This window comes from Diospyros lotus, chromosome 3, assembly GCF_014633365.1.
Source record: "Diospyros lotus cultivar Yz01 chromosome 3, ASM1463336v1, whole genome shotgun sequence".
NCBI lineage: Eukaryota > Viridiplantae > Streptophyta > Magnoliopsida > Ericales > Ebenaceae > Diospyros > Diospyros lotus.
Genome location: NC_068340.1, coordinates 36,302,019 through 36,537,191, shown reverse-complemented (window position 1 = coordinate 36,537,191; position 235,173 = coordinate 36,302,019). Strand labels below are relative to the sequence as shown.

The 235,173-nt window shown below is 35.0% G+C and overlaps 13 protein-coding genes and 4 non-coding genes across 25 annotated transcripts; 3 read left to right on the top strand and 14 right to left on the bottom strand.

Moving 5' to 3' along the window:
* Positions 1-7,429: 7,429 nt before the first annotated feature.
* On the bottom strand, positions 7,430-15,794 carry LOC127797498 (ras-related protein RABD2a). Its single transcript, XM_052330458.1, has 8 exons — positions 15,593-15,794; positions 14,619-14,691; positions 9,204-9,251; positions 9,064-9,111; positions 8,516-8,587; positions 8,260-8,415; positions 8,060-8,163; positions 7,430-7,840 (listed from the first exon to the last, which is right to left on the bottom strand). Exons 1-8 carry the CDS (start codon positions 15,604-15,606, stop codon positions 7,744-7,746), a joined length of 612 nt encoding a protein of 203 aa, XP_052186418.1. The 5' UTR covers positions 15,607-15,794; the 3' UTR covers positions 7,430-7,743.
* Positions 15,795-21,944: 6,150 nt separating this feature from the next.
* Positions 21,945-25,831, bottom strand: LOC127797932 (flavanone 3-dioxygenase 3). Its single transcript, XM_052331134.1, has 3 exons — positions 25,443-25,831; positions 24,789-25,036; positions 21,945-22,678 (listed from the first exon to the last, which is right to left on the bottom strand). The coding sequence occupies exons 1-3, from the start codon at positions 25,686-25,688 to the stop codon at positions 22,108-22,110; spliced, it is 1,065 nt and encodes a 354-aa protein (XP_052187094.1). The 5' UTR covers positions 25,689-25,831; the 3' UTR covers positions 21,945-22,107.
* An 11,724-nt stretch (positions 25,832-37,555) lies between these two features.
* On the bottom strand, positions 37,556-38,285 carry LOC127798327 (glycine-rich cell wall structural protein 2-like). Its single transcript, XM_052331826.1, has one exon. It carries the CDS (start codon positions 38,205-38,207, stop codon positions 37,758-37,760), a length of 450 nt encoding a protein of 149 aa, XP_052187786.1. The 5' UTR covers positions 38,208-38,285; the 3' UTR covers positions 37,556-37,757.
* Positions 38,286-48,486: 10,201 nt separating this feature from the next.
* Positions 48,487-48,579, bottom strand: LOC127798588 (small nucleolar RNA snoR31). Its single transcript, XR_008022450.1, has one exon. It is a non-coding gene; the product is annotated as a small nucleolar RNA snoR31 (small nucleolar RNA).
* A 142-nt stretch (positions 48,580-48,721) lies between these two features.
* Positions 48,722-48,823, bottom strand: LOC127798552 (small nucleolar RNA R30/Z108). Its single transcript, XR_008022416.1, has one exon. It is a non-coding gene; the product is annotated as a small nucleolar RNA R30/Z108 (small nucleolar RNA).
* A 123-nt stretch (positions 48,824-48,946) lies between these two features.
* Positions 48,947-49,050, bottom strand: LOC127798580 (small nucleolar RNA Z107/R87). Its single transcript, XR_008022443.1, has one exon. It is a non-coding gene; the product is annotated as a small nucleolar RNA Z107/R87 (small nucleolar RNA).
* A 5,369-nt stretch (positions 49,051-54,419) lies between these two features.
* LOC127797526 (uncharacterized) lies at positions 54,420-66,096 on the bottom strand. 2 transcript variants are annotated; one of them, XM_052330507.1, is made up of 8 exons: positions 65,639-66,096; positions 62,446-62,585; positions 62,175-62,274; positions 61,983-62,081; positions 60,725-61,072; positions 56,003-56,095; positions 55,711-55,917; positions 54,420-54,875 (listed from the first exon to the last, which is right to left on the bottom strand). In XM_052330507.1, exons 1-8 carry the CDS (start codon positions 65,969-65,971, stop codon positions 54,612-54,614), a joined length of 1,584 nt encoding a protein of 527 aa, XP_052186467.1. In that variant the 5' UTR covers positions 65,972-66,096; the 3' UTR covers positions 54,420-54,611. The 2 variants fall into 2 exon arrangements, with proteins under 2 accessions (XP_052186467.1, XP_052186468.1); XM_052330508.1 differs by lacking the exon at positions 61,983-62,081.
* Positions 66,097-68,631: 2,535 nt separating this feature from the next.
* LOC127798071 (light-harvesting complex-like protein 3 isotype 1, chloroplastic) lies at positions 68,632-70,240 on the bottom strand. Its single transcript, XM_052331372.1, has 3 exons — positions 69,716-70,240; positions 69,249-69,386; positions 68,632-69,010 (listed from the first exon to the last, which is right to left on the bottom strand). The coding sequence occupies exons 1-3, from the start codon at positions 70,062-70,064 to the stop codon at positions 68,742-68,744; spliced, it is 756 nt and encodes a 251-aa protein (XP_052187332.1). The 5' UTR covers positions 70,065-70,240; the 3' UTR covers positions 68,632-68,741.
* Positions 70,241-70,821: 581 nt separating this feature from the next.
* On the bottom strand, positions 70,822-77,989 carry LOC127798072 (mediator of RNA polymerase II transcription subunit 31). The gene is made up of 7 exons (XM_052331373.1): positions 77,847-77,989; positions 77,541-77,638; positions 76,699-76,795; positions 76,446-76,524; positions 74,740-75,020; positions 74,467-74,507; positions 70,822-70,900 (listed from the first exon to the last, which is right to left on the bottom strand). Exons 1-6 carry the CDS (start codon positions 77,894-77,896, stop codon positions 74,495-74,497), a joined length of 618 nt encoding a protein of 205 aa, XP_052187333.1. The 5' UTR covers positions 77,897-77,989; the 3' UTR covers positions 70,822-70,900; positions 74,467-74,494.
* A 1,057-nt stretch (positions 77,990-79,046) lies between these two features.
* Positions 79,047-120,110, bottom strand: LOC127796341 (polyadenylate-binding protein 2). Its single transcript, XM_052328428.1, has 6 exons — positions 119,816-120,110; positions 119,624-119,726; positions 85,763-85,833; positions 84,158-84,349; positions 83,939-84,069; positions 79,047-79,732 (listed from the first exon to the last, which is right to left on the bottom strand). Exons 1-6 carry the CDS (start codon positions 119,945-119,947, stop codon positions 79,687-79,689), a joined length of 675 nt encoding a protein of 224 aa, XP_052184388.1. The 5' UTR covers positions 119,948-120,110; the 3' UTR covers positions 79,047-79,686.
* Positions 120,111-120,885: 775 nt separating this feature from the next.
* On the bottom strand, positions 120,886-133,613 carry LOC127796340 (uncharacterized). 2 transcript variants are annotated; one of them, XM_052328427.1, is made up of 8 exons: positions 133,020-133,613; positions 124,443-124,590; positions 124,176-124,326; positions 123,455-123,580; positions 123,280-123,360; positions 122,081-122,273; positions 121,721-121,991; positions 120,886-121,354 (listed from the first exon to the last, which is right to left on the bottom strand). In XM_052328427.1, the coding sequence occupies exons 1-8, from the start codon at positions 133,215-133,217 to the stop codon at positions 121,092-121,094; spliced, it is 1,431 nt and encodes a 476-aa protein (XP_052184387.1). In that variant the 5' UTR covers positions 133,218-133,613; the 3' UTR covers positions 120,886-121,091. The 2 variants fall into 2 exon arrangements, with proteins under 2 accessions (XP_052184387.1, XP_052184386.1); XM_052328426.1 differs by having other exon boundaries at positions 120,886-121,372; positions 133,020-133,610.
* Positions 133,614-153,106: 19,493 nt separating this feature from the next.
* Positions 153,107-156,529, top strand: LOC127796771 (cytochrome P450 714A1-like). Its single transcript, XM_052329148.1, has 5 exons — positions 153,107-153,501; positions 154,638-154,864; positions 155,169-155,425; positions 155,515-155,893; positions 155,989-156,529. The coding sequence occupies exons 1-5, from the start codon at positions 153,159-153,161 to the stop codon at positions 156,421-156,423; spliced, it is 1,641 nt and encodes a 546-aa protein (XP_052185108.1). The 5' UTR covers positions 153,107-153,158; the 3' UTR covers positions 156,424-156,529.
* A 168-nt stretch (positions 156,530-156,697) lies between these two features.
* On the bottom strand, positions 156,698-179,801 carry LOC127796772 (uncharacterized). Its single transcript, XM_052329149.1, has 8 exons — positions 179,066-179,801; positions 160,544-160,620; positions 160,252-160,420; positions 159,651-159,739; positions 159,399-159,563; positions 159,221-159,298; positions 158,519-158,622; positions 156,698-157,095 (listed from the first exon to the last, which is right to left on the bottom strand). Exons 1-8 carry the CDS (start codon positions 179,625-179,627, stop codon positions 156,990-156,992), a joined length of 1,350 nt encoding a protein of 449 aa, XP_052185109.1. The 5' UTR covers positions 179,628-179,801; the 3' UTR covers positions 156,698-156,989.
* A 12,577-nt stretch (positions 179,802-192,378) lies between these two features.
* On the bottom strand, positions 192,379-195,691 carry LOC127796969 (hydroxyacylglutathione hydrolase cytoplasmic-like). The gene is given in 8 exon segments (XM_052329365.1): positions 192,379-192,495; positions 193,594-194,229; positions 194,409-194,527; positions 194,608-194,752; positions 194,831-195,008; positions 195,148-195,273; positions 195,371-195,478; positions 195,630-195,691. Coding segments are annotated over 7 exon segments (975 nt in total). The 3' UTR covers positions 192,379-192,495; positions 193,594-193,992.
* Positions 195,692-201,566: 5,875 nt separating this feature from the next.
* LOC127797864 (probable inactive receptor kinase At5g58300) lies at positions 201,567-205,727 on the top strand. Of its 5 annotated transcripts, XM_052331029.1 has the most exons (4): positions 201,567-201,623; positions 202,037-202,117; positions 203,345-204,714; positions 204,872-205,727. In XM_052331029.1, the coding sequence occupies exons 3-4, from the start codon at positions 203,430-203,432 to the stop codon at positions 205,498-205,500; spliced, it is 1,914 nt and encodes a 637-aa protein (XP_052186989.1). In that variant the 5' UTR covers positions 201,567-201,623; positions 202,037-202,117; positions 203,345-203,429; the 3' UTR covers positions 205,501-205,727. The 5 variants fall into 5 exon arrangements, with proteins under 5 accessions (XP_052186989.1, XP_052186987.1, XP_052186991.1 ...); XM_052331027.1 differs by lacking the exon at positions 201,567-201,623 and having other exon boundaries at positions 201,643-202,117; XM_052331031.1 differs by lacking the exons at positions 201,567-201,623; positions 202,037-202,117 and adding an exon at positions 202,134-203,046.
* On the bottom strand, positions 205,723-205,796 carry TRNAI-AAU (transfer RNA isoleucine (anticodon AAU)). Its single transcript has one exon. It is a non-coding gene; the product is annotated as a tRNA-Ile (tRNA).
* Positions 205,797-212,957: 7,161 nt separating this feature from the next.
* On the top strand, positions 212,958-220,107 carry LOC127797592 (uncharacterized). Of its 3 annotated transcripts, none has more exons than XM_052330623.1 (3): positions 212,958-213,232; positions 215,658-215,896; positions 216,303-220,107. In XM_052330623.1, exons 2-3 carry the CDS (start codon positions 215,776-215,778, stop codon positions 219,569-219,571), a joined length of 3,390 nt encoding a protein of 1,129 aa, XP_052186583.1. In that variant the 5' UTR covers positions 212,958-213,232; positions 215,658-215,775; the 3' UTR covers positions 219,572-220,107. The 3 variants fall into 3 exon arrangements, with proteins under 3 accessions (XP_052186583.1, XP_052186585.1, XP_052186584.1); XM_052330624.1 differs by lacking the exon at positions 212,958-213,232 and adding an exon at positions 213,365-213,386; XM_052330625.1 differs by lacking the exon at positions 215,658-215,896.
* The last annotated feature ends 15,066 nt before the right edge of the window (positions 220,108-235,173 follow it).

The window sequence follows — 235,173 nt, the reverse complement described above, 5'->3', positions numbered from 1 at the left end:
ACTAAAATGCAATTGCTATTTAGGCTGCAAAACCGAATCATTGTAGGAGACTCCCGAAAAATCAACGGAACCCTAGGGGGGCCCAGTTTTACGTAATGAGCAACCCTTCAGTGGTTTCGAGATGAAACAAAGGTCCCGAGAGGACACAAAGGCTAAATCATCTATATCAAGTAAAATTTAAGTTATTAATTGTGGATTTTCGGTATTGTAATGTAAATTAATTTAAAATGCAAGGGCATAGTTGCAATTAAGGAATTGCACAAGTGTAATAGGGATGCAATTTGAGATTTAATGTGTAATTTTTCTTAAATTAAAGTATAATATATAATTTATATATACATATATATATATATATATGCATGTGCGCGTGTGTGCGTGGCCAGCTTCTGAGAAGCTTTAATGGCCGCGATTTTGGGCTACAAATTGGAAGATAATGGCAGCAGGATTTGCGGAAGATAGTTGCAGTTGAATTTAAGGAAGATTGGCAGCAAAATTTAAGGGGTTGAGTAATTAATGTGATGTATATACATATATATACGCCCGTGGAGAGCCACAATGGCTGCCTATAAATTGGCTGTGATAGAGGGCAAGAGATGCAAGGGCTGGGCAATCTGAGAAACAAGTGAGAGAGAAGCAAGGGAGAGAGAGGAAGAAAGAGAGTGTGTGTGTATGTGTGCTGGAGCAGAAAGAGCCGAGTGGAAGGCAGCAGCTTGCGGCAGCCATGGCCGCAAGCTCGAGCAGAGCAGCAGCGCGCGGAGCAGGGGTAGCGGTCGCGGTGATGATCGCACGATGCGACGACGACCAAAGGGCTTGGTGAAGGCTCGAGAAGCGGCCACAAGCAAGCGAAGCCGAGGCCATGGCAGCCATGGCCGCAAGCTCCAGCAAGCCGCGGCGAAGCAGAGGGCGACCGTGGTGGAGCTAGGCAGCAGCGGGTACGCGGTGGAAACGGTGGTGCACAACGGCGAGGCCTGTAGGCGATGTTGACCGCGAGGCAGCCGTGCGTAGGAGACGCACTGTGCGCGCATGGCAGGGGCGGGAGTAGCAGAGGAAGAAGAAGAAGAAAGAAAGAAAAGAAAGGAGAAAAAAAAAAAAGAAGAAGGAGTAGTGCGCGGGTGTAGTGAAGAATGAGCAGAGAAGATGATGAATAGTGGAAGAAAAAAAGAAAAGAAAAGAAAATAGGAAAATGATGGGGAGAAAATCCTAGAAAATTCCGAAAAATAGGAAATTATGTTTCGGTAATATCTCGAATATTTTAGCGAGAAAAATGGCTCGGGCACGCATTTCGAGGATATGACACGCATACTGAGAAAGTTAGAGATGCTAAGTTAAGGTAAGTAAATTTCCTAAAAAATTTCAGAAATTCAAGAATATTATTTTATGAATTTTCGTAGTGAAATATTTGAGAAAATATTTTAAAAATATTTAGTTTAGATTTATTGAGGAAAAATAGGAAGAAATAGAGAGAAAATTAAAGAAATTATAAAAAATAGATTTTAATAGTTATTTAAATAATTATGGTGATTAGGATGATTTGAGGTTTAAGTTGAAGTGACTTGTGCAAATTTTGAGATTGGCATGCAAATCGAGGCAATACATGAATTCTGAGACATGTGCGAATATCGAGATAAGCTTGAGAAGGTAAGTGGTATTTCCCAATTAAAGTCAGTTTTATGAAAAATGCTTGGTTGTAAGTGATTTATGTTTAAAAAAACCCGATCCTTGAGAATGTTTTCATCATATTGACATGCCTTAATATGTATCCATCACGTAGACTGCATACATGACATGACTATGAAATGCATATGTACACATCGATATCATTGATCACACGCATTGTGGTCGTAGGGAGTACGAACTAGCACCACTGCTTTACCAAGGGTGCAACCATATACGGGTAAAATTAATAAATAATCACTGAACTTTAAAGTTGTAATTATTTGCTCACTCAACTTTAAATTGTAACCATTTACTCACTCAACTTTATTTATCGTTAACCATCCATCACTCGTTATAACTCCGTTAAATATTATAAACGGAAAATACTAACGGAATCTGACGTGGCTAACGGAATCTGACGTGGCAAAAGTAAATTTAACAAACACTCACTGAACTTTAAAAATGTAACTAATTACTCACTGAATTTTGCTCAACGTTAACCATCTATCACCCGTTACATCACCGTTTGCTCTTGAAAAACACCCGTTACATCACCGTTTTATCTTGAAACATATTAAAATTTTTTTATATACATTTAAGATCACTTACTTTTCAAACCAAAAGTCAAAAACTAAACTAATAATTTAAATTAAAAAAATTATTAATGCAAATCAAAAGTAAACAAAAAATCTATTTAAATTTTTTTATCTCCATTACGAACAACGAAATTCACAAAAACAAATATTCAATAATGAGACCAATAGCCAAAAACTAATTACAAAAAAAAAAAAAATTTTTTGTGAATTTCGTTGTTCGTAATGGAGATAAAAAAATTTAAATAGATTTTTTGTTTACTTTTGATTTGCATTAATAATTTTTTTAATTTAAATTATTAGTTTAGTTTTTGACTTTTGGTTTGAAAAGTAAGTGATCTTAAATGTATATAAAAAAATTTTAATATGTTTCAAGATAAAACGGTGATGTAACGGGTGTTTTTCAAGAGCAAACGGTGATGTAACGGGTGATAGATGGTTAACGTTGAGCAAAATTCAGTGAGTAATTAGTTACATTTTTAAAGTTCAGTGAGTGTTTGTTAAATTTACTTTTGCCACGTCAGATTCCGTTAGCCACGTCAGATTCCGTTAGTATTTTCCGTTTATAATATTTAACGGAGTTATAACGAGTGATGGATGGTTAACGATAAATAAAGTTGAGTGAGTAAATGGTTACAATTTAAAGTTGAGTGAGCAAATAATTACAACTTTAAAGTTCAGTGATTATTTATTAATTTTACCCAACCATATACCCTAGCTTCGAAAAATGTGGCCTCAAAAATAGTAGGTAGTATGAGAGGTGCAGTTGACACTTACGATAAAGGACATTGCATACACACATGATATAACATTATGTACCCTTACTTAGATGATTCATCATCTAACTTGGGATTTGCCCCTGGAATATTCAAACGTTCCAAATAAAGATTGTAGCAGATACAAGAATGAATGAGACATGAAATGGTACTTGGCAAGGTGCATGAAATGTATGTTATGTAGTCTATGTATTTAAGTTCTGCTATTTTGAATTCTAAACGTTTTGAGAAATGTTGAAGATGTAAGAATTTATTTATGATTAATGTTAAGATATCATGTTTCGATCATTGCTTCCGCATTTGATATGTATAATGATTCTCTTTCGAGATAAAATGTATGAAAATTCTGGGACAAATTCGAGGAACGATGTGGTTTTGTTTTAGTGTTTGAAAGAAAAAATTTGTTCTAGAATTATCCCAAATTATAACACGCTTGAGAAAACGGAGCGTTACAATTCACGTTATATAATATTCTCTCATATCTATGTTCAAACTCACGTATATATTTCCCTAATATCTATATATTTCTCAGGATAAAAGCAATAAAGATTATGAGATATATGTACCACGCACTTATATAATGAATAAAGTGTGATTCGTGCTATGTATGTGTAAATAAAAAAAAAAAATTACAAATGAAAGCTCACTTTCAAGGGGGTGCCACTTGGCCGCTATAACTTAGTTTTTACTTTTTAAAAAGAATTCTGAATTGATGATTGTGTAAGGTGGCAGTTATTTAAATTCCAAAATGCAAATGTTAGTTATGTGTTTAAATTTTTAATTTATCATAATATTTACTAATAAAATGATAATAGGTTGCGTTCTCTTTACTGTTTTTAAGTTATTTTTAGTTTTTAATTTTTTAAAATAATGAAAACGCGTTTTCTTTATTATTTTTAAAAATATATTTTTGAAAACAAAAAAAAAATTATAAAGAAAACTCAAAATAATAAAAAATAGTTTTGAGTGTTTTCATTTAAAATAAATTCTAAACTCAAAATATATTTATTTATTTATATTTTATTATTATAATAGAAAAAATATTACAAAATTTATTAACTTTAAAATGTATATATTTTTTTAATAATATATTCACATTAAATATTTATAATTTACTGAATAATCAAATTTATTGAATAAAATATCATTAAAAAATATTTTCAAAATTTCAAAGAGAACGCGTTTTCTAATTTTCTGTTTTGAGAAATAATTTTTCAAAATTTCAAAGAGCCGCGTTTTTAATTTTCTAAAAACAAATTATCAAAACAAAAAATTAAAAATAAATTCAAAATTCAAAACTGAAAATTGAAAAGCAAAAAGAACGCAGCCTTAAGATTTCGATAGCCAAAATGAGTGTTTTTTTATATAATAAAATAGATAGAATTGAAAAGTAATCTCACCATAAAGGCATTTAAGTTAATTGTTAGAATTGATGATAAAATGATCAAATACAACTAGCAAATTGAAGATTATCAACCATACTAGTACAATTGAATTGATAGGGTCAAAAATGACATTGTAGTCTTTTTCTTTATTTATAGGAGTGTACAATCGATTATAATTAAATTGAATTGATAAAAAAATCACTAAGCGAATCGAACCGAATTAAGACATATAACTGAATCGAATTGACCGAGTCATTAAGCTAATCGAAACCGAACTAATCGAATTTTGAATCGAACCGAATTAAGACATATAACTGAATCGAATTGACCAAGTCATTAAGTTAATCGAAACCGAACTAATCGAATTTTGAATCACTGTAACTGAACTAAAATTCTTATAAAAAAAACTTAACCAAACCTAATAATTGAACTGAACCTAATAAAAGAGAGTTGGGTTGTCAGTTCGGTTTGATTTTTCAGTTAATAATATTAATAAAATAGAACCGAATAATCAAAATTCTTAAGAGAAATAACCGAACTGAACTGAATAACTAAAAATCTTGAGAAAAATAATCAAACCGAACCGCTACTAGTGAAAAACAAAACCGAACTAACAAGTTCAATTGATTCGATTCGTTTAATTTAGTTTATCCAAACTCTTACTCATCCCTACTTATTTACTCATGCTCACATATTTCACCGCTCTCCCTAAGAGTCCTATGGCCCCATATATGTGAGTTTAGAAACTCTAAGTTGCTTGCTATTATTCTAGGACACATTTACTGCAATGACTATGAGATAAGGTAACACACCTTACCATTTATCGTATTCTTATAAGCAAATGTATCCTTATTGTAACACTTCTTTGATCATCTCTATATAAAAAGCCATGCAATGCATATATATATTTCATGCAAATGGCTAAGAGAAGTAAAGACTATGAGATACGTACACCACCCACTTATATTATGACTAGCTAGAGGGTTGGTATGTGCCATGAACGTGCAAGTGAAAAGAAATAAAAAATTTTAAATAAAATCTCAATTTTAAGGGTGTCGGTAGTTGTAATTTAATTTTTATATTTTAAATAAATCTTAATTTTTTTAAAAAAATATTAATTGATGATTATGTAAGCTGTCAATTGTTTAAAATTTAAACTGCAAACGTTAGTTTTTTATTTAAATTTTAAAATTATTATAATATCTAATAAATAACCGATAATGATAATTTTGAAATAAAAATTTGAAAGAAAGTATTTTAAAAAGTTTAAGACTTGAGTACACAAAAATGGGTGTTTTCTTAGATAATAGAATAATAAAATAAGTAGAAGATTAGTCAGAATAGATAAACCAACATTTTTGGACTTGTAGTGTTAAAAATGGGCTTGTGATTATGTCAATTACTCCTATATATAATTGCTTAATAGTTTAAAGAACTTATCCCACTAATAGCAAATGGTGATCAACAAACAAGGAATGTTTATTACCCTAATAAGGTTTATAAATGTAAAGAAATTAAGCATCAAAGTCATATTGTTGGAATCGATATCTTACATAGAGGGTTATCTTCAAATGAAAGTTTACAAAGGTATTCGTTTTATGGTTGTAATTTAGTTTTATTTTTAAATAAATCTTAATTAATTATTATGTAAGGTGGTAGTGGCTGTTTAAATTTCACAATGCTAATGTTAGTTTTTTGGTTTAAATGTTAAATTTATTATAATATCTAATAAATAATTGACAATAATATTTTTGAAATAAAAATTCAAAAAGAAGGCATTTTAAAAAGTTTAGGACCTCAATATGGGTGTTTGCTTAATTTATGGAATAGATAAAATAGAAAAGTAATCTCATTGTTCATTGTAGAGCCATTTAGGCTAATTGTTGGAATCATTCGACAAGTTTGTGATTAGGCCAAACTCAACTCATTAACAAGTTTAGTACTAGGGTTGATGTGCAAATTTTCAAATAAAATGGTCACCGAAAATCTTTATTTGATGCATAATAATCTTGTAAACTCTTTTATAAATCTAGTTCATTCACCAGAGGCCCCAATTTGGCTTCCTATTCCTAATCGGCTAATATAACTGTTAAAGGACAAATTATTGAAAAGTTTCGCAATAACTTTTAACTATTGGCTCATAATTGTCGGCATCCCAAAACCACCAGTTAATAGTCTAAACTCTAGCTATTTGCCTTTTGCTAATTGCGTACCTACTATTGACATGTCTTCCTTATTTGCAAACTATTTATAATTCATAAAATAATAATAGTCGACAATGTCGCCTTGTTTATCGATAGTTTACAAAGCTATCATTTACTACATGTTGACAATTTATTGTGTGATCTATCCATGGTTTCTTTGGTCATTTTGATCAACTTCCTATTTTTTCTTCTCTTTTTTTAGACATTCAAGGCTTTTCAAGTGTTCTATAAACTAGCACTAGCATACCATCGGGGAATATTATTTAGCCCCGAGGCTAACCTGTCCTCCTCAGACTAATTTCATCATTACTGGCTGGCCATGTATATAACTAACTAGCATGCCAATAAGCTAAAAATGAAAAATAAAAATGACCTAGTCCAATTTATACATAAGCACTTTAATTTCCAAATTTTATAAATCAAATTATATTCTGAACCGAACTAAATGACCTAGTCCAATTTATACGTCGGGAACAAATTAGGTCACCGTTGGCGGCAACCACGGCGCTACCAACTCATATTGCATCAAACGCCACTCTCGCTTGGGGCACACACCCAACTCCCATCCTTTTAGACCGCCAAACTTTTCTCTTTCTCGAAAAAGGTTAATAAATACACTGCGTACCACTGAAAGTTTGATTGAAGAGGAAAAAAATGAAAAAAGAAAAATAGTGTTATCACGTTTTAAGACAGCAATGCGCTGCCGCATCGGGACGAAAGATTGGATAAAATGCAACATCACCGTGTGGGTGAAGACAAGACAACTTCCCCTCTTCGTCTAATAAATGAGGGAAATCTATTCAATAAAAACTTCAGAGCAGGAAGCAAATCTAATTGTCCATGAAATTGTTTTCCGAGAACAAAGAATGGCAATCGAATGCTAGCAGTATGCACCATTAATGATTTGTACAGTTCATTTGTAACCCAAATAGACATTAAACTGAATGAATTTCTAGAATAGCTTACAAACAGCTGTGAGATACTGAAAGCAAATTATAATAAAGCCAAGCCTTTTTTTGGAAGGGCAGGTTGAGACTAGTCTTCTTTGATTACGATTAAGATTACGAGTCAACGCATTATAATGCCAAGTCTTACAGTTACAAGCCCTTTGAAGAACAACCTGAATCATCTAAGACGAGCAGCAGCCAGACTTCTGCCCAACGGGCTGCCCCCTTATCTGCACGGTTGGTGGTTTTGCATTGTTCATGGCTGGTTGGCTTGCCATCCTGCCAGTAGTAGTAAAAGAAATCATTTAACACCAAGAAAATTAACCACTGAGATAGAGATCACTTTTGGTTTTTTTCTCACCCTAGGAATTCTACAATATCAATGCAAGTAGAAATGGCAAATGAATCATCTCCATAACTAACCCTACAAGATCAGAATACTTGGCCTAGCACTAGAGCGTTCAAAAATTTCAAAGCCCCGATTTATACGGAAAGTACCTGTCCTTGATGTCAGCAGCCATGGCCATGAATGCGTGTTCCACATTAGTAGCATCTTTTGCACTTGTTTCCATGAATGGGATGCCAATTTCATCCGCAAATGCCTTCGAAATCAAAAAAGCTCAAACCTCATTTTTCTATTTCAACAAAAACCAGAATAAAAGAATACCAAGAATAGCAAACGTGTGAGGTCAATATACCTTAGCTGTTTCATAGGGCACGACTCTATTAGCAGTGAGATCGCATTTATTCCCAACTAGAAGCTTGTTCACGTTCTCATTCGCATAACGATCAATTTCATTCAACCATTGTTTAACATTATTGAAACTCTCTTGGTCCGTTATGTCATAAACAATCTGCCAGATAGATCATAATACCAATAAGCATCCAAACTGACGACAAAACTGCTAAGCTGCGGGAACAAAGAAAAAGTTGACCAAAAGAACAAAAAATTACTATAATGCCATGTGCTCCCCGGTAGTAACTGCTAGTGATTGTCCGGAAACGTTCTTGTCCCGCGGTGTCCCACTGCATGCCCACAAACGAAATAAGTGGAGGGATTATGTGATATTTCCAAGGGGAAATATCTGCAAGCTTGAGATAGTATAAGACAAGGGATATGAAGTGGATCATATCACAGATTCACCATGGAACCTCTCAATGGAAATATTTTAACATGGAACAACCCTACATATGAATCTCAAACAGCTTGTTGGTTAGGTTGTCAATCAAAGCCACAAGGAAAAATGAAAAGATTAACCATATAAGAAAGCCAACAAAAGAATATAGAAAAGAATGCAAGCAAAAGGCTTGCATAACATAAACCATTGGATAATGGTATTCACGCTATTCGCATTATAGGACTGCAGGCAGTTCTTAATGTCACATTAGAAGAATCTTAACCAACCACCTTTAGCCAAAAGTATTTTCTCAGTGCATCATATAATCTCATTAAACATGCAACAATTTCCACCTTAGAGCATAACAGAGCCTGGAAAACTTACAATCTGAAGTTTAATGGTTTTTCCATCTTGCTCAACCGTGCGAATTTTCTACAGTGACCAGAAAGAAAATAAAACAAAGATTAGAAATGTTTCTTTTGCCAAGTTGACAATTGCCTAACCCATGGGTACTAGATGCTTACAAAGTCAACACCAATTGTGCTAATGTAACTGTCCAGATATGAATCATCCTGCACAAAAGAGGTGGAAATAAATCATGTCAGTCAGTCAGGATTTAACTCCAACTTTACTTTAATCTAGCACCCAATCAAGATACAAACCAAATGGAAAATTGGGCAGTGCATCATATACATCAACAGTGTACTAAGGGTTTTTGGAATATTATTTGGTCTCATGAACCCAAAAGCCAACTCCAGCTAACACTTTTAGGTGAAGAAACCTGGTGCTACGAGTGGTATTAAAGCCACTATCAGGTGAGTGTTTGTTGAGAAAGTGTTTTGAGACTAATGTGGGTCAGATTAACATCTAGAATTTATAGCCTAAAAAGGAGGCTAGGAATTAAAAGATGAACATTTGTCATGAGTTAATCCCACATCGGTATCCTAATGGGAAGATCTTCAGTATATTCCTTGGTTTAACAAACTTAAGAGGCACGTTCAACAAAATTTTACATAAGGACCCACAGTATTAAAAGTGGTAGTAGAGCTAACCAAAGACCACAAGTGAGTGTAGGTCAAGAAAGTGTATTGGGACTTCTCTTGGTTAGATTTAGATATGAGATTTCTAGCCTAGCAAGGACACCAACAATTAACTGATGAGAGTTTGTTATGCCCCAATTCCACATCAGTAATCTAGAAATGTTTGGAATATTACTTGGTCAGGTGAACACATAAATAATTCTCAGTGGGCATTATTATGTGATGACATCGTGGTGTTTCATGATGGTTTTACCCAAACATTTATATGCATATGCACCTATACATATATGATCAAGTTATTCATAGAAAGACCAATTCAGATAAGACTCGTAGAATGAAAAATTAAAAAAGAAATTACTCATTGAATCAACCAAGGTTGGTTAAGTAGAGATGTGTCTAGCATTTTATGTGATTTTACAATTCCTTCAAAGCTAAAAGGAAATTTTATTAGATGATCACAAGACTATTGGAAATTAGATTATATGTAATAAGGTTAGAATGATGCCTATAGAAGATAAAATATGTCAAATGCAATTAAGATGGTTTGGGCATTCATCAACCAAAAAACAGGTGGTATGGGCATTCAAGAAGAAGACCAATATGTGCATCTATTGAGGCAACCAATAAAATGAAAGAAATTGTAGCAAAAAGAGAGAGAGAAAGACTAAAGAAAACTTGGTAAAAACCCTTAAACATGACATAGGATATAATGGTCTTGCAATGGATATGACCATCAATAAAAATGACTGGATAGCTTATGTAGGTGGGATAAAGCCTTGCAAGTGTTGTTGTGCACACGCACAAAGCATCAACTTTACATGTCATCTTCTTTGTATTAAATTGCAATGCCTCTTTAGTAACTTGAAAAATTAAACTCCTTTCCATCTGTAGCAGAAGCTTACATTACAAGGCAGGACCATGTTCATGCAAAATTGAAGATTTTCAAATAACATGATAATCAAATGAGATTCCCAAGATGTAGATTGTTGTTCAATTATGCCATCATTGATTAAGCTTTTGATCAAATTTAGATAATATTTTGATAGCTAGATATGAAAAATTTGTTACGTTGGTAAACATGCTCATGTTGCCACATTAGGAATAAAACGATTTGAGATATTTAAGAACGAAAATCAATAGCAGTCCTACTCTTCTTATCATTATTTCACCTTTTTAGTAGCCATTCTTTTACATAGCAATCTGTTAGAATCATAATAGTATCAACTACCTTATCTAAGCTTTCAAACACAAGCATTACTTTGGAATAACACTAGGAATCAATCTTAACAAATACCATAACTTAAATTTTGATCAATTTTATTCCCTAAATGCGATGGCTTTATCAGCTGTACTTCCTTTACATTGAGACTCATTTAATCCAAGAACCAATGTCATTTTTAGTCAACTAACTTCCATATGCAAAGGATATTACCATGGATAGAGATGCATGTAAGTCTAGAATTCATGTAGCCGAACCCCACCTACCTAGTAGGATTAGAGCTTGGGATTGTTGTTCTAACTTCAATATATGTCATTTTTGGCCATGGACAGCAGTGTCTAAAAAAGCTGCTTAAGCACACTTTAAGCGCAAAGTGCAACGTGCTTAGGCCAAGGTAGTCAGGGGCAAAAGGCACTCTTAAGGTGCTATGAACCTTATATAGCCTGAGGTGCTAGGCATTAAAAAAGCACTTGCCTGATCAAAGCAAGGCGCTAAATTAAAAAATTAATAAAAAAATATATCTAACATGAAAAAGATAACGAGACAATATAATATATAACACTAACACACAAAATATAAGTTATATAACAAATGTTCAATATTTATATAAAAAATAAACAATGTTAAGACTTATAGGAAAGCAAACAGACATACAATATAATATATAATATTACCATACAAACAACATTATATATGAAGTTATAAGTTATATTATTACAATCTTAACAGTTGTAGCAAACATATATAACTCTTTTGTTGCAAACATTAACTGAGCATTGACTAAAAGTCTAGAACAAAATATATATAACATAGAACAAAACAGTTACTGTTGAGCAACAATTAGCACTCTTTGACTGACAAACAGTGCAACATCAACAGCATTCAACACGAGGAGGAGCCAGGTGCTGTTTTCTCTGTTTTTTTCATTTTACTCTTCCTATTACACTGGGAGACCCTTCACATTCCTTCTGCAGACAACCTTTCACTTTCTTTCAATTTTTCTTTGTTTTGATTCATTACAGACTAGGCAGTGCTTGACACCTCAGGCAGAGGTGCTTGCCTAGGCAGCACCTGAGTGAAGGACCCCTGCCTAGCAGTAGGCGAGGTGCCACCAAGTGCCTAGGCAAACCAGGCGCTCACTTTTGACTACACTGCTTAGGGCTTTTTGTGTGTGAAGCTCAGTGACTTTAGCTGAGTGCAATTAGAGCACGCTTAACTTAGCTTTTACCTAAGCTTCAAAGTGCTAAAGAGCGCACTTCAGAAATATTCGTACTTTTTCTTTTTAATCAGACAATAAGAATAGTTGGATTTGTTTAAATTTTTGCAATGGTGTGGCTGCTTGTATGGAATTCTTACCCACAAAAAGAGCTGTGATCAGATCTTAAGAAGTTCGGAACAGAATCATATCTACATTTAAAAAAAATAAAAGACTCAACTGTATTTACCATGCAAAAAATATTGAATGAACATGTTAATAGGTCTAAATTAGGGATTGTTGATTACTGTAAATTAAGGATTTATTGATTGGAGATTGCTGCAAATTAGGGGTTGATTGAATGGGGATTGTTGTAAATTAGGGAAATTTTTTCTCCTTGAGCTTTTTTGCTATGATGATTGCATGAACTTGTAAACAGGTACAAAATATAAATGAAAAGTGGTATCTGATCTTTCCTTAGATTTGCAGCCCTCATTCTTATTTGGTTTTTTTTTAATGGTTTTTTAGTAATTTATAACTTTTATGCTTCTAAAATTTTGTACTCTTTATTGCATATAATTTGCACTTCACTTCTCTTAAGAATGCGCTCTACTTGGCACTGAAGCACTGTAGGCCTTTTATGCTCAAGTGCGCTCAGTGCTTTTGAAAACACTGATGGACAGAGATGCATGGAGTTCTAGAATCCATGTAGTCCACCACAGGCAGTGAGATTAAAGCTTTTGCTTCTTCTTCTTCTTGTTGTTGTTTATAAAAAAGTGCTCCACACACATCTAAACTTTAATTAAGTGTTCCCCCCCATTTCATCCTTGAAATTTGAATGCCACTCTAAGACAAGAGAAGGGTTACACTTACAAATCACTTATGAATAAACCCCCATTGTTAATCCATTACAATCCATCTAATAATCTTTACTCTATATCTAAACCGTGTAGGCTAACTGACTGAACCCAATCACATTCACCCTGGCAGTTTCAGTTGGATTCATAGGATTGCCTATAAGAAGTGTCCTAGCGAACATGACAAAAGCTTCCTGGATGGACATTTCAGTAATTCAATACAAGTTATTCATTTGCACAACTGTAATTTACAAACTTCCCTCTGGAAATCAGTTTCATAAAAATTGCCACGGACACCTAATCAAATAGAAATAAAAAAAGGGATGATTGAACTTCATTAGATTTTTACCTACATTATTTCTCTACCAATCACTCCATCCAAAAGAAATGAAGCGAAGAAATTAACCTAGCAAGATAAAACTCTTTTGGATCAAGCCACCGGTACTGCAATATCACACTTTATCTTCATTAATCCATACATAAAAAAAAAAAAACACAGCATCAAACTAATGAGCTATATAGAATAAATTCCAGAAAATGAAGATACTTCAAGATAACCATGGTCATGCATTTCCCAATACCGTAACTTAAGGAAGAAATCCAGTTCATGGTCCCATGTGCCCTTACATTAGCAGACCAACAGGAATAAGATGAGCAAGTTGATAACCATTATAATACCAATTATAGGCAAAATTGAAAGATATCTTACACTATCTAAAATTTTCATATCTCCATTAAATGACCATGGGTTGTCCACCAAGGTAGTGTTTGTTAATCAAAATATAGACTGAAAAAAGTGGGATACAGAAAGCATTCCAGACAAAAGTACTTTCCATTGTATTTGTTAAATTTATCTGGCGACCCTCAGAAAAAAAGTCACATGACTTCTTATCTGGCATTTTCCAGATATGCTTCTCCCTCTCCCCCCTCTCTAGATAAGCATATATTGGACCTTACAAATAAAAAAAAAATTATGCATATGTCCACTAGTGCATTTCAAAAAATTTAACAAACAGTTTGATAAAAATCTTGAATATTTTCCAACCTTATCTTGACCATTTCATATCTTGGTCCGAAAAACATTTCAACATTATCTTGATACAATCTTATCTTATTTATTTTAACAAACACTACCCAAACAAGTAGATAACCAAACATGTACAAGTTTAACAAGCCTACTTGTCCTGTCAGGCTCATCAGTCATCACCTAATGCTAGCCCTAGAATTCCATTAATTTTTTTATTTAACTAATCACAATTTGGGTCATTTGCTGTCTTTTTCTTTCAGATTTTTCAACAGGCAATCATTTGACTACCACATGCGGAGTAAGTGGAAGAGGATTTTGTTTGGTATGTCAAACAGTTGTAGGCTCTCACACGCCTCAAATTCATGGTTTTTGGGTGCAAGTATGGATAAAAATATATATTGCACAAAGAGGGAAAGGGTGAACACTTTCTCCAATTAAATGTATGCATTATCCAATCAAATGGCTACCTAACAGATGCAACCAAACCTTGGAAGATTTTAATTAAAGACGTATTCCACTATCACCAGTACAAATATAATACTGTATTATCCATTAAAGTTGAGAAAGATAGATGAAAGTGGTATGTATCTAATGTCCTTACAGCAAATCTTAGAAGAAGACATGATTTTCCAACTCCAGAATCTCCAATCAGCAAAAGCTTGAACAAATAGTCACTGCAAAAGACAGAATGATCAATAAGGCAATACAAATATCAATATTTATTAGCCAACCCCACTTGGTGAGATTAGGGCTTGTGATTGTTGTTGTACAAATATCAATATTTATCTTTCCCAATGGAGCTTGTCTAAAATGCTAACTTGCACGTAAAATCTAGCAGTTATATTTCAAAGTTGCAAACTTTGGCCTAGATGACTTGTCACTCAAATTCTATAGCAAAACAGCAAATGTCCATCATCTAAAATGTATATTGATCTCAAATTATCACTCAATCTGGGATCAACAGTTGAGCAACTTATTGCCCTTCAGCTAATTAGGCAATCAGTTCCAGAAACTCCATCACTTGACCTCCAAAGTTCAGAACCCTAGACACTTCCTGTTGTAAAAGATATAAGAATCTAGACTTGTTTTTCAAAATTGCCCCTCGAGTTTCAATAAAAGGAAGTTCACAACGAACCTAGCTATCAGCCTATCAACTATGAGCGGATTCTGAAAATCCACAATGCCCATATTTAAGCTTCTGAGAGATCAGGTCCGATCGACCATAAAGCCAAGACACAAGGAAACGCAACAATTCACTTTCTCAGATTCTCCTCCCAAACCTTCGGCTAAACTCAGATCAAAATTCTCTAGAAGCGAACACACAGACAAGCCTATCAGGTCCCTAATTTAATTCCAGCATCAAATCGAAAATTCTGTATCTCTCAACATGCAACATCCTATAACCATAACCAATAGCGTAAAGATCCAGAAAAACCAATCAGATAACAATTGAAACTCAAAAGCACAAAACTATCCGTTCAAAACGACAAATTAAAACAGATTTTACCATGAAATCGAGCGATTTCAACGCAGATCTAAGAGAAAACAAGATTCTTCAGCTAAAAAGGGACTTACTATTCGGGATTCATGACGATCGGAGAAGCCGATACGGTTTAACGATGGCAGATTGCAAGGTGTCTGCTCCAGATCCGGAATCGACAGAAAATCAGATCGTCGCCGTGAAAAGTTAGACCGCGGATGGGTAAAGAAGAAGAAAAGGAGGGCGTCGTTTCCCGAGCAGAAAATGTATTGAGAGACGGAGATCAGGTGAACCGAATCACTCGAGCGCGTACATATATCGTATAAGCAACCGACAAACAATTGTCCAGACGGGAAATATAGCGTGAGGTCGACCTCATTCAACTACTCATGGACCCATTTACCGGCATCCTAGAAAAAAAAAAAAAAAACAAGAACAAGAAGAAGATAATAACTTTACCAGCCAGCCGAGTTGAATAGGAAGGTCAACTCGGTCCACAGAGTCTACTGTTATTTTTTATTTTTTTGGAATAGTTAATCTTAATCCCAGTTGATGGTCTTACACCCTATAATGTTTAATATCCTCATATATTTTAATAAGAGTAAATTACATACAATGCAAAATCGATCATTCTTTTTTGTCTCAAATCAAATACCTGCAAAAAGGATGAAGACTTGCTTCCTGTGATCATTCTGACGCTTAACTCAGTTTATAGGGTTATAAATTAGATATAATAATAAAAAAAATAAAAAAATCTCTTAGAAATCAGATCCCCATATCTATAGAGGTTGTCCTCTATTTATAAATGGCATTTAGCCTATCCTGAGGAGATCAAATAACTTTCAAATAGAAATAAAAAAAACATTTGAACGGAGAAGAATCTTGGAGCGTTTGAGAGATTCTTGTTTGACTGAGTCTTCCTCTCTATCTCTTCTAGTTCAAAATTACAATGAATATTATAAAGACATGTGGAGCTCCCAAGAATGAACACGTGACTCTAAATTAATGATATCCTCTCAGGGTAGTAGAATAAATTTGTCTCTATAAAATATTCCCTTAGTGGTCATCAAAGAAATTGGAGGAAGAATGGAAGGAAAAAAAAAAAGAGTTTTCAAAAAAATTAGAAGTTGTAGCGCCTTATTCTTCTTCTTTTCAGTTTTGATGCATAATGCCTAGTTTAAAAATACATCAATTCTATAACAAGCACTTGTTGGCACATGTTCTAAAACCAAAATCCACCAACTCGAAATGGTGAGAGAAGATAGACGAGGAAGAAAATGAGGAAAAGAGGAATAAGAAGACTAGTTGGGGGAAGATGCATCATTACCAATGAAGAAGAAAAAAAAAAGAGGAAGAATAGTTGTCCATAAATGGCTTTTGACCGGTGACCCTTCTTCTTCTTTCTTAATTTACTAATTTTTTTTTAGTTAAATTTAATTTTATATAATTTAATTAAAAATATGAAAACCAAAACTATACATTGTTGGTCCCTTGTCAACTTATTGATTTTACTTTTAGTTGAATTTAATTTTATATAATTTAATTAAAAATATGAAAATCAAAACTATACATTGTTGGTCCCATGACACAATGATCACTTGACACACAATCATCAATTAAGAGGGGTGAATTGAATATTAAAAACTTATTAAATTGAATTCTTCATTTTTAAAACTCTTGGGCTTTTATTATACAAAGAAAATACTTATTATAAATATATATATATTGTCTAAAAGTGATAGCAATATAAATATACAAACAACTATAATATTAACACAAGATAATAATGGTTCGATGTCTCCAACACTTACGTTCACTCTTTTAAGGTCAACCCAATACTTGAGATTTCACTAAAATCACACTTGGGTTTTCCAACAAGCTCACCTAGGAAACTTTTACATAACACCGAGGTTTTCCTCTTAACTCATCCCAGAAACTAATATATCACACTTAGATTAAAACGAACTCTAAGATACCACTCACAATCCACAATTAATACAAATAAATCCTATGTCTAAACAACCTTGGACTAAAATGGACTCCATGACACTCGCAATCAACTCTCAAAGCCGACAATCGACTCTCATTAGTCTACAGTCAACTCCCAATCGACTGGTCAAAACATGCTCTCGACTACCTCGACCCTACATAACCTATAGTCGACTGTCCTTTACCAGATGTCCACATTTTCTTTAATTTTTATATTTTATCTTTTATTTACTTTAATACATAAATGTAAATAAGAAAGTAACCACATTTGGATTCAATAAAAATATCTAAAAAATCAAAATTCATAACAATAAGAAAATATAATTTTGATTTTAATACAAATTCCGGATTTAATGATTTTACTACCATCAAAATACATACCTTCTATTTTTTGAAAAATTTATTAAAAATCATTTTAACAACAATGAATATTATCTATCAAAATATCGAGAGATAGATTTTCAAAAATGAAAATATTTTCTTATATATCCCCTTATAATGCATTAATCTTTCAGACTTAGAAAAATAGCATTTCTTAGTTCATTTTGATACACAAAATACTATAATACTTTAAATATGTTTTCCACCATAAGACATCAAAAATTCATTAGGGAATTTAAATATACCAAAAATAATTTTACTAAAATTATGTTTTGTTAAATATCAAAATACACAATGGGTTGATTGGAGCAATTTGGCTCAACAATCTCCCCCTTTTTTATGATGACAAAAACACTATAATTTAATGAAAATATTTTTGCAAAACAACACCACCTCAGTTTTGTACTAATTTCTTTTTCTAACTAAAAAACTAAGTACTTTAAGGAAGAAAATAATTTTATATAAAAGATACCAATAAAATAAAAACCAAAAATATTTTTTTTTTTTGAAAAAGATGAACCAAGGTTTTTCAACGACAATGAAAAACCATTTTCGGAAGGTTTTTCAATGAATAACTTCTTTCGGGAAAATATTTTTTCCTCTCTCCCTTACAACTTACCTCCCCCTGTGGCATACCTCCCCCTCACTATATATTTCTCCCTTTTTTTTTAAATCATCAAAAAGATAAAAGAGAGTACAAAGTGAAATATAGAAAAAATAATAAAATAATGAAGCACAAAGGATCAGAGCATGCAAAGTATGACAATTAAGCAGGAAATAGCAGTCGGACAATCCAATCATATACACTAGCAAAAAAAAAAAAAGATATCAACTAAAACAAATGGCTAGAAAAATTTTTGTATGCCTTTGAATTGAAGCAAATTAAAAAAAAAATTGATATCAATTTAAAGTTGATACCAATTGAAACATTAAGGTCAATTGTTTGAAATCATATTCCAATAAAAAGATTGAAACCAATTGATGAAATGCTATAAACTTTTTGAAACCAAATGTTGTAAAAAACATCTTCTTGATGCCAATTGTTAAAGAACAATGAAACAAAATGATATCAATTGATAAAACAATGAAACACTAGGATATCAATTGATTTTAAGAAATATATTTAAGCATACTTATATTTAAAAAATGAGAGATAAAAATTGATCGATTAATCTCATTTTCTCCCGGAGACTTCAAGAGAGTTGACTTTGGAAAACAGACAGTCGACTTCCAATTGATAGTCAACTGTGAAACCTTCCACAGTCAACTGCAACAATGTAACCCTGAAAGAAACTTTCTCTTTTTGAAACATAGGCAAAAAATAATTAACACAACATATACCAATATATTCTACAAGGCCTAATACACAGATAAATAAAACATATAAGCACATAAAATAAACATATAAGCACATAAAATACACAACATATTTAGATCCTTTTAAAAATAATTCTTCTAGAAAATATGGACTAAATTGTTTAAAATCTCATTTTTCTTCCAAATGAACCAATTTTGCTTGCATTGAATGACTCCAAAAATATATCTATTACAACAGGTCATGCAAGTTGGATCAACATACATGATTTTGACTCTAAATAAGTGTTAATCATTAAAACTAATAAAGGAGATGTGTGCAAAAAATAACACATTTTCCTTTTTCAACGCCACCTCTAATAGATTGGTCGTCGCCTTTATTCCTGCTCTGTCGTTGTCGCCAAATCTCCCCCTTCATCGCATCAATCGCCATCTCCTACTTGCAGATCAGCCATCGTCATCATCGTCACCCAAATCTCCTCATTTCACATCCATCGTCGTCTCCTGCCGCATCCATTGCCTTTTCATGCCGCATCCATTGTTGTCTCCTTCTATGTTATCTCAACCGTAGTCTGCTCTCGTCGTCATTGGCCACCCTTCACTATATATATATATTAAGCTCAAGGATCACTACAACAAAAATGATTTGTTGAGGCATCTTTTTTAGGACATGTTTTAGAAAGTGTTCTCTAAAATACCATTTTAAGACACAATCTAAAAAAGTGCCCCAATACAATAACTTTAATAAGGCACAACAATTAAGTGTCTTATATATAAAATACTATTTTAAGGCACAATTTAAAGAAGTGTCCCAATAAAACAATTCTAATGAGGCACGACAATGAAATGTCCTAATAGACAAATATAGGTGTCTTAATAAATAAATCTAATATAACAGAATTTTTTAAATGTCCCATTAAAATAATTCTAACAAGACACTCTGATGAAGTGCCTTAATATACAAATCTTAAGTGCTCCAATAGAATAATTCTAATGAAACTTAGATATACTATAAAATAAACATAGGCACATATATTAATAAGATGATGTGTAGATTAGGTGGTCACGCGTGTGCAAGAAGAATGAAAGGTTTAGGGTTCGAGCTGAGAGAGAAGTAAGTTAGAGTTAAGAGAAGGTCTTGTGGGGGATATGAAAAAAAAATTTATAGTGATTTTTTAGGCATTTTTAAGTGTTGCAACAAACTTAAATTTATAATTATTTTTTAGTCATTTGTAAGTGCCTCAATACGTTTTTGAGGCACAATTATACGAGGCATTATTATTAGTGCCCTAATAGTTAAAATGCCCCAATAAACTATCTATTAAGACATTTTTAAATGTCTCTTAATCTAAAATTTGTTGTAGTGGATATATAAATAAGATTTTAATGATAACAAAAATATTTTTATAATATAAATATATTTTATTAGTCTCTTGTAAAATATATATTTTGATAATAACAAAAATATTTTTATGATAAAGATATATTTTATCAACTTATTGTACTGAAAATATGTATTAAGTTGTTGGATGACTTAGGTCGATCAAAGTGTTAACTTCAGTCAACTAAAGTTGGCAAGAGAATTGGACCTCATATCTCAGGTCGATCTAGCCTTCGACCAAAGTTATGCGAATGGCTATTAGATAACTTAAGTCGTGCTTTAAGTCGATCGAAGTTCAACGGTCATTTCTGTATGTGCATTGTTTTATGCATCTCTTTTTATTACATGCCCATGTATATATATTTTTCAAAATGTTTTTCACGTTATACCTTAATATCATAGCCTAATTTCCTTATGTAAAAAGGTAAAATCTTTTTTTGAAAGAATATGCTTTTGATTTGACTTTTACAGATATTGATTTTGTTGTCTCTAACTCTCATGTCTCTTTTTGTCTTGAAAAACTTGATTAATCTTGTTATCAAGTTGTCTTCTTGACTTTCTGAGGTTTATTTTATTTTACACAAAATTATTTTCTTATTTGATTGTAAGCTAAAATCCCATCAAATGCTGAAATGTTGTTGAAAAAGCTGAAGAGATTCTTGAATTTCAAAAATGGTTCTCATCCCTCTTTGTAATAGCTAGTTGTCTGAAAATTGGGTGAGTTTGAAGGCCAAAGACATATAGAGAACAAACTATTGAAAAGAATATTCAAGCAAGAGTAAAAGTTTAAGCGCTGGAAGTGTTACTAACTAGTGGAACACTTAAGTGGTGACTTGTTTTATTTTGTCTCTTGGTTGTAAGTTTGTTTTTATTCACTTGTTATGTAAGGGATTTTTGCTAGTTGTATTCTAATGGTTGTTCTTGCCTAGGTAAAAGATTGTGCGTTTGGTTCTAACTCTAATTAAAAGCTAGTGTTATCTTTTCTCTAGTGATACACTCAAGTTTAGTCTTGAGAGAAATAAGTATGCTTGTAAAAGTTCGAACTTCTATAAAAATTTCCTTATGTTCTTGTAGTTACTTGATTTTATTATTCATATTATTGTTGCAATCACCATTAAACTAAGATCACAATTTAAGAGCTTTCAATAAGAGGTAAAGATATTAATTTTTGAAAAATCCAATTCAACCCCCTCTTTGGTATTTATCTGGGCAACAATATATATAACACATAATATATATTAACTTTAATAAAATATTGTGTTAGTATAATTTTTACTAATTATATATAATTTATTAATATCTAATGATAAAATTTTATCAATTAGACATCATTTATAATTTATTTTTATTTTTTTTATCAAATTTTAATAAATTGTCAACTCTTTCAAACCAAATACATAACCATTAAGTGGTAGCTTAAAAATACATTTATTTAAATAAGTTATTAGCTTAAACGCTACCTAGCTTTTAAGCTTTATACAACTTAAAAGCTAAGTAGCTTAAAAGCTATTTTTAACGACAGTAAGCCAAACACCCCCTAGCCATCTAGATTTGAAGTGACTTTATGAAGCTCTTCCCCTGTCCAAGATCATGCTTGGCCAGAAAATCCAGAAAATCTCTCAGGCTGCTCTCTTTGTACCCTTTCGGATGCTCTTCGTCCACAAGCTCCATGGCCGTCCCCATCTTCTCATCCATGGCCAAGCTGTGCAGACTGGCAATGGAGATCCTCGTCTTCTCATGATGAAGCGACGCCCTATGAACCACACTTTTGAATCTGCCATTGCTCAGCACCTCAAGATGGTTGCCGACGTGGACTTGCAGGGCGCCATCGACGTCTGGAACCAGTTGCCACTGGCCGTCTTTGGAGTCGAAAATCTCGAGGCCGGCGAAGCTCTGAAGCAGCACCGTCAGGCAGCTGTAGTCGGAGTGCGGAGGCAGCCCTAGCGCCAGGCTAGGCTGCGGGCACGGCGGGTAGCAGTTGATGGCCATCACTTGCATTCCTTGCTCCATTTTGTCACTCGTGTATTTTGGTCCAATTCCAAGGCTCTCTGTGATGGCTTCCATGAGCTCCAAACCCAGCTTCCTCACTTCCATGGCGTATCTTCCCATCTCCTCCCTGTGGCATCACATTAATTAATTAATTTCAGAATACCCATTAACCGGAAATTAAAGGTTTATTAATATGGCTTGGAAGAAGAAACTAATACTTACTAATTAATTAGAAGCATATGCATTCATGACACTGATTGAATCTAATCGTATTTAGTATAATTGGTAATGACGGAATAAATAAAATGGCTTTAAATCTGAGTATATATATATCACTTTATTAAAGAAGAGATATTGTCCACTATGAAAACTAGAGTCCCCACAATTTACTTAAAGATTCACAGCAGCCGGATCATAGTTAAAACTGATAAACTATATTCACACAGAAAGACAAAAAGTATCACTTCAGTTTGTTTATATATGTATATATATATATATATATAAATATGACTTTATAATTAATTTGTTTACATCCCTATTCAGGGGTAGATTTAGGGACCGACGGGCTCTAACTCTCCCAGATTCAGCCCTCCCCAGATAGATCTGATTTATTTGGGAGAAAGAGAACTAAAATACTTATGGATTTAGGGTCAGTCCTCCCTCAAATTTGTTCCTAGATTTGCTCCAGTCCTTATAATATATATATATATATATATTTGTATAGTCATGTGTTATGAGCAAACAACTCGAGACGACTTAATTGGTTAGCGTCTTTTTCTTTATGTCAATACATTAGCTCCATGTTTACAAATTTTACATATATATATATATATATATAAATTATCTGAAGTAAGGAAGCATCCGGATCATGTAGCCATATAGAGAAGAATTTGACTCAATGCAATCCTATCCCACCATGCAGGGCCCATCCAAGAATTTACGTTGGGAAATCAAAATTTTAAAAAATTAATATAATAATTTTTTTTTGTATAGATTTGTTTTATTCTTTTCGTCGAGCAATAGTATCTTGTTAAAAATAAGCTAGCGGGGGGTTAGATGTATAGGTCTCACCCCCTCTTGGGTGTGTGGATTTCACCCGTTCCATTAGACCCACACGGTAGCCTCACAAATTACTCTTGTCGGGCAAATTTTATGTTGTTCCCTAAATCCTAAACCAAAAAAATGCTCATTAATAATTGGTATAAATTCATTAGATTCATTTTGTCTATTAAAAATTAAAATACTTTCACTAATTTGATGATCTCTTTTTCTGAAGAAAGATAATAATATTTTTTTTTTTCGCAGAAAATTATTCCATTCTAAATTCTAAGATATACAAATAAAAAAATAATACAATTCAATAATCAAACAACTCCTCAAGATTAAGATAAGCATTTTTTAATATAAATTAAGATTAGTTTTTTAATATAAATTAAGGTTAAAAAATATTCTTACATAATTTTCATTCTTAAATTACAGATTAAAATTCTCAAATAACTGAAAAACATAACTCACAAACACATTATAATTGAAAACAGCAGGCATGCACCTAATGTCTAATTGCTATTGACCAAAAAAGATAACAAAAGCATCCCATAACCTATTAAACACAGTTCTTTGAGATCACCAAAGATTTTATAAATATTAAAATATACACAAAATTAATCGATAATTTGAAGAAACACAAGAAAAATAGAGACTATTTAAAAAAGAGGATAATAATAACATAGGAGTATGAGGAGAAAAATGGCACCACCGCATTGGTGAAGAGAAGGGGAGCAGCAAGCCGCACTACAGGAAGGAGGGATCTAGAGGGGAGATGATTTGAGGAGATATTTATAGGGTTCAAACAACAGAAGGCAGAACGCATAAGGGACAATTTAAACTTCTAAGGGAGGAATCAGGAAGCTGGGGGGAGATTAATATTAGTTTTTGAAGTTATAAATAAATGGGCTGGGCTGGAAGCTATAAATGGGTTGGGTTGGGTGGGCTGTTATTAAAAATAATTTTTTTTTACATTACAAAATTAAATGTGATTGTGGGCTGCCTGGGCTAAATCCGCCCCTGCACCGTGTGAGATGACATGAGACCAACTTACGGCAACCCCGACCTTTGATCTGATAGGACCGCCCAGTTACGAATGATGTTTGAATAGAAGTTTTAACGATGTGACCTTTTGGGTGGGTATAAAAAATCTCTAAGCAAATGTCAATTTTCTCGGGCAAATTTTCGTATACCTGTAGGTTGGTGGGTTTGCAGGCCAAGAGTTAATCCAGTCCCCCAACGGATGAGCGTAGTGTTTCAAGAAGATACGCCAAAATTGGATCGTGTCGACGCCGTCTTTCAAGCTTGACGCATACCTGACGGGCTTGTGCACGTCATTGGAAAAAAACTTGATCTTCTCCGGCGCCGGCAAGCTGAAAAAATCAGAGGCCGCAGAAAGGGCTCCTTCCAGCACCGCTTGGTCTATCCCATGGTTCACAACCTGACGGTCAGAAATTAATTAAACAAACAATTATATATCAGTGCGTTTAATTTCCTTTAGTTAATCAACTCAATTAAAATGTGCATGTGCTCATCACGTCATGCTTCAGGAAAAACAGAGTGTATATATTATATATGTGTGCTTCAGCCCATATGCGTCATATGTGAAAATGGAACAACCCCGGACGAAACGGACAAAGAGAGACGATCAAAACCTTATCTGAGGAGCGAAGAAAAGATGATAATTTAAATACATATAACTAAGTCCGTTTGCTCCTTACAACTGTGACAAAGAAACAAAAACGAAATGCCAAAATTATAGCTATGCAGACCGTGTCTAAGCGAAGGAGCCAAAGAAATTGTAAGATCACTAGCTAGATTAAACAAGACTATACAGTTTGATTTACCTGAAAAAAGCCATAGCGGCGGCACGCCTGCCCAATCTCCTCGACGATGGCACCCCGGCGATCGGCGGCGCCACCACAACGGAGTCCGTTGAGGTCAATGAGGGGCACATCCGCCGTCTCCGGCTCTAAACTGGGCCTCTGTGAAGACGGAACCTCATAGGCTTCGGGCACATGAGACAGCCCCTTCTCTTGGGCAGTCTCTCCGATTGGAAAAGAGCTTGAATTATTCTTCTCGTCGCTCTCCATGCCAGAGTTCGAGGAATACCAAGATCAAAAAAGCAGAAATTAGTGAAAGGGAGGTTTGGGTGAATGGGTGTATATTGAGATGGTTTGTATTTCCTTGCAGTTGTATGGAGGGCAGAACTGGTTGGTTTTGAAGAGGAGGGGGGGGGGGGGGGGGGGGGGGGGGCGCGTGTTTTGTTTGTTTGTCTTGGAGCTTGACAACAAAATAGATTGGCGGCTGTGTACCATTGAACCCGGGCTGTGTACCCATTGAAGGGCGGAACTGGTTTTGAGGACAACAACATAGATTGGCGGCTGTGTACCTATTGAACCCGGCTGTGTACACCTTCTGGTTCTGGAGCTGGGTCTAGGTTCTTGTGGAAGTAGACTTGGACAAGCTTTCTATGGAAATTACAGCTGTATGTGCCAAGCTGTGCTGCTCCCTAGCTGCCACTTGGCTTTCACCCATAGTATTTGGCTTTTTCCCTGTATTTTGGGTGTTCCGTGAATTGCCCCAACTCAAGCTTTGTATATATGTTGTAAAAATAAGCTTATCCCAAAAGCCATTACTTTGTCATTATTAAATCAAGTCTTAATTGTTCCCGTTAAAAAGCTTTTAAAACTATTTCGGTTACAAAATCAAGTTTTAAACAATTTTGATTGTTGATTTCTACTTTAATTATCATTCAATTTTTTTTTTTTTTGGTTTTGAATTTGAGTTTAATTTCAAATTCAAAACCCCATTTAAGCCACCTTTATGGCTTGCAAATGCTATGTTTTCTGACGTCGGGATGAAATCTATATAAAGCTATGGATTGGTGACTTTCCTTTTTAGATAAAATAAAAAAACTCGCATAATATTTTTTGTTTCTCTCTTGAATTTTCAGCTAGCTTCTTTGTTAAATTGTTTTTGTTAGCCTCACTTTGCTAATACAAGTGAGAGGTGCAGCCCAGTTGGTCAAGCAAGGGGGCACAAAGTGCCTTCTGGGATGAATCTTGGACAATGACCGGAGATCGAGTCTCGCAATCGGCAATGTGGGGTACTCCTCTCCAAAGTGAGGGGGGCTCCTTGTGCGCGGTGAGCACGGGTCTAACCCCTGCGTCCGACTAAATCACCATAATTAACCCCCCTCACAGTCTGTCGGGCCGAATGTGAGGGACGTCCGAAGTAGTTAGCGTTTCACCTTTTGGACAGTGAGAGGTGCTTATTATAATTTGAGAAGGTAGCCGTTATCAACCTATTGTATTGAGATTTTGTTTTTGAAAAATAAAATTTATCCTTTAGATCAGTGCTTGACACGTCTCGTCTTGGGTAGTTGTTAGTTTTAAATACCAATTCTAATCCCATTTTACAACAATATAGACATTAAACAAATAAATCCGGGAATAATGGTGGAGATGGAGAGTGTCATTTATCTTCTAGGGCTGAAGAATTATTGTATGACTACTAAAGTAATGTTATACTTTTATATCTCGATTGACACTCATATTGACATTTTATTAATCAATTATCAAGACATCACTTATTAAATCATTTAAATGAAAAAGTGTATTGATAATTCATTTAGATATTTGTATTTATTATTTAAGTAAATTATCAATATATTTCTTATTAAATCATTCAAGTGAAAAATATATTAATAATTAATTAATGAAATGTCAATCAGAGCCGGCTTTAGCCCAGGGCTACAACTTGGGACCCACAATTGAGAGGGGCCCAAAATTTTTTTTTAAGCCTATGTATATATGTGTATAAAAAATTAAAAAAATATTAACAAAAAAAGTTGTCGCTATACTCTGTCAATGAAATGAAAAGGGAACCCAATCAATCAATTCTCAATCTCGAGATAGAACATAACGAGGAAGAAAAATCTTTTGTAAATTCTTATAATTTTAATAAAATTAATTAGTTGATAACTTTTATTTTGTTTATTTAACTAGTGATGAACCCGTGTGATACACGGGAGAGTTTAATTTAAAAATAAAAAAAATAAACTTGTTATTTTAAATAATTTTAATAGAATTGATAATTATAATTTTTTCAATTTTTAATCATTTATCAAATTTTAAGTTTAATTAATTATTCGCTATTTAATATATTAATAGAGAACACTTTTAATTCAATATACTGTCATTCAATATGTTAAAGAATAATTAACACATTAAGTAGGTCATTTGACAAAATATTTATAATTTTTTTTATTTATTATATTTATTTATAAATAAATATTATAAAATCTAATATATCCACACATACGTTATTTTTCATTTATTATATTATAGTTATAAATATAAATTAAAACTTTTAAATATGAGTAAGAATAAGTTTTTTCAATAATAACAAAATTTTAAAAATATGAATTTTGATTTCTTTCATAGTCTTAAAAATGTGATACCTTAAATATTAATTAGCATTGAAAAACTCTAGCATTTGACAACCTTAAATAAATTTTTATGAATTTGTTAAGATATCACATTTTCAAGACTATAATATAATTATTAAAGTAATTAATAATTAATTAATCACTACATTTAATTTAATGCAAGTTTTTGAGGGAAAAAATTCACCATTGATTGACACTTGACAAAAATACTTTGTTTGACTATCATATTTTAATATTATATAAATATATATAGAATAAAGATATAAAGATAACATTTTAAATAAATGGACAATTTTCTATGACTTAAATAATAGTTTAAGTTGTCTATTAATATTTCTCATAAAACCCATGCAAATTTAATACAAATTTTAGAGGCAAAAAACAGTTTGACAGACTTTTGGAGGGAACAAAAATTTGCAAACTATTCTATTTTAATGTAATATATTATATATTATTATATTATACAAAGGTAAGATTTTAATGAATGAATAATTTTATGCGACTTAGTTAATACTTTAAGTGCCTATTCATATTTCTCATAAATAGTATTTATTTTTGATTGATTGACGAATTAATTGATAAGAAGATCTAACCAAAAATATTTATTTTTGATTAATTAATAGCATTAAAAAATTCATGCAAGTTTAATATAAATTTTAGATGTAAAAAATAGTTTAGCAGATTTTTAGAGGGAATAAATATTTGCTACTATTCTACTATATATTATATATTATATATAATATATAATATTTATATTATATTATATAAAGATATAATTTTATATAAATGAATAATTTTCTGTGACTTAATTAATAGTTTAAGTATCTATTCATATTACTCATAAATAGTATTTATTTTTGATTAATTAATGGATTAATTAAATATTTAATATTCACATAATAATGTATTGAAAAACCTATGATTAGCATTGAAAAACTCGTATATTTAAAATCTATTATTAATTTTATAATAATTAGTACATATTATTTTAAAACAATTGAAAGATTTAAATTATTAATGCAAATTACAAAATATAAATTATTAATGCAATAAGTACTAAATGCAAATCATTGATGCAAGTTTTTGGGGAAAATTTTATTACTATTTATTATTTCAAAGCAATTGAAAGATTTAAATTATTAATGTAAATTACAAAATATAAATTATTAACACAATAAGTATTAATTGTAAATTATTAATGCAAGTTTTGGGGAAAAATTTCTTTTTTCAACACTATCTTACTTTTATATATATAAAGATAAAGATTATATATAATATATAATATTTATATTATATTATATAAAGATAGAATTTTATATAAATGAACAATTTTCTGTGACTTAATTAATAGTTTAAGTATCTATTCATATTCCTCATAAATAGTATTTATTTTTGATTGATTGATGGATTAATTAAATATTTAATATTTACATAATAATGTATTGAAAAGCCCATGATTAGTATTGAAAAACTCGTATATTTAAAATTCATTGTTAATTTTACAATAATTAGTACATATTATTTCAAAACAATTGAAATATTTAAATTATTAATACAATAAATACTAAATGCAAATCATTAATGCAAGTTTTGGGGAGAAATTTTATTACTATCTATTATTTCAAAGCAATTGAAAGATTTAAATTATTAATGCAAATTATAAAATAAAAATTATTAATGCAATAAGTATTAATTACAAATCATTAATGTAATTTTTGGGAGAAATTTTTTTTTTTTCAAGACTACTATACTTTTATATATATAAAGGGAAAAAATTTGCCCTGACTCTTAGAAAACCCAAAACCAACTCTGATGTCAATATAGATGTCGAGCTAAATATGCAAGTAGCATTACTTATAAGTATTAGGAGGTGGGCAGTTCAATTACTAGCATGTTCAAAGAAATAACTTTTTGTTTCTTTTAAGTACAAATTAATATATAGTTATTTTGTGAAATTAAACAAATGGTTATATAAATTAAGGAATTATTATAGAAAATTAAGTATGCATATGGGAGTAGTTATTATAAAAAATGAAGGAATTATGGAAGGGTATTTTGAAAAAAATAAAATCTTGACAAAGTTTCAGCAATTAATAACAATAAAATGGGTGTTTGCTTCTATGACAGATTACATGAGAGAGAGAGAGAGAGAGGGATCTTAATAAAAATTACACATAAAACTTTAAATTCTTAGGGTGCATTTGCACGAAGTCATTTTACTCTATCATTAACTGTCATTTGGAATTTAAAATTCTAAATATATTGTTTAGATACATTGTTGTTAAAAGCATACATATGTCCAAATCCATGCGCAACCAATATCCAATCCAAGTTATTCTAACTCTTCAAAGTTTGATTTTGCCATAAGAGCATATAATAATCTATTTTGTTAAGAATAAATTTATATACAAATTCATATACATATATTTACTTGGAACGCGTTACGTTAATTGACCCTCTATCGATCCAAGTTGTTCTTTTTAGTTTTCATAGTTATATATAAATTAATTTAAAGAATTAATAAATGATGTCACTCAAAATTGAACAAGGTTATGCTAGATCAATCTATTTGGAGGGCAAATTACAAGAAAACCCTTGAAAAGCTTTGAACTTGGTCTCCTGACAATGTTGACGACGAGCGCCATTACCCCCTGGCCCAAAGGGCACTGAATGGCCACTCTAAAAGTAGCAAAGACGGACTTCATGCGATGACGAACGAAGCCCTCAAACTTTAGCTAATGACGTAATGATAGCATCATTTAAAAAGTGCTTCGGGGGCAGCACCAATTTTAAGACAGATACAAAGATTTACTCAGAGGAGAAGTTAGCCTCGGGGCCAGGGTTGGTGGGCGTAGGTGATAATTAATTTAGCAGTTTTTAAAAAAATAACAAAATTTTATTTTTTATTTTTATTTTTATTTTTTAAAATATAAAATCACTAATTAAATTTTAGTATCCTAGTTTAGAAAATATTTTTTAATTAATAATATAGATAAAATAAAAATATAAAAATTAAATAAATAAAAAATATGAAGAGTTTATAATTAGATATGTAAATTAAAAATTCATTGATTCGTTTATTATTATTTTTTAATACCTAAATAAGTGCAGATTCTCAAATAAAATTTTTATCGTCTAAATAATAATTTTATCAAATTCTCCTCTTAAAATAATATCATTTTTTTTTTGGTTGTGTTACTAGTTTACACCACATTATTTATTATCTAATATTAAAAAATAATTCGTAGACTTATAAAGTTAGTGACTTTTTCGTTTAAATGATATCTCACTATACATTGTCTAATATTAAAAAATGATCCATAAACTTGGGGAGTTAGGAGGTCTTTTTGTTCAAAATAAATAACAAAATAAATAAAATGTGAATTAAAAAAAATTATAAAATAGAATTAATAATTTTATATCTTAAATTATTAAAAAAATATTTTTGACTAATTATTAATTTTGAAGCCCCTCCTTCTTAGAAGGCCCTAGGCACAGGGAAGGAAGGCCCTAGGCATACTCCACATAGGTGGCCTATGTCTTTAATCGGGCTGGTTAGGTTTTGCCCTTGTTGTGGTAAAAAGAAAAAAAAAGGTAAAAGGTATTATTGTAAAATTGAAGACCATACAAGCTAAATGTGTAGAACAAATCTTGGTGATTCATGGAAAATTATGTTTCAAATATCTGTTGTGTATAAGAAAATGAGCCTAAATCTAAAATATGTCCAAGAAAAAGGCCCCCAAAAAGGAAGTTGAGGAGGCTTCATCGATTAACTATCCCTAGGAGACTCTCATATAAGCCTTTCTTCGTACTTTTTGGGAGTCTCTTTTGAGTACCTCAAGACACTCTGGCGGGAGACCTTATCAAAAACCTCTTTCAAATTAAAAAATATGTCAAAATTATTTCCAAAATCTCTACTTGAAAATCTAAAAATAGATTATCTAAAAAAATGTGGATACTGTTTTACTTATTAACTTCAATCTCTATAAATAAGAGATTATTATTCTAGTCAAGGTAAAACAAAAACTCAATATATACTACAATTTTTTTATTTTTCTGTATTCTTTCAAAAACTAACTTAAGTATAAGAAAATTTACATGAGAGACACACTGCGCCCTAAACCATTTTCTCTTTCGAGACACACTGCGCCCTAAACCATTTTCTCTTTCGTAGGTCTATTGGAGACTAGAAGTTTAAGATCAATATTCTCTCACAATTACAAATGAATGTTTGGATTAAAGAGAAAAATAAATTTAGTTTTTTTTGCTTTAATTTAATAATTAATATTTAAATTTTAGGTAAAAATCAAGCAAGTTCCTCCCAGTTCGGTTTAACCAATTTAGTTCTTAAACTTTTTTTTTTTTAAAAAAAATTACCTAAAAAGATCTTTAAATATATATATATGTATAAGATTAGCAATATACATATGTCATGAAGTGACATTTTAACACCGTCTCAATCGTTAAACTTAAAATACTTCTTATATGGAGCGGTAATATGGGATCAGCCGAAAAGTCTAAAAATAAAAAAATTAGATAAGTAATATCTTGTTACTAAATTAATATTTATTTGGCCGAACTAAATTCTAACTTACATATTTTTGGATAAATTTTTTCTAAAATAATATTATTTCGATCCGTAAGCATTTTATTCCAATCAAGGTCTAACGCAAAGTTGTAAATGAGTCAATACACTTGGTTAACAATTCATGAACAAACTCACTTATATTTTTTTTATTAAATAATCAAACAAATTTGAATAAAAATTCTCAACTCATTTAATAAAAGAGTTAAGCTCAAACAAATATTTATTTAATTTATTTATGTTCATGAATAAACTTGCTTTATATTCATAAACAAATTTGTTTATAAATAGTTTAGACATTGTTTATATTTCGTTTAAAATATTATATATTTATATTTTATATATAATAAATATAATATATTAGGTATAAAAAGTAATATTCACTATTGCGTCTTGTTTTTTATCTCAAAATAATTTTATTAATTGATAATAAATATATCATATTTTAAACTATTCAATTAACTAACATTTATAATTATTTAGAAACTAAGAAACAAGATATAATAATGCACTTTATTTAAAAGTAAGATGTATTTATTATTATTTAATTATTATTATCTAAAACTAATAATGCAATAATTGTTTGGGCAATGGTGAGAGTTTAGGGTTTAGCATTATTCTATGTAGAAATAATTATATAATTAATACTTTTTATTCATTATATAATTAATTTTCTTTTTTATGAACATTTTTTTTGTCAGTCAAGATATTTATTTTTTAAATACACAAGTAACAAATCTAAAAATAACAAACACGTTTATAATCTTAATTTGTTGTTTATAAATAAATTCAAAATAAGTCTCGTTTAAGTTTAATCGAACTGAACACAAACATAAAAACATATAAACAAACTAAATTTAAATATTTTTCACAAAACTCAACTCATAAATGAATTAAATTTGAACGTATTTATAAGCAAACGAGTTAGACTCAAACACAGCCCAACTCAACTCATTTACACTTTTAATCACACACAAAATGTTATTACTAGTTCCTTGCGATATTTTAAAAAACATTAGTCTTAAGGCCAAAATTAAAACATTACCAATTTGACAAATAATATCATACACATACAAATAGATTGTTGTTAATCTTTTAGTGCTTGGTTTAGTATCTTACATAAAAATAAGTTGAAAAATATCTTAACACAATAAATCTGTGAACTCGAAAGCCATATTTGAGAAAGTGAACCCAATATATCTAGGTGGGCAATGCACATCTGCCACGCCGAAGGTTGAAAAAAAAAAAAACTATATATTTGAAGAAAACAAACCCCAAAAGATGGAAATTGCACTAAATAAAATGGGGAAATAATGGTAAATTAAATATGGGACTTCATGACCACCATTGAGGCACTGGTTTAGTGGTTGGTATGCGCTTGGATGAGGAAAGAGTTTAAATTTGAGCATCCTCGCCTCGCCCTCAATGTTGTTTTTATTGTAGCTCGTGAGTTCACTTAATTCAAGATGAAAAGACTTGTGATGTTTGTTACTAAAATTTAATAGAATATTATTAAAATTTTTGGATGATATGTTTTTTTTGGTGTCATCTTGTTGATAGGGTTACATTTGATTCAAGTCCAATCAAAGTTTGGCTCGTGAGCCAATTCCTAGGCTCGAGCCAAACTCAAGCTTGAGATCAACTAGTCAAAAGGTTGATGAGTTGAGCTTGAGCGCCTGCTGGAGAGTTCAGGGTCACGCTCGCTAAAATTTGTTATTTTGTTTAAATTTAATTTATTATTTTATTTTATTATAATATGTTAAATAATTAAATTAATATATATAATAATTTTAAAAATATTCAAATTCATTAAATTATTATAATAATTTAAAATTTAATAACTTTATATTAAATAATATATTTTTAAAATTATAAATAAATATATTTATAAACGAATTTATTCATGAACTTCTAATTGAATATGTTTACGAATCTTTAATCGATTTTATTAATATTCACAAGTTTCTAATTGAATATGTTCACAAATTTTAATAAGTCGAGTTTTATTGAACTCAAAACTCTTTTATAAATTTAGTTTCAAAATTAAATTCAATCTCGATTAATTTATCTTAACGAACAAAATCAAACGACTTTTTATAAAGTTGAACACTAAACTATTTGCGAATAGCTCGACATCATTTGCGAACTTACTTGTTATCCATGATCAAAATGCACCACTAAACTTTCAAACACTTTTTGATAAGTCAAGCTAAAAAGGTTGAGCTAATTTTAGCTCTCTACCATGAAATTGCCAAAAATTAGACAAGAGTTACATAAATAGAAGTGTCACAAAAATACTTGATCTTATTTTTTTAATATATACTAGTGTTCACCCGTGCATTGCACAGGAGGTGTAATTACAATAAATTTAAAAATTAAATTTTAATTAATATTAAAAAATTCATATATTAATCTTGAAAATATAATATCTTAAATTTTAGTTAGTATTGAAAAACTCATGCATTACTCTTGCATTAAATTAAAGGTAGTGATTGATTAATAATTATTAAAGTAAAATTATTTATTATAATACATATATTTATTTATTTATAAATTATAAATATAAATATAAATTAAAACCCCTAAATGTGAGAAAGTATGGATTTTTCAATACTAATTAAAAATTTACTCAAAATTTTTAATTTCTAATCTTGAAATTTAATTTTTGTAGTGATAACAAAATTTTGAAAATATGAATTTTGACTTATTTTTCTTTCACTATGTATTAATTTTCTTCCATAGTCTTGCAAATGTGATATGTTAAATCTTAATTAACATTGAAAAATTCATACATTAATATTTATTTTTTAATAATTGAGAAATTAATCAAAAATAATATTATAAATTTTTTTATTAATGATATTTATAAAAAAATATTTATTTTTAATTCATTGAGAAATTATATATCTATACATGGCATAATTAATAATTTAAATTGTATATACACACGGTTTGGGTTAGGCCAAAAGTTTAACCTTTAACCTTTAGTAGTTTTTAATTGATCAAGTTAGAAAATTTTTGATTTTATTTTGATATCGTATGAATATTTTTTTTTATATTTTATTATGAAAAAAAAAAAATTGAATGTACACTATGATTTTGGGGGTCATTTTTATATTTCGATTCAGGGTCTCAAAATCTCAACTACAGCACTGGTCGGCGCACCTTTCATTTATTGTTTGTGATTATATATTTTAGGTGTATACTTTTAACTTAAAAGGTCAAATTAACATTTCTATTTTTAAGCGATTCAACTAAATTCTTAAACTTTTAAATGGAAGACTACATTAATATTTCATACAGAAATAATGCTTCAATGACGTTCAATACATATTATAATCAATTAAATATAAAAAAATAAAGTGTCAAATTATTTTTGTACTTCAATCATCTTACTTTTAAATTGAAGATCACATCACACTATGTAAAATCCTTTACACGTGCAGACAGTGTTCACATATTATCAAACACTGTTTATAGTTCATTAACAAAGAGATAAATTTAAGTCTCAAATTAAATCTTGAGCTCTCAGATCATAATGGGATCTTACGTAGACATGATCAATTGGGGTAATTCCGATCATTGTAATCAATTTTGGTGGTGATATTTGCAACCGTTATAGGCCATTGGGATTTTTGATGGACGGACAGTGAGTCAGAAGTGTGATTTAGGGATCCATATATGCATGAGATCTGAATTGTTAACATTGAGTTCGCATATAAATGTGTTTGTATTTGATCTTGTTTGTTGGATTTGGATTGAATCTGGCTAAGATTCAAAAATTATTATTATTTTTTCTTTAAAAAAATGTTATTAATTCTATGAGTGACAACCTAACATTACCGAAATAAGAATATCTAAAAAGAAAAAAAATTATGAACAAGTATGGTTTGGTATGTTAATTTAACTTTTTGAATATTTTATAAAAGCTCCAAGTTTGAATCTAGCAAATACTATTAATCCAGGAATAATTAAAACACTGTTACATGAAAGCTAAGACTAAGATAAAAATTAATTTTTTTATGTAAAATAATATTTTAATAGAATCAAAAAAAGTAAATTATTGTTAACAAATTTAATAAAAAGATAAAAAAATCAAAACTTCAAAGCATGACTCTCAGTCATCATTTCTAGAATAAAATATAAAAATTTATTTCCATTTATATGATAGTATAGAAGTAAACATTATGTTTTAATATTATAAAATATTTTTTAAAAATAAAAAATTAATTATGTTAATAAAATTTCACCTATAATCTTTAACAATTAATTTGTTAAAATTTTATCCAAAAATATTAAAAAAAGCCACCCCTCTAATACATAAATCTTATCCAATAATTTGTATTTATTTTTTAATTTATAAATACATAAAACAAGCCACCCCTCTAATCCTCTAATAAATCTATCCAATTATTTTTTAAAGAAGAAAAACAGTTGGTGAACGGAGAAAAGAGGCGGCAACGCACCGGAACGAAAAATCTAGTGGCGCCCAATAAAAAGAAAAGCAGACTTGGCTCGTAAGAAATCTAGAAAGTGTTCGGAGCAAATTCCGTTAGGGTTAACCTGGAGGCCAACTTGCCTTTGCTCGATCGAGATTTGCAGGTTTTGTTGTTTGGATGGAAGAATCTAGGCTTTCATTGACTCATTTGAAGCATGGAGACGCAGCAAAAGAGGCTAAACCTGCAAATCTCCATGTCAGGTCAGTTCAAATAGCCTCTCTCCTACACTTGTCGCTCTCGTTCTTGACTGTTGACTTTTAATTTGGAATGCTTCGAAAGATTCTTGTGCTTTCCTTTTCAATTGTTCGAGAATTCTTCTTGTTGGCAATAGTTGCCTGTCACTGTATTGGCACTTGCATTTTGAGGCGTCAGGAGCATATATACACAGTAATTAATTTCTGCGATCGTTTAGCAATGGCGGTATATAGATCCGAATATGTAGTAGTATGTATCTATGTTCCGATTCAATACTAGAAGTAGCAGTACATACTAGTAGTGTATGGAATTATAAGAAACACAAGCAGATAAACATCTTTAACACACCATAAATCTCACTACATATGTAATATGTATATAAGTTCAATCACCACTCTCTCCTAAAAGCACAAACCACGAACCAGTTTCTTTAGCCATTCCGGCCTTTAGCGCCTGACGGCGAACGCTTGCCGAATCCGGCCCCGCCACCGGCGCCGCCACCCCCGCCGCCTCCTCCGGAGTGTCCGGATCCAGAACCCGACCCGTACCCGCCTCCATGGGCTCCGCCGCCACCGGACCCATAGCCATACCCGGTACCCGATCCAGTCCCGGTCCCGAAGCCGTATCCGAATCCCCTTCCGAACCCGCTCGGAGAACGTCCGGACCCTGACCCGTAACCCCATCCGCTCCCCGGGCTGGAGCCCCATCCCCAATTGTAGTCCCAGTTAGGCCCATGGCCCGACCCACTTCCCCCAGTCGGAGTTCCGCTGGGAGGTAAAGACGCCTCCGCGGACTCCACCCTTCTTACACCGCCGCCGGGGTTGAATGCCCATGAAGGGGCGGATGGCAGGAAGAGAAGAATGAGTGTGAAATACAACATTTCGTGCTGCACTTTCCAATTGTTCGTCGTTTGTCTTCTCACTTTCTTAGTGTGTCAGGGATTTTGTGGGTGAGGTTCTAGCTTGGAGTGGATCATTTATAGTGCACGGGTTGAATGATTTGGCGGGGAATTACTGGGTGGTGTGTTGACAAGGAGGACCCGTGACGGTGACAGGCCCCGTGGGCGCACTTGCAACGCCCACCCAAGATATAGAAAGATAACATTAGCACCATTACCAGTTCACCACCCCCATGAATATGATTTGCACCACCGCCTCCCAACTATAGCAACTTAAAATAATTGCACTCCACCACTCAACTTTCACACCTGAATTATCCAAATATCTCGTCCTTGAGATTACCAGATTAACCCTGTTTCAGTCCAAACACTTCCTATCAAATTTCTATCAAACTAAACTACCAATATTGCGGATGCAAAAACCTGCGCCATTACGAAAACGAAATAATAATAATAATAAGCTGGAACAGTTGAAAGTGCTTTTTAGTTAGGATTATGAGAAAGTTGAGAGTCTCGGGCCACAAATGCCTGCCAAACGATTTCAAAATTGTTTTGAGACTTGTTGAAAATGGTAATTCTCAAGTTAGTTCATTTAATGGTTTAAGCAAATTAAGGATGGAAAAAGGAAAATGTTAAAGGAAGCAATAATGAATAGTATATATATAAAGATGAATTTATTCCTCATCAATATATTTAGGACGTCCTCCCTTTATAACTGATTTCGATTTATTTTGTCATATTTAGTGGGAAGGATACTGATACATTTATTGATGAAAGAGACAATCAAATTAATCACGTAAGCAAGTGAAAATATAATTTTTTTTTATATTAAATTCCACAATTTTCTAAATCATTATTCTTAATAAAAATTAAGGACAACATTTCGCTAGACAGATAACCAACTCACCTGCATTTATATTTCAAACCTTAACCAATTAAGGTTTGAAATCTTTTCTCTTTTCAAGTTAAATTACTCTTACGTAATTATTGTTGACTGATACGTTGAACGTATATATATTCAATCACTTTTTGAATTCAAATTTCAATAGCATATCCAAGAATAAAATTCTACAAATTCACATAAATTTTAAGTTTAATTTGTTTCATGTAATAAATAAGTTGTTGAATAAATTACTTAGGAACGAATATAAAGTGAGATACGTAGATTGTACTTTATTTTTGATTAGTTTGAAACTAATAAAAATAAGAATCACTCATATTAATTACATCTTAATATAGAACTATTTTAATATCGTCCTCTTTCTAATTCTTTTATTTGGAGAAAGAAAGACTAAAGTGTGGCATTAATATAATTTTACTATTTTATTGTTAATTCATAAAATTAAATCATAATATATAAAGATTTCTAATTGATGGGAGGGAATTGCACTTTGATAACACAGTTACAATAATGGACATGGACATTGCAATTTTTGGATGAAATAATTCATAGGGGGCATCATGGTCATCTTACGGACAAATTAAAGCTGCCTACCATTTCATGGAGAAAACGAGAGCGTCAGAAATTAGGGTAATGATAAATTGGGGCGCGGGGGGGCCTGCCAACTTTAGTGGCTGTGGTTTTAAATGCAATGCCACTGTAGACGCGTGGCATCCTTAGCCAGGTTAAGCAAGCAGATTCAAATCATTTCTTTTTAAAAAAAATTCCAACCTTTCCTAACCCATAATAATTGCGTTTGGTTGGATGCCTGCCTTTTTTTAACCGGCAACGGGGAACTGGATAAAGGACGTTCGACCCCTGTTTTGTGAACACTTTGCCATCTTCCATGATGATATCCACCTGCTATCTACCTGTTGTTTTCTTTAGAAACCACACGAATTTTTTTGTGAAGAAAATAAATCCACCTCATGCCCAAGTCAATTAATTTCTACACCAAATAAATTTGGGTGATCATGAAATGTTAGATATATAACGTTTGGGTAATTCATATATACTTAGGACAATTATTTTTAGAATACCAATTTTTGAGTAATTTAATGCATTATTTATTATTATTATTATTATTGTGAAGGTCAAGAAGAATACCATAGTCTTAAAGAAATAGGAACAGACACAACAAGAACATTTGCATGTTTAGGAGGGAAAAAAAAATGTTATACAAATATACACATGAATTCTTGATGGAGTTACAGTACTAAATAATAATTATTTTTAGAATATAAGATGTCAAAATTAGTTCCACCCAATTAAATCATAAATGATGCTACCTTTTGTACTTTCTTTACTGAACTTACAAGTAGACGAGTGTACGTTTTACTCTTACATGGGAACTTCAATCAATCCAACCGCACAGCTTGATCTTTGATTGCATGCACATGCACATGCACATAGTTGGCTGTGAGGTTCGATTAGGAATAGGAATGGGTACGTACCCCCATCTCAAGTTGGGCCAGAGAAAGCTCCCTAAATTCAACACTGTATTTGAGTTGCATGTATTGTTGGGTGGTAACCCATGTGCCCTCTCTGCTCATGAAGACCCTGCAACATGCAAGTTGCAAAGCAGTGATACTAAATATCTCATTTCATCCTCCCGTGCCTTCTCATACCGATCAATCTATGTACGGGTTTCCAAAGAATTTGTAGCCTAGACACCTTATGACCACTTGCGTGTGCTTGGATTAGAACACAACGCCAAGAATCTTCAAACTTGGAGAAAATATCCAGTGACACAACAGTAATAAAGTGAAATTATATAACATTTCAGTTACGTTTAATACTCTCTTATCATTTTAAATATAAATATCGAACATATCGAGTTGAATTTACCTCTTTATAAAATATTAAAGATAATATCTATATCGTATCTTATCAATGTTCTGTTTGCAGTTTACATAAAAAAAAACACAAAAAGAAACTGTTGTTTGCCACACAACCCAAGTTCAGTCAACTTTAGCCTGTTTTTCCTTTTTCAAATGCATTAATTAGAGTTGTGAATTCTAGTTATTCTATTGAAATTATTTTATTCTAAAAATAATAAAATTTTGCTGCAAAAAGAATGCCGTGGGAGTGTGTATTTAGGGCCCGGGCTGCTCCCTACTGGTTGGTGCACACGATAATATTATTAGGACAATATATTATTTTTATAATTAATTGCAACACTTTTTATAATATTAATACATTAATATCTTATATATTTATATTAATATAACATAAAATATGATACATTAATGTATAAATGTCACAATTTAATATTTAAATAACATTTTTATTTCACACAAACACTCAGTTTAATGACAAAACACAAATTATTTTTGTATTTTTAAAAATAACAAATATCTTCTATACATTTTATAGAACTTTCTCTCCTATCATTAATAAACAACCATTAACTTTTTTATAAATTTTCAAAATGCCCCTCATTCCTCTCCATTGTAATTAAAAAATAAAAATAAAAAAAGGAAATTGTTGATTCCTCTTTCACCTCACAACTCTTTTAAGTTCATCGAGATCCAAAAAGGTTTTGTTTTTTTTTTTGAAAGTTTTAGAGAAAAGATAAGAGAGTTCATCGTTGGTCAAAGAGGGGGGGTAACCTATCATTGAAGCTACCTATATTAGCAGCGTCGAAAAAGTTGAGGAAAAACAAAAGACTTACCCTCGAAGGTACCTAGATATTGGCACCGCGGAGAAAATTGACGGAAAAAAAGAGACCGACAATCAAAGCTACCTATATTGGCATGGCGGAGAAAATTGACCATCATGGCCTGGAGGATAGAGGAGGAGGAGGAGGAGGAGTGGTAAAATAAATAATTTTTATGCTTTTTATTAAAGGCAAGGAAAGACAGGTAGCATTTTAAAAAACTCTAAGAAGATCCAATACTTTATTTTCAAACCTCAAGACTGCCCCTTTGAAATTTACCCGAATTTAAATATTAAATAATAAACTATAATTTTATATATAGTATATATATCAAATCAAAACTACTTTATCGTCAAGTTAGGCCAACCTTAATTACCGGACCCGGGGTGCGCAGGATATGATTTGAAGGAATTTAAAAATAAAACCATATCTACAGGCTTTTATATATTGTAAATCGAATCAAAACTACATCTATTGTCAAGTTAAACCAGTCCTGAAACTAGGGTTTGAATTCAACAGCACAAAATTAGTCATTTTTTCATTTTAAACATTTCAATGTAAACTCAAAACAAAAAATATTTTCATAATCGTAAAACAAGTACATTACAAAATACCAGTTAAAATTGTAAATACCTATCACATGCACAAAAGAAAAAAAACGAAATGGCTTTAATAATATTCAAACAATTACAATATTAGCATGAGAGACACCAATTCCTAGAGAGAGAGAGAGAGAGAGAGAGAGAGGCAGAGAGATGGAGCAATTTTGGAGCCAACAAGAAATAGGGAACAAGACCAGCCCCAAAACAGAACACAAACATGGGGCAAATGTCCCAAAACAGAATTAAAGCGACATTGCCGGCCAATCAAAAGACCAAATGCCAATCTCCAAGAATTAGATGGATCTAGGCAGGCAAAAAAGAAGCAAGATCCATGCTCATAGCAAAGAAGCTAATTAATTAGGTAAATGAAATTAGCTTTTAAGCCACAAATGGATGGTAGAAAAATGACCTGGATGGGCCGCAGTCAAGGAAACTAGAAAAGCCAACCTAAATACCATAACACGAACCAGCCATCAGATCAAATAGGAGATCAGGGAAGGAGAGCCAAAAGGCCAAGTAAGCCGTAACTGTAAGCAAGCCAAGAGCGAAAAACTTTTGAGACTGATTCAAAATCGGCGAGGACCTTCATAATATTTTGAACATAATCCATAATTAGTAACACGATGAGGCACTAAACAGAATAATTAATTAAACCATTAATCATTAATTGTGCTACCAAAGAGAGTATTTGGATGTATGCAACATGGATTTGCTAATCTAACAAAATCATTGACCAAACTGGAAAACCCAAAAAACAAGAAACTCAACCGTGTTTGTGAAGCTACAGAACTCATGTCTTGGGAATGCTTTAAAACAAGCTCCTTCAGCACACACGCATTACCTACAACCTACAGTCAAATGTTGGTTATAAACATAAACACAAAGAAATGCAACATACCACATCTTCAAAACAAATAAAATGTTTAGGGCAACTCCTGTTGTATAATTTTGCTTGTTCAGCAAATGGAACTCATACATTTCTGCTTTAATCCAAAAAAAAAGTGTAATTATGAAAAAGCAATCTCATGTTATAATAGTCTTATACATATGTCGCTACTCTTAGGGTCTATTTAATTGACCATGTTTTTCATAAAAAAATGATCATTGTTTACCCAAATTCTAACTTTTGAGGTGTTTGATTGGTTAAGTTTTCATGAAAAATATTTTCTCACTTGTGATCACGTGATGTTATTTTCTCACTTTTGCTGAAATTAATTTTTTCATGAGAGAGGGGTTAAAATCAATTTTCCATGAAAATGAAAAAATCCACGCTAGCCTCCCCCTTCCACCATCGCCCTCAACAGAGAAGAGAACGATCAGCCAAATTCAGCGACAACGACTTACAGCGGAAGCTATCGACGACTTATAGAACATAGGCGACAACGAAGGCATGGGCGGTGATTGGAGAAAACATAGACGACAACCATGGCAGTGGCTGAGCGATGATAGCGACAGTGATGATGGTAGCAACGACCACTGATGACGACTGTGGCTGGAGGGTGACAGCGGCCATCATTGAACTTGCTAGGTATATGTATATTTAATTTATTTTTTGAATATTTTATGTATATATATTTAATTTATTTTTTAAATATTTTGTGTATATATATTTGATTTATTTTTTGAATATTTTGTATATGTATATTTGATTTATTTTTTAAATATTTTGTATATGTATATTTAATTTATATTTTACATATTTTGTGTATATATATTTAATTTATTTGTTGAATATGCATATATTTGATTAATTTATATATTTAATTATTAATTATCTACATATATGTATATGATTATTTTTATGAAAAATAATGATAATTAAACATTAAAAATTAAAAAAATATAACAATTTTTAAATAAAAAATTAAACTAATCAAACACCATTTAATTAACATTTTCTTTAAAATTTAATTCTAGACAATTCAATTGTCTAAAAAATATGTTCTTTCTATATAAATTCTATACTTGCAATCAAATACACCATAATGTCAGTTTGATTGATCATTTTTTTCATAAAAAATAATTATTTTTCATCTAAATTCTAACTTTTAAAATATTTAATTGATCAAATTTTCTATGAAAAATATTTTTGAACTTATAATCACATGATGATCTTTTCTCAATTTTCTTGGAATTGGTTTTCCATTAAGAGGGGTTAGAATCAATTTTTCATGAAAATAAAAAATTCACGTTGGCCTTCCCCTTCCACTACTGCCCATCAATGGAGAAGAGAAAAATCAACTAGATCCGGTGACTTGCAACAGCGACCGTCCATTAACTAAGAAGAGACGGATCGGCCAAATCCAGTGACTTACAGCGACAGCTTGCGACAGTTGTGGCTAGGGTTAGCAATGGTTCGGTTTGGTTTCGATTTTTACCAAAACCATAACCAAACCAAACTTAAATTGCTAAAACCAAAACCAAACCATTACCCATTTGGTTTTAAAAATTTAAAACCATAACCAAACCATTCGGCTTCGGTTCGGTTTCAGTTTAACCATGATTTTTTTAGTTTAATCCATATCAACAAACAAAGACAAATAGCATTCATAAATTTTTTTGATAATTTCACAACAAACAAAGATAAATTTTAATAAAGCTACCTTATTCTTGCATAAAGTTACAAAACTTATTGGATACAAAATCACATTTCCAAACCTACAATTGTTAAGATCAATAAATTAATATGTGCATAATTAAATTGTAATTTAAGCTAAAAAAAATTAGTTACGAAAATTAATACCTTCATCAACAACATTAATATATTCTTCGTAAATTGATGCATATCCATCTGAAATGAATGAGCTAAGTCTATCTAACAAAATTATAAATATAAAAAATAAATTAATATGAAGAGAGATGAGGCAGAAAGCGAGAGGTAGTGAGGGTGAGAGAGATCGAGGGCGAGCGAGAGCAAGAGGGGCCAAGCCCTAGCAAGAGCAAGAGAGATCTAGCGAGAACGAGTGAGAGCAAGAGAGATGCAGAGAGCAAGGGTGATTAGCGAGTTCGCGCGGAGGAGCAAGAGAAATGAGGCAGAAAAGGTGAGAGAGATTGAGGGCATGCGAGAGTAGGGGCCAAGCCCTAGCGAGAGCAAGAGAGATCCAGCGAGGGCGAGCAAGAGCAAGAGACATGTAGAGAGCAAGGGCGAGAGCGGGCAGACGAGCGAGAGGCAACGAGGGTGAGAGAGAGTGAGAGCGAGATTGAGTGAGGAAGGAGAAGAGAAGAGGAGAAGGGTTTGCAAGTAAGGCAATTGGGATAGAGTGGACTAGCCTCAGGTGGACGGGGTTGTATATAATATATATTATATATACATATTATACATATTATATTATATATATAATATATTATATATATATTCGGTTCGGTTCGGTTATCCACCATTCGGTTCGGGTTTTGGTTTGATTTTAGTGAAAATCATGACCAAACCATACCCATTGAAACAATGTTCGATTTTTTCCCGAACCAAACCATTACCCAGTCAAACGATTTTTAACCGCATTGACCGATTCGATTTCGATTCGATTCCTCACGATTTCGTTTGCAATTGCCATCCCTAGTTGTGGCTGGGCAACAACCATCGACAACTTGTAGCAGTTATCCACAACTTGTAACGGCTATGCCTAGATGGCAATGGCAGCCAACGATGACTTGCAACAGTTGTGGCTAAATTTACTATGTATATATATTTAATTTATTTTTTAAATATTTTATAGATACATATTTAATTTATTTTTTTAAATATATATTTAATTATTTTATATAATTAATCATTAATTTACGTATTTAATTATTAATTATTTACTATAATTATTTTTATAAAAAATAATATCAATCAAATATCAAAAATTAAAAAAAATATTATAATTTTTAAATAAAAAATTAAACCAATCAAACACCTTCAACATTTTCCTTAAAATTTAATTATAGTATTTTAAAATTTTTTTCTTTTCCTATAAATTCTATACTTACAATCAGACCACCCTTTAGTGAAATTTCACCCTTTAGTGAAATGTTGATGGGTAAAACCTAAACTGGCAATAATCTGAGTTCTGGTCAATAACAACATGGACTCCACAAAATCCATAGCCTGCAATAATCCACCGAGCATGATACTCCAGTGGCAAGGGCTACAAATTGGCAGTAAAACCTTGCAAACAAATATTTCCTAATTCGCAGTAAAACCTTGCAAGCATCTAAACAAATATTTCCTAATTGAAATATTCTTACCCAACACCAGTACAGGACTACAGATAAAGAAGAACTTGCACAATAATAAGTTCGTACGTAGGATATTAAAGAAAAAATCATTGTACAAAATCATCCCTCTCTTTTTTTGTGTGCGAATTCCACAAGTACGGTCCATGGCAAAAATTGTGGTTAAAATCATTATTCATAACCAGATTATATTTCATGCATGTTTTACCAGTCTACCAAGTCCAACTGTATCTTCTTTCTTTTTTTTTGGAAAAACAATCCCCTGGTTTTTTCATACAGTAAGATTAGTATTTCTCATTCTGGCAAACAAAACATAAACTCAAAGTAAATAAACCAAACAATAAACATTAAGATACTCCTCTAGCAAAATAAACAGCTAAACCCAAGCAAATACGTGAATTTCATACAAATCACAACGATAACAAGCTAACCAAAACAATGACAAAATGAATTTCCTAAAAAGAATATGGCCCGAGGACATTAGTCATGGGAATGGAGAAAATGGTCCGCCATTAGATAAATTCACCACACAATTTCTCCATTCCCATGACCAAATGCCTAACCAACTAGTAACGCATCCACCAAAGAGATCAAAACATGTGCAAAATGCCAAAAGTTGAAAATTTACTCTGCTACTAAACGATACCATTTTATTCTAAAGACTAGATTAACGCTTTCATATGAGCTTATGATTATCTCATAGGATAGGCAAATCAAACGCTAATTGCACCTAGGGTGGTAGTCTAAGGTAGCCTAATTCGCATTAGAAGCTACCTTAGGTTCAAATTATCTAGGAGTAGTCTCTCTAACCTTGGGGATTTGGTTGGTAGAACATCTCGACTTTATGTGGGTTTTTGTCTTATAAAAAAAGTACTAATAATATTGTCAGAGTCCTAGCAAAGTTTAATGGTTTCCGGCAAGGGGCTAGATCTGATCCTTCTATATCTACGTAGCCCTTGAAATCTAAACTTATCATTTTTAGCCAAAAAACAAAAAAATCAAGTGCCAACTCCAGTTTCAAAAACATAAAACACAAGGCAAGGAAACAAATCTCAGTAGTCATAAACAGAATACTATAAAAATTGGAAAGTAGCTACCCCGAATATCTTAATTACATTTCAAGATCATCTAAAGAGGGAACTTCAATTCTTAAAATAATACCAAGAAAATCCATAATGTTAACAATACCAATCATCAGAAAAATGGTCTTCTCATCCACAACTTCAAAGAGTTGCGTCCAATGGTGTCCTAAGATATTTCCATATTTCATCACTTGATAATGTTCGCCAATGATATAAAAAAAACCTGGAAAAATGAAACTCAAAACAATGAAAACTAAGAAGACATTGAACAACCTGAAGAGCTAAGTTTTAATGATTTATATTTAATATAAGCTAGTTTTATCATTCATCCTTATCCTGAAATATATTACATTTCCAACAGTTTAGTGTAGACCAGTGAAATAATTTCAGAAAAGCTGAAGTCTCCTCATGCATTTCCGTTCATCATGAAAATATTAAAAACAGAACCCAAAGTTGGTTGCCCCAAATAGGGTTCGTAGATTCGCAGAAAGTTGAAAAATGCTTTCCCTTGAATGTAAGTGTTTTCTGAGCCTAAAACCAAATAATATCAAATAGATTGCCAAAGCATCTAATATTGGACAACCAAATTTCAACACCCTTTCTGAAAATAAAAAATATATAAAGGTGCTTCTAACGATTTTCTTACAAACCAACTGTCCTACTAAAAAGAGGACTATGCAAAAAAAAAATACACATACGAAACTCCATAAAAAGAAACATAATACCCATAAATTTGATAAAACAAGCATTGGTGCTATAACAGTTAGATTCAGAAGCATTTAGCTATAGCATCACTTGGCAGAAAATGCCTCTGATCAAGTGTTGGATTATTTTAAAATTGCCTCATCCTCATCTAGACTAAAATCAATCAAGTTGAAAACAATAAAATAGTTTTTTTTTTCCGGGCCGGGGAGGGGGGTGGGGGGGATAGGGAGAAGCTAGTTCAAACTAAGGAAAATCTTAATAACAAAACATATTAAAATCTTGAGAAAAAGAGACTGCTCAGCGGCGGCATAAGTAAGACATAGGTTCGATTCTGCCAGCATTTTCCTCAACTTTCAATCAGAAGAGGGAGCTTTTTTATCCTCATCGCAATCTCCGTTCCGCAATTGACACTTTACAAACTCAAGCCAAAATCAAACAATTATAGTCAAAACAACGATAGATCTACACAAATCTATAGATATGCACATGCATGCATACATATAAATAGAGAGAGAGAGAGTCGCTCAGTTCAGCGGGGTAGTCGACACGCAAACTTCTCTAGAGAGAGAAACCTGCATTCCGGTCTGTTGAGCTTGAATTTCATGGAGTCATCACTGCGATCTCTTTCTACGTTTCATCACAGATAGTATAATAAATGATAATCGAAGAACCCTAGGATGAAATGAACCAGAACAAAAATAAAAAAAGCTATCAAAAAAAGCCCTAGAAATTGAAAAGGCTAGCGGAGAAGCCCGCAGTGTGGCATCGTTACATAGCTCTGCTTGGAGGATGCTGTGGAAGGGGTGAGGGCTGCTATGGATTTATAAAGGGGTTTGGCTAGGGTTTTCCGCCTTGAACTGCGTCGTCGGGGCTTGTTTGTTTGGGCATAAGAATAGCTGGATCCGCGATTGGGATTGGGATAGCGCTTGGGATTGGGTTCGGATGATTTACCGTACCCGAATTATAAAACTAGGGTGGGTTCCCTTATTATATAGATATCCGGGGCGGATCCAGCAATTTGGGGAGGGGTGGGCTAGGGTGGGCTGGGTTGGGTCAGGGGTGGGCTGGACTAGGCTGAAATGAATTAAAGTTAGATTTTAAAATTAGAATTTTAATTTTTTTGTGGGCTGTCTTGATTTCAGCCTAAGGCAGCTCACATTTGTATCCGTCCCTGAATATCTCACAACCATTACATTTACATCTTACTCTTAAAATCTTCATTGGCTTCGCCTTTCATTATTATTTTTTTTATTTTCATCAGATTTACTAGAGATTATTTTTTAAGTGTTTATTTTTAGTTACATAACACTTTCATCTAAACTCTTGTATTTAATTTAATTTATCAAGAAAAGATCTTGATATATCTTATAAATTGAACCTAATTTAATTTATAATTTGTATTAAAGAGTTTAAATCTTTAATTCATTCCGAAATATTAAGTTTAAAAGAAAAGAAGAAACTTTTGGGATGTTCCAATCAATTTTTTTAAAAAAATATTAGATTAAATTCTAAGCCACTATAAATCAATATATGAATATAAAACTCATCTATATCTTCAAAATAAAATAACGTGTCTTAAATATTAAAATAAACTTTATATATGTTTCTAGTGTGTCATGAATACATATAATATCTACAAAACATGATATATCTAAAAAATAACAAAATTTTCAAAACTTACACTTCAAGGACCTTTTTTTCTTTTGAGCCATTTGCCTTATTTGGAACATTTGAATATTTTAGGAGATGAACCCAAGTTAAAAGATGAATATTTTAAGTGAAAGACCCTAAAAAATAAAACATTTATAAAAAAATGTATACATGAAGGAAAATGTAAATTTCTACTCTACAATGTTATTTGTGACAATATCAGCTTACTTTTAAGAGCTTTCTCAACTAACGTCCTAAGCGCTTCTTTGAAGGTCTGTGACCATTTCACCTCTAGACTAAGTCACACAAAACAAAATATTATGACCATATATGATGATGAATGCAAATGAAAAGTCAAACAAAATACATTTTAAAGTTTAATTTTTTATGTAATATGAAAAATATCATGAAATAAGAGTTTGTGAGTAAGAGAACTCAGTTTAGGGTCTTTTAGAGTTTGTCATCTTACTTACTCTTCATTCATTCATTCTCTATATATGATATATATATATATATATAAAATCCATTTTCGACCCATTTACATGACTAAGTAAATTATTATCCAAATTGAATTTGAATTTATTTCCTTAAACCTTCAAGTATTCTAAAAATATTTTGAGGTGTTTCAATTACCAAACTTGAAATCAAATTCTCCAATTGTTGTCTTCTCTTTAGCTCTATGATCGCAGGCTTTTGGTATCTCATAATTATAGTATGTGGTCCTAGTTGAAGAAGTTCATAGATGTTATCTCCCTTTCCATTCTTTCTAATAGCTAGTTTTGAATTGAAGTCTATAAAAGAAGTGATTTGCAGAGTCAGAGAAGTTAACAAGAAATCTAGAAAAAATGCTAGAGCGTTGAATACTTTCAAGGCCAAGAAAGTGTGATGTATTACCAAGAAAGTGTGAATACTTGTAAGGGAGGAGATTCTCGTTAAGAATTTGTCTTTACCAATAAGAAGTATTATTGCTTGTCAAATATTTGTATATAAGTTTCTAGTTCCTTTAAAAGTTGGGGATTTTACTTTATAGAATTTTCAAAATTTATCTTGAAAAAACATGACATGAGCTTGAAAAAATCGAATCTTTATAAATTTCTAGTTCTTGGTTTTATTTTTCTTATTTATGTATCTTGCAAACATCTTATATCAACACAAAATTATTTCAAACTAAGTCCAATTTTTGAAAAATGAAAAAGGATCATTTCACCACCCCTCTTGGCTTGATATTAGGGAAACATAGCGACTTTGTATTATAGTTTTGAATGAATAGTATCTTTGTTTGTGTGCAAGTAATGTATGTGCGTGCATTGTGTGTGTGTGCAATGCATGTTCACTATGTGTTTGGGGGAAATAGCTTGTAGTCAATTGTGTGTATTATATGTAATAGGCTTAAATATGTTATAATGCGTGAGTATTAGATGTTTGTACAAAACAAATAGACTTCGATTTTATTATGCTTTTAGACTCTTAAGATTTGGAAAATTTTATTATTTTAGAGTCCATTATGGTTGAATCCTCAAAGGCACTATACATTTTAACTGGGGTTCTCTTATTTATAAAGATATCTTTATAAGCTTATTGTTTGGTAAATTTATCATTGCGTGACATGTGTCCTACCTATAAAAGATCTCACTTATATCCTGAATACTCCAGTACACAACTTGAGAATCTCAAGTTGGGTATCATCAAAGATCTCACTTGACAACCATGAGGGATGGTTGTGTCGAGGATTTTACTCACCAATTAAAAGTTTGGCTTATATAAAATATATTCTTCAATAAGTAAATACGAACACATACTTTTAAACTTACATAGTATTTTGGTGCTCGCACTAGATATTTCATAAGTACAACTTGATTGTCAAAGGCTATTTTAAAGGAAAAAAGCCCAATTCTTGCATCATTGGGTATGCCTGGTGACCACCCCCAACAACATCACCTTTTGATCCTAATCGTTCATGCATATTTGATAATGATATGTGAGTGCGTTACAACATGATGTAAAGGTAGCCTTAGAGTTTAGGAATGGTTTTTAAGTTGTGCTATGGGTTGCCCTCTTCAAATGGTAGGCTAGAGCTTTCACACTGATGATGATGTGTATTGTATGTTTGGAATGTGTAGTAATGCCACTAACATAGATATTTATGTAGAATCTGATGATATCCACCCATTAAATAGTGTTGTGTTATCATCCAATGCCTTTAAACTTGGTTGCAATAGTAGGATTGACTTAGAACCCAAGGTATACAGTATTTCTCACAATGATGTACTTGCAAATCAACCTCTATATCTGACAGTATAGATGTTGATAGTTATGAAAGGGATTATATTTTTTTACCATTGAGTGGTAGTACTATAGATGAGGAGTTGCAAGGGTCAACTAGAGCAGACACTAGGGAAGAAACTAGTTGATAGAGTTGCTAGTATTCAAGAGAAAAACATGGCTTGTGAGACTGAGTTATCGGACTACAAGTCAGGGGACGAAGTGTTTCTTATCTGTGTGATGGTAAACTTGACGTTATGAGTGAAAATGCTCACATATCCATGAAAGAAAAGCAATTTCAAATATCAAAAAATGGGGTAATTACATTTGATGTTTAATGTTATGCACCATTTTAGGACAGTTCTAAAAGATTATGCCATACAAAAGGGCTTTAAGTTGGTAAGGGTGAAGAATGAGAAGGCAAGGATGGCAAAGTTATGGATCTTACAATGGATACATGCATCCTCACTTAATGGCCAGACATTTCAAGTAAAAACTTTATAACTGCACGTGTAAGAAATCAAACCAACCAAATTAATGGGTTTGATTTGAGTAAGCAATTTAATCAACATCATCAAAATATTTTATTGGATCCATTTTACCAGGTGGTTAAAAGTGTAGCATTTTTATAAACAATTTTAAACATATAATATTTTTTAAATTAAGTTTTTTCATTTTAGTACCTTTTAAAAAAAATTAGTTATCTAAATCATAATCTCCTCATTATTAATGTTTTTCTTTATGACTACACCCACAATGGCTACTTTTCAAATGTGATTAGGTAAATTTAAAATTTAAAATATATATAACAACTCTTAAGTCATACGTATCAAATAAGTTAATGAAAGGTCAGTTAGTCAGGTGGCCTTTCTGTTTAAACTCTTTTTGTCGCTAAATTTTTTTAGTAAAAAAGACGTAGCTTATTAAATTGTACAGTTGAATACCATCACTTGATAAACCTTTTATAATCCTAAAAACATATTCACCCATCAAACTGATTTTTTTTATTTAAGCAAAATAAAGAATTCTAATGACCAAAAACACAACAGACAGCCTTTTGATTCAGCTAAGATAACACACTCAGGGGCGCAGCCAATGTAGGCCCAATGAGGGCCTTGGCCCGCCATTAATTTGGCCTACACTAAGGCCCGGATATAAAATCAAAACTCTCCCTTCTCCTTCCCTCGCTCAAGCTTTCGCCGCCTACCCCCCCCGCCCCTGCCTTTCTCATTCTCTCGCTTTTGCTAGCTACCGGCTGCGGGCTTCCTCTCTGTCGCTCTCACTCACTCTGGCCTTTGTCCGGCGACTCAAACCATCCGACCATTGCTGACTCGCTCCGCTCGCCCTCCCCTCGTCTCCTCGGTCTACGATCACTCTCGCTCGCCTCGCTCAGTTCGTCACCGTCAATCGCTTTTGCTTGCTAGTTGCTGCCTCTCTTCGGGCCTCTGGCTCCATCGCTCGCCGGCATCGCCATCTCGGCCTTGCCGCTCGCCCCTTAGGGCTCTGGCCCCCTATCGCTAATTGCTCGCTGGAGCTGGACGGTGCCTGCCTCTCCGACTCCAGCTCTTTCTCCCTCTTGCTTAATCAGTGAGCAATAAGGCCTCACCAATTTTTGTTTCAAAAAGGTATTTTTTTTTAAAAATTAAGGTGTTGATTAAATTATGTTAATTTTTTATATATTTATATTATTATATTATTATTTTTTGAATTTTTCCTTAATAAATTTTGCCCTCACTAAAAAAATATTGTTGGCTCCGCCCCTGAACACACTAACCAATTAAAAACTCTTCCATGAAACTACTAATACAGCGCCATCAACCTTATATTATATGACAGACAACCAACCATTTAACTGTTTCTCATAAAATTCCAACCTCAACCCTCAAGCGTCGCCAATCACCTTAAACGGCCTCAAACCTCTAGTATCGGCAATCACTAACAAAATTAACACCTTAAAGGGTAACCAAACTTAAGTTTTAAACACAATTGACTCAAACACTCTTGGTTTGCAATGTATTGTTTTGTTCTTTCAATTTATTCAAGCCAAATTATCAATTTAGTTCAAAGCATACACAAAGCTTTAGAAAATAGAGGACCCCAAAATTGAATGAGAATAAAGTCTCAAAAGGGCCCAATCATGATAAATACAAATGAAGCATCTAAACATCAGCCATTTCCCCGAGAAGGTTTCAATGAATTATGCCCAAATTCTGCTGCTCTGCAAGCTAATTGGAAATGAGAACAGTAAAAAAAGGGCCAACAAGCCTGGGTTTAGAGACCAGGTATGGACTCAAGATTGTATTTTTCAGAAGTTCCAGTTTCTGGTTGGCGGCTCTCTTGCAATTTTGGCTTTTTCATGGCGTCAAGGGTTTGTAGATATGTGTAAGACGCACCCCGACTTGTCGAGGGGCCCGGATTGCTGATTCTACTAGCAAGGAAGCGACGAATCAAGCCTCTGAGAAACGGAGCCATGGTATCTGGTTCGTGTTCCAAGTAGTACATTGTCCCCCCCATACATGCACAGAATAGGGCCACCTGTGTAACGGGAAGAAAAAACCAGTTAGGAAGTCCCTACAGCTCTTACTCTCCTTGCCTCTTTATATTTTCATTTTTGTTGGTAGGCTAATTTGGGTTCTAAATGATACACACAGTAAAATCATAAAATAGAACTTCAAATATAAGTCTTATGTATACCCCAGAAGTCAACATCCCTGGACTATACCTACTACGTGAGCTAAACATAAAAAAATGAAAAGTAGTGCCCTCATAACAATTTAGACAATTTACATGAGATAACAAATTTGTTTCTTTAAGCCTATAGTTCACATCGATAAGGCTGCTCTTTTGTGACAGAAAAGTCATAGGTTCAAGTTATAGAAATAGTTAACGGTCTCTTTACAAAACAAGGATAAGGTTACATATAAAGACAACTCTCTCCCAATCCTCATAAAGTGAGGAGCATTGTGCATCAGGGAATGCCCTTTTTAAGCCTAAATTTCACAGGCTAATCAACTGAATTGAGAGATAAAAGAGTAAATGAAAAGTAGCACACTCACAACAATTTCAGACAACTTCTATGAAATAACAAACTTCTTTCCACAAGCCTATGAATTTAGATGAGAGTTAAATAGTAAAAGGATTAGCAGGGATAAGTAGTGTAAGTGCGTCACCAGCCTAGTCCAAATAAAAACAGCATCTCTGGGAAACTGCCATGTAGTCCAGTCCCCGGTAATTATGCTATTTACAAAGTACAGATCCAAAACAAAACCATATGATGGAGACAGAATCACTTATACAAACATCAAAGGAGCTGAACATGACTGATTCATGTTTTTCAGTCAATCATAGAAATTTGAAGGGGAAGTAATACCTCAGCGTTCTTGATTCCTGGAAGTAGATGGCGATTCACTAATATATACCACAAAGAATCACCAGCCCGTGGAAGAACATACAAGGCAAGTTCCCCCCGTCTACTTTTCTTCTCCAAAAGTACAGAAAGACCAGAAATCCCACCAGCAACCCAGTACACAAGCTTGTGGTCTTTTGAAGCAACCTTTCTATGCAAACATATAACCGCCTTGCAACCCAAAAGAGAAGTTTACAAACAGAGTCATGAAAGTTCTAGAAGTGCAAATCAAATTGGCATTTGAGCAAATAGCTACCTGGAAGATTCCTACAAAAGCAGACAAAAAAGTTGTTGATCGAACAGCTCCTTTAACAGCATGCCAACAGGTGTGAATAGGAGCATCCATGAACTGGAGTAAATCAAAATGAATAAATTACGTAACTCAACAGCAAACCAAAGAGAGGACCCCGGGGGGGGGGGGGGGGGAGAAAATTTAATTGCATCCAGAAACAGATTCATAAAATGAAAAAGCTGCAAACAGATGCGACATTCTTGATAAAGGAATGTAACAAAATAATACGGCCATTAGGATATTTCCGAGTTCACATTCTATACAAGTGCACATTTGTTTCACAAGAGGGGATAAAATGGGATACATTTTTTTGTGAGGTAATATATTGTGAGAGGATAGAACAAGAGAATGTATACTATGTTGACCTTTTGTCTTATATTTGGTATGTGGGGAATAATTTAATGGAAAAATGTAAGACGTGCTTGTTTGAATGCATTTAAGATGAGGATAAATGTAAATGTCAAATTTATATTATTGTTATTACATATAAAGTTTAAAAGAAAGTTTATTGAACAGCCATAAGACCAATGTTGTTGTATAGCATGAATACTGGGCAATTAAATGGCATGCAAATTTATATTATTGTTGTTACAGTATATGTGAGCATAGAAAAGAAAAAAAGACAGAATCAAGAATGAATGATGTCATTTGTAACAAGATTGAAACGGTGCCTATTGAATATACAATGTGGGATACGCGGTTAAGATGATTTAGACATGTGAGAAGTGAGAGAATTGATGCAATAGAAAATGTTTATAACAAAATAGGCCGAGAAAAACAAAAGAAAACTTGATAAAAAATCTATTAGACATCAGATAGAATATGATGGCCTTTAGTTACATAGAGATGATGGGCAGCTAGAATCTACATCGCTGATTTCATCCAATAAGATTAAGGTTTATGTCTTTATTTAATTATGCATACATAAATACAAGCACTTGATTGTGAAGGTCCTCAAGGAACTCACAAGCCATGTGCTGAGCTCATAGTATTGAATGCATCACCCTTGAATTAGGATTTAGGACACACACATGTTTGGGACAATAATGGTAACACGAGTTCAAAGGCTATCCAGATTGAATTATGATCAACCTGAACATGTTGCCAGTATTCCAGTTTGTTTGGCAGCCAAACAACTCAGCTAGAGATACAAAGGCAAAGATAAGCACTACTCTTGGAGGCAGGGGACCTAAGGAACACAGCAAAACAGAATTCTAAGATTAAGTGGCTTGTAGGCTTGTGACAGGATTATCACAGCACATCACCTAAATAGGTACTTAAATGACTGATGGCCAATTTGACTTGGAGTCAATTATTGTTGTTACAGTTCCACGAGCATTGGGTTCTAAGGATAAAGGCATTTTGACAAATACTGCAAATAGGGATGGATCCAGTTAGGTTAATCTGAAATAAAATCCATATCCACATCCGACGGACATGGTTTAAAACTAAGTAAAAGGGACACAGACATGGTTACGGTTAAAAATACAGAAAACCAGCTGGTTACTGTAACCGTAACTGATCTGTAACTCGTAACCAACAATTATATATGTAATATTAGTTTTTATATATAATAAAATATTAGTTTATAAATTATTAATTTAAAAATATATATACTCTTTATACAATATCATTAAATTGTAATTTATTTACAACAATTTTCAATAAATAAAATTGTGACTGTAAAGTATATTATGACAATATAAAAATAATAATAAATCATTTCCATAAAATGTATAACATCTATCTATCATATTAATTACTAGATTTCTTGAGGCCAATTCTAATTTAATTGTGTAATCATTAGTTTAAGTCTAATTTAAGTGTATATTTTTCAGTTTTAGCTGCCAATTTCATGTATTTTTGTGTGTTAGTTGCTCATTATCTACTTTAATAAAAAATTTGATTTTTATTGAAAATTTTATTGAATTATGTAATTTGTTAAAATAGTTACGGATAAAAACCATGGATACAGTTAATCAATCAGTTACAGACAGTTAAGAAAATCCATAACCACGTGGTTACAGTTATGGACACAGTAACCAATGTAGAACTACAATTACGATCACGGTTATGCTAAAAATTGTAACCAAACCAATCCATGCCCATCCCTAACTGCAAATTAGTTTGGTTTAAAATAAGCTATACCCTTAGCAGAGCCGTCTCTAATGAGGAATGGGTTGTTATGGCCCTATATATTAGCAGCTTTCAACCAAGAATTTAGTTACTTCATGATCACACAGTACTCCAACATTCTATAGCATTGAAATACTCTTTCCCTCCATTTTTGGTCTTGTTGCTTTGTCCCTCACTCTCATAACTCATTCCATACCCTTTTATTCTTTTGTGCATAACTCTCTACCCAATTCATACTGCTACTGCTAGTGATCTGACAAACCAACAATGTGCTCATATAATAGTTGCACAACTATTTTATATGTAGTTTTGTATAGTTAAAAATAGCATGACATAATTATATAAAAATATCATTACATTATTGTATTATGATTTGCATCTATAAAAAATAAAAACTTCACTACATAACTCTATTAAGAACATTTACACTTTTGAACAATGGAACACAAGTCAGAAGTAAATACATATTATGCTTATATAAATTACCTATATAAATTACCATAACACAATATCTAAACCACCCCTTGTATGAAAGGTCATCCACATTTCCACTTTATGCAACTTCCATGAAAACAAAAGTAGACAGACAACATATACAAAATCTGCAAGGCCAAGGTGAAAAAAAAAATTTCGTAGGTATTTTCTTTTTGGTTACATTGTTTCTAATATATTATCTTAGCAGGAGTTCATGTCTGTCCATGTGCACTACAAAGAGCAAATTCAAGTTGGATCAACAATAGCTATATGGATTGCTCACATTTTGCCACAAATATAGACGTGCTATAATTCTATGGTTTCAAGTGGGTTATAGCAGTGTTCTAAAACGCGCTAGGCGCTAGTCGGGCCAAGGGAGCCTAGGCGGGCATAGAAAAACTGTTGATTTTTTTTATATTTTTCAATTTTATGATGTAACTTAATGTTATTTTTAATTAAATCATAGTTAAAAGTGGCATGAAAATATATATATCTAATATACAAATAAAAAAATATCTAATATATATAAATAGAAAAATATATATATCTACATATAAATAGAAATAGAAAAAAAATATATATATATCTACATATAAATAAAAATAGAAAAATATATATATCTAATATATTTAACATATAAATAATATATATATCTAACCTATAAATAAAAAAATTTAAATAACATAATAAACCCTCTACTAACCCCAACAGTGCGAGAGAGAGAGAGATACAACAGCGCCAGCATGCGCGAGCGAGAGAGAGAGAGAGGGGGGGGGTTGGAAGCGGAAGCGGAAGTAAAGATGGAGCTTGACAACGGCAGCGGCGACGTTGATGCAGCGAGGACATGGAGCAAGGATGGAGCTTGACGGCGATGAGGAGGTCGCGATGGAGCTCGAGACAGCGAGGAGGTACCAGCAGCGTTGAGGCAGCGATGGCCTTGGGCTGAGAGGAGTATGAGAGGGCGACGACTGAGAGGAGTAAAAGAGGTTTTGGAATCGACGAAAGGTAAAATTTAAACACAAAAATTAGGCATCCCAGGCGGCTAGGCGCCGCCTAGGCTCCGCCGCCACCCAATTAATCGGGCCAGCGCCTAGAAGGGTCACCTAGGCCATATTCGCGGCGGCCAAGGGCTGCCTAGCGCCTAGGCGGCCACCTAACCCGATTTTTAGAACACTGGGTTATAGTAAAGATGAAAAGGTACATCTTAGATCAGGCATTGTCTTCCAAAATAGGCTAGCAACTAAAGCTATTAGCATCAAGCCACAGGCCACATAGAGAGAAGAAATTCCACACCATATATTTTACTAATTACTGGGAAGTGCATAACTCAAAACCTGTATATGGTTCATTTTCTTGAATTGGACTGATTAAAATAACATAGCTTGGAGATTCATTCACAAGAGCATGTAGGGCCCCTTTGAAATCCTTTCCACTTTCAAAAAGTTCATTCTATTTCCAAAATTTTGGAAATGGAAAACAGAAAGGCTGTTTGATTTTTATTTTTCTGTTCAAAAGATTGAAATGGATTTCCAAAATTTTGGAAGCTCCTAAAAGTGGAATTCTTGTTCATTCCATTTCATTTCTACTCCACCCTCATCAATTTATAACATATAACATATTATATATCATAGATAATATATTAATATATTATAATAATATATAATATATATTTTATATGTAAGTTAAATATAATACATATTATAATATATAACATATATTTTACATATAAGTTAAATATAACATATAGTATTAGACATTATAAATTATAATGTTATTATATATATGTATATTAAAAAATTAAACACCAACACAAATATCTAACACTTTTCAGTTTCAGTTTTCCTTTTTCTGACAAATGACAGCAAAACCAAACAAGATGTTCAGTTTCCAGTTTTTTCTAACTGAAATGAACACAAAAAACTAACAGCTTTTCAAACAGCCCCGCAATATTTCAATTTTAGTCAGTGACACTGAGAAAAACACATTTGTGGACATTTCCAGTTATAAGATGAATGAGCCATCAGCTACATGAAATAACATTTAGATTCCATAAACCATAAAAACTAAAAGGCATACCTTTTGCAGGTGGAGAACAACAAACGGTACAAACGTCAAAGAGAAATAAAGTGGAAAGGTTTTCCTGAATGTTGCTGATGCTGCATTACCATTGTGAGCTAAACATGAATTTGTATCTGGGTGAATTATGGAACAGGGAATAATTGAAGGAAACTCTTCCAACTTCTCAAAATTGGAGTCCTTTCTGCTAGACAGGTAAGCAGATAACGAGGCAACATCCACAGGGGAGCCTCTGCAACAATCCCTCACGGCCCTGTACACAGGCCCTGCAACTGGACCCGTTTTCTGGATGAAATCTTGATATGATTTTGGCAAGCTCTCAGGACGCATTACAAAGGCATACATAACCTGAAAGAGTTTTTTGATAAAAAATAGTGAGCAGAACAATTGAAAAGAGAGTTTTTCTTTTTTTAAATAATTGCTCTAGAGCTCATAAGAGGTACGATGTACAAAACATCGGTCACATTTAGTAGCTAGTTACTAAATTGTGTGTAACAAAGATTTCACTTGAAAAATTAGAAGCATCAAGAATAATACAACACCACAGATGAGAATTATATTTGATGGGGCAATCCAAAACTAGATAGTATCTGAAGGATGGATACATAAACATATATGCTGACAGAAGTGTTTTGAAAAATTAGGATACAGTAAACAATCACCATGACATAGAAATAAGTTTATTGAAAAAAAAAAAAAAAGCAGTTTGTGCATGTTGATGCGAAAATAATAACAATTAGTTTATTTAAAACATTGCCAGTATGCTTATGCCTTATAGATTACTATATCAAGCAGTTAAAAAAGTCACCTCCTCACTTGATTCATTGAAAAAGAAAGTTAGAGCCAACATCCTAGTATTTAAACAAACTGGAAGCCTAGCATTTAAAGTTTAAAGTATTCCTAAAAACCTAATAAACTCAAATCATCTTAGTTTCAAAATGGAAATAACACCTCATTAAAGTTTCCATCTTTGTAGATAGTTTTCCTCGCAATCAAAGAAGTAGAAATAAAAAATATTTGATGCCTCTTCAAACTGTATCTAGGAACCCAGAAAATCGTGCCCCCAAGCACTCACGTGTAGATATTTTTGCCATGATCCCCATCCATACGTGTGCACAAAAAAAAGGTGCGGTCTGTAAGGAATTCCAAAACACATGCATTTCCAGCATTGGTACTTGAAGGTTTAGGTAGTGTGTCTTGCATTCTAGTCTTGGTCAAATGGTTGTCATATAGACAAATGGGAAAATTAAGGGCATACCTGCGCAGATGCTAAAGTAAAAAGCAAAGCATCACCATGTCCCCAATGACTTCCCCAGAGGTGAAACTTGTTCTTGGACTTTGCAGAATTATAAGCACACTGATATGATGAATAATGACTTAAAATGTATGGAGAAAAAGTTTTCTATAATTTTATGTATCATGGACACAAAGACAAAACTAAAAACTATACCTGGGCAAGCCTGGCCAAAAGATATAAAGCAAGTGTACGCCTGCGATTTGAACCATCCAATGCTAAAATAGAAAGACCTGCTACTGAACCTGCTAAGATTCTGCTCCATCATCCCCTTTAACAAAGTTATATTCGTGGGAATAAAATATAGAATGGATCAAAGTGCTTTTAAACAAGTACAAATCATTCACATTCAAAAACTATAAAACAAAGAAAAGACACTAAAAGCCAAAAGTAAAAGTAATACATAGAAATGGTTCCACAATCTTACGCATTTAATGGTGTCTCTTTCTTTCTCAGTTTTCTCATCAAACATCTGAGGGCATGATAGGATCCAGTAAATCCTCCAAAAAGCAAACCAATTCGACATGCTTCCTCTCTTACTATCAAATCTTTCTCTGAGACAAGTTGCTGCAGGAGTCAAACCCTCAGTGTTAGGAAAGAGGAATATTACCAGGATGCATGCATTGAGAAGGTAAGATTACTTAACAACACACTTCAGTTCATCCTAAAGGAAGGCAAGAGGAGCAATGTAGCACAAACTGCAGAACCTGGATCTCTTTCAGCTTGTTATAATAGGAAATGCAACTCATCATATTCATTAATGCTGTCTATCATATGGTTCCATATCTAAGTAGAAAATCACAGGGGCATTTGACAGAGCTTCTAGTTTTCCATTTTGGTTTTCATTTCTTGTGTTCATTTTTTGTTTCAGTTATAGCATATATACTTAACATGATGTTTGATGACATTGGGCCTGTTTGTTGCAGCTTAAAAGATGCAACTTTTAGCTTCTAGCTTCAAAAAAGTGGGTATGTAGTATTTGTTTTATCTTTTAGAATTCTAGCTTATAGCTTTTACTAGCTTTTAGAAGGGATAGAAGCTGGCTCTTTCAAAGCTGGGGTACCCCAGCTTCTATAACTTCTAATTAAACAGTTACATTTTTTTGACAATTTTGCCCATGTTTTTAACAAAGAATTACTCTTCTGTCCACGCAATCAAGGGTCTCTCTTCTCCACCGCCATCTCCATTTTCAAATCTCTTCTTCTCTCTCGCCATCTCCCTTTCTCTCTATACACTGATTAATTTTTTTATAACACTTGAAACTTATACATATACACTAGCTATAATTTCTTTAATTAAGCTGCAACAAACAGGGCCTTTGGTTTGTTTCCAATTTTTCTTTTTAAGGCCAGTAACTCCATTCAGCAATGAATGCTGCTGCCCAGAGGGAAGGGGAGAAAAGAGGAAGAAAATGAAAACAAAATGAAAATTGTGGAAACACCTTTTCGGTGTTTTCATCCTTCCTGAAAGTTAGAATATTTTCAAAATTTTTGAAAATGAAAACAAACAATCAAACATCATTTTCTATTTTGATTTCCAAATATTTGAAAATGGGAGTCCTAACAGTTGGGCCCTAGCATGATATAGGGTGAACGGAATATAGGCACTAAATAAAGATAACACATACAGCAACTTCCTGTATGCTCATGGAATTTATGATAGTTGTTGGAGAGCATTTAGCTTGCCAGTTAATGCAGAAATATATCTTTATCTTCTCAGCCATTTCTTGGGATCCACATTTCTCAAACAAGAATGACCTAGAAAAAGCTAGTAAATATGCCTAATAGCATCAGCAAGACAAGGCAATAAGAAAAGGAAAAGAAACCAATTAAACTACTGTTGCTTGCCATTGAATGCTCAGCATACTGAAACTTAAGACCACTACTAGCAAACTTTAAGATGCAGAACATCGATTATTCGACTTCCACATACCACAAATTCAAAAAATTCACAAATTAAATATGCCATGATCCTTGAATCTCGATATTTATCAAAAAAACAGAAACAAACAGCCAATAACTAGAAAGTATCGTTATAATTGGCATCATTTGTCTGAAGGACAAAAGATATTGCTTTTGAAGAAACAACCACCTATAAAGCACATGCACTCAAAATACACCAAAAATAGGGTGTCAAAATGCCCATAGAATATGCCATGTGGCATGCCCACTAGTAATGACTCATAGGACACATTAACCTGCTTCTCAAACACACAGCATGGCATGTCCAATGGTTATAACACGGTTGAAGTAAGAACATTTGGAGTTTCTGTCTTGGCATTTCTATAGAAACTCAATATTGATTAATGTTTTTAAACAGTAATGTAATTGGATTACAACATTTTTTTTCCTTGGGAAATTACATATTTCTTTGGATGATTTACTGACAAATGCATTTGAATATTTTTCATATTTATGTTGCATCATAATATGACTGAAAAAAACGTTTCTACTTTTGTATATTAAATGATATTTAAAATTTTGTATTATGTAACCATAGTTTATATATAAAGCTAATAAAGATATAAATTCCTATCACATGATTCACATCCAGATCTTATTTTTTTTCATCCCACCTAGTGGGATTAAGGCTTGATAGGTTGTTGTTAACTTGTTATAGCTTTATCCCATGTCTATATCCATATTGTTATCTGTACCTAGGCTTCTTAGACCAGAAGAATATGCTTGCAAGTTTTTAATTAAGATTGGCGAGAGTAGTATATGACATGCTTCTATAATTAATTTTGTTCTCCAATGTGGTCCCATGCGATGCGACTAAAATAAGCTATAATTAACAGCATAGCATATTTAGATGCAGATGAAGATCAGCATATATTTACAAATGCAAGACAAGCTCAATGTTATATCAATGTAGAGTCATCTTCCGCTGACTACATTGAGTAAAAAAACATAATTTTGCACATCTTCAAGCTCCTTTAATACAAATTCTTTCAAGTATCACTATAGCTTAATGATCTATTACCTATCACAGCCTCTGCTACCTCAATCTATCACAATATGATAACTGCCTGTTCCAGTACCAAAAAAAAAAAAAAGTACACTCCATAATACTATGCCAGCATCTCCTACACCAATGTTTGTACTTCTCATTGTTCTCTCTTAAAATGCATACAACTTGTATATTGAACTGAATTAGATAACAGAGAAAGAGACCTTCAATTCTACCTGAATTCTCAGCTTTCCAACCCATAGTGAACCACACTATATTATTTAGGAAAAACATGGATAATTAACTCATAATTTAACTAAAACTTACGGCAATTAGTGTAGTACATAGGTGAATATAATCCTACAACCAATTGACTTCAATTAGCATGAAGAAACTAAAAATGAAAGGGGCATCCAAAAGCAGCTTGCAATTTGATCGGCACTAAACAGCAACTGCCATATCAATCTTGTAGTATATCGAAAACAAATAACTAAACTCTTAGTTCGTCAATATTATTGATCGAGCGAAAAGTTTAAAATTATTGATCAAACATATTCGAGCAAATATTATATATATATATATATTATTGATCAAACAATGACACAGGCAATAAATTAGTTTAAAATTTTGAACCAAAACCAACTGAATTCGATAGATTGAAAGAGTCCAACCTTGAGATCAAGTAGGGAGGAATAGGATTTTCGGCGAGCGAGCTTGAAAGCGCGGAGCAGAATTCCGATTCCAACACGAACGCCGTAGGCGAGGAGGAAGCTCTGGCAGAGGTTGCCGATGGCGTTGGCGACGCACGACTCGTCCGAGTGGTCGCAAGGCGGTTGGAGCCGCCGCGCGCGGATCTGCCGGAGCTGCAACTCCTCTATGGCCTCTCTCAAGCGGTCTTCCGCCTCCCGGAGGCGGCGCTCCGCCGTGCCATCGGATGCATCGCTAACGGTGCCGTCGGATACATCGTCCAGCTGCGGCGGAGAGGGAGAGGATAGAGAGCGCATTTTGGAGAGAGAAGCCAGGGTTTCTGCATCTGCAGAGAGGGGGAAGGGGGGGGGGAGAAGAGAGGAAGAGAGAGAAGTTTGTGTGTATGTTTGGATGAGGGGAGAGAGAGAGAGAGAGCGAGAGAGGGAGGGGGGGGGGGGGGGGGGGGGCGGGGTGTACGAAATGGGTATAAATGCATATGTGGCAGAAATACCGTCTAGAAATGGAAAAAGTACATAATTGGTAGGAGGTTCTGAAAATTATAAAATAAAATTGTTAAAAAATATTTTTTTTTGTAAAATACACTATCTACTTCTGTGATTTAATAAAATTGCAGATACCTCGCTTCTAGTTTGAATAATTGCAAGAACCTCATTTGAAGTTTAAAACCAACATCTCAATATAAATTTTTTAAAATGCAAAAGTTGCCTTTCTATTACATCCTTTTATTTTTTTCTCTTATATCTCTCTCTCTTTCTTCTTTTCTCTTATTTTTTAAGAGATATTAATGATGACATATATTAACTAACAACAACATCACCATTATGTTATTATATTTCTCTTTTACTTTATATTTTTCTAGACTTTGATTCCTTTAAAATCAATGAAAAACTTGTTGCTAAGTTTTTAAAATTCTTAATCAATTTTAAAAATTCATGGTTAAATTATTCAATTATCTTAACTTATTTAATTTTTGTCTTTCTTTACTCTCTTCTTTATTTTTTTTTATTTTACTAAGGGGGTGTTTGTTAACCAAGATAAGAGAGAGAAAATGTTAAATATGGGAAGCATTCCGGATATTTGGTATTTTCAACATATTTGTTAATCTTATTCGACCATTTCCGGAAAATGCCTCACGTGACCTCTTATCTCCCCCTTTCAAAATAAATTTATCCGACTTCCCCCTCGGATAAATTTATCTTGCTCTTTCAAGATAAGGCTGAATTACTTATCTGCCCCTTGTAAGATAATTAATGTCATTTAGTGCATTTTAAAGATTTAAATTTATTAAAAAACCTTATTTATTTAACTCTTATAATTAATATTTTTTAATATATTTTTAAATTACTATATGTTTTGACAATTTTTAAAATTTAAATGACATTATTCATTTCATTAATTTTTAAAATTTAAATTTCTCTCTCAATATATATTTTATTTAACTCTTTTCAACTCTTTTTAAATTTATTTTTGAACATGAATTTGAAAAATAAAATATTATTTTTAATTTTAATCTTAATTTTTTTGACAATTCATATTAATCATAAAATACTATTTTAATCATAAATTTGATAATAGGGATATTTTGGTAAAAAAACCCTTATCTTGGTGCTTATCATATGTATTAACAAACATATGGAAAGAAAAAATACAATTATCAATGGATTATAAAAAATTTAATAAACAGTCTGATAGAAATCTTGGAATGCTTCTCGGCCTTATTTTGATCATTCCATATCTTGATCCGGAAAGTATCCCAATCTTATTTTGATACCACCTTATCTTGTTCATTTTAACAAACACCCCCTAAAATAATAAAAAGATGAGAAAGAAAAAAATGGACAGATAAGAAAATTTATAAGAGTAAAATAGTTATTTTATTTTATTTTTAATAGCGTGAAAGGTCTATATGTAATTTCTCAAATTAAAGATATGTTTCTGTAATTATGTTAAAATTTGAACGGTAGTTTGTGTAATTTATGCTTTGATAAGTAAGTTGTTAAAAAGTTGAAGTTTTTAATTATAAGAATAATAAAATTTTGATTTTTTTACCTGTTTCATCGGACTTGAACTTAATTAACTTAAAAGTTAAAACTACATATAGTAACCTAATTATTTGAACTTGACTGGTTAAACTAGTTCAAAATTGTAGAAAATAAGTCAACCAATTGAATTTTGACTGGATTAATTAAAGCTCATTGATATCTATTTAAAAAAAAAAATTAATAATAAAATATAAAGACAAAGTATATATTCTATCTAATAAAATATTTTTTTTGTAAGTGGAAAAAATGATAACACTTTTAATTCTTATATATGAAAACAATTATATACATTTATTAAAAATTTAGACGAGGGCGTGACTAGCTATATCTATATCTCTTTCTATATATAAATTATTATGGCTTTATTTCATTTGGGAGATAATTACTCATCAAATGAATTGGAATGGAATGGAAATATATATATTTTTTATGAGAAAGTGGATAATACAATATAATAAAAGGTAGTAAATAAATATTTCTCCTTGTTTTGGAAAAGTAATGAAAAATAAAAGTGGAAATGACATTTAAATTTAAAAAAAATTAATATTATAGAAAGATATAATTTATAGGATAAAAGATAATGGTTTAGATAATAATTAATCATACTCTCATTTTCATTTCAAATTAAGAAGAACTTTCTTTCTTTCATTTTCATTCCATCCTCCTCTCCAAAACATATTATAAAGTAAAAAGTTAATTCAATGCTACTTTGTAAGGGAAACTCAAATAAATTAGGATCACATGTTTTATTATTATAGGTGCGCTTAATTAGCCTTCATTCTTTTTGTGACCTCATTAATAGTGTTATTAGTCACTCCATCTTAAACCCTTATATATAATAATCAAGCATAAAATCAGTTCCCAGTGATGGCCAAAAAAAAATTAGAAATGAAAAGTTAATAGTTGTTGATTAAATGCAAATTTGAATTCTATAGTATCATGAAAAAAAATCCCAAGAATCTCAAACTGCAGCATTTCATAGCATACATGAAGTAACTATGCTATAATCATCTAAAACCATATTTCAATTTTGCTCTGAGTTATTATTGGGGCAACTGCCCACATCTTGTTGATCTCGCCAAGATGACTGCCACTGTTTGTCATACAGTGTGGCCTCATTGGCTAGCTTTTGCAGCCTCTCCAAATCGTCTTTCCTTCTGAAAAGGACTATGCCAATGACAGTGATGAAAAGGCCAGCTTTGCATATGGCATTCCCAGTTTGGCCAACCAGATCAAGCCCTGTGAGAATATCCACAAAATATGCCATGAAGAATCCCACCATTGCTGCTCGACCTGAACAGAATTAACAGCGCAGCTATAAGGTTCCGGGTTTGAAATATAGAAACGATCTTTTTGCAGAATAAAAAGGGTAAGGTGGTGACTATTGACTAAGACCTGGTTGGAATCTTCATTGGTGGTCATTCAGTTTTTTTTAACGGGGGATAAATTGGGTATGTTTCATTGATGCCAAAATGACAAAGGTCTTAGCTTATACTTTTGTAGGCATAAAATATGGGTTTTGAGTTCTAACCATTTAGTAGCTCAGCCTCAGGAAGGTGGGAGTGCATTATCCATGCCCACCATGGAATGATAGTACTCCTAAACAAGACTGGCTCTTGGTTGCTTGCCACTTCTGGATGGAGTTCAATAAACTTTCTCCTCCTTGCTTCTGCAAAACCAACAGAGGAAGCACCAAGCAGAATAGTTATGGATGGTTTCTTTCCAAGTCTCTGTTCAAATTGGAACAGGAATGGCATGAATCTTCTGTACATAGATTTTCAGAAGAAAGTTCACTCTATTATCTATATGAGAATCGTTACCAGTCAAGAATATAAGAAAACATCAAAGAGGACGCACAGCAAATGAAAATTATAATGGAAACAACGTGACAGGAAAAACCCATAAAAAAACTGTATTGGCTTGCCACTCGCCGTTGAAATGACCGCAGAATGTTGAGTTTCAAAACTGGAGTTCATATGAAAGGGAATGACCTCTCACCTGCAACTATGACACCATCCCAATCCATTTTGCCATTCTTAACAAACATGTTTAAATCCCAGGTTCCATTCTTCCAACGGTCATCCATGAATTTCGGAGTAGACTTTTCGGCACCCATACTCTGGCTTGCTTCATCCTTGTCTCCCTCTGGCTTGTCAACAGGTAGATCAGATTTTTCTTGTTGAGCAGTGTCTAAGCATTTTTGGCCTTCAGCATCCAGAGTGACAAACTGGGTTGATTGCTTCATCACAAGAGAGGGTGTAGGTCTGGTCAGGGATTGTTGTTTCTTGGTTACATGATAAGAGCTGCAAGCTCTTGGCATTGAGGCAGTAATGGCAATAGAAGCCATGGATGATCTGCTATGGCCTTATCTTTACCTTCGGTGGTTTCTTTTTAGGCTCTGGTTTGAAGATGCGGGGGGCATCGAAAGTAGGAAGCCCAATTAAATAAGCTTATCCATGCCTGTCAGAAAGGTCATGGGCTTATTTTATGTGTCTATTTCCTTTTTGATATCTTAAATTTCCAGGACACAAAATTTTGACAATTATAGATTGAAGCTTTGCTGCTTTGGATTGACTGGAATTGTTTGGGCCATAATCATGTTAACAGGTTTGAATCCCTTCTTGGCCCCACACATAAAGGCTTTAAACCTAGATTAGATGAATATTAGAGAACACATTCGGCATGCCCAATCTAGCATGCCCTTGAAATTTTTTCTTAATCATAGGAAGCGGAAATCTGAACAATTGCATCTTATATACATACATTTCACTTTTTCTTATGCCCTTCACCAATTGGAAGGATAAATTTGAAGGGCTTAGCTCCACATCAAGAAAAGCAAAGCATGGTATAGCTAAAGGTAGCAGAAAGATCAGAGTAGCATAGCAGCTGAACAGGGAAAATACATTGCATAGGGTGGTGTTATGGAGAAGTAGAAAATTCGGGGCCTCATCTCAAAAGCAGCTTCAGCCGTAACTAGCCATGAGGGGGTTTTAACAGATGTGCATTCCACAACTTTGTCTTGCTGAGAAAGAAATATCCTTATCAAGCTACCCAGTTGTAACAAAGTTTGATCTCTTTTCAAATGTGTTAACTGCCAGGTATCCATTACAAAGCCAGAAGAAAAAGTTCTTTTGGTAAGGAAAAAACCGCAGGAAAAGGTTGAGCAATACCGACCCAATTAACCTGCAAAAGGAATTATGCCATCAATAATCATATAGTAGTAATTGATATTACATTAGATCTACCAACAAGGTATGGATATGGGGCCAGTTTAAGTAGTTGAGACTGACATGAATACACCTCAAACAAACAGGGAATCAATTTTTTTTTTTGGCTAGAATAGCACATACACCATGTCCAAATTAGTAAATTTTATATGAGAACATGCTATTGTTGGCCCATGCATTAGAATGTATATGATAGGCCCACTCTTAGGAATTCCAAGCAAGAATCAGCAATAGAAAAGTCTATCAGCTAAGACAGCAATATGGTATTCACTTGTCAGGCACAGTGTATGTAAGCAGATGGGTCCTATCCAAAGGAGCAGAAAGAGGAACAGCCTCACAACATAAAGAAAATGGAATTTACATACACGGGTTCAAGGCAGTGAATGGTCATCTAAGGATGCGACAGGACATAAAGGGGGGTTTACTGAGGGTATGACAATGGCTTGTGTCTTGAAATAGTTTTATGTACAGAAGAAAATCAGTTTCAAGACTTGCATTATTTGCTTCCCTAAGCCAAAAGTAAAAAAAAATTCACAGATGATACAGGCTAAGCCTATATGCTTAATTGGTGGTTTCTGTGATGGTGGTTGTCTCCCTTTACATGTCTTTTATGTGTGAAGGTAGGTCAACATAGAGGGCAACCTCAAAATCCAAGTCGAATCTAGCATCGGCCAATTGCCCTCTATCAGGGATTACTAGAAAGACTATATCCATATACTCTTAAGATAGATGTCATTAAAGAAGCAAAGGCACTTGAATCCACAAGATAAAATACAAAAAAAAAAATGAAAAACAAAAATATTATTAATTCCTCAATCTATCCATATAAAGATTACATTTATTAATATATCATTACAAGGTTAAATTTTACAAAAGAGAAAATAGCAGAAAATAAAAAGAATCACTAGAAATAGAAAATTTGAATCAAGACCAAGTCTAGATTTTAGAAATCAAAATACAATAACAATCACAAGCCTTCATAGTTAATCCCACTGGCAGATTGGCTACATAAAAATTCTGACTTTCCAATCATCTCTATATATGGCTATATATTCTGTACAGCCACTTTACCCTATACCATGTCAAAATTATACCCTAAACATTGGACTCTGCCCAAAATTCATCACTTATTGCCTCTTTAACTGTAAATGTTGTTTGTTCAGTCATTCCAGGTGGACCCACCACATTGCATTCCATTTCGAGCACATCTGCAAATTAACCATTTTAGACCAATCACAACTTCAACACTGATTAACCTTGTTCCAATCTAACTACTCCCAAAACTCATCATTCTAATATCTAGTTCTAGAATTGCCCACGGTAAGTTGCATCGACAGTTTACTCTCTCCATAAAGTAAAAGCCCAAACAAGTCAATAAGGTAGTTACTGCATTGACTCAGTGACCAGTTCTACTTGCAATTGCCCAAAGCAAGATTTCAACTTTGATTACTTTGAAGAGCTGTATGCGGGCAACAAAGATTTCAAATATGAATGGGCAAGTGTAGTACATGGATATCAGTTTCTCAATAAGTTCCCATTATTTGAATATTATAACTTCTACCATGCTTCTGAGAAAGAACATCATCTCACAGCTAAAAGGAAAGGGACCAGAAAGGCACATGCACATACAAGAGCATGAGAGGATTTGTGATGAGGAATATAGGTTACTAAATTTTAATGTCTGATATTAAGATTTATGTGTTATTTGATTTTTGGAAATTAGATTTTACATTTTATCTTTATTTATTTTGTTAAGATAATTGTAGTTGGTTTATTTATGCTTTATTTAAGATTCAATTTTAGCCTAAAAATAGGCTTATGATGTAATCAACAATTACCCCTTTCGATGATATTGGATACAATTGTGATTTCTCTCCTGAAATTTCTCTATTCTCTCTCCCGAGTTTTGCATCTCCACAACTTCTTTGTCTTAATTTCTTCTCTTTCTCTTCAATATGATACAAATTTTATACTGTACCACATCAATTTACCCATGGACTTTGTCCTAGGACTACCAAATACTAAACAAAGTATGGATTCTATTTTTTGTGTCATTTTACAAGTCCTCCAAGATGGCATGGCACAATTTGATTCCATGTTGGAAGACAACAAATATTATTCACATTGCAAATTTGTTCTTTTAGGGGCAGTCTGTTTGCATGATCTGTTGAAGACCATAGTTTGATCTGTTATTCTGTTTGCATGATCTGTTTACATGTTGGAAGACATCCTAAGGATTCACCTCACAGTTGACTTTTTGAAACCTAAAACCCTTTAAATGTTTTTTTTTTTTTTATTTTCAACATCACCAACACTTTTATCTACATTTGGGAAGTGTTTTGACTATTTTCGCTGAATTTTGTTCCATGAGAAACTAGATATTAGGTAGGTCTCTATTAGGTTAAAAATGATTTAGGTGGATTTCTGTAAGGTCAACAGTAAGTTTAATGGAAAATGACTATTACACCAAACCTCAGGTAAGTTTCTGTAATTATCACTTTTAATTGTTGTACAACTCAAATTATTTATCTGTCGGTAAATTATATTCATTACAGTGTCTTTAGGTAAATGCAACCAAAGATGGAGTAACCAATATTAGTGGTATCTTAAACAAGATTATACATTTAACAAGGGTCAAGTTTAGGTGTTACACCATTTCAACACTTGGAGAGGTTCCTACTGCATAAGAACAAGAATAAACACCACTCGTTCATAGGAAAATTAAGGTGTCACGCTAGAAATGATAAATACTAATTCATTGACTACAGCATGCTAGTATATAGAAACACATAATTGGAATCGCAGATTAGTGTTGGATAATCAATTACAAATTTGGTTCCTCAACAAGCCAAAGACATGAAGTCAATTTTTACCCCATATTGACCAATTTGGAGATTTTAAAAGTTCAACAGGGATTACTTACAAAGGCATGTCACAAGGATGTATTATCTAAAGGAGAACAAAAAAGGAAAAACAGTCAACAATTAATATAACAGAAGTTGAAAACTGATTGGTAATACAGCATAGAACGCCAAGAAATCTTCATTACTGTTAATCATCAACACTTCTAAAAATTTGAATGTAGATTTTTGTGTAGATCCAGAATAAAACAAGCACAATGCATCATCATTATCTATATATTTTCAAAGATTTTAATTGCACTGTCAAGAATCAACACTAGCCGTTGGCAGAACAGTACATATCAAGCTGAATTCATATTATCTGATCACAGAAACCCAAGTTATTCCTGTTGCCAAAATATTTCATAATTTTCATGATTATTACAAGAGGAACTATAAATTCAAGAAAAGAGAACATATAGATGCTATAAAACTTTCAGACACCAAAGTGTCAAATTTTTTTACATTTGTTGCCCCCAGAAACAAATATTGCAAGTTTGCTACCACTGTAGAAAGAAATTCAAAAAAATTCCACAATCAAAACAAGCTTAAAGTTAATAATTATGAACTTATTGGCTACTTTCGACTCAATTGGATAAAAGGGATATGAAACAAAACTCACCTCAGCCAATGCAGAGAAATCAATCAGCTCATACTTCTTTCCTGCAATTAACAAAATATTTATACACCAAAGGATTATATTCCATTGCTTATCTGTAATAACAGAAGTTTTAGCTTACAGAACAAAAGTCCATAGATAGAAATCACAGGCAGGATAAAGGCTAGATATATTGTTCTTGGTTTAGCTTTCAGGAATTTAAAGAATCAGAATAGGAATAACTTGTAGTCTGTAATAAGATTTGTCAACTGCAGAGAAAAGGAGGAGATAGCATACTTTCTCTTTCTTCGATCAATCCCACTGTTCCTGGGATCATTCTTTGTGAGAGAAGATCCAGATGGAATGGCATACTGCATAGGAGAAAGAGCCGGAGAAGGAGCAGGTGCAGGTGCAGGGACAGCAGACATTGGGATGGTTGTAGGTGGTGCAAGAGGTGGAGGTGGGGCAGAAGCTGGGGGTGCAGCAACAGGTTCAGGAAGGGACCTAGGTAAAATGTGCTTTAAGCGGTTGTTCCTGTAGTTCTTCCAAAAGTAGAATTGTTGCCTGTGTGCCAATTCCTAAAAGTTCCATCAAATGCAAAATTATATTAAATCACACCCAATATAGACATATTTAAATGATTATTACGCAAATAGAAAAAACCAGTTATATAAGGACCAACAAGAGACTCCAACTTCTTCAGTCCTTGCAAGTAGGGCTTCTACATTGGCATTATGCTACAAAAGCATCTTTATCAATGCAAAATATTTATCATTTTCACACGGATGGGTTCTTTATCATAAAAAATTGATAATAAAAAGATGCTGTGCAGAGAGTAAGTCACACAATCTGTTTTTCCAAAGGCAACACTGCATATAAAAAAAGTGTCTGTCTTTGGTGAAGCCCATACAAACCTGACCCCAAGAAAATATAACATCTAACACCAAAGTTGGCATACCTACTGCATGCCACAAAGAGAGAAAGATAGAGAGAGAGAGAGAGAGAGAGAGAGAGAGAGAACTCAATATATCACAAGGCACGGAACTATGAAGAAGTGACTGATCAACTGATTCTTCATCCATCTTATGGAGATAACACTAGCTAATCAGAAAAGACACATCTTCCTCAAATTATCAATTGTGAAAGTGGTCCCAAGTGAAGCAGTCAAAACAAAAAGGCTATGCTAAGAGAAGCATTTGACTTCACATATTCCAAGAGATACAATTACATTAAACAGAGCTCCCAAAAAAAAAAAAAAAAAACAAAAGAATCAACTGAGACAGTTCCTAATTACAACTTCAACAAAAACAGTTATTTTTCATTTATATGTTAAATGCTACTTATTTTATAATAACTATTAATTTAATGGCGTATTTTAAGTTAAATTAGTGATATTTTTTCATTATTTCATATATCATCATTATATATTGAATGGTATTACCATGTTGAATTAGTGGTACTTTTCCAATACTTCTACTTCTTTTAGTTATTATGTTCCTAATATTACAAATAAAATATTATTCTTTTGTTGAACCAACATCCTCAACTTTTTGAAATCATCATATCCTGCCTCCAAATCCGTACATATGTGCATACCAACAAATTAGGTAAACCAAAAATTGACCCTTTCAACAATAGAAATATATTTAACCAAAAAGGGTTTCAAACAACTTGTTAGAAAATAACATAAAACAACATTCCTTAAGTAGCAAATAAAATACCTCACTCAATCAAATCATGTTATTAAACCCTTGTGTCAAAAAAGCAACATGGGAAACCTGGCCAATATTAAATATTTGTTTCGAGTCAACATGAGAAACTTGGTCAATATAAACTTGTTCCTTTTTAACCCAGTATAAGTAATGTAGTATAAGAAGCTACCATGCTGTAACATAAATTAAAGTGCGCAAATAAATAAATAAACTCTTTTGTCCTTGAGATAAAGCATGTACAAATATTCACACTAGAAAAAGATGGTGAGGGAAAACAAAATCAAAATGTACCTTGTTGGCAGGATGTGCCATTGCATTCCTGAAGTTCGAGTTTTGAAGAAGCTCAAGAAAGAATAGGCAATGTGGATACCTGTGATCATTTTTTAGTTAAGTATACAAACTTGAACTAAAACAGTTGGTCAATTTCACTCAGTAGCAAGTGAAGGATCATTATTGTTCTGAGTCTTTGACCCAGTTCAATTGACACCAATATATATATATATATATATATATGAAATAGTCTGAGCTACTGAGTCAAACTCACATTATGAACTTTATGTACTCTGGTCGTTGCCAATATTGTAGGTACTTCAAGTAGCCAATGAAAGCTTCATCTTCGAAATAGCGATTTTGAGCCAAATCTGCAACAGAATTTAAGGGTGTCTCTTAATTCCAAACAAGAACTTGACCAAATATGGCAAATGATAGTCGATTTACATATATCAACGCATAAAATGTCACTGTGTGGAATTCATCCCCATATCAATCTCATCAATTAGTTATAGAAAAGGAGATGCCCCCATGCAAGTATGCCCCGCCACTGGTTATTTGCAAGGTCAATGATGAATTCCATATCATTACAACAAATTGGGCTCTTCCCTTTGTTAACTTAAAGCGGCCATGTTTAGCAGTGTGGAAGAATAAATTGGAGTTCCCTGCGTCTAATAAGCAGAACCAATTAATCCACACAAGTTAACCTTCATCAACATTTGGAATGTACAAGGACACAAATATAATTAAATATAACTTCCATGCTACTTGCCAGTCAAATCTTGCACTGGCTTTTGTTTTATCAACTGAATGCTAATATACAACTTACCATATGTGTGATCGGTGCTTACAAGAAAAAAACTGATATATATATAGTTATGGTCCACACAATTTAACCTTCATCAACATTTGCAATGGATATGGAAACATTTACAAGGACAGAAATATAATTTACAAGCTACCGGGCAGTTGAATCTTGGGTGGCTTTTATTTTACCAACTGAATGCTAATATGCACACTTACCAAATGCATGATCAGTCCATACAAGAAAAAACTTATATGTTGTTCATTGCCAATTGATAGGACCGTAATAAATGCCAAATAATGAGAATGTACAGTGTATGTAGGTAGGGTTAGCAAGACATTGCACGAATTCAAGTTCGAGCAAGAACCGCTGGCGTCCATCATCTGGATCCTTATAAACGTTCTTCGACCTGAACAGTACGTAATTAGTCACTATTAGAAGGGAAAAAAAGAAAAAGGAATAAATTCCCGAACAATTAATGATAATTAGCGAAGCAATCAAGCGAGTGAGTGATTCAATCCGTTTGAGGACAAAACCAGGGAGAGGAAACAACCGAAGAGCTCCAATTTTGTGCGGCCAAAGAGAGCTGAACAGAGAAGGATAATAGAAATGCTTACGAGGACGGAGAATCGGCCGAAGCATCGGTTTCTTCGTGATTAGAAGCCATTGGCGAAACCCTAACTGGACTCTTCTTCTATGAGTCTCCGTTTTGCTTCCCGACTTCACAAATCACACCTTAGACCGGACTCCGGTGGCAGGCTTAAAACCGCTGTTTTTTTCTTTATAATAAAAATACTTTAATATGTTTTTAATTGTGTCGGGTAAAAAGGGAAAATTATATTTTATAAAATTAAAATGTAAAAATTATTTTATAAGGTTCAATAAATGGGTATTATTTTTAAATATTTAAGTGATGATAAATATATTATATTTTAAATTATTAAATTAATTCATGAAATTATTTAAAATTAAAAATAAAATATAGTAAATATACTTATTTAAAAATAAAATACACTTATTATGTTTTTATAAGTTTTGTAAAGATTAATAATAAATTACATCATTATTAACTATACAAGTTTCGCTAGTAAAAATTATATTAACATCGTAACTTTTTATTTATTATTTCTTTAACGGTATATAATTCTAAATTGAAGATTTGTGCCAACAAATTTATATGAAGGTGAATTACACACAACACTCCTTGCTTAACAAAAAAAATATATGTATATATATATATACAAAACCCCCCTTCTCAATTATCAAAAATAACAAAAATCTTACATTTATCATAAAAGAGAATAAATCTTCAAATTTTTGAAATGACCAAAAATGCCTTTTTCTCGCTCTCCCTTATTGAGCACGTGATGAAACATTTGTACTTGGGCAAATTATTAAAAAGTAAAAATTTTCACATTTTATAATTTTGACTAAATAATTTTAAACCTTTATTAGTTGAATCATCTAACTTTCCATTCCGTTTAATTAACTAGTGATTAACTAGTGACGTAACCAATTTCTTACCTGTCACATCTCTCTTTTTATTTCTCGAATCATGCTAAATACATATTATTTTTGTATATCTTAAGCTACACAAAAGAGTATTATGACCAAAATACCCTACGCCTCTCCATGCGCCACCTCATGAAGATATTTTCGTTATTAATACACCTTTGTGCAGCCCAAAATGTACACAAAGGTATACCAATAACATTATTTTTATTCCTCCCATTTCACTCGCCTCCTCTTTAACACAATACTCTCTCTCTTCCTCTCCTCCCTCTCAAGATATATATTATAAATTTCTGCTATTCAAACACAGAAAAACAAAAAATATTTTACTTGAAGCCTTGTCAAAAAAGAAAAAAGATAACAGAGAATGAAACAAGCATCCATGCACACAAGACAACTAGGGAAAGAGGTGAACAAATAAGGGGCGGTGAAATTGCAAGATTTCCAATGTCTTCATATAAAGTACAGCGCCTAGTCAGTCAGTCATCTTCAGCCGTGGCCCATTAGAGCTTTCCTGCGACGGCAGACAATATGAACCTGTTCAGTGCTCATACCGTTGAGAGGCGCGAAATAAGATCAAATACACCGACTGTCTACTTTGGCTGCAAAAGTTAGCCAACCACCAAAGGGAGAAAGGACTATCAATTCATAAAATACTTCAGCACCATTTTGACAAATATTTTTGTTTTTGCACGCAGGTTCCCTTTCTCACTGTAGCAGGTAAATGGAAGCAGTCGAAAAAGGAGTTATATCCCTTACTCTAGTATGCTAAAATTACAAAGAGAAAAGATTAAAAAAACCAAATATGCCTTTTTCTTACGCATAAGATTGGTACAAGTTGGCTTGGAATTTGATATTATGGGGCAATACTGATATAGACTACAATGAAGCTAACTTCCCAATTGTCCGGTCCCTTCAAAATCAAAGCCACTACTTCGTAGCTCATCAGTATGGCCTGTACCGCATGGGCCGCCTGAACCTTGGAATCCTTCTGCATGGTAGAAGAAGATTACATGAATCCAAGCCTACAACATTTAACTTCCAAAATGTAAAACAGTAAACAGATATAGAGAAAGGAGTCTCTCCTATCACGAGGAGAACAAAAGCCATGGCCAAGCTGATATTTGCCTATTCATTAAGGATCAACAATTTGGGTACACGCACACGAGGCATAAGACTAATTATCATGGCATTTACACTAGCCCTACTAGAGTTTGGGTGGGTCTGGTTACCCAGACACCAGGTCATTAGAATCCTTAAATGTGCAAATATGCACAAGCAACCTCACATTGAGGAACTGCCAACAACCAATGACCTATTGACATGGCGTATTTCTTCACTTTTTGAGCCAGAACACTCATTCAAAGAAATCCTTTCAACTCATGTCTCCGGGACATTTACCCATCAAATACAACTGAAAGGAACTTATATGTCCCTAGGGATTAAAATGTTTCTGTGGACACATGCAGTACACGTCCCAGCCACAAATATAGTTGGGGATTAGAATGTTTATGTGATCTTCTTCCTTTATGACCTCTCTTCAAAGACTAGTTTGGGCTCCCTTTGAGAGAACCCACTAATCTCTTCAAGCTTAGAGGGAAATTCTATTTTTCTGGATAAAAACCTTACCTTCTCCTTTGCAGAATAGCCGTTTAAATACATCTGGTTACAGGAAAACTAGAGAAACTACCCACTAAAAGATAAGTAACCACCCACATAGAGAAACTAACTGGCACAATCCAGGAAACTGAATATCTGGAACAACTGAAAAATAAAACTAACAGATCAGCTCATCATCAGGGTGTCCTTTTCTTGCGACCATGGGTAAAACGCTGGTGCACTTGGCCACTGAATGGGATCATTCTGACTTGGCTATCATTGCTGATATGTCCTACTGATGGAGAATTTATAGCAAACTTTCGGTAGCCTACGCAAGTCAATTAAATTTTCCTTCAATCTGAGCAGAACAAATAATGCTCCTTCCTTTTTTTATTTTTCCTCTCAAGAATCTTGTAAATGAATGGATTTATTAACATTCACAAAGTATATTTTTGCATTTATTTCTTTTACTGACAGGAAGAAAGGCATATTCTTTAATGAAATTCATGCTTCCTAAAGTCACTTAGCTGAAGTTTATTATCTATTTGTGCATTTACTTCCCTATTCAGCTTTCAAATTTCAGTAGGTTTAGAACAACAAGATTTGAGATAGTGGTCAAGAAGCATCAAGATGAAATATATTACTTCTTTTCTTGGACAAAATCACTACTTTTCTTTTTGTTGGTATACTTCTATAATGGTAAAATGTTACTGAAGACAATAGATATGAAAAAAATAGATATAACAGATCAGCTTATCATCAGGCTGCCCTTTTCTTTTTGTTGTTATACTTCTATAATGGTAAAATGTTAATAAGATAGAAGATATGAAAAAATCTTTTTGTTGCAAGTAAATCCATACATTTACAAAATTCTTCAGCCTTGCGACTTATGGAATGACTTATGGAATGACTTGCGTCCAAAGGTTAGAAAGGATTGTGGTTGCTATCCTACCAGCATCATTAATGCATACCTTCTGTCCCCTAGTATCTATCTCTAAATGACTAGCAAAGCATGGGACCCACCTGACTGCTGAGGCAAAGGTGGAGGCAGAGAGGGTGTCTTAAAGTTTTAGCAAAACCCTCCAACCTCTAATATGCACCAGTCCCTTGAGTATCAAAGGCAGAGGCAGAGAGAGGTTCGCGTGTCTTAGTGAAACCCTTGGCTTGGTCACACCCCCACCCCACCCCCCGCCAAAAAAAAAAAAAGAAAGAAAGAAAACCCTTGGCTCCAACCTCTAGTCCCCAGTCTCTTGAGTATCATGGGCAAAGTGAAGTGGTCTTTGGGTTCTACTTGTGACCCCAGGAACTTGAGGCATAATGCAAGGTCAGTCACTATGGAGGTGTCCTCGACCAAGGAGATTCTAGACTAAGGCAAATAACCAAGTAATGCATGAGCATGGTTTCTTTTAGTTGAGGCAGTCCCTTTAGAGGAAAGGCTCAATAAGCTAGGGCAAGTATCTTATATAACATTCATGAGACTAACTTATGACACTTTAGACAGATAGATGACTTGGTGCAGTCAAATGGAATGGAGAATCATGACTGTTGATGAGGATTACCACGAAACATGGAGCGCTAAGGCTTGCCCAGTGGCTGCAATTGTCAGTGCACCCACGGTCATTAATTTATCGTGAGGTACAATTAAAGAGAAACATAATGTTGAGCCAATTTGCTCATATTAATTAAGTTTTGATGATTAACAAATATATTTTTATGATATAAATATTTTCTCTTACTCATGCAAAAAGTAAATTTATTTTGAATTAAAAGAGAATTGTTTTAGACATGTTTTCTTATTTTAATCATTTATGTCTCAAAAACTTGTATTTAAATTTTCAAATTTTGAATTAAAAGATAATTATTTTTAGACATGTTTTCTCTTATTCATACAAAAAGTAAATTTATTTTGAATTAAAGAAAATTGTTTTTAGACATGTTTTATTGTTTTAATCATTTATGTCTCAAAAGCTTATATTGAATTTTCAAATCTTGATTTCTCATGCAAAAAGTAAATTTATTTTGAATTAAATGTGAGACATGTTTTCTTATTATTTGAGAAAGCCTAAACATTTTTTGAATTTCAAACTTCATATTAACCCTTTCTTTAGTGGCTAAAATGCTTATAAATACCCCCCCAAACTCATTTTATGAGTATCCAAGTATTTCCATTACATATCCAAAGCACCCGAAAACTCTCAAACGCTCTCAAGCAAAGCATCCAAGCAATCCAAGGTCTCGAAATATTATTGCACATCCACTGAAGAGCCACAAGGCAAGAGGAGAAAAGTTCTTCAAGTCTTCTACGACAAATCTGAACTTCTCTATTTGAGATTACAAATTTATTTATTTATTTAAATATTATTGTCTTGTATAATTTGTTCTTAATTGCTTATTTATGTCCAAGTGTGGACAAATTATTTGTAACATTTAAATTACTATTGTAGATTATATAGGTTTCCTAGAACCATTAAAATCTAGGCAAATCTAGTTTTCAAGGTAAGCTAAGAAAAAGACTTTGGTGTAGTGGTTGTCTAGAATCCGTTGTAATCTAGGTGTGTATCTAGTTTAAGTTTCCAAGCTAGTGTGGAAACCTTGGTGAAATTATTTTAGTGGAACCCCAAAAGTGGTTAGACCTTGGGAGAATAGACTAGGTGTGTATGAAGAAACCGAACCACTATAAATTGTGTTGTGCCTCATTGTATTTATTTTTGCTATATCTTGTGGCTTACATTTATTATTAATCTCAAATATAATTTATTATATTTATCAAATATATATTTTTCAATAAAATCATTAATCAATAATATTTATTAAAATTGAGAAAAAAATTTAATCACTCAATTCACCCTCCCTCTTGAGTGGCCATACCCTAAGGGACCAATACATAAATAAAAAAAATATGCATTATGACCACGTGTGTGTGCTCAGGGTTTAACTGCTGAAGTGATTTTAAGTCACAGTTTATGATCAATGGACCAAAGATGATGCTAAACTATACACTTGAAAAATAGCCAACATATTTATTTGCATATTACTCAAAAAAGTACTTGATGGACAATTCATTTGTTTTCACATATGGACATATATGATTATGTCAAGATTAAAAACTTTCAGAAAAACCTAGTTAGCTTAAAATATAAAAAAACAAGAACAATTACCTATTATGTAGAAATTCACATATTGAAAAGGAGAAAAAAAAAAACTACCAGATTTGACAGAAAACCCTCATGTGTTTCTAAGGCAAGCAACAAAACTTATTTGCCCATGAAAAGCTTTCCGCAAAAATTTAATCCAAACGCATTAAATGCAGGGCTATGTTAATTGCAGACTTTTCAGTGGCTGGTTCTTGCATTAAAAAAACCCTCCCAATATTGTAATTCTTTCTCATATTTTAATGCAATAGGTATGACTTCTTTTTGCTGAATATGACCTTTTCTAGTTCTCTGAGTGCCAAATAAAAGACAAAACAGTATCATGATGCTTTATTATGGTAGCAATAATTTGGATAACACAATACAACCCATGTGTAAATCCATTCCAACCTATCATAAAGTTTCCCCTTCCATATTTTTGTCTACAATGCAATCACAACACTTACCCGTATCCATATGGTTGGGCAAACGGTGGACCAGGCATGAAGGGCCTTCGAGATCGAAAACCAAAATATGGGTTGGGCCGCCTTCCTCGATACTGTTTCATCCCAGGGATGTTAGTTCGTTTTGCGGACACCTAGAGAACAACAAAAACAAGTTTGTATTACATAAACAAATCTCTACAGAACAACAATATTAAGTTAAAAGAACTCCAGTTTAAGGACCTTCAACTGGCGACCATGCAGCTCTGATTCATTTAACAGGAGAGCATTCTGAACAGCTTCAATTTCCACAAACTCCACATAAGCAAATCCCTTCGGCTGACCATATTTGTCCGTCAAAATAGTGACCCTGTTGACCGTCCCACAGGATTGGAAGTGTTGTTGGACCTCCTCCGGTGTGCATGCGTAGTCAACCTGAAGATTGATTAGTAATGAGAAAACGACCACTCACTGAAATCTTGTTTACTCAGAGCTGACATGTTTGAGGAATAGATACAAATAAGCAACAATACAATAGTATAAAAAGTAGAGTAATTCACAAACTCTTCACAGCAAGTAATATAAAGGCGAATGAGAAGGAAAGGGGACGGCTTGGGGGGGGGGGGGGGGGGGGGGGGGGGCACACTAGACAATCTCTTTGTAGGTAAGAATCTTCAATGAGTAGGCTATGTGAGAAAATGCAGCTATGAGAATTAGCTATCTCACTGCACTGTGACAGCCAGTTAAAGCTTACTCAATGCATGCAAGCCCTTGTCCAAGGCGGAGAAGTTCCAAGCATACACTAGTAAAACAAAAATTGATATGTATAGCTTTCCATGGTTGATTGTAAAAGAGATTGCGGATTCTTTGATTTTATGTTCGGTGAAAGTAATAAGTTCCTTTGATTCCATGTCTAGTTTCAGAGCATCCCAAAATGAATAAGTTGACAAAATCAATCTTGTTTGATGTATATAAGAAATTACTGCTGCATGCAGAAGGGCTTAAACATCTTAAAAATACAAGATTAGTAAAGTCACTTCTTGCTGCTTCTACATTCTGAAAAACAATTACAAAAGCTCATGTGAGGACAGCATGAATTTCTGTTTCCTGTCTCCTTTTCTAGAGGGGTCACCCCCTTCAAAGGCACTTTTGTTATACATAAGAAGGCATGGCTCCTGAACACCAAAACTTCATCATCCTGGAGCAGGAGAAGATGATGTTTACCAACTTGTTAATGAAATTAAATAATAACCTTGAAAGTAGGATTTATCTGCTTATCCTTGAAGAGTAAGTGCAGAATACAGGCTATGCAAAGTTGAAACAAGTGCAAATGGGTTTGATAGGTTAAAATACAAAATACAACCTTTTCTTCTTCTTGTTCTTTCTTTATTTTAAGTCATTTCCTAGGAAATATAAAAACATAAAAAATCCACTCAAATTTTAAGGGTATATAGGAAAATAATTAACTCCTACATACACTTCTTGCAGACAATCACTATCAAGCATACTTTAAGCGACATTTTGGTCCAGTACCATCATAAGCAAGAACTGAGACTATTGTACTGATAACAATAATGAGACAGTATCATGCCTGCAGACTCGGTTACCAATGAAATTAAAACTAAAAAGGAGTATGCATTAAAATGCATTCATTTCAAAGGAATGTTATCATTCCATGCAAATGTACCACTTCCAATGATTAAGAAATAATACATGCCCTTTCAAACAGAAGCATATTACGAATTCATTGAATGGGTTTTAGACCAAAGGAGAGAACAACCCAGGTATTCATACCAGTTTAAGAGGGCAAAAAGATCTGAAGTAAGCTAAAAGACTGTAAAAACTTACATTGCCAACATATATCGACCGGGAGTCCACTTCTTCCTTCTCAGCCTGTGTAGCAGACCCACTAGAAGAATCTTCATACATGCCCACAACAGAAAAGAACGATTTAACATATAACAGCAGCCAACCTTGCAAACATTGCATATTAATCTAAGAGCACAAAATGGATAAATTAGTACTTTGATATAAATGGATTACATTCAACACATGAAAACTTCCGTATCAGAAAACTTGACAAAAGTTTATCTCCAGATTCATGAAAACACTAAGGGAGCGTTTGGTACAGGAGAAATTTTTAAATTCCTGGAATTCATGATTATTGAGAATGCTCTTGGAAATCTTTGATTCCTAGGATTTATGCAATTCTATGTTTGATTAGGTTTAAATATTCTCAGGAATGTTGAGTATTCTTTTCTGAGAATCTTACATGCCTATGTTTGGTTTAAATGTAACATTCTTGGGAATTTATGTTCTTTTTCCCAAATTATCCTTATATAATTTTTTATTTAAAAATGATAAATTCCTTCTACTATATAAAATATTGGGACCCACATCTTTAGAAAGTCAAAAAAATATCACTTTTTTACACATTATGTATATATATGCATGTGTATACATATAATATATATACATAATATATATGTTTGTATGAATATCTACTTTAATATATATATAATATTTTATAATAAATAATATAAATATATTATAATATATATTTTTATATATCAATATATTACATATATATATAATATGTTTGTATGGGGTTATAAAAGGGTAAGGGGGTGTTTAAATCTTTTTCTTTGTTAAAAACATTCCTAAGTCCATGGGAAACTTGGATTCCCTAACCCCCCTTATGGAAATCTTTTTGTGGAAAGTTGCTTAAAAATCATCCCCGGGAATCCTATTTCCCAGGATTCTTTTTATAAAAAAATTGTACCAAACATGGAAATACAGATTCCCAACCTAACATTCTCAGGAATCTTAAGATTTCTCCTGTACCAAACGCCCTCTAAGAGTATCTTCTGAATGCATAGTCAAAACTCCAAAGAGTTCCAGGTAGCAGAGTCTGAAGGAATTAAGGCCAGTATCCCAATCAACTTTCATAGGGTTAACAAAAACTGAGAAGATGGAACTGTAAGAAATTTATTTAGAAGAACTCCTGATTGAACAGGGAACATCTTTGTGCTATTTTATGTACGCTATTGGAGACTTGGATATGCTACAAGTTGCAAAAACAAGAGATAAGGCAATAAAGCTAGCATTAGGAATTTGGGAATACTGAAGATGGATGGATTTCAGTGAGAGACTACACATTGTAACATTTCAGTGTTTAATGGAAAAACAGGCCAGTCCCCTTCACCAACCAAAAAGACAAGACACACACTCACAGATAACCTCACCCCTTTCCAAGATGGATAAATAAATTAGTACCTATACAAAGAACACCAGTAAGATTGCACCCGTGTGCCTGGTGGCAACCAGGAACTACATATTTAAGATCCTCCTAGAAAGTTCAGATCTACTAAGGCTAGTGTTAGATAGTTGACAACCAGCTAAAACTCGTTGCATCGAGCAACATGGATTCTAGACAAAAACCGTTTGTGCTCGCGTATAGTGAAATGAGCTAAAGTTGCTGCATTGGCACCTGGATATAGCGTTAAATCTGCATGGGTTTTCTAATTTTCACATAACAAATCCAAGTAAAGACATTAGTCCAAGATCATAGATCAAGGATTGGATCATGGAATATCAAGACTTTGATAGCAAAAATCTATGGAAGTGGTAAATGTAATGATTAGGAGAAAAATTACTCCAAGAGACAAGATAGGTTGGGGAGACAAGCTAAAATGTTAACACAATATGGATATAAACTTTGGTACTTAGGGAAAGATTAGGTATAGAATGGAGTGGCGATCATTATGGTAAGACTTTAAAGGAGATGGTAGTGGATGTGAAGAAAAAAGGAGATTGGATTATTATAGTTAAATTTATTCTAGGAGAAGAAACTATGAATACTGTTAGTACATATGCACCACAAGTTGGGTTAGGAGAGGAGATAAAAACAAAATTTTGTTGAGATTTAGAGGGTTTTGGTACAAGAAACACCTAGAGGAGAAAAGATCATTATAGGATATAACTTAAATGGTCATGAAGGTAGAAAAGGGAATCACTATAGAGATGTATATGGAGGTTATGAATTTGAAAAACAAATAATGAGGGTAAAACTAGCTTGAACTTTGCCACGGCATATTATTTCATCATAGTCAACACTAGGTTTAAAAATCAAGAAGAACACCTAATCACATATATAATGGTTTCCTAACTCGACAACTTTCTTATGAGACGAGGATCGCTTATGTTGTAAGGATTGTAAAGCTATACTGGGGGAATGCTTGACCACTCAGCATAAGAGTTATGGTCATTGATATCCATATTAAAAAAAGGAGAAAGAATTATATAAAATGAAGCCCAAAAAATAATATGATGAGATTTAAAATTGGAAAAAAAAAAACAATTTTCAAAGAAAAAGTTTGGCAAAAAATATTGAACTAAAGGAGAGAAACCAAATACGAATTGAAATCACAACTACTATTCAAGATACAACAAAAATGATTCTAGAAGGGTGAAATGGAAAAGCCTCGAATCAAAGAGTGATGGAATGAAGAGGTATAAGAAAAAATAAAACTAAGAGAGCACGCTACAAGACTTCACATAAATGCCATAATGAAGAATATCTAAAGAGGTAGGTATAGTTTGACAAAAAAAAACAAAAAAAGGCACTTAGTGAAGATAAGTCAAAAGGTTATTGTCATGACCCAATGAGCATTAAAGGGGTAATATAGTAATAGGCTCACGATAATTGTTAGGAGATATTTTAGCAATTAGTTAGAAGCATGGGGGTGGTTATGCAATCAAATATGCCTATATAAAGGGCTACTGTAATCAAATGGAAATCATGCTTAAATTGATTGAATGAAATTCTGATTTCTCTCCAATCTCCCTCTCCTTTCTCTCTACTACTCTCCCTCATTTCTCTCTAAATTCCTCCCCATTTCTATCCAATCTTCCCCTAATTCCCTCTTTTCTTGGACTTAGCTCTATCGGATCATTCCGACTGCCAATTCAAACCCTAGGTACATGACAATTGATATCAGAGTAGTCGTTCCTCGACTGTGAGTTCGAAAATTCAATAGCATTCGACCGATTTGGAAGTAATCCAACTAGATTCGAAGCAGAGCTGGTAGATTGCGACGAAGGTAGGCAGTTTATAGAAGGGGTCTCAGTGTCGGAATTCTGGTGGCTTGGAAGCTGCGAGTAAGGTGAGTCAGCAAAACTAGACTGTCGATCCACAACAGGTGGTGCGATCAGAGCCAATCCCTTTGGAAACCAGTGCTAGAGGCGATCTCCTAGCCACGACTCTAAGACTGGTTGAATCTCAAATTTGATTACGACGCACGAGGAGGGAATTGGTGCAACAAGTTCAACTATGAGATACGATACTCCTCTTTCGACAATTGACAGACGAAGAACCCTGACCAATTCCCTGAACATCCTTAGCCTTTGTTCATTGCGACTTGTGCAAATTCCGAATTCCTAGCGATGGTCCCCAACTACAAGCACTGGTGTTCAACTACTACGTGAATTTGATAAATTGCAACTATCCACAACGATCGATTCTCAATTCCGGAGAATCCCGTGGTTGCTTCCCAGTTGCTCAAGAAAGGCGAGTAGCCCAAATGATTCCAGTGGGGAATTCTGGCGGAATCTCGGCGATCTAGAAGGTTGTTCAATTTTTGGAGCAATGGTGATTTACGAAGGTGAACAATGGCGATTTGGAGCAATAGAGTCGATTAAGGTGATAGGCGATTCATAGCAGCGATCCAAGGAAACGAATCCAAGGTTGCTGAATTGAGAGGAGATCGATTCTCAATTAGGCAAAGCATAGCTGTTGTTTCATAGTCGATCGATTTTCTGAAGGCTGCAACAGAACTAAACGAACTCACAGCAAGTACTCTGGGCTTCAGGTTCGAATTGTGGAGGAAAGGCAAAAGGTTCGATTCTGAAGGCGGAACAACAGTTTGATTTGTTGTAGTTTCCAAGTTGTTGCAATCCAACTCAAGAAGGCAACCACAACCATCATCGGAACTAATCAAGTAGTGATTTAGGAGATTCTGATTAGAAATCCAACGATGATTCCTAACAATGAATCAGTGAATAGAACTCCACCGGCAATGACTTCTATCGAATTCTAGGCTGTGAGTAAAGGGGAAAACATTCCAACTAGAAATTGGGTTAACCTTGTTCGAATTGAAAGGGCAAAGAAGAGACAGGGCTCTTTGTGGCGAGTATAGGAGACTGTTGTAGCAGGCAAGCCCGGAGGTGGAATTGGATTTATTACCAGTAGGCGACTCATTTTGCTGGAAAATTGAAGATCGCTAGCTGTGTGAGAAGATCGTTTATCCTAGGCAACGACTGTCAAGAAAATACCGAACGGAAGTTGGGGGATTAAGGATGTACATAGCTCATGTTTATTGGCCTTCGGCTTATCCTGCTTGTGACAAGTCTGCCATGGGGAACAGTGCACGCACGAGATCATTGGAGTCTCAATCGCAACAAAAGAATGCTGCATTTTTCAGGGGAATGTCCTGCTTGTGAGGTCATAGGTAGCAGTGCATACATGAAACAGATGAGGTCGCAATTGCAACAGAAGAATGTTGCATTCTCAATTGAAGGCAGACATCATGAGGAGTTTAGCCAGAAGCCTCAGGTATGGGAAAAGAAATTTGAGAAGGAGAGCAACCAATTGGACAAGGAAACAAGAAATGTGATACATGACACGAGCAAGAATTCGACCATATGTTACATGAACAGTTGCAAGAGTTCGCAATGATACTGACTAAGAAGTATCACTACAGCTTTACTGTTGAATTCTTCGATGATTTAGCCGAAGGAGAAGTCAAGAAGGCAAAAAGCGGATTCACAACCTATTTCAATGTGGAGTGGAAGAAGTATATCGGTTTCAGTAGAATTATCAAGGAGGAATGCAACATCAATGATGATATTAGTGGTGAATGGCATTATCCAAAGAAAATCTGTAATGAACAGATTGATAGGGCAGCAAAGGCAAAGGGACAATCTGATATTGTTGAAAAAGAAGTTCATATGTTGATGTTTTGCCCAAGTAATATGCTGGAAGTATAGAGGAAATCGAAAGACATTGAGGATGATCAGATGGCAGTTAGATTACAGGACTCAGATGTAATTTACTGTAATTAGTACGAGTTTTTTAGACGTTGTAATAGTTAGTTTTTTCCCCTAAGAAGGTCCCCCCCTTTTAGCTTATAAATAGGGGGAGGCCTAATCCGATCATCAATCATTGTGTCATTCCATTCTCTTATATCGAGTGCAGTGAGAAAGAGAGAGAGCTGTGATTGAGTATAATTCTTGGAGTTTTTTCATGTGAGGATTGTATTCGAGAGATAAGAGAAGGCGAGTGAGGGATTCTTGTACTGATTTCCTAAGTTCTTAGTGGATTGTTCTCTTCTTGTAGTGCTGGATGTAGTGCCATTTTTATGGCATGAACTAGGGTAAATTGGCATGCATTGTGATGTGGTTTGCATTTCTGTTTTCTCTTTCAATTATGTTGATTATTTAATTTTTGTTTTATACTTGTGTTGTGATTGGTTTCGGTGAGAATGTTGAGTGATTCTTAGGCCATATTAGTGCTCGGTTTTAACATCATAAAAGGAAAATTCCAACAAACACAAGGAAGAAGGAGTTGCTGAATTGTTTGCATGGAATCAGGAGGTTCCGACTGAAAATCCAGTCAATATTAAGGAAGAGAGTGTTGGAACTGAAGTAAACTTGTCAAGGGTAGCGCAAGGTCCCGAAAAAGAAAGGAAATTCGATAAAGTGATCCGTGCATACCACATTTTGCAAGAGCAGAAGTTGAAAATTTGGTTGAGGATCAGTCTACAAATCAAATTGGAGATGAGAACTGCTATGAGGTTGACTTTCATGCCTCTGATAGTTCGGATAGGAAGATGGTTTCCTCAGATAATCTGGCAACAAATCATATTGGGGATGAAGGTCAGGATGGAAACCATGTTTTAGGAACCTATGGAACCTGTGCATACCTTCCTATGCAATCAGTATGACTATACAAGAAGGGAAATTGTCAAGAGGGACATTGGGACACCATTGGAAGAGAAAATTGCAAAGGATAAATCTGGGGTGCATGGCAACGAGCAGGAGACAGCTGAGAAGGATAAGAGGAAGACAACACCAGTAGGAGGAAGCATTGTTGATCCTAAACGGTGTCACCGTGTTGCTATCATTTTTGAAGATGATGAGAGGGGAACATATGTGGTAACCCGTTGGATGGGTGAATTTCAGAATGAACATCATTTGAAGGCTTTAGGATTGCAAGTTTCAGCTGCTACCTATGACAGGGAGCTACTAAATTCATTGAAGGCAAATGATTTGGACATATTAACAAGGCCTTGGCATCATAGTGGATCCTCATACTATGTGTACCAGCAATCTTAATTTGATAGCTTTTGTAAACCCAAGGGAAATGGTATGTTACTTTTTGGAGGTAGATGCAGTCTTGACCGCAATGATCATCATTTTTGTTCCAGATGATGAGAACCTAAGAACGAAGAAGAAGCGGCCTAGAAGGAGAATGAAAGAAAGGAGAATAAACCAGATAGAAAAGGCTAGAATTGGATGAGGCAATGGCTACTTGTTGCAAGTTCTTAGGGACAAGAACTCTTTCAAAGAGGGGGGAATTGTCATGACCAAATGAGCATTAAAGGGGTAATATAGTAATAGGCTCATGATAATTGTTAGGAGATATTTTAGCAATTAGTTAGAAGCATGGGGGTGGTATGCAATCAAATATGCCTATACAAAAGGCTACTGTAATCAAATGGAGATCATGCTTGAATTGATTGAATGAAATTCTCATTTCTCTCTCTAGATTTCTCTCCAATCTCCATCTCGTTTCTCTCTGCTACTCTCCCTCGTTTCTCTCTGCCACTGTCCCTCATTTCTCTCTAAATCCTTCCCTATTTCTATCCAATCTTCCCCTAATTCCCTCTGTTCTTGGACTTAGCTCTATCAGATCCTTCCGGCTACCAATTCAAACCCTAGGTAAACGATAGGTACATAACAGTTATGAAAATTTATACCAACAACTTGATACAAAAGATGAGGAAAAACGTATAAACATATATTTGTATATAAACTAGCTAAAGCAAGAGGAGAAAAAAAACAACATATTTTAGCCAAGCAAAATGCATAAAATACGAAATCTAAAAAGTGTAGTAAATGAGAGGGCAATCAAGGAGAGATGGAATGAGTATTTTTGGAAGTTATTCAATTGAGGTGGAGAAACAGGTGTTATGTTGGGGTGTCATGAACCTAGGGTTTAACTAGGATTAAGAACAGAATGTTTAGAAGGGAATTTGGACAGAAATGGAGGAAGATAACATATAGAATTGAGGGAGAGATATTGAAAGAAAGGGGGAAGAAACAAGAGAGAAAGGAGATTGGGAGAGAATTCTAAAGAGAAATGAGAATATTCATTTTTCATTCAAAGCATAAGCCATACCATCTGTTTACAGCAGCCTTATATAGGCATATCAGACTCCTAACAGCATCCCAACTCACCCATGTACTCCTAACCAATTGCTAAAATATCTCTTCACAATTATCATAAGCCTATTACTATATTACCCCTTTAATGCTCATTAGGGTCATGACATAGGGCATCTTAATAACTCAAAAAAAGATGAGTGTTAAAAAGTTGTCTCGAGTATAGGATAAGAAGATCATTGAAAGAAATACACTTTGAGGGCGAACGAAGAATTAAATAGAAATTTATATTCCAATCTATAATTAGTGATAGATGGGGAGGGGGGGGTGTTAAACTATAAATATGTTTATATTTTCATTGGGATATCCGCCTACTCTATATAAATAGAGGGCAAAGGGGGTTAGGCTCAAAAATACGCATGAGAATTGTTGTTGGTTTCACAATAAAGCTGAGAGAAAAGGCTGTGATTAGAATATAGCTTTTGTAATCTTGGGAAGGGCTTGTAATCGTGAGAGAGGGCAACATTTGTACTGATCATTCTTTGAATTGAAGAAGGCTGCTCGTCGAGGTTCAAGACTAGAAGTAAGGTTGTCCTAAGGGGCAATCTGAACTAGGATAAAATTGGTGTCATTGTGGTTGGGGTTTCTGTTTCTTGTTTCTTATTTCTGTTCTAATTTGATTGCATTTATTTTCTGTTGTGATGTTTGTGTCCAAATCGAGAGGATTGTGAGTGTGAGAGAGGCATATATCATCCAAGTTACATTCTGCCATTGCCCTAGAATAACAAATTGGTATCAGAGCCTATTCCTAGTATTAAGATTTGTCGAGATTTCTTCTGTTTTGATTCTCGGTCATAGAATAGTGTCAAATAATGGCTACAACTAGGTATGATAGAGAAGTTTGATGGTCAGAATAATTTCAGCCTTTGGAAGATGAAGATGAGGGCTTTACTAGGAAACTTAGGACTAGACGAGGCCTTAGACAGTGAAGAAAAACCACCAAAAACCCTTATGGATGAACAGAAAATAGAAATATCTAAATAGAGAAAAGAAACTGACAAGAAAGCATTCAATACACTGATATTAAGCCTAGGGGGCAAAGTATTGCAGGAGGTGTCTAAAATAACTAGTGTGGAAGCTCTTTGGAAGAGATTAGAAACCCTTTACATGACCAAGACTCTTTCTACTAGATTATACTTAAAGACCAAGTTATTTTCTTTCAGGATGGGTGAGGGTCAAAAGCTGCAAGATCAGATGGACAGCTTCAATAAGCTATGTATAGATCTTGAGAATATTGACATTAAATATGATGATTAGGATAAGGCATTAGTCTTATTGCACTCATTACCTAAATCATATAAGACCTTTGCAGATATCTTGAAACGTGGTAGGGATAAATTGTCTTTGCATGATGTAGTAGGAGCTTTAAATTCAAAGGAATTGCAGCTCAAGGTAGAAGATAAGAACTCAGTTAGTGATGCTCTCTCGGTTGGATCTAGACCGGATAGGAATGATCCTAGGCAAAGAGGAAGGTCTAGATCAAAATCTAAGAATAGCAGGAGAAAAATAAAATGCTATCACTGTCATGAGGAGGGCCACATCAAGAGAAATTGTCCAAACAGGAAAAAGGAATCCCAAGAAAGAACCAACCCGGAATGTTCCAGCACCATGAGTGGATTTAGTTATGAGAGTGTGGATGTCCTATAATTTTTTCTAGAAATGCTGGAAAAGAAGCATAGGTTCTAGGTTTAGGGTGTACTCCTCATAAGAAAATGGCATTACTAGGCAACTATTAAGAGTTTAAGAGTCAAGGGAATTGGAGATGTGAAAATTAGGATGCATGGTGGATCTGTTTCCAAAAGTTTAGAATCTGTAAACTTGTCCCTGTTGTAATTATAAACCTAATTTCCTTAGGAGAATAGATAGAGAAAGGTATCTAAGGCTAAGGATATTAGGGGAGGGAAAGGTATAAGGGAATTGGAATCATGTAGTTTGGTAAGGTTACCAAATGGAGAAGTCTCCAAAACAGACCTTGTATATGTCAAAATCCCATTAGAGATCAGTTTCTAGAATCTAGGGGGAATCTATCTAGGCCTTGTCTCATGGTGGAGCTAGGTGAAGTGTACCTAGTGGAGATGATGTGTCCCTAAGAAATTCCCGAGCGTGTAAGAGCTTGTTGGAATTGAATATGATCTTGTTGGAACTTGCTTCTGGTATGAGGAGTTAGGTGTAGTAGAGTTGTGGAATAGGTATGCCTAGGTCTCCTAAAGTTAGGGTTCTTACCTATGTAGAAAAACTCTACCAATAGGACATGAAATTAGTTGTTTCTAAGGTCAAGGGATAAATCTGGAATGTTGTGTAAAGAAGAATAACAAGTATAGTCCTTTGGGAATGTCCTAAACTAACCTATGAAATAGGGTATAGCAAAAGGTAAACCTGGAAATTTCTTTTGTGTTTGATCATCCTCATTGTGTAAGCAAGGGCTGAATTGAAAAGGAAACTAGTGTTTAAGATAGTTGGGCAGTGAGGGTCCTCAGGAACAGTGAGGGAGAAAGAGTGTATGCAAGTGATGTCTTGTATGGTGCAGCCCAAGCAAGGAAAGGGAAGTACAATCATCTTGTAGGTAATGAGCAAGGAATAGAAAGGTTTAGAGTAATGCCTAGGATGGGTAAACAATAGAACTCAAGATAGGTACTAGTGAGGTATGGAAAAGTTTGGTTTTAAGGATACTTATGCACTGGTTTGAGTTCTAAGGAATAGGCTGAAAAATAGAAACCTCTTGTATAAAAAGAGGAGATGCACTCTTGTCCAAATGAATGGCATGGAGCCATGAAAATTTGGGGAGAAATGAAACTTAGACTTTAAGAGAAAAATCCCTTTAGGTTAAATGGGTGGAGTGACTATTTGTGAATTAAGGAAGGTGCTGGAAATGGGAAAAATCTAGGAAAAGGCTAGACAAATGGCCATTGGTTAAAACAGCACACGAAGGCTTAATTTCAGGTCAAATAGGTATCACTAACAGCCATTATCCATGTGAAAATTAAGGGAAAATTGATCTTATAGAGTAGCCCAAGGGATTAAAGGCTAGAGGGAAAGGTAAGCAAGGTTGATTGCTTAGAAGGTCTCTCTATGAATGATAGTAGTTCCCAAGGTGAAGGTATAAGAAATCTGATCCTTCTAGGATAAGTCCAAGGATTAAAATGGAGTGCATAAGGAAGGTGTGAGTATTTCAATGGTATGCCTAGTGAAATGTAAGGCATCTTCACCGAAAATTGTCCATGAAAGACTCGCAAGGTGTAGCTGAGAACTTAGGTCAGTGTTTGAGAGAGTAGGATAAAGGAGAAGCTGGAAATTCTATAGAGGATGAAATAGAATTTGACAGCTTATGAAAGCCTACGTTATCCAAACCTAAGCATATCTTGATAGGCTGGTAGATAGAAGAGGCACAAGAGAGATGAACAATCCTTTTGAGTTTGAAGCAAACATAAGAAAGGAAGACAGCAGTAAAGCCTTGAAGCCGGTTTTGGGAGCTAGGAGCAAGTCTAGCAGTGTTAAGACCAATCTGGGTAAGGTGCACTGTTGTTGGGATGCTGTGTAAAATTTGGACACTTTGGGATGGAGAAACAACATTAAGTCTGGATTTGGTTTATGGTGAAGTGTACTTAGACAGAAAGTCATGTATTTTAGGTTGCAGGTTGTACAGCTGGAACCCTAAAGAAATGTCTACGTAGAGAAAATTGAAATAGCCAATGGTCAGTCCACTTGGCTTAGATTCAGTCCCACCATGGAAAGGACCAATTATATTATTATCCAAGGTCTTCCATTGTTTAAATTTACAGCAGTATTTTGATATTCTTAATATTTTTTGTTGTTTTTGAGTGATCAGGTTGTGCAGTAGTCCAGATGAGAGCAGGTCAAGTTCATCAGTGAAAGCAGTGCACTTTGAGGGCCAATAAAGAATTAAATATAAGTTTATATCACAATCTGTAATTAGTGGTAGTTGGGGGGTTAAACTGTAAATATGTTTATATCTTCGTTGAGATATTGCCTACTCTATAAATAGAGGGCAGAGGGGGTTAGGCTCAAAAATACGCATGAGAATTGTTGTTGGTTTCACAATAAAGCTGAGAGGAAAGGCTGTGCGATTAGAATATAGCTTTTGTAATCTTGGGAAGGGCTTATAATCGTTAGAGAGGGCAACACATGTACTGATCATTCTTTGAATCGAACGAAGGCTGCTCGTGGAGGTTCAAGATTGGATGTAGGGTTGTCCTAAGAGGCAACCTGAACCAGGATAAAACTGGTGTCATTGTGGTTTGCATTTCTATTTCTTATTTCTGTTCTGATTTGATTGCATTTATTTTCTGTTGTGATGTTTGTGTCCAAACCGAGAGGATTGTGAGTGTGAGAGAGGCATATCATCTAAGTTATATTCCGCCATAGCCTTAGGATAACAATAAGAATTGGATGTTCTAGAGATGTATATATCCAAATAAAATAAAGCAAGCATTGAAAACGATAAAGAATAGTAAGGTAGTTGTAACTTGTATCAGCCAGATAAGATACAATAGAAGCATGGAAACACATGGGAGAAGAGGCATTTTTTGATAAATGAAGTTATTTAATGTGAGTCATAAATCAAAAAAGATGTCGAACATGTGGAGGAAGACCACTTTAGTGTATATTTTACAAGAATAAAGGAGATGTTTAAAGTTGCGAAAACTATCAAGGAACGAAGCTAATATTAAGAAGATTAAAAAGAGAATATCTAAAAACTAATTTAGTCTAATGCCTGGTAGGTCAACAACGGAAGTTATATGTTTACTGAGGCACCAAATGAAAAGGTAAAAGAATTAAACAAAAGGATTTATATATAGTGTTTATAGATTTCAAAAAAGCTTGTGACAAAATTGTTATCAAGTCTTATGGACGGTTTTAGAGAATAAAGGAGTTTAAATTGTTTATATAATTGAAGACATGCATCACATAGCAAAAACATGTGTCAAAACATGCAGAGGAGATACTAAAGCTTTTTCAATTAGAATAGGACTACATCAAGAATTTGCATTAAGCCTTTAGCTAGTGTCCCTAGTAATAGATGAAATGACTATAAGAAAATCAAGAATTTGCATTAAGCCTTTAGCTAGTGTCCCTAGTAATAGATGAAATGACTATAACAAATCCAGGTAGAGGGGCTAGGGTGTATGGTACTTGTAGATAGCATTGTTTTGGTGGATGAGACCCAAAAAAAAAAAAAAGGAAAGGAAAAGTGAATACAAGGCTCAAGATAAGGAAGAAAAGTATAAAAACTAGAGGTTTTTCAATTAAGTACAGTGAGAAATGAAAATATGAAATAAGAGTTCAGCAAAATACAAGTGTGGATGATGTTATGGTAAAATTGAAAGATGAAAATGGGGATTTTACCCATGAAAACAAGGCAAGATGATTAAAATGAAAAAGTGCATATGATATTTTATGTGATAGCAAGATTTTATTAAAGCAACAAGGAAAATTTATAATATAGCCATTAGACCAGCTTTGTTGTATAGCAAAAGATGTTGGGTAGCATGTGCAAAATATAAGATGTGGGTTCCCTCAGTCTGTCAACACTATAAAGTGTTTGGTCACCAAGCTAGTACCTGCCCTCGAGAGGCTTAGTCTCCTTCGCTTCCCCTCCAAGCTGCTCTTGCTCCTTCAACTAATGTGGCCTCGGCTTCTCTCTCCTCCTTCCCAAGCCCCTATTCATCCTCCTAAGGCTCCATCCGTATCCATGCCTCCCTCTGAGGATTCCCACCATTCCCAGGGTGTTCCCCGACTCTCTTCTTCCTTGTCTCCCGCCCCGATTGAGGTGGCTAATTGATTTTGTTCTCTTATGGACAAAGAGCAAGATACCCCATTCAATAGTCTTCCCTCCCTCCCTAATCCGCCCCTAGATGAGCTCTTATACATCTAGCTCCCATGAGGTCCTCCCATCCCCTCTTCCTTCCCTTCCTGGCAAGGCTAGTCCTCCCCTTAATCTGTCATCCTCTGCCCCCCCCCCCCCAACTACTATTTTCTCTCCTCCTCCTAAGAAAAAGCGTCATCATAAGTGTCCGTCCAAAGGGGTGAGTGATCCTACCCCCCCCCCCCTTTCCCCATGAATCTTGGTGCTTGGAACATTAAGGGTTTGAACCACCCTACTAAAATAGGAAGCTAGACCCTCTATTATTCATCATCGTTTGATGTTTTTTTTTCTCTTTTAGAAACTCAAGTTCAAGAATGTAGAGCTTTAGATATTTCTCACTCTATATGCCCAAGATGGTCTTGGTCTATGAACTATGACTCTTGTTTGGGTGGTCGCATTTGGTTTGGTTATGACCCGACCCTCTTGAGTGTGGATATTATTTGTAGTTCTAATCAATTTATGCACTTGAGATATTCTCATTACGCTGATTAGTCTTTTTTTTTTTTTTTTCTAACCTATCTTTATGCCCATTACGAGGAGACGACCCAATTTCAGTTATGGCATCATCTTCATTCCGAAGTGTCCACAGTCCATCTTTCCCCTTGAGTGCTCCTAGGGGATTTTACAATCATGTTTTTGAGATGCATAGGGGCAATGTTGTCAACTCCACTAGCATCGCTTGTTTTGCGGATTTTTTGTCTTGCTCGTCTCTTCAGGATCTTTTCTTCTAGGGCCCAATCCTTACTTGGAATAATAAACAGCCTGTGATGGATAGTATCTATCATAAGCTTGATAGAATTCTTGTTAATGATGGCTAGCTGGCTGGCGTGTTTTGCCGATAGTCATGCCCTCTTTTTCCTGCCAAGTATTTCCAATCATAGCCCAATGGTTGTTGATTTTCAAGCGAATCCTAATAGGTCAGGTGGTTGTTTCTATTTTAACAATCACCTCACTAAGCACCCCTCTTTCTCCCAACTGTCCAATCCTGTTGGGGTCAAGACTGCATCGGCTAGCCCACATTCTGGCTTGTTCAGAAGCTTAAGAGAGTTAAGCACAGTTTGAAATCTCTAAATAATCTCCATGGTCATGTCACCTCTAGGGTTATTCACCTTCATGATCAACTTTACGAGGTTCAGCGCCACCTTCTCGGCTCTCCTACTAATGTCTCTTTGAGAAAGCGGGAGCTGGACTTATCCCACCTCTATTCTGATGCGCTTGTCCAAGAGCGCGAGTTCTTTCATCTCTGTGCTCGTATTAGATGTGCAGGTGAGGGAGACCTCATTGTCAATTTTTCTTTCAGCAAATGTTATCTATCTGTAAATCTCACCATATTCATAGTCTTTCCCGTGCCGATGGTTCTCCCACTTTGTCTAAGGACGAGGTTTCCCAGGTCCTTCTCTCCCACTTCCAGAATCTCTTAGGCCTTCCCTCCCCAAGATCCTCCTCTCATGAGGAAGTCGCCATGTATGTGGAGCATTCTCTTTTGCAGGATTCTTGGCTTGATCTTATCAAAAGTGTCTTCTCCAAGGAACGCCTTGCCTGTTTTCCATGGGTGATGATAAAGCCTCTGGCCCTGATGGTTTTACTATTAAATTTTTTCGTCAAGCCTGGGATGTCATTGGTCTTGATTTCACTGCAGGTGTTTGTAATTTTTTCCAGTCAGGTCAGTCAGCTACCAGGAAAGGTGAATGCTACCATTATTAGTCTTATCCCTAAGGTCCCCCACCCCGTTTCTCCTAGTTAGTTCCGGCCCATTTCATGCTACAATGTGATCTACAAGGTCATTTATAAGATCCTTGCTAGCTGTCTCAAGCCCCTCCTGCCTCAGCTTGTGGATGGGGCTCAGACAACTTTTGTGTCTAGTCCCTCCATCGGGGATAATATTATGTTAGTCCAAGATCTCCTTCATCATTACCACCTACCACGTGGCCCTCTTCGTTGTACCTTAAAAGTTGATCTTAGCACGGCCTATGACTCTGTGAATTGGGATGTTTTGCTTCTAGGTCTTGTCACAACCCTAGGGTTAGTTAAGGTTGTGATAGAAATTGGGAGAAGAAATCAGAATTGTAGGAGGGGGGAAATCAGTAGAAAGAGGGAGAGATATTGAGAGAAAGGAGAAGGAACTTGAGGGAGAATGGAGAGAAATGTTAGGGAGAGAATTAGAGTTTCTTTCATTCAATTCAAGCATACCAACAAACTCCTAACAACAGCCTTATATAGGCGTCATTGCCTTCTAATAGCCTAACCACATGCTAACAATATATCCTAACAGTTATTATAAACATATTACAAGATTACCCATTTATTATATTCCTATTACAGCATTGACCCTCCTATACTCCTAGGTACATGACAATTCCCCCCGTCTTAAAATGTTTCTTGTCCCCAAGAAACTTATTATCATTGAGTTGCTCTTGCATCATCCCACTCCTACCTTCATTTTATGTTCAATCTCTTTTTCCCTCTTTCTCCTTCTAGGCTTCTTCTTCTTTGTTCTTGGGATTCCAAGAATCGTCACCGTCATAACTTGGACCAACACTTCAATAGGGGCAACCAGATTGACCTCAATGGCTTCAAATTCAAATCTGAGTGCTTGAATAGCAGACCGAAGCTTAGAGTCCTCAACATTGTTGTCTATGTTTCTTACAAATAGAGTTCGAGATGGTTGTTCCCCATGAGGATGTTCTCCATAAATCAAACTAATAGATCCTCCAAAATGACAATAAGGGAAGCTATCTTTTCTCAAGTCCAATTCTCCAATACTGCCAAAAAAATCCAAATCTTTAGTATCATCTCCAGCCTTGGATTGGGGCACATAGTCAACCCCATTAGTCACCCCAGACAGTAAGTCATTGCCATTAAGGGAAGGTTTTCCAATAGTTTGTGCCTCAATTCCCTCAAGGGATTCAAAAGGTTTCTCTTCCTCATAGTGAGATGTTGCAGCACCAATAGGATGGCTACCTGGATCAGAAAGTTTAAAGAACTTCACTATCTGGGATTCCACTGATCTCGATTTCTCTAGGGCCGATGAAGCAACTGAATTTTTGTCTTCTATTCCTATTCTTCCATCCATTTTCACACCAAGCTTCTAACAAGATAAGGAAGGAGGTCCAACAGAGTCATGATAACCAGACTTTAATGCCTCAATGTTGTAATTCCTATCATTGTATTGAGGTTCCCCAACAATTAAACCATCTGCCCCTGTCGGTAATTCTACCACATCTTCGTCTCGTTCATCAGAATTTTTCTGAAGCTCACTCTCAACATTTTTCTCCTCCACATCAGCAACATCTTCTTCTTTTAGCTTACTGGGATTCACTCCTGCTGAATGGTTGTCAGAATCCATCCTTTTTCTGGTTAGAATTTTCAAAATGATCATCTGCAACATTCCTTCTCGGTTTGTCGAAGAATTCTGCTAGAAACTTGTAGTTGTACTCCTTCGGTTGCTCTATGTTAAGGAAATCCTCTTTGTTAAAACTCCCATGATAATCCTCAAAGAATTCTGCAAGGAAGCTGTAATGATACTTCTTAGTAAGTATCATTGCAAACTCCTGCAATTGTTCATGTAGCATCCGGCCGAATTCCTTGCTCAATTCATGTACCACACTTCTTGTTGCCTAGTTCGATTGGCTGATCCCCTTCTCCAACTTCTTTTCCCATGCATAAGGCTCCTGGCCAAACTTCCCCTGATGTCTACCTCCAGCTGAAAAAGCAGCATCCTGCTGCTGCCAGTTAGGCTCCCATGGTCTCACGTAGGCTTTGCTCGTCATGGTAAAAAAAAAAACCTGAATCACAACTGCAGCTGAAGTATGCTGGTTCCGTCGCTGCTGTGAGAACAGTCTTTGATCCCTTTAGAAACAGATCAGAACCAATTTGGCCACGTCACCTTTAATTATTAGCCGACACACACCTCCTCTTGCGTCAGAATCAATTCCGAGATTTACCCAGAAATTTTCTTGTTGCTTCTCTGTCTCCAATGCCTAATTCTCTGGAATTGTTGGAATTGCACCAAAAGAATAAACCGAAGGCTAAGGAATTGCTCTAGGAGTCGCTGAAACACGTTTCCGATTAGCCTCTAAGATTCACTCGCTCTTTTTCACCTTCAAATTCAAACGAGAGGTTATCAGAAACTCGATATCACCAAAGCCACCTGGCTTGTTTAGCCACCACGATCGCTGGACTTTGCAACTTCTTGTGATTTAATTGGCTCAGCTCAACCCCTTACAAATCACCCGTTCTGTGACACCTTCCGATTCAGAATCACCTGGGTTGTTCGTCTTCTTTGATCAATTGTGATGCAACCAACGGAATTCTCTAGAATTGAGAATCGATGGCTTCAGTAATCTATGAATTGGCTCCCAAATCTTTCGAAATTGCTTCGCCCATCCACTTCGAACAAATTTACTGCAATTTGCGGCTGAGCGTCAACCTTCTGCTCGCTTCCAAGAAAAGTCGAACAACTCTTCCAGACCACAAGCCGTGATCACTTATACCTCAGCTTCCCATACCTGCTGCGCTACTCTAATTTGGACTTCAAATTCAACTCGGTATCACCGTCGACCTCTCCTTCGCATGCCAATTCCAAGCAAGACATATTAAAATTCGCTACCGTTCGTCAACAACTTCAATTCCACTGAGTCCTGATTCCACACCCAATCACCGTCCAACACTCCAAGTCGGCCAATTGTTCGCCTATGATCGCAATTGCCGTTGATCATCAATCATTCAAGAATTTGGACTAGCCTCAATCGCACGCCTTAACAATCTGGATCTTACACACTAATAACAAAACTTCCAGATCCTTAGCCGAAAATCACTGAAACCACTTACTGGAATTAATCGGAACTCTGGAATTCACTTGAATCGAAGTCGCAATCACGGCTCTGCTTCTCCTTGTTCGACTGCAACAACGCTTCTTGTTTTGATTGCAAATTTGAACGCGAATTGCCAGAAATTAGCCTAGCTCGCCTGGCCTTTTGAGTTTCGTATAGGAATTGCTAAAGTCACAACCTAGAATTGATTGAAATCATAGCCAATGATTGACTACTCTGATACCAATTGTCACAACCCTACAGTTAGTTAGGGTTGTGATAGGAATTGGGAGAAGAAATCAGAATTGTAGGAGGGGGAAAATCAGTAAAAAGAGGGAGAGATATTGAGAGAAAGGAGAAGGAACTTGAGGGAGAATGGAGAGAAATGTTAGGGAGAGAATTAGAGTTTCTTTCATTCAATTCAAGCATACCAACAAACTCCTAACAACAGCCTTATATAGGCATCATTGCCTTCTAACAGCCTAACCACATGCTAACAATATATCCTAACAGTTATTATAAACCTATTACAAGATTACCCCATTTATTATATTCCTATTACAGCATTGACCCTCCTATACTCCTAGGCACATGACAGTTCTTCGCCTCATGAATTTTCCCCCACATTTTTGTTCTTGGATTAGAGCATGTGTGACTTCCCTCGTGTACTCCGTTAAGATCAACGATCATCTCCCTAGTTTCTTCCATGGCAAGCAATGGCTTCGCTAAGGGGACCCATTATTGCCTTATTTGTTTGTCCTGGTCATGCAAGTCCTCCCTGATATTGTGGCGTATCACACTCATGCAGATGACTTTCAGTTCACTGGAAGTGTGATAGTTTGGGCTTAGCCATGCTCATGTTTGCTAACGACCTCTTACTCTTCTCCCATGGGGACCGAATGTCAATAAAATTTTCGAAACGTTGCCTTGATCGTTTTGCAGAATTTTTGGCCTTACATGCTAACCCCTCTAAAAGCAATCGATTTGTTTGTTGTGCCTCCCCGAATCTGTGGGCGGAGCTAGTTATAGCCTTTTGTTTCCGTCAAGGTTCCCAGCCTATTCGATACTTAGGTGTCCCTTTGATCTCAACGAAGCTCTCTTATAGTGATTGGCGTCCCATTTTTTATATGGTTCATTCTCGAGTAAGTACTTGGCGTGGTCGCCTTTTATCCTTTGCTGGTAGACTTTAGTTAGTTCAATCAGTGCTCTCTACTGGGCCTCCATCTTTATTCTCCCTAAAAAAGTCCTTAAAGAGCTTGAGCTATATTGTTCATGCATTTCTTTGGAGTGGCTCGGAATTATCCCCTCATAAGGCCAAAATGGCTTGGTTAGACATATGTTGCCCTAAAGATGAAGGTGGTATGGGTCATCGCCCCTTGTTCTTATGGAACCAAGCCCTAGTAGCTAAGCTCATTTGGCATCTCATGCAAGCCTTATCTGAATCCCTATGGATTCATTTGTATCACATTAGCGAGCCGTGCTTTTGGTTCCTTTTAACCCCCTATTCTGGCCCTTGGTACTGGCGCAAGCTTCTCCAACTTAGGGGTAAGGTTCGTCAATTCTTTGGGTGGTTTATTGGGGATGGCCGTAGGATTTTTTTGTGGCACGAACACTGACACCCCTTGGGGGTGCTTGTTGAATATTTTTTTCGCTCCCTTCCTCGTCAGTTCTCCCTCCCCTCCACTACCAAAGTGTCTAACATTATCGTGCAAGATGTCTGGTGTGGGCCTAAGTCAGGCCCCCCTCAGGCTCTTCAGCTCCTTCTCTCCTCGATGCCGGGCCCTCTGCACATCTCTTCCCCTGATCGCCCCCGATAGCTACCAGCTGTTGATGGTGCCTTCTCTATGCGTTTTGCGATGAGGGCTTTGCAGAGTAGGCGTAATAAGGTCCCTTGGTTTTGTCTTGTTTGGCATGGGTCAGGCGTCCCCTCCTATGCTTTTACCCTTTGGCTTGCTATTAAGGAGCGTCTGTCCACTTTTGACCATCTAAATCTTTATTTGCCTTTTCCTAACAAGTGTTACCTTTGCAGAGCCGCTCCTAAGAGTCACAACCATGTGTTCTTTGCTTGTTATTTTTCTTGGCAAGTTCTTTCTCAACTCAGACGTCAGGTGAAGTTTGTCTAGCCTCGACATTGCTGGTCCCGTGGGATTTTTGTGGCCACTCATAGATGGCGTGGAAAATTCCCGTGGACAGTGGCAGTAAGGCTTACACTTTAAGCAGCTGTCTATTTCATTTGGCAAGAGCGCAATAGCTGCTGCTTTCGTGACAATGAGTGCTCCCTTTCTCGGCTTACTTCCCAGATCCAAACCTCAGTTTGGTCCCAGTTAGCTTCGATGTGCTTCCCTCATACTCTACAAGGTTTGGCTTTTGTTCATTTTTGGCGCATTCTGCCTTCTTGCTTGATATAGTCCTTTCCACCTATTCTGCCATGTTTTTTCAGATGCTTCTAATCCTATGATGTGTGAGTTTGTTTTCTTGGCAAGTCCTCCAATTGGGCTTGTGAGAGTATAGTGGGCTTCTTATTGTATTGTTATGTTGTTGTATTATGTTGCTACTTCTATTTGTTTATTGTTGTTAGGCGATTATAAGGTGCCTCGATGTAAGGGCCCTTTAATAAGGCAGCTGCTATAAATAGCAATGGCTCTTCTTTGATTGTGTGGTATTCATTTTTTATTCATTGGTGAATATTGAGAGTTTCTTTTCCTCTCTTTGTTTTCTATTCTAAGTTCTTTTCAAGCTCTTGCATATTGTTTCATGGTATCAGAGCCTCTGACATAAGTCATGAATCCTTTGCTTGTTCAAGGTGCTTCCTTCTCTTCACCACCTCGCTCATCATCTACCTTTTCTCTTTCTTCGCAATCTGATTTTGGTGCAATTGCGAAGGCCTTCCAATTCATTCCTATCAAATTGGATTCTGGGAACTATATTTTCTGGAAGGCACAAGTTCTAACTACAATTTGCGCCTTCGATCTGTTTCCATTCTTGAATAAGGTTTCACCACCGCCTAAGTATGTTGCTGAGCTTGGTGATAAGGAAGCTAGAGAGTCGATGTTGAATCCAGAGCATATGGCGTGGTTGCGATCGAATCAGCTCCTCCTTGGCTGGTTGTTCTCCACAATTGATAAAGACGTATTGGCGTAGGTAATACACTGCGAGTCGTCATCTAAGGTATGGTCTACATTTGAGAATTTGTATTCGAGGCAAACTATTGCTAGATCATTTCAGCTTAAGCAGCAGTTACGACTAGTTAAGAAAGATGATATGTCGATTAACGACTATATTCTCAAGATTAAGACAATTGGACATTCGCTAGCTGCTATAGGTGAACCTTTGGATGACAAAGAATTGCTTCTTGCAATCCTTAATGGTTTAGACCATGACTACGAAACTGTAGTCAACTTGGGAAAATACCAAATGAATGATGTAGATCTAGACAAGGTCCAATACTTGTTGTTAATGCATGAACAGAGATTAATTTCTAAGAATTTACCACAGTCGACGGTTAGTTTTGACTCAATCACACCTTCGATGCAAGTTAATTTGGTTGATTATAATCAAAGAGGAGGAGCTAATAATTTTCAGAATATGAGAGGAGGTCAAAATCAGAGAGGAGGTGGTTTTGGTACACGAGGAGGACGTGGCCGAGACTGTCAGTCTGGTAGACGTTTTTATTGCCAATTGTGTGGCAAACCAGGGCATCTAGTTGATCGATGTTATCATCGTTTTGATAGAAATTTCTAAAGATCCTCTGGATCTGTTCCAAGCCAAAACAAGTTTGGTAATCCACCAGTGAATACACAGTCAGATTCTAGAGCTTATATAGCCTCCCTAAGTGACTCTAATGAGGTCTACATGAGTGATGTTGGTTCGGTCCAGAGTGCTCACTATAATCAATTTTCTCAACAGCCTTAGATCGACAGCCTTTTGACCATCAGCCACCTATTTCTGATCAGTCGTGGTTTGTTGATTCTGGAGCAACAAATCACATCACCACCAATCTTCAAAATCTCTCATTGCATACCCCTTATAATGGTGGAAATAAAGTATCTGTTGGTAATGGTAAGAAACTCTCAATCTCAAATGTTGGCCTTGGACAATTGTATTCTCATTCTCAGCCTATGTCTTGTATTACCTTACCTAATATTTTACATGTTCCTAACATGCAGAAAAATTTAATCAGTCTCTCTCAGTTAACTAAGAATCATGACCTTGTTGTTGAATTTGATTCTCATACTTGTGTGATTAAGGACAAGAATACCGGACAAGTGCTACTCAGAGGAAAGCTTAAGGATGGGCTATATCAACTAAATTCAGCTGTTGCTTCTGTTGATTTCAAGCTTCCAATTCATTCTTTTAGTCCTAAGTCTCTTGTACGCAATACATCTCCTTCAACATGTAATCGTTTCTCTTTTCAAAATTGTAAACAGTCAGTTTCTTCTAATTCAGGATTGTCCTCTACTGTAAATGTAAATGTAAATGTTGCCCAAACTAATAATGCTTGCAAGCAGTGGCATGCAAAACTGGGGCATCCTTCACTCAATGTACTGCGATTGGTGTTGAATAAAATTCAAGTTCCATTTTCTTTGTCATCTCTTTCTTTTTGTGATTCTTGCAAAATTGGCAAGCTCTATCAACTTCCTTTTTCTTATTGTGAAATCACAGTAATTAGACCACTTGAACTACTCTATTCTGACCTATGGGGGCCTTCTCCCACTTTATCAACCGAAGGATATCGTTACTACATTGTTTTTGTTGATGCCTACACTCGCTATACCCTTTAAAGTTAAAATCTGATGCTTTGTCAGTTTTCATTACCTTTCACAAACTAGCTGAACTTCAGTATAATGCTAAGGTTAAAGCTCCACAAACAGATAATGGGGGAGAGTTTAGAGCTTTTCTATCTTATTTACATTCACATGGCATTCAACCTCATTTTACCTGCCCTCATACCTCTCAGCAGAACGGTGTTGCTGAAAGAAAACACCGTCACATAGCTGAAATGGGACTCACTTTGTTAAGTCATGTTGATATGCCTCTTAAGTTTTGGGTTGAGGCTTTCCAAATTGCAGTTTATCTTATAAACCTGCTTCCCTCAGCTCCTCTCAAGTTTTGAACACCCTTTGAGATGTTATTGTCACGAACCTAGGGTTCGTGATGGGTTAGAAGAGGAATTGGGGAAGAACAAAGAAGAAATGAAGGGGGAGATTGAAGAGAATTAGGGAGAAAGTTAAGAGAAATGAGGGAGAGCGGATTGGAGAGAAACGAGAGGGAGAATTGGTGAGAGAGAGAATCAGATTTTCTATTATCAATTTCAACATATCAATCTTCTCTTACAATGGCCTTTTTATAGGCATAGGTAGCCCCTTAACTAATTTCTAACAGCACCCATGTGCTCCTAACAAACAACCAAATATCTCCTAACAAACTAATATGAGCCTATTACAATATTACCCCTTTCATTATATCTCTATCCAATATTATCCTTCTAATCCTCCTAGGGACATGACAATTTCCCCGCCTTGAAACATGTCTTGTCCCCATGACATGCCAAACCTTCACAGCTTCCAATATGCTCCCTTTTTCCTTTTCTTCCATAGCTTTGCTGGAGAAATTTTGAAGATATCTTTCACTGCCAATGGAAGGATCTCAGGTGACTTTTGCTCTCCATGAATGGTATGAGTCTTCCCACTGCTAGTAACACCATAAGCAAACATTGTACCATTAATTCCTTGCATGGCACCACTTACAACCTGCTGGGCTGCAACATCAATTCCGGTCTTCAATCCTCCCTTCAACAAGGGTGACAAAAATTCTAATCGGCCAGCTGTAGTAACAACGAACATAATGGAATGAGACTTGTTCTTTCCAGCCAAACTCTCGACATTTTTCTCCTCCCAATCAGCAACATCTTTTCCCTTTTGTTGGTTGCAATTCCCCTCTATTTGGACTTCTTTTTCAGCAATATCAAATGATCCCTCTGCATTGGCTGCCCTATCAATTTGTTCATTACAAGTTCCCTTCAAATGATGTAATCCATCACCAATATCATCTCTGAAGCTGCCAACATCCTTCTTGATATTGCTGCCTAATTCAAAATACCCAAGCACATACTCGGAAGTCAATGATGAATCAGTTTCCCACCTTCTTGTCTTCTCCTTTGGCTTCTCCATTTTAAGGAACTCCTCCTTATTAAACTTCCATGATAGTCATCAAAGTATTCGGCGGAAAACTGTAATAATACTCCTTAGATAGTATCATTGCAAACTCTTGCAACTTCTCGCGAAACATTCGACCCAATTCCTTGCATTCTTCATCAAACCCACTGCTGGTTCCTTTGTCCCTTCGGCTAGCCTCATTCTCAAACTCCTTTCCCCATGTTTGATGCTGCTGATCAACTGAAAAATGCAGCCTTCTTTGGCTGCCATTGAGGCTCCATTCCAACTGAAAAGGAGGCTTTCTTCTGCTGCAATTGAAGGCTCATCTGCTCCATGTATGCACTGCCTCCCCTAGTTTCATGAGTAGGACACCCCTTTGAAAATACAGCCTTCTTTGGCTGCCATTGATGCTTCATTCCTACTGAAAAGGAAGAATTCTCCTGCTGCAACTGAGACTCCAATGGTCTCAGATATGCACTGCTACCCATGGCCGATTTTTCAGCAACAACATACTTCGACGGCCAAGGAATGGGAGTTATATACATGCTTCTGTTTTGCATGTTGTAGCAGTTCCTAGTCTCACCTCAATTGCAACTCAAGAGTCGGGCACCCACTCCTCTTTGCCTTTCCACTTTGACCCAAAAATTTACAGCCAAAATCTACCTTAATGGAGTCAGATCGTAATTACCGCAAAGGAGAGACGCAAGTCACAGCCCAGATTCCAGAGTCACCCATCCAAATTCGCCTTCAAAAATCCACTCCCAGCAGCTCCGAACTTTGCTCAGCTTCTCCACTTGCAGCCGATTCTTAATCAACAGCCTTCCTTGCTCACCGAAGGCACTGTCGGAAAAAAATTAGCCTAGTCGCCCCTACAGAAATTAATGGCGGTTCTTCTCAACCCAATCACCCTCCAAGGCTCCCAGCCCAATTGCGATCGCCTCTTAGAGTCTCCTAAAGCATCTGACTCTCAGCAGAAAATCACAATAAGAATCACAGCAGTTGAGGATTGCCAGATCTGTTGAGTAATCAACTGCCTCAAGGCCAATTAGCCAAGAATTCCTCCGTCGGAATCAAGGAGGTTTAATGCGCCTACAAGTTCCGATCAACTGGAATTGCTCTAGGGTCTCCGAAAGCACCGTCGAACACCACTGTCTCTGACTCTCTGCTGCCGCTGCTCGCAATTGCTGCAGATTCAACAATCGCTTGGCCTCGAATCCGCTTCAGCTTATGGCCAGTGATGCATCCAGCTTACTTCCCTTCGTTATGCTCTGAGTTGGCTTTCCAGAATGGTCGGAATCTCCTTCCGATCAAGGAGGAAAGCACAATTCACCAACACGATTCAGAAGGCAACCCCAAATTGAGCACACACAATGCCTTCCGATCAAAGCGGCAACACCCGCAAAACTCCAGTCGGAATTCCAATTAAAACCGCAACACTTAGCCGCGCCTACAGGAAGCTCATCAGTCTGGTCGGACTAGACTTCCAGTTTGGTCGCAACTCTCTAGGCCGTCCACTTCACCTGTGACGGACTCCGCTCGCTTTAGACAGTCGCAACCCTCACCGACCACAAGCTCCAATCGCGAATCCTCCTAGCTTGCTCGCCTTCAATTCTGGACAAGATTGGAGTCTTAGCCGCGAGCCGTCGCCTCTTGCAGTGATCGCTCTCCACACAAGATTACAGTGGATTCAAGATTACCCAAGCTCTGTGTGCGTTTGCTGAGATTCAACGACTACCCCCACTCGTTTCCACTTCGCGCCTTCCTTTCTCGCCAGAATCAGCGCCTTTGTCTCACCCAACCGTCTTCGACGAACTTTCTCACCAACAGCGAGCATTGTCTGTTCACAACGCCTAAAGTATGCTCGCCTATCAACCCACTCCAATCGCGAACGCTCCTCTGTACTGATCGATGATGGGCTCTGCTATGAATCGACGACGGAAATTACAGCCGACCAAATCGACCAACTCTCTTACAAGAACGATTGAATTTACAACCGAAGAACGATTGGCTCTGGTGGGAATCACCTTCCGATCCAAATGAGCAGCACACTCCCGAGCCCCAATTGGATTTGCCTTCAAATCAGGGCTGCAACAGAATCACAGCCGAGGATGGTAAGGCTCTGCTCGTTTGGGCGTTTCAATCAACTGGAATCAAATTCACAGCCAAGGATTGATTGCTCTAATACCATTTGTCACGAACCTAGGGTTCGTGATGGGTTAGAAGAGGAATTGGGGAAGAACAAAGAAGAAATGAAGGGGGAGATTGAAGAGAATTAGGGAGAAAGTTAAGAGAAATGAGGGAGAGCAGATTGGAGAGAAACGAGAGGGAGAATTGGTGAGAGAGAGAATCAGATTTTCTATTATCAATTTCAGCATATCAATCTTCTCTTACAATGGCCTTTTTATAGGCATAGGTAGCCCCTTAATTAATTTCTAACAGCACCCATGTGCTCCTAACAAACAACCAAATATCTCCTAACAAACTAATATCCTATTACAATATTACCCCTTTTATTATATCTCTAGCCAATATTATCCTTCTAATCCTCCTAGGGACATGACAGTTATCTCTTAAATCACCCAATTATCTCATCCTTCAGCCTTTTGGTTGTGCATGTTTTCCCTATCTTTATCCTTATGCCAAGCATAAGTTCAGCTTTCATTCCACTAAATGTATCTTTATTGGGTATAGTCATGGTCATGCAGGCTATAAATGTTTGCATCCTTCTGGTTGTGTCTATGTTTCTAGACACGTTCTCTTTAATCCAGATGATTTTCCTTGTACTAGTTTGTTTCAGTCTACTTCTTCTTCATCTGGTGTTCCTTCTACTTTTCCTGGTCATCCATCTACTTTGGTATTTCAGTCATTTCCTTCTTTTTCTTTCTCGTCATTTTCTTCCACTGCAATAGCACGACCTTGGGTTCTTCCTCCTTATCTTCTTCTCCACCTTCTGCAGCTTCATCTCTTGCTGCTTCTGCTTCTCAACCTTTACCTGTTGTCCCTCAACCTCATTCTCCTGTGTCCTTATCATCCTTGTCCTCTCCATTGTTGGAGCCTCCTTTGGTATTGCCAACAGCCTCCCGTGTTCCTAAACCTTTTGTTCATCCTATGGTCACCCGATCCAAGGCTAAACTTCTTACCACTTCATCCCCTCATGCCTTAGTGAGCTCTTCAGAACCTACTGCTGTTCGTGAGGCCTTCTTAGATTTACAATGGGTCAAGGCTATCAAAGAAGAATATACCGCCTTACAACGTAATCACACTTGGGATTTAGTTCCTGTCTCTAAAGACATAAATGTTATTGGTTGCAAGTGAGTACCCCGGATTAAATATAAGGCAAATGGTACAGTTCTTAGTTACAAAGCACATTTGGTGGCCAAGGGATTTCATCAAAATCCTGGCATTGACCATGCCGAGACTTTTAGTCTTATTGTTAAAGCCCCAACAATTCGAGTGTTGTTTTCTTTGGCTGTTACTTTTGGCTGAGACATCCAACAAGTGGATGTCAACAATGCTTTCTTGAATGGTGATTTGAGTGAGGATGTCTTTATGTCTCAACCGGAAGGGTTTGTTCATTCTCAATTCCCTACTCATGTTTACAAGCTGAAAAAATCTTTTTATGGGTTAAAATAGGCACCAAGGGCCCAGTATACCAAGCTAAGAGTTGCCTTGCAGTCTTGGGGTTTCATTAGAGCAGTTTCAGATGCCTCCTTGTTTGTTAAGAGAACTGCTAAGTTTATGCTATTTCTTTTAGTCTATGTTGATGACATACTAATTACTGGTTCAGATTCTTCAGCCCTTAGACCTTGTATTCAGGATTTGAATACACATTTTGCTCTCAAAACTTTGGGTTCTATCAGCTATTTTCTTGGTTTTGAGGCTCACCATAACATTGATGGACTTTACCTCACTCAAACTAAATATACAATTGATCTGTTAAAGAAAACCACCATGTTAGATTGTAAGCCTTGTGAGAATCCAGTTAACACGACAAACTCTTTAACTGATGAGGGTGAGTCTTTCTCTGATCATTCTCTCTATCGCATTGTGATTGGCTCCTTGCAATATCTCACCTATACCAGACCGAATATTGCTTTCATTGTTAATCGGCTCAACCAGTTTCTTTCAGCTCCTAAGCAGCAACATTGGGTCGCTTGCAAGCGTCTGCTTCGGTATCTTAAAGGTTCTCTCGATTTGGGATTGTTCTTTTCTCCCTCCTCAGTTGATTTCTCTCACAATGTATACAGATGCTGATCATGCCAGTTGTCGAGTCACTCATTGATCTACCAGTGAGCTGTGTATGTTTCTTGGAAGTAATTTGATTATATGGAGTTCTCGTAAGCAGTCGGTTGTAGCTAGGTCAATAGGAGAAGCCGAATACAGAGCAATCGATCAAGGTGTGACTGAAATTATGTGGTTAAAATTCTTGTTTTCAGAGCTTGGCTATCCATGTGCTCATGTTCCTATTCTCTAGAGTGATAACCTAGCTGCTAAAAGTATTGCTGAAAATCCTGTTTTTCATGCTTGCACTAAGCATTTGGAAATTGACATTCACTTTGTGCGGGAGAAAGTTGAGAGTGGGGAGGTTCAAACTCACTATGTTCCTACTGACTATCAAATTGCAAATGTTTTTACTAAAGGCCTAGCTAGAAGTCGTTTTCAGCTTTTATGTGATAAGCTTCGTCTAAGGATGTCTCATGTTCAGAAGCCTGATCTTCTAGGAGTCTCTCTCAAGTTAACAGTCAAGGAGTAGCTTGTTTGTTGTTTGCTTATTGTTTGTTGATTGTCCAAGCTGCTCAAGGATCTAAAGTCCTTACTCTATGGGGTCTGATTTGAGGGGGAATGTGAGAGTATAGCGGACTTCTTATTGTATTGTTATGTTGCTTCTATTTGTTTATTGTTGTTAGGCGATTATAAGGTGCCTCGGTCTAAGGGCCCTTTAATAAGGCAGCTACTATAAATAGCAGTGGCTCTTCTTTGATTGTGTGGTATTCATTTTTGATTCACCGGTGAATATTGAGAGTTTCTTTTCCTCTCTTTGTTTTCTGTTCTAAGTTCTTTTCAAGCTCTTGCATACTGTTTCAAGGCTATCCCCAAGTCATAGATTTTGTCCTGGTGCCCTTATGCACATGCGGGTCAGTTCTAGGATTTTGTGGTGGTTTCGGTATGGCCTTGTTTCCTTCAACCATGGTGACTTCCATCCTAATACTGTGGAATTTGGTAGTGTGCTCATGCACCAAATTTCATCACGGAATGGGGTTGTCATTGGCGGCAGAAGAATCGGGTTTAGCTCCTTCTCCCCATGGGTCTTTCAGCTACCCCCCTGCCTCCTTCCCCTCCCCATTCCCCTTGTTGTCTCATCTCTCTCTTCCCTCCTTAAAGTACCAATCTTGAGGTCTTCTAGCGGCTCTGTCTATCCAACTTTCCCTTCCACTACCATGTCGACCGACCTTCTACTGTGTTTTTGACTGTCTGCTCTTGCCCCATTCTTCATCACGGGATGGGGCAATCTTTGTCGTTTGGAGGCCTCCGCATAAGAAGGGTTCCCATAGGGCTACTCTATTTTTCTCTATTTCTTTCTACCTCACCTGTTTGAGGCATTTATGTTGTAGCATTGCAGCTCCCCACTGTTTCCTAGTTTTCTTTGTTTTTCAGTTTATGTAGTTTTTGTATTTGCGAGGTATGCCCCTGCTTATTCTTGTAGACACTTTGTCCTTTTTCTTGTTTAATGAATTTTTATTTACAAAAAAAAAAAAAAAAAGGATGTGAGACAAAATTAAGATGGTTTGGTCATGTAAGAAGAAGACCAATTTAGGCTACTAAGAGAAGACTAGATGAAATGGAACAAGTATCTAGTAAAAGAGATAAAAGAAAGAAAAATAAAAACTATATGTGAGACACTTAGGTATGATATTAGTTATAAAGGTAAAAATCAATAGATCAAAATGACTACTGAGCTTGAATTCATGTAGTAAATCCCACATAGTGGAATAAATGTTTGATATGTTATTGTATTAAAAAAGAAAAGAATAGAAAAAACAATTGAACCAAATAATATACTGATAGAAGCATGGAAATGCAGGGGAGAATAGGACATTTTTTTGTTAACAACATGATTTAATGTGATACTTCAATCAAAAAGGATATTAGACGAGTAAAGGACGAGCACTTTAGTGCCTCTTTACAAGAATAAAGGGGATGCTCAAAGTTGCTAAAATTATAGAGGAATCAAGCTAATAAGTCAAGACCATGAAACTAAAGCAGATAGTGAGTAAGCAAAGATTAAGGAAACCAAGATGTCTAAAACCAATTTGGTTTCATGTCTGGCAACTCAATAATAAAATCTATATACTTGTTGAGGCACCAGATGGAAAGGTAAAGAGATTAAAAAAGATAAAAGGATTTACATGTGGTATTTAAAGATTGAGAAAAGGTTTGTGACAAATTTCAAGGGAAGTTTTATGAAAGGTTCTAAAGAAGAAAGTCATTTGAATTGCTTATATATAGGTTACTAAAGACATGTATCATAGACCGCCTTGTCGAGCTGAGACTTGCACTTTTCCAATTACAATTGCATTATATCAAGGATATTGTTAAAAGTTGTCTAGAGTATAGGATAAGAAAAGCAGTGTTTTTTGAATGCAAATGAAGTATTAAATAGAAGTTGTAACCCAAAATTGTAATTAGTAAAAGTTATGGGATGAAACTGTAAATATTTTATATCTTCATTGGGAAATCCACCCACTATTATAAATTGAGGGCAAGGGGAGCAAGAGAGGCAAAGTTCTCAGTTTTTTGTTTGTAAGACTACTGATCAGTTGTAATCCTCTTGTGCACTGAGTGTTGTGGGAAGAAGAGATCCAAGATAGTGAGAACAGTGATTCTTGGAGTGATCTAGTGGAAATCTCTTTGGTTATTTTCATTGTACTTGGGAGCACTGTAACAGGAGGGAGTAAGGGACGGTTGTATTGCTGTAAACACTCTCGATTTCTAGTGGATTTGAAGGCCTCGGGAGATTGGATGTAGAGCCAACTTTATTGGCTTGTACCAGTATAAATTTGGTGTGTTTGTTCTTTAATTTCTTTACTTTTCACTGTCGTTGTCATTCTGTTTATCACTGTAAGTCATTTGCATTCAATTGTCATTTACAGCGCTACATATTCCATCATTCTAGGGTGTAAGGGAGAGTTAATTGGGCAAAAATTGATTCAATACTGTCCCTAAAATTCACAGATATGCAGATGACATATCTGGGCAAAGGTGCCTAATGCCTTGGTGTATGCTATTTGTAGATGACATTTTGTTGGCAGATAAGACAAAAGAAGGTGTGGATATCAAGCTCAATAAATGGTCAAATACTTTAGAATCTAAAGGTTGTAAGTTCAATAGAGTGAAAACCAAATGTATGGAATGTAAATTTAGTAAAAAAATAAGTGTGGATAATGTTATGATAAAATTGGAAGATTAAGGCATATCAAGAAAAGATTAGTTTAGATATCTTGGATCAATCATCCAAAAATATGAGGAGATTAATGAGAATATTACCCATAGAATCAAGGTGAGATGGTTAAAATGGAAAAGTGCATCTGGTATTTTATGTGATGGTAAGATTCTAATAAAACCAAAAGGAAAATTTTATAAAATAGCTATAAGACCAGCTTTGTTGTATGGATAGAATGTTGGGTAGTAGAGCAACGTGTGCAACATACGAGCATAATGGAGATCAAGATGTAAGATGTGTGCAGCCATATAAGAAAAGATAAAAATAGTAATGAGGTTATTCATGGTGACATCCTATTCGCTCATAACATATTCTTGCACTCCCATATATTTTCTTCCTAGGTCAATCCGCAATGTATAACAGCCTAAACACATGTTCCCACTTGTCATAAAATTCTAACCTACCAAACCAAACCACACTACTGCAAGGTTAATTGTCCTTAATTTGTGAAGGATATCAAAAGGACTTGTTATGTCATTTGTACTAAATTAGAAGGTATAGTGTAAACAGATAGTATTTTGTAATGCTGCATGTGTATGTTTTTCTGTTGTAGAGTTAGAATCATAACACTTCTAGAAGGTATGTTTCTAGAAGAGTGACTGACCGAATAAGTTAGTTGGTTAGTCTCGGTCAGTCGGTCAGTTTGTTAATGCTTTGTAACTCACGACCCTATAGCTTATAAATAGGGATCATGGGATTGGGTTGGGGTTGGGGGGGGGGGGGGGGGGGGGAGTATCAGTGTGTGTGCTTCATTCCAAAGTAGGATTATTTTTCAGTTTCTATCTTGTGTATTGGGATTGAGTGAGAGGTCAAGAGTAAGGCTGGGGATAGTCTTGTAATCTTGGAATTCTACTAGCTTTTAGGGTATATGGGCTGGGTAGGATTCAGGTGCTCTTCGTAATCATCCTAAAGGTGTTTCAAGATAGTGGATTGGGAGGCATAACAGCAGTCTGGACGTAGGCCTCATTTTGAGACCGAACCAAGATAAATCTTCCTTGTGTTCTTACTGTTTTCTTTACTCTTGTTTGTGTTACCATCATTTGTGTTCTCGAGTGTGGGAGTGAATAGGGTGAGCTATTGAGTTGAGAGAATTTGTGGGAGTGATGTGTTCTACTCTAACAGGACTAAGAAAGTTAACATAAATAGAAAAATACAAACAACCAAGCAGATGTAACTGCTTAACTGGTATGCATAATTCCCCATATGTGGCATGAAGAGACATAATTCAATCACAACAAATGTTCTAGAAGAAAGACAAAAATCCAAATGAACCAGAACATGTATTAGTTAACTGAAAACTTCCATTGATTTGTCAATATTAGGTTTGTCTTTTGCCAAGGTATCTTTTGGCATGCGTTGACATAAATTAAGAGTCACAGCTTAGTTTCCAAGGTTTTCATATCAGGCTTCCTTACATTCTCATGTGTAGCTTAATTGAACTTCATATGCCATGACATGTACAGTCATACCGTTAGGGAAACCTCAACATCTAACAGATCTAGAATGCCAACAACAGTGATAGTTGAAACTTAGCATCTTTCAGCAATTCCACATAAATTTCGAGTCCACTTCCCTGTTAATCCAACCAGCACCGAGAGGCAGAACAGCACAAGGTTCACCCAACTTTGTTCAAGTTAAACTGGCTAAACAATGTACGAGCAACCTCAAATTTTCTAGTCCGACCAAGAACCTGGTTTTTGCTCGGATGAAAACTTTTACTTCTTTTCAGTATAGCAGGAGCATAACCAGAGATAAGAAACGGAATCACATCGAACAAGAAGTCAACAACGAAGACAAGGTCAAAAGGAAAAGAACAGAAACACTTGATTTCAGAGTTCATCGAAAGAGAAAGACCTTGAACAGCGCCCATTTCCTTTTCAACTTTGGCCTGCATTTCGCGAAGGGCACCAGCTTCCTCTTCTATCTCCTTGAGTCTCTTCTTCATCTCCTGCAAGTCCTATTCAAAGTCACAGAAAACAAAGAATAACGCAAGTTAGAAGGGAGCAGAAAGAGAAGGTACAGAAGAAAGAGAAGGAGAAAGAGAACCTTAGCATTAGGGTCTTCTTCTTCCTCAGCCCTAGACATGTCGACATCGGCATCCATCTCTGCTTCGTCTGGAATCTCTCCTCCGTACACTTCATGCTCTTGCTCCTGGTCTTGCTCTCGGTGATTCTCCATTCTGTGAGGGACAGGGTGTACGACTAGGTATGGTATCAGCTGCGGATTTGTAGAGCTGAGTGGAGTTCCCAATTAGGTTTCTCTCTCGGCCAGACGCAGACGCGAGGGAGATAGATGGCGCGGATTGAGATGCGTCGCAAGTGATGATCGATGGATCGGATTTAGAAGACCGGGTAAAAACGTAATTTCGATTGATTTATCTCCCCCCCGCCCGGGGGGGGGGGGGTTATTTTTGTTTTGATAAAAAGCTTACCATTGTAATTTTTAAAATTTATTAAAAACTATACAAACATTAATTAAGAATCCATTCATATGGCAATGCCTGATTGATTCTTAATATCATATTAGTCTGCTACTATATTAATACAATTATTATACTGAATATTCTTTTTGAGAGCTAATTCACACAAATATTTATATTCTTTTTCTTATGTCGATGACATGTGAGATTGTATTAAATATATTCTCAATTGTTTTCAAAAAGGAAGAGAGAAAAGAAAAAGTGCTTTTAAGTAAGCCTACCGCGAGAATTAGTAAAGCTTTTGAGCAGCTTTATAGGGCGAGACTATATATTAAATAAAATTTAGTATACTTGCACAAATAAAATCAAGGCTTTTGCCCTTCATAAAAAGGGTTAAATAGAGGTGTTCATTACTGATTTCCCTTCCCCCCCCAGCAGTTTCTATTTGACTTTCACAAAAACGGGTCTGAATTGGACCAAATTAGCCAAATCAACAGCTTGACAATGAATGAATTTGATGGGTACGCAAAGCTCCATCCCTGCATGCAGCACCTTCTCCTATCAATTGCCTCTCTTTATTTTTTTATGAAATTTGATAGAAAAATTAAACCTAAGAAGAAAACATTTCAACATCACACCTCCTTACAAAGGCCCAGCCCCAATAATACAAGAAACCCACCCGGTGAAGGAAGCAAAGGAACAACAAAACCACCCAGAAAACACCAATATACCCAATGGCCAATGCAAATCAACAAGAACACAGATATACTACCACTACTGCTAATAGTAAAAGAACATTTAATAGTACAATGCCAGGGAGTCGTCATAGCGGCAGGAAGCAGAATGGAATTTACCATCTGGAAGAACAGTCGGAGAATCTGATGGAACTAGGGGAAATACAAGTCAGTTAGACCATACATGGACCAAGCCAAGCCTATTACCGGTATAGATTTCGTTGCGCTCTTCATCATAGAAGAGTGCGGTGATGTCTTCGAGGGCTTCTGAAACGGTGCTCCTCATCCTGGATGCCCGGACTCGTTTCTTAGAACTGCAGTTTTTGCCGCTGCAACAACCACTGCAGCTGCATTCAGCAATGGGGAAACTGTTGCTTGCTCGGATTTTAGCTAGACATTTCCCGGTCAGGATATTGCTGATGTTGATGGATCCTGCCGCATGGCCAATGACTACAACATTAAGAAGCACTAGATAAGAGAAACAAAAAGGAGAAAAGAAACAAATGCATAAGCTGAGAGCCAAACAATGCAATTAATTGTACTTCAAAAGCCAATTGATGTCCATGCTCAATACAAATCATATATGCATGCATAAGAACCAAATTCTACACAAGGAATGCCTTTTGTTGTTAAGCATGCAAATTGATGTGAAATAAACATCTATCTCATTCAGTGGCATTTCATGCATATTTTAGCATCTAACCAAAATTTCCATCGATGATGAACTATAGATAGGATTCAAGATAACTTTGTCGGTTGAATATGTTAATCATGTTCAAATTTTTATCAGATGCTTACCATTTCCTTCTGATAATGGATCGTCAGAATCGGCTTTGCAGTAAGAAATTATAAGATCCTGATCACTGGTGATATAAATGTTGTTTGTGTTACAGTCAGGATGCCACAAAAGGTGATCCTCAAATGAAGTTACAAGTTCCCCACGGAAGTTCCAGACAGCAACAGTTCTATCTCTAAATGTCAGGAATAACTGGTTCTCATAGAGGAATATAAATGCTGATGGAGTCATAAACTCAGTTCTGCTAACTTCTGTTTGCTCAAAATTGCGAACCTGCAACAAGTCTCAGATATCAGATAGACATTGATCAACATAAAACAAACATATTTAAAAATTCAAAACCACATAAGAAAGATCCCTACATCAAGAATCTGGAGATTCTCATTATCTTGCTTGACTAGAAGCTTCTCATTGAACTGTTCAATGAAATCCACCTTCTTATTCCGATGCAGGAGATGGTTGAAAGTTTTGAGAACTGTACCATCCTCTATTGAAAGAATCTTAAGAGGAACATGGCCACAGGCTTTTTCAAAAATCAACAACATGATGCCTGGGCTGTTTCCCAAAAACCCACAAAAGTAAGTAGAGATGCCTGAAGCAATACACAAGCATATACTCGCTTCTAAGCAGGTTAAGTAAAGACACAGAATCAATACCAAGTGTGTATTTGGGAAAAAAAAAAAGACACAGGACCAATAGTTGTAAAATGAAAGTTCAAAAACAGACAAACTTCAAACGGCAAACATTTCATATAGCATAAAAAATCATTAGCAACTTCTGCCAGAGTACATCCTCAAAGTATCTACATAATTGAAATCTCAAAGGTATGTGGCAGTCAGAATAATCCTGAAGCAACTACGTATTCAATTTTTTAAAGCCTTTAATCAATAGAAACTAGAGAGAAACTTGTATTTTCCAGCAAACAAACTATCTTTTGTCCCTTTTCCTTATAAGTTAAAACAGACAATCCATATAAAGCAAAACCAATGACTTCTGTTTCAAGCACAAGATACAACTGTCCCCCATCTCAACATCCAGCAAAAAAGGCCTATTAGCAACACAAATTCAGTAACCATGTTAACAAAGGCCTGGATATACATGAGAAATTACAAACTCCTTTCAGGTAATGCAAACATTACTGTTACAATGCCCAAATGACGGTGCAGAATGCCCTGAGCTCTTGCACGGTTGTCCAAAGGAAAAAGAAGAACAAAAGGTCAATGCCAACATGCAGCTGATGTTTTCTCAACAATTTAAACCACATTTGACCATTTAAGTTTGTTCACAACAGCATAACAAACATTAGGCCACTATTCTTCAAAGCAAGTGATCTTTTGACATGCAATAGCAAAACTAGACAAGCACTTGTGCAGACAAATAGCAAATGTACTCTTCCACACATTAATAACAGTAGCCCCTAAAAAAGCACTAATTATTCTGCCTCCCTATTCAAAAGACAAATAAATCTAAAGATTGATGCTTCTTAGATATCATAAACATATACACTGCTCACTAGAAAATGCAATTTCATGCACATTTGAGTACATATACGAAATGTTACCTGATCTTAATCTCTTGAACATTTTTGTCTGATATTGAGTACAACATGGTGTAGTTTTTCAAATCAAACACCTTGTATATGCTGATAAAAGAAGAAAGAACATGTAGATCAGAATCAAGAAGCATATTGTGCACAAAATGGTCCAGAATTAGCATGAACACATTTAAACATTTACCTATCTTGTGCAGAATATGTGAGTACCTTCCCATTCACATCATCAAATTCCACAAAACCAGGCCATTTCAGTGATTCAGACTCAAAAAGAGCAAAACCTGCATCTGGTTTAGCCCTTTTTATGTACCTGGAATCATTTTTCCGGTGTGATCTCTTAGAAAAGACTATATGGAACATAAATTTAGTAAAAACATAAGTGTAAGAAAAATTCTATCGAACATCTATACAATCATTTCTGTTGTGTGGCTTGAAATGTTGGATAATTAAGTAGCAACATGTGTAAAATGTATGCAGAACTGAGATAAGAATGTTATAGTGAATATGTAGACAAACAATAAAAGACAAAAATAGAAACAAGAACATCTGTAAATAAGGTTTAAGCAACATCAATTGGAGGTAAAACACATAAGACGCAATTACAATGGCTTGGACATATGAGAAGAAGACCATTAGATACACCTATGAGATGAGTGGATAGAATGGGAGAAGTTTGTAGCAAAAAAAAGAGGTAAAAAGACCAAAAAACAAACAGAAAATATATGACATAGGATATATATTGGCAATGAAAAAATATAACATGCAGATAATTAAAGAGCTAGAATTCATGTATTCAATTCAACCCCACCTACTGGAATTACAACTTATGATGATGATGATCTTAGAAAGAGAAACACGTGAACAATAAATATTAAAAGTTATTGAGCGACTTATAGTTCACATACTCAATCCTTGTGCTTCGGCATTTCAAAGAACTAAAATTGTCTGCAGCATAAACTGAGACAGTGATAAGTGAGTCATTGTTTTTATTGTAAAACAAGCTTCGTATAACTTCATCGGAACTGACATTCAAAAAGCATATCCTCTGGTTAGACTCTGCATCAACAAAAGAAAAAAGGTATTAGAGTCTTTTTCTTGACAAGGAGCATAAACCAAATACGACCACTATTCTTCATACAAATAGAAAGATGATTTGTTTATTAGGGCTCTACCTCGGCTAAACGCTGCGCAAACACCAGATTGAGCAAGAGCAAAGACTATGTCATGAGCAGCTACTATTTCAATAATTTTTGACCTCTTCTTGAGAAAGGACAGTACCACACCGCAATGTCCTTTGGGGTCATGTGTATCATATTCCTCCTGAACAAAATTCATATACCATTAGAAAGAAACAAAAATCAAATATGCAGAAATGATAAACTGAACTGTTTAAATAGTATGGAAATGACTAGATAAATTGTCGATTACAAAGCGTAAACATTTTCTCAGCTAAGAAATAGTCCAAGTATAGTATACTAAAGTGTAAAGCATAAGAATCATTCTATGTTAACAAATTTCAGTAGCATAATTTGTCTCTCATCGAAACTTCGATTACAGAACTCAAGCCAGATCAAATGCAGTGCTCATCATCATCTTTCCAGTTATCCACCATCAATAATTGTACCATCTCATTTACAAAAAAAAAAATTTACAAAAAAAAATAATTGTACCATCTCAAAATTTTATCACTGTGTAAAAGAAATAGCAGGCAATACAAAGAGTGATTCTTTCCCAATAGTTCATTGCTTTATTTTTTTAATGAACTAAATCAGCTTCATGGAAAAGTGATACGCAAGGATGGATGTCATTCCACCAAATGTTGTTAAAATGCCGATTTTACTTGTACGATTTTACGCTTTGGAGACCCCCAAACGATTCAAATCCCATGTAAAATCTTATTTGGGATAAAATCCTATAAAATTCCGATTTTAGGTGTACAATTTTACGATTTTACGCTTCAGAGACCCCAAAACGATTTTATGCTTCAAGTATAAATTACAATTTAAATCTAATGGAAAATATTAGAATCATCCTCTAAAGAATTTTAAGCTATATTTTGCCTCTAAATTGCCTATACCAATGTTAGTTTTGAGTTATATTTTAGAAACATCATCTTTTGAGTTATAATAAGGAATAATCAGGTTATTAAACGATATTAATTTATTTTTTATAAAATTATGTTATTATAAACATATTTATAAAAATTAAAGGGTATTTTTAATTGTCTCTAAAATCTTACGATTTTACGATTCGATTTTACGATCCGATTTTATGAACCCCTTTTCGATCCCAGTTAAAATCCCGATTTTAACTACCTTGATTCCACCTTCATAAAAAGAAGTAACCATTACCAGTCTAGAGCACCAAAGTGACAAACCAAAAAACCATCTCCCGAACAGCTAAGAGCTATTGATTTTGGTAACAAGGATGCCAAATAGGAAGTTTTCAAGCTCCTTTTGGTCCTTCAACTACATATCAGAAAGCACACCTGCTACCCAATTTCACTCTGTGGCATCCCTCCTTCAAAGACATAAAAAGATAGATGAAACCAATACAGCAACTGTGCAAGACTACTGGGCAACAAAGGACCTCTCACCAGCAGGACCCTTTTCTTGTAGTAACTTTTTCATCAACAAACCACGTGGCATCCAAATTTATGCACATAGCATAACTCCTCCAAAAATTAATAAGAATGAATCACAACCTAAAAGTCATGTTTAGATAGACTCAGTTTTATGTAGTTATCATATTAACTAGTATCCTCCTAACATGCATAACCTTAATAACAAGGTTGTCAAGACCCTAGGGTATAATGGTCATTAAAGCATGCTGCAATTGCTGCTTTCTATTTTTCTTTTACAACTTGTATTTTTCAGTTACATTTCTGTTTCAGAACTGACAGCTGTAATACTTTCAGTTACAAATTATAACTGAAAGTACTAACTGCAAGAGTGGCTATATAAGCTACTCAAGAGGATCTTTTGGAGAATATTGAGTAATAACTGATTGAATGCTCTCTCTCTCTCTCTCACACACACGCACACACACACACAGCTCTTTCTGTTCTAATTCTCCCTCCAATTCTCTCTATATCCGATTTCTTCCAAATTCCATAACAAACCCTAGGCTAAGACCAGATACCTGACATTTGGTATAAGAGCCAAGTGGTCCTTGGAAGCTGATCTTAGGTGATCCTTGGTTGCTGCTTAAGTCAATTCAGTGAAGCTGATTCAGAGCCAATCAATTCTTCAATTCAGGCGATTATTGGAGGCTGCAACAGAGCCAATTGAGTCTCAGAAGGGGATTCTTATTGAATGCAAGCAGAGGTGATGACAGAAGGCATCCACATGAAGCAGTTGGAGACGAGAATGGACAATCTGGAATTAGGTTTAAGGCAGAGGTGAGATGCTACCAAGCAGAAAGTGCTGCAACAAGAAAAAGTGTGCAGAAAGAATTTGCTAATGTAGGCCAAAAGCTGGATGACTTAACGAATATGATTGCAAAGAGGTTTCAGGTCAATCTAACAGTGAAATTTCTTTCAAGATCCACTGAAGAGCCGATTCAAGTAAGTAGGAGCCAGAATCCTACCTAATATCTGAAGTCTGCAAGAAGTTGATGCATCACCTGCATTGGATCAGGCAAGTCCAACTGAAAGATCATTCATTTGTGAGGATATTGGTGCCGGAGTCCTTCCTCAGACTTCTGACTTACAGGAAGCTGAGGAACAATCAATCAAAATTGGTAAAAGACATTGAGTCATTAGATATTCCGGCTATAAATCAAGTCAGAGATGCCAAGACAAGAATGGCAGTTGCCGGAAAAGTCACTGCAACATCATTGGAAAAATCTGTTGAAGATAAACCTTTGGTGTACACCACCACCAAGCAGGAAGCAAAAGATGCTGTGAAGTTGGGGAAGGTTATGAGCTCATCAACTTTGGATTTTGAAGATTATAAGTCTGCTGTTCTTGAAGGAATGGGTACTCCTCCAATGCCTAATGTCAATGCAAAGCTAGTAAATAAGGATTTACTTGAAAGAGCCAGAGAGAAGGAAGAAAAAGAAGTTAAAAATCATCCACGTCTGGCAAAAGATTTTACTAACCTTTTAGGCACCATCAAGGAAATCACTGGAATTTCTGTACAGGGGGAAGCAAACAGCATTTTGAGTTTTCCTCAGAATACAGATCACTTGGAGAAGAGAGCTTTGCCAAAGGTATCTTTGAGGACCATATCTTACAATTGCAAGAAAAGGCAAAAGAAAAGGAACATAAGAGAGGAGGAAAATGCCAAGAAGGAGAAAGAAAGAATGTCTCACGTTCCCAGGGTTTTCCAAGGATTTAGAATGAAATTATGGAAGAATGAGAGAGAGAGAGAGAGAGAGAATAGAAAGGGAGGGAGAAAGCAGGAGGAGGAGGGGGAATTCAAAAGAATGGAGGGAGAATTAGGAGAATTAAGAGAGAGAAACAGAATTTAAATTCATTCATAAGCTGCCTATTCTCTACTCTTCAACCTATTTATAGGCTGTAACCAGTTAGTAACAAACTGAAGGTCAACACTCTAACAGCCTAAGGTACAACAGAGGAAAAATACTTGCAAATGAACAATTACTCCTAATGCCCTCGAGGTCATGACAATCCCCCCTCCTTGAGAGGTTTCTTGTCCCCAAGAAACTTTTTACAGCTGTGCCATCTTTGTCACCCAATCCCTTCTGGTTCTTCTTCTCCATTTCCGTCCTCTACCCCTTCCATATGCAATAACTGTCTTTGACATTGGTGGCCAGGACTGAATTTATCTCCACATTTATGGCATAATCCTAACTTCCTTCTTTGCTCCATAGTAGATGACTTAACTGCATTAGGGTTAGAATAAACCCTAGAATTCACATCTCCTTGATATCCTCCTAATTGTTAATTGAACAGAGGCTGAATTTCTGTTGATAGCACATACTTATTGTAAATTGCATCCAAGGCAAGCTCCTATAGCCTCGCCTTCTCAGCAGCCTGCTCCACTATGGCTGGTTGCATCATTTTGACAGTGGGTCTCAGCTCGTCCTTGAGACCGCTGATGAAACTGGAAACAAAATATTGTTCTATTAAGGTTGGCTGTAAACTCCACACTAAAGTCTTAACTCCTCAAACCGAATTTGGTATTCTCCCACAGAACCTTCCTCTCTTAGCTTGTTAAACTCTTCAACCACATCAGTCATGGATTTCTCTCCAAAACGTTCCCATAAATCTTCTGCAAAGTCAGTCCAACCAACCTCAGTTCTCCTTGTCCAAATCCAACCTTGGTACAAAGAATCAGCCATATCATTAAGATAGCCTGCCGCCAGATTGATTTTCTGCCTGTCCGCTACATTGCAAAGCTGGAAAAATCTCTCACACCTACAAATGCACCACCTCGGTTTATGTCCATCGAACAGAGGTATCTCTAGTTTAGGCATAGGAAAGCTAGGTTGATTTGGGTTAGCCTGCACTTCCGGCCTTCTCTCCAGTGTACTCACCTCAACTGCTGCCGGTTCTACCTCAAATTCAGGAGATCCAGCAGCTTTGTGGATCTCCCCATTCTCAGGTAGGATCGGATCCAGCCTCTCCCTAGGAGGAAATTCGGGGGATAGTCTTACCAGATTTTACCTCACAAACATCAGCATGGACTGCTGCATCTGTTCGAGCATCTGATTGTTCTGCTCGCACATCTGATTGCCGATGCCCTCACATCTGATTGCTGATGCCCTCACGCAACAGATCAACTGCACTGTCCAGATCAACTGCACTGTCCAATTTCTTTTCCACCACCAATTCTAAATATCCCTCTATGGATTCCATTGCGGATCTGCAATCTCCAATATCGTTTCCGTCACTTGCTGCAATTGTGACTCCATCTATTTCATCCTGGTGCAGTCGACCATCGAAATTACGATCACTGGTGAAAATACCAGATGGAATTTAATAGTTGAGGATCGTAGGACAATTCTGCTTCAAAGTCGAACCTTAATCAAGAGCAAGAGAAGTCAAAAACCACAGAACAAGAGTTCTGTACAGTTCAGCAATATGATCAGCCTTCAAAAGTCGCCTAGATCTCCTGACTCATTTTGTTGGATCGGATTCGCTGGACATGCTTCTGAAGTCACCTTCCTAGATCGCAAAATGCTCGGAGGTCGCCTTCCTAAATCGCAACTGCAGCAGCCGAAGTCCGCCGGTTCTATCACAACTAAGAGAGTTCGTCGGAATCATGGTTGGAACACGCCTAGCTTGCTTCTCTACCAATTCCGAACAGGAACGAACAAAATTCGCAGCCGTGAATTGATCAAAGATCACCTAACTCTGCTATCTACCCGGATCGCTAAATTGCTGGGATTCTTGAATTACTAACTCTGTTGAATTAGCCAGAATCCACAAGTCACTAATTGATCAATTCCACCGAGAGTCGTCGGAATCAACTACCAAAATTGCAAGAACCACAGCCAAGGAACATTGACTCTAATACCAATTATCATGTTCCTAGGGTTTTCCAAGGTTGTAAATGGAATTATGGAAGAATTCGGGAGTGAGAATAGAAAGGGAGGGCAAAAGTAGGAGGAGGAGGGGGAATTCAAATTAATGGAGGGAGAATTAGAAGAATGGAGAGAGAAGGAGAATTAGGACAGAGAAACAGAATTCAAATTCATTTATAAGCTGCCTATTCTCTACTCTTTAGCCTATTTATAGGCTGTTACAGCCTTTCAGTTAGTAACAAACTGAAGTACAACACTATAACAGCCTATAAGGTACAACTAAGGAAAAATACTTGCAAAGGAACAATTACTCCTAATGCCCTTGGAGTCACAGGATGGAAAAAGGAGGAAGGAAAAAGAGATGGCAAAGGAACAGTCTAAGATGGATTGATCAGATAGTGAAAGCAGGGATTGGATGAAGTAATTTATTCTGCAAAAGGCATGCAGAATCAATGGCCATAATCACTCCAGAGCTTTACTGTGATTTCTTGGGGACAAGAAATCTTTTAAGGAGGGGGGATTGTCACAACCCTAGGGTATAATGGTAATTAAAGCATGCTGCAATTACTGCTTTCTATTTTTCTTTTACAGCTTGTATTTTTTAGTTACATTTCTGTTTCAGAATTAACAGCTGTAATACTTTCAGTTACAAATTATAACTGGAAGTACTAACTGCAAGAGTGGCTATATAAGCTACTCGAGAGAATCTTTTGAAGAATATTGAGTAATAACTAATTGAATGCTTCTCTCTTCAATTCTCTCCCTGATTTTTCTCTTGCATGTTTCTGCTCTTCTCTCTCTCGACTACCTCTATTCTCTCTCAATTCTCTTTGTTTCTCTCTCTCTCTTGGCTCTTTTTATTCTAATTCTCCCTCCAATTCTCTCTATTTCCGATTTCTTCCAAATTCTATAACAAACCCTAGGCTAAGTCCAGATACCTGACAAAGGCCTCCAAGTATGAACAAATACACACAAACTATACAATAAACTGAAAGGGAATAAAGCTCCAAAAACATAAGTGAAAGAGAATAGACAAGGATTAAATAAGTATAAACAAGCACAGCTTACTGTCTTCTACTTTTGAACAACTTCAACCATGCTCAAGGGTATAAAAACTGCCTCTACACATTAAAATTATTGATGTCAAGCAACCTGAACATGGACCGAACAATGTCCGTGATCTAAGTCCATTTATTTCTCTATGTTGCTCCACTGAAGACGAAAAACCTTCTATTTAGAAAACCTAACTTCGTATTTGTCAAATATCCACTTAAGCAATCTCTGTAGATCAAAAATAGTTGGTAGACAATTGGCTCAGCTGCCATCAACAGCCATGAAGGTAAAAGAGTCCTCCAACATCCATGCCAACCTCCGCTATGAACAAAATTTCACAACCTGCAATCAATGAATCCCATAGATTCCTCTACCATTGCTTACAATTTGCAACATTGAGTTCATCAGAGAATACACTATAACATCACCCGAAGGCCATATACTGCAAAAGATCTTCTGAATCTTAAGCTATCTCCCATCCAGATACATATCTTAATATCCTAAAGAGTTTTAAGAAATTCAGCTGCATCACCATATTACTGGTGCTGATTCTCATGTCTAAGCCTTTTTTCTCGTTTTCATTTTTGAGTGTGAGGAAGGAAAAGGGAATACCAACTAGAATTTTCTTCTCTCTACATGATTTATATAACACTGACAAGACGCAGTATGTATAATAATATAAGATGCATGCATATGTTAATCTAACCTTTGTTAAGGGAGAGGATAATAACATAAAGAATCTCAGTTTGGTTGATAGTTTTCAACTTTAGGTTAATATAATGATGAGTGTCTAATATGTAATGCAATGGCTGTGACATATCATAGACAAAACAAAAGAGATTATTCAGTGAATTGTAGCCACCATATCATCAATGTTAGCCAGTGTGAATCGTGTGATATTTCAATCACACTTATACACTAAAACAGCATTGCACATGCCTCATGTAAAGAAAATATCATATGCTCCCACATCATTATCATAGAATCCTGTCTATCATGACATGAGTCTTCCTTCTGTATATAATATCGTTTCACCAAGTTGAATACATGATGTGGCATGGCAAGAAACAATTTATTTTGACATGATAATATAAAAAATATAGCTATACTATCAAATATAATTAACATATATAGCATGATACTTGCGTAACCAGTAACCATACTAATAATTGTAATTTTCCCTTGTTTGGGAGGGCAATGAAAATTGACGGAATGGAAGGATATTAATCAACCAATAATTATTATACCCTTGTAATAAAAAAATAAAAATAAATAAAAGATAGTATGATTGAGTTAAAAAGGAAAACTTTAACTTCTAAAAAACTATTAAGGTTGATTTATCAAAACACAAAGTTTTCCATCCAAATCAAGGAAATAAAAATTAGGTGGATAAAAACAGATGGAAAGGGTTACCACTTCATTCCATTACTAATGTTTCTCCAGACTGAGGAGAACCCTTTCCATTCATTTCCGTTCTATTCCAACCATCTCTCCCAAATGCATTGTGAAAGATCCACCTTGAGAGGTGGTAGAACAATGAGCCAATACGTCCCAACCTACTTAATGGAGGAGCATGTTTTACTTGCCAGTGGTTTCGTCCCAACACACAAAACTAGCATTTTCATCCGATTCTTAATAGCACTTATATCTGCAATAAATTACATCCCACTTATATATGCACTTGTTTTTGCATACGTGGAAGAAGCAAGGTGCCTAGTATGCACTTGCATATGCCAATGTGGAAGAAGCAAATTCCTTACCGGACAGGCAAATACATTCTTTGACGTAAATGTGCTTTGGAAGTAGAAAGACTCCTTAATTGGCATCTGCCAATTTATCTGCCAGCGTATGTAAGGAGAATGTCCTACATATTACAGAACCCTATTGGGCTAAGTTGTTCAATAGGTTAAGTTAATAATTTGATAAATTGAACAAAATCCTATCTTGAAATAGAAACCGTGCTAATGAACAAACGTAATACGCCTTCATGTGCGTGCAAACCAGACCAGTTACTTCACTATATGTAGTATGTAGATCCAGAGGCCAACTATTAAGCGTACAAGACCCTAATTTTTCACTAATTCATTCAAAAACCTAAAGGTGCAGATCGAATTCCCACATCCGTTGCAAAAATTCACTGGCGTAAGAAAGAAGCAGCAAGAGAACAGAAAAGAAAAACAAAATAAACCCGGGATCGAGCAAACCTGCAACCGAATGTTCCTGAACCTTTCCTGGGCGTTTGTCATGCTGAAGGCACGGTCGCGCTTCGAACAAATTTCTCTCCGCTGGAGCTTCTTAACACTGTTTACGAAGCCGTCGCCACCGCCGCGAGGCCGTTTCTTGGCCAGAACCCGGCGGCCATTGCAAGGCCGAGGACTGGCAGAAATTTTTCGACCATCCATCCCAGAACCCACTATTTTCCTACTACGGAGTTGAGCAAACCCCACAATATATGCAGAAAAGGTGCATAAGCATACGCCTCACGTCGATTAAACACCCCAAAGCTACCAATCTTGTGTTCTGAAGAATTCGCTCGACCTTAACTTCCACCCTCCACTCTGTAAACCCTAACTCACTGAACCCAGAAAAGAAAATAGAGGTTTTTGCTCGTTGCCCTAGTTAATTGATCAATTTGCTCGTTGCCCTAGTTAATTGATCGAATACCCATCGAGCAATCTGAATCCCCTTCTCTCTCTCTCTCTCTCTCTCTCTCCCTGTGGAGTGAGCGTTTTGGAAAAGGGGCAAGGCGAACAGAATAATTATATGACGGACTTGAGAGTCCCGACCCCAATTCAAATCCTGATTGAAAATTTTTGACACGATCGGCAAATTATTAGGCCTGGTAAGGGCATGTTTGGAAGTGTGTTTCCTTCATTTGAAACTTCAATTCTTTTTTCTTAAAATGTGAAGATATTAGGGTGCGTGTCTAAAAATTTTGTTCCTTCAAATTTCCATTATTGTCCTTAACAAACTTAATTTTGGATTACTGTTCTTATGAAATTTCATATTGCTCGTGGTCTTAATTTTAATAACAAAAATAAATTATAAATAAATATTTTATCTTATCGTGTAAGTTAAGGAATCGAATTCATCGCCTACCAATACGAATACTCTAAAAACTAACAAACCTTAATCTTACTTGTGCGTGATTAGATTTCAGCCATCATTAGGTGGCTGGGACAGTTGTGATTAAAGATTCATGATTTGTTTTATTCCTTGCATCCTAGTTAACTAGGATTGAGGCAGCAACAGTGTTGGTGGGCACTCAATTGGTTTTAAGATTGGATATATGCTATTTCTAGCTTGAAGGGAATTTTATGGTACTAGATCTCATCAGTCATCTCTGAAAACACTATCCCTCTTAAACGACTTATGTTCACTATTTTATCTCTACTTGCACTATTTTGAATGATATTACGAGATTATCTTCATCAATAATTAAAAAATTGATTTATCTATTTTGTCCGGTCGATAACAATATTATATTAGAAACATTACTCATATAATGCAAGTAAAAATACGTACTTAAGGGTGAATTATATTTATTTTTTAAGCAAAAAATATATCACATTTCAAATTGAATAGTTTTGCGTGGACAATTGTTTCGTCAATCCAAATAGTTCTCTCCAAAGTGGAATTGACATAAGAGAAGAAAGAGCAAGTCAAGTCCTACACCTGGTTCACCAAATTTATTTTTTTATCTGAGTACATAATATTATTTAGAAGTATCGCTTATGTAATATCCATGCAAGTAAAAAAAATCACTTGACAATTATGTTTAATTTTTTTATTTTTTAGGCAAAATTTATATCACAATCACAAGAAATTAGCTTAACCATGTGCAATTGTTTCCCATGTCTTGTGGGAAAAAAATAAATAAATAACTTGGGTACTATATATTCTTCCTTTATTTCAGTGTTATTTTTCATCAAATTTTTGTTAAATTTTAAAAATATTATTTATTATTTTGTTTAGAAAAACTAAAAATAACTACACTAAAATGTCAATAAAATTTAAATTACGACCTCTACAATTATAATAAATTTAAAAAGTTGTTTTTATCACTAAATCAAAACCCCTTTATATTTAAAATTTTACCTAAAGAAATTAAAAACTAAAATGTATTAGGCTAATACCACCAAATGAGTATTTGTCTAAAATATTTTAATTTTTTAGTTGCACGTATATAGCATGAACTACTTTTCTAAATTTGAATATCCCAACCACCTAGTCTACCCGAACGGGAGCCTTTACGGAAGGAAAAATAATGAAACATAAGACGAGGAAAGTACCCTGGCATGCATACATAAGAAATACAATAGTGGAAGCAAAACGAAATACATGCACGCACATAGGTACCCCATTAGAACAGCGGTCACGGAGTATATAAAAATATATACAGACACTTGTACCAACAAATAAAAGATACGAGGAACAACTCGGCACAGTAAAAAATGAGAGACAAAAATCCTGTCAAAATATCAGAGATAACGGGGGCAAGCTAACTATACTCCCTACCGATACGGCTGGCTGCTAGGTGACGCGATTCTCGCCTTCAACTTTCGCCTTACCCTTACCTGGAATGATGGAAAGCAAGGTGAGTCACAAGACTCAGCAAGTTATAAGAAAATGAAGGCTATAAAGTGAATAGAAGAGGAGATCACCCCAAACACAGTTCCACACATACACACAAGTCATGAGACACTACAACACAACAGGATAGCATAAAGAAAACACATACCAGTCATTGGGGCTCACACAAGACACACGGCACCCAAGTCCCATACCAACCTGCCGCTACCTTGAGAGACAACATAAATCTCCAACAAACCTGCGCGCGTTGTCTCGAGTCGGTACTCCCGTCACCCGTGGGTCCGTGTCGGTACTCCCGACACCCGAGCCATAGGCTCCCTCGGAACGATCATCCTGTTCAAGAACAGATAACTACTAGTAACCATGCAATGCACATAAAAATGCAATGGCGTAGTGAACATCAACATGATACACTGGCGCCCATACATCCAGGCATCAGGCCATGCTCTGCCCATATAGTAAATCACACACGATACATATGCCCGTGCTAGATGCAACATAACCAAACTAGAATGCCCGTGACGAAGCATAACCAGACCATGTAAACCCCAACATGCAGCTCGTACCCATGTGCACACCAAACCATGCAACAAAAATAAAATGTAACCAATCATGCTACAATCACATAACGGTAGAGCTAGTCAGCAGTGCCTGGCACCGGTCAACAGTCAGTGAATAGGAGTGATCAGCCGACAACCTAAGATAGACCGTACAACAGTCACTCCGTCACCAAACAGCCGATCCTTGCCCCCACTACCCAACCGCTCTAGCCTATGAACAACCAAAATCCATAATAATACCCGAACAACTAATACCTATCCCCGGGAGAGTACGACATCATTCCCATAGGCATGGGGGTGGTACAAACCCCCGTAAGCAACCAACAAATAAAATCCACGAGGCCGGTTTAATAAATTAAATTTAAAGTAAACCATTCAAAATTGCATAAACGATTAACAGTCAAAACAAACGAATGGATGTCAAATAAATTGACAACGAAATGAACGTTGTAGAGGGTATAAAGAACTTGCCTTTACGAATATATCATTTGGCTTGTTTTGACCCAATGCGGTAAAAATTATATAAACTGTAACACCCAAATAATTTACCAAAATTAACAAAATTAGACTCTAAACAAAATTTCAATTGCACAAAATATTTATTACTAGCTTTTCTACTTACCTGGCTAATTAAAACTGCGATTAAACTTGATTTAAGCTCCAATTTCTCCAACTTTTCACCATTTTCAGCGCTGGTTCGAACTTCTTCCTTCCTAAATTTAATCTCCTGTGCTTGTTGTTCGTTTGCTGTAAAAATCGGGCAGAAAACAGCCTTAAATTGGCCAAAATAAGCGGCTAAAATGCGGCCACGTGACGGCCGTTAGGAGGCCACCGCTTCCAGCCCAAAACGACGTTGTTTTGGGACGCCCAAGGCTGATTAAAAATCAGCCAAATTCCAGCCTCGCGCGCGCAGCTCCCGCGGATCAAACCCGCAACCGGCCGCCTCCCACGCACGCCCGCGACCACCCGCGCCACACACGCCTTCATACATATACCACGCTGCATTAAATTTAAAGGGACCCTTGGTCCCTTTTACGAAAATCGCACCAACCCCCTCCCAATTTTCAAAATTTACACACACCCTCTTTATTATTTACACTAACGCCCAAAACTGCCAAAAATCACATAATTTAATTTATTTTGATTTTTTTTTCTATTCCCAAAAATATTCTAGAATAAATAATTAATTATCCTAATTTCTTATTTCCTTAAAATCACATAATTCATTATTATTTATAACAAGTTATATTAATATTCTTTTTAAATTAATTTACCCCTATAATAAATAATTAAATTAAATTACGTTTCACGGGACGTGACATTATTAATCTTATTATTTTATTTGTAATGCATGTGCAAATAAAAAAGTTCACTTGACAAATAAGTCTCAGTTTTTTATTTTTTAGACAAAATTTAGATTATGATATGTTTTGGTGTAGTGGTAATATTTGTTTCAAGTTTATACTATGGTAAATTTTATACCTCATGAGTTCAAAGCTTATTTTTGTAATTAATTTTTATTTTAAAAAACACAAAAGGATATTTTGAAAAATTACTAATTAGCAAACTTCCTTACACCAAAATAGTGTTTGATTATATAACATAATAGATATATATGTGTGTGTGTGTGTTATATATTGTATATTATATGATGTACCAATGTATATCATATATAGTATATAGTTTATATTTTATTTAAAAATGTTGATCTCTTAGGATATGACCACTCAAGAAGGAGGTGAAATGAGTGATTAAATTTTTTTTCAATTTTAATAAATATTCTCGATTAATGATTTTATTAAAAAATATATATTTGATAAATATAATAAATTATATTTGAGATTAATAGTAAATGTAAGTCATAAAATATAACAAAAATAAATATAATGAGGCACAACACAATTTATAGTGGTTCGGTGTCTTCACATATACCTAGTTCACTCTCCCAATGTCTAACTACGCTTGAGGTTCCACTAAAATAATTTCATCAAGATTTTCACACTAACTCACATTGGAAACTAGATACACACCTAGATTACAACGGGTTCTAAGCAACCACTACACCAAGGTTTTCTTCCTAACTTACCTTGGAAACTAGATTAACCTAGATTTTAATAGTTTTAGGAAACATATACAATTCACAATAGTAATTTAAATATTACAAATAATTTGTCAACGCTTGGACACAAATAAGCAATTAAGAACAAATTATACAAGACAATAATATTCAAATAAATAAATAGATTTGTAACCTCAAATAGAGAAATTCGGATCTGTCGTAGAAAACTTAAAGAACTTTTCTCCTCTTGTCTTGTGGCTCTTCAGTGGATGTACAATAATATTTCAAGAGTCTCGGATTGATTGGGTGCTTTGCTTGAGAGCTTTGAGGTGCTTTGGATATGCAATGGAAGTATTTGGATACTCAAAAATTGAGTTTGAGGGGGTATTTATATTATAAGCATTTTAGCCATTACAGAAATGGTTAATATGAAGTTTGAAATTTAAAAAATATTTAGACTTTCTCAAATAATAAGAAAACATGTCTCACTTTTAATTTAAAATAAATTTAATTTTTACATGAAAAATCAAGATTTGAAAATTCAAATATAAGTTTTTGAGATATAAATGATTAAAACAATAAAATATGTCTAAAAGTAATATCTTTTAATTTAAAATAAATTTATTTTTGTATGAGTAAGAGAAAATATGTATAAAAATAATTCTCCTTTAATTCAGAATTTAAAAATTCAAATATAAGTTTTTGAGATATAAATTATTAAAACAAGAAAACATGTCTAAAAATAATTATTTTTTAATTTAAAATAAATTTACTTTTTTCATGAGTAAGAGAAAATATTTATATCATAATTTTTTTTTGTTAATCATCAAAACTTAATTAATATGAGCAACTTGGCTTAACAAAAAATAATATTTATTTCTTAATAAATTACACCAAGACCTGTTATTGTTTAAACCATATATTTGGAGACCAACCTTTAGGTTTATTTGTGTTTAAAGGCATCTGTAATTTATTTGTTTACTTGAATACACCCTCAACCTCAGTTAATTTTGGGGGCAGGCACCATCAATATAATAATTTAAACAAGTTTTGTTTTTATTGTAACCATACTTAATCCACTTTAGTTAAATTTAGAGGTGAAAAGATAAAACACAAATAATCATTAAAAATTAATCTCTCCATTTTTTCTCCCTCTTATCCATCTTTATCGAACTTTGTTATTAGTTAATTTTTTATTATTATTACGATAAAAAGTGTAATATTATAAAAGGTATAAGTAAAAATTCTACTTGTTTTTATTCATATTTGAATTTCTATTTTTATCTCGTCCATATACTCAAACTCTCATAACAAATACAATATTAAGTGATAACCTATTTACGTGCCGGCTTATTAGGAATTCATTTTAACTATTTTAAATAAGTTAATTATAAATGAATTTCATAAATAGGAGTTTGAGAATAAAGATATATATGTTTCGGAGTTGAAATTGATTATAAAGAGTCAAGAAAAAAAAGTTAACTTGTGAGGAAAGAAAGGTGATGACATGTTTTTTGTTGTTCAATTTGAAGGTGAAATTAAAATTAAGGTAGTATTTTGGTACAAGCATTCTTACTAATTAAATTTTTAGGTTTCGTATGGTATGCTACATTCATAGCAAAGTGACTTCACCATATAAAACATTTTCCTATGTTTTATGAGAATGTGACTTTTAGGTGATAAAATTATTTTCCCAATTGATGGAAAAGTGAATCCAATTTTTTTAGAAAAAATTATCCTATCATATTTTGTTACAAATAAATAAAAATAAAAACCTAATATTATACTATTTGATTAAAACTCTAAATATTTTACTTTATTTTGGTATGTAATATAAAAAATATATTTTATTATAAGTAATACTATATATATTAATATAATATTCTTATTATATAAATAATATAATATATAATAATATATTAATACCTATATATATAATACAAATAAAAAATACTCAATCTATATTATATAATTATAAATACATAATATAATGTAATATATTATTATTACTATATAATAACACAACGGTGTATTATTATATACAATAATATAAATATATGATATATTATGTATGGTATTTTATTTATAATCTATCATATATTACTTATTTTATTTATAAATAATAGGCAATACATATTACAGTTTTTCTATATCATATTTTATTTAACATAGCATATAATATGTTATTATATTATGACATGTATTACATGTAGAAGTTTATAATATAGGAATTAAATCACATCTATACGTATATTATATTATAATATATTCAGAACCACAATATATTCAGAGTCGGCCCAACAGAGTTAGAGGCCTTAGGTGAAAGAATTTGTTGAAACCTTTGAATATTATTTTTTTTATAAAAAATAAATAATACACTTTTTTACACAAATATTTTATTATTTTATTAAATACAAAAATAAAAAAAATAAAATTCAATCAACTACAAAATATAATAATCTCTTAATAATAATAAATCTTAATATCTATTAAAGTAGAATAGTAGCTACACAAAACTTTCCCGCCCAAAATTAGCTTCTATTTTTTTTTTAAGAAATAAATTAATATTTAAAAGATATACACAATTTTTTTGAAATAACCACTAATCAGCTGCAATTTTCATGCCATTACATTAATTATTCACTACCATTATTAATCAACTGGAATAATTAGACAATTAATATTTTAAATTTATGTTGTTATTAAAATGAGACATCATTTAATTTTTAATATGACCTTCATACTTTCTAATAGTCACACATTTTGAGATAATCAAATAAAATTAATTTAATTACATTTTTATGTAATTAAATTAATTATTCACTCTCATTATTAATTAAATAATTAATATTTTAAATTTCTATTATTATTAAAATGAAAACATAACAAAAGTATGCTCCATATAAAGTTAAAGCACTAAAAAAGTAAACACAGCAATAACTCTTGCCTCCAGTAGCTTCACAGTTTTTTTTTTTTTTTTTTTGTCTTTTATTGGTTTAATATTTTTCTTTTTCAAAAATTAAATTAGCATTTAAATTTTGTACTATTATTATTTAAAATAACACTTCATTTAAAAGGTATACACAATTTTTTTAGGATAATCACTAATTAGCTGGATATAGGTTCTATGCTATTACATTAATTTTTCACTACCATTATTAATCAATTAGAATAATCAGACAATTAATATTTTAAATTTATACTATTATTAAAATGAGATATCATTTAGTTTTCAATGTGACATTTAGACTTTCCAACAGTCACATATTTTGGGATAATCAGCTGGGCAACTTCTATGCAATTACATTAATTATTCACTATCATTATTAATCAGATAATTAATATTTAATATTTTAAATTCTTACAATTATCTTAATATATAAAGTAGCAGACTTCTTTCAAAATATGGACGTTAAATGTTTAAGTTGTGAGACTTTGGGAGATTTTATGCTTTTAAGATAGGTGAAAAACTTATAACATTTCCATTGAGATGATTTTTATGGATGAACATATTTTTTTTCTTAATAAATTTATTATTAATTATTTATATAGATTTTGGTATCAAATTTATAGGGTGAAAGGATTCATGCAACAATTAAGCGTTAGTTGGTTTGATCTTTCAAAATATTGATTTGTGATGAACAATTATGTTTTATGTCCAATTTTATGCTTAGATACAACAATATGAAATATAAGACTATAAGTCACAAGTACAAACTAAACTTAATATCAAATACTATTGTTGTAGATGCTATGGATGAAAGTTTTTTAATACAAAATTTTATCTTTAGATCATTTGCTAATATTTTGAGTGTAGTTGAACTTGACCAACATAAATTATTTGGTAAGTATAAAGTTGATTATATAATTATTTATGCCTTTATAACTGATATTTTTTTTATTAAATATATAATTGGAGAGTTCATTGACAAGGACAATGTTAAGTGCCAAGAATCTTGTAAAATGACAAGTAAAAAATGTGACAATTTACTTAATGTGTTAATTATTCTTTAACACATTGAATAACGATATATTGATTTAAGAACATTCTCTATTAGCACATTAAATAACGAATAATTAACTAAACTTAAATTTTGATAAAATGTTGAGTATTAAAATAAAAAAATGTATTTATCGATTTTGTTATGATTATTTAAAATGACAACCTTAATTTTTTATTTTTAAATTTATAAATCAATTTTAATTACATCTTCCGTGCATCACACGGTTTAACATTAGTTTTCAACTAAAATATAATATCATAGAGATAAGAAAAAAAAGCCAAATAACTCACAACAATAAACAAAGAAAAACAAAATTAATTTTTCTTGAAACTCTAAGACTACATTCTCTTTACTATTTTCAAGTCATTTTTAGTTTTTGATTTTTTAAAATAATAAAAACGCGTTCTTTTTACTATTTTTAAAAATATATTTTTGAAAATAAAAAAAAAACTATAAAGAAAACTCAAAACAACAAAAAATTGTTTTGAGCGTTTTCATTCAAAACAAACTCTAAACTCTAAACTCAAAACATATTTATTTATTTATATTTTATTATTGTAATGGAAAATATATTATAAAATTCATTAACTTTAAAATGTATATATTTTTTTAATAATATATTAACATTAAATATTTATAATTTATTGAATAATCAAATTTATTGAATAAAATATTATTAAAAAATTATTTTCAAAATTTCAAAAAGAACGCATTTTCTAATTTTCTATTTTGAGATATAGTTTTTCAAAATGACAAAGAGAACGTGTTTTCAATTTTCTAAAAATAGACTGCTAAAATAAAAAATTAAAAATGAATTCAAAATTTAAAATTAAAAATTGAAACTAAAGAGAATATAATCTAAAAAGATTAGTGCGAATAAAAAATCTATACATTTATGATTCTCTTATAAAAAGAAACAAAACAAAACATTAAACTGATAGTATTAAAATGATAAAATTCACCAATAATGAACAACTTTTCATTCTATAAATATGCAGATTTTATGGGATTTGGGAACACCACAATAACGGTTAAAAATTGAAAAATGGTGAAGGAAAGTTAAAAAAAAAATTATAATGTTTTGTATTTAATTTTTTTAATAAAATATTAATTATTAAAAAATAAAAAATATATACATAAATATTATAAATTTTTAAAATTTGGGCCTTGTAATTTTGGGGGCCTAATGTCATGGCGTACATGGTTTAAGGGTTGGGCCGGCCCTGAATATATTGCATATTACAAAAATAAAATATTAAAGGTTATTTATTATATGAGAAATTATTTTGGATTAACAATATGTAATAAATATCTTTTAAGAATATAAGATTTCATTTTAAACTCTAGGAGTATTCTGGAAATATTTAAGTTTTTTATAAGGAAATAGTTGAAAATATCAAACACAATAATGTTATTTTCATCTAATTTTAATTCATATTTTTTTATATATACCAGACAAAAAAAATCTTATTTTTTATAAATGTGATTATTAAGAATGATATTCCTGAAAATTAAATTATTAAATAAAAAAAAAACTAAAAAGACACCAAATGCCAACTGAATTCAAAGAAAGAGAGCCAGAGAGAAGAGAGTTGCTTCCCTTCTTATCCAACGGCCATTGACAACCCACGTCGTCGTCTTCTTTAATCGAAGCTTAAGCATAGGTGAGTTAAGTGTGATACAAATAAAAAACTACGCAAAATTACGTCGCTTAAGACGTTACACGACATAATCTATGAGAAACCTAATGAAGGGTATTCAAGTAAAAAGGATTTAAAAAAAAATAGCGTGAGATCTCGTATAAAGAGTCTTTAGGGTTTAGGAGCAATTTTTGTTCTATTTTATTATTTATATATAATATAATTAGAAGCATAGACTGTGCCAGGTATGTATAAATAAAAAATAAAATATTTTAAATAAAAATTTATTGAGTGGTGATTGATCATCCTACTTTAACTTTTATTTTTATAGATAAAAAAATTTAAATGAAAATAAAGTTTTGATCAAGTAATAAAATTAAGTTTATTTTGAAGTCATTAGTTTGAATCTTGTTGATTAAATTTATTGAGTGAATTTGATAACATGAAATAAACATTTTATTTATTCATATAATAGAATAGTTAATATATATATATATATATATATAATCTACTAGAGGATGACCATCCATTATTATTATTATTATTTTAGTGAGAAGATAGAGAGAGAGCTCAAAATAGAAAAAGAGAATAAGGGATAAAATAATTATCAACTTTTTTGTTTAACAGTAAAAAATTATTGTTATTTTTCAATTATCAAAATAATTCTTATAATTTGGTCGAACATAATGGATGTTGTTCCCAGTTTACCCATAAATATACAAGTATAAATATAAAATAATCAGGTAATCAACGACCTGTTAAATAAGAACAACCAAAATCACTTTCCTCTTGCACACCAACATAGGATAAGAGAGTGGGAGAGTTGGCATGATCTCTTAAAACCAAGTTGGTCCCTATAAAACATATAATAAAGATTATGTGTGAAAAGTTCATTTATTCAATTTTTTTTTCCTGCTGAGATGAGAAGCTTTAAGATATAAGATTAGGTCGGATGTCTGAGTCAATTATAATATTGTTAATTAAACTTTGCATTCGCTTATTATTTGATAGTTAAATTTTAAAATATTACTTATTATTCATTTATATTTCAAAAATCATTTCTCTTCGTTAACTTATCATTGGTTAAGGTTAACGGTTATGCACATATATCAAATGAAAAACACACGTGACATTAATTGTGGTGCGCGATTTTGTTCATCCCCTGAACGGGGTGAGAATGCAACCCTCGCTAGTAAGGGTTAAAAAAATAACCCATTTATGTTTCCTTTCTCCACTCCATTGTCTCTCTCCCTCTTTCCACCTTATTTCCTTTTCCACCCTCTCTCTCTTTCTCTCTCTCTCTTCACTGTGTCTCCTCCACCTCCTCCAATGTGCATCCCCTCCACTTCTCGACGTGTCGCCCATCTCCTACTGTCGTCAATCCTCACCAGCAGTCTTCGGTCCTCCAACAGTGGCGTCATTCTTCACGCAATGCGTGATCGGCCATTTGGTCCTCCACCTCCGGGTTGTTCTCTCTCTCTGACGCGAGAGCCAGACTGGCGATAATGATTACGCTGGCTCCATCTCCAATGTCCCCTGTCTGTCACTATATATATGTAATACATAGTGTAATAGATTACGGCTGGTTGTTCTTTTGTTATTGTTTACATGAATGTATTTATATTTATTTACCGATAGAAAAACATGGATTAGACTTTGCTTAGTGCTTAGGTTGATTTATTTGATTATTGCCATTAAAATAGGCATATGGTACTGTAAAGGGTACCCATTTGACATGTTTGGATATTGGATTTTTTAATGAAAAGAAATAAAGTTATATATGTATATTTATCTTTTAAAACTAAAAAGAAAATTGATCTTAAGGGTATGTCTAGTGTTTTTGTTATAGTGTGTTGTATTATATTGTGTTGTAAAAGTAATATTAATAAAAAATACATTTGATAAGAAGTGTATTATTGTGTTTGTCAATATTACTTGAAAGCACGTAATGAGAGTGTTATATTTTCTGTGAATCATCAAATGTGGCCCATAGCTTTGGGGGGCCATTAGGCAACCATGGGCTGCCCTTCGGGCGCCCATTGGAGGGCCAATATGCAGCCACCTTTGGGCTAGTCCAATCCTTTAGTTTTTTAGTCTTTTGTCGTGTTGCCTGCAGTCGTTCCTTTTGTACGATTTTATTCAGGCTGTCTGTGCTGCTTTATTGAGAGTAATCCCAGCCATTCAATCGCCTTATTTATCACTCCTCGAGATTGATGATTCGGTAGAAGGGGAAAGACGAAAGACCAGAGGGATTCGATGGTGGTCGTCATTTAGGGTTTCTTCATTTTCTCTCTCCCTCTGTTCTTTCTCTGTAAATGTTGTACAGTTCGTCTTCCTTTTTTCGTGTTCTCTGGTTTTTTGTTTTGATCAAATGTAAGCTCTTAATCTGTTAGTGATTCTGAGCGATTTTGTATTGAAAACCAGGGTTATTTTTTGGGTTTTGATTTTATTGTAATCGAATTGAATATATTAGTGAAGTGAGCTCTTCTCACCGGAGCTCAAGTGGACGTAGCCCCTGTTTTGGGGTGAACCACTATAAATCTTCTGTCTCTTGTTTCGTTTATGTCTTTATTTCATCAGAGTCGATTTTGACAGTGTGTGTGTGTGTAGAGATTTGCTATATCTGTTTGTTCGTAACAGAGTGTTTAATTAATAATTTTTTTGTATTATAAATATTAAAATTAAGCCATGAAGAGATTTATTCATTTTAGTTTAAAAGTAAATTAATTTGTTCTTTTTAAACAGCAGTTGTGTATCAATACTAGTACAATAACATTTTATTAAGTACTATTTAAAAAAATAATAATTAAACATACATACACCTTCTTAGAAATGCAAAATTGACATTAACTTTTCTTAATGCAAAATTTAGGTCAAATTTAAGAAGCCCATTTTGATTGGAGTGTAATTTTCGGACATTGTAGATGTAGAAATCTAACAATACATATATAAAAGTGTATATTAGTAATCATTTGTCGACGTTCAGAATTAGCCGACCATGATTCTTAGGTGCGTAATGAGAAAATTAGCCTAAATGCAAGGAGAATGAACGGAATAGAACGTACGCAAGAGGTTTTTACATGGTTCGACCAGAATGATGTCTATTTTACAACTGTTCTATGTGCATTCTAGCAAAGTAATAGTTTCTTATTATTTTTTTACAATAGTAATTTTTTACCCCTATTTATAGTGAGTGGTGTGTATAGTTGCATGAAATATAAAAGTGGAAGAATGACATCATAGAGATAATATGTCTTTATCAATTCCATAAAATTAGGAGTGGGGCTTCGTATTACTAGGGATCTGATTTGCATTAGATAAAGTAGATGTGCCCTTACCTCCGATTATTCAACAACAATGTTGTTATTCGAGCTGAATAATTTGATTGACGAGTTTGAATAGATTAAAATGCTTTCGTCCACGTTACATTAAAAAAAGTATAATGCAATGTGAACAAATGTATTTTAGTCTCCCATTCTATAAGCCTTTCTCTCAATCTTGCCTCTCTCAATCTTTCTGACTCCCCCCCCCCCAACACACACACACACACACACCTCTCATTTGGTTGTCGCCTGCAGCTAGAAGGAGGGTCGATGGAGGAGAAGGGTCTGCTACGATGGCAAACGATCTGTCACCATCAGCCTCACCAGATGTGTAATATCCCCCCCCCCAAAAAAATAATAGGAATAATAATAAATGAAATTAAATTAATTAATTTGTGTTAAAATTTGAGGCGGTGCGCATGTGTTGGTGTGCTAAGCATAAAAAATTTTGCTATTTTCTTTGTGTCTCTCACTGAAGCTTCTTGAAACTTCTGGCCGAATGGAGAAACAGATGAGAGAGGGAGGTGGCTGCGCTCGGCCAAGTGAGGGAGAGATCGAGAGGGAGAGGAAGAGATTGAGAGAGTGAGAAAGAGAGATGGAATGAGGGAGAGAGGGTGGTGGCAGCCATGGAAGCTTTGAGTGAAGCTCGGCCATGGCAGCCGAGCAACTTACAACAGCGGCGAAGGCGGAGCAGCAGGCTCGCGGTGGTCGGGGCGACGCGGGTGGTGGCAGGCGAGGGCAGCCGGTTGCAGCGGCAGCGGCAGCCGCATGCGTGCGCTGGTGTGGCGGCCATGGCCGAGGCTGAAGCAGGGAAGGCGGCGTGGAAAAGAAGAAGAAAGGGAAGAAGAAAAAGAAGGAGAAGAGAGGAAGAAATGAAGAAGAAGGAGGAGGAGAAAGGAAGAAGAAGAAGAAGAAGGAAAGGAAGGGAGAAGAGAAGTAGGGTGCGCTGGAGCAGTGGGCGCGGAGAAGAAGAAGAAGAAGAAAAAGAAAAAGAAGAAAAAAAAGGAGAAGAAAAAGAAGAAAATAAAAGAAGAGGAAAAATATGAAAAATAAAGGGATTTTGGAATTATTTCGGCATGGGAAGTGATTAGGTACGTGGGTAAAAATTAGTAGAAGCATGTTATGTTTAAATTATAAATTTTACGCGATTAAAATTAATTAATTTGAGTCTCGGATGTGTTATTTGCTAGAAAATGATTTAATTTGCCTCGGAAGCTTGAGAGAGGTCGGAATCAGCTAGTTTCAGGCAAGTTCCTAATGCTTTCCTGGTATTCTTCAATTCCCGTGAGAAACCCTGTGATTTCTCGTATTTTATATGCTCCCTTCGTCTGTTTCGACTCGTTTATTAATTATGAAATTTTGAATCGTTTGATTTAAATTTAATTTATTAAGCTGGCTTTAAGAATTTTATTAGCGTGATTTAATTTAAAATAAATATGAGATTAGTTGAGATTTTAATTGTGGTGCGCTTATGTGGGATTTTAGACGGCTAAATTAATTAAAGCCGCGATTTTATTTATTGCCAGCGAACGTTTTACTTCGCAGCGGGTGCGCAAGAAAAGCAAGGAACGGCCGTGTAAAGGCAAGCTCTTAACCCTCTCTTCCTGATCTTTAATTCACATGAAAGACCCCGTGATTTCCTGTGTTTTATCATTTCCCTTACTCTAATTCGGCTCCTAACCTTATTTGTTATTCTTATTCATTTGTTTTAATTTAAATTAAATCTGAGGCTTCTAGAGTTTTGTTTGTTGTGAGTTTATGGGGGTTTGTACCGCCCCTACTCCCTTTGGAAATGATGCCGAACCAGCCTGAGAATTAGGTTCCTAGACGGGCGGGTTTATTTATGATTTTATCGGGTTTATTTACAGTTTTTCTCAGATTTATTTATGGTTCGGTTAGAGCTATCGAGCAGTGGGGCAGTGGTTGGTTGTTGGTGACGTTGGGGTAGACTATGGTACGGCCCTGATGTGGACCGTCGGGTGGACACCTCTAGTCACTGGTCGTTGACCGGTGTCGGGCATTGCTGACTAGCTTTGCCGGTATGTGATTTACTACATGAGTAGATGCATTGTATTACTGTTCATGATTTGGTATGCACATGGGTATGAGATGCATGTTGGGATATTCATTTATTGAGTATGCTCGGACATGGACATTCTAGTTTGGTTCGGTTGCATCCAGCGCGGCATATGCATGGCGTGTGGTTTACTATGTGGGCGGAGCATGGCTTGATGCCTGGATGTATGGACGCCTTGTATCACGTTGATTTTCACTATGCTATTGCATTTCTATGTGAATTGCATGGATACTGGTAGTATTTAGTTCTCGGACGGGAGTATCGTTCCAATGGAGCCTATGACTCGGTTGTCGGGAGTACTGACGGATACGGGTGACGGGAGTACCAACCCGGGATTGCGCGTGCAGGTTTGTTGCAGATATTTGTTGCCTTTCAGGGCAGCGGCAGGTTGGTATGAGATTTGGGTGCCATGTGTCTTGTGTGGGCCCCAAGGACTAGTATGTGCTTTTATTATATTCTACTATTGTATTGTAGCGTCTCATGACTTGTGTGTACCTGAGGGTTTATTTTGGGAAGAGTTTTCTGGTTATGTTCAGCCTACAACCTTTTTTTTCTTATGCTTGCTGAGTCTCTCGACTCACATTGCTTTCCATCATTCCAGGTAGTGGCGGCGTGGGCCATGGCAAGGGAGTCAGCTTTTAGCGACAAAGTCGGTATGGTGTACAGGCAGTTCCGTCAATCCCTGTCAACTCTGATGGTTGTGTAGGGTCTATTCTCTTATTGTTTGTACTGTGTCAGGTCTTTCCTCGAGTCTCGTGTATGTCGGCACATGAGTCTGTGTTTATTTATTTATCATGTGACCGTTGTGATAGCGGGGTACCCGTAGTGCATGCATGTGTTTAGTTTCGTTTCCGCTGTTCTTATTTTTGTGTATGCATGCCAGGGTGGCCTTTGTCTTGTGTTTCATTATTTTTCCCCTTCCGTAAGTGCTTTCGTTCGGATAGTCCGGGCGGTTGGGATATCTAGGCGGGCGGCTGGGATATCCGGGCGGGGATACTTACAAGATGAATGATGGTCCACTGTTTATTTAGTAAATTTTAATCTTAAATAAATAAATAAAATTATTATTAATTTACCGTCATCCCTTGTCAAACGAGGGGCAGCGGACTCGCCGTTAGCAATAGTGTGAATACAGAGATAACAAGAGAAAGTAAAAAATATGTGTATATTTTATCTTAAATTGTTTAAAATTTTAATCCTAAACCTTAAATCTGAATCTAAAAACAAAGATTTGATAGAATCATGGTCCCATAAAAAAAATAAATATCCTTAAAAAATAATAACGATCTAGTAAAGAACATAAAATAATTTAAACTAACAACTTTCCTAAACAAATTTAATAACTGAAATATTTTAGTAATTTGGACAAAATAATTTTCCTGAAGTCGGCAGACGAATGAAAGCAGATCACTGATTTGACTCGATTTGTCGGCGTTCTATTGTCCGAGATACCCACGATTTTCATGTTCATTAGATGAACAATGAAGTATAATTTTTTTTTTTATTCACATTTGATGTCTGAGAAGTAGGTGATCTTCTCCTCTAATACTATTTAAATAAATTTAAATACAGATATAATTTATATATAATCAAAATTAGATATTCAGTATAATTTATGTGAAATTTATTTTCTAAATTTACTATTATCTCCCAGTCAAATGCTGTCTTCTAGCAATAATTATATTTTTTAAGTCGTTGTATTGATTCGAATCTCGATATTTTATATGAAATTTTGATTGTTTTACCACTGTACCATACCTGTGAGAGCAACAATGAAGTATAATTTTTGAAATTACTGTTCTTGCGTGGTCTTCTACCACTTGTGCCTTTGATTTCGATAGATGAGGTAAATCGCAGGTAGAGATTTTGCCTTACTATGTAGGGCAAGAAATTGAACCCATGACTTATTGGTGCGAATCCTAGCTTCTCGTTGGCTCATAACTTGATCTGTGTTCTGGGGGCACAATGAAGTATAATTTTTGAGATAACTGCCCTTGCGTGGCCCTCGGTGCTTGTATTCTCAATTATGTTAGATGAGATAAATCGCATGTTGAGATTTTGAATCTTACACAGAACGAAGATCGAACTCGCAATCTACTGAATTAATACTAGTATATTGCTCATCTGACGGCTCGACCTATATGAATCTATAATTGTTTCATCTTAGTTGGATGGTTATGTGAATCTATTTCTTATATTAGTTATTAAAATTAAATTTTTAGGTATATAAATTTATTAAATTTTAATTAAATTTTTTAATTTGTATGATTTATAGATTATGATTATGTGTACTTAAAATTTAACTAATGTATACATAAAATAAAATATAGTGATCGTAGATTTCTAATCATGAAAAGATATTTGATACGCTATAGTATAAAAAGATAAAATAAAATAAAATAATTAAATCAATTAATCAACCCCCAAATGAACAGAATGAGATGAAAGCGTGCGGAATCCTCGCTCGCAACCCAATCGACCCCAAGGGACCGAAGTTGAAAGCTTTTAATGACTGTGAATTATTATGGTTATTAATTAAGGGATGGTTTTATGGTACATAATACTTTTAGGTTGCGTATAAAGACAGAATTAGAATTTTACGTCCTTTCAAATTCTATCGTTGTTTGAAAGATTTATATTTTAAATTAATTTTTTTCACTCTATAAAAAGGGAGATTGGGACTGTCACTATATTACACATGACCATAAGAGTCCACGAATGTTCAATTTCAAAATCAATTGACAAATGATAGGATCGAATGAACATAACCTTAAAGTATAGTTATTTCCTATTAATTAAAAGATACTGTTTAGTTGAGATTGAGAATAATTTCACTTCCTTTTTATTCTCGAAAAGAGAAATTATATTATTCGAATTTAATAAGAGAATAATTAAGATTTGTAAGAGACTCAAACTTAACATACTACTAGTTCATTAATATTATCATCTATCATCATTAAATTATTATAACTCTAATTACAAAAATAGCTTTACATTTTTTATTTTTATTTTTCAATAAGTAAGATTACAGCACTTGCTCGATCGGGAGAGCAACCAGAGATGGATTTATTTATTAGTGAGTTACTTTGGGCAATCAATCAATCATACAAAGGATGGGGATGCGTAGGGGAACTGGCACTTTTCCATTGCAAGCTTTCTGTGCATTTGTTTTATGCGAATCAGATTTCAACATTCATATCATGCGTTAAGAGACGTATATTACGGTTATATTTACGACAAAAAATATAAAGTTGTGTCAAAACTGAGATTTACATTACATTGATTGTGAGCTCATTTTCATCCAATTCTTTCAATCTACAAATATTTAATGGCACACAGTGTGTTTGTGGGTGGGAATGCGTTGTGTTGCTTCAAGTTATAATTGAGTTTACAATTTTAAATCCAAAATTGACATAATACTACAAAGTAAAATCAAAGCTAATAACATTGGATTTTGATTGTGTTAGGATTTGGGATCATCGTCTTTGCGTGGCTCTTTGTACTTGTACCTTCGATTATGCAGAGAAAAATAAATCACAACAAGTTAAGTGTTTAGCCAGCGCTTTTATCATCCAATCTTTACTTTGAGTACAATTGTGTTAGGATTTGATTCGAGACTCTATATGATTACGATATTCTGCGTGATTATTATTGTGTTAGAATTTTATAAAATTATTTGTAAAATTCTTAAGATATATAAACTTGTTTTAACATATGTTATGAAAAATGGAAACAAAAAAGCAATTCAATACAATAGTCAAACATCATCTAATAAGTTAGTCGTTTAAAATATTTATTTTTTTTAAACAAATATTATTTAAATACAGAGTTTTAGCATTTCATATAATCCTCACTATTAATAATGAATTGACTTACGTAAAATTATTCACAAAATATTGTAACACTGTACACCCGTGTCCGAATAACATTTTTATATTTTTTAATTACACATCCATAATAGTCCCTCTGCTGGGGATATTTCATATATATATATATATATGTATGTATGTATGTATTTGCAGAAGAGTTTCATCAACTATAAGAGTAGTGGTGGCACAGATCCTAAGCCGAAAGCAAGGGGGAAGTCATGCTCAAAACAATGAAGGCCGGTCTCCTCCTCCTCCTCAGCCGCAGCGGCGTTATGCAAAGGCAAAGCTTCTCATGTTTGGCTGAGCTTGCACCAGTGCTTCTGGCTTGCCTTGTGTTGTACCTCTTCAACACTCTATGGCTGAGGCCTCAAAGGCTGAGGAGGATGCTCCAAAAGCAGGGGATTAGAGGGCCTAGGCCTTCTCTTCTCTACGGGAATGCCCCTGAGATGCAGAGACTTCAATCCGCCGCGGCCAAGGCGCCGCCGCCGGCCGGCAAGTTCATCGCCCACGACTACACTTCTACCCTCTTCCCCTACTTCGAGCGGTGGAGAAAAGGATATGGTAAACTTGCGCAGAACCATCTCCTTTTTTTTTTTTCCTTCTGTTTCTTGGCTAGCTGGTCTTCTCCTTTTGCAGTTTGCCATGGATTCATGGCTGAACAAACACTTCAAAATTAGATTTATCTTCTGCAAACCAAAACACAATCACATTATTTCTGCGCAATGCAAGCAGATCTAGAGGTAAATATATACTTGTCTCCTCTGTGAACAAAGTTAAAATTTTTTGGGGCGAGCTCACACAATACAAATTTTTGTGTACTTACTTGCTACACGTAATTTATAGATTATTACATCTACTCATCATTATATATATGCACATATATATATAAAAGAAAATTAAGGCTTTGTAGAACACCAAGTTGGGATCTTTTTATGGAGTGACTGTGTCAAAAGTCAATATAGAGCTCGCTATACGGAGAATAGAGTTAAAAGAGTATTCTGGCTCCATTGCTCCACCACAAACTGACAACTTTGCTGTGTAGTCTCAATGATTTGGGAAAACCCTTGATTGGAAAGAAAGATAAGATTGATTTTCAAAGGAACAATCATCTTAAAGGATTGGACCACATCAGGGTTAAATCTCCCTTGTCCAGACTCTCACGAAAGCATCTTCCTCGCATATTTATAGCTATATAAACAGAACGAAAGTAGCTCATGTAATCAGTCCCAATAATAAAAAAAATAAAAGCTTGATATATTGTTTAAGGTTGGAGAATTCATCCAGTGTTTAAAAGCAAGCTGCCAAAGTCTATGCTAATCTAATTTATCTTCATAGTTATGCGAAAATGACCTTTTTGGATTTACTCCAAAGATTGAGTGATGTGGGCCTTCCACAGCCGTCGGTAACTTTCCTTTTCTGAGTGGAAGAGAAGCCAAATCCTAAATGATAACTTTCCTAGGTTTCGTGACCTCATCTATTACCATATTTAGCCTCACATGTTATAGTGGGTTGCTTTCATCTCCCATTAATGTGAGTGCTTAATTAGCATAATTGGTTTTAATTGTGAGCGCTCTCTCTCTCTCTCTCTCTCTCTATATATATATATATATATATATATGTCGGGACAGGTAAAAATTGCTATTCCTAACTTCAATAAACCGTAGGATGGGGACTTAGTTATGAGTTCCAATTGGCAGGTCATGTTTATACATATTCTACATGGAACAAACAGCATTTGTACGTGAATGACCCTCATCTAGTGAAGGAAATGAATCAATCTACCAGCTTGGATCTGGGCAAGCCTTTCTATGTCACCAAGCGACTGGCACCTTTGCTTGGCAATGGCATTTTGAGGTCCAATGGACAGATTTGGGCACACCACAGAAAGATTGTTGCACCACAGTTCTTCATGCACAAGGTTAAGGTATGTTCAAAATCAATATATCTATTAAAGAAGGGAGTGGTAAAAAGTATGGGATTTTTTTTTTTTTTTTTTTTGGGGGGGGGGGGGGTGGTGGCGGGGCGGCGGGTGTATTTATGAGATAAGTTCGGATTCTTAAGGACAGGTGGACAAAAAGGGTAGGGCAAACCTTCACTCCTTCAATCAAGAGGTTAGGCTTAGGAAGGCCAATTTTGACTTTCTTCCACTATACCCATGTGCCATTCAAGGAAAATAACTTTTGAGATGTTATTTTTGAGTTAAAAATGGAGATAATCGGTATTGTCAGGGCATGGTTGGTCTAATGGTGGAGTCAGCGGAGCCATTGCTGAAGAAATGGGAGGCCTCCATTGAAGCACAAGCTGAAGCTGGTGGAATGGCAGAACTTAGAGTGGATGAAGACTTAAGAAGTGTCACAGCAGATGTGATCTCAAGGGCTTGTTTCGGAAGCTCCTATTTCAAAGGCAAAGAGATTTTCTCAAAGCTTAGGGTTCTTCAGAAAATCATTTCCAAACAAGGCTTCCTCTTTGGGCTTCCCACCGTCGGGTAGGCTGGCCTAGACTTCTCATTCTCCTTCAATGCTATTGCTACGCTCTGTTCTTTATACTAACACAACAATGGGCATTGGGCAATAGCATATGCTTTCCAACCAGGAAGAAACGGGAGATGACGAACTTGGAGGACGAGATAGAGACACTAATCTGGGAGGCGATAAAAGAACGAGAAGAAGATTGCTCAGAAGCATCGTCGATCGAGAAGGATCTGATGCTGCTGATGCTAGAAGCCGCTGCCGGCGATCAGTTTGCGGGCAGAGATTCAGCCAAGCGTTTCATCGTCGACAACTGCAAGAACATATACTTCGCCGGCCATGAGTCCACCGCTGTCGCTGCGTCGTGGTGCTTGATGCTCCTGGCTCTCCACCCGGAATGGCAGGCTCGGGTCCGGGAGGAGATCGCGCAGTTTTGCCCAGATGGCCTCACAATAGACGCGGAGTCGCTCTCCAAAATGAAAATGGTACCCCATCTGAAAACCCGTCTCTTATGACAAAAGTCTTGTTCACTGAATATGTGACAGTCCTTTAATTTGCTATTATTGAATTGCTGGTGCAGGTGAAAACGGTGATTCAAGAGGCCTTGAGGCTGTACCCGCCAGCGGCGTTCGTGTCGAGGGAAGCACTGGAAGATGCACAGATAGGAGATCTCACTGTCCCTAAAGGAGTATGCATCTGGACTTTGATTCCAACGCTGCACAGAGATCCTGCAAACTGGGGAGAGGATGCTAATGAGTTCAGGCCGGAAAGATTTGCCAATGGCGTCTCCGGTGCCTGTAGAATTCCACAGGCTTATGTGCCGTTTGGCTTAGGGCCTCGCCTGTGCTTAGGCCGCTTCTTCGCTATGGCTCAGCTGAAGGTTGTGCTCACCCTCATCATCTCCAAGTTCACCTTCTCTTTGTCTCCCAAATACACGCACTCTCCCGCTTACAGAATGATTGTGGAACCGGGGAATGGAGTTCATATTCTCATTCAAAGATGTAAACAGGGCTGACCCTTTTCAAAAGATGTACAATGTAATGTAGAAGACAATCACTCTTGTTATGCCTGTACAAATTGTGTGTAAACTTATATGCAAATACAACTCAAACTGCAGCAGTAATCAGACAATATATATATATATATATATATAGAGAGAGAGAGAGAGAGAGAGAGAGAGAGAGACGTGCTTGTGTAAATGAGAGAGAGACGTGCTTGTGTAAATGATTAACCAGCATTGCCAAGAGTTATAATTACCCTTGGAATATGAGAATCGACACAAACTGGCATACATAACAGAGCAAGCATAACTTTCATTCATTGGGTGTTAACAATGTTCTTAAATGAGTTTTGCTAATTAGCTTCTTAAATATCCTTCAGCTCAGGGGCAAGGGACATTGAACTTAGATAATTACAACATAGAGAACACATTGTCAATCCATTTGTTAGTTCTGGTGTACCTTCCAGCCCTTTCAGGGAAACCCCAAGAATGGGGCAATTTTCAAAACTAAAACCTAGAAGAGAGACAGTGGGGGAGTGAAGCACCTTTGAGGGGGGAATCTACATGCTTTTGACACAAGTTTAGAACAGTTGGAAGAACAAACTTGTTGATCCATCCCCAAATGAACGCAGATCCGCAGGTCGAACCAAGGCTCTGCACAAAGGGCAGGTCCTTTCTCTCTCAAACCTGGAAGAAAAATATAATATCATATTGAGCTTCAAAAAGATGCTGACATAAGAGCAAACCACGAAATATTAAAGGTACGAATTTTCCTTGGGGGTAGGGGGGAACTACATTTTCCAAGTTCGTAACATTTGCTTGCTATTAGCAACAGATGAACGGAAACTATATTCTCTTTTGGATAAACTATTCTATATTCATTTTAATAAAGAACATTATTATATTTGCTAGACTATATTCTATATTCATTTCAATATTTGCTAGACTATATTCTATTTTGAATTCTATATTCTCTTTTGGATAAACTATTCTTTGAACATTATTTATGAAATATGATATTAAGAGCAGCCTCAAGGAAGTACTCAGTCATACAGCCATCCTAGTTAATGAGACCAAGGCCTTGCTACATTGAGCAGATTGACCCAGTTTTTTGTTTTTTTTTTTGGGGGGGGGGGAGGTGGGGTGGGGGTGTGGAAAAATTCAGTCCTATTAAAATATAACATTATCTGGATCCTGGTTTTGTTAAAGGGAAGGATAACTAAATGTAAAGACTAAAGAGAATAAAGGATAAATTAAATTTATTGATTTTGTGATAGGCTGAGAAAATCAGCAGAGGCCATATATGTGTTTCCAAAAGGGAAAAATAATTTATTAGTCTGGTTGCTCAAGAAAAAATAACAACTTTCAAGTAATTTCAATTCCTTTTATCTTATTTCCCTAGCAAATCCAAGACCTGAACATCATGTAAAGAACATGAACTCATAGAACATAGTCCTTCTGCAAAACTGACACACTTGGGAGTGAGACCAGTACCCTACCAACTCATAACCTACTTAGATACAAAATACAACAATCGTAAGCCTTAAATCTCACTAGGTGGGTGGGTTACATTGAATTCTAGACCTCCAACCATCTTTTCTCATTTCCTAGAATATATGACGTTTGACTTAATGAGTTTTATGCTGGTTGTTTGGTAACCAACACCACCATTCTCCTTTATTTGGTCTTGGGACCACAGCTTTAAATAGGAGGAAGTAGGAACGCCTTTAACACTAGAAGTTGTGAGGGAATTACTCAGTCCACACATGGAGTTCAAAATGTGCTCAGAGGAGGATGGTATTGCTTCCAGGGATTCTGTATTCATTCTAGAAACCAAGCCTTCACTTCACTAATATTGCCTCTTCACATGATTGTAAAGAATCATTGCTTTTTAGTGAATAGCATTTTATGCACTGTAATTAGCTTTGTTTATCCTCATGTATTGGCCAAAGAACTCTAATTACTCAGTTATTTTCATATTCCCCAACTATATATGCAAGCCTTATGAATTAGCTAAAGAGAGAACCAAATTCCAAAAAAGAGCTGCCAAAATCATGATACTAATAAGTTGCAGAAGCAAGATAAGAGAGCAGTAAAGTCAGCAACTCACCATTCTGAAACACAGTCTTCACAGAAAATGTGTTTACAACGAAGTAGAATTGGGGCATGCATCTTCTCCTGGCAAATTGCACACAAGTCTCCCATTGCATTTACCTGCATCAAATTAACAGCTCCATTAGTTGTCTGTGCATGTTATCTGCCTACAACTCCATCAGTAGTTTGAAAGTAATTTGGAGATCTAGATAGACACAGTAAGACAACCACATATGACAATGTTTTATCAACACAAGGGATCCTTGTGAACTTCCAATTCATTGCCAAAAGACCATGAGAACATTTATAACCCAATGCTTCTCTCGTACATTTTATGTCTCCCACAATGAACTAAATCAAGAACAAGAAACCCCTAAAAGCGGGTGTATCCAACCCTTCTGCTTATCTCTGCTTTAGGTCCATTCATCAGACTAGTTACTTTCAATTTGAATACATCATCTAGATATTAAAAGGATATTGGAAAAACAAAGAAGTGTAAACAAGATCCATGAAATATCAAATCCCAACCCAAAATTTTCCAGTATTATTTGCTGTAAACCATTGAAAGCCGAGCTCCTAGTTAAGATTAAAAATACATTGCAATAGAGAATCTGCAATTGGCTTTAAGATAAATCTAAACTCAAAAGATGTCAAGTCTCAAGTGTGTACATGCCAGCTTCCAAATTGAAGTTATATGAAATATGAACCATCAACATACCTGTTCTGTCGTAGCATAAGACCCATAATGGACTTCTTTGCGTGATAATGCCTTCAAGGCAGTAAAGAAGGATTGGACCTGGATGAAAATGCCAAGACAAAGCTCAAGACAGCGCAAAGAAAATCATTCCAGTTGAAAACAGTCAAGTGGAATTAAATAATATTTTCAGAAAATTTACCTTCTCAACAACAGATGTAAGCTTGAAAGTTAGGTACAATCCTGTAGTCAATGATGAAAAGAGGCTTCCATAGTCTTTGTTCAAGAAGAACCGATACCAGACAGGAGTCGGTAACAATGCACGGTATAGAAGTAACGTATACTCAACTAGAGTTAACATTTGACCCTTACAAAACAATCATATACTGTCAGAGAATACTAATAAATAAACAACTGATTGCATGCATTTAACAATAAAAGACTTTTAAGTTACCTGCCGGCGGAAATTATGGCCTCTGCCATTCTTGTAATACATTAACAGCACACACTTCAAAGCCATAGCAGCCTGCCGCACCATTGTGTCTGAAAACAACCAAAATTTTTTGAGGATATTCACATACTCTACTCACAGCATATAAGTAGAAAGATAATACAATGATGTATGTTATAGGAAACTTTAAAGGGAAAAATTGTTGAGATGAAGACCGTACAGAAGGCATGTGGAAAACCATAAAAAAAAAAAAAAAATCATATAACACTATGACAAGAAATTACTAACCCATAAAGAATTATAACTCCCTAAGGTGCAGTTCTCCCAATACAACAAACAAAAGCATGAAGGAGCATAATTCAATATCTTTCCGACAAAGGTTAAGTATTCAGGTGAATTAATTAAAAGATTAATCCACACAGGAACATAGGCCCTGTAGCTATCACATCCACTAAGTTCACTTAAATCCTTTTCAAAATTTTGCTGAGAACGCACACATGGAGTGTTCATAAGTAGGTACTGGGAAAAGTCTGTTCCATGTGTCAATAAATCCACTGAAAATATCCATCACATAAAGAGCAAAGAAACGAATCAAAATCCATACCATTTACCAGGATGATGAATACAGCATGCCAGAAAAGTGGTACTTCTTTAGGAGGAACCATAAATAATGGATACAAGAGATCATCATTCCAATACCACCAGTAAACGCCAATCACTTGAAGCATAAAACCCATAGAAATGCCAACTAGAGCAGATATTTTTCTCTCACCCTGCAGAAACAAAACTGATAAGCTTGTCCAATATTACCCTCTCTCTCTCTCCCTCTAATTTTGTTTCACTAGGAACTGTTGGATTTGCACTGTTCTTACCAGATACAGAAATAGGAAACGCACCTTTAGGGCTGTCTGCTTCCGAAGAATATCATTTGACTTGTACATAAAAATAGTTATCCAAATTGTAACGATGAAACCTGCAAGTCCTCAACTAAAAGAAACTATCACTAACTATTTCATTTATAAGTAATAAACTATAACCAGCCATTAAGAAAATGAACATAAATAAACAGCCAATAATATGCAGAAGAACTAAGAAAGAAATCCAGTGCAAGCCAATGTATGCAAATCTTTTGGGAAAGAGCACTAGATGTGTGAATGCGAGATGTCAACTCCAATATTGAAGCATCTTATGCAAAAAAAATGTAAATCACAGTGATCTCTAGAGACATTTCTGAATAAATTACAAGATTTACCTGAGATATGGAATGTATAGATATTTTCTCGGTATTAGGTAGTCTCCAATTGAATTGTAACTAGTTTTCTTAGTAGGTTGATTGCTAGTTTCCTTATGTAGGTGTCAAGATTCACCTTAAATAGGGCTATAAATTCATTTAGAAAACATAGAAGAATCATGAGAATTTCTTCATGGTATCAAAGCCATCGTTCTAGGGCAACTTTCTCTGGCCTTCATTGCCTTTCTCTGACCTCCATTATTGTCACCTCAGAATTACAAATCTGCCTTTATTGTAGTCCTCCTCAATCCTTTTCTCTAGCCTTCATTGCCGCCACCACAGACTTCCAAATCTGCCTTTGTTGCAGTCCTACTTTGTAAGCACCTTAGGCGAATCCCACATCAGCCATGCAAAAGGAGGAACTGGGCATATAAGTGCGGAGGGTGTTCTACATAGTGACGCGCGTTTTGGGATTAAATCCCAGAGCGATAAAATCGGGGATTGGTTGCGATCTGAACCGGACAATACGTTGCTATGTGGACCCCAGCCGTTACAGTAATGGTATCAGAGCCGACCCCCAAGCCTCTGAGTGCGAAAGTGGGGCAAACCTCAGCGAGGACGCTGAGTCCCTAGCAGGGGGTGCGTGTAAGCACCTTAGGCGAATCCCACATCAGCCATGCAAAGGGGGGAACTGGGCATATAAGTGCAGAGGGTGTTCTACATAGTGATGTGCGTTTTGGGATTAAATCCCAGAGCGATAAAATCGGGGATTTGTTGCGACCTGAACAGGACAATACGTTGCTATGTGGACCCAGGCCGTTACATACTTAATCTTTTTTGCTGGCATTCATTGCCGCAACCACAGACCTACAGACGGATTGGTCTTCATTGCAGCCTTCCTTGAAGCTTTTCCCGTCTCTGTCATAGTATATCAACTGATTCTCAAGATTCAACCTCTACTACTATGGATGAACTATCAACCACACCTATGACTGTCAACACAATCAACACCACGATGATGGATGAACTATCAGACAGTTCATCCCTTTTACCGGCTTGATGGAACCAACTACCTGCAATGGAGCCAGGTAGTTAGCATATTTCTCAAGGGGCGAGGGAAGATAGGGCACCTAACTAATCCCAACCCAAAGGAAAAAGATCTAGGTTTTAGGGCATGGGATGAAGAAGATTCAATGATCACGTCCTGATTATGGAACTCTATGAAACTAGAGATTAGGAAGAATTAGATGTTTCTTACCATTGCAAAGGAAATATGGGAAAACTTGCAGCAGACTTACTCCAATAAGAGGGATGCAGCACTGATCTATGGATTGAAGAACCAGGTTAGTTCTACCAAGCAAGGGGGTATGTTTATCACTGAGTATTACAACCGGATGACTGGACTTTGGCTAGAAATAGATCACAACTAGGATCTGAAACTGGAATGCAGCCATGTTCAAGAATTACTCGAAAATGATGAGTATTTGAATTTCTTACAGATTCGAATTCTGAATATGATCAAATTAGAATTCAGATCCTCAGTAAGGTTCTTACACCAACTATTCGTTAGTGTTTCACAATTACTCGTGTTGAAGAAAGTAGACAAGTGTTATGCTGGAACCTTGTACACAAGAGGCTTCAGCAATGGTCTCACGGAAACCTAGAGGAGGAGGAAATAAAGGAAATACAAATTTGCGGTCTGCTGAATCAAGGAAACAGTCTAGCAGGGATGGATTGTGGTGCACCAATTGCAACAAACCTTGCCACACTTGTGAGAATTGTTTTAAACTACATGGTAAGGCCCAATTTTTGGCATGGATAGGAGAATTCAAGGGACAGGCCAATGTGGTCAGTAAAGAGCAGTCACTAACCGCTAACACTACTCAGTTGGACAAGGAAGAGCCCACAAAATTCAACCAAGAAGACATAGGAAGATTGAGGTGTCTTCTTAAATCTTTGGGCAAACCTTCAGGTTCTTGTTCTCTAGCCAACAGTTGTATGTGTCTCATGACTAACTCTTTTAAAGCATCACATGCTAAACAAACAGGTACATGGGTTGTAGATTCGGGGCAATTGATCACGTGACCCATGATATCTCCTTCTTTGATTCCTATAGAGCAACCCTAGGAAACTAGAAAATTACTGTAGCTGATGGTTCTCCTACTGATATTGCTAGGCTTACCCCCTCCATATCTCTTAACCTTTCAACTAATCTTATCTATGTTCAAAAAATTACTAAAGAATTCCATTGCAAAATAACATTCTTTGACTCTCATTGTGTGTTCCAAGATCAAATCTCAGGGAAGATGATTGGATTTGTTAGAGAATGTGATGGGTTGTCCTACCTTGAAGATCTTGGAGGTGGTCCAATAAAGGGAAACCAACCTACTTTCTCCTACTTTCTCTCAAGCCTTTTTAACCATATCCAACAAACAACTGATCTAGGCACATGATCTTTGACTTAGTCATCCACCTTTTTCTCTCTTAAAACATATGTTTCCTTTGTTGTTTAAAGATACAATTGTGTCAGATTTTCAATGTGAGGTGTGTCAATTTGCAAAACACTGTCGTACTTCATTTCCTATAAATTCAATGAAATGCAACAAGTCTTTTACTTTGATACATTCTGATATTTGGAAACCGACAAAAGTCCCTGATACTCATGGGGCAAGATCTTTTGTTACCTTCATTGATGACTACACCGGGACTACTTGTTTATTCTTAATGAAAGACAAATATGATGTTAGTTCACTCCTCAATTCCACATAATGATTCTTACTCAATTTAGAGCAAAAATCAAATGGTTTCGATTAGATAATGCCAGGAATTATTTCAATCAAAATCTCTCTTCCTTTTTTTTATCAAGGAAGTTATTATTCATGAATCATCATGTGTTGAAACCTCACAGCAAAATGGAGTGGTAGAATGGAAAAATTGTCATCTCTTAGAAGTCACTTGTGCACTCCTTTTTCAATAGAATGCTCCAAAATTTCTGTGAGGGGAAGCTGTACTAATAGCTACTTATCTCATTAACCATCTTCCTTCTAGAGTCCCAAACCATCATAGTCCTATAACTATCTTGCCCACACATTTTCCAGATATTGTTTCTCCTAGAAATCTGTCTCCCAAAGTGTTTGGCTGTGTTGCTTTCTTACATATCCACAAAACTCAGCGATCTAAATTGGAGCCCTGAGCAAAGAAACACATATTTTGTTGGTTATTCTTCCACTCAAAAAGGTTACAAATGCTATGATCCTTCTAGTCAATGCACCTTTGCTTCTCTTGAAGTTACTTTCAATGAGTCTCAACCTTTCTATGAATCTTCTCACACCCATCTTCAGGGGGAGCACTCCAGAGGAGAAGATGTGTGCTCAAGTTCCATCTCCTTTCTAGAGCTACTTGATAAACCACCACCATCATCAGCCTTGCCCCAACAAATCATTGAACAGACTACAGATATCACAGCCACTGAACCCGCCACTTAACCTGCCAATACCCTTGAACAGGTTGCAAATGACATTGCTATTGAACCTGCCAATGATACTGTAGGTGTTCTCAAACCTACCAGTCCCATTGAACCAGCTAATTATACTGCCATTGAACCACCCAATGACACTGCCAAAGTTCTTGAATTTGCCATTGGCATTGCTGCAAATGTTCCTGAACCTGCTAATCCTATTGAACCAGCCAATGGCACTGCCAAAGTTCTTGAACCTGCTCAAATCCATAACTCTTTAAAGCCACTGAAACAATATTCAAGAAGAGTATAATCATCACACCCTCTCCAGCAAGTCCAAGAATCAACTCTGAGCTTAGGTAATGTAAACACTTTCAACTTGCCTAGTTATGAAACTAATAGTACTACTACTTGTGATACTCATGCAAATTGTGATTTTGACCTTCCCATTGCCTTGAGGAAAGGTACACGAAAGTGTACTCAACATCCCATAGCAAATTTCATCTCCTCACATAGACTATCCTCTCAACATAAAAGTTTTCTCTCCACCTTTAACTCAATTGAAATACCCAAAATAGTATATGATGCTTTAAAGGACAGGAACTGGACATATGCAATGGAGGAGGAGATAAGACTTTGGAAAAGAATAAAACATGGGAAATTGTGGTGCGTCCAAGGAAAAGAAAGCAGTTGGCTGCAAATGGATCTATATAGTCAAATTTAAGGCTGATGGAACTATTGAACGATACAAGGCAAGGTTAGTTGCAAAAGGCTACACACAGACCTATGGGGTGAATTACCAAGAGACTTTTGCACCAATGGCAAAGATGAATATAGTAAGAATTCTATTATCTCCAGCAGTACATTTTGGATGGGAAATCCAACAATATGATGTAAAGAATGCCTTTCTTTATGGAGATTTAGAAGAAGTGTACATGGAACCACCACTAGGTTTTGATGATAAGTATGGCTCTAATAAAGTGTGCAAATTGAAGAAAGTCTTGTACGAACTAAAATAGTCTTCGCGAGCTTGGCTTGAAAAATTCGCTAAAGCTATGATGAAATTTGGGTAAAAGCAGAGTCATGGTAACCATACTCTATTTGTGAAACATTCTAGCAAGGGAAAAATTACAGTCCTATTGGTACATGTAGATGACATTATAGTTATCGGAAGTGATGACAAAGAAAAACTCAAGCTGAGAACACAATTGGCTCGAGAATTTGAGATGAAAGAGCTAGGGAAACTGAAATACTTCATCGGGATTGAAATGACGTATTCCAAACTAGGTATATTTATAGCTCAACAAAAGTATATCCTTGATCTACTCAAGGAAGCAAGTACCCTTGGGTCCAAGCAGTGAGTATACCTATTGATTCAAATCATAGAATGAGCCAAGAAAGCAACGAGGGAACAATTGTTGATAAATGATGATATTAGAGGTTGGTAGGGAGATTGATTTATCTCTCACACACCAGACTTGACAACGCTTATGTAGTGGGAGTAGTCAACCAATTCATGCACGATCCTAAGGAAGAACATCTATAAGCAGTTCCGAGAATTCTCAAGTACTTGAAAGCTACACCAAGAAAAAGAATTTTATTCAAAAAGGGGATTTGATAGTAAAGGCATACACAAATGCTGATTATGCGGGATCTCTTACAGACATGAGGTCAACTACAGGTTATTACATTTTCTTAGGAGGAAATTGGGTTACTTGAAGGAGCAAGAAACAAAATATGGTAGTCAAATCGAGTGCAAAAGCAAAATTTCGTGATATGGCTCTTGGTGTTTGTGAACTCATTTGGATCAAAATAATTCTAAAAGATTTGATGATTGAAGAAAGTGGATCAATGAAACTATATTGCGATAACAAATCAACTATCAGTATAGCATACAATTCGGTTCAACATGATCGAATGAAACATGTGGAAGTGGACAGATATTTCATCAAAGAGAAGATTAACAATGTCTTTATAATAATCCTCACGTGACATCAGGAAACCAGTTAGCTAATGTTTTAACCAAGGGGTTACCTACTTCAAGATTTCAACAAATTGTTGGTAAGTTAGGAATGGAAGATATCCACTCACCAGTTTGAGGGGGCGTGTTGAAAGAGGCTGAATAAATTATAGGATTTACCCGAGATATGGAACGTATAGATATTTTCTTTGTCTTAGGTAGTCTCCAACTGTACATATTTCCTTTGTAACTAGTTGCCTTAGCAGGTTGATTGCTAGTTTCCTTATGTAGGTGTCAAGATTCACCTTAAATAGGGCTGTAAATTCATTCTGAAAACATAGAAAAATCACGAGAATTTCTTCAATTTTTAAACCACAAGGGGTCCCCTGACAAATGACACAAACACAAGGGGTCCAAGTGCAATTTGCCCAATAGTATTAATTGATTGAGGGGTATTATACAGTATATAAGAAGACATTGGGTTTAAAGAAAAAGGAAACCTATTGTCCCGACCCTAGGGTACAATGGTCATTAAAGCTTGCTGCAATTATTGGTTTGTATTTTTCTGTTACAACTTGTATTTTTTCAATTACATTTCTATTTTAGAATGGACAACTGTAATATTTTCAGTTACATATTGTAACTGAAAGAACTAACTGTAAAAGTGGCTATATAAGCTACTCAAGATGATCTTTTGGAGAATATTGAGTAGTATTATAATTCACGTCATCTCTCTCTTCAATTCTCTCCTGAATCTCTCTATTTTCTCCTTCACCTTTCCCTCTTCCCTTTGTCCTTTCCAATCTCATTCTTCGCTCATCTAATTTCTCTCTCCCTTTCTATTCTCTCTTCCTTGATTTCTTCTAATCTCCACTAAAAACCCTAGGTCAAATCAAGATCTTTGACATTTGGTATAAAGCAATTGATTCTTGGCTGTTAATTCGGGCGATTCTTATTGAAGGCAATCAGAATGAATTTTGAAGAATTTGAACTGTGGAGATGACCAAAGAGACTAGTGAGAGAATGCAAACGCTAGAGAAAGGAATCAAGGAAGAATTCACTAAATTTCGCAAAAAGCTGGACGACTTTTTGTATAAGGTTTCAAAAATGTTTCATGTCAGTCTACCAATGGATTGTCTTTCAAGATCCACTGCAGAACCGATTCAAGCAAGAGCTGGAATCCTACCTAATACTTGCAATTTGTAATAAGTTGATGAATCACCTACATTGGATCAGCCAAGTCCAACTGAAATATCATTCATTTGTGTGGATGTTGGTGCTGGAGTCCTTCCTCAGATTTCTTTTAACATCCTGGAATTTTGGAAATAATTAATGCTTATTAAGTTCCGGTATTTGAAGTCCATATTGAGTATTTAAGGAAGATAAATAATAATAATCTTAATAATAATGACAAAAATAATGATAATCATAATAATAATAATAGTAATAATAATAAAAAATAAATTAAACCAAATTAAATTAAATTAATATATATATATATAAATATGTGTGGGTGTGTGCGTGTGCTTGGAGGCCAAGCATCATACAGTGACCTTTTCTTTCAAATAAAAACAGAGAAGAGAGAAAGAGGAGGAGGAGGAGAGAGAGCTCGTGAGAGCTAGGGCCGAGAGATCGAGAAGCAAGGGGAGAGGGAGAGAGCGACGGAAAATGGAGATAGCCGAGGGTGGCTGGTTGCAGCGTGAGGCGGCGACAGCCGCGTGCTGGTGCGATTGTGGGTGACCATGGCTGATGCAAAGCAGAGTAGCAGTGGGGCTGCGGATCAGCGATGGAGCGGTGGCACACGCGGAGGCAGTCGACAGGGGTCGCGGTGATCAGATGGCTGGCATTGATGGCTGGATGAGGCTAAAGCAGCAGCCATGGCGGACGACGGTGTTGTACGCGCGTGCTAGCGGTGGCTAAAGGAGCAGTGGTGTCAGGCTACGATGGCTCGCGGCAGTTGCGGGGCCGGCGATGGCAGTGTGGCCAGCAATGACAGCCGGTGGAGCCAGGTAGCGGTGGGTGGCCGTAGGTGCAAGCGCAGGGAAGAAGGAGAAGGAAAAGAAAAGAAAAGAAAAGGAAAAAGAAGAAAGGAAAAATATGGACAAAATAAGGGGGTTTTGGGATTGTTTTGGCGTGAAAAGTGCCCAGGTAAGTGGATAAAATTATCAGAAGTATTATACATTTAAATTATGGATTTTATACGGTTAGATTTGATTAATATAGGCCGTAAACTTATGATTTTTTGTTAAACGTTTTACTTCACAGTGGGAGCGCGGGAAAGGTGAAAATCGGCCATTTAAAGGCAAGTTCCTATTCCTCTCTTCGCGAGCTTTAATTCCTCTACAAGTCCCGTTATTCATATTTTATTCCCTCCCTTGTTGTTATTCGGTTCCACGTATTAATTGTGTAACTACGCGTGGCAACCATTCTTATTATTGGTGCAATATTTCTTGTTAACCAACATAGGGCCTTGTATAGCCCCATTTCCTTGGGAATGATGCCGCACCTAATAGGGTCAGGTTCCAGATGGGTGTGTGTGTGCTGGTCGTGGCTCTTGGGTTTTTATGTGTGAAGCTCGTTGATGTTAACAGTGCGTGTCAGGGTTGGGAACTGCATTAATGGGGGGTCATATCCTATGAATGCTCGAGCACAGGCATCTTAGGGTGTCTAAAGCGTGTCTTGCACAAGCATTGCATCGAGTGTGTTTTACTATGTGGGTAAAGCATGGCCGGATGCCTAGTTTTATGGGGGCCTTGTATCACGTTTATGCTTGCATTGCATTTTTATGTGTTGCATTGCATGGTTCTATGAGCGCGGTTATTCTGTTTTCTTGAGGTACCTCTTTCGGACGGGAGTACAGATCTGAGGCTGTTATCATGAACAGGATCGTTTTGTTTCAGGCGAGAGTACCGACCTGAGGTTGGCTTGCACACGGAGGTTTCATTCTGTTTCAGGCAGAAGTACCGACCTAAGGTTGGCTTATCACGGGCGGGAGATCCATACTGTTTCAGGCAGGAGTACCGACCTGAAGTTGGCGTTATTACCACGGACGGGAGGACCGTTATGTTTCAGGCGAGAGTACCGACCTGAGGTTGACATTACATGCGGAAGTATCATTCTGTTTCAGGCGGAAGTAATGACCTGAGGTTATATTTGGCTCGTGGTTTCATGCTTGCCAATTCATGGCAGCGGCAGGTTTGTTAGAGACTTGGGTGTTGGTGTCTTCTATGTGGGCCTCAAGGACCATTATGTGCATGTTTATTTATTCGGTTTCCGCTTGACTTGTGGTTCATGCTGTGCATGTGTATGTCTTGGGCACGGGGGTGCGGATTGTTGCTTGTTTTGCACATGGCGTGCGGGTGGTTTGGGGTTATATCTTCAGCCATATTAGCATTGTTTCTCGTTATACTTGCTGAGCCTTGTGGCTCACTTTGTTTTACCATCATTCCAGGTTTGAGAAGAATGGTGCTCGGGGATGGATGCTATGGCAGTTGCTATTCCCTTCTTTAGGTTCTATGTGTGCAAGGCTCTCCCGACTGAAAAGATCTTTGGAGGTGAGCATAGACAGTGGCTTGGATGGGGTGTTTGGTTAGATTTGATTAGTTGATGCTATGATATGTATGTAAGAGCCCTTGAAATGTGTAATTTTAATCAATTTGCTTCCGTTGATGTAAATAAAGATTGAGGTGAGAATCTAGTTCATTACATTTCTTACTTACAAGAAGCTGAGGAACAATCGGAATTGGTAAAAAACATTGAGTCATTAGATATTCTAGTTATAAATTAAGTCAGAGATGAAAGTCATGATGAAGAGATTTTTCATGCATCTATCAGATGTATGCCTTTGGCATCTATTCTAAGCTGGATCGAGTTTTTGACGCTCCACATGCAGTCAAAGTTGTTCTGATTGGGCAATCCAGATCGGAACAATCTTATATTGGTTCCAAGGAAACTGATTGTAAGGCTGATGAGGTCCTTAGACCAGGAATTTTGGACTTGTGGACTCCAGAAAATCATTACAAGTGGTTTAAATCTAAATATGGAAGTCTGAAATGTGTTTTAGCCATTGAGAAACCTGTGGAGCATTCTCGTCTCTTCCTATGCAATCAAGATGCCAAGAAAGGAATGGCAGTTGCCGAAAAAGTCACTGCGACACCATTGGAGGAGAAATTTGTTGAAGATGAACCTTTGATGTACGCTAGCAAGTAGGAAGCAACAGATGCCTTTAAAGCACTATTAGAGTTTGTAAATGTTGAATCCAACTGGGAGCAAGCAATGCGAGTAATCATCAATGACAAGAGCGAGCAATCATTCAATGAGTACCTGGACCAAAGAAAGAAGCTGGAGGCTGAGGAAAGGCGAATGTTCAAAAGCTACTTGGTGGATCTTTAGAAAGAGAAGAGTAAAAAGCCAAGAAGGAGAAAGAAAGAGAGGAAAAAGAAAAGAGGAAGGAACAAGAGAAGACGAAGGAACGATCTAAGAAGAATGAATTAGATGGTGAAAGCAAGGATTGGATTAAAAAAATAGTGGTCAGTTACTATGATTTCTTGGGGACAAGCAATATTTTAAGGAGAGGGGATAGTCACGACCCTAAGGTATAATGGTCATTAAAGCTTGCTGCAGTTACTGCTTGGTATTTTTCTGTTACAACTTGGATTTTTTCAGTTGCATTCTGTTTTAGAATGGACAGTTGTAATAGTTACAAATTATAACTGAAAGAGTGGCCATATAAGCCACTTGAGATGATCTTTTGGAGAATATTGAGTGTGGATAATTAAACTAAATTCAGAAGATTTATCCTCAAGAAAAATCAAGATAAAACTCCTAAAGTTTCAGAATTCTCAAAGCTGAAGATAAGGCATAATATCTCTCCTTTTATTTAGCTTATTTTGTTTTCAGATTATCTATAAATTTAAGCTAATTATGTTTTGTAATTTAGATACGTTAGACTTGTACAATAGGTAGGATTCCTATCTCCTAATCTTGTATAAATCAAGGTCTATCAATGAAGCTGAGATAACCTATTTTTTCAATTAATTCTTCATGGCATCAGAGCCACCATTTGGCCAAAGAATCTCCCGATAATCCTCCTTCCGTTCTTTCTTCCAAAGCGTGTCCTCAATTTCCAGTTCATCTCTATCCTTCTTATCAACATGGCCGGCAAGAGTACTCAGCCATCAGAAATCGTTCCTTTACCCGCTAACAATCAAGGCCCCATTGGCAATAATATGTTCACTGTTACTGGACATAAATTGAATGGGCAAAATCACCTACAATGGTCTGAATCCGTCTTGATGTTCATATGAGGGAAAGGAAAGGATGATTACTTGACCGGGGCATCAACCAAGCCAGCAGAGGAAGATTCTACATATCGGAGTTGGCAAGCCCAGAATAATATGGTAATGTCTTGGCTCATTAATTCTATGGTCAATGATATAGGAGAAAATTTTCTGTTATATGATACAGCCCAAGAGATTTGGGAGGCTACTAGAGAGGCTTACTCACATGTTGAAAACACCTCTGAACTGTTTGAGATTGAAAGCTTGCTTGATGATCTCAAACAAGGTGAATCACATGTGACTCAATATTTCAATTCTTTGAATAAATATTGGCTGCAACTAGATAAGTTTGATAACATTGAATGGAAGTGCAAAGAAGATTCTACAAAATATAAGAAGATTGTTGAACAAAAGAGGTTGTATAAGTTCTTAATGGGCTTGAATAAGAATCTAGATGGTGTTAGAGGAAGGATACTCGGTACAAAACCACTCCTCAGTCTCCGAGAGGCTTTTTCCGAGGTTCGAAGGGAAGAAAGCCGGCTGAAAATCATGCTTAAGCCAACAGCATCAAATTTGGAACACTCAGCCTTCGTAACCAGATGCACATCATCACAGAATTTCAAACCAAGGAAGGGACGACCATGGTGTGATCACTGCCACAAAGCAGGACACACCAAGGATACTTGTTGGGAGATACATGGAAAACCAGTTGATTGGAAGCCAGCTCATGAGAGAAGGGGTAAGGGCAACCTAGTGTCCATAGAAGAGACCACTACAGTTGCAGCACCAACACCATTCAGCAAGGAACAAATGGAGTGGCTGAAGTCCATGTTTGAGAATACTCAACCTAATCAGCCCTCAACCATAGCATCTGGATCCATAGCCCATAAAGGTACTTTCTTACATGCGTTTGTCACTAAAAGAGATTTATCTACTGTTTGACTGATTGATTCAGGGGCCTCAGATCATATGACGGAAAAAATCAATTTGTTATCTGATTTTCAGCCATGTGACAAGAACTAGACTGTTAGGGTGGCCGATGGCTCTCTATCAAAAGTTGTGGGAACCGGAACTGTTACTATCTCCAAGGATATTGTGTTGAAATCGGTTCTCTTAGTACCTAATCTAGATTGCAATCTATTGTCTATCAGTAAACTAACATCTAATTTAGATTGTATTGCCAAATTATCAAAGAATGTATGTGAATTTCAGGAGCGGACTTCGAGGAAGATGATTGGCAGTGCTGAAGAAGGATTGAGGCTCTATCTCCTTGCTAAGATCAACTTCGAAGATAACCTAGTTCAGTACAACACCTCTTCGATCATTCCTTCAGTTTGTTTCTCCAATTCCACCACCACTCACAATGATACAATTATGTTATAGCATTATAGATTAGGACATCCAAACTTTGTTTACCTTAGGAAATTATTTCCAGCATTGTTTGAGAGTCAAAATTCACAGAAAATGCATTGTGAAATCTGTCAATACTCTAATTATGTGAGAAATAATTAACCTAGTCAAAGTTATTCTCCTTCACATCCTTTTTCTATGATCCATAGTGATGTATGGGGACCTTCCAGGGTTAAAAACATAACTGGTTCCGTTGGTTTGTTTCATTTATTGATGATCATACTTGGCTTACATGGGTATTTCTTATGAAAGAAAAATCAGAAGTTGGTTCCATTTTTCAATTGTTTCATTCTATGGTGGAAAGACAATTTAATACCAAAATTCAAATCCTCACAATTGATAATGCCAAGGAATATTTTTCTTCAATCCTTGGTTCCTATCTTTCAAACAATGGCATTATATATCAAAGTTCTTGTGTGGATACACCCCAACAAAACGGTGTAGCGGAAAGGAAAAACCGGCATATCTTAGAAGTGGCTCGTTCTTTGCTATTTTCTACAAATGTCCCTAAACATTTTTGGGGTGAAGCTATTCTCACAGCCACTTATCTCATTAACCGGTTACCCTCTCGAACTCTAAATCATCATACTCCGAGCCAAATCCTTCTCAAATCCTATCCTCACACTCGGCTGCTGTCTCATATCCCACTTAAAATCTTTGGATATACTGTTTTTGTGCATATACACCAGCAATTCCGAAGCAAACTGACCCTAAATCTCTTAAATGCATCTTCATTGGCTATTCTCCTCATCAAAAAGGTTACAAGTGCTACTCTCCCGAGCATAAACGAATTTTTAACTCCATGGATGTAACCTTTTTTGAACATCAATCTTATTATCCCAAAACTGATATTCAGGGGGAGAACCATTCCTATAATTCTCAAGAATATTAGTTTTGGGAAACTCTTCCTATGCAACTCCCCCTATTCCTATGCAGCAACAGCCTATGCAGCAGCAAACTTAGCAATCTGCTGCACCCATACATCCAGATCCTCTTGAAAATTTCCTTAGTCCTCAACCTCCTACCACCAAAGAATTTTAGGTCTACTCTCGGAGGAAGTCCCAACAGGAAAAAGAGCACCAATCCTGCAATCGGCCTAACCAAGAAACTAGCCCCAATTCCTCTCTAAGTGACAGTGACAGTGGTAATCATCTTGGGGACAGTTTAGATAGTGCAGCCACTGATGAGACTGATTGGTCTATTGCCTTACGGAAGGACGTAAGATCTTGCACTCAGCATCCAATACACAACTATATATCCTACAAGGATCTATCTTCAAAGTTTTGTGTGTTTTTATCAAATTTGAATAAGGTGCAGGTGCCAAATACAATTACAGAAGCCTTCCAACAGCCAAAGTGGAAACAGGTTGTTCTTGATGAAATGAATGCCTAGGAGAAAAATGGAACATGGGAGATAATCTCTCTACCTCCTAGAAAACAACTTGTCGGCTACAAGTGAATTTTTATAGTAAAGTACAAGGAAAATGGGCAAATTGACCGATTCAAAGCTCGGCTAGTAGCAAATGGGTTTACTCAATCCTATGGTATTGATTACCAAGAGATGTTTGCTCTCGTGGCAAAGTTAAATACCATCCGAATCCTATTGTCTCTAGCTGCAAATTTAGATTGGTCTCTTCACCAACTAGATATGAAGAATGCATTTTTAAATGGAACTCTAGAAGAAGAAGTCTACATGGAAATTCCTCATGGCTTTGAATCCAATCATACGAGAAACAAGGTATGCAAACTCAAACAATCACCTAGAGCTTGGTTTGAGAGATTTACAAAGGCAGTCAAACAACAAGAGTACAATCAAAGTCAAGCTGATCACACACTGTTTATCAAACATACAATGGGAGGTAAATTATCCATTCTTATAATATATGTGGATGATATTATTGTTATAGGAGATAACCAGCTGGAAATAAATAAGCTCAAGGGCATGCTTGCAAAGGAATTTGAAATTAAGGATCTCGGAAATCTAAGGTACTTCTTGGGTATGGAGGTTGCAAGATCAAAAGAAGGTATCTCTGTATTCCAAAGAAAGTATACTCTAGACCTTCTAAAAGAAACTGGAATGTTGGGTTGCAAACTGGCTGATTCACCTATGGATCCAACTACAAAGTTAGATCTAGGTAAGGAAAATGCACCAGTTGACAAGGGAAGTATCAAAGATTGGTAGGAAAGTTAATATACTTATCCCACACGTGGCCTGATATAAACTTCTCAGTAAGTTGTGTTAGCCAATTTATGAATGATCCTAGAGAAGTACATATGAATGCTGTCTATCGCATCTTAAAGTTTCTAAAATTGACTCCGGGCAAAGGCTTGATGTTCCGGAAAACAAATAATTGAGGAATAGAAGTGTATAGTGATGCTGATTGGGCTGGTTCTGTTTGTGATAGAAGGTCAACATCTGGCTATTGTTCTTTTGTTTGGAGGAATTTAGTTACTTGGTGTAGCAAAAAACAGTCCGTGGTCGCAAGAAGTAGTGCAGAGGTTGAATTTCGAGCTATGGCTCAAAGGTTTTGTGAAGGAATATGGTTGAGGAGATTATTTCAAGAACTTCAAGTGGCTATCCCTAAACCAGTTCAAGTTCTATGTGATAATCAATCTGCAATTAGTATTGCAAAGAACCCGGTCCATCATGATTGGACAAAACATGTTGAAATAAACCAGCATTTTATTAAAGAAAAGTTGGAAGAAGGAATGTTTCAGCCGGTATATACTCCCACTACAAATCAAGTTGTTGATATACTAACTAAAGCTCTACTGAGAAGAATTTTTGATGGAATGAGCTCCAAGCTTGGTTTGAACAACATTTTTCAGCCCAAGCTTGAGGGGGAGTGTGGATAATTAAACTAAATTCAGAAGATTTATCCTCAAGAAAAATCAAGATAAAACTCCTAAAGTTTTGGAATTCTCAAAGCTAAAGATAAGGCCTAATATCTCTCCTTTTATTTAGCTTATTTTGTTTTCAGATTATCTATAAGTTTAAACTAATTATGTTTTGTAATTTAGATAAGTTAGACTTGTACAATAGGTAGGATTCCTATCTCCTAATCTTGTATAAATCAAAGTCTATCAATGAAGCTGAGATAACCTCTTTTTTCAATTAATTCTTCATTGAGTAATGTCAGAATTCAAGTCATCTCTCTCTTCAATTCTCTCCTGAATCTCTCTCTGTTTTCTCCTTCTCCTTTCTATCTTCCCTCTGTCCTTTCTGATCTTATTCTCTGTTCATCTGATTTCTCTCTTCCTTTCTATTCTCTCTTCCTCAATTTCTTCCAATTTCCACTAAAAACCCTAGGTCAAATCTAGATCTCTGACACCTATAAAGCCTCAGTAACTCAAATAGCAATGAAACTGATGAAAAGAGCCGGAACCAGTCCACCCTTGTGACAAAACAGTTGACAATTCATGACGAACTGCTGACAACACCTTTAAAATAATTGGCAGTTAGATAAGATATTCGACAGAATTGTTGAATGGTAAAACTGTCAATAGTTCCAGTCTTCCAGAGAGACTATCAACAGTCAGTGACTAGGAAGCAAGAAGCAGAGAACAAGACTTCTTTTGGTTGACCGTCCCATCAGAAATTGTTGACTAGATTGCTGTGAATGGTGTAAAACAGCTGATTGGCAGAGACACTGTCAACAATCTGTCATCTAAAATTAAATACAGAGGGAAGCAACTCTACTGGTTCACAACTTAAGGTGTATTGCCAACAGGTTTCCAACAGCGAGTGAAACTGTCTGTTAGTCACAGAAACTGAACAAAGGAAATTTGACTTATAAATGAGATTGATACTCAATTCAAAGGACTTAAATAAGTAACAGGGAGTTCCAATCTGAATGATTAGTCATGAAAACTAAATAGAAAATGGTCCAAGTCACTTGGTTTGAGTTGCGTGATGGACCTAACAGAATGAGTTCAACTTAATGGGTTTTCTTTATAACTGGGCAACTTCCAGCACAGCTAATCAAAAAGTAATTAACAAGGAAAAATATATTTGTGAAATAAATAAGTCTTGAGTTCCTTGTGATTTCCCATAGAAGGGTTGTGGGTTCGGGTCTTGGAAGGGCAGGGTCTGACATATTAATTATTCATTAATCAGATACAAAAAGATAGCATCATTCAAAGCGGAATCAATTTTATGAACGCCTAAGTTAAGGTTCTGATATTGGTAAAATTAAGACAATATCAAAGTAATGGGCCTATATAGTACCAATCACAATGATAATAGATTTGTTTTACATCCCCTACCATGGCATGCATGTTAAGACCAAACTGTTCTCTCATTTTAATCTCAACCTGGTCATTACAATCATCAAATTGTACAAATTCATATTTGGCAAACATGGTAGTTCACCAAAAATTATCCTAAAATAATTTTACTCGATTTTACAGTGCACCAATTAACTACCCATCATTCTTCTCCTGTCTAACTATTGATTTTAAAACACCATCTTTCATTAATGATAAATATTTTTTGTTTTTCCCACTCCAAATTCTGATACGTGAAACACTGACACTTATAAATGGCTCCAACATCTTAATAGAAAATCTACCTAGAAAGACTTTAAAGTTTCGATTATAAGATAGTTTCACAGACAACTAAGTTTTATCTAAACTAATTCCAATCACATGAGCAGGACATTTTTCAAGCTCTCCCCCCCCCCCCCCCCTCCCTTCCATCATATAAGGAACTTACACAACACAATTGGCATCACACTAACTCCACTAGTAATCAAACCTTAATCAAATGGCCCAACTTCGTAATCATATGGTGGCAGTTGCCACTCACCATAGGTGTACTTATATAGAGTGTATTTATAGACTCTAGTGAGTGGCATCTAAAAAAATCTAGATAAGCTTTAATCGCACCAACCAACCCCATCTAGTGGGGTTGAGGCTTATGACTCCTCTTGTTTTTGTAGTGTATTTCTTGTATTCCACATCTTTATTTATCCAATTAGGGGGAATAGACATAAATCATGTAAAACTTTTAGCAGGCATGTGTATACTGTATACATAGGCACCTTGGTGGAATTGTTGCTCTCAAGATTAATTTACAATTGGTGCCCTGGGTTCTATTTATCATGCACTAGCTATACAAATTGGTTATTAGATGTTAAACTTTCAAAGACTCTAATTCACTTCCTAACTTGTGTTTTAAATCCTTGAAGCCCTCCAACAAAGAACCTATAGCACTATCTCTAAGCATTCACCTTACAGCAATCATTCCCATAATCACTTCCTAACTTTCAAAGTATTTCTCTTGGAGTCAGTTTCAGTATATATGTTCCATTCCTTTAACTCTTCAGTAAAAGTCCCCTACAATCATATAATAAAATCTTAAACGTTAATCTAGTTGCAAGGACCGCAACGCTGAAAACAGCCTTTCCACTCAAGCTAATTAAACCTGAACCCTTGCTCAGGAGAAGACAACTAATCTTGTACCTGGTGTGCAAAACTGTAGAAGCAAATATTTAGTATATCCCTAACTGCTATTTAGGTTATACCGCCTAGACTATTTGTTTTTCTCAAACTTAATGTGATTAAGACCAACAAATACCTAATCCAGCTCCGATTGACCTCAGCCAATGGCCACAATTCAATTTCAACTAGCCTAGACCCTGATCATCCTTCAAGTTTAGTTCAAGCTAAACTTCTTGCTGAGCACCCACACAAGCAAGATATGCATTGCACACTAATCATATTATAACCTGTGCTTTAAGAAATATACAGAGTTGAAACTTTCCTTTATTTAGAGTCAAGCTAGACAACCAGCTCCCTAATTTCGGTTCAAACAGCCAAAACATCAGCACCTAACTTAACGCTTACGTATTGCCTATTCATCCGTACATATATCAACTCCAGCTATCATTGTGCAAAAACGGCACGTACACAATCCCGAGATTGCACAATTAATCAGTAATAATATTACTTTTTCCAACAACATAATTCCTAGATTGAACAATTGAGCAGCATTCATGTTAAGCAATTTTCCGTATCAAATTATTCCAAGAAGGAACAATGGAACAAGAAACAAGCATAGTCTCAGGCAAATAACAAATACCTTGTAAGTGCTGGCGAATGAAGACCACCAACAAGAGCAGAGAAAACGGAAGAACCTGCTCCACCCATCTTGCCACTTGCTGTATATCATACCTCTGGTACGACGACTCCCTATTACCACCGCCACCAGCCCCATCTCCGCCGTCTTCAGGCGCCGAAGAAGATTCCCCCGGCGAAATCCTCTCTCCGTCCCCAACACCTTCCCTCCCATTTTCCCTGTCCAACCTCGGCCCCGCCACGCCGGCAATCTGCCCGACATCCTCCTCGCTCCCGTCGAATCCACCGCCGTCCTGCTCCTCTCTGCCAATTATCCTTATCGACACCTCCCCGCTGCCGCTCGCCGCACCGGAGCCGCTCAGGTGGCGTCGGAGCCGGCCGTCGCCGCCATCGGCCAGCAAGCCCTCTCCCTCGCGGCGGCCCTCCGGCGTCGCCCTGAAAATGCCGGAATATTCCAGTAGAGTCATCAGCGGCGCCTGCAAGTAGCTCAACGCCGGTAATTGTAAACCGAACCTTCTCGAATTTCCATCGCCACTCCCGGAATCGGCACCACTCGAAGACTCCATCTCAAGCTAAAACCTATATTATTACATACATAGATTTATATAAACCCTAAATCTTTTGAACAAGAAAGGGGAGGAAAATATCTCTCTGGTGATGAGAAAAAAGAACTCCGATGAGAGAGAAGTCAAAGGAGCGAGAAGGGTGGTGGTGGGTGGGTGGGTGAGCTGAGATAATAATAATAATAATAACAGGGAAAACAAAAACGAATACATACATGTACATGTATATATTACATATGTGCGTGTGTGACTGTGTCCGTCTGTACATACTTATGAGTTAAGACAGCGTTTGGAAACCGGGGGGGGGGGGTGCTGCCTTAAAAAAGGGATTTGAACTGGTCGTAGTCATTATTTTATGCCCATTTTAAACATTAATAAAACACTGCAGTTTGGGTTTTCCCTATTTTCCTTCCACGAAGAGGAAGTTCTGGGTTTTGTCTCCAATGGAGATGTAATTACAGGGATACCCTCAGCTGTTATATTATCATCCATAATAATAATAATAATAATTTGACTTAATACTTTTTTGAATGCGCCAACCGCACACCTCTAAATTCAAAGAATCAAATCAGTTCACATTTTTTACACACTTTGTAACTACTTAGAATTACAATCCAAAAAGTAACAAAATCATAAATTGCTTGGTCGATAATTTATGCCCCCAATAATTACATTATTAGTGTTGGGAGGGCTGTTAAATAATAATGTTTTCTAAATTTCCGGACACCCCCTTAGGCATGGGGACGGGTAAAATGGCCAAAACAATAAGCTATAGAGAGGAAATTTTATCTGCAGCCCATAAAATTGTTTTTCAGTGCCTGTACATTGCCAAATTTTTTATTAATTTTAAAATTTTCATTTTACCTCCGCAACCCACTATTTCGTTTGACCACCCCCGATCGTCACCTCACCTCTCTCTTTCTCTCATGCACCATATACACACAAACACATGCGTATATATCTATATATATACACACACACGGACAGTAGCCATGGTTACCGACCCACCGTCATTAACTGAACTCCCACACACACTCTCGCTCTTTTTCTCTATGCAATGGTCGTGAGGTAGGTCGACACCACTTGCTAACCCACTGGGAAGACCCCTGTTGGGTTCCATGGCAACGATCGATCATGGAACTTTCGTGTGTGTATATATATATGTGTGTGTGTTTGTGTGTGTATATGTATATATACGTGCGTGCGCGCTAGGTTGCATGGTTGTAGTCATGATGTGTGTGTATATATATATTTATATAGGTGTGTGAATGGATCGGTCATGGCCGACCCAACAAACGTGTATATATATTTATATATATGTGTCTTGCTATGTATATATATATATGTATATGTTTGTGTGTGTATATAGTGTGGGAGAAAAAGATAAATGCGAGGCGACGATCGATGATGAGGGGTGATTGGAGAAGATGGTTGACTGTAGACTGTTGGAGTAAAATAGTTATTTTAAAATTATTAAAAAATTTGATGAGATGTGAGCCGTAAAAAGTAATTATAAGAGGCCTAGGCAATATAAATAAAAATTAGTTGCTTTATTTATATGTATATGTTCCCAGGGAAGGGAAAGGAAAGTTTCTCTGCCGTTCCCTCCAAGCAAGAGGCCGCTTTTGCACAAAATCTTTGAAATTTATTTTGTTACGGGTTTTTTGAATAACGGACTAGGACTAGGACTAGGACTAGATCAGCCAGTCTAATCGGTGGACCTGAAACTCTACTTAGAAATTTATTCGATTCATGCTAAAAAGATCTTTCGTTATCAAAACTAGTTGTTGAATGGGTTAAGATTTTTTAATTAAAATTGTTTTTTTTATTTTTATATTGAATAATAATAATAATAATAATAATTTAAAATAGGTAAAAGGAGTTAATTTCTTTTATTTGAACACCATCTATCATTTTATTAATAATTGAATAATTTTTATTTATAGTTTAGATATTTGATTATAAATTCTGTTTTATTTCCATCATACAAAATTTATGTTAATATTGTTGTATATATTTATTTAATTGTGAAATAATTAATGTTAGTTAATACATTTATATTATTTTAATTCATATAGATTTATTTTTATTTTATAACAATATATCCTGCATCATCGACCATGATACAATCACAATTGAATCCATCCATCCACTGAATCGTGAACCATTTCCCCTTTTCTACTTGATATCTTGGTTCAATTCTCATAACATTTTTCTTGCCAAATTTGCCCTCATTATTCCGGCAACTGAGAAAGTGCTTTAAAATGATTCAGCTGAAGCTGTCAATGGTTTCTCGCAATTGTAGAGAACTGCAAATGGCAAAGCCTCTGGGAGGCTCCTGCAGGCCGCAGCATCCCAAAGGAAGCAGCAAATTAGGCTGTTTACGGATGACACGCAACTGGGATGCCCCAGTCTTACTCTAAGTTATGTTTTATCACCTTTTAATGTATATTTGATAGATTAGTCCAATGCACGGAATAACAATCTTACCACTAAGGGAGTGTTTGGCTTACCATTTTTAAAGATGAATTTTAAGTCTTTTTACTTAAAAATTGTGTAAACCTTAAAATTGACTATTGTTCTATTTGATAGCGTACTTAGATAAATATACTTTAATCTATCATTTATATAATTATGTGTTTAATTTAAAAAGGTTGATGAGTTATCAGAACTTAACAAAATAACTAAATTAGACATGTTGCTGAATAATACAAATAAAATTCATAAAAATATTAATTTTTTAATAAAAATAAATTATAAATTAATATTTAGCTGATAAATTTTTACCATTATAGGTTGATAAATTATATATAATTATAAAAAAATATATTAATATAATATTTTAAATTTAGATTTTATTTATAAAAATATTAAATATATACATTGAGATATTAATATATATATGTTATACATATATATTTATATTTATAACGAGAAGGGCATGATGAAGGTAGCAGTAGTGATGGAGATGGAGTTGACAGTGGCAATAAGGCGGTGGCGATGGGGTCGATGATGGTAATAAGGCAATAACAATAACAGATGGAAATGAAGGAGGCAACAAACGGAGATGAATGAGACAGTGATAGGGCTGGAGGCGACAACCGCCATGGAGAATAGGAGGCGGTGATGAGAAAGAGATGGATGGAGGCATAGATAATGTTTTATGATAATTGAAAATATAATAGTTGTTGAAGGATAAATATTTGCTCAACTAAATAAGTTATAAATAGCGTTTTGAGAAAAATTAGGAAGAGTTTTTTTAAAATGCTATGAAATAACGTTTAGGCTTGATAATATTTAAATTTTTTAATTTTTAATAAATGTATAACTAAATAAATTATACAACCACAGGCAAAGCTAGTATTTTGATTTAGTGGAGGCAAACTTAAATACAAAAAATGTATTTTTAAAAATAAAACAATAATGATAATATTAAAAATCTTGCAAAATTTACTTAACAATACAAAAAATAACAATATTAAATATGGTCTACATTCTAATAAATATGAAAGGGAAATAATCAAAGAAATAGAATTGGGTAAACAAGAAAAAAAAAAGTAAACAATGGGAAGGGATAGACCATTACCGAGTTTTGCCTTGCTGGAGTGATATCAGTCAATGTTTTAAAAATTGGATCGGATAGTGAATTGGTCTATTAATTAGGTCATGGATCAGTTGGTCCGACTGGATGATGTCATATATATATATATTATAATTAAATAATATATATTAAATATATATTTAAAATACTAGTATTCTATATATTATTATGAGAAGTGTTATTATTGTGATACTCGGGAATAATTTGAGGATAAAAAATGATATTTGATAAAGGGCATAAATGGAATTTTAGAAAAAAATAAGCCTATAAGGTACACTAACACAGCTTTGGACGACCGAATTAGTCAGAGGGAGTACCCCGGACCCTAGATAGCCAAGAAAAATGGTATAGTATCGACGAGTGATTTAAATTATGATTTTTAGTGATAAAAAAAATGAGATCGGAAACAGTTTTCGGTACAGTAAAAATACAGCTGTCAATTAGGTCGTATTATCGAATTGTTATAGACGATGTCCGAAAAATTAACGGAGTGTGTTTAGGACTAATATTTGATGCATAGGACAACCCTTAAGTGGTTTCAGGTTGAATCAAGTGGATTTGAGGTTAAAACGATCAATCGGCCTAAGTGTAATTTTCTAAATTTGTCCGAGGAGGGTCAAAACGGTAATTTTTTTGAAAGTTTCAAGGGAGAAATAAGAAGTACTAATCTTGAGGGTCTTAGTGATGGTATTGGGAAGATCAGGGGCTTGAGGATAAGGACCAAAATGCAAAAGGAAATTTTTAAGGGGCTAAACTATAATTTTTAAAAATTTGCCAAAGCATGGCAGATCTGGCCACAGATTTGGCCGAAAAATTGGGAGATTTGGGCAGCAAATATCATCAGGGCATGGCCTAGGGTAGTCTAGGAGGCGTGTGGGAGGAGTTTTGGCCAGAAATCGGCCACGTGGGGGTAGGTTTTGGCCTATAAATAGCCAAGGGTTTCGGCCGATTTTGAAGCACCAAATAGCTCGGGTTTGAGGGCGAATCGAGGGAAGCCAATAAGGGGCTTTTGATCCTTGAGGCAAGAGGAGCATTTCTAGAGAATTTCGTGAGTTTTCGAGTTGGTTTGAAGGAGTTTCGGGGGTGGCCGGAAAAGCGAGGCGGTCCGCTACTGCCGCCTTTAAACGGCCGTTTGGTGGGTTTTCCGGTGGCCTTTCGGCCTGAAACTGGTGGGGTTAGGATTGACTTTTCGTGGGCTTTCAGGGGGTATCGATTTCGGGGTGATCGGAGCAATCGCCGGCGACTGGCTCGAGGTTGAAGACGGTGGCGCGTGAGCTGCACGCACCAGCCTTTGCTTGCACCCACGTGACTGCACTCTCACCCTGCAATTAAAACACAATAAAAACAAATCATAATAAAACTTTTATATTTTTTTTATTTTAGTGAGAGGTTTATACTCGCCAGTGTACGAGTGCAGTTGTAGTCCAAATTTAAATTTATATTTTCTGGATGAATCCAGGTCGTCCACTGAGAGATTTATTTATGGCAAAAGAAAAAGAATGTCACACACACGCACACGCATTTGGACAAATTGACAACAAGATTTTTTATGGTTTTATTTTTAGACAACAGATACTAGAAAATAAAGTAAGGCAAAAATTGAAATAAACATTAAACGTAAAAATATGAATTTGGATAGTGCTTGAGTTAAGACAATTTCAGTACCAACCCGTTGATTCCCAAATTTTAGCATATAAGATTAGCAACATTAATTTAATTTCAGATATGAGGGTTTGTTATTAAATGCAATTAGAGATGATGATAGTTCTAGGTTAAGCAATCCCCATACATGATATGCGGGATTCTAATTTAAGCAACTACCATAAATCCAATTACAATTAATATACAAAACAACTAAATTAATCATCCGGGTTTGGGTATGATAGCGTTTCCAATTCTAGTAACTCTCATACATGGCATGAAAGCTCTAAGTTAGGCTTACGCTCCAATCCAAACCTAGTGATTTTTTAATAATTAATACACACTCATACTGAAATTTAAATTAATGTTATTTATTTAAAGCGCAGCTTTCTTTGGGAATCATTGGCATTGGACACTGTCCTTGCCTTAACCCAAGATTAGATTTAACTACTCATTTTTATTTGAAAGTTAATTGACAGAAATTTAAATGACGTAATTTAAATAACAGAATTTAAATGACAAGAAATTTAAAAGTATAAACTAACCGGTCATTTAGGCGGTGGATAATTAAATGACAAGAATTAAAATTGCAGAAATTTAAAGGCATAAACTAACCGGCCATTTAGGCGGTGAATAATTAAATGACAAGAATTAAAATTACAGAAATTTAAATGCACAAATTAACCGGCCATTTAGGCGGTGAATAATAAAGTAATAATAAATGACATAAGAATTTAAAAGAAGAAAGAAAAAAAAGTAAGATTATAAGGGAAAATACTAAAGAAAATGAGAAAGAACAAGAACAATTCTCAAAGAGAGAATTATAAGGAAACAACTAAACTTTTATTCAAGAATAATAATCACCCTTACAAATGCAATCAAGTGATCTATTTATAGGCCACAAGATGCAATACAAACCACACAATTTTAATTATTCAACTAGACATAATTATATCTAATGGGCACTCACACACTTAAAGTTAAATGGATTTTAGCTATAATACACACCTAATATTAAATGGATTTTAGCTAAAATACATACCTAATAAAGCACTCATAAAGTTAAATGGATTTTAGCTATAATATCCACCTAATAGTTAAATGGATTTTAGCTAAAAAAACACACATAATAAAGCTCTCACATAAAAAATAAAAATAGATTTCTATAAATTGGTTTTTAATCTTCATTAGGATTAAAAATAATCCTTGGGCCTTCTCCAAATAATATTTTCCATGGATTGCTTAAATTGGGCCTTAATTCTTCATGGGCTTGAATTCTTCATGGACTTTAATTTTTCATGGGTTTGATTTCTTCATGGACTTGATTTCTCCATAGCTTTGATTTCTTCATGGACTTGAATTCTTCATGGACTTTAAGTCTTCATGGGCTTGAATTCTTCATGCCTAAAAAAAATAAAAATAATTTAATGTTATTAATAAATTATATATTATATATATGTATTACACATGGCACATATATATATTAGATTATATTATATATATTACATGCATGCATATAATGATATATATGTATTATATATAATTTTATATATTATTATTATTTACTTTAGAACTTCATTTCATTCATCTTTCAATTTAAATTTACATATAACCATAAAATATATATTAATATCTAATTTAAACCATATTTAAGATCGAAAGAAGGGTATAATTATAACAAAATTTTTACAAAATTAACCACTAATCACCACGCGCCAAGCGCGTGAAGGTGCGTGAAGAGGGGTTTTTTGGTAATTCAACTTTCATAAATTTTATTTAATTATTTTATGAATTATTATGTAAAAATAATTGAGAAAATAGTTGTGTAGGTAATTATTTTAGATTATTAGTGAGAAAAAATAGAAGAAAATGAGAAAATATGAGAAAAATTAAGGAGAAAATTATATTTTGATGATTATTGGATGATTAGGGTACCTTGCGGCTTGAGGTGAAGTGAATCGTGTGAAGTTCGAAGAGGGCACGCAAATCGAGGCAGGCACGCAAATCGAGGCATACCAAGCTTGTCAAGAAGAATTTGAAATTTCACCTAAAGGTGAGTGGTTCTACCCAAAAAGACTTATAGTAGCTTGTGAATGGTTTACTGTGAGTGTTTATCCCTATGGCTTGGTTCATTGTGATGGTTTGTCTAAACGATTATTTACACATGCATTGAATTTCGTACGATAAATTGCATACATCGAATTGTTGATTTTAAGTTATGCATGTTATGATTTTTTCGGCATTGGCATGTTGTGTTGTTCATGTGGAATGTGAGTTGTTAACCTGTGATGTAGCTTTCGAGTGTCAGCACTCGGAATGCGTGCCAAGGGTTAATGCTATGTGACCCACTTGGGACGGGGCTGAGACGGACTTCACCCTACAGTACTCAAGTGGCGGGGTTGAGAGTGGACACCACCCCGATTGTTGGCTCAAGTGGCCGGGCTGAGAGTGAACACCACCCCAGGTTCCTTTGAGCAATAGCATTAAGGCCGAGGTGTCGTGAATTTCGGGGATAGTGCTGATGTGACACTCTTGGAGCTAGGGTTGCATTGGGTTTTGGAATGCTTTTGAGCAGGAGCATAATGCTTAACAATGACGATGAGGTAATTCTCAAGTTCATATGTCGAGGTTGTCCTTTTTAAGCAAGATTGATTTGCCAATGGATCTATATGGTCGTGTCGCCTTTAAAGAGATTGCATTTTCCCCGGTTAGGGCTAAATGATGTGTGGGATTCTCTTAGGCTGGGGCATGTCATGATTTGTCGAATTTATATATGATTTTGCATATATTCATGAAAATGTTTTTGAACTTTCACTTAGACAATTCAGCATCTAATTTGGACTATATCCCTGGAATATTCAAACGTTCCAGGTGAAAGCAGTGGCGCCAAGGGAAAGAATGTCATCGAGATGTAGCTGCGATGTTTAGTTTTCGTAGGTTTTTGTCTATGATTATGATGTTCAGAGATTATGTAATATTTTGATATTTTCATGTGAAACATCGATCTGGATATTTAATTGTAAGAGGAATTGGTCGGTTATATATCATCGAGGTTTCGATCTTGCTTCCGTTGATGTAATTGATAATACATGTCTTAGTCTATTAATTTTTAAATTTTAATATGCTAAGAAGGTATAATTAGGATTGTCGGGAAATGATTATAGACTTATGTTGTGTGTATGATGATGTTGAAAAAAAAAACAAAATCCCGAGATCTCGAGATAATGCACGTTCTGGAAAACGGGGTGTTACAATTATTAATTAATATTTTATATAATTATTATCTATTTTATTAAAAAATTAATTAATAATTAAAATTTTAAAAGTGAGTGAGGGGAATGAAAAAATTGAAGTCAACCCGATTCCGGGTTTATTGATCCAACCGCATTTTGACCGAGTTGAAAATTATCCATTTTTTTAAATCAAATCGAATCGAATAGGCCACTGGTTCCCAATTAAACCAGTCCGATTGGCCAGTCTAATTTGATTTTTAAAACATTGATATCGGTGACTTCGTGTCGCCGTTATGCTAGAATTCTGTTGGAATAACTTTTTAAATTTTTAGGTTGTTCAATTTTGCAGTTTGCAAGCAAATAAGGTGATAATTGAAAAAGAAAATAAGAAATAAAATAAATTTAAAAATGAAATGAATTAAGATTTAGGAGTTAGTGGATTTAAGTCATTTGGACTAAACTTTAATACAATAATTTTGAATTGATTTTGAGAGTTGCATTTGGATTAAAAATAATATAAAACCAATTTTTTTTTGTAAGATCCGGCCCAGTGGGAACAGTTGCTCCCACTAGGTTTCATTTAGCTCCGCCCCAGTATACAACATTTAAATTTCACTTACAATTTATAAGTGATCAAACTGTGTAGCCAAACACCCTCTAAATCAACACTTTATATGTGTATTAGATAATTCTAAATTATGCATAAGATCACTCGTCTCACCAACAAAACTTGACCCAATTCAATCGATTAGTTGAAATACAAATTTAACCTGATTCAATCCATGAAAAATTATATTAGATGAAATATGCAACAAGGGTTTGAGCACTCGCCCAATTAATATCAAGCAAATCCTAATTACATCTTTAATCATGAAACACTTGTCTAGCACCTAAAAATCTGTGTAACCAAACAAGATGCCCTCTTTAAAATCTAAAATTTATAACATAAAACCTCTAAATCTTAAAACCTCTAAAAATTATAACTGGTATAATTTAAGCAAGCCAAACACCCTCTCATTGACATTTTTGAACAATTCTGAAAGCATGGCTTGAAACAACCTAGTCTGAGGTACAATGGAGTTCAAGTGAATATGCATCACTTACCACATACAACAGAAAGGGAAGGGAGGTGCTTGCACAAAACTAGTCAAAGAGAAAGTAGAGCCTGCAGGCTGTGGCATCTCGAACCATTACAATTTACAGACAACATACAGATCCTTCTTTAGCCGCCCCGGTTATCCTTTCGTCGCCTCAGTTCCCTGAGGGCTTCAGCAGGGGATTTGCAGCCAACTTTCTCCTGAAAATGTTAGTAACCCATCTGGACCGTATCAGCCAAATCAGGCCTCGCCTAGTTGAGAAGGCCTAAAGACAGCTCGACTTACGATATGATCTCAGCTCAATTTCAACTTGCAGCGACCATCATCATTACTGTCGTATTTTGACACTCCCACGGCTACTACTAGTCCTATTAGCATTTATTGCAAGTCTCGCCAGCACGACGTCAAGGAGCCTCACCGGTCTCAAATATCAAAGTCCTATCACCCTATGACACCTGAGGCAACCAAGCATGCATGTAGGGGGACTCCCCCCTTCCCTCTTCTATATATGAACTAATTTGATCACTTATTAACAGGGCTGGCAATAAGCCAAGCTACGCCTAGCTCGATTGATTTTAGCTTGGCTCATAGCTCGACTTGATCTCGATATGAGCTGATTTTTTTAGCTTGAACTTGGCTCGATGAAGACTACGAGTTGGCTCGACTCAGCTCGAAACTGACTATCACCTTACTTTTATATATATATATTTAAAAAATATAGTGCAAATAAATCTACAAGCACACATAACATATTTTGTAGTTGTATTATGAATACTTGAAAAAAAGTGTAACATGCAAATGCACAACAGCAAAAGTATAACAAATTATACACAGAAAATAGACCCAAAAAGAAGGATAGGAGCATAGAAAACAAATTTAATTGCAGGAACTGGAGGTCGCATGCTAGTCGACTGTCGGAGAAGTCGTTAGTTGTCTCGTCAAAAGCTGGAGGAGAAAAAGAAGAAGATGTGCTATCGCTGGAAAAGGAATCGCCAAAAGTTAGAGGAGAAGAAAAAAAAGAAGATACGCTGGAACTTGCTGGAAGAAGAAGAAGACAATGCGAGGAAGAAAAAGATAACATAAAAACGAAGTGTGCTGGAGAAGAATATATTTATATTTATATTATTGAAGAACTCCCTTGGAGATACAGCCTCCCTGTACTTAAATCAATCAATGGCTTTTTGGAATTCCCCCCTCCCTCCAAATCTATTTACGTGTATATATATTAAATAATATGTGATATATGTTATATATTTATTTATATTTAAATAATATATTTATAAAATTATTAAGTATATATTTATATTATTGAGTATTAAGTAATAAATATTTTTTTATTTAATAAATTTATAAAATTAATATACGTATATATATAAGTATATCGAGTTGGCTCGTGAGTCAAACGAGTCGAGCTGATGGTAGCTCAAGCTCGACTCATTTATTAAATGAGCCAAATATTTGAACTCAAACTTGACTCATTTGTATCACGAGTTAACTTATTGAGCCAATTATCGAGTTGAGTTTTGAGCCAGCTCACGAGTAGCTCGGCTTATTGCCAACCCTACATGTCAATGTATGTTCTTCTCTGACCTTATTGATATACTGTCAATTATCATTCTCATTTAAGCGTTGAAATGTTTGTAAGTGTTAGTCATCCCCCGTCGTTCCAAACTACTAGAGTCCACTTAGTTGCCTTAAGCCTATTGCCCAATCGCCTCAAACTTATGTTTGACCTCTCTCTTTTGGGTCAGAAGGAACACCACCATAAATCATCCATTAAAAAATAAGAAAAAAAGAAAAATAAAATACAATTTATCTGTTACATCTTATTTTTAGATTTAAAACACTTGTGAAGATAGAACACACTTAAATTTAAATTTGTTGTTCTTTTTTCTTGTTCCCTAAGGACGCACAATAACCTTCTTTATCTTGCATCTATAGTATTTTTGCCTTGGTGGGTTTCTTTTGCATTTAATAAAAGTATGGAATCTTAGATTATTAATTGGTGGAATACTAGATAATCTGAAACTTTTTTAAATGATATTCAAGAAAAGAATATTCTAAAAAAATTTATAGAATTAGAGGAACTTCTCCTCTTGAAAGAAATGATCAAGGAATATTTGAAGACACATCTACAAAAGCTTCATATAGGAATCTGCAAAGAAACGCTCCAATTAATCAAGATATACAACGAGAATCATATCCATACAATTTTGCACTTTTGGATAAATATAATCTATTTCATTATTCTAAGTGGTTACTCTATTATGAGTAATAAAGAACTTGTTATTCTTAACTCTTGGCTCAAGAATTCCTATATAACTTAAGTGATATAATAAAAGCTTTTTTGATTATTTTATTAACTAATTTATGTATTGGATTCCATTCGCCCCATGGGTGGGAACAAATGATTGGATCTGTCTACAAAGATTTTGGATTTATTCATAACGATCAAATTATATCGGGTCTTGTTTTCACCTTTCCAGTCATTCTAGATATAATTTTAAAATATTAGATTTTTTGTTATTTAAATCATGTATCTCCGTCACTTGTAGTGATTTATCATTCAATGAATGATTGACAAATGATATATTGGTATTAATCCAATCATAATCTTTGTTATTTTGTAGTTGTATATAAGAAAATCATCTCAAATCGTACTTTCACTTTCTATTTCGACCTCTCTCGAGGATTCATCCTATATTTTTCCAATAAATAGTAGAATCATGAATAGGAAACTATACTAGCGACCTACCCAATTTATTATAGAAATTTTCGATATCAATGATTGGACCATGCAAGCTAGAAATATTTTTTCTTGGATAAAGAAATAGATTACTCGATCCATTTCCATATCATGATATATATTATATATCGTACATCTATTTCAAGGGCATATTCCATTTTTGAACAGCAAGATTATGAAAATCCATGAGAAGTGACTGGAATGCGCCAATTGCCATTTAGCTAATAAGTCCGTGGATATTGAGGTTCTCGGAATGATATTTTCTGATAGAGTATTTGAGCCCGTTCAAATTTATTATGATAAGCAATTGAAACAAGTTCTCCTAAAAATAACAATAATAATAATGGCATCAAAGTCCACACACTCCCTGTTATGTGGGGGCGGCCGACGGGGACGGGCGTAACTTTTCCATCACTTTTTTTTTTCTCTCGGGGGGGGGGGGGGGGGCGCTGGCACTGCTCATGGATTTGGATATCAAAGATAAATTTCTCTTACTTTCTAGCAAAAAAAGGCTATCTTCACTGGGTCTCATGGATTTGGATAAGCCCAAAAACTAAGGGCCTGTTCTCTTCGTTATTTTCGGGCCGTTTTCTGTTTTCGATTTTTCAAAACACCCAAAACGCGTTTACTTACCCATTCTCAAAAATGTATTTTTCAAAACACAAAAAAAATTTACACACAAAACTCAAAACAGCAAAATCGCGTTTTGGCCGTTTTCAGTGAAAACCAGCGAAAAATTCCAAAACACGGAAAACGCCTCTCGGCCCTCTTCTCCTTCTCTTCAAGCTCGGCCTCTTCTCTTCCAGCTCTCATCTCCCTTCGCTTTCTCTTCAAGCTCGGTCGCCACTGCCATCACTGCCATCCACGCCCGCCACCGCCACGCCCAGATCCATCGTCCATGCCCGCCATCGCCACCGCCACGCCCAAATCCGCCGTCCACGCCATCGCCATCGCCATCGCCCTCTGCCATTTCTTCATTCCGCCACCACCTCTATCTTTTCTTCCTTCCGCAACCGCCTCTGCCATTTCTTCCTTCCTTCACCGCCTCATCCAGATCCATCATCCACGCCCAGATCCGCCGTCCACGCCCGCCACAGCCACCGCCCTTTGCCATTTCTTCCTTCCCTCATCGCCTCTGCCATTTCTTCCTTCATTTACCGCCTCACACGACCTCTGCCATTCTTCCTTCCTTAACTTTTATGATTTATAATTTTTTTTAATATTTATGTTGTGATAATCTAAATCTGTAGATAATTTCAATTTGTTGATAAAAGAAATTTATTATGAAATGAATAGTTGAGTCAAATTAAAAATAATTTTAGGAAGTATTTTGTAATTTTAATACATTATATATGATTAAATTATTAGTTATCTCTAATATTATATTTTAAATTTTTTAAATTAAATTTATAACTTATTAATAAATATTTATAATTTACTTTGAATCAATTTTTTAAAATAAAATATCATAAAATAACATTTTACAAAATTTTAAAGTAAACGCGTTTTTCAGTTTTCTATTTTGAGAAATAATTTTCAGAATGACAAAAAGAACGCGTTTTTAAAATTTTCAAAACAGACACTCAAAACACAAAACTGAAAATGAATTCAAAACTCAAAACTAAAAATTGAAACACAAAGAGAACACCACCTAACTTAAACAAAAGTGATTGGGTTGATATGTTTTGTTTTTCCAATTCATTTTAGCTATAGGTCTAAGAAATTGGACCTAATTAGCATGGATTTGAGTTTTAGTCTACACTATCTATTTTATGAACACGAACCACACTGATTATCTCATATAAAAATCCCCCAAAACTTTATCCTATCTTGTATTAATATAAAAATTCCCTGAATTTCTTCCTCTTATCTGCTTTAGGAATGAGGATTTCTTATGACATGATGATTTGTTCTTTGTTTGCAATGAGTTATTGAACATGGATTTTGCCATACACAGTCGGGCTTTCAAATGAGCTGGATTGCAGCGAAACCCCAATCAAATCATATCGGATTTTAATTGAGTTGGTTGAGTTCAAATTCTATTTTATGACTAAGTTAGGTTTGGGAGTTTAGGTTGGATCCAAGTTAATATAAAATCCAAACTAAGCTGATCAAATACCTGAACTTCTGGGAGATCTACTCGCATGAATGGATTCGCCTCGAGTTCTTCTTCAATGGTTGAGGGAACAGTCCAGCCTGTCTGCTTCTTAGCCCATAACAACTTCTGCGATATCCTTCCATTGTCAGGTTCAATCGTCAGGGCAAACTGCAGATTCTTCAGCGTGTACTGAAGAACGACAAACCCAAGATATTAGTTGATTTGATCATTAACACTTCAAAATGAGAGCAACTTGGCAGATTTTACTCATCCAAGCTGGTTGGAGCATTTTCGCGAACAGGTGGAAGACTACGTATAGTAATGGCAGAAAGCCATGTATCCAAAATACGATTGAGTTGATTAACTACCTCATGGCCGCAGTAAACTCGAGTTGGCTTCGGCAGAGAAGCTAATATCCCACAGAGAGGGTGATGCATTTGTTCTGCTGTACCCTCGAAGAACTTACCGCAGCCAGCGACGAACTGTGCATCAATTGGAATGAAAAAATCAACATACATTGTTCAAAGATTACTCAGTTTCAAGTTTACAGTATTCCCGTTCACCGCGTGTCGCCGGTGAAAATGGCAGGGTCTTCTTCGCCTTTTCCGGTCATGTAGTAACTCATATGACCTTTTTGTGTGGCTGATTAACCCAAACAGGCAAAACTTCACATATATTGTGGTATCGCAAGATTCGCAACAATCAAACAAGTCTTTATACCATGGAAGACTTTATTTTCAGAAAACCCAGAATTTGATGAGTTATCAAACAAAAAGCTTAGATTCTATACGTGGACAAACACATACCATGGTGTATGAAGGGCCTGGATGTGGGTGTCGGACCCAAGAGACAACTTATCGCCATTTTCCAATTTACTAGTGCAGCCTCGGACGTTGTCGAATGAACCGCCGTAAACCTTGATCCAGGGAACCAGATCCTTCATCTTCTCATTTCCGCCGGCATGATCCCTGTTATACTCACAAGCAAATATACTTAACTGGTCTCTCTCTCTCTCTCTCTATATATATATCTATATATCTATATATAAACATGTATAATTACAGGAATACAGTAGCGAAGAAGAAATGGAAGGAGAAGAACAAAGACCGGTGGTGGTTGTGAGTGGAGAGGACGAGTTTAAGCTCGACCCAGTTCTGCTCGGAGACTTCAAGAACCTTCTCCGGTTCGACGGGGTCCACCACCGCCCCTTCCCTGGTTGGTTCATCGATTATCCTGCAGCAACACACCACCAAATCATAAGTATATATCTATCTATATATAGAGAGACAGAAATGAGCATTTGCATATTAACGGATTGATCTGTCTGTACAGGTAGGAGTAGCTGTCTTGGAAACACGGGACGGGAATCCGAACTGGGCTGCTTTGCGGTTTTTGTTTTGTGGCTAATTGGAGTGACGGTGTTTGTTGGGAAATGTTACTTGGACAAAATGGTGGACAAAAAAGATTGAAGAGATATATTTTAAATAAAAAAAATATCTCCCATCTTATTATAAATTTATCATCTTTATTCTTAGTTATCTCCTTTTTCCTCTCTCTTCTCTTCCCATGATTGCCTCCACAATCATCACCTCGCCGCCCACCTCGCCGCCCAATGCATCCTCATCGCCATGCCTTGTTGATGCATCTTCATTGTTGCTGTTGCCTCGTGCGCCTCATCTATACATTTTCGTTACTATTGTCGCCTCAGTGTTGTATCCTTGTTGCTTGGCTATTATTGCTTTGCGGTGATCAGGCTTCATTTACAATGATGCCCGATTGGGTCTCATCTGCCACGAATAGGAGATAAAGTCATCATTTTACATGTGTGTAAACTTGTATGTACATGAAGCATGGTCTGTGTTTGTTTACCTTGTTAGGAGTCTACAATGGGCACGCAACACTAGACTTGACCTCCATCCTACATGTGTATGCCAGTTAAGCAAATTCTAGCCAGCATTATCTTTTTCTATTATTATAATTAATTATGACAAAAGATCACAATTATTTCACGAATTTCTTAGTATTTTATGTAAATTGACAAAAATTGAAGGGATATATAAAATTAACAATAAAAATATATATAATTGACTAAATCAGGTAAATTCTTATATAAAAAGTGACTAAAAATATAAAATTTCTAGAGGTGTGGCTGGTAAGTTTAGGTTAAAAAATGAAAATTTATTAGATAGTAATCGGTAGTTTTCATTTATTTTATATATTTTTAAATAAAATTTAAAAATATGTCAAATTTATTTTTTTTCTGTAAATAATATGTCAAATTTAATGTGGTGATATATTTAAATGTATTATAATTTATTTAAAAAAAATATATAGAACATTTTAAAAATTTATTTTATTGATAGAATTTCATAACACTAAAATAGATTACCAACTTATATAATAGATTGGATATATGAAATTTAGCACAATAAAATTTATATATAAAATTGACCGAATATGTAACTCATATATAAAAAAGTGATCTTTTGCCTTTAATTTTTATTATAATCTAAAATTAGTTAAAAGACATCTCAATGTCTAATTGTTTAGAAGGAAAAAGTTAAAGAAAGCAAAATCATATAAAAAAGAAAAGAAAAAAGAAAGCACAAACCCAGGCTTTTTTCTTGGGCTTGGGCTTGGTCTATTACGAATGGGTTGCTTAGAAAAAAACTGTTTCTTAATAACTTTTCCAAGCTCCCAAAGTCCTAGATGTGGACTCTTGGCATTTCATAATTTATGGTTTAAATATTTTAATTTTTATATAAAATATATTTCATAAAATTAATTTTTATCTCACCTTCTGAAAATCACTTTTTATCTCACGTTTGCAGGATTTGGCCTGCATTTAAAAAAATTCAAAACAAAAATAAAAAATAAAAAATTGCCCTAATGTCACTTTAAAAGTAATATTGTGTCGAATTAAAAAAGAAGAAGTAATATTATCCATACATGTGATTATTTTTTCTTTGAAATAGTGAGGTTTTAGTTGGTTCCGAAAATAAAAATAGTTCATCAAAATTTTTAACTAATCCATTTTTTTCTTGAATTAAAATGCTTTTTAAGAAATATTTTAATTATTTCTAACTATTGAAATACTTAAAAATATGTAAAATGTTATAAAAAAAAAAAAAAGTATATAAGTCAAAAGCTTAGTTAAAAGGATTAAAGGATTAGGAGAAAGTTGCAAAGTGACACCAATTTGAGATAGCACGAGAGGTAAGTGTGATGATGCATTCAATTAATGTGGTTGTTATTTGTTAATAGTAGCAATATTATTTAATTAAGCATGTTTATATAGGATAAGTACTAAATGGGTTAACAATTGGTCACAATGTCTTTATATATTCTCGTTATGCTTTTCCATTTTTGTCTGTCTAAGATTGAATGTCAGGATTAATGGACAAAACAACTTCTTCTTTCATTATTATTATAATTAAAAGAAAACTTAGGAACCCATCGCCATTCCACGTTGTTTTCCATTTGCATCCACCTGCAGTTGGCTGGAACCCATCGTTGGCGACCACTTCAAGCGGGCAATAATTTTCTAACTAAAAATGCATTTTGTAATTTCTGTCCAAAATATATAAAAGCTATATATATATTAGTGCTTTTTTATTTTGTTCCAAGCGATTAGAATTAGATAAATTTAATGTGAGGGAAAAAATTTACTTGAAATTTTTAGTTTATAATTTTTTTAAGTAAATGAACTTAAATTTCGAAAAAACTCGTCTAATTCTCCCTTCAATTGGAGGGGCTACCCTCCCCCAGCAGCCAACCCACCAGGCACCAGCTGCTATTGTCACGTTTCGCTCACATGCAAAACTCAAGTACGCCCAGAACTCCTCCAAACTCCATGAATGGTCCTTTTTGGCTTAGACAGTTACGAGTTGCCATCCAACCAGGTAACCCTCTTCTTCATTCTCCGACTTTAATTTTTCTATATATAATATGGGTTTTCAAGTAATTCTAAATTTGAATTTTTTAAATAAAAAAAATTAATTTTAAGCTAGTGAGATCCCTTTTTGTTAGAAAGAGTAAATAAATTGACTGTTCATAAAATTATATCTGGATGATTCATTGTTTATACGAGAATTTAGCTCAAACTCTTGATTATTCGTTATTTTTATGTAAAATCTATTTTTTAGACTTTTTCGCTAGTGTTGTAGGCCCAAATAGAGTTCAATTCGTGATTTATATAGTTGGAGTACCACAAAATTAGATAAGATAATGAAAATTAATTTCAGAATCTCAATGGCTTTTAATAGTCACCATTGATCGCATAAGCTATCTCCTTACTCCTTGGTAGCCTTATTCTAACAATTGTATCTAAAGGTTGACACCTAATTAAACAAGGGTACATTAGGTCTTTGGAAAGAAGAGTAGTTGGAAGCTACAAAATGTAGATGATAAATGACATCTAACCAACATAGTTAATACAACATGCATGCCCCTCGCACCTCCACTACGAACACTTGTGGCTGGGCAACTGATAGTATAACGCGAGGGGCCCTGACCTTGTTAATGCCAAAAACATTATTCATAACAAACTCCGAAAAAGACGGTCTTCAACGCGTTCAAGAATCCCGCCCCACATCATGGCTCTTTCACTGCACAATTCCACAATGGACATCGCAAATCTGTCTCTAAACTGGGAGCCCCAAACATTAATGAATAAAATGATGGCTGGCCAAGCCAAATTAATGTATAAAAAAAGTATTTTTGTAAAAAATTATTTGCGGAGTTGAAGCATTTACAGTAAAAATAAATAAATAAATAAACTTTGAAGTGTAAAAAAGTGCCCTTAGTAATGGATATAAAGGGAAATTCTATTTACAATTACATATTTTATTTTCCGTAACCTATTTTTAATATTCCTAAAATATTCTCAAATGAAAACTCATATTTACCCTCATTTAAATCGTTGAAAATCAACCATCCACCATTACTTCTCAAGCGCGTGCACCCATTTTCTCACTCACCATCGCCACAATCACTTTTTCAAATAACAGCAACTATAGTAAATCAATATAAAACAGTAGAAAATTATTAATATTTTTAAAAATTAAAATAATTTCTTAATATTATCAAATAGCATGCATTTATATAATTTATATTTAAAAATAACATAATTTATAACATCATAAACATCGATCACTAGTTAAATCACATAATTTATATATATTATGAATAAATTAAATCACATAATTTATATAGATGAGTGATGAATTAAAAAAATAAAATTAATTAAAAAATAAAAAATACTTTTCCTTGAAGCCCCAAACCCTGGGGTTCGGGGCCTGGGGAATACCCCGAAACTTGGGATTCAAGCGATTTGGATTTTCCCGAACTTCGAGATTCGGGGCATCTCCCAGCCCCCAAATCTCAAAATTCGAGAAATTAAAAGAATTTCGAATCAATAGATTTGAAGAAAATCAATTCTCCCGAACCTTGAGATTCGGGAGAATTGATTTCTCCTGAACCTCAAGGTTCAGGCCATATATATATATTTTATATATTATAATATATAGTTATAATTATAATTATATATATAGTTATACATAATTATATTACATAAATTATTATATACATACACATTTTATATACATAAATTATTATAACTATAACTATTATAAAATATGTATAATATATATAACTATTATAAAATATAAAATAATAGAAAATCAATTCTCCTGAACAGCGTGGTTTGGGGGAGCCCCAGCCCCCCGAAACTCGTTGTTTGGGGGGCGGGGCTTCCCCTGAATAGCTTGGTTCAGGGGAGCCCCAACCCCCTGAACAGCATGGTTTGGGGGAGCCCTAACCCCCGAAACTCGTTGTTCGGGGGAGCCCTAGCCCCTCGAAACTCGCTGTTCGGGGGGTGCCAGTTCCCCCCGAACACACAGGTTTGGGCGCTAACCAAGCGTCGATCAGGAACTTTGACGAGTCCCAATTACATCTACCATGAAATCAATTAAACTAGAAGATTAAATTTTTATCTGGTTATGCGATTTGGGGGACTCCAAAAGGCTAGATGAGGCAAGCAAAGTCGGTGGTGCCGTCACAGAAGAAGAAGGAGAAGGAAAAGAAGAATATGATTTGATGCACGTGGGTGTAGTTTTTGAGGGTTAAGTGTGTGGAGGGTATATTTAGTATGTAAATGGTTATAAAAAATAATAAGTGTGGCTGTAAATAGTAAAATTTAATATTTTAGTTAAAATGGTTACGAAGAACAAATTTTATTGTTATAAATAGAGTTTCTCGGATATAAAAGCGCCACGCGTCAGAAGTTGGTCTCAAAATCACGATTTATTTGTTGAAGGAAAGTGGGTCTCTTTTTCCGGGTCGCTTTCATTAGAACAGGAAGAGCAACTTTTTGGTAGATGATTGTGTTTGAGGAGTCTTTAATTTAAGCATGGATGCAACCAAATTGTTTGCCAACAAACACGACCAAGAGATTGGGCTTTAGTGATCATGCTTACACCAATCATGAGAATTATCGAGTCCTAAAGCTAGCGGTGCAGTCTGGGTTTGATTCCAACGAAAATTAGAGTTTTGGAGATTTAATGGTGAAAGATTTTTTATTATATTGTTCTTAGGCACTTATCGGAATTATTTATAATTATTTAATTGACATTTAGACGTTATATATAGAAGTAATAAATATCTGTCTGACAAACCATAAAACTTAAAAGTGATTGCACAAAAAAGGATTTGGTGATAAAGATTTTAGGACATTTGTTTAATCTTTTTACTTTAAAAAAAAAAACAAAAGAGACCATTTTTAACAAAAACGTCTTTATTAATATAAATTAGGGAAAAGAAATGAACTGAAGTACAAAATTAATGGACTCAATATAACTCTAATGGTTATATCATTCCTCATAATAATTTTGTATAAAAACTATATAAAAAAACTATCACTTTCTTACTAATAAATCCAAAAAAAATATTCCAAACACCACTAAATGCAATCGTGATCGTGGTGAAAACTCACTTTTGTCTTTTGTGAAAACAAAAAGTAAGTGATATTCAATCAGTTTATCATTGTTACCACTGTGTTGAAGATATTCGTTAAGGTATATTTACTAAATTTTATTTTTAATGTATTAACGAATAGTTTAGAGATACCAATTAGCATTATTACAAAATATCTTATTCTATTATATATCACACACAAAATTTAAAGAAAATAATTAAATTTCCCTTTGGTAACAGGAACTTTCCCAGTCAATAACGATCCCCATCCACCAGGCCCACCTCCAACCGACCGAAAGCCGCACTAATTAGAACGCCGGAGGTGCAGCCGTTGCTATTAAAGGCCGCCGTGATCTCATCTTCACCCAAATCAGCCCCGTTCCAATTCTGCCATCTGTTAAGCGCGAGGCCCGCTTAATGGCCATATACCCCATCAACCGCAGTCGCAATCCAAAAGTGGGTACTACCGTCGTATCCTAACTTTTTTCCCCCTCCCGCGTTACAGTGCAAATGAAATGGCAGTTCAAGATGGGCCCAACGGATATATACGTATCGTTTGAAATAAGAAAATTGTGTTTCGAATTGGATATCGATTCCTCCTGAATGGAAGTGTACGTTATGCTTATTTCCAGTTCTTCTCCTTCTTCTCTCTTTCTTCATCCATAGACCATATAGACTATATGTCTACTTTCGGTAGGGTTTGCTAGGAATAGCGCGTTGCCGACATTATTGTAGTTGGCAGCCGTGATCATCTGTTTCCGCGTGTCGGTAAAAGAAAGTCTTTATATCTTTGAAAGTGGGGCTGTCTATGATTGGATGCATGATCTCGATTGCTTCTACTAGTAATTCGTTTCGGAAGTTCTTTGGAAACGTGTAGATTAATTTCACTGATTATATGAAACAAGAGTTGCAGTCCAGGCACTGTTCATCTTTATGCGGAATTAATTGCGTCTGGTTACTAGGGTTTAATTACCCTGAGTTCTTTCGATTTCTAATGGATTTTGTATTTTTATGCCTTTTGCAGATATCAGTGATATGATGATGAATTCTTTCTTCACAGAGCATAAGTCCGTAATTCATTAGAGCAGTTTCGCTACCTTTTTTTGTAAGAACCTCTCTCCCTCTCTGTTCTTATTTTCTTTGTAGTTTTGTGTATCTTTGGAGTATTGTTAACAATTTTCTATGAACACTTGTCCTGTGATTGAGACTGGGGTTTGTGGAAGGGAAAAATAAATTAAAAAAACAGAATTATTGAGAATGCTTGGAGCCTAGGACGTGCTTTCTACCCTCGAATACCTTACCCTTTTGCAGAGCAAAGGAGGATGGAACAACTGGCCTTTTGCTTTTTCTTTATGATGAATCCTCTTTTCGATTTTGGCCTGGCCCCTCTATAATGGCTTAGCTTTTCTTAATTGTTAATTTCAAACTCCTATGCGCAGTATTTCTGTTAGATTTGTTCTTATATCATATTTAAAAAGTGACCTTTGCATTTTCTTTAGTCTGATGGGGAGCAAGTCAGAGATCAATTTGCCTTTATCTTTCCCATTCTTTTCAACAAAACCTTCAAATTGAAGTCTGCATTGATAGTTCTTAACCCTGTTAAAGTTGAATTAATTGGTCGGCCCTTCTTTTTTCGTCCGAAACCGGCGACTTTTTCTACAGGGCCTCAGTATTCTTCTTAATGTAATAATCCTATTACAATGATAGGCTAAAATCACCATGCTCGTTTGCTATACTACATGTTCAAGTAGCAGTAGGGTACAAAGTCTTGTTCTTTCTACACTACATGTTGCTTTAGTACATGTGATAAGCAAAAAAGTGGTGACGTTATTTACTATATTTTTTTTTCTCTTTAAAAAAGTGAGGTTTTTCCTTTTTGCTTTAGTTTTCAAACTTTTCAGTTATCAATTCTTCTACGAAAGATTTTCATAACGGAGACAGAAAACAAGATATGCTTTACCTTCTATGATAAATTGAGATTGTACTTAAATGTGCTGGAGGAGGAAGTGTATACAATCTCTTCCTGATTTAAAGGTAATTTAATCTATATCGATAGATCAGTGGCTAGCATGTAAGATTATAGAACCAGGTGTATTTCTCGAGAGTTCTGGTTTTACATGTCCTCATCTCTGAAAGATGTTAAAGAGGTACTATCTTTTTTTGTTTTTGACCTCTGGCATGCTGAATTACGTTCAAATTATGTTGGTATTTGTGTGAAGACGCTGTTTTTTTCATTGGTTTCTCATATTTGCAGTCCCCTTTCTACTTCATCAACGAAGGGAATTTAGCCTAATTCTTATGTGCAATATTCTTCCTCTAATCCTTCCTCCAGATACACAATCAGCTAATTTAGTTCCGAGGCCATCATCATTGAACCAGGAGAACGGAAAGAGTCGCTGATATCTCTGGACTTCACCATGAAGCTTCACTTCCTTCCGGTGGTTACCTCTATTTGCCTCCTACTTCCTGTTCTTCCACTGATCATTGGTGACCTGAACTCAGATAGGCGGGCCCTGTTGGACTTCGCATCTGCAGTCCCACATACCCGAAAGCTCAACTGGAATTCTAGTGTCTCAATCTGCACCTGGAGTGGCATAACCTGCAATAAGAACAGAACAAGGGTGATTGGCATCCATCTTCCTTGTGTGGGACTATATGGCCCCATCCCACCCAATACTATTGGAACACTAGATGCTCTCCGAGCTCTTAGTCTGCGATCTAACCACCTAAATGGAAGTATTCCTGCTGATATTGTCTCCATGCCTTCCCTCCAATCCGTTTATCTCGAGCGTAATGCCTTCTCTGGAGGAATTCCGACTTTTCATTCTGTCCACCTCATTGTATTAGATCTGTCATTCAACTTTTTTAGAGGTAGTATTCCACCCACAATCAATAATTTGCAGAGACTCACCACATTGAGTCTCCAGTTCAACCTTTTATCTGGTTCTATCCCAGATCTCAACCTCCCAAGGCTCAAGCTACTGAATTTGAGCCATAACATTCTGAATGGCTCAATTCCAAATTCACTCGCAACGTACCCAATTTCTTCATTTGACGGGAACTCTCGATTGTGCGGGGCACCTTTGACTGATTGCTCTACAAGCTCCCCCTCTACTTCTATATACTCGCCATCCCCACCCACATTTTACAGGAGTACTCATAGATCTAGATGGGATAAGAAGGTTGGAGCAGCTGCTGTCGTTGCCATTTTAATCGGGGGCTTCTCAATTGTATGCCTTCTAGTTCTAGTGATCTGTTTCTGCTGCTGCAGAAAGAAAAACCGCAGCATCAGCAGCCGAAGTCTATTGAAAGCAAAGGCTGCTAATGTTGGAAGAAATGAGAAGTCTGAGGACTTTGGAAGTGGGGTGCAAACAGCTGAGAAGAACAAGCTCATCTTCTTTGAAAGATGTTCATACAACTTTGATCTCGAGGATTTACTGAGGGCATCGGCCGAAGTTCTTGGCAAGGGAAGCTACGGCACAACCTATAAAGCCGTTCTTGATGAGAACATAATCGTTGTGGTGAAAAGGCTGAGGGAAGTTGGGGTGGGGAAGAGGGAGTTTGAACAGCAAATGGAGATCGTAGGGAGAATGGGGCAGCATCCTAATGTGGTGCCACTCCGAGCTTACTACTACTCCAAGGATGAAAAACTTGTCGTCTGTGAATACATCCCAACCGGCAGCTTGTCCGCCCTTTTGCATGGTATGCTACTGCTTTAACCATCATCGTTTTAGGGTTTTAGGCTATAGATACAAATGGTTAGTGAGCTAAAATTCATATAATGACCCATACAAGGAGATTAATGCTTGATATGTTGTCGGGTATATATGTTTATTCACTTATTTATTGGTGTCAACAGGTAACAGGGGCACAGGAAGAGCTTCACTGGATTGGGACACAAGGCTGAAGATCTCACTAGGAACTGCCAAGGGAATAGCCCACATCCATGGTGAGGGTGGTGCTAGGTTCAGCCACGGAAACGTCAAGTCCTCAAACGTGCTCCTCACTCAAGATCATGATGGCTGCATCTCTGATTTCGGCCTGGCTCCTCTGATGAACTTCCCGGCTACCCCGTCTCGAGGTCCTGGATACCGGGCCCCGGAGGCAATTGAGACCCGGAAAGTCACCCAGAAATCCGACGTCTACAGCTTTGGCGTCCTCCTCCTCGAGCTACTGACCGGCAAGGCTCCGGTCAGATACTCCGGCCATGAAGATGTCATTGATCTCCCGAGGTGGGTGCGGTCCGTTGTCCGGGAGGAATGGACGGCGGAAGTTTTCGACGCCGAGCTGATGAGGTACCAGAATGTGGAAGAAGAGATGGTGCAAATGCTTCAAATTGCACTTTCCTGTGTCGCCAAGGTGCCGGAGAATCGACCGACGATGAACGCAGTTGTTAGAATGATCGAGGAACTCCGGCAACCTGAGTTGTCAAACCGGCCGTCGTCGGAGGAGAACATGTCAAAGGACTCCAATATGCAGACGCCATGATTCGCTCAGGCGATTTGGTTTCAACTGGGGCAAAATGAAAACTTGCTGTACATTTAGCAGTGGAGATGACTGATGAGCATCTTCTTTAGTTCTTTTGCTTTTTGTTCCATTTAGCAGCGGAGTTGATTTGTAGACATTTTAAGAATTTCTTGTTCAATTAATTGAGTTGCTTTCAGTCTTGTACAAAACAACAAAGCAACACATGATCTAAGGAAAACTTTATGGCCCATGCAGGTCTCGAACCTGCGACCTTCGCGTTATTAGCACGACGCTCTAACCAACTGAGCTAATAGGCCACATGTTAAAGACTGTTGCAGCCTGTGGAATTTGTCGCCTCCTGTGGACAGTCTGCCTGGGCAGTGGTAAGTTGTATCACGTTAATCTGTTGAAAAATTCCAACTTAGGATCAGGGTGGTCGTTAACGAGGCGCGTAAAACCTCATTCTCCTAGAAGTATTATTAAATCAAAAACTGGGTTAAAATTTTTTCTTCTGAAAAACAATAATTAATTCAACTTTTGTTAAATTAATTTCCTTCCCTGCTTATCTAATGAATCCCTTACCTTATTTTCATATGATTAATCAAGCTCATACAATAGTTACTAGAGAGTCTCATCCTTAATCTATTTTGAAAATGCTATATTTCTTTCTAAAATCATGATTAAAGAAAATAATCAAAGTTTCAATGCATCAAAACCTATTTAAATTAAACATTATTATTATTTCATACTTATGCTTAGTCATCTTTAGCCACCCTTACTTTTAGGGAGCGTTTTAGGGAGCGTTTGGTACGAGATAAGTTTTTAAATTCTTGATATTCATAATATTTGAGAATGTTTTTGGAAATTTTTGATTTCTAGAATTTATATAATTTTATGTTTGGTTAGATTTAAACATTCTAAAAAATGTTGAGTATTCTTTTTTGAAAATCTTAGACTGCGTTCTCTTTGTCTTTCAATTTTTAATTTTTAGTTTTGATAGTCTATTTTTTGAAAAACTATTTTTCAAAATAAAAAATTAAAAAACGTGTTTTCTTTAAAATTTTAAAAACAAGTTTTTAATGATATTTTATTCAATAAATTAGAAATATTTAATGTTAATATATTATTAAAAATATATATACATTCTAAAATTAATGAATTTTGTAATATTTTTTCTCATTATAATAATAAAATATGAATAAATAAATAAATAAATGTGTTTTGAGTTTAGAGTTTGTTTTAAATGAAATACTCAAAATAACTTTTTATTGTTTTGAGTTTTCTTTACAAATATTTTTTGTTTTCAAAAATATATTTTTAAAAACAGTAAAGAGAACGCGTTTTCATTATTTTAGAAAATCAAAAATTAAAAATGACTTCAAAACAACAAAGAGAACGCAACCTTATATTCTTATGTTTAGTTTAAATGCAACATTTTTGAAAATTAATGTTCTTTTTCTAAAATTACTCTTATTTTATTTTTTTTAAATGATAAATTCCTTCTACTATATAAAATATTAGGACCTATAACATTTTTAAGAAGTCAAAAAATGTCATTTTTTTATACATTATGTATATATATGCATGTGTGTATATATAATATATATACATAATATATATTTTTATATTTAATATTGTAATACCCCGAGAGCCTAGAGAAATTAGTATATATCGAGGATAGTGTAAGAAAGGAAACAACACCAGCTGAATACCTTTTGGGCTGAATGTTGGCAAAGAACTTCCAAGTTAAGCGTGCTTAACCTGGGGTAATCCAGGGATGGGTGACCCCCTTGGAAAATTCGTGTAGGCCCATCAAGGTAAGTTGTTCCGGTCCTTCCTATCGCTCGAGCGGGATGTTACAGGTGGTATCAGAGCCGACCCTTGGCGAAGGTGGTCCGATGAGGGCGGGGAGTGGCGCCGGGGCTTGAGGGCCTGTATAAGAAGAGACTTCTGGCAGGCTTCTAGGATAACAGCCCCTAAGGGGAGAAGGTCTGGAACCAGTTGTAAGGTCGCATGACGGGGACGTCATGTGCTTAAGGGGGAGAGAATGTAATACTCCGAGAGCCCAGAGAAGTTAGTATATATCGAGGATAGTGTAAGAAAGGAAACAACACCAGCTGGATACCTTTTGGGCTGAATGTTGGTAAAGAACTCCCAAGTTAAGCGTGCTTAACCTGGGGTAATCCAGGGATGGGTGACTCCCCTGGGAAGTTCGTGTAGGCCCATCAAGGTAAGTTGTTCTGGTTCTTCCTATCGCTCGAGCGGGATGTTACAAATATATAAATACATATACATGTATATATAATATTTTTGTATGGAGTTATATAAGAATAAGGAGAGTCTTAATTTTTTTTTTTATTAAAAACATTTTTAAGTTCATAAGAAACGTGAATTCTCCAACCCCATGGGAATCTTTTTGTGAAAAAATTGTTTAAAAATCATTATCAAGAATCCTATTTCTTAGGATTTTTTTTTATAACAAAGTTATACCAAATATGAGAATACATATATCTAATATAATATTTTCAAAAATCTTAAAATTTCTCACATACCAAATCCTTCCTAAAAAGATTTTTTTGAATATTTCTTTGATGTGGTTGCTACTTGGAAACCCACCAAGATCAAAATATTAAAATATCCAAGTCTTTATGTTAATTTATAAAAAATTTACAGAAACTAAAGCATTCACAAGCCAATCTAGTGAAAATATATAAACTTCAAAAAATATTATTTAAGGATAACTACACGAAAAATAGTAAATTACATTAATATCCTGAACTCCTAAAAATTGATACTCTAAAAACGTAAAGAGTTATGGATAATTACACTAGTATTACAATTTTCAATTTAATTATTCATCAATCCGTCTATTTTTTTTATGTTTTTTCACCATATATAAATTAGCATTTCAAAGTTTTACAAGTGTTACACCATGGGTTGAGACTTAATCTTTCTTTATTGTTAATAACCTGACGTGAGATTTCTTCCGTGATCGCCATCACTTTCAACCACGATTAGTGTTTTCTTTTTCTTCCACTATAAATCAGAAGATTAACAAGCAACGAACTACCTTTTATCCTTTGAGTACGATTTTGTTCGTCTCCTTTAATGAAGGTGAACATAACTACCACTATTTTGGGGGTTAAAAATAATAGAAGTGCCATTTTCATGGATAAGAGAGGTGCTCACCGTTATTTTTAACCTCCCAAAGCAGTGGGGATTATGTTCACCCTCGTTAAAGGGGTGAACAAAATCGCACTCTTGCATGGATACCCTTTTCATTTTTAATAATAATATTAATTAAACTCTTAGAGGGTATTTGTTAATCAAGATAAGAGGGAGAAAATGTCAAATATGAGAAGCATTCCGGATATTTGATCTTTCCAAAGTGTTTGTTAAATTTATTTGACCATTTCTGAAAAAAATCTCACGTGACCTCTTATCTCCCTATTTCAAAATAAATTTATCCGACCTCTCCCATTGGATAAATTTATCTGACTTTTTCAAGATAAGACTCAATTACTTATATTTCCCTTATAGGATAGTTAATGCCATTTAATGCATTTTAAAGATTTAAATTTATTAAAAAAATTTATTTATTTAAGCTTATATTTAATATATTTTAAAATTATTATATGTTTTGATAATTTTTAAAATTTAAATGACATTATTCATTTCATTGATTTTTAAATTTTAAATTTCTCTTTCTATATATATATTTTATTAATTAATATAATTCACTTCACTAATTTTTAAATTATTTTATTTAATTTTATATTTTATTATTTATTATGAAAATATGTTTTGGCCATTTTTAATTATCTAGGTGGAATTATTGTAATTTTAATAATAATTATTTTTCCTTTTCAACTCTTTTTAAATTTATTTTTGAACATGAATTTAGAAAATAAAATATTAATTTTATTTTATTTTTTATTTTTATTTTTTTGACAATTCATATTAATCATAAAATAGTATTTTAATCATAAATTTAATAATAAGAATATTTTAGTAAAAAAAACTTTTATCTTGATACTTATCATATGTATTAATAAATACATAAAAAAAATATAATTATTAATAGATTCTAAAAAAATTAACAAACACTCTAATAGAAATTTTGGAATACTTTCCAGACTTATTTTGATCATTTCATATTTTAATCTGAAATGTATTACAATCTTATCTTGATACCTTTTATTTTGTTCATTTTAACAAACGTCCCCTAATAAGTTAATTAATTAATTATTATTTTAATCATAAAAATACATTTGTTATTAAAAATATAACTATAAACTAAAAAAAAATATAAATCCATTACCTGAAATATGTTTTAATTAAATTATATGTTATATATATATATATCTATGTACATATGGTATATTATATATATAGAGGGAGAGAGAAAAAAAAGTAGCAGAAAAATGAATGAATAATACCTGAGAAAAAAATAAATCATAAAAAAATTTAAAAATATTTTTAAATCAGAAACAGATCTCCCTATAAATTGCCTGAGCTACAGAGGATTTGGGGTAATTTATCTATTTTATAATTGAAAATGAACTTAAAATTTGGTATATTATTAAAACTAAACACGAGATTCAGTATATTATTAAAAAAATTAAAAATTTGTTATAAAATTAAAACAAAACCCAAAGCTCAATATATATATATATATATATATTGCAATTTACCCTTATAAAAAATATTATTGTCATGTTATGTTGATGACATGTTTATATATGAAATTTATGAAAACATCATAAAGAAGAAAAATAAATTTCCATAATAGATAATTGATTCCTGTCAAGCGAAGAGATGATTACACCAATAACTATAGACGCTAGTGGGATTAGTTGGTGAAAATAAAGTTGGCTTGCTCCTTACCATGATGCCCAATTTTCCATTAATTGTCAACTTTGTAGCTACCTTTACCAAACCCATAAAGAATCTATATATAAAGATTAATTATAGTATAAATATTGAACTATCACTATATGTAACCGAAAAAATCTATCTATATATATTAACTAGCGAGGTGGCATGTGCTATTTATGTATACCGTATAAAATAAAAGACTAATTTTATTTGATAAAATCGAAGGAATTTCATGGATTGACATGAAAAATACCAAAAAAAAAAAAAAAAATTGCTTTTTTATAAAAAAAAAAAAACAAATTCCTATACATCAATATAAGGTGATAGAAAATTGACTTTAAATTTGATAGAAATTTAGGAATGAAAGGGCGTTTCGGAAAATTTAGAAAACATTCACTGAAATCATATAAAACCCAAATCCCCTATTTACTTAATTACTTAAATAATAAAATGGATGAGAAGTGAACCTCATTTTATTTGGACATGGTAGAAGTTTGATTTGTATTAATTAATTGTAGAATAATGTTATTTTGTTCGAATTGGTTGACGCACGGGATGACTAAAGCTATTAAAAGACAAAAATATCCTCACTTTAAAACTACTGCTCCAAATAAAATTTGGGCAGACTTCATCATCGATGAAGCCCGCTCGAACTGAACGGGCGAATTTCAACTATGTTGAAGTCCGCTTGCCCAGCAACGGGCGAGCTGCTGGGCGGATGAAATCCGCTTACTGCTATGCGGGCGGACTTCATTCAAATTGAAGTTTGTTGCTGCGAACTTCAATTTGATTATATTTTATATTATAATTATAATTATTTTTTATTTTAATTTTAATAATAGTGTGTTTGGTGGACTTTATCTTAGATGAAGTCTGCCGAACCTTGGCCAAGCAAGTTTCATCCAATTCGATCATTCCGTGCGTCAATTGTTCGGACAATGTAGCATGACCCTTAGTCGTATATTTGTTCAAAAGTCACATTCGCAATATTCAAATCCTAAATAGCTTTCAATGTTATTTGAACAATTAATTGTGGGTCAAAAGGTAGTGTTTAAGGACTGCGTGGAAAGTTATATATATATATATATATATATATATACAGCTAGCCTCTTACCTCCATTATGGGAACAATGAATGTGAAAACAGTCCAATGCTTCCTTTAGTTGGGTAGGTTTTGAAATAGCCATCGCTTTATCTTAAAAGCCCTCCCTCTCCCCATCATAAAGAGTAGTACTAGCAAGTTCAAACTTATGAAAAAGAAGCCTAAAATATATTACTTCAATTCAGTAAAGTTTATAAATAGAGGGCAAGCTTTGATTAATTGTACATTTGAATTTTTAATGATTAGAATATCTTGGATTAATTTGGGGTAGAAAATTAAGTTTATACATTGACCATCATATGCACGCATAAAATCACATAAATTAATAATAATAATAATAATATTATTATTATTATAATGAAGTAACTATGAAAGGTAATCACTTAGTCTCTCTTAGATAATTATTATTTGAATATTTTAACTGAGGTATTGAATAACTTTTGGGGACATCTCTTAACAAATTTTTCTGTTATAATTTAAGTTAAGAGCCTTTGATTGTCAACCACTCAAACCATTGATCAATCACATCATATTTAATATCAATGATGATTTCCTTATTTCATCAATTATATATATACATGAATACAATTCTCTATAACATCAAAAGGTAGGAAAATAGATTAGATTAGATGCATTGAATATTTACATTCTGCAATGGCGCCACTTGCATTATCATTACATTACGCGGTTCCAATTTCAACGTTGATGTTGCCCCCTGACTTTAAATTCAATTGCTGACGTCACGACGCGCATAGCACTTACGCAATCACACGATGGACGCGTGGCGCAAGCTAAGCGGTGAGACCTTGATTGAGATTGAGATTGAGATTGCCGGACAGCGCAACGCAGAGCGATTAGTGGGGCCTCTTCGCCGGACGACGCCCCACCCCAGCCTTCACTGCAACGCTAAGGTGGCTTACCGTTACTTTTCGTGGATCGTGTTGCATGGCCAGCAGAATACCACGTGGCACCCCACACCAGTCAACGTCTGTTACTCGCGCCGAGTTCTTCCTCCCAAGCGCTTCGTTGTGATCTGTAGAATACGCGGCAGCATTTGAACGGAAAATGATTTTAAATTAAATTTTTACGTAAAACACCTTTGTGTAGAATAATAATAATAATAATAATAATAATTATCTGAAATTAAGGGCTCCTAAACACTTGTATTGGTAACATATATTTTAATTTAAAAATATTTATCATTAATTAGTAAGAGTATTTTGAAATTAAAATATAATCTAATATAATAAATGTATATTATATAAAATAAAATATACTTTACTGAACTAACATGATTCAAATTAAAAAATTATGGTGTGAAAGTCATTTTTAGTTTCAATAGATTAATTAATACACAAAAATAAATATACAATTTATTATTTCAAAATTTTAAATGGTCTCGGCGCTTCACACGCCGTTCAACACTCGGCTTTTAAATGGTCTCGGCGCCGATTTTTATATTCGCGTTCTTCTTTTCTCTCGCGTTTCATTTCTTATTCACTGTAGAGAGAGAGAGAAAGAGGGCTCTTCTATATATATATATATATATAGAGAGAGAGAGAGAGAGAGTTATCATCCGTCATCTCTGACTTACTGGAGACTTTCGGTTTTCGGGTTGGGGCTTCCAAGCCGCTTTGTGGACAAGATATCTTTTTTTAGAATTTTCTTCCGCAGAGAGATTTTGATATTGCGCAAGATCATACATAGCGAAGACTTTGCGACGGAGAAAAGGATTTCCACGAACTTCTCTCTCTCTCTCTCCGTTCTTGCAAGGTACTTCCGCTCTTCCAAACCTAATCACCGTCATTTCCCTGAGTTTTATACTCAATTACATGTGGTATGTAGACATAAATACTTGTTGATATATATATGCTGTCTTGGCTCTTTAATTGGACCTCTGGATCCTCACTACCCTTGTTAAGAAAAGGTATGTGTTTTGCTAAAACTAGGGAACTGCAAATTAACCCGATCTAGCCATTTCAACTGTTAAAATGTCTCAACTTTGATGGTAAAGTAATTTGGTATTATCACTTTGAATATCCATTTTCGGTGTCTTTTCAAGAAGCTAATTTTGGTTTTATTGCTATATTGGAGAACTTTGGAAATTAATTTGAATTCGATAGTCAATTTTAAGTTATAAATATGGCTTCAATTTTTGCTACATTTAAAGTTATTTTTAGGCTCTCCTCTGCAAATGCATTTTTCCAGTTTCCAGCGGCCGTGACCAATAAAACTTAAGTTATCTATTCTTTATGGTTTCAATAATAATATTTTTTGCCCCCTGTTTTGACTTTCTAGTGGGCTATTCGTTTCGCTCGTTGATTCATCCTTTCGAAAGATCATCACCATTTATAATTATGAAATGATGATTCTACATTAAGCATCTATTTGTGTAAGTTCTTTTAGGCGTACAAGTAACATGTTGAATTTCTATGCTCTGCCAATCTAATTGGATTAATTTGATTAGTCAAGGGTGTGTGATGGTGTCTGATTATAGAATGATCACTTCATTCTTTTATTGAGCACAGGAAGATACCTAAACACTGGGTTTTGGTATTCCAAAGCACCGATCCGATAGTAACATAAGGATTTATATATACTTTATAAATGAGCCACCTCTCTGTTTCTATTAACTTCGCCAGCCAGCCTCAGATATCTGTTGGAATGGGTTGTGCATTCAACTTGTTGGGGGAAACTAGAGAAAATAAAAGAATTATGCTGATGTGGTTTGCACATGTCAATGTTGAGAGATTAAGGTGGTGGTAAAGATGAAGTTAATTACCGAAAAGGGGAAGATGATATGCAAAGATTGTTTTTGATCTAAATCCTGATGGCAGAAATATAATAGAGAGGATGAAGCGGTGGTGATCATGAGTAGTCAGCAAAATAAAGGTGCTAAAAGAATGAGCAAGACGCATACGATTGATTTATTTGATTGGTCAATGAGGCTGTGAAGTGAAACCTGATTGGTTATACATTTCAGAAATGGGATTTACTAAATCTCTCCCTGCTCTTTTTCTAGTCTCTTATTCCATATAGTTCCGTGGTTAGACCCTGCTGTCCTAATTTCTTGCCTTCCGTCCTCGCATATTAACTCTCTTTTAGGGATGAACAAGTGTAGCAGTATGCAGTGATCTGGAAGCTTGCAATGTGTACATCATCATAGTTCTACAATCTAATTATTATTAGGTTGCAGCGGAGAAATTAAAATATTTGATAAGAGTACGAACTTACTAGCACAATTTTAATTCGATAATCTCATCCTTCCAAAGTGGTATTAGAATTACTTTGGAATAATGATTTGAGCAATTTAACTTTCTTTGATTTTTACAATATGGCGATGCCTTCTTTATTCAGCAACATCTGTATGCATGAATTGAAAAAGCTTCTGATAACAGCGTGCATTTATCTACCTTTTTATTTCATTGTCGTTATATCAGAGTGTGATGCAATAAAATTGTCTTAAATGTTTGACACATCAACATCTCACAAAACAAAATTTTAAGGTTAAATTGACCCTACAATTCTTAAATTTTAGTTATTTAACTCAAACGACACTTTAAATTAGTTTAATCAGTGCTTGACCTTTCTAAGAATTAGTCCTAACACTCCTACCATTACTAGCAGTGTTAAATAGATTGATTATATATCTCCTGAACTTTAGATCCTTGGCCTAAATAACTTTTGCTTTTTGTCGAATTAGTTTTGGTCTTTTCAAAAAAAATTCAAGAACTGATTTGACAAATCAAATTTAGGGAGTGTACGATCAATTTACTTAACACCGTTAATAATGGAGAGGGTATCGTGATTAATTTTAAGAAGTTTAGAGATTAATTATGTTAATTTTAAAGTTTGACAAAAATAAAAATTAATAATCAACATTTTAAGTGTATATGACGAATTTACTCAATTTTTAAATTATACATACTCCAAGGTGGCCCGGATAATTGCTAGAGCATCAAAGCCTAGTAATGGTTTAAATGCTTTTTACCAACTGAACTTCTTATGAGAGTCACCATTGTGATACCTGATTGAAGCCAACCATGATGATGATGGCCATCGGCAACTATTGTTTGTATACCATGTGTGCTAGTTTACATCTCATAATCAAGCAATTAATAAATAAAACCCCTTTTTTTTTTTTTTGCGTTCCTTCCCCTTGTAACTAATCCAAAATTCTGGATTATTGTGATTGCAGAAATTGGGAGCCTCCTAGCCTTCAACACGGGCACTGTTCATGCCATTTACTATTGTTCTTAGTTTTAGGACTATCATAGTATATGATTGCAGCCAAATAGCCTGACAACCGTAAGAATATGAGCACTCAGTTGACTACAAATTCCCGACTTGTGAGATGCCCCATCTGTCGTGTGCTTCTGACAGAGTCGGAAAACGTTCCCGTGTACCGATGTGGTGGATGTAACACAATTCTCAAAGGTAATTATAATCTTTTAAGGATTTAGTTTAAGCTTTGGTTGCCATAGAGAAAGGATGGTCTATCAGTTACGTGGAACATGCTAGGAGTAGTGCCCTGTAGGGCTACTTTTATCTAATTAGTAGTTTTTTTGTGTTTCTTGCGCCTCCTTTTTTCCGTCTTTTTCTATTTCCTGCATGTTCCACGTAATTAGAAGCCCTACTACTTTTATTTTTTTGTTCTTTTTTAAGATATATATTTTGCGTTCAAGTGCTGGGATTCAGTTTTTGTTTTTCCCCTTTGCGGAGGAGGGAGGGGTGGGAGAGTAGGACTTCTATAGCTGATGATCGTCTCCCTGCTTGCAAACATTGCTGAACAGTCCACTTCTAGTTTGAATTGATTTTATACTAACCCTATACTTTCATACAGCCAAAAGGAAAAGAAATGGCACCAAGGACAGAGAATCAAACAAACAAGGAATGGACACCACCCAAAAAAAAGTGTCAGGGCCTTGTTCTGAAGTCACGAACTCTCTAAGATCAAATCAAGAGGAAACACTTACTCCTACTGGAGAAATGCCATTGGACAAACACGGTGGAAGTGATCAAAATGAAATTGAAAAGGATATCCATAGGCAGCAATCTCCAGATGTTAACTTTTCCAGTGAACTTTCTTCACAGCTCAAATGCCAGGGGAATGGAGGAGGGTCGCCAAAAGCCAAGGAAGAAATAGAAGCTGAACAAGATGAATGTGCTGCGGATGAAAAATATGGAAGCAATCAAAACAAATCTGGACACTGCAATGTGAATCAGCGTGGAGGTGTAATTTTGGCCAATGAAGTTGCTTCATCAACGGGTCTTAATCAGCCTGAGAGTGAGGAACCTTCACCAGGATCTGGAGCTCATCGTGAAGTGGATGAGAATTGTTTGGAGGAAAATAATAAATGGAATCAAAATGAATATGGACATTTCCCTGGGAAGCAAACTGGAGTTCCAGGCTATTCTGATGAAGTTGCTTCATCAAGAGAACTTCATCATTGCAGGGAGGAGACCTTTCCAGTCGGTGGATCTCTTTGCGAATTGGACGAAAATAGGAATTGTTTAGAACAAGACAACGAAACAGAGCAAATTGAATCCGGAGATTGCAAGAGGGAGTGGCCTGGAGATGTAAAACTTTCAGATGAAGTTTCTTCATCGACTGAGCTTACTTGTCAGGAAATTGAGGACTTATCACCAATGGTTGGAACAATTACAGAATTGGACAAGAACCCGAAGAGTTGTTTCATACCAGGAAGTTCCCCTGATAATGCAAGAGAACAAATTGAATTTGAAGATTTCAAGGAGGAGTGGCCCGGAAATCTAAAACTTCCAAATGAAGTTTCTTCATCATCTGAGCTTACTTGTCAGGAAATTGAAGACTCAGCTCCAGGCGGAACAAATACTGGATTGAATGACAACCCGAAGAGTTGTTTCATGCCTGGAGATGAACTTTCATCATCAACTGAACTTACTAGTCCGGAAATTGAAGAGTCATCTCCAATGGTTGGAACAAATACTGGATTGAATGAGAACTACAAGAGTTGTTTCATATCTGGAAGTTCCACTGATCATGAAAGAGAGCAAATTGAATTTGAAGATTGCAAGAGGGAGTGTCCTGAAGATGTGAAACTTTTGAATGAAGTTTCTTCATCGACTGAGCTTACATGTCAGGAAATTGAAGACTCATCTCCAATGGTTCCAACGGTTGGAACAAATACAGGATTGGACAAGAACTTGAAAAGTTGTTCCATATCTGGAAGTTCCACTGCTAAAGACCTGCTGGTTCTTGACATGATGGATTCAGAAAACACCGCTCAGAGGTCATCTGGTGAAAGTATTATAACAGATAATCTTATGTCTCCTCACATTGAACAGCCGGAGCAGTCTGAGAAAAGAACGTCCACCAGTGCTTTAGACCATATGAGATCCGGTGATGCTTCCGATAATATTGCAATAACCAATCCATTGTCTGGATTCAGTGCCACGCTCCAAGATTTGCCTAAATCTCCTACCACCCGGAGCAGTAATGCTTATGATGGCAGTGTCTCTTCCTATGATGGGACTGATGATCAAATCCCTCGCAAACATCTTCATCTATCGAGCAGACAAGTTATGAAGGCTGGGTATTTGGATGCCAGAATGACGCCGAGATCCAGAAGGGGGGAGCTTACGCCTAAGATTACCAGTGGTCACGCAGAAAAGCAGCATAATGCTTGGGCCGCCTCATCAATTTCATTGGAAAACAAGAAACATGCCATGAAAGGCAGAAAATGGAATCGGGATGACTTTCTGGAAGCCAGGAGACATGCCCATACCATTAGGAGCAGAATGAATTTTGAGACACACGAACATCTGCCTAGGGTGCCCCTTCATTTAAGAAGTCCCTTAGTTGACTATGAAAACGGGAACCCTTCAAGTTATGGAAGGAGTGCGTTCGTTTGCAGTACAAGCCTTCATCCTCCTAACGCAACTGAGTACCCTGAACAGGAGAAAATGGAACTGTTAAAGATGGTTTATGAATTGCAGGATCAGCTTAAAAAAGTACTTATTTCAAAAGAGAAGGCAAATGGAAGATATCCTGGAGTTACTGGAAAGGGAAAGCAGGTACCGTCTTACTACACCAGCCTATCACCAGAGTCGGAAATGATGTATGATGGCTTGTGTTGTGCTAACTATCCTAGAAGATGCCACCATGGAAAATTTTGCCCCTGTCAAAGTCGAACCTCACTACAACCTTTCTCAGCAGAGGCCACAATTGGCAGGTGCCAAGGGGAACACTCCTGTTTTCATTGCCGTCCACAAGATTGGCGGTATTCAGCACCACTGCCTCCGCACAATGTCTATATGAAAAGCCACTGCACTACCCACCCCAGTCCAAGATATCACAGTCTCTACGCCTATAGTCCATCGAGCCCCCGACACTATGTAGGGTCTGAATGTTCCTTACAGAGCTACGATGCTAGGTCTGATAATCATTCTCACATGCATCACGAGGAGAAGGGATATTACGAGGAGAGACATAACTTAGTGAAGAGACATGTCAGACCCGTCTCAGGTGGAGCCCCATTCATTGTCTGTTACCATTGCGGGGAGCTGCTGCATCTACCTGCAGATTCTCTCCTCTTCAACAGGAGATACCATCAACTGAAGTGCGGTGTTTGCTCGCGTGTACTGAAGTTTTCATTTCAAAATAGGGCTCGTATAGTTCCATATACTGAGTACACTCCAAGCGCTAGAGCTCCTCCACCTAGTGAGGTTGATTACCCCGGTGATGCTGCCAATGGAGGGGCGTTGGCGTCAGCATCTTATGTTCCAAATGCAGATCTGGTCTCGTGCTCAGATGATTATGGGTCATCATTCTGCAAAAGTGGCTCCACTGAGGGGGAGATCTCTGCTGCACTGCCATCCCACACCCACGAAACCTATTCTAATGATCGAAGGATATCATCTTGTAGTTCTTTGGATCATATAAAAGAGAGAAAGCGGCCCGTGTTCAGAGAGTCTTTAAACAGATACTGGGATCCTGTGCAAACATTTGATGGGCCTTCCTCATCCAAGGCGGGTAAATTATCCTCAGAGATTGAGGAATTGCCTAGAGCAAGTTCGCCACTTTATAGGCTCATGGAATATTCCTCCCCAAGAGAAGTGATGAATAGCTGACGAGTTACACAATAGAACAAAAGACTCAGGTGCAGAAACTCGTACATTCTGGGGACTATCCTGGGATTCTTAATTTGTATACTTGGAAAACTTTTGCCGAGGCTGTGGATTATTAATGTATATAGTGATGCAACGAATTTTCCTGGAGGAACATTAGAATGGCAACATTGGTTAGCTCATTATTGAGGAATGTAGAGTGATGGTCGAGTAAATGAAGGCCCAATTAAAGAGTGAACTTTCAGAAAATTGGATTGGGTTAAGTCTGATGCCAAGTCCCGGTTCCTTGTTCTTCACATTGTGTACAGACCAAAGAAAAACAGGTTACTTTCAGAGCAAGGGAGACGCCGAACCCGATTGTTGTTGTATGATTTACTTATTGGTGTCCATTGCACCCACCGGGATGTAAAAAACTGCTCTGTTTTTGACACAGCCTTTCCCATCTAAAGTGAATTATTCTCCTAGTGTTGTGTTTGTTATTGACACCAAAAGAAGCCACCAAGCTTAAGGTTTCCATCTACTACCATTCTTATTCTTTTTATTTTCAATTGTTTCATACATATACATATACATATACATATACATATATATATATATATATTTGTTTACTTGTAATAGCTTTTGTTTCCTTACTTTTTCTACTTTCTTCCAGGGAATGTGATCTATTAAGAGAATGCAAGAATTGACAGCCAACTAGGAATGTAACAGCCATAAGGAGTTGAGACAGGTTTTACATAAGTCAACTTGATCCAGGCGGATAGCACATTAATAACCAGGCTAACAATCGATCGATTTAACTCTTCAGACTTAGAACTAGACTACAGGATTTGAATCAATTCCACCTGCTAAAACTCGAATTGGTTCAGGCTAGGACTACTGTTTTACCATTTCTAATCATTTTTTCCTGAACAAAAATAATTTAAAAAATTATTTGTTGTGAGATCAGAAGTATTAAAAAAAAAAATGCAGCCTGAGCCTATAGCTCCGTATATAAACACTCCTTGGTGAGATCATGTGTGTGTAACCTATGATGTTAATGAATTAGATTGATATTTACATAAAAAAATACGTAAAATTAAATATAAATATAAAGCTAAGTCTCACATTGGTTCAGGTTAATCCATTACAAACCCAATGCTAGAATGAATTGGTCAAGCTCAACGTTTAAGACAACGTCTAGACAGCGAACCCTACGAAACCAAACTAACCCACCAATTAAGGCCAAGTTGGTTCTTGAAAATGTTCTGAATAGGTAAATGGGGGTTAGAGAAGCAACCTCAGAAAGGGTCCTGCAATGAGGGAATGGCCGAATGGGGCTCAAAAGAGCTCCGCAACATGTGCTAGTAGCACACGTCCATAAATCTCAAACCTTGGTTATGATCACAGTTACTTATGAATATCCTTAATTGCCACAAATGGATGTTTAGTTGTCTTTTCTTCAAATGTCACTAGCTTGTAATTCATACAAAGAGAAGATTTAAAGACGAGTAAGAAAACAGTGAAGTGCCTTGATATAGATATGAATAGCATATAATAAAAGCTTTTTTCCTCTCCACACAAATGCAGATAAAGGCACTCAGTTTGCTTTCCATGTCAATGGCTACTACTATAAAGATCAGTCCGGTGCAGTTGTCTTAGTATTTATGAATAGAATAGCCATTTCATGGTTCCCATGCCAAGAAATTGCCAAAAAATAAAAAAGATAAATGAAAAAAAAAATACCTGTTAGGTTGTGTTTCCGAATAAGGCCCAAGTGTGGTGAAGCCCTCTTAGTTGGTCTTCTTCAGCCCATTATCTTTGTGATATCTCTTGTTTCCTTAGTGGACTCTACTTTGTATAGAGCATATTTGTTCTTGGCAAGAAAGGTTCGTTTCGGCCAAGAGAGAAAGGGGCGTTTGGGGCTGGGTTTTGTTGGGGTTTGGTGGCCTTATTCTTAGTGTTGCCTAAATGGTGATTCGTTGCCCAGATTTGAGCCTTGAATGCGTTCATCGTGATTGTCAAGGAGTTTTTTCATATACTTTGTGTATATTTTCATATTCTATTTTGTCGACTATCTTGCACTAACCTATTGTTTCAATCTAAAGGTTTTGAAGATAAGAGAAAACCTGACATCGTGTGCTTCTTAAAAAAATCCCTGTATGGTTTAAAATAATTTCCCAAACAATGGTACAAACATTTTGATTCATTTGTCCATTCAATTGGTTTCAAAAGAAGTGATTTTGATCATTGTTTATATTTTTAACATCATAATAATGACTGCGTGTTTTTTTTTATTATATGTTGATGATATGTTTCTAATTGGCTCAAATGTTAATATGATTATAATGCAACAAAAACAATTTTAAGCAGTGAATTTGATGTGAAAGACCTAAAGATTGCTAAGAGAATCTTAGGTATGGAAATTGAAAGAGATAGGTCAAATTTATTGTTGTTTCTGCATCAATTATCATATGTGTTAAAAATTTTGAAAAGATTTGGCATGCATGATAGCAAACCAATATCTTTACCTTTAGGAAACCATTTTATTCTGTCAAAAGATAAATCTCCTACTAATAAAGAAGAAAAGGAATATATGAGTAAAATTTCATATTCAAATGGAATAGAATCTGTTATGTACCTTATGGTGTATACTAGACCAGACCTAGCTTATGCCGTTAGCACATTCAATATATTTATGACAAACCTTGGTCCCATTTATTGGGAAACGTTAAAATGGTTACTTAATTATTTGAGAGGTACTTATAATGTGAGCTTAGTGTATAAGTGTCATTCTTGTAGTGTGAAACTTAAAAAGTTTATAGATTTTGATTATACTGGTGATAGAGACAATAGGAAATCCATGTTATCCTATGTGTTTACTTTACTTTGTGTGATTCGTACATTAGTTGGAAATCTCAACTCTAACATATAATTGCACTTTCTATCACTGAATCAGAATACATTGCTGCTACATAAGCTATTAAGGAAATTATATGGTTTAAAGGCTTGTTTAATGAATTGTGTGTTTTAAGTGATATTGTGACTGTTTTATCTGATAGTCAATCAGCAATTCATTTGTGTAAGAATTTTGTATTTCATGAATGCACTAAACACATTGATGTTAAATTGTACTTTATTTGTGATATTGTGTCTTAAGATGTTATTACACTTGAGAAGTTACTTTCAAATTATAATCCCTCTGATATGGGAACTAAGGTGTTTCCTATGACAAAATTTAGAAGTTGCCTTATTCTTCTAAATATTGGTGAAGATATGTGATTGTTCATGCATTTGTTGCATGTGCATGTTTTCTTTTTGCCTGTGTGTGCTAGTTTTATTTGGAAATAAAGTGGAGATTTGTTAGGTTGTATTTTCGAATAAGGCCCAGTGCAAGTAAGCGGCTGCCTAAGGGCCCAATTGTGAAAGGCCCCATTTTAAAAATTTTATAATTTTTATATATTTTTTATTTTTTAATAATAAATATGTAACATCCCGTTCGAGCGATAGGAAGATCCGGAACAACTTACCCTGATGGGTCTACACGAACTTCCCAGGGGGGTCACCCATCCCTGGATTACCCCAGGTTAAGCACGCTTAACTTGGGAGTTCTTTGCCAACATTCAGCCCAAAAGATATCCAGTTGGTGTTGTTTACTTCCTTACACTATCCTCGATATATACTAACTTCTCTGGGCTCTCGGGGTATTACATTCTCCCTCCCTTGAGCACATGACGTCCTCGTCATGCGACCTTACAACCGGTCCCAGATCTCCCCCCGTGCATGGCTGATGTGGAATTCGCCTAAGGTGCCTACACGCACCCCCCATAGGGGCCTCACACCCCCCTCGGGACTCAGCCTCCTCGCTGAGGTTTGCCCCACCACCGCGCTCAGAGGCTCGGGGGTCGACTCTGATACCATTTGTAACATCCCGTTCGAGCGATAGGAAGATCCGGAACAACTTATCCTGATGGGCCTACACGAACTTCCCAGGGGGGTCACCCATCCCTGGATTACCCCAGGTTAAGCACGCTTAACTTGAGAGTTCTTTGCCAACATTCAGCCCAAAAGGTATCCAGCTGGTGTTGTTTCCTTCCTTACACTATCCTCGATATATACTAACTTCTCTGGGCTCTCGGGGTATTACAAAATATTTTATTAAAAAATTAAATACAAAATATTAATTTTATATTTCCTTCCCATACTCTTTGTCTAATTTTGTACAATTGTCCTATGTTGCACAGAAACGGAAACGAAAAACATTTTCGATAGGAAACGGAAACGTGGAAACGAACATTATTCTAAAAAAATAGGCATAAATAGGATCCGAAACGGGAATAAGAAATGTATCAGAAACGTTTTCGAAACGGGGAAACAACTCCTATAAGGTGTTTACATGCAACATAACAGTTGTTTGCCCAATTTTGCAGTGTATTTACAGTTCACAATTCTTAAATCTATTCATTAAACTCACTTTTCACTTCTCATTCATTTCCGTCCCCCCATCCCACACTCTCTCTCAAAATCTCAATTAAACCCATTTTTTCCTATTCTCTCTCTCTTTGCAATCTGGGTTACTGGCTCATTGCATGTTCTTTTTCTTTACTTTTTCAGTTCACTTATTCTTCTCACTTCTCAATGCCCCCTTCTCTCTCACACTTGCTTGGTTGCTTCAAAGTTCAAGCTTCAGACTCAGTTTTCACAAACTCACAGTATGATTTGCGGCCTCACTTCAAGCCTCCAACTTCAATCTTCAGGCTTCGTCGCTTCGACAGACTGCAAATAGCAACAACAACAACATTTGTGTTCGATAACTTTGATTTTTTTTTACTTTTAACTTTTATTTTTTGGTGTATAACATATGTAGTTTTTCAGGTTTTTGTATTCTTGTTTAGGTATTTTTTTTTGCTCTAATTTGTTGATTGTTGTGTTGTGATTATTGATTAACAGTTAAGCTAGTTGTCTTTTTTTTATTTTTATTACTTTTCAACCAACATATATCTCCAATCATTTTTATTTAACATAGATGATTTAAGATGGAGTCTAATATAAATTTATAATATATTTTTCATGGGTCTAATGTAAATTTAAAAAAAAAATTATTAGATTATTTTTAATATTTAATTAAATTACTCATCTAATTTATAACTAATAATTGTAATAATTGAATTGATGTAGGTCTACCAATAATATTTTTTTACCCATAGTATGAATTTGATATTGAATACAAATTTAGTAAAATTAAATGATGTTTTTAATTTTTTTTAAAAATTAATAAATAAAAAAATGACATCAATTATGTAATTGATTAAAATAAAAAATGAACAAATTTTGTAGTGGATTGAACTTTAATTTTTTTTAATTTAATGAAATGATGAATTTTTTTTTAAAAAATATGTGTTATTTATTTATTTTTGCCTATAGCCCCTAAACTGGTTGGGCCGGCTCTGATAAGGCCCAAGTGCGATGAAGCCCTCTTGATTAGCCTTCGTCAGCCCATTATTTGTGTGATATCCCTTGTTTCCTTGATGGACTTTACTTTGTGTAGAGCATATTTGTTTTTGGCAAGAGGGGTTCGTTTCGACTGAGAGAAAGAGGGGCGTTTGGGATGATTCGAGATTGGATTTTGTTGGGGGCTTGGTGGCCTTATTCTTAGTGTTGTCTAAGTGGTGATTTGTGGACCAGATCTGAGCTTTGAATGTGTTCATTGTAATTGTCAAAGAGTTTGTTCATATACTGTATGTATATTTTCAGATTCTGTTTTATCAATTATCTTGTACTAACTTGTTTTGTAGATTTTTCGCTCACAATTCCAAAAAGATGACATCAAACAAAAAAATAAATAAAAGAGGACAAGAAACCCTCCTCAAGTAGCCAAATTCATGAAAAAGGCTTGGCATGTTGGTGTTTGTCCCTTTCCACGCACAAAAATGCAATAATGATTTACAGATATCAGCTTATGCAGAGAGAAGGGGTATGTCAACCTCAAAAAAGGAGTGTTAATATTTTACATCAATAGCGACAACCTTCTTTTAGTACTGCGTAGCAAAATGGAAGAGCTCCAACTTTCACAATACACTGAACCATATAGCCACTCTGACGCATGAACAACAAATAAGCCAACAATCTATAATTATTTGAGTCCTACACAAGTTATATTTTTATCTTATGAGATTCATTTCCAAAGAAGTCATTGGAATTGGAGTTGCAGTTATCATTCATTTTGGAAACATTTCTCAGCTATGCACTTAAAGAATATTGGGCAAATTTGAGAATTATTGTTCCTGAAAGCCATATATCAGATATAACGTGCCAGAGCTTTGTATAGAACAACAAATAAATTATCCTTTCTCATCCTTCACAGGGTAACTACTAACAAATGAAGCCTTAAAATGATATCTATAATGTTGCACACTAGAAAAAGTAGAGAGAGGGGAGCAGATTATAGAAAGTAGATATTATGCAAATAATTAATATATAAAACTAAATGTTATCACTTCAGATTCAACGTGTGAAACAAGAAGTAAGCAAGAAATTGGAACTGCGTTATTCATATCATCTCAGTTTACAGTTTTCTCATCCACAATCTGAGAAGTACCAACGTTTTACCATCCAAAAATCACATCTCTACTCACTTCTCAGGCTCTGACTTCTCAAAGAAAGTCTTCTTCAACCAATCAAAAGGCTGCAATTATTCAGGGGAAAAAATCAAGTTGAATAACATAAGAAAGCAACAAAAAATTATTAAGATAATAATGAAGTAACATCTATTAGATTATAGTGGTAAAATTTCTAGAAAAACAGATAGAAAGTAAACATATGCAACCACAGGTGCATGAAAGTGATGCAACATTCATGAAGGAAATTAAATTTTTGGCTAATAATTCAGCCACTATAGTAATCAAAATTGGCCATGTGCCATAATATTTTTATTGATTACCCTCTCTTATTAAATAGGAATAATCAAAATTTGGTATGATTGTTAATTATATGGGTTTTTAAGGTCCACACAAAAAGAGAAGCCTTCACTTTCATTCATTCATTCAGTGAGGTCCTTTTCAATAAAGCGCTGGTGGGCTTTCCCTGGAAACCACCATTGAAATTGAAAAGCTCTTCCCAAGGTGCCCGTTCTTTGTTTGGACAACTTTCCTCAGCCTCAGGCCTTACACTTAACTTATTAGAATCTGAGGAGGGATCGGGAAATATTAGATTTGATGTTATATGTGCGAAAGGGATGATGAATCCAGTTATCGTATTCTTTTGAATTGTATAGTAGCTCGAATAACTGGGGCCTTTTCTTAGGTACCAAAAGGTGAAATCCCTCACCCCGGGGGCCCCTCTCTGACTGCCCCACGCCACGAGAGAGGAGGTAAATCAGGTACACGGCGGCCATGGTCAATGGGAGGCCCAGTGCTGGCTGCCCACAAGGACCCCACCCCTGAGGAGCAGAAATCCCACACTGCGGCTGGTCAGACTCGAACCTGACTCCTTGGGTACCAATCTACCATCCCACAACCAACCGTGCTACGCCCTGGGGGCAACTGGGGGCCTTTTCTTCTTCGACTTTTGTGTTTAGTGGATTATGGTTGTCTGTTTGTATTTTGGGCTGGGCTTCCACTTACAGGAGGTTTAAAGGCACGTGGATGACCATTCCTTTTTATGTTATGTGGTTCAGCTAGATGAGCTTAATTGAAGAGCTTTAGAGCGTAGATTCGTCCTATAAGGAGAACCACTTTCATTTTATTTACTTTTTATTTATTCATTCATTTATTATTATCATTATTATTATAATACTTCAACAGCCTAAAGAAAGGTAATATATATCGAGAATAAATAAGGAAGGAAATAACACCAGCTGAATACTTTTTGGGCTGAATGTAGGCAAAGAACTCCAAGATTAAACTTGGTTGAATTGGGGTAACTCAAGGATGGATGACCCTTTAGGAAGTTCGCGTAGGTCTATCAGGGTAAATTGTTCCGATCCTTCCTATTGCTCGATACGAGGCGTTACAAGTGGTATCAGAGTTAACCCCCGAGCCTTTGAGCGCGGTGGTGGGGCAAACCTCAGCGATGACGCTGAGTCCCTAAGGGATGGTGCATGTAGGCACCTTAGGCGAATTCCACATCGGCCATGCAATGGGGGGAGATCTGGGACCGATTGTAAGGTTGTATGATGAGGACGTTATGTGCTTAAGGAGGGAAAATGTAATATCTCAAGAGCCTAGAAAAATATAGTATATATCGAGGATAAGTAAGGAAGGAAACAACATCAATTGGATAACTTTTTGGCTGAATATAGACAAGAAACTTCGGGGTTAAGTGTGCTTGATCTGGGGTAACTCAAAGATGGGTGACCTCCTGAAAAGTTTGCGTAAATCTATTAGGGTAAGTTGTTTCAATTTTTTCTATCACTCGATACGAGCATTACAATTATTATTTTGGATGATGGATATTTATCAAATATCCTTTCATGTTTTAAGTATAACAAAATTATCTTTCAAATGCTTCCTAATCTACAATACAAATAACTTTTACCCTCATGGAATTTAACTTAATGGCACCCTCGTACAAATAACTTAATGTAGGGACGAAATGAGAAAACATCTCAAATTTAACATACTCAATCAAATAACTAATTCTACAAGAAGGATGAGAAGCGAAAGGACTTTTATCTTTTTCACACCATTCACGCCCAATGTGAGGAGAATTACAATCAAATCACTGACTTCACAAGAATGAGACCCTTACAGGACTTTCTCTATCTCTTCCACTTCATTAATGGCACCTCATGGAATTTTTCTGCCCCTGAATTTTGGAGTGATGTTCCACAATTAAAAGGCACAGCATGAATGAGTGGAAAGAGATAAATAGAGTCCCGTTGGGTCTCACCTTTGTGATGTTGATTTCATTGTAAGTAACTCGCACGGGTGTTAGTGAGGGGAAAGAGAGATAAGTTCTTTCTCATTCTTGTACAGTTATTAGTTATTTGATTGAGTCAGTTAAATTTGATAAGCTTTTGAATTCCCTTAGCCAAAAAGTAAATAAATAAATAAGTTTCCCCAGTTTTGTCCGTACAGTTAAAAGAGAGTAAAAGCCATTAGCTTTGTAAATCACAAAACATCTCGTAGATAATTTTGGTACAAAAGCTTTCCTCCCGCCTTTTAATAGAAGTAAAGATGAATTTGCGGAAGGATCAATGAAGTACACCAGAATGCCAAGTACTTATGAATCTCATCCATAACACAACTCTCCAAACGCTAGCCACACAGGAACAGAAGTCCCAATCGACATTAAATTGCAAATCAATTTCAAAACCAAATAAAGTAAACTATAAAAGAATGACAAGGAAGGTAATATAGGACAGGATTTAACGTTGATAGTGCAAGACCTGGATTAGCCGAGGAGCAGTGATGGTGGCAGCGACGCCCCACATGGCGGCGGCCTGTAAGAGGGTCGACTGGGGGCCGCAAAAACTTGAATAGACTACCCGATCCTGCGGCAGGTGCGGGCCATTTTCAGCGAATCTATCTACCGAACAAACCCTAGTCGGAACTTGAACCGGAAATGTACGACATTTCTAACTTGAATCATGTTAGATGTACATTCATTTCATACATTTTGAACTACATAAGAGGGTATTATGACCAAAATATCCTACGCCTCACATGCGCCTCACACACCTCTATGCGCCTCATGAGGGATTTTTTTGTCATAATACCCCCTTATATAACTCAAGATGTACAAAATAGGTGTACAAATAGCATTTTCCCTTCTAACTCCAGTTTACTTTCCAGAAGTGATTCGGAAAAGGAAAATGGATGGGTCAGAAATGTTTCTGACGCCGGCATGCATTATCTTATTTGATTTGACGTGGATAATATAATAATTTTGATTAATCAATTAAAGATGTGATTAATTAAGAGATATATTTTAATTTTAAATTTTTAATAAAATTTAAATAAAAATAAGATTTAATATAATAATAAGATTTAGTTAATTATAATTTAAATAATATAAGTTTATATCCTTTTAGTATATTAATATTGGATAATCCTAATTATTACTTTGGTGATAATAATTTAAGATGAAATAAATGTATTTTATTTTTAGATAAATATATTTAAAATTGACTATTTTCAGTTCAAATTCTACTTATTTTTTATAGTATGGGTTTTGAAATGTTTTAAATATATTTACATTTCATAGTCTAGATTCTAAAAAACAAATGCAATCTCGATTGAAATTAATTATATTCAATGTATTTATTATATTTTGTTTACAGTTATAAAATACAATTATATTTAATACCAACTAATAAAATTATTTTATAACTGAAAACGAGGTACAATAATTGTATATAATTTGTTTAAAAATAAGTATATTTATTCAACTTTAACAGATATTTTATTTTGTCTACAAATAATTAGCATTCTCTATTAATATTTTATTTTATTTTTGTATTTTAAGATAATTTTTTAAAATTTGACCGTGTATTGGCCCATATACTACTATATATTATTTTTTTCAATCAAATGATTTCTGAAATTATTTAAAATGGCCACAATTTATTCTTCATCATTAATGACATTAATTCAGATTAAGAGTGATCGTAACCATCATATTATCCCAAAAGCAATAGTTAAGACGTAGTGAACAATTTTATTGGTTAATTATAAATGTCTTAAAATTTATCACAACTAATAAGAATATTTTAAGTTAAAAATAAAACATAATAAATATAATTTATTTGAAAACAAAGTATATTTACTATACTCAATCATAATTAGTATTGCTCTTAAGATCAGTAAGGGTAAATTGAACATATTATAATTTCTGTATTTTGAGTCTTTGTCCAGATACCTTATACAATTTATTATTTTCCAAATATATTAACTTAGAGATTGAGTCGAACAAATACTCGGATTTAGAGAAACATAAAACAACTCAGGCAATGACATAGAAAACAAAGTATAATACTTATTCAAACAAAAAAAAGATCAAATTTTTGTATATTTTCACCAATAGACTACACAAAATACATTGTTTAAAGAAACATACATATTTATTTAATTCAATGAAATTATAACTTCAAATTACTTTCTTAATTCTAACATGTTCGATCGAGTTTTATTTGAATGATCAAAATTGAATAAAATGAAAACTCAATTTGTTTTAACATAAATTATTTTACATCTATACATAGAAAATTGTTTTTATCTTATTTTTTAATGTTTAATTTGAATGTACAAATATTTTTAAACATTGTTTGCATAAAGAAAATATTTTTTAAAAATTAGCTACATGTATGTCATATACCCCATCCCAAGCTTACACAATTGACACTTGTCTATGAGAGCTAAGTTAGACCCCGCCTAGTCATTGTTTGGAGAAATTGAAGGAGAAAAAATAAAAAAATAATAATAATCAAAGGTAAATTTGAGGCATAATATTATTGTCTAAAAGTTAAATTTTATCACATATAATAATAATAATAATAATAAGGCGATTACCCTTAATATACAATAAACTTTTCTTATATTACGACTTATAGACTAATAATAATACAATATAATATAAATAATAAAAAAATTAAACCCAATAATAATTTTCAAAGTAAAGAAAATGGAAATAAGAGAAGTGATGAGAGAATTGTTGATAGACTAGTAAACTTAAACTATCGCCATGAGGGGTATTTGTAGTGAAAAATTGAAATGTTAATATTACATCTTTGCTACCTATATATTTTGCCACCGGACTTAAAGATGGCTTGCTTCAACTAAATAGAAATTCAAAAAATCTTAGAAATGGTCAAAGCCAATAGTGGCCTAACTTGCAACAAATTCCAGCGTCAATAAGATGAAAATTTTGACTCAATCAATGGCTATCTTCTTGATTTAGTCAATATTATATTATTATTATTTTAAACAATAATAAACATAAGATTTCATAACAGTCATTTGGCCCATGCTATATTTCAGGCTCCCCCTAAGTCTTGGGCGGCGAAGACTAACAGGCTTAGTTAAAGGTCAAGCACGACTAGAATGCCTTCTCTTAAATTAGTGATCGAGACTAATTTCAATAAACTTGTCATAGAACCCCTTCTCCTAAAGCTTAGGAAGGTGGTCATAAAAAAAAGAGGGTAAATTTGTTCAAATCATCTAGAATTATTATTTTTATAGGTAATATTTATTAAAATAAGTAACATAAAATTATATTAAATTAATATTAAAATATTTTTTAATCAAGATATGAAATGATCAAAATAAAGTTGTGAAACATTTCAAAATTTTTATCAAACTATTTATTAAATTTTTTAAAATATACTGAAAGACACGTGCGTCATTATTTTTTATCTGTAACAATCAAGATAAATTTATTCGGAAGGGGATAGATAAACTTATCTAAAAAAACCCAAATAAGAAGTTACGTAACTCTTTTTTCAAAAGTTGTCAAATAAATTTAATAAATATAATGAAAAATACTTTTATTTGGAATGTTTTTTCATATCCCACTTTTTTCAGTTTATATTTTGGTTAACAAGCACTACCATAAGGTATATATCTAGATAGCGTTTATTAAAATGAGCAAAATAAGATTGCATCAAAATAAGGTTAGAATGTTTTCTAGATTAAAATATAAAATGATCAAGATAAGATTAAAAAGTATACTAAAATTTTTATCAAACTGTTTGTTAAATTTTTTAAAATGTATTGAGAGATAAGTTATTTTTTTTATTTGTAAGGTTCAAAATAATTTTATTTAGAGGGATGGAGAGATAAATTTATTTAAATGATTCCAAATAAAAAATCACGTAAATTCTTTTTTATTATCTGATAAGTTTAACAAATACAATGAAAATTACTTTTGTTTAGAATACATTTCATATCTCTTTTTTTTTTTTTAGCTCATATCTTAATTAACAAACACTATCTTAATAAAAAAATATACTCCCAAGCAAAGGATCATCACTAGACTACAATAAATATAAGTTGATTCTCATTGCAACCTCCAAGTACATTGTAATATACTTTCTGCGCAATCACCAAAAATCAGACTCAAATTTATTTTTCTTATCAAAAATCGCGAGATCGTGCGACGAGGGCCTCGCAAGTGAGGACATCCAAGTACATTGCATTTTCTCTGCACTTACTCCACTAACTAACTCAAGTACCGAAGTAGGCTTTTTAGTAAGCTGGCTGAGACACAACTTTGGAAAATGCTAGAAAGCCCGACGGGTTTACCAAAAGGGGTCAAAAAGACTCAAATGCCCTCATCCACCTTCACCTCTCTCCTTTCTCCCATGGCTTTTTTGCAGAGCCCTCGCCTCTTTCCTCTCTGTCTTCTCTAGGCGACCGCCGACCTTCGCGCCTTGCTTCACCTCACTCGTCTTGCAGCGACGGTCGGCAAGGCGACGAGAGAGGTGAGGCCAGGCGCGGCCACGAGCGAGGCTAGGCCAAGTGACAATCGGCAAGGCGACGATGCTGGCGGCAAGGTGAGGCGCAGCGGTCGACAGTTGCCCGAAAAAGACAAAGATGAGGGAGCGAGGGCTCTGCGCGCAGCCATAGGAGGGAGAAAGGAAAGATGAGAGAGGCAAGGGCTTGGCTGTGCAGTTGAGGGTATTTTAATCTTTTCAACCCAATTCTATAAGCTTCTCTGTGAGATTGTCTGACCCTCTAATAGAACTCCACAACTTTACTACGTCTATCTTATAGGTCCCAAGTGAAAGAGATTGGTTTGTAATTTGGGACCAGTGTCAACTTCTTCAACTAAATATATTGGTGAATATTTAGTGATCAAATTTTTTCTTCATCCATACGTATATGTATACATATACACACATGTGTGTATGCATGTATATTATATAATGTATGTATATGTATTCATATTGTGTATATATACAGATATTGAAAAAAATATATAATTAATTAATTTTGGTGTAAATAAAAAAATGACTCATAAAAATCGATTAAAACTTTTAATATCATGGAGCCTATATTATTTATCTTCTGATTTTTTATAATTTTTTTTATATTTTTTAGTGAGTAAAAATATGTATTCAGTAAAAAAGATAAAAATATAGAAATAAGGTCTAATGACCTAAACCAAGGCATACCTCAAGCTGAGTACTCTTTGGGTCAGGGTATTCCTTGATAATTAAAAAAATATTCAAATAAAATGCTAATAATTTTAAGTAGTGAAAAAATAAAAAATAAAAGCATCAGTGACTTAAAAACCAATTAAAGGAGACAATCAATTTGTAATGCATTCATAAGGCATAAGACAAACTCTTACCAATAAATAGAAACCTTACCCCCGAAATAGAATTTTAAAATCATAAAAAAATCCAAATTCAATTTGACAAATTAAGCAATAAGATTGGTTACACTTAAATTAAATGATATTATAAAATAGAACATAACATTTCTAATTCTTATGTAAACTGGATTAGGATGGATACTCAATAAATGAAAAATAAAGTTAGAATAATATGAAATTAAGTGTGTTCCATCCATCCATCCATCCCAATACGATGCTACAAATTTAGTCCATTTTGAGAGAAAATGTGCTTAAATTTGTATCCCATGGGATGGATGCAGATATAGAAATAAAATATTTGTGTGAACATATGACGGAGTTGCCTCCCACCTGCATATATATATATATATATATATTGTTAATAAATAATTATTGAATTATTTTAATATATATATATATATATTGTTATTATGATTACATAATCTATACGTTCTATTAATTAAACAATTTTTTTATTTGGTGTTACCTCTTATTAAAGCCTATTAGATATCAAAAAAAAAATTTTTTTTATCTATTTTGTTCACAAAACTAAAAGTAATTATACTAAATAAATTTCAAATCATGATCCCTATAGTTCTAATAAATTCAAAAATACTCTCACCACAATATTAAGATCTCTTTGTTTTAAAATTTTACATAAAAAAAACCAAAAAGTAAAATGTAATTGTTAAATACCAACAAATGAGTATTTATTTTGAAATACTCACAAGAAGTGTTTTCATTAGGTAATTAAGGAATTATATTGAGGTTTTAGCTCTTGGATAAAATTAGAAATTTCTATATTGGAACCTTCAAGATTTATCTTGAAGAGAAAGGAGCAGACTTGCAAAAACAAAATATTAAATTTTATCAAGAACTTAAAATCTTCTAATCTTGAGAATATCTATCAAAAACCCAACTCACCTTCCTGGGTATTTTTTTGTTGGGCAATAATTTTTTTTTTTTTATCATATATAACTATATATATGGCTAAGCTAAAGGCAAACTCTAATTAAATTATCATTTTCTCACCAATTAAACCCAATTGAGAATTTTCTAGACCCAATTCCCCCGATAATTTCAAAGAATCTTTGAACTCATTTAGAGAAAATTTATCGGGGCGCTTTCACCTCGAAGACCTTTTAGGCTCTTCGACCTCATTAGATATATCTCTTCAAAGAGTCTGAAAATTCTCATCCATGGACCTTATAAGTGTCTATAAATACTTACATGGTCCTAGGCAATAGAATTCTTTTGAACCTTTTTAGATCTCCTAGACTTTTAGATCTCTTGGACCTCTTAGAGCATAGGAAGGATTTTTTTGGGAACCCTTT

Bases quoted from the DNA above. Each gene is read 5' to 3' on its own strand.
- LOC127796341 (XM_052328428.1), bottom strand. From the start codon at position 119,947: ATGGAGAATCACCGAGAGCAAGACCAGGAGCAAGAGCATGAAGTGTAC. The intron at 84,350-85,762 runs GTAAGTTTTTAC...ATCAATCTTCAG, and splicing joins GGTCGATATATGTTGGCAAT to GTTGACTACGCATGCACACC. The intron at 84,070-84,157 runs GTCCTTAAACTG...GTTGTTCTCTAG, and splicing joins TGCATGGTCGCCAGTTGAAG to GTGTCCGCAAAACGAACTAA.
- LOC127796772 (XM_052329149.1), bottom strand. From the start codon at position 179,627: ATGGAGTCTTCGAGTGGTGCCGATTCCGGGAGTGGCGATGGAAATTCG. The intron at 160,621-179,065 runs GTATTTGTTATT...GAGGACTTGCAG, and splicing joins CATTCGCCAGCACTTACAAG to GTTTCATCGTTACAATTTGG. The intron at 160,421-160,543 runs GTGCGTTTCCTA...TTGTTTCTGCAG, and splicing joins GGAAGCAGACAGCCCTAAAG to GGTGAGAGAAAAATATCTGC.
- LOC127798327 (XM_052331826.1), bottom strand. From the start codon at position 38,207: ATGTTGTATTTCACACTCATTCTTCTCTTCCTGCCATCCGCCCCTTCA.
- LOC127797932 (XM_052331134.1), bottom strand. From the start codon at position 25,688: ATGGAGAGCGACGAGAAGAATAATTCAAGCTCTTTTCCAATCGGAGAG. The intron at 25,037-25,442 runs GTAAATCAAACT...TCTGACCGTCAG, and splicing joins GCCGCTATGGCTTTTTTCAG to GTTGTGAACCATGGGATAGA. The intron at 22,679-24,788 runs GTATACGAAAAT...GTGATGCCACAG, and splicing joins GCAAACCCACCAACCTACAG to GGAGGAGATGGGAAGATACG.
- LOC127796340 (XM_052328426.1), bottom strand. From the start codon at position 133,217: ATGGATGGTCGAAAAATTTCTGCCAGTCCTCGGCCTTGCAATGGCCGC. The intron at 123,361-123,454 runs GTAAATGTTTAA...TTCTTTTATCAG, and splicing joins ACATATTCTGCACAAGATAG to CATATACAAGGTGTTTGATT. The intron at 121,992-122,080 runs GTAGGGATCTTT...GACTTGTTGCAG, and splicing joins AGAATCTCCAGATTCTTGAT to GTTCGCAATTTTGAGCAAAC.
- LOC127797592 (XM_052330623.1), top strand. From the start codon at position 215,776: ATGAGCACTCAGTTGACTACAAATTCCCGACTTGTGAGATGCCCCATC. The intron at 215,897-216,302 runs GTAATTATAATC...ACTTTCATACAG, and splicing joins ATGTAACACAATTCTCAAAG to CCAAAAGGAAAAGAAATGGC.
- LOC127798071 (XM_052331372.1), bottom strand. From the start codon at position 70,064: ATGGCTTCTATTGCCATTACTGCCTCAATGCCAAGAGCTTGCAGCTCT. The intron at 69,387-69,715 runs GTGAGAGGTCAT...TTGGTTTTGCAG, and splicing joins GGATGGTGTCATAGTTGCAG to AAGCAAGGAGGAGAAAGTTT. The intron at 69,011-69,248 runs GTTAGAACTCAA...AATTCTGTTCAG, and splicing joins TGAGGCTGAGCTACTAAATG to GTCGAGCAGCAATGGTGGGA.
- LOC127796771 (XM_052329148.1), top strand. From the start codon at position 153,159: ATGCTCAAAACAATGAAGGCCGGTCTCCTCCTCCTCCTCAGCCGCAGC. The intron at 153,502-154,637 runs GTAAACTTGCGC...TCCAATTGGCAG, and splicing joins GCGGTGGAGAAAAGGATATG to GTCATGTTTATACATATTCT. The intron at 154,865-155,168 runs GTATGTTCAAAA...CGGTATTGTCAG, and splicing joins TCTTCATGCACAAGGTTAAG to GGCATGGTTGGTCTAATGGT.
- LOC127797498 (XM_052330458.1), bottom strand. The intron at 9,112-9,203 runs GTAAGCATCTAG...TGGTCACTGTAG, and splicing joins GCACAATTGGTGTTGACTTT to AAAATTCGCACGGTTGAGCA. The intron at 8,164-8,259 runs GTATATTGACCT...TTGATTTCGAAG, and splicing joins TGCCCTATGAAACAGCTAAG to GCATTTGCGGATGAAATTGG.
- LOC127797864 (XM_052331029.1), top strand. From the start codon at position 203,430: ATGAAGCTTCACTTCCTTCCGGTGGTTACCTCTATTTGCCTCCTACTT. The intron at 204,715-204,871 runs GTATGCTACTGC...TGGTGTCAACAG, and splicing joins CTTGTCCGCCCTTTTGCATG to GTAACAGGGGCACAGGAAGA.
- LOC127798072 (XM_052331373.1), bottom strand. From the start codon at position 77,896: ATGGCTTCTAATCACGAAGAAACCGATGCTTCGGCCGATTCTCCGTCC. The intron at 76,796-77,540 runs GTACATTCTCAT...ATTCTGTTGCAG, and splicing joins TAACCCTACCTACATACACT to ATTTGGCTCAAAATCGCTAT. The intron at 76,525-76,698 runs GTGAGTTTGACT...AAATGATCACAG, and splicing joins GAGTACATAAAGTTCATAAT to GTATCCACATTGCCTATTCT.
- LOC127797526 (XM_052330507.1), bottom strand. From the start codon at position 65,971: ATGCGCTCTCTATCCTCTCCCTCTCCGCCGCAGCTGGACGATGTATCC. The intron at 62,586-65,638 runs GTTGGACTCTTT...TGACTCCTGCAG, and splicing joins CCTCCCTACTTGATCTCAAG to CAACTTGTCTCAGAGAAAGA. The intron at 55,918-56,002 runs GTAGCTATTTGC...TTGGGTTGCAAG, and splicing joins CTTTTGTAGGAATCTTCCAG to GCGGTTATATGTTTGCATAG.